Source organism: Peromyscus californicus, unplaced genomic scaffold (genome assembly GCF_007827085.1).
Source record: "Peromyscus californicus insignis strain IS unplaced genomic scaffold, ASM782708v3 Scaffold_5__1_contigs__length_169319896, whole genome shotgun sequence".
Taxonomy (NCBI): domain Eukaryota; kingdom Metazoa; phylum Chordata; class Mammalia; order Rodentia; family Cricetidae; genus Peromyscus; species Peromyscus californicus.
Window position 1 is genome coordinate 12,036,275 of NW_026294573.1, and position 232,130 is coordinate 12,268,404.

A 232,130-nucleotide genomic window follows, 5' to 3' on the forward strand; every position below is an offset into this window, starting at 1 on the left:
GAGTTCTACCCAGGACTCTCAGTGGCCCTGACAGAAACCACCAGCCTAGCCCAGCTCATCCTGTCTGCGTCTCCCAGACGAGAGGCTTCTGGCTTGACACTAAGATCAGGTGGTGTGTGCCCTGTGAAGTAGGTGCTTAGGGGCAGGAGATGAAGAACTAGAAGATACAGGAGGTAGCCTGGTCAAAAGCTTTACCTGCTGCCACCAGGCTCTGCTCCAGAGGACCTAGTGACCCTAGGCAAGTGTCCCAAGCGTCCTGTTTGTCTTCTGCTAATGTTTTGTTTGCTTTTGGGGTTAGGGTCTTGGTCTAGCCCAGGCTGACCTGAGACTCATTCTGTAGCCCAGGCTAGCCTCTAAATTGACAACCATCCTATCTCAGCTATCTCAGTGCTGGGGCTACAGACGTGTGCTACCATACCTGGCATGTTTTTGTTCCGTTTTAATGAGATGGGTTTGCTGTGAGTGTGGTGTGAGGTTGGTGCTCGGGACCTTTTACTGAATCAGACCATTTATGTGCTCTGTCTGTGTCGGGCACTTGTGGACTAATAGGCTGTCTTTGTCCTCTAAGCCTGTTATTTACAGAGCAATTGTCTTCTGGGTAGGAGGGAGATGGGTCCAGCTTCCAGATTTGCCAATAATGAAATCTCTTCTGCTCTGGGGAATTGGATTGTAAAGATCTACGTGGCCAGGTGGTCCCAGGCAGGGGCTGTGTGGCCCTGTGGGTAGAGCTCAGACCTGGAAAAAGTTCACATTGAGGTCCGAGCTCCCTTGATTAGGAATGGTCCCAAGTGGATGTATATAAACTACCTATGCCTCAGTTTTCCCAGCTGAGAAGCGCAGTCCCTACCAGACGAGATTACTGTGGGGATGAAATAGGCAGACCTACATACAGCTGGAACTTGGGTAGAAATAATTACCCTTCCCCACGGAGACAAAAAATGAAGAAATTTGGGGTGTGGAGGGACACTAGAGAGTCAAGGTGGTGGAGTATTTTCTGGCCCAAGACATCGGTACAGCACTATTATCGAATTGGCATTGAGGGTCGCCCTGAGTCTTTGGGTAGGGGTCCCCACATCTTCAGTTCTGGCCTGGGACCTCCATGAACTGCCAGGACTGAGGCTCCTCTCTGAATATCACCAGGCTCCTCTCCCCTGGGGCCTGGCTGTCTTACTCCCACCTGGAGGGGAAGGGATCTTCAATCAAGAGAAAAGCCCCTCCCATCACATCAGAACATCTCAGAGCTTCATGGAACAACCAGTCCTCACATCTGCAGGCTACCACTGGACAATTCAACCAACCACGACAGAAATACTCAGAAAAACAATTGCATTCGTAACAAACATGTAGACCATTGCCTTGTCCTCACTCCCTAAACAGTATGATATTAAGTTCTATCTGTGCAGCCAGTAGTGTTGACAGGTGTAAGTCATCTACGGGTAATTTTTTTTTTTTTTTTTTTTTTTTTTTTGGTTTTTCGAGACAGGGTTTCTCTGTGTAGCTTTGCGCCTTTTCCTGGAACTCACTTGGTAGCCCAGGCTGGCCTCGAACTCACAGAGATCTGCCTGGCTCTGCCTCCCGAGTGCTGGGATTAAAGGCGTGCGCCACCACCGCCCGGCATCTACGGGTGATTTAAAGCCTTGGGAGGATGCCAGCAGGCAACTGTGAACTGCCCTTTCTGTTAAGGCCTCATTCTCGTAGCTGAGTAACCACAGTGGGTCCCAGGCACCCACCTCCATCCCTGGAAACTGAGGGAGGATTGGTCCCTAGTTTCACTTATCTTGAGAGCCGGGAAAAAATAGCATACACTGACCCCACACCTGGTGGATTAGAAACCCTAGCCTGTCTAAGCCAGTGTGACCACCTCAAAACTTCCATAGAACTATCAGGAGGCAAGCTACACCCACAGCCCAGGGCTGGCTCCTTCTGAGGCCTCTCTCCTTGGCCAGTAGTTGGGCACCTCCTCCCTGTGTTCTTCATGGCTATTCCTTTATATTCACATGTATGATAACACCATCTGTTTATAGACACACAGGTCACATTGCACTAGACACCCCCCACCAACATCCTCATTTTCACTTAATCTCCAAGTATTGTTACAGTCTTAGGTGCTGGGGTTAAGATAGCAACACCTAGATTAGGAGGGATATGATCCAGCCCATAACAGTTCCCCACAACTCCTGTTGGATTTCAGTCACTTGACTGAGGTACCCCAGGTCAGTCTCCCATCATCTTCTGAGTTTAAACCCAAAGAAAAAGGGATTCCCACCCCTTCCTTCAACTCCTACCAAGCAACTAGTTATCTCCACACACCCATGCACCCACCTGCACACCCTCAGTCTCCCCAAGATCTGCATCTACGTTGTGGGTGACATGGGAGAGGGAGCAGACAGACAACTCTGGATTCTCTTTCATAGAAACATGGACCAAAGTTTGCTATTCAAGATACCAAAGGCAATAGTCAGATGTTCAGCAGTGGCCACCCTACATCTCCTCACTGCCCCCTCCGAGGAGCCTCCAGGATTTCCGTTTCCATAAAGAATTCAGAAGCAGAGACTAGGATCTCCATATGAAAATTGAAATGTGTATCTACAGGCCTCAGCTTCTGCTGCAATAGGAACGGGGTGGGTAACTCTAGGGCACAGCCAAGAGCTTGGCTTTCAGTTGCCCTGGGATGACCTTCCTAGGGTCACAGCAGCTTTCAATCCCAATGGGTGCCACTAGATGGCGGGACACATCCCTTACCAGTCCTGACCCATTGAATTCGGCTCAGGAGGTGCAGCACCACCTAGTACCCTCCAGAACTCCAGTCCAGCAAAATCCACCAAGGCTGGGCCCCCTGAAGTTCTTGCCTCTTTCAGAAGACCCAGTGGATGGGCTCTTGGTGGAGAAATGTCTTTTGTTTCCCGACAGAAGGCAAGATGCTCATCTTTAGTAAGGCAGGCAAAATGTAGGCTCTGGCTTCAGGGTGAATCAAGACCCCGGACCCCAGTCCCCATCCCATTCTAGCAGAAGGTCCCATGGTGGGGGTAGCAGTGGGGAGGAGTCATCAAGGCAGGCCAGTAAGATGGCTCAGCAGGTAAAGACACTTGCCCCCAAAGCGTGACTTGAGTTCGGTGTCCAGAATACATCTGGCCAAAGGAGGTGACACCCTCCTTCCCCTAAATGAACGAATGTTTTTAAAAAAGTCAGAGGACCCAAAGGAGAACAGTGGGCATGCAGCCCCAGCCTCAGGGCGTTTTCACAGAGTTGGGCAGCACTTCCCATGTCCCCTGCAGCCACGGGGTCACTAACTCAGCATATCTGGCCACTGCTTCCCCTTCTCAACAGCTGGGTCCTGAGAAGCCAGGACACACTGGCCACAGCTGCTTTTAGCTCGGGTCACCTCCAACCTCTTTCTGAGTGCCAGGGCCTCTCCATCCTCTGCCCCCCAAGCAGATGGGAAGTCCAGATCTGGCTTTGCCGCCTTCTGGGTGAATCCCACAGAGCCCCACCGTGGTTCTCCAGTGTCTGTACGACAAGACAGCTGGATGTAATGTCCAGGACTCTGACCTTGGCCTTCAAGTCACAGGTGTGCTAAGACTGGCTACCTGCACGGTTGAGCAAGGGCCCATCTCACCATCTCTCCTCCATCCAGGGCATCTGTAGTCATGTTGGGAGCTTGTCTCTGAGGTCCACAATCAGAACTTGTGTTTATAGAGCAACTTACCATGAACCAGCATTGCTGTCTGAACTTCACAGACTACCACCAACTGCATCTTACAGAGAAGGATGCCAAGGCCCAAAGGGCTAAACAGTTTATCTAAGGATCTGGACCCCATCAGCACCCCATAAAGCTAGGGCTTAACCCCCTGATGCTGGGCTTGTGGGGCCATGCACCCCTGTAACAAGCTAGCAATTGGCTCCTGCACCTACAACTCTAAACACCCGTGCTAGAGACCCAGGATCAGTGTGTAAAGGCAATTCAAGGAGGAAGAAATCATTAATCCTCTAGCAAGAAAATATTGACCCCAGGCTGGCTGGGGGTGAACCCCAGATATTTGAGAGGGAAGATTATAAACTCAAGGCCAGGTAGGTGGCTTGGTGAGCAGTGGGGGGCAGGGTGGGGTAGCTAACCCGGCAGAGAGCTAGTCTAGTTGGCATGGAGTCTTGGCTTCCACCCTCTGCAAAGCACGAAGCAGGTGTATTGTTGCACCTGTAATTTTAGCACTAGGGAGGTAGAAGCAGAAGTATCAGGAGTTCAAAGTCATCCTCAGCTACGTGAGACCCCCGCCTCTAAATAAAGAAATAGAAACACCAAAAAGAGGGCCAGGGATGAAGTTCCAGGACCCAGAGCTTGCCCGGCATAATGGAGGCCATAGGTTCAATCTCTAAAAGAAGAAGGAAAGAAAAATTTTTTAAATGTCAATTAGCAAAATAAACTTTAAATTTGAGTTACAAAAAGAAAAACCCCAAACTTTCCCTTTTCTGACCAAATAGAGAATGAGTAGCTCAGTGATGCTGCCCCACCCCACCCGAGCCCTGAGGAAACCTACAGGCGGGGCTGTCTCTGTCTCGAGCTGGGTCAACTCTCAGTCTTCTTAGTGAGCTGGTGGCTGCTGTCCCCACTATGCAGCCTTGAGCAAAGGCGGCAGTGGCAGAGGACTGGTGGGGCATGCTTAGCAGGGGCTCCTGCCCACCCAGGGGGAGGGAGAGAGGCCTTCCTGGCCAGGTGTTAAAAAGGACAGAAGCCAGGGGGTCCCTAACTGCCAAGCCTGGGGCCGCTAGCAGGGTGGGGTGACAGGGAGGTCTACCCAAACCCCAGGGCAGAGTTCGAGGTTCTGAGTGATAACTGGATTTTCTGAAAAATGACTTCACCCTGCTCGCTAGGCCAGCTGCTGACTTAGACCTGTCAGCAGCCAGCGAGCACCCGAAGTAACTCGATTTGCTAGCTCAGTGACTCAGCCTCGGGTTTCATCTCTCCCTTCTGGCTCTTGCCTTCCTCCAGAGAGCAGGTCTGCACTGGCTGGCAGGCCTCCTAGGATGGTGTTCCAGGGGCACACCCACTCTGAACACAATCCACTGAGGCCTCACCAGCCAACCAGGCACCTTCAGAGGCAGGCTTTAAGAAAAAGCTGGCCCAACAGTCTTTGGGTCTCTTCCGGGAGAGGACACCACAGGAATTATGTCTGGGAATCAAAGCTACACTTTTGATGGTGCAGGGATGGAGCGGTGGAGAGTGGGGTAGGGAGGTAGATGTTAAGTGCTTAAAGGGCTGAGCTCTGGGTTCGAGTCCCATTCATTCGAGGACATACTCAGCTATGGAGGGAGTTTGAGACCAGCCTGGAATATTTGCAACTGTGTCTCAAAAAACAAAGTAAGAGACTGGAGACATGGCTCCATGGTTCAACTGTTTGCAGCTCCCCAAAACCCAATGAACAAGCCTGTGCTGCACGCTTTTTTTGCATTCCTGTAACCTCAGTGCTGGGGAGGGGGCTCGTTGGCCAGCCAGTCTAGCCAAGCAATGACCTCCAAGACCCAATGAACAGCTCTGTCAGCTCTGTCAACTGAGCTGTACCTCTCCAGCCCAACACAGTTGATCTTCATGGTCAAAACACTTCTGAACCTCTAGCTGTCACATGTCTGCACACAAAAGCACACATACACTGCAAATATGTACACATACACACACACTAAAGAGTAAATCAATCTGGGTGTCATGTAGGGAAGGGTGGGGAATATGGTGAACTCTGAGGTAGCTTGAGAGTGTGACAACCACAAGCCTATAATTTCAGGGCAATGGGGGGGGCATTTCTGTGTTACAGGGACAAAGGAATTGGCATGTATATATCATCAGTAGGTCAGCAAGTGCACACTGTTCGTGGCTTGCTTGTTCTGAGGAGACCGTCCAGCCTAGATGGCGCCCGGAGGACATCAGGACTGATCCTGGCAGACACTGACCAGACCCAGGCTTCCAAAGAGTGTCCGAGCCCGGACGCCCAGAGACAATTATGAGGTAGACGTGCAGGAATGATAAGGAGAGTGGCATGGACGCCACGAGTCCCGGAATAAGACTGACCACCTGACCAGAGGGACAGACAGCTCCAGACTGACCAATGACCTTTGTGTCTTTCCTTTAAAAACTCAGTCTGGAAATTCAAAATAAGGCTGTGTCTTCTCAGGGTGTTAACCTCTTGCTCATTCAGATAGCCAGTTCCCCAAGTATGGTGAACCCTAAAGATTCAATTCCTAGGGCCAGTGAGAAGGGTCAGTGGGTAAAGTACTTGCCTGTTACATAATCCCTGCTACCGGGAAGGTTGAGGGAGGAATATCGTAAGTCCAAGGCCAGCCTGAGCTCTGTTTTATTTTTTACATGCTGTGAATAAATACCTGACAAAGAAAGTGGAAGAAGGGGGGAAGGAGGGGTTTCTTTTCTCTCACAGTTTGATGTACAACCTCTCATGGCAAGGGAGGCCTGGTGGCAGCTGTGTGAGACAGCTGGCCATGTTGCATCCACAGCTGGTAACTTAGCTACTTTTCTATTGCTCCAATGAGACACCATGACCAAGGAAACCTATTACAAGAAAAAATGTATTTGGAGCTTATAGTTTCAAGGGATGTGTCCATGACCATCATGGTGGGGGGCATGGTGACAGGCAGGCAGGCAGGTATGGCACTGGAGCAGTAGCTGAGAGCTCACATCTGGAGATGCAACCTTGAGGCAGAGAGAGAGAGAGATAACTAAGGGTGGTGTGGGCTTCTGAAACCTCAAAGCCTACCCCCAGTGACACACCTTCTCCTACAAGGCCACACCTCCTAAACAGTTCCTTCCCAAACAGTTCCACCAACTGGAGACCAAGCATTCAAACACATGAGCCTATGGGGGCCATTTTCATTCAAACCACCGCAGCTAGGAAGCAGAGAGAAGTCGGAATGCTGATGCTCAGCTTGCTCCCTCCCTTCTTCCTTCCTTCCTTCTTTCCTTTCTTCCTTTTCTTGAGACAGGATTTGGTGCTTCTCAGGCTAACCTTGAACTCACTATGTAGCTGAGGATGACACTGAACTTCTGATCCTCTTGCCCCCACCTACCAAGTGCTGGGATTACAGTCATGTCCTGCCACACCCAGTATATGTGGTGCTGTGGTAGAGCATTTGTGTAGCATATGCAGGGCCCTAGGTTCAACACACACACACACACACACACACACACACACACACACACACACACACACCAATTAATTAATTAATGTAAAAAATAAGCAAGCAGAAAAGAATGCAAAAAAAAAAAAAAAACCTCCTAGCTCTCTTCTACTCCCAATGATCAAAGAAGCAGATACTTCATCTAATACCAATAATTTTAAAATTTAAAATTAAAAAGGAAGAAGCGTTTGCAGGGCTGGGTGGAGCTCAGTGGTACATGCCTAGAAGTCTTGGGGCAACAGGACACTGTCAATGGACCACCTGGAGTCCCACTCAGACCCTAACACAGAGCAGCCATGTGCACCTCGTCACGCCGCTTGGTCCTGCTGTGTCTGTTTCTGATCTGTAAGGTGGGCTCAGCTGGTGACTTCCTTCCTTGCGTGGCTAAGGAGGATAAATGGGTCTGCACTCAGTGTGTGGAGGGACATAAATACACTGCAAGCTTTGTGGGTGTTGGCTGCTAAGGTGGACAGTTTATGTGTGTGTTTGTATGTGTGTACATCTGCACATGTGTGCAGGTGTGTGTGCATATATGGAGGCCAGGGTCAACCTTTGGTGTCATTCTTCAGGAGTCATCCACTGTATTTTTTTAAGGCAGTCTCTCACTAGGGCCTGAGGCTCACAGATTAGGCTAGACTGACTGGCCAGCAAGCCCCAGGCATCCTCTGTCTCCACATCCACAGCCTTGTGCTTGTAAGCATCCACCACCACAGTGCTCCATTTTTTACAGGGTTGTGTATGATAGCGCAGCAAGCAGCCTTTCAGCCTCAGAGTGGATATTAATTGCCATTTCTCTGCCTAAGGGTTGTTTATTTCTTCCATGTCTAGGCCACAGGGGATTCTCACGCCGCCCCTAGTGATTTCAAAGCACTTACCAACTGGCAGCAGAGCCGCACAGCATCTGGGCCTGACCTCCAGTGCGGCCTTTACACTGTGGGTCCCACCCACTGCAGGGCCCTCCCACCACAGGCCCCTCCCACTGCAGGCCCTGCCCACCACAGGCCCCTCCCACTGCAGGGCCCTCCCCACTGCAGGCCCTGCCCACCACAGGCCCCTCCCACTGCAGGGCCCTGCCCACCACAGGCCCCTCCCCACTGCTGGTCCCTCCCCACTACAGGTCCAGGCTTCAATGTGATTCTTTTCAGGTCCTTTTGGTTCACGAAGAGGAAAGCCTTCTGTCTAGTTTGCTTCTCTCTTGCTGTAGTAAAACACTGGCCAAACCAATTAGGAGAGGAAAGGGTTTGTTTCAGCTCACAGCTTACAGTCCACCATCAAGGGAAGCCAGGGCCGAAGCTCAAGGCAGGCAGCCTGGAGGCAGGAACTGAAGCAGAGGCCATGGAGGAACGCTGCTTACTGGCTTGCTCTCCACACCTTGCTCACCCTTCTTTCTTATAGCACACAGAACCACCTGCCCAGGGATGGCAGCCCTCAGAGTGGTCTAGGCTCTCCCACATCCATCATTAATCAAGAAAATGCGCCATAGACATGCCCACAGGCCAATCTGATGGAGGCAATACCTAAATTGAGGTTCTCTCTTTCCAGATGGCTCTAACCAGTGTCAAGTTGGCAAAAACTAACCAGAATGTCCTCAGACTAACTTAAACCTTAAGCCAGAGAAAAGTCAGGAAAAATCAAGAATCCTGCAATGCCCTAGGGGCTGGCAGGCCACAGCCAGCATGTGGGTTCTGTCTCACTCCCTCTGTGTTAGAGAGCGAGCCTAGGTGTGGTAGCAGTGGCCTAGCACTGGCAGCCAGTGCTGTAGACACCTTCCTGCTGCAGAGCCTCCGTGTCTATATGAGGCTTCCTTGTGCCCCCCAGTGCCCAAGAGTCACAGCTTCCCCAGCAAGGACCTGCTAGACCTCTCACTTCTCAGCAGGGTGTGATGCTCAGCCTTGAGACTCATCACTTTGGATCACAGACTGGGCCATCTCCTCTTCTGGTGGCTTTCTTCACCAGCGATACAGTTCTTGGATATTCCCGTCAAGTTCCTTGGCATGCTTTATTGGCAGGGCCCCTAATGGAAGCTGAGAGTAGTGGAAATGGGTTAAAACCCACACCACACATCCTCAACTTAGCAGTGCAGACCATTAATTTCAAGGACAAATATGGAGATATGGAGGGGCGTTTCTGCATACCCAGGTACACACATCTGGGCGTAAGAGATGGAGCCACTGGTTCTGTAAATCACACGTCTCAAAAGCAGCGGCCTAGCAGGCATGGTAGTACATGCCTGGGATCCCAGCATTCGGAGGCAAAAATGGGAGGCAGTCCACACATTCCAGGCCAGCCTGGTCTACATAGTGAGCTCCGGGCCAGCCAGGGTTACATGGTAAGACCTTGTCTCAGAAAGACAGAACAGGACAAGAGAAGTTGTACCAAACGTTGGGATGTCTTCCCAGGCTCTGTTCCCAGCTATCTGGCTTGTCCCCACTGGCCAGTGACACTGGGGCAGTAGGCAGAGAAGGCATTTCTGAAATTTAAAAAAAATTTTTTTCAGGAAAAAAGGCAACAACTGTTTCCTTTAAACAAAAGGTCCCACTCTCTGATTTTGCGTGGCACAGTGTGAACACAGTGTGTCTACTACCAGGAGCCGACTCAACCTTCAGAGAGGTTGGACAACTATGTCACTCTCGAAGCCCGCACGCAAGACAGGTCACTTCCTGGTGAACAGTAGGGATGGTCCAGCCTGAGGCCAAGTTGCACACATACGTGGCTTACTGCTGACCGTGGGAGGGGCAGCAGCAAAGAAGTGTGGGCTCAGCTCTTCCTGAGCTCCTAGGAAGAGTAATTGGGAATCTACACTCAGAAGGCTGAGGCAGGAGGATCGTGAGTTTGAGGGAAGTCTGAGTACACAATGATTTCCGTTTAAAAAAAGAAAAAAAGTAAATAGGAAAAACAGGAACCTGGGAGGGAAAACAGTGACAGATGGCAGAAGCCACAGCCAGCAATAGAAGGCACAGGGCTAACAGCTGACTCCTGAGCAACTTCTAAATATTATAAACATAGTAAACATTTTCAATTGTGTATTTATTTATGTGTCTATGCTCATTTACACACATGTGGAGGTCAGAAGATAACTTTTGGGAGTCTGTCTCGCCTTCTGCCATACGGGTTCCTAAGATAAATTCGGTCAATGTGTTTTACCCGCTGAACCATTCTGCTGGCCCATGAGCACATGAAACAATTATTACTGTTATGTGAGTGTGATGGGGGGGCATACTGATGCCACAGTGCTCATGGCGGTCAGAAAACAATGTTGTGGATCTGTCTTTCCATCTTCTCTTGGGTCTGGGAATTGAACAGTGCTTTTTATCCATTGGGCCATTTTGCTGGCCTATGAGCACATTTTTTCTCAAGGAGATATTTTTCTTTCCACTTACACATGATCAGAAAAGGGTCTAGTCACTGACTCTTAAAATTTGTTTATGTATGGCTCTCCTCCCCCCCCCCCCCCCCCCCCCCCCCCCCCACTGACAGGGTTTCTCTGTATCAGCTCTGGCTGTCTTGGAACTTGCTCACTTTATAGACCAGACTGGCCTCAAACTCACAGAGATCTGCCTGCCTCTGTCTCCTGAGCGCTGGGATTAAAGGTGTGTGCCACCTACTTGGCTGGTGTATGGTTCTTTAAAAAAAAAATAATAAAGGGTTTTTGTTTGTTTATTTGTTTGGCTGGTTGGTTGGTTTATTGGTTGGGGTGTGTGTGTGTGTGTGTGTGTGTGTGTGTGTGTGTGTGTGTGTGTGTGTAGACAGAATCTCACAAAGGGCTATCCTCAAATTTGTTATGTAAAAAGAGTGACCTTGAACCTCTGATCCTCCCGAGGCCTCTGCTCCCAAATGCCAGGACTTCGGGCGTGTACCACCAAGCCCAGCTAGACTTTCATTTTTAAGTATCGCTTGCCCACTCAGCCAGAGTTCAGGAAGGGCCCCGTTAGACAGGTCTACTCCGAAGAGCCCTGTGTTAAGATCGGGCAGGTCAGCGTCCCCAACAGCAGCAGCTCAGAAGACACAGGGACTCACACAGAGCTCCGTCACATTCTGCTGCATCTGATCCTCATATCGATCCTGCAAGGGGGGTATTTTTAGCATCACTATTTTTACTTTGTTTTTGTGCTTTATGTGCTGAGGATAGGACCCAGGGCTATCCATACACAGGCTATGCATTCATCATGGCCATCATCATCATCCAAAGACAGGGTACCAATTGGCCCAGGCTGGCCCGAGGATGACCTTGCAGTTTTAATTTCCCTGCCTCTGCCTCCTCAGAGCTGGGATTACAGGATGTGCCACCCCACAGGGGTTTAGGCCCTGCTGGGGAACACAGGCAGAGCAAACACTCTACCCACTGAGCTACATTTTCAGCCCGTATTTCAAGAATTACTTAATTAAGCTAATTAGTTTATTGTTTTGGAGAAAGTCTCATTAAGTTAGTCAACTAGGATTGGAGATGTAGTTTGATGGTAAAATAGTCAGCCCATATGCATGAGGCCCACGTTTCAGTCCTCACTGGTGATAAAAGAAGGTTGCCCAAGGTGGCCTCAAATGTGCAATCCTCCTGCCTCAGCATCTCAGGTTCTGAGGTCATAGGCATATGTCCCCCATATGCTGTGGGATGTTCTGTATGGCAAATGTGTTGCTAATTAGTCAATAAATAAAACACTGATTGGCCATTGGCTAGGCAGGAAGTATAGGCGGGACAAGGAGGAGAATAAAGCTGGGAAGTGAAAGACTGAGTCAGAGAGACACTGCCAGCCGCCACGATGAGAAACAGCATGTGAAGATGCCGGTAAACCACGTGCCACGTGGCAAGGTATAGATTAATGGAGATGGATTAATTTAAGCTGTAAGAACAGTTAGCAAGAAGCCTGCCACGGCCATACAGTTTGTAACCAATATAAGTCTCTGTGTTTACTTGGTCGGGTCTGAGAGGCTGTGGGACTGGCAGGTGAGAGAGATTTGTCCTGACTGTGGGCCAGACAGGAAAACTCTAGCTCCACCCATGTGTCCAGCCAGCATCACTGTTTTTACATCTAAAGAAAGAAACTGAGGCCCAGAGAGGAGAAGACACTTTCCCAAGGTCATACAGTTCACAAATGGCAGAGAAGCAAAAAAAATAAAGACAGTTCTGATGAAATCTTACCCTCTTTCTAAATCTGGGATTCAGGATATCTCCTGGTGCCTCTTGAGAGAAGAGCTTTACAATGGACAGTCAGCAGAAGGGCTGGTGAAATCAGCATTGGCCTATACAGCTGAGAGTGCTAGCTGTATTCGTTCCCAGCGGCTGCTGTAACAAATTGTCAGGAACTGATACATGGCTTAGAGCAACGAGGCTACTTAACCTTACAGTTCTGGAGGTCCAGTACCAGCTTCTCCCAGGCTGAAATCAATGTGTCAGAACAGCACGTGTGATGACCCTCCTGGGCTTTCTATCGCATAATCTACTCTTACCTTTCCCAGCTCTTACAGGATGCTAACATCCCTTGGCTAATGGCCCCTTTCAGAAGCTTTATCTGATGCCTACGTCCACTGTCACATCTCTGATGTGACTGACCCTCCTACCTTCCACTTATAAAAGCCCTTGTGACCACTTTGGATGAATCCCGATCACGTGACTCACAACTTGATCACACCTGCAGTCTCCTCTGCCATCTAAGGCATCGGATTCTGGAGACTGAATGTGAACATCTTTAGGGGGAACATTATTCTGTCAGCACTCAGAAACTCCTGACATAGCTATTCAGAGCCAGGGTCCTACAGAGACCCTTAGTTCAAATCCCGACTCCCTCGATGCTGGCAGATCCAAGCACATAACTTACTTCATTTTTAGTGGCCTCCCCTGAAAAGCCAGAACAAGGGTCTTCCTTCTAGTGTTGTGTGAAGGTCTGATGTTTGCAGCGCAGGGTTCAGTAGATAGTAACCATCATCCAACCCCGGCCCTGCTCTCCTGTGATAACAGATGTCTTAGTTTGGGTTACTATTTCTGTGATGAAACACTGTGACCAAAAGCAAGCTGGGGGTGGCATTTGGCTTGTGCTCCTACATCACTATTCATCACAGAAGGAATTCAGGACAGGAACTCAAGCAGGGCAGGAACCTGGAGGCAGGAACTGATGCAGAGGCCATGGAGGGGTGCTGCTTACTGGCTTGTTCTTCACAGCTTGTTCAGCCTGCTTTCTATAGCACTCAGGACCACCAGCCCAGGGGTATCTCCACCCACAATGGACCCTGCCTTCCCTTACTGATCACTAATTACGAAAATGCCCTACAGGTCTGCCTGCACTTATGGAGGCATTTTCGTACTTGAGGTTCCCCCCTCAAAGATGATTATAGCTTGTGTCAAGTTGACATAAACTAGACAGCACTCTTAGAGAATATTATTTAACTAGGCAAAGATGTGTTACATTTGTTTATGCTGCAGAATGTTACTTTACCTGTGTAAAGGTGTGTTACATTTGTTTATGTTGCAGAATGTTACTTTACCTGTGTAAAGATGTGTTACATTTGTTTATGCTGCATTTATTCCTGTAAAGATGTGCTGCATTTGTTTCACCTTGCCTGCCTAAGACCCTGACTGGTCTAATAAAGAGCTGAACCACCAATAGCTAGGCAGAGAAAGGATAGGCAGGGCTGGTGGGCAGAGAGAATAAATAGGAACAAGAGAAGGAGAGAAAGAGGGACATACCCAGGGCAAGAAGCCAGACAGATGCCAGACAGAGAGAAACAGTGAAAGTAAGATATATAGAAAGAAGGTTAAAAAAAAAAGTCCCAAGGCAAAAGCTAGATAAAGAGGAACAGTTTAAGTGAAAAGAGGTAACCAGAAATGAGCCTAAGTTAGGCTGAGCATTCAAAACTAATAATAAGTCTCTGTGTCCTGATCTGGGAGCTGGTTGGTGGCCCAAAAGAAAAAGCCTGGTTCACAGCACAGCAGGTAATAGAAAACCACTGTTTGGGATTCCTCTTTGGATCTTTTCCCCTAAGGCCACATGTCTCTGGCCCTGGTGAGCTGACTTGTGAGCTGACAGGTAGTGGGGTGAATTGGCTGGCAGCTCCTGTATGGGAAGATGCAGAAACAGAAGCACATGGAGACAGTGTTGAACAGGGGAGGCGGAGGAGCGAAGCACACTTCCTTTGCCACTCTCTGGGCTTTGCTCAAAGCTCAGCTTTTTTGTGAAGTTCTTGGCCTCTCCCCACTAGGAAGATGGGTTTCCGAGATAGTCAGACCCGCCCAGCTGGATGAGATGCAGAGTAGGGCGGGTCTGGGGCTGGATCCCAGCATGGAAAAGTACCAGTATTCCTTGCTTCCACCTTTGAGACTGTCTGAATGACCTGCCTCGGGTCTGTCAGAATGAAATGTAACCTCGAGGCCTGGGCATTGGGTGTAATCAATAACTATCTGAAGGTTTGTGGGGGGTTGAGGGAAAATGATTGGGGGTGGGTGGAAACCCAGGCCGAGTTCAGAGTAAGGAAGTGAGATATAGTATAGCAGCTACTCTTGCGCTCCAAGCCTCTGTTTAAAAAAAAAAAGCCTTTTGCACCTCCTAAATCACAAGGCATCCCCAAATTAATCTCTTGCTAGCTGTTACTACAAGTTAGAAGTAGCAGTGTACAGTGTGTGATTGGACTCCGGAAGTATACAGCACGGTGAATTTGCGGACTGGGAGTACCCAGGAATTACAAGTAAACTTGGCTGCAGCCAGGCTGTGCAGCTTGTCCAGAAAGCGGTCACCCCAGCAGGAGGCGCCTTTTGTCCCCAGCCAGCTTCTCTGACACCGGGCTGCCCAAAGACTTCTCAGGCCTTGAACTTCAGAGAGTTGGACGCGCACCCATGAAGGGGACCCTGGCCTGACCCATGTCGGAATTCAGAGCTGGCAGGGGACGCAGATCCTTGCCTGGAGTCGCGGGGTTCCCAGGCAAACTTCCAGGCAGGTGAGACGGCTCTCTGTTCGGAGGACCCTCCCCCGCTCCAGGCGGAGGGAGAAGTCAGCCTGTGATTCGCTGGAAAGTTTTCTGCCAAGCTGGGAACGCGCCCCTTACGGGGACACTCCCAAGCTGGGGCTCAAAGTAGAGATCCGGAGAGCGTCCGGGAGACCCGGGAGTGGGGAGCTGGCCGACGGCGTGAGCTGAGAGCCTGGGAAAATCTCGCTTCCTTCCTCCTTCCCTCCTCCTCCCATCACTGGGCTGGGCGGCCGGAGCTGCCGATGAAGAGAAGGCGGCCGCCTGGGAGCACAAGAAGGTGAGTTAAGCCCAGGTGAGGTCCCCGAGCAGGGACTCCCATCACTCATTACCCCGCGAGTGTCCCCCTAGACAGCCATCCCCCCGCCGCAGAGTGCGAGGTCCAGGACGCTGTACTGCGCTGCGCAGTGCCAGGCCCTCCAGCCTGCTCCGCCCCAGGGTCCCGGTCCCCGCCCGGTGGCGCAGGGCGCAGGGTGGGCAGGTGGGCGGCGCCTCCTGCAGGCGCCCTCGGTCCCTCCCTCCAGCTCTCCGCGCTTCAGGCCGTGCGGGCTAATCCCCACTGCAGTCCCCGGGCTGCGCGCCCTCTCCACGCAGTGCTCCCCAACTCCGGCTCCGCGGCCCATGATTGCCTGGGGTGGGGGTGTCGCCGAACCCCCAGCCCCGGGCCACCGGGCAGAGACCCAGTGCGACCCGCTGCCTCCCGGGTGAGTCTGCGCCCTCGCGTCGGGGGTTGTCCTGTGGGGCCCCAGTCGGGTGTCTATGCTCCCCGGAGCATCATGCAGAACCTGTTCCCCAGGGAACTTCGAGCCCCGCACCCTCTGCAGCCGCACCCGGCCAGTGTGGGGTACTCCGGCCTCTCGGCATCGCTCCGGCTTCGGGGGCCCCCTGTTGGCGGGGACAGGTGTCATCTGCCTGGGCCTGGGACAGAGGCACCTGGGCACTGGTGCTTTTGAGAGGAAGGAACTTGGATAGGGCATCTCGCTGGTCTCATGAGCCCCTGTCCTTGTATGTGGGGGTGGACACCATCTACTCTTATTTCTGTCTGTTACCGGATTAAGATTCGTGCTTGTAGAAGTAATCTGTAGGTAAGTTACAGGGCTCAAGGGAGATACAATACCTATGAGAGAGCAAGTTGGCTAATACTTGACTTGAGTGTTGGGGGTGCATTTGAGGAGGGAACACCAAGTTGGTTACCACGTCGGCTACTTTAAGAGAGAAGTTTTCTAAGTCACAGGGCAGGAACAGGAGATCTGTCCTGGAAGCTGCTATGGAGGACCCTGCAAGGTGGTGTTTTGCTCCTCTGTTGATGCTCATGGCCCTGAGCCGGGACCTTGGCCAATCTAGGAACTTAAGGATGGAAGAGTGAAGGAGCAGGGCCTAGGTAGGTGAGAGGGAGCAAGCTTACAGGTGAAAGGATCCTCACCTGTCCCCTCCAGGGTCTCCTCTAGCTTTTGTTTTGAAGGCTAACTTGAAGGTTGGCCTCTTAATAAAGGGTCAGCTTCCCCACTGAGACCTGCTCAAGGTGGGGGGGGGGGGGCGGGGAGGGTAGTTCCTCCCTTCCAAATAGCTCCCTCAGAACTTATCAAAGGTTCCACGAACCCAGACCGAAAGAAAGACATGAGTAGAGAGAAAGAGAGGCTTGTGGTAAACCTGTTAGTCGTTGGGTATCACCCAAGGCCGGGCCTGCCCAATCAGGAAACCAAGGGCATCAGAGGTAGATACAGCAAGGGCCCTAGAGGACGGCCAATGATACATCCCACTGTACTCCTGTCGGTTGTATGATGGAGGGTGGGCAGTCACCCCCTCTGAGATGGGAGTGCTGGTCCCCTAGACAGCGATGAGACATGGGTGGCATATACTTTGTAGTTTGTTATATTAGGAAGATTGGGGGGGGGGGAACAAAAAAAAAAAAGAACTGGTGTAGTCATGAGGACACTGGCATCCCTTGGGAGACATGAGAGGAAGGTATCAGAACTGCTGAGATAGCAGAAGCAATAACATGGAGGTCCATAGTATGGAGATGTGCTGGATGGGGTGCCATTCGTGTAGTGAGGGTGGGTTTGTAGGAGGGCTGAGGGGCAAGTTAAAGGCCTGGAGGTCCGTGACAAGTCGGACTAAGCAGGCAAGGATTATATTGGAACATCCCACAGAGGTGGGCAGAGGTAGACTGAGCATTTTCTGTGGGCTAGGAGCTGCCTAAGGTGGACAGGGTAGACACATTCCATTCTAGGTCTTAAGGCAGGGGAGTCATCTGATCACAAGGTTAAGATAATTCTTGTGGGGGGGGGGGCGGGACTCAGTGGTAGAGTGCTTGCTTGTCATGTGAGGCCCTGGGTTCCACCCCCAGCACTGAACAAGATACAGCAGCAGCATCCAGACTTTCTCAAACTTAATTTAAAAAGACAGCTGGGAGCAGGAAAACTGGCTATGACCTGGGCAGCAGGGACACAGAGGGGCACTGGGTAGGAAACCATACAGGAGGCAAGGATTAACTTCTGACCTTCACATGTGACTTGATGATCAGGGGCAGGATTCCTGGGCTCCCTGGGAGGCCCAAATGGTTGTCCTCTTTCCTATCAGAGATTCCATGAGTTCCCAGGATGTTGGCAGGGTCCTGGGCTCTCCAGCTGTTGCTTAGGTTCCAGATATCCCAGGCTCAGGGCTTTCTCCATCTTCTCTGGATACGGAAGACGTGGCTCCTGCTGACGTTCTCTGTGGGCAGCTTGCCCTTGAGGGGGAAGGCTGCAGATTTACACCATCATGTTCCTGCATTTTTGCCCTTCCCTGTTCCGAGGCTAGCAGCGAGCCCTCTCTCATCTCTTGGGCTAGAGGAGTGGAAGGCTTGGGCTCTAGACTCCTCTTGTTGCGACTGCAGATCAAAAAGAGATTCTAGGGCGGGATTCTAGGGAGTGAGAGACGCTGGGAAAGTCCCAGTGCCGTCCCAATGGGCTGGGAGGAATCTGTCTGGGTGCTGTTTCCTTTCACTTTTATGGTCAGTGCTCTGGTGTGCAGGGGAGTACGTCCTGCACTTTGCAGCCTCAAGAACACCCTCCTTGTCCAAAGTCTCATTGCCTGGAGGTTACAGGGGGATCCTGCAGTGTATCGGGTGGAGGGGAGCTTCCGACTGACCACCCACCACTTTCATGTGACCCATGTAATTCAGAAGGGCCAGAGACCTTCATAAGTGGAGGCACACGGAAGCCCAGACTCCCTTCTGGGGTTCTTCATGTGATTCTAGGGGGCGTGGCCATGTGAGGGTCAGATCGGATGACTTCTTAGCAGCTGGGTCTTTCTGGATGTTCCATTGAGTTCTGCTTCTCCCCAGCCTGGTCAGGTGGCGCAACCTAGCCTGGCCTGGCAGTGTCTTTTTTTTTTTTTTTTTTTTTTTTTTCTCCAGGCCTTGGCGCCGGGCCTCCTCTCCTGGGAATTCTTGTTTGGTTTTCCTTTCCCTGCCACAGGCCAGGCTGCCTTGACCACTTCCAGATGGCCCGAGACCGGGGCCAGAGATCTGACAGGTGGGTCTATGCTAACCTGTCCCAGCCACCGTACCTTGGGTTGACTCCTCATTCCCCTTTCTCAAGCCCCAGTCCTATCTCAGAATGGCTGGTTAGCCTTGGTGCACAGCCTGTTGCTGTTCAGCTGTTTACTCGGGTCTCCCTTGGCCTAGATTTACAGGCTCAGCTGCCCTCACATTTGCATGCTGGTCACTTTTGGACCTAGGATGTGGGAACCAGCAGGGGCCTTAGCTTCAGAAGTGCAATCTGCTATTCTTACAAATGGTGAAACTGAGGCCCAAGGAAGGGAAAGGACAAGCCTGAGATCAAAGCCAGGACCAGAGCTTGACTTTCCCAATTCTCTCTAGGATGATTCCTTTTTATTTTATTTTATTTTATTTTATTTTATTTACTATTAGTGTGTAAATGCAGGTATGTGCATGCAGAAGCATGTGTATAGAGGTCAGAGGCCAACTTTTGGGAGACAGTTGTCTTCTACCTTGGGTTCTGGGGATAGGAACTCAGATCACAGGACTTGGCAGCAAGCACCCTTACCTGCTGAGCCGTCTCATCAGCCTGTCTTGGATGTTTTTGAGGGTCCTTCTGGATGTTTGTTAGTTTGAGGGACAGGGTCTCATGCAGCCCAAGCTGGCTTTGCCCCCCACATGTAGCTGGAAATGACTTCTGATCCTCCTGCCTCACCTCCTGAGTGCAAGGCTCACAGACATCCAGCACCTCACCCAGTTTCTGTGGTGCTGGGGCTGGGAGCCAGGGCCTCATGCACGTTGGGTGAGCCACACCCTAAGACCTTGTGGGTGATTCTTATGGGGAGAGAATTGAAGCTGGGAACAAAAACAGGGTGATTCCGTCCCCAGAAGCCCCTTCTCCCTGTGCTGCACCCTTCCACAGTGCTGTGTTGAGAAGGAGTTAAGGGGAGGGGCCTGAAAGACATGGGAGGAGGTTTGACATTTTCAGGACCTGTCTGCTCATTGTCATCTGGGAGGGAGATGTTGGCGATATGTGTCTGAGACTGCCTTACCCACTGAGCCATGCAGGCGTCTCTGCAACTGCAGATTAAAGAAACTACTGCATCTCTGGACAGCAAACACACATATCCCTCATCAAGACAGGAAAGGGCAGTGTCATAGACCCAGCAACACTGGCTGTGGGCCTGATTGAGTTTGCTCTGTGGTGTGACATCTGGTTTTGCGTTCTGAGGTGTTACGCTCCGAAGGGACTAGTTTCCCCCCACAGGTTCTGGCATGCTAGACTCATGTGCTTCCACCTGATGGACTTTAGGATCAGTTCAACCAAGACGCTGCCTTTAACCCAAATCCTCTAACACAATTCAAGGTGCATGGGGCTTCGGGGTCCGTGCTTCTGTATCACTGTGAGTGTTAGAGAGAGGATTGTGTTTAAGATGTCCGAGACTCATGAGGTTCTTAGAAAGAGGAGGCTGGCATCTGGATGGGACCGGTGGGAGCCCAAGGTCACACAGAGGAAGAGTCTGATTTCACTTGTGTTCATTTTAAGCCAACTAGTGCTACCACCCCAGCCCCACAGCTTCCCCAGTCTAGGCATTGTGGGATGTCAATGATCATCTAATTGGGGCTTGTTCATTTCAGCCCTTCTTCTCGGAAGAGGTAGCAAGAGTACAGCTGGAGAGATGTTTCAGTGGCTAAAAGCACTTGTTCTACAATCATGAATTCAGGTCCCAGCTTGCAAGTAACAGGCTGGGCATCTCTCCATGGCCTGTAACCCCAGGTCTGTAGAGGATGGGGACTGGACGGTCCCTGGGGTTTACTGGCTTTCAGTCTGGCTGAAGAAACGAGATCCCAAGGTTCAGGGAGAGACTTTGCCTCAAAGCAGTGGTTCTCAACCTTCCTAATGCTGCAACCCCTTAATACAGTTCCTCATGTTGTGCTGACCCACAACCGTACAAGCATTTTCATTGCTACTTCATAACTGCAATTTGCTACTGTTATAAATTTTAATGTAAATATCTGATATGCAGGATATCTGATATGTGACCCCTGTGAAAGGTTGTTTGTGACCCACAAGTTGAGAACTGCTACCACAAAGGAGGAAAGCAGGGAGTGCTAGAGGATGCTACATGGAGCCCTCTTCTGGCCTCTGCACATGTGCTGTGGTGTACAGACACACCCATATGCACACACACACACACACACACACACACACACACACACACACGGGCACATGATACTCATACACACACACTTATTTTAAAATATTTTTTAAAAAAAGAATCAAAGGCAAAATAAAATGTGCAGAGAACTTGCTTCCTAGGCACGTGATGCAGGGAGGGTCTCCTCTTGGGGGACAGACTTCTGGGACAGAACAATGTTAGTATTGATGGAGTCCATCCCTGGATGGACAATGGGCATCTTCCAGGCTAACGTTTACAGACTGTGGGCAACCTCTTTTGTTTGTTTGCTTGGGTTTGCTTTGGTTTGATTTGGTTTTTTGAGACCCGGGACCTTGTATTTCAGGCTAGTCTTCACTAACTAGATAGCCAAAGATGACCTTGAACTCCTGATCCCCCTGCCTCCACCTCTGTGGTTCTGGGATGGCAGGTATGTGCCATGGGTTTAGGTAGTATCTTACCAGTGGGTTTGACAGTCGGTTAAGTGTTCTTGCCCTGTTTTTTTAAACATAAGAGAGAAGAAAGGCTAGAAACCCGTGTGCATAATTTTTAAAAACATTTGTTTTTGTGTCTGTCTGAGAGGGGTTCGAACCATGTGCAGTTCATGGCTATACGTGGAGGTCAAGGGATGACTTTTAGGAGCTGACTCTCTCCTTCCACCGTGTGGGTCCCAAGGATCAAACTCAGGTCATTGGACTCAGTAGCAAGAATCTTTACCTGCTGAGTCATTTCACTGGCCCATGGAGAGTATGTTTATTAATTTTTTAAAATTATTTGGGTACTTTGAAACAAGTTCTGACCATGTGGCCCTGGCTGTCCTGGGACTCTCTGTGTAGTCCATGCTGGCTTCAAACTCCCAGACAGAGATCCTCCTGCCTCTGCCTCCCTAGTCCCAGGATTAAAGGCATGGGCCACCACACCTGGTGTGTGTTTACCAATTTTTAAAATCACATTTACTATTTTGTGCGTGTGCATGTGTGGGTGTAGATGTAAGCTGGGGTACATGTGGGCCTAGGTGTGCCTGAGGAGATCAGAGGACAGCTTGCAGGAGTTGGTACTCTCCTTCTGCCTCGTGGGTCTAACAAACACAGGTCATTAGGCGTGGCTTCCCCACACGCACCTTTACCTGCTGAGCATCTCTTGGGCCTATGGGAAGTCAGTATGTGAGTGTACTCTGAGTCAAAAGGCGCATGTTTGTCTCTGCGGTAAGAGTTTGGGGGAGTCCTGCTTCGGGCCGCTGGGTTTTTAATGCTGTGATCCTAGGAACTCAGGATTCCTTGGATAGTTCCCAGAAGCAGCTCAGGGGTTTGCAAGGACAGAACTCAGGGGTGGGAGGCAGGGCCAGCAGGAAGGGGGAACTGCTTGCAAGCATTCTGCGTACACCCTGAGTGCGAACTGTCCCTTGAAAGAATTCAGAGACCTTGAAAGTAAAACACATCACAAAGTGGAAAGCTGCTTTTTACACAGCCTCCTTCTCAATTTTTTTTGTTTTGTTTTTTTGGTTTTTGAAGACAGGTTTCTCCTTATAACAGTCCTGGATGTCCTGAAATTCCCTCTGTAGACCAGGCTGGCCTCAACTCACTGAGATCCTCCTGCCTCTTAGAAGAAACAGAGGCAAGGGGTGGGTGGGCACCGGGCCTCACTCTGATGAGTGTTTCCAAGTGGAGACTGTGGCAGCATTCCAAAGGAGGCTAGGCAGTCAAGTGTGAGGTAGTGAGCTGGCCTGGACCCACATCCACAGCACAGACTGTGCTGGCTGAAGGCCACACTGTGCACACACTAGGAACACTCTTTAGGAAAGCCCATTGCTACCTGGCAGCAAGCCTGCTTATAATGCTGCTATAAAGCATCCCTTCATCAGATGGGGAGATGATGGAGAGGTGATGGAGAGGTGATGGAGAGATGATGGGGAGATGATGGGGAGATGATGGAGAGATGATGGAGAGATGATGGAGAGATGGTTAAGGGCACTGGCTGCTTTTGCAGAAGACCTGGGTTTGGTTCCCAGAACCCACATGGCAGCTCATAACAGCCTGTAACTCCAGTTCCAGGGGATCTGATGCCCTCTTCTGGCTTCCTTGGGTATCTACACACATATGGATACACACACACACACACACACACACACACACACACACACACACACACTTGCAAGCACTCATATACAAATAAATTACAAAATAATTCTTTTTAAAAAGCACACATTACTTTGTTCAGTGGCAGCACTTATCTACCACCTGGGCATAATAATCCCATTTCCTATTTCATCATTTCTTCTTCCTCCACCTCTTTTTTTTAAAGATTTATTTATTTATTTTATGTATATGAGTACTCTATCAACCTGTATGACTTTACGCCAGAAGAAGGCACCCAATCTCACTATAGATGGTTGTGAGCCACCATGTGGTTGCTGGGAACTGAACTCAGGACCTCTGGAAGAGCAGCAAGTGCTCTTAAGCACTGAGCCATCTCTGCAGCCCCCCTTCTCTTCTTTTTTAATATTCTCTTTTCTTTGTTGAGACAAAGTCTCACATAACCCAGGCTGGCCTCAAACTCATCAAGTTGCTCAATGTGACTTTGAACTCCTGATCCACCTGTTTCTACCACTTCAGGATTACAGGAGTGCTGGGATTACAGGCGTGCTGGGATTACAGGCGTGCTGGGATTACAGGCGTGCTGGGATTACAGGAGTGCTGGGATTGCCCTCCACACCCAGTTTATATGGTGCTGAGGCTCGAACTCAGAGCTTTGTGCATGCTGGACAAGCATTCCTCCAGTGAACTACGTCCCAACCCTCCTCTCTCTCTCTCTCTCTCTCTCTCTCTCTCTCTCTCTCCTCTCTCTCTCTCTGTCTCTCTCTCTCTCTCTCTTCTCTCTCTCACTCTGTGTGTGTGTGTGTGTATGTGTGTGTGTGTGTGTGTACATGTGTACGTGTGTACCTATGTAGAGATTTATGGATTGACTGACAACTCCCCAGACTGTCTTCTTGGCCTAACAGGACCAGGAACAGCCTAACTTCACCCAACATATGAACCCAAGTTCACCATGGTGAGCCAGTACCTTGAGATCATGGTCTTGTATAATAATATATAATTCTGGAAGTCTCCAGAAGGTTCTGGCATGTTCTTTGCCTGAGACTTGGGGTAGGTGGATGCTGGGACTAAACCCTGAGTCTTGCATATACTAATCCACCAAGCTGTAGGCCCAGTTCCACTTAATGGAATCCTATCTTTTGCCGGTTTCCTCCTCACACCAGGTCTGGAGAGGGGCTGAGAATGACTTACCTTCTTGTGCTGTGTCTTCCCTGCTCCCACTATCTGGCCTGATTAGGACGTGGACCTGGATTATTGATATGTAGTGGAAGGAATATGGTTTTTAAAAAACTCTCAGCCTTCCCCTAGGAAAGCAACCTGAAGAGGCTTCCGGTCCATAGCACCATGAACTGCAGGCTGGGTTGGTAATTATGGGTTGGAGCTGCCTCTGGGTAACACTTGTTTTCAGAGGATTAGGGGTGCAAATGGTTGTGTCTTGGACCTATGCGTATGTAAAAATATTTGCATAAGCAAATGGGTAAACAAATGCACTGTTATAGTCCTTAGTTACTGAGCCTGTTCAACAAAGAGGCGGCCTCTGCCCCCAGAGACAGTCTAAGATCCTGAGGGAGACTGTGGGGAATGTACTGTACAGCTGGAATATAACCAGGGGACCCAGGCCCAGGAAGGAGACTTTAACTCAAACTCAGAGTGCAGGGAAGAATTTTACTGTGTTTTAGAGATAGCATCTCATGTTGTACAGGCTAGCCTAGAACCGTGTAGCTGAGGATAACCTTGAACTCCTAAACTACTCCTAGAGTTCAGGGATTAGAGATCTGCCCAGCACATATACTTAATGCAATGCTGGGAATCGAACCCAGGACCTCATATGCGCTAGACAAGCAGGCTACCTAGTGGGCTACGTTCCTCAGCTTGAAGGAAAGGACTTTTAAAGAAGTTGAGTCTGAGCTGAACTGGGAAAGGGAACGAAGTTCAGGTGGCAGCGAGCGCTTCTGGTGGATGTGTAAAGTCCCTCATGTAGCAGAGTTAAGTTCACAGGGGCCCATAGAGCTGTGAGGGTGGGGTGGGGTGGGGGAACTACAGAATTTCCTCCTAGAAGTTATTTTAGTGGTGGCAGTTCCTCAAAAAAAAAAAAAAAAAATTAGAATAGAGCTGCCTTGCGATCCAGCAGCTCTACTTCTGGGTCTGTGCTCAGAAGAACTGGGCTCAGGAGAGACACTGGTATGCTGTACTCATTGCTGTGTTTGTGAGAGCTGGGATGTGGAAGGAGCATCCACCGGTGGATGGATAGACAGGACGTGGCCCATACACAGACTGGAATAGCCTTCAGCCTTCAAATGGAAGGACATCTGGCACATACTACCTGTGGACTTAATGTTAAGAGAAAAACGCCAAACTAGACGGGCGTGCTCAGTGGGTAGAGCTTGCCGCACAAGCTTGAGGACCTGAGTTCAGATCCCCAGACTAGTGAAGGACGTAGAGTGGATTCCTGGTCTCCAGGGACGAAGGGAGGGGGACAGCGAGCTACCGTGTGCTGGGGATGGGTGTGGTTTTTACAACATGAAGAGCTATATGGATGGATGTGCTGTTGGTGAGGGCTGGCCTACGACAGGAGTGCCCTTAGTGCTACCAAGCTGCACGCTTAAAACTTGGTAACGAGGCTGTTGAGATGGCCCAGCAGGTGATGTGCTTACCAAGAAATCCTGACAACCCAAGTTCGATCCCCAGAAACCCGTGTAAAGATGGAAGGAGAGAATCCACTCCACAGTGTTGTCCTCTGACCTCCACAGGTGCGCACCCTCTCAATATCTTTAAAAAAAAAAAAACTCGGTAGGAAAATAAAGTTTATATCATAAGGAACAAATGGATTGTCCAGCAGAATTTTATCACAAGTAAAAATTGAAGGCAGAATTATTTTGGAAACATGGCTCTGTACTCAGTGTGATTCTTGACTTTGGGGTGCGGAGCACACAGGAGAGGCAGCTCTTGCCCTCGTGGGGACTTCACCTTACTGGGGAGCAGGAAGGGGTCAGTGAATTAGAAAGCAAACAGATCAAATTAGCAAAGCAAGAGCTGCAGACAGAGCTGAACCAACATCTTCCTGTTCGCCAGCGGTCTGTAGGCGGGCCCAGGCAGCTGATGCTTTCCCAGCTCTCAGAACCGACCTCTTCAGAGACGTCCTGCGCTCCAGCCTCCCAACTACGTCCACCGCCAGGCTCTCTTGACCCCAGGCCTTGGTCCCAAGGAGCTGCTTTCCTCTCTCTCTCTCTTTCTCTCTCTCTCTCTCTCTCTCTCTCTCTCTCTCTCTCTCTCTCTCTCCCCCCCCCCCCTCCCTCTCTCCCTCCCTCCTTCTCATGCGTGTGTGCACTCATGTGTGGGCACACACAAGATGCATATCTATCATAGAGTGCATGTGAAAGTCAGGCAACAGTCAGAAGGGGTTGGTTTCTGTTATGTGTATCCTGGGGACTGAATTCAGCTCTCTCTCTCTCTCTCTCTCTCTCTCTCTCTCTCTCTCTCTCTCTCGCTCTCGCTCTCGCTCTCGCTCTCGCTCTCGCTCTCGCTCTCGCTCTCGCTCTCTCTCTGGAGAAAGGGAGCTGAGCACCAGCCTGCACTCCCCCATCTCTGCTCCCTGATTGTAGATGTGATATGATCAGCGTCTTTGCTTCTGCCTCCGTGATCTCCCCACCATGGTGGACTGTATCCTGAAACTATTGGTCAGAACCAACCCCTTCTCCCTTCCATTGCCTTTGTTAGGATAGTTTATCACAGCAAAGGTAAAAGAATCAGAGTCTTTTCATACAGCCCAGGCCAGTCTGGAACTTGCAATCCTCTTGCCTCTGCCTCCTGAGAACTGGGATTCGAGGCTTATGCCCCCATGAATGACTCTTTAGATATGTATAATGCCAACCACAATATAAGTATTGTAGGATTCCTAAACTGTGGTGTTAGGGGATAATGAATGACAGGAAAAATCATTTATATGTTCAATACAGACCCAGAAGTATGCAGTTGGCTGAATCCTAGGATGCAGTTCCCATGGATACAGAGGGCTGCTGCTCTGACCAAATATAAGTCACTATATTATTACCACTGAAGCTATGGGATTTATTTGGATGGCTCTGGCCTTCCCAGTGCCATTTTCTGCTCTGGCATCCAATCTAAAACAGTACAGTGTAGGTTGTCCCAGCTCCTAAGTGTCTTCTGGCCCTTGAGAGTTTTCAGATTTTTCCTTGAATTCACTGACCTTGAAAGCCTGGACACGTGCTGGTCAGCTTCAAGTTGAGTTTGCCTGTTGTTTTCCCCAAAATTAGACAGGGCCTTTCTAGTTCCTGCATGGGAGAGGTTGCACCCCCACACACACACACACACACAGTATCAGGATCTATAGATTACCCATATGGCGTTATCAGCCATGATGGTCCTTGATCACTGGGTAAGTGAGGGTCTGCCAAGTTAATGCAGCCCCCTGTGGGAAGGGGCTTTTTAATGTGGCGGTAAAAGGCAAAATTATACAGGGAATGGTTGATAGATTAAGGTTCTAAAATTAAAGCATTTTGACAGACCAGTTGGTAAACTGGGGCAGTGTTCTCAGCACACGCCTGGAAGGCTTTGTTTTCTAAACACTCACAGAAGCTTTCTGGGTCGGCGGCAGAGAAAAGCTGAAGTTTCCTGCCCAGGGATAGGATAAAGATGAATTGTTACTGCCCAGTGGGCACGAGGGAAAAAGTGGAACAGCATTCCACCTGACTGTATTCAAGGGCATGCCAATTCAGACCGTCTATCGTCACGTAAGAAACAGAAAGTGTTTTAAAAGTTTAAGTTAATGGGCAGGTAGGATGGCTCAGTGGGTAAAGGAACTTGCAGCCAAGCCTGTGGCCTGCGTTTGTTCCCAGAGACTCGCAGAGTTGAAAGAGAGAACCAACTCCTGCAAATTGTTTCTCTGACTGCCACACACATTGTGCCCTTTACACAACCACATATATACACATGCATGTGTGTGCACAAACAGTAAATAAATAAACACAATAAGAATCTTAAGTGACAAATAATGTCGGTGCTTGGAATGTAGCTCCGTGGGTAGAATGCTTGTCTAGCATGAACTGAGCCCTAGGTTTCATCCTCAGTGCTACATGAACCAAGAGGCTGAAGGGTTAGGAGTTCAAGGTCATCCTCAAGTACATCATGAGTTTGAGACCAGACTGGGCTACATGAGACCCTATCTCAAAATCGGGAAGGAGGGAAGGAAGAAGGAAGAACTCTAAGAGGGTACTTTCCTATGTGCATGGCGGAAATGTAAATCATTAGGTATCAGAGGTTTAAGAATTAGATCCTAAGCACCAGGGTTCTAGGTCACTGGTAGAGGGTTTGGCAAGTGTGTGCAAAGCCCCCTCCCCCCAAAAAAGAACTAAAACTATCCCAATATAAATATTAGGTCTCAAACCATGTTGTAATAAGATCCTATTATGGGAGGAAATAAAAGGTGTGTTTGTTTTCACAGGATACAAGAAAGTCTGGGGACCCTCACAGATCTTGGAATTAAGGATGATGGTGTAATTAGGCTTGCATTTCCTTTCTGCTGCTCTAGATTTTCTAATTGGCATTTAATAAACAATCGTCATCGTCATCGTTTCTATGGTGTTTAAAGAGAAAATGTTTTCTTTTTAAAAATCTCTCTATGTTGTTCTGCGTAGGTTACTACTAGGTAGGGTGGCCTTGTGTTCAGGGCTTTGTGACTATTTCTGGTGGCTCCTTTAGCATTCAAACTTCAGTCCCCCTTCAGAGGCTTTGGAAACGAGGGTGCAGATGCCGGAAGAAGCAGGGTAGTGAACAAACACCCTCCTAAAATCTCCTGCCTCTGCAGGTGACAAACTTGCATGGGTTTGGCCCATCCCTCCAGTTCGCAACATTGCTAATGAAATACTGCCCGCACGGTCCTGTCCCACATGGAAATTTAAGACCCACAGAGACGACCCAGCAGCAGCTCTCTGGAATTGTGCCTGGTCTCAAGTCTTTGTGTGCCTGCCCCCCACCAGCTGACGTGGTTCCCCAACTCCCTGCTGGACAGGAATCTGGCCGCCTCCTCGTTGTTGACCCCTCCCTTCCCATCACAGCCCTGGAAGTAACAATAGCTTGTGTATAGTTCTTAAACAATGTTTTGTTAACACTGTTTAATTATGAAAGTGTTGTGTACACATGACACAATCGTGTCAGAGGCTGTCTAGCACTAATACTAAAATCCCTTTTTATTTCGGGGCGCATACCAGAGGTACTCAAGGTTCCTGACTCCTCACACGCCCTTCTAGAAATCATCTATCCATTTAGTGACACCTTTAAATGTTGCATTTACTTGATCTCCTGATTATCAAAGCAATAAAGTATTACAGTTGTCAGGAGAGGGGCAAAACAGTTGAGTCATTTTAAGCATATGCTAACTCATATTCAGGTCATAGCGCCATTAAGGACCCGATAACCACTTGAAATTTTATGTCCAGACATCTGTATTATAGAAAGGCAGGTCAGTAGTTTTCAGCAGATATTCCAAGGGGTCTGTGCATCTAAGAAAAGAAAGGTCAGAACCAGGCAGGGAGGTCTGTGGAGCAAGCTTACACACGGAGAAGTAGGTAGCCTTTGTGCTGGGGGTGACCTGTGGACTTCACCGTTGGTTTGGACTTCTCTGATTGCCAGCCAGCGAGGCAGTTGATGCAAGAGCTTTGTCATGGGTGGGGGAAACTCCTGCGGCTGCCTTAGAGATGAAGTTCACAGGCTTCCTCAGCCATCCTCCCCCTGGCACTGACTCACGAGTGTGGAGAGGCTGCAGGCTGCCAAGAGCACATGTGTTCCCTCACCCGGGATGAGCTGGTTACCGGGAACTTGGAGAGGCTTCCTGTAAACTTGCAGGCCGGGCACTATTCAAGAAGTAGCTAGGGAAATTCCTAGGGGACAGAGGCACATCCGGGTCGTGATGAAAGCCACGGATGTTTGGGGACTGTCCTTAACAGGACTGTAGATGTATCCAACCTTCCCATCAAACAATAAACACAGAACCAATGCAAAGAAGAAAGCCAAGAGGTCAGAGCCAAGAGCCAAAACCTTACCCTTCCTCCTGCAGTGGTCCTACCTCTCCGAACCAGAGCTACCCCTGTGTTAAAGTCTTTATATAGAGTTCCTGTCCTGCCTTCTCATTGGTTGTAAACCCAACCACATGACCGCCTCCTCACAGCCTGTCTGTATAGGCCTCCAGGTTTTCCATGATTGGTATTAAGATTAAAGGCATGTGTATCCAATAATGGCTGTATCCCTGAACACACAGAGACTTACCCAGCTCTGCCTACTAAGTGCTGGAATTACAAGCGTACGCTACCACTGCCCTGCTTTCCTATGGCTTGCTAATAGCTCTGACCCCCGGCAACTTTATTTATTAACATACAAATAACATTTTAATACAAATAAAATATCACCATACAGGACTAATATCTGGAGCAGAGTGGGGAATGTCTTTCACATCCTTGTCTATGTGAAGCTATTTAATGTTCGGAGCAATCTCATGGCTGGTAGGGAAACTGAGGCAAGAGGCCGCTAGCCACCGTGCAAACAACCCCAAATCTCCAGGTCACAATTTAAATAGTTGTAATTTAAATAGGGATGGGGGGGGTTCTTGGCTCCACATGGTCGTTCAGGGACTCATGCTTCCTTATCTTCAGTATTTTCATGTCTAAGGGGTTGGCTAATCATATTGCCTGCCAGGCCATTTACATGCCATGTGGTATGCCTCTTCTCAAGGTAGTGAAGGGTGGCCAGCCTAGGCTACAAAGTAATACCATCTACTGGAGTATGGAGTTTATGAAGACTTCTGAGATAAAGAAGTGGGGTGATAAGCTGGGTGGCAGCGGCACATGCCTTTAATCCCAGCACTCGGGAGGCAGAGCCAGGCGGATCTCTGTGAGTTCGAGGCCAGCCTGGTCTACAGAGCAAGATCCAGGACAGGCACCAAAACTACACGGAGAAACCCTGTCTTGAAAAAAAAAAGTGGGGTGATTCATAGCTTGGAAGAGGTGACCAGATAGACAACACTCCACACATTTGGAAGCAAGCTTCTGGGCTCTTCAGGACACTTGCGTTTACATGGCAATGTCAGCATGAGCCAAGGGGCAGTTTTTGCTTTGTGACCTCAACAGTTCATACGATGAACCCCAGGGCAGGCCAGGGGTTTCAGCAAAAGCAACTTTCAAGTTTCTAAAAAAAGGAACCTAGGTGACTATTGTCATGATGACCCACATACCAGGGTGGCATCTGAGCAAAGCCAGCCAGAGACCAGGACAGGGCTCAGCCACCTGTGGCCTCTGACCCTGAGTTATTTTTAGATTCCACTGAAAGATAGGGAGGCCAGGGAAGTTCCTGGGTTTACTTCACTGTTGGTAATGGGGCCGGCAGCTGGCAAGTACTGTGGGGTCTGCTCAGTCGGCCAATGTCCAGACTCTGTGCTCTTCGTTGGTTTGCTCAATTGGTTTTTGCTACATTCATTCAGTGTGTGTGTGTGTGTGTGTGTGTGTGTGTGTGTGTGTGTGTGTGTGTGAATGGGCATGTACACATGCCATGGCAGCGTGTGGAGGCCAGAGGACAGCTTGCAGGAGTTGGTTCTCTCTTGGCACCATGAGGGTCCCCGGGATGGAACTCAAGTCTTCAGGTTCGGAGCCAAGTACCTTTACCTGCTGAGCCATCTCACCAGCTCTGAGTAAGAAAAAATGTAAGCCATTTTCTGTAATGGTTCTGATGGTAATTGCTAATCGACTCTGTGAGGTTTGCATTCTCTCTGTTCTCGTCTGGACTACATTTCAAGAAACATGTATTACCTTGGATTAAAGTAACAGATTAAAATTCGAACTTCTGCCCTAATGAGGATGTGACCTCCACCCAGTGTTCAGCTCCCCTAAATGGAGAGAATCATTTTAGGGGTTTGTGAGAGCTGGGCGTGGTAGCCTGCAGGCCTGTAATCCTAGCACTCAAGAAACTGAGGCAGGAAGAGAGAGAATTCGAGGCCAGCCTGAACTAAGGGCATGGAGGGAGGGGGCAATGCTGTGAGGATTAAATGAACTGACTGCTAATTGTGAATTTTAGTTAAGAATGGCTGCTCTTACCGTCGCATTTTTAAAAGGCAGACTCACATGTAGAGCAGGCTGGATTCTAATCCACTTTGAAGCTGAGGATGACCTTGACCTTCTGCTCCTCCTGTGTCAACCTCAGGGCCGAGAGTGCCATGTGCACCGCTATGCCCAGTTCTTGCAGTGCTGAGGACTGAACCCAGGGCCTCATCCAGGCCGGGCAAGCAGTCCTCTACAACTGAGTTACACCCCCAGACTTCACAACTGCTTTGTAAACCTCCTATTCCTTTTTTTCTTCCTTTCTTTCTTTTTTTTTCTTTTTTCTTTTCTTTTTTTTTTTTTTTTTTGTTGTTGTTTTCAAGACAGGGCTTCTCTGTGTAGTTTTGGTGCCTGTCTTGGAACTCACTCTGTAGCCCAGGTTGGCCTTGAACTCACAGAGATCCACCTGACTCTGCCTCCCGAGTGCTGGGATTAAAGGCGTGTGCCACCACCGCCCAGAGGGGAGCCTATTCCTAATCCAAACCAGCCACACCTAGCAGCCCATGGGGTTGGTGTTGTGGGCCCAAGAGCCATCCAGCTTTCCGCCACGGTGTTCACTCTCTCCTCTGCCCTGGTCACTGTGGAACAAAGAGGCCAGGATCCTACTTTCCTGTGTCATCAAGGCCTGCTCTGACTGACATCTGGTTTCTGTCTGCTGCACAAAGAAGCAGTTTGGTGTTCTGACATAGTGACAACTCAGAATGATGGAGTCAGACAGTCTGAGTCCACTTCTATCACATGGGAAGAGTGATACTGCCACCTGCCCGGGGTGGGGCTGAGGATGCATTCATTGTTCCTGTACTGGGGAGCCATCGGGGAAAGTCTCAGCCAGTACTCACACAGATGTCATATCACAGCTCAGAAATTCACATGACATCAAACCGGCGTTTTAAATAACTGATTCGGTGTCATTTAGTATATTCATAAACCTAGGTAGTCTCCTCTTCGTCATCCCAAGATCTTTTCCTCACCCCCACCCCCAGTGAAGCCCTGTTTCCACTGCTGAGGCGGCAGCAAAGGCCTGTGATCCTAGCTGCTCAGGATGCTGAAGCTGAGCCGATCAAGTCCAAGGGCAGCAGCCTGGGCAGTTTAGTGAGACCTCTGTCTCAAGTTTAAAAGCAAAAAGGGCCAGGTATGGTGGTGCAGGCCATCAACCCTAGCATCTAGGAAGCAGAGGCAGGTGGATCTCTGTTAGTTTGAGGCCAGCCTGGTCTACATATGGAGTTCCAAGCCAGCCAGGACTATATAGTGAGAGCTTGTCTCAAACATAAAAATGTGAAGAGGCTGAGGATGCCTCTCAGTGGTAGAGTGCTTGCCTAGCATGTGTGAGACCCCAAATTCAATAATAAGTCTCCCATCCATTGAAGAGGAAACCCCATCCTCTTGGTGTTCCAATAGTGTGGGTGGCTGCCGGCAACCACCAACCCGATGTCTGGACAAATCATTTAAACGGAGTCACATATCATATGACCTTGTGAGTGTGGCTTCTTTCTTGAAAAAAATGTTTGTATTACACTTTTATTTTGTGGGTGTTTGCTGCTCAAGTGGCATTTAGAGGACAACTTGCTGGAGTCGCTTCTCACCCCTGAGCGAACTCGGGCCCTGGGGCTTGGCAGCCTGTTGAGTCATCTCCCTGGCCAGTGTGCTTCTTCCGGTTCATTTGCATGCAAACCTTTGTCTTTCAGTAATCTCACCCAGGGATGCATGCCGGCTTTTTAAATGTCCACACCTATGTCCATTCCCAAGGGGCCTTCTGAAGCGGGCTACCCTTCCTGGAAGTTTCCTAGGCCTTAGGTGGAAAGGCCTGCTGGCCAGAGAGGAAGGTGAGGTCATTAAGAGTCACTCAGGGAAGCTGGGACCAGGGATGGGAGCAAGGTCATATTCAGATATGTGGGAGGCATAAGAGAGAGTGAGAGGGTTGTTGAGGGTGGAGTCTTTGACATTGGAGAAGCCAGGGCAGCCTTTAGGGAGTGCCGTTCAGGGAGTCTAGTGCAGCACCCTGTGCCAGCCACTACCTGTACTCAGCCAAGGTTCCCACAGTGGACTTGGGGCTGCTGGGACCCGTGACCTGTTTGTCCACTACGGGGCTTGGACACCCTGGAGATGATGAGGGCCGCTGCCTCACAGGCACCTTCCCACGTGGCCATGCAGTCCCTTTGGCCAATTCTCACCAAGAACCCGACAGGAAGGGGTTCTGGGAGCCCGAGGTCCTGTCTCCCGCAAGCCACCTACCTGAGCCCAGGGGTGGTTTGAAGGGCTTTTCTGAGGGTCCCCAGTTCTCAAAGCAGGACTGGCTGGCTGGTCCAGATGTGATCCATCCCTGTAACTTTCTGCCAAGATCCTTGCCTGGACCGTCATTCTTTTTTTTTTTTTTTTTTTTTTTTTTTTTTTTTTTTTTTTTTTTTGGTTTTTCAAGACAGGGTTTCTCTGTGTAGCTTTGCGCCTTTCCTGGAACTCACTTGGTAGCCCAGGCTGGCCTCGAACTCACAGAGATCCGCCGGCCTCTGCCTCCCGAGTGCTGGGATTAAAGGCGTGCGCCACCACCGCCCGGCTGGACCGTCATTCTTTAAGGAACTCTATAGAAACAGGTTTGACCCGTGGTTCACAGTCAGACGTCATGGGGAGGCTGAAGTATTGCTGTCAAGCTCTCTGGCTGACCCCTCCCCCTTTTCAGACAAGGTCTTTTGTAGCCAGGCTGGCCCCGAACCCACCCCTACGTAGCTGAGCAGGATCTGCCTCTAGCTTCCGAGTGCTGGAATTACAGGCATGCTCTACCACGCCAGGCTTACACAATGCTGGGGTCGCACCCTGGGCTCCGTGTGTGCTAGGCAAGCCTCTGCCGTCTGAGCTGTGTCCTGCTCCACCTACCCCACGCTTGAGGATCCTGATGCCATGGAAAACAGAGGGCCGTGAGCCAAGACGACGAATGGGGGTTATAATTCTGATTCTGATACTTGTGAGTTTTGTGGTCTTGAACAAGTGACTTGCCCTCTCTGCCCTGTACTTTTTACTTATCTGTAAAATGGGTGTGATGCCTGCCTTCCTCACTGAAGCTGTGGGGATGAAGGATGTTACACGTGTTAAGCTTCTGGTGTGTGAAATACCATGCAGTCGACAGTGGACAGCTTTGCCCAGAAGTGCCAGGGTTAATGTCAGACCAAGCAGTCTTCGCCGTGCTCTTAGGAGCCAGATTTGGCCTTGACCCCGTGTTTACACAGATTGTTTCCCCAACATCGTGAAAGCCAGACTAGCTTCTACCATCCCCCAGTTCACATTCCAGGCATTATTTCATATAAATATCGCTTGCTTGTTTCTTCTTTAGGAAAATCCCACAAACTCAGTCACTAAAAAAAAAAAAAATAGTAAGTTCCCTGTTTAGACCCTTCAACACCCAGCCCTGCTGTATCTAAAAGCAGTTTTGTTCCATATTTTAGTGGTTTGTGTTGTTTGGCCATGACCTCACTATGTAGCCCAGGCTGACCCTGAACTCGCGTCCGTCCTGCCTCTACCTCCCCAGTCCTGGGATGACAGGTGTGGCCCACCATGGCCAGCTGCAAACTGAGACTCGTGGATGATCTCCCCTCCGTGTTGGAGGTCTCTGACTTCTTATTTCTGGCACTTATTCTGTGATTTTCTGTGACGTTGCTGTATCTGTGTTGGCCGAGGGAGCTACTCTCCAAAGGAGCAAGTTGGACGGATTCCTCAGACTTGCTCCCCAGCGGATCGCAGCTGTGTCCCCGGCCAGCTGAGAGTGTAAGGACAGAACTGGCTTTGCTCTGACTATCGAGAACGCTCCCAAGATGCACACAAGCAGCTATGAGGGGAAAGGCTGCTGTTCAACTGCTTGGAGGTGGGCAGGGGAAGGTTCATCTAGTGGCCAGTGATCAGGAAGGAGGCTGGGGAGATGGCTCAGTGGGCTCAGTGCGAGCAGCACAAGGACCTGAGTTTGATTCCCCGGGACACGTGTGAAAAGCCAGGTATGGTGGCTTGACCATGTGATTCCAGTGCTGGGGAGGCAAAGTCAGGCAGGTCTCTAGAGCTCGTTGGCCAGCCAATATTGTCTACTTGGAGAGCCCTAGATTCTAGTGAGAGACCCTGCCTCAAAAAATAAGAGGTAGACAGTTCCCAAAAAATGGCACCTGAGATTGACATCTGCAAACATAGGAATACACGCACGTACAGAGAGAGGAGAGAGAGAGAGAACAAGGAGGAAGCCTGCAAGGCTTATATCTTAAGCACCTCTCCAAGGTCCGAGTGTTGAAGGCTTTGTCTGTGGCCTATAGCACTTCTAGGAGGTGGTGGAACATTTAAGAGGTGGGGCCCTGTGGGAGGAAGTTAAGTCATCGGGGACAAGCCCTTGAAGGGGATGTTGGGCCCCAAGCTCCTCCTCCTTCTCCGATGTTACTTCCTGGCTGCTGAAATGAGCTGTCTGTCTCCTCTGCCACGGGCTCCTGCCACGATGAGCTGCCTCACCCAGGCCTGAAGCACTAGGAGGAGGGGATAGATAGATGGATGGATGGATGGATGGATGGATGGATGGATGGATGGACGGACGGACGGATGGATGGACGGACGGACGGATGGATGGGTGGATGGATCAGACAGACAGACCAGACCGGATCGGACCAGACCAATCCAACAGACGGACGGACAGACGAAGAACTATGCTCACCCCCTGCCCCAGTTCTTCCATCGGGGCCCTAAGACTTTGTGACGTCACCCACATTCAGGATGGCCGCCCCAATTAGTTAACCCTCTCTGGAAACACAGACGTCCCTGAGGTCTGTGGCACTAATCTCCTAGGTGTTTCTCAAACCAATGTGACAGTTGAGAGTGCCCATTACAGCCCCTTCTTGCTGGCCAAGCAGGAGACTTGAGAGAGAAAAAGAGAAGCCAAACATAGAAGGAGGCGAGGCCTTCCTGGTTATCGGGGAGAGGGGAAGGCCAAGCGCACAGATGGGCTGCCCCGTACCCTGGATGTGTCCTGGTCCTGCACTGATCTTCCTGGGAGAGAGCTCATGCCTACCCACACTGGCACTGTTAATGTCAGGTCCAGTCCTCTGCTCAAAGTGAGCATCTGAGGGGCAGTGATGTAGGACTGAGGTGAGATGGGTCGTCCAGACTCCTGAAGTTAGAACTTTCTGTGTGGGCTGTGAGGGACCTCTCTGATGTGCCGATGGCACAGGCTGGAGGGTTGGCATGACCAGGCCTGGGAGCTGACAAAGGCTGAGCAAATCTGGTATGATGATGTGGGGAGTCAGTCGGGGCAAGGAGGACCCCAGAAAAGACTTTGTGGAGATGCATTTGGAAGACGGTGGAGTGTGCAAAGGGGCAGGGATGATGAATTCACATTCCCAGAAAGATCCTTCCAGGAAGATGAAGTCAGGCCAGATATGTGGCAACAGGGAGTGGCGGTGACTGTGGCAAAGTGGAAGCTAGACCCCTTCCTTGGGCAAAGCTGTGACTCACCCTTGGTACTGGGGCAGGTAGGCCAAGTCACGTTTGCACTCAACATCACCATGTAGAATGTGTGGCTGTGCGTTCCCATGTGTGTCTGTCCCACGGTACATGAGATAAACACCCCACACCTCCCAGGCCAAACAAGAAGCTTATGGGGGGCAGGTGCAGGCGCCATCCCAGGGCTGCCAATCTGAGATGAGGGTGTATGTATGTACCGAGGGTGGAGCAAGGAGGGGAAAGGGTGCCCAGAGTCACTCAGCATCCAAGTGCAGGTCACCAGACCATACTGCGCCCTTGCCCCAGAGGAGAGGTGGAGCAGGCAGGGCTGGAGGTGGCTGTGGGAGGGACATGGATGGTCACAAACTTTTGTCACAGACCAACAGCTGGTCCTGGGGAAACACTGCTTGCCAAAGGAGATTGCTTCACAGGAGGGAGGAGGCCCGAACTGTGCCTCAGGGGACAGGTATGGAGTGGCCCCTCTGAGTATGACCTGTGCTTCAGTTCAACACTTTGTTCTGTTTGGGATTGGAAAGGAGTTGTTTGCATTTGCTGATTAGTACCCTGGTGAGAGGTAGCCTAAAGTACACGAGCTAGGGTTGGTGCCGTAGATGCTGGGATTCAAACCCTAGCTGGACGTGATCTTGAGCAAAGCCCTTGCTGGTCCCACTTAGCTGGACCCTGTTCACACTCAGATGAAAACACTGACCCTGCCAGCCCTGAAGGTCAAAGCCCCTCCCCTCACATGTAGCCTCAGCCTCGAGTCTCAGATTTTTGCTTTGTTGAGACACCTGATCCCTCAGGCCCTGGCTTCCTCATCTGAAACCCAGGGCCTCGGATGGAAGGAACCAGCATCCTGCCCATTTCACTTGGCCTTGCCTGTAGCTAGAGTTTTCCCGGTCCTGCCTGGCCCACAGTCAGGACAAATCTCTCTCACCGGCCAGTCTCCCAGCTGCTCAGAACCAACCAAGTAAACACACAGAGACTTATATTACTTAAACTGGCCTAATGGCTCAGGCTTCTTGCTAGTTGTTCTTATATCTTAAATTAACCCATTTCTATTAATCTATAAGTTGCCACGTGGCTCGTGGCTTACCGATATCTTAACATCTTCTCATGGCGGAGGGTGGAAGCGTCTCTGTGTCAGCCTTCCACTTCCCAGAATTCTCCTCTCTCCTTATCCCGCCTATACTTCCTGCCTGGCTACTGGCCAATCAGTGTTTTATTTATTAACCAATCAGAGCAACACATTTAACATACAGAACATCCCACAGCACTTGCCTTCATCTTTGGCGTCCCCTGCTCAGCATCACGGGTGGAAGTGTCACTGTGCAGTGACACCCAGGAAGTACAGTGTCCCTAGGACATCCAAAACCTGGGGACAACTGTGTCTCCATACCCCATCCTTTACGGGACAAAATCATTTTGTCCAATCATGAAATAAAATGACTGTGTGGCGAGACCTCTGGAATGCTTGCTTTCGAGTTTTTGAGGTGGTGGTGGTGGTGGTGGTGGTGTGTGTGTGTGTGTGTGTGTGTGTGTCTGTCTGTCTGTCTGTCTCGTGTAGCCCAGATTGGCCTCAAATAGTAGTCAAAGCTGGCCTTGAACTACTGATTCTCCTGCCTCCACCTCTGACGTGCTGGGATTGCGGGCATATGTCAACCACATGTGGCACCAGTCTTAAACAGCACAAACTCCAAAGATGCACAGACGGTCACCATTCTGTCACTGCACTCACTGCGGCCACTGTGGTCAGGTTTGCTGAGATGTTGGGGTCCACCACGGGGGCAGGGAGGGCGGTGGGGGTTCCAGTATGCTCACAACCCTGAGGAGGGACTGTGTGCAAAGCTTCATGGCTGAGAAGACAATGTTTGAAAGGAGTCGGGAGCAGGCTGGCAGCTCACACGCACGTGATTAGGACGAAGCGTTAAGCACAAGGACATTGACTACCTTGGCCGGTGGCAGTAATTGCTTAGAACTTGTCCTGAGCAGGTTTTTCAGGATGAGTGTCTTCGCTGGCATTGCCGGTGGCTGATGAAATGAGATGGCTTAGTGGGTAAAGGCACTTGCCTTTGAGTCTGATGCCCTGAGTTCAACCCACCAGGAACCACATGCTGGAGGAGAGAGCTGACTCGTGAGGTCAACAGGTGTCCTCTGACCTCCACATGCACATCTTGGTAAGCATGCATGTGTGCATACACACACACACACACACACACACACACACACACACATACACACACACACACACACACACTAAATGCTTTTAAAAATTAAAAATAAAGTTCTGTACAAAAAATATAGCCCCTGAACACTGAACTCTGTTTGTGGAGGTGAACTTGGCCCAGAGGAGAGAAGGCAGAGGAGCCATCTCATGCCTAAATGGACGTCTGCTGTTGCTCAGCCAGTCACCTGAGACCTAACACTCCCTAGATAGCTCAGGGCAACTTCCCTGCAGAGCCTGTGTCTGCTGTCTACCTCATCAGAACTGTCACAGCATCCAGAGGCCCGGGTACCTGCTGCGACATACTTTATTTTCATAGGTTTGTCAGGGTGTAGAATCGCCTAGGAGCTGTGTCTGAGGGTGTTTCTGGATTGGGTTAATTTAGGTCAGAAGAGCCACCGCCCTCCCCGGGCTGGGATCCTGGACTGAATAGGAAGGAGAGAGTGAGCTGAGCCCCAGCATTCATCTCTCCCTGCTTCCTGACTGTGGATGATGTGTGATCAGCTGCCCCACATTCCTGCCACCATGCCTTCCCCATCAGGATGGACTGTGCCCTTGAACTGTGTGCCAAAATAAACCATTTCGCTCTTTAAGTTGCTTTTGTGGAATATTTATCTCAGCAACTGGAGACGTAACTAATACAGACCTCCAGTGCTGGGCCACATCCCAGGGGTCTCAGAGCTGAGCTGCCCTGGCTCTTGGGCGGAGCCATCGTGGAGTGGTGGAAAGCTAAGAACACAGGCCATTCAGATCAGCTCAGAGGAGGTGGGTGGAAGCTGAGACCTGAGAGAGGATGCACACTGCCAGAAAGAGGTGGAGGCTAAGGAGAAGCCTCAGAGAGCTGTTGCCAATGCCTCCTTTCAAGTGCAGAAGTACAGCCCTTTCCCTGGCCAAGAACACCTCCTTCACAAAGGGTGCTGGGTCTCTGCTGAAGTAACCATCAGGCCCTTGAGGTCTTTGTGGCCAGAGACCCCTCTGGCCTGGCTGGAGCCTGGCTAGGTGGGCAGGTGTAGGGGAAGGTTATTGTAGAACAGAGCCAAAAGGCAGGAATAAAAATACATCAGTCCCTTTTATTTGACCCTGGATTTCTCTGGCCCGGTCCTAACTTCCTTCTCATCCCTCGCGAACCATCTGTGTCTGTTCTCCATGCCCAGCCAACTCATGAGGCTCCTCACAGATCCACACTGGTGGGGGCCATGTTCCAAGGCTTGGTGAGCATCAGGAATCTGGCATGCACCCCAATTTCACTGCCTCTCAGAGAAAACCTCAGATAATAGCAGAGGCTCAAATTACCACTCCCTCTGCTCCCTCACCCCCATCTGCCGTCCTGTCTATTGGAACCTCCTCTCGTCCACTCCATACTGTGGCGTATGGTGATATTTTATTTGTACTGAAACGTGATTTTATTTGTATGTTAATAAATAAAGTTGCCCGGAGGTCAGAGCTATTAGCAAGCCATAGCGAAAGCTGGGCGGTGATGGTGCACACCTTTAATCCCAGCACTTGGTAGGCAGAGCTAGGTAGATCTCTGTGTGTTCAAGGATACAGCCAGCATGGAGAAACACGCCTTTAATCTCAATACCAACCATAGAAGACCTGGAGGTCTGTATAGACAGGCAGTGACAAGGCAGTCATGTGGTTGGGTTTACAACCAATGAAAAAGCAGAACAGAAAGTCTTTATAAAGATAGGCACACAGGAAGTAGGTCTCTTTCAGAGAGGTAGGACCACCATGAGAGGAAGGGTAAGGTTTTTAGCTACTGCTCTGACCTCTTGGGTTTCTTCTTTGCATTGGTTCTGTGTTTCTTATTGAATAAGATGGTTACTTCTACAGTGGTGGTAGGGGCTAGCCCTGATAATGCACCCATTCCACAGACAGGGAAACTGACGATCAGCAAGGTGAAGCAATGTATTACTTTTCATGCTGCTGTAACAAAACACCTGACAGAAATAAGGACAGAAGGGTTTACACTGGCGCCTAGCTGGGGGGAGGGGTGTGATCGATAGGGCTGCAGGTGGCAGGTCTCATTGCATCTGCAGTCAGGAAGCAGAGAGGGAAATACTGGTGCTCAGCTCGCCTTCTCCTTTTTATTAGGATCCCAGCCCAGGGATGATGCCACCCGCATTCAGGGTGGGTCTTTCCTCCTCAGTTAAATCTCTCTAGAATCTCCCTGATAGACACAGAGGTGTGTCTCCTAGGTGATTCCAAACCCAGTCAGGTTGATGATGGAGATCAACCATCATGAGGAAAAGACAGGGGACACATCTGGACTCCTGCTGCCATCAATTCTAAGCTCTGGTGTCTCTGCTGCCACTATTGGTCCCCCGGGAGCCACTGATGGGTGTAGAGGAAGAGTTGAGAACTATACACTTTAACAGTGCATTTGATGTTTAGACTGTCAGGGAAAGCCTAAACCCTGGGGAGCCCTGGCATCTGGAATGTTCCTGTCTCCATCATCTTGATGGCTTTTAGCCCCAGTGCTAACAGCTCATCATTAGTCAGAACAAACCATCCAGATCGGCTCAGCTTTCAGAGCCAAAGGAAGCAGAATGTAGTGTGACGTGACCCAGGACCATTCATCAGCAAAAGTGATTCTGCTGTGACCCAGAGGAGACCCAGACCCTCAGAGGTGTCTCATCTGAATAGAGAATGAACAGACAGCAGGCTGGAGGATCCCAGCCCATGGGGGCAGCTGCAGCTCCTGGAGAGACCGTTTAAAGACATGCTTTTCTTTGTGACCCAGTGAGCCCATCCTGGGTGTTCGTCAAGGCCTGCAGTGCTACATTCATGTCAAGCAGCTGCCGATGGAGGAAGCAGCAGATGTGCGACAGCTGTGAGCAGGTGTCCAACAGCTGTGAGCAGGTGTCCAACAGCTGTGAGCAGGTGTGAGACAGCTGTGAGCAGGTGTCCAACAGCTGTGAGCAGGTGTGCGACAGCTGTGAGCAGGTGTGCGACAGCTGTGAGCAGGTGTCGGACAGCTGTGAGCAAGTGTGCAACAGCTGTGAGCAGGTGTGCAACAGCCGTGAGCAGGTGTCCGACAGCTGTGAGCAGGTGTGCAACAGCTGTGAGCAGGTGTGCAACCGCCGTGAGCAGGTATCCGACAACTGTGAGCAGGTGTGCAACCGCTGTGAGCAGGTGTCCGACAACTGTGAGCAGGTGTGCGACAGCCGTGAGCAGGTGTGTGACAGCTGTGAGCAGGTGTGCAACAGCCGTGAGCAGGTGTCCGACAGCTGTGAGCAGGTGTGCAACAGCTGTGAGCAGGTGTGCAACCGCCGTGAGCAGGTGTCCGACAACTGTGAGCAGGTGTGCGACAGCTGTGAGCAGGTGTGCGACAGCTGTGAGCAGGTGTGCAACCGCCGTGAGCAGGAGTCCGACAACTGTGAGCAGGTGCACAGTCTGTGGGACAGGGACAGGATGGGCCACAGCTAATCTGGACCAAATGGTACTTACTGTAGTGCATGGCACTCCATGGGCGAGAGATGATGATCCTCACAGGAACATGTGCTGTCTCACCCCGTGTAGAGTGACTTCTAGTGCAGGGACAACTGTGAGGGGACACAGAGGCGCTCTTGAGGGCCAGAGAAGTGTCTGTCTCTCTCATATATATATGGCTGTCAAAACTCATCCAGGGGCGGTGCCTGTGGCTCAGCTGGTAGAAGGCTCTCCCAGTGTGCACAAAGCCCTGGGTTCCATTCCCAGCACTACACAGAACGTGTGTGTTGATGCGTGCCTGTAATCCCAGCACTCAGGAATTGGAGATACGGCCTGGGCTAAAGGAGACTCTTTTTTTTCTTTAAGAAAAAAGAAAAGAAAATTTTAAAACTCATATAACTGGGTGGCCCACATCTGTCACCCAGAGCTCTGAGGCAGAGGAGGAGGCAAGGGATAATGGCTCAGTGATTAAGAGTGAAGAGTGGTTACTGTTCTTGGAGCGTGTGGTTCCCGGCAACTACCTGTAACTTCAGCTCCAGAGGGATCCGTGCAGTGTGTGTGTGTGTGTGTGTGTGTGTGTGTGTGTGTGTGTGTGTATTTAAGGGCTGGGTATGTGGCTCAGTGATAGAGCTCTTACCTAGCATGTTCAAAACCCTGGCTCCATCCCGAGCACTGCAAAAACAAATAACCAATCAACACAAAAGACCTCAACCACACAAAACCACTCACCCACCTGCACACTGCAGCGTGCCTTTCACTTTGGATAAAGTATATCTTAAGCAAATGGGATAAGCAGAGCCCTCACCCCAGCCCTGGCACTCACAGTCAGCAGGTCTGGGGTGGGTTCTCTAGCCTCCCACAAACACCACAGACTGCCAGATGCCCAGCCTGAGTGGGTATCACCAGGCTGGTAGCCAAGTTCACACAGCTGAGTTTGAGGATGTCAGCCACTTGCTGAGTCTATTTTTAAGCCTAAGTCTAATTAGGTCAGAGGCGACCCCAGGACTGTCTCCTGGTCTTCCGAGAGTCCTGCGCTAAGCCTCAGACAAGGCACCCTCAGTCACCAGGCAGCTTCTGGCTGTGTGCCCTGCATCACAGGGCCTGTGTGCCAGGCGGGCAGAGGGTGGGACTTGCCACACAGCTGCGGATATCCTCCAGGCACAAGGTATCAGGCAGGACTAGACAGGCCCTCTCTGGGTTCTGTCTGCCAGGCTGCGGGTCAAATGATGATGACCGTAATAGCAGAGGCTGTGTCTGGAGGGGCCCGTGTTACAAGTGGAGCACTGGTTGTTTTGGTGGTTTAGTGCGAAAGCTTCAACTCAAGAGAGTGACCTAAAGGGGGCTCTTAGGGTCTCTCAGCCCTTCACCCCCACCACGTATCTCCATAATTAGCTGTGCACCTTTGTGCAAGCTACTTAACCTCTCTGAACCTTGGTTCCTCATCTGTATAAAGAAGGTCACAATACCATCACCACCCCGCCATACAGAGAGAGAGAGAGAGAGAGAGAGAGAGAGAGAGAGAGAGAGAGAGAGAGAGAGAGAGAACCTTTGCCTAGGAAGCATTTTGTAAAGGCAAGATGTTCTTCTTATAATTACTATAGCCAGCAAAATGCTTGGGACCAGAAAAGTGTGTTTGAACACTTGTCAAGTTGTCAATGAAGATACGCTTTCCATTATGGGATATACTTTCTCTCCTCTCCCTCCTCATCCCTTCTTCCCTCCTTCTTCTCCTCCTTCCTCCTGTCCAGCCTTCCTCTTTCCTTCCATTTTCTTTCTCCCCACCTCCCCCAACCCCCTTTGTAGTGAGTTCCCCAAACTGTTCTGGTCCCTCTGGGTTGGAAACAAAAGTCCAAGATGGCCCGTCACCATGCTGCCTGCATGAAACCCCTATACAAGGTTGGCTTCACTAATTAAAAACATGCCACCACTTGCTGGAGGCAGATTGGAACACACTGCAGAGCGTCTCTTCTGGAGTCAGTTCCTTGCTGAGCCTTGGCTGGGGTGACCTCTGGGATGCGGCCTCAGTCAAATGGGCACAGTATTGGCACCCACTTCATAAGCTGTTGAGAGGTGACACTGTCCAGGCCCTCTGGTCATCAGCATTCCTGGACTTCGCATTGAGTAGTTCAAGCTCTGGGTACCTTGCTGACCAGCTGTGTGGCTGGAGAGGGGTGAGGTGTAATGCCCCCCCCCACCGAGGGACACAGAACTACCCCACTGTCTGTGGACATCAGCAGCTCCCATGTTAGATTTGTCCTGAGTTTGGAGGTGAAGTCATTTCTGTCAGTAGTCTTGGGGAGCATATGGGTAAACAGATCTTGTTTAGACACATGCAGAAAACAAAGATGTCGTTGCCCTAGACACACACAAAGAGCTGGTTAATCTCTCAGAAAAATTCTTCTTTTGTGGTTAGAGAGAGAGATGTTCACTGGGTAAAGAGGCTTGCTGCCAAGCCTGAGGACCTGAGTTCAATCCCCAGTATCCACATGATAGAAGGAGCACACCAGCTCCTGAAAGGTGTCCTCTGACTTCCCTGTGTACGCTGCGACACACACACACACACACACACACACACACACACACACACACACACACAAAATAAATAAAAAAATAAAAGTAAATCTCTATTTCAGAAGCTCTTAGCATGAGCTCATTTCAGGGCTGAGCGCCCCTCAAGTGTGTAACGTGCTGTTTGGATTAGCTGTGCAATGCAGTGTGGGGCAGAAGTATAGCCACAGCAACGGCACACTTTGCCTAGCCCCCAACAACGGCACACTTTGCCTACCCGCCCCACCCCCGGTAGCACCCCTCCTCTGCTTCTCACCATCCCTGGGCCCTGACCACTCCTCTGTTACCTCATCTGCAAAATGGAGATCAATTCCTGTCTCGGCTCAGAGCTGCGAAGCCGGTGAGCGTGACCCTGCACAGATCCCTGGCTGCCGCCCAGCAGTTGCAGCAGATGTGCTGGGCTTTCACTGTGACACTGTGTGCCTAGTGCCTCCTGAGTGTCTGCCGCGTGGTCTTACACCTTCCTGCCTAGAGCTGGCCTGGTGGAGGTGGAGAGAGACGGAAGGCAGACAAAGTAAACACTGAGGAGGCTAAGGGCTGGAGTGACATGGCGTGGGCCAGTGAGACGGCTCAGCGGAGGAAGGCGCTTCCTGCCAAACTTGACATCCTAAGTTCAAACCCAGAGACCTACATGGTGGGAGAAAACTGATTTCCACAGGTTGTCCTCTGACCTCCACACATATGCATCCATACACGTACCTACTCACAAATAAATGAGTGTCAGTTAGAAAATCTTAGAGGATGACACAGCATGGAGGCTGGAGGCGGGGCTCAGGGGAAGGAAGTGCTTGCCAGGAATGCTCAAGGCCCTGAGTTTCACATTCAGCACTGAAAAGGAATTATGCAATAATAATAACAATAACAACTGCAGATGTTTAGCTTGGAAACCCGATGTAAAGGGGTGACATTTAAAGGTTTATCTGTGTGTGTGTGTGTGTGTGTGTGTGTGTGTGTGTGTGTGTGTATGTACCCGTAGAGACCAGAAGAGGGCATAGGATCTCCTGGAGGGAGTGTTACAGGTGGTTGTGAGCCGCCCAGTGTGGGTGTTGGACCTGAACCTGGGTCCTTTGAAGGAGCAGTAAGTGTGTTACTCACTGAGTCATCTATCCAACCCCAGGAGTGACATTTAAGTGACAGGTTAGAGGGAGCCACGACGATGTGCTGCAAGGGTAGAGCGGTTCCTCACAATCCCAAGGTGCACACGTCTAGTTCTGGAAAGGCAGGCTGCGTACCATAGGCTCAGGATGTCCTCAGCACCTACATTTGTCACCCACCAGCACCCCTCCATGCCATACTCCCATGTCCTCTTCAAATCACCTTATGTACTTGTCCATTCATCCATTCATTTATTTTTAGACAGTCTGGTGTAGCCCAGGCTGACCCCAAACTGGCTGTGTGACTGAGAATGACCTTGAATTCCTGGTCATCCTTACTTTCACTTCCTGCCTAGATTCCAGGCAGGCACAGCCGCACTGAGTTCATGTGGTTCTGGGGATTGAACCCAGGTCTTCATATGCTGAGCTACACCCACAGCCTGAGTTTACCTCCTTTCCTCTCTCCTGTGTGTTTCTGCCTCTAGGTGTATTGCTAGCCTCGGCAATGCTGTTTGACGGACAGGCCTGCCTCTCTGTTTCCAGTTGGCAACCTCCAGGCCTCACATCTGGGTGACTTAGAGCAAGGCCTATGGGCTGGCTGTGCAGTCGGACTGGGGCCTGACTGTATGCCTGCTTCCAGCCCCGAGTGGTGGCCCTCCCTGCTCATCGTCACAGTGACCTTAATTAACAGTCATTTGTGCAAGCAGAAAGGACATTATAGGGACAGTGGGGACAGCTGCTGGGAGAGTCCAAGCTCCAAGCAGCTGGATTATGTTGGCTTTGCTTGGTTGTCCTTATTCGGGTCACATAGTGGAATCCGCTGCAGGTCTCGAGGGATTCTGTGTCCGGGTGGTGTCCTCTCTGGCTCATCCCTACATGACCTCAGCTGTCATTGTGTCCACTGGGCATCCCTGTAGGAGTGGCAGTCTGTCCCCTCGGGATGACATGCTGGTCCCCAGTGTCTCCAGACCCCACTCTTTCTGTGAACCCGGAAGGTCTCCAAAACAGAGAATCAGTTGGGTCTCCTGGGCTCTGACTTGGCAAAGGCCACACCCTCAGGGGAACTAGAGAAATCGATTGGCCAGGCTGGCCGTGCCTACTTTTAGAACCCTGAGTAGACAGGGATAGTGGATGCTCACAGGATCAGGGGACAGCACTGAGCAGCCTGCTCCCCCAGCCTGGTGTGGCAGTTCCCTAGACTTCAGAGACCCACCCAGGGCATCATTTGTGTGACAAGCTTGGACAGCTCCACATTCTCTGGAGAGAAGAGGCATATTTAAAGTGTCCCTACAGTGCCTTATTTTCTGATAACAGATGTCAGCTCTGTTTGCCAGTCTGAGGTTCTCCTGTTTGAAGTTTCATGTGGTGCTGGGCCCTGGGCTGCTCTGAGATACTCATCGCTGGGTCCCCAGCACCTGGATTCCCGAGTTTATGGGTGTTCTGTAGGTGTCTGTTGAGTGTGTGACAGGGGGAGCCAGGAGGCAGATGGCGGCAGTTTAGCTTTATGACCCCCAGGACTCACCTCACCAGACAGCCCCACACCCGCCCAATGTACAGGGGCAGTCAGGAAACAACAGCTGGGCTTTTATCACTCAGCCTGGATGTTTCCTCTGGGTTCTGGGAGCAGTCCTGCTCCTTGCTGATTCCCACGCTCCACCTTTCAGGATTTCCATTTTCTTCTGCCAGAACATTTAGACTTCTGTTTCCTTGGATTGGGATCTAAACACCCTGAAGGGGTGAGGTGATGTTGGTGGTGTTCCCAACCCAAAAGAATAAGAACAGAGGACCAAAGACTGCATGCAGTGTCCAGAGCAGGTGGGAGCCCTGGGCCTGTGGTTAACTTCAACCCCTGGCCCTGTGCTGGTGTAGCTCAGTGAGGGCAGAGTCCTGGGTCAGCAGCCCTGTGAGCACGAGCCCCCAGTTAGGGGATCCTGAGCATGATGGTGAACCCAGTTAGCATCCAGCTTGGACCCCTGGCTCAAGGCCGCTGATCTCAGACACTGGCATTCATTTTCATTGTTGTATGTTATATATCAAGCCCTATCGCTCTCTGTCTCTGTCACTGACAAACTTCTGCTTCTGACGTTGACCAGTGCAGTTTGTTGGTCATGGGTGCTGAGGATAGAAGGTTTGGGGGAACTGTGTAGGGCATGAACGCGGAACACGTGAGAGGTGGGGCAGCGAGGTGGAGAGTGGACTCTGAACTTCGACTCTGGTTGGCAGCTGAGCTCGGCTACTTATTAACAAGGTTCTTTGAGCAGACTACGGGGGTTCTGGGCCTCAGAATCCACTTCAGTAGCATGGGGGTGATAGCCACAGTGCCTTCATTTAATTCTGAGGGTGAGGGTGATCATCCAGGCTGGTGACAGCATCAGTACATGCTAGCCGTTACGATGACTTTGAAGATGCTTGCTTTGGGAACAAAAGTCCCCACCCCCATAGAGTGTGTAACCCTTTATTTGTATTCTGAAGTACACTATAATATGCAGGATACCAGGGGCCCCCAGAACTGTAGCTTCATGATGCTTAGCTGAAGGATAATATATCAAGGTGTACCTAGGGCCATTTGGGCTGCCTAAATAACACCCCCTGACTCTCCCCCAGAAGGCTACATCCTCATCCCAGAACCACATCTCTGTTAGCCTTCAAGCTGGTGACACGGTGTGTCATCTACAGAGTTCACTCTTGAGAACCATGCAGTTGAGTTAAAAGCATCTTATAGTATTTAAAGTAAGTTTATAATTTTATGTTGGACCAAATGCAGCTTGCAGGCCATGGGCTAGACGTGCCTGTGTGGTGATGGGGCCTTTGCACATGTGACTGTGTCGTAGATCTTGAAGGGAGGAGGTACCCCTGGCTCATGTAGTTGGCTCTGGCAGTCCCAGAGTCTTTATAGAAGAGAGAGTCAAGCAGGGAGAGCCAGGGTGCCCAGAGCACGCTTGGAAGATGGAGGAAAGGGCGGAAGCCAGAGGACACTGGCAACATCAGGAGGCTGTGAAAGGCTAGATTGTGGGTTTCACTGGGAAGGTGGCCCTGCCCTGAGTGTAGGCTTCTGGAACTCAAGGAAAATAGATTAGTGTCGCTTTAAGCTACTACATTACTAGGTGTCTGTCCTGGCAGCCACAGGACACAGCAGACCTTTTCAGTGGCAGGGAGTTGGGAGAATCCTATGGTTGTCTTGTTTTCACTGTGGGCACAGTCTGTCCCTGGCATAGACCATCCCACCTGGCCTCTGGAGACCCTGCTGAGTGTCACCACAGTGCCTCCCCTCTCCTGGTCCCCAGCTAGAGGCTACTGCTATATTGTGCCTCATCCCTGTTCCCTCGGCCTTCTCAGAGGTGTGGCTTGCAGGAGAAACCCTGGACACTGCTAACATACATTTCTTCCTAGGAGATGCTGACTGTTAATTCTGGAGGGAACCTCGGGGCCTTGTACATGGTGGCTAAGAGATACAGGACTCTGTCCACTTAAATATGAAGCAGGGACAAAACAGCAGTGTTAGGGTTCTCAGAGAGCCACCGTATGTATTCCTTTCTACCCTGAGCACAGAAACCTTGTGATAGCTCAAGCTGGCTGTGATGGGAAGGTTTTCACCATAGTCATTGGCCAAGGCCACCATGGCGGCCATGGTGAGACTTGGAGGGGAAGTCAGAGGAACCACTTTCTGTATACCACCATCCATGGTAACCACAGGGGACTGGTATCAGACCCAAAACCAAGGATGCTCACTCACATCCCTCCTGTAGGGGTGCTCACTCACATCCCTCCTGTAGGATGCTCACTCACATCCCTCCTGTAGGGGTGCTCACTCACATCCCTCCTGTAGGGGTGCTCACTCACATCCCTCCTGTAGGATGCTCACTCACATCCCTCCTGTAGGGGTGCTCACTCACATCCCTCCTGTAGGGGTGCTCACTCACATCCCTCCTGTAAGGATGCTCACTCACATCCCTCCTGTAAGGATGCTCACTCACATCCCTTTTGTCTTGTTTGCTCTGAGCCTGACACATCCTCTCACACACATTCTATCCCCTTGGGATGACTCGGAATGCCTGACCCACTGTAAAGACTGTAAATAGTGCTGAGCCTCGTTCAGGGAACGATGACAAGGAGAAGCCCACTGCGCAGGTGCAGGACAAATCTACCCCCAACTCTGCAATCCTGGGGATCGAACTTGGAGCCTTGTGCACACTAGGCAAGTGCTCTACCAATGTGCTACACCCTCAGCCCTCTTTTACTATTTTTTTTTTTTTCTTTTAAGACAGGGTTTTTCTCTATAACCCTAGTCCTAGCTGTCCTGGAACTTACTTTGTAGACCAGGCTGGCCTCAGACTCAAAGATCCTCCCAAGTGCTGGGATTAAAGATGTACACCATCACCACCTGGACTCCTTTTATTTTTTATTTTGAGACAGGACTCAGTAAGTTGCCCAGGTTGGCCTTGAACACTCTGTAGCCAAGGTTGTCCTTGAACTTGCCTGCCTCAGCCTCACCCAGTAGCTCTGATTACAGGCCTGTGTCACCAGGCCCTGCTCAGAGTCTTGTCCCCACAGCCTGCAATGCTCTCCATTTATGGTTGACTGGATCCCCAGATTTGGAAGGGAGGCTCTCGAGGGCTGCTTGCATCCTTGTTTCTGGAAAGTTGTGCCTGCCCTGCGTGCGTTCAGATCTCCTGGAGGTGGAGCTACAGGTGTTTGTGAGCTGCCTGATATGGGTGCTAAGATCCAAACTGAGGTCTTCTGGTAGAGGAGTATACATCTTAACTGTTGAACCATCTCTCCAGCCCTGGGAAGCATCATTACTATCATTTTAAAGATGAGAAAGCTGAAGCTTTAAGAGGCACAGAGAGGCCAGGCGGTGGTGCTGGACGCCTTTAATCCCAGCACTTGGGAGGCAGAGGCAGGTGAATCTCTGAGTTCCAGGCCAGCCTGGTCTACAGAGTGAATTCAAGGACAGCCAGAGCTACACAGAGAAACCCTGTCTCGGAAAACCAAAAATAAAAAAAGAGGCACAGAGAACACCTGGTGGTGAGGTGAAAAAAACCAAGCTTCGTCCAGAGTCCGTGGCAGTAACTGCTTTGGTCCTCTCTTTTCCGGATGTTCACGCCCCTGAGGCCACCACCTGCAGGGCTATAAAACCACATATCTTCCCCTCTGGCATCTGTCCCCAGCCACCACCAGCCTCTGCTCCCACATTATCAAGCTCCTTGGCCTACCTCACCCCAGTTTGCTGGCCTCCCCGGCCTTTACCCAGCCCACAGACAAGTCATTGCCCAGTCCGTAAGGGGCCCTTCAGCGCTTCTGCAGGCGGCCACATGCCTCAGGCTGATTAGCCAACATTTACATTTTATCACAGTCTGAGGGGCTTAAGGTCTGCCTCGGTTAGGCCTAACCTCTGCTGGGCTGTGATTAGGGCCTTGTGGACCAAGGTTTTATGTTCATCTGACAGGGCATCTTGGGAAGAAGTCCACTTCCATGCACACCTGGTTGTTGGAACTAGACACAAGTGTGGGAAGAAGGCTGTGGTCTTTGGGGCTTTCTTCCTCTGATTCCTTGCTAAGTGAATTTCCTCTCCAGATAGACACTTGCTTCGTCAAAGCAAAGGCACTGAGCAGCAGACAGTTCCTTTGGTCATGATGCCACCCACACAACCTCCTTTATCTCATCCCCTTGACCGTATCGTAACTGGTCAGAAGAAAGCTGTATGACTTGCCTACACCCAGGAACAAAAGCAAGAACACCAGGGCTGGGGAGAGGGCTCAGAGGTTAAGAGTGCTTGCTACTCTTGCAGAGGACCTGGGTTTCATTCCCAATACCACATCATGGTTTACAGCTGCCTGTAACTCCAGTTCTAGAAGATTCAATGCCCTCTTCTGGCTCCCTCAGGCACCAGGCTCACATGTGGTATACAGATATGCCTGCAGGCAAAACACCCATACACATGAAATAACAAAATAAAAAATGAAAAGCCCACATGAATGCTAGGTGGCAGGGGTATTGGACCCACTTTAGAGTCTGTTTGGAGAAAGACCCTACGAAATGGGACAATTCCACATGGCTCTTAACGATAATCAAATAAACTCATGTGGGTAGATCTTTGACTTAACTGTACCCTCATAAATGATGAAATACCATATTATCATTTCTCGGGTGGAGGCAGACTAAGCAACTCATGACAAGGAAAAAAAAATCAAGAGTTTTAAAAAGTGATTTCCGTTTCCTTCACGTAAATAGACTCCACAAGGCAGGTGTCTAGGGTTGAAATGACAGCTCTGTGGTCATCGGGGACCCAGGTTCCTTCTATCTTTTTTCTCCGTCATTCATTACCTCTGCCACCCTTTACCACCCAGCATGGCTGCCTGAGCTCCAGCCATCACTTCCACATTACAACCAGGAGGAAAGAGGAAATGTATCTTTTTCATTGAAGAATGCTTCACGAGTGCCCCCTACACTCCCCACACCCTGCCCAGCCCACTGCTGCTTGGATCTCATTGGCCAAAACTCAGTCATATGAAGCACCCCCTTCCTAGGAGGCTGAGTAATGCTGTCTGTGTTCTGGGAAGCCCTGAGGAGCTGAGTGTCAGTTTTCTTACCATGGAGGAAGGAGAGAGGAGACACAGGAAGCAATCTCACTGACCACATGAGAATCTCAGCAGGGAGCAATGTCACCCACCATCTCTTCTCCAACCCCCTCTGACTCAGGAAAGGGGACAAAATGAGCCAGCTCCCCACTTCGAGGTGAGCTGGGCTACACAGGCCTCCTAGGGCCTGCTGGATCCTTCTGGCTGAGGAGGGGCAGGCAGCCAGCTGGGTCCCTGCCCCACTCTGACGTTGTTTTCCAGCTCTGGAGTTCTACCAGGCACCTGGGGAGATAAGGCTGCCTTGCTGTGCTATGAGATATGCAGTCCCACTGTAGAGAACACAAAACAAGTGGCCACAGGGGTCTGGAGCATGGGCCAGCAACAGGCTAGGAGAGGCTACTGGTTCTGCCTCCCCCAAGCTCTGTGTCTTGGTCTTTACTGTGTAAAATAGTCACTCTCAGCTGGAGACTTCATTCTCTGTAAAGCAGAGGGGTGGGATGGGGGAAGGGAGGGTGGGAAGTTGGAAGGCCTGTGGGAGCCCAGCGGGGCGACTGGCGCCCATGTTTTACAACAGAGTACTCTTGAGGAGATATTAGATATGCTTGAGGGCTAAGAGATATTAGATAGACAGATAGAGGGGAGAGAAACAGATAGAAACACAGGATAACCTTGGGAGGGCATGGATCATTATTCACTGGCTATTTCTGTCTCTTCTAAAGGGCTATTTATAGGAATGCCAAGGGGTGGAGCAAAAGACCTCTCCCTAGCTCATCCAAGTGCAGACCCTTCAAATCACCTAGTAACCATGCATACATATGGTCAAGCAATCCTCTAATGTATCCCTGCTGCGTAAAGCAAGGTCAGATCTCACTAGGAACCTTTGTGGGTCCCACAACTCCCACTTCTTGTTATATTAAAGGGCCCCCCAGGTCCCTCAGATAGACTGTGACTGTCTTAGGTAATTCTTGATTAATTTTACATACATACATTCAGGAAGTTATCAAGAAAAAAGTTGCCCTTTTTTGGCTACCAGCCTCTGGCAAGAGGGAGTACAGAGCTTAACTCAGCTCTGGCCCAGGTCCCTGCTAAGAGCTTGCAAACATCCACAGTGATCTCCATAGCTGCCACACCTCCCAGTAAAGGAGTAGAAGATAATAAAGAGGTAATATCCTTTTTGGAATGGGTCTAAGATGACTACAGCAGTCTTAGCTGCAACAAGCCCTTTTCAAAACTCTCTCCTAACAGATGTTCAATAAAATTTTCAAGAGACTATTTTGATTTTCAGGAGAAAACAGTCATTTCAAAACACTTCAAAATATTCCCTCAAGTCAACAAAAACCCATGCTAATTATAAAGACACTTTCAGGTGTTTAAATAGCTCATATATGCATGTGTTCCTACCACAGCAGTAGAATTTCTTTACAAACTAACTTCATTGTGGGAGACCTATCCCTTTGTGAGAGGCCTACCCCTTTCTGAATAGGAACAGAGAAAGAGTATAAACTTTTAGGAAAAAGACAGAAAAGCTCCCCTAATTATGACACCTTTGCTTAAGTTTTCCAGGGGCCACTGAGACTATAAAATTATATCTTGGGCTACCATAAAAAGTATTCAAATATATCTGAAGGTAAAAGAGTAATAAAAACAATTCTAGTATAAACATCACTATACACTTTTTACAAACTTACATTCAACAGTTACACTTTTTACATTCAATATTTACACTTTTTACATATTTACAAGTAGCATGAATATTACTATACATGTTTACACTTTTTACAGACTTATATTAAAAAGAAACTCTATAGAACTATTTTACAAACTTATCTAGAAGAATCTCTTAACAGAACTAACTTATATACAAAAGCGAACTCTATAGGACTATTTTAGCAAACATCTAGAAGATATTTCTTAGCTGAACTATTAACAAGACAGGAAGTACGCATATCATTTCTAAAATTCAGAGTTTATAGTCAGCTTTGATATCATTCTGAAAGTTTTCTTGAGAGTTTGAAGTCAGAGCCTAATTAATCGGTGGCTCTAAGCTTTATTTGGTGACTGAGGATAAAATTCCCTTTTCTTAATTTTTTAAAGCTGCTTCTTAAGATTATCATGAGCATTTCATGCCAATGTTTCTCTCTTGCATTTCAAGCACAACCCAAGTTTCTTATTTTTTTTTAATTTGCACCTAGGTTTTTTTTTTCCCACACCCAAAGCAATTTCCCAGTGTACGGATCTCTTTCCCTAGTTTTCTAAAGTATTTCAAAGTGACTTGTTGACAAATGATATTAGCATTTTAATTGCCTCCTGACAGGCAAGCTGTTCACCTGTTTCTAGTTCTCGAGGCAAGCTAACAAAGCTTGTGGAAAAAAAAAATCGCATTTTGAGCTGAAAAAAAAAAAAGCAACAGTTTTTGAGCAGTGTAGTATTAGCATCTCTGTTATAGACTTCATTTCCCAAACTGCCTTTCTCTATATGGTTACACTGTTAAGGACTACATTTCCCAAGCTGCCTTTCTCTATGTCATCATGCTGTTATGAACAAACTACAATTCCCATGCTGCCTTTCTGGTCTACCCCACTCCTGTTTCCATTTACACGGTTTGTGTTCATACTGAAAATCAAGATCAAGGGAGCTTTTTTGCCACAGGAGGTTTCTGTTCTCCCTGAGCTGGCATTGACAGATGTACTTTCTTCACCTAATATTGTCCCTGGAGCAGGTCATATCTGTCCATCCACACACACTTGGACAGGCATTTTGGTAACCCTTTGTTCCCCCATCTTACCGGGTCAGTGAAAAAACAAAGAGTACTTGAAAAAAGGGTTTTTTTTTAGAAAGAATTTTTTTCTGGGGCAATTACAGGTGATTTTCTCATTCTGATAAACTTTCCAGGTGAGTTTAATTTTGCCCTTGCAGGAAGAAAAAAATCTGAGAAGGAAAGACCTAAAAAGCTTCCAGTTTTTGAGAGAAAGATTACTAAGTTTTTCCCAAGGCTTCATGGTCAAGGAAACTAATTCTGATGATACAATGTTTTCATACAGTAACAATGTCAGAGAGTGAAGAGTTTTATTTCATCCTAATCCTTCTCAGGGAAAATTCTCTCCTTGCCACTCAGGACTTAAATTTAAGCTGTTCACAGGCCAAAAGCTTCCACAAGAATATTTTTCTGGCCCATTTCTTTCATAGTATTTTTTCATGACTCTGATTCTTCCTAGGAGTTTGCGTTCATGATCCCATAGTTGAAAAATCAAGTTCCTCTGTCATACTGCTTATCTTATCCTAAGTTTTTTCTTACACTATATTCCTACATTCTGCCTTATTTTTTTCCTTAATGTTTATAGATAAAAATTAAGAGAGAGAGAAAAGAAAGAAACCTGGATAGAGAGAGGTGTGCTGCAGCATCACTTTTCAACATTCAGCCGCCTTACTTTCACTCCTGAGAATAAAATACCATCGCCTTTATTTTTAATTCTTTATCTGGCATGCCCCCTTTCACCCACAACACCCCTTCTATCCTTTTGCCAAGTCCCCTGTCCCTGTTCCTGGCACCATCTGTGGGAGCCCAGCTCCCACATTTTACCACAGGGTACTCTTGAGGAGAGAGGGCAAAGAAATATTAGATAGAAGGATAGAGGGGAGAGAAACAGATAGAAACACAGGATAGCCTCAGGAGGGCCTGGATCATTTTCCACCGGCCCCTTCTGTCTCTTCTAAAGGGCTATTTATAGGAAGGCCAAGGGGTGGAGCAAAAGACCTCCCCCTAGCTCAGCCAAATGTAGACCCTTCCAATCACTTAGTAACCATGCACATGGTCAAGCAATTCTCTAATGCAGCTCTGCTGGGTAAAGCAAACTCGGATCTCACTAGAAAACCTTTGTGAGCCTCCACAGGGGGTGAGGGGGGAAGGAGTGGGAGTGGAGAGGGAGTATGTAGAAGACACCCTTCCATGGCTTCCAGAAGGGGCAGAAGGTGAGGTAGGAAAGGCATTGGCCTTGGAGGTTGTCAGCCAGTGGGAGAGAGGTGTGGAGTCAAGGGGAGCAAGCCCCTGCAGGGGTGGTTCTAGCTGACTGAGTGCCTTCATGTCTGCGTTGAAGTCGTCCAGGACCCCAGAATGGAACTGTGTTTGGGGACAGGGCCTTTGAAGTGGTGACTGAGCTGACATAGTCACATGAGTATCCCTCTTCCTTCAGTGCAACCAGTGTCTTTATACAAAGAGAGGCCAAGCCTGGCGTGGTGGCACATGTCTGTCATCCCAGCACTTGGGAGGTGGAGGCAGGAAGATTAGGAATTCAAGGTCATCTTCAGCTACCTAGTGAGTTTGAGGCTAGCCTGGGCTCCTTGAGACCCTGTCACAAACAAAACAAAACAGGAACAGAGGACATAGGCACACACAGAGGGACAACCAAGGAGAAGTGGCCTGAGAGAAAGCAACCCAGTCAGCACCTTGGTTTGGGGGAAGTCCCTGTGGGTACCTGGCCATGGTGACCAAGCAGGCTAGTCCCAGCCATGACTCTCCCAGCTCCCTCTGGCGCTCACCTCAGCCTGCTACCAGGTTTATGATTAAACAACCCCGCACCGGTTACTTAAACCACAGCCAGAAAGGACCAGAGCTGTGGGGACTGAGTGACTCACGCTGGAATCGACTCAAGGAGAAAGGAATTTTACCTCCTGACCTGGCAAGGGCTTCTGGGAAGGAGCTGGGTAGGTATCAGGGAGGCGTTCAATGGTTGGGGTAAAAGCTTCAAATCTGCTGTGCCATTCACTGTGTGGCCTTGAGCAGGATCTGAACTTCAAGTTTTCTTTGAAATTATTCTTAAAAAATTACCATGGAGGTCTGGAAAATTTGAACACAATTATAACTTATAACTCAAAGTATGATTATACTAGAGACGTAACGAGTTGTTGATAAAAATAAATACATAATGAATAAAATAATAATAGATGGCATGAATAAAATAGCAATATTCAGACGATAATGAATAGGTCATAAATAATGAGTACCTGTGAAGCAGCCATAAAGCGTCTGATGCTGGGTAAGCCTGATGGACCCCGAGTGAGCCTGCTCAAACGCTCTAGTGAGCAGGTAAAGTTGGAACCTGACTCACCAAGGGGCTGCCTGAGCATCAGACAGGAAAAGCCTGAGCTGGGAGAAGTAGCTGGGGTCCACTGCTCCAGAGAAAAAGGAAAGTCTGAGGCTCCAAAAGGAGAAAGTTGTGGAAGACTCTCATGGGCTCTCTGGCACAAAAATACCTTTGGAAGGTTTTCAAACTGCCTCCACCATGGAACTAAAAAAAAAAAAAAAACAAAGTCCAGATATTGGAGGACAAATATCCCCAAGTGTGTCCTCCTGTGTAGAAATAGCCAAGGACCACGGAGGGCTGGCCCTCATAAACAACCTCAGCCAGCTAGAACCCTTTCTCTCATGTGACTTAGGGTCAAACTCTCTCATGTGCTGGGATCTTTGTTTTGTTTATTCTTAAGTAGCCCAGGTTAACCTTGAACTTTACTATTTAGCTGAGAAATGACCTTAAACTCCTGGTCCTCCTGCTTCCATCTCCCCAGTCCCTAATTACATGAAAGAGTCACCATGCCTGGCTGATATGGAACTGGGTTTCGAATCCAGAGCTTCATGCATGCTAAGCAAGTCAGTTTCCTTACCACCTAGTCATGCCCCCAACCCCACCCCCCAGACTTGCGCCCAGGAGTCTGGAAGCGCAGATCTGAACTTGAGAAATCAGAGTGGCTATGGATGAGGTGCCGGAGTGCTTTTCTCCCTCAAGCCTTTGCCCCACATGGGAGTCAGGACACAAGTTCTCCTGGGTCATGGCAGAGCCTGGGTTAAAGTGTAAACCCAGGGGGCAGGCCACTTGCTCCAGGAGGTCACCGAGAAGTCGTGTATCTGGAGGATGGTGTTGTGTGGTCCCAGTGACACTGACTGCTGTGGAATGGAAGGCATTATGGTGGCAAGTATAGGGACACTGTTCATATCCACATCCTGTGGCTGCTGGAAGAAAGTTCCCCGAGGTGCCAGCTGAACACACATTCTCTTTTGGTTCTCAGAGTTCAGAAGTCCAAGTCAATGTCGACTGTTGACGTTAACCAGTGGGGCAGGCTCCTTTCTCAGGCTCAGAGTAGAACCAGTTTTTTTCCTTGTTTCTAGAAGTTTCCTGTACCCCTCCGTGTCCCTGTCCCACTTCCTCCTTTTACCTCTTCACCTCTTTTTTTTGTTGTTTGTTTTTCGAGACAGGGTTTCTCTGTGTAGCTTTGCGCCTTTACTGGAACTCACTCTGTAGACCAGGCTGGCCTCAAACTCACAGAGATCCGCCTGCCTCTGCCTCCCGAGTGCTGGGACTAAAGGCATGCGCCACCACTGCCCGGCCACCTCTGTTTTATAAAGATTTATGTAATGTTCCGAGAAATCTGCCTATCTCAGATCCTTGGCTCAATCATGACTGAAAAGTGCTTTTAGCCACATGAAGTCCCAGCCTGGGATCCCAGGGGCTGTTGGGGATGTGGCTCAGTTGGTAGTGTGCTTGTCTAGCAATGTATGAAGCTCTAGGTTCGATCTCCAGCACCATATAAACTGGGCACAGTGGTGCACACTTGAAACCCTAGCACCCCAAAGGTGAGACAGGAAGATCAGGAGTTCAAGGTCATCCCTGACTACATAGCAAGCTGGGGCCTGGTTTGGGCTATATAAGAAAGACATTGTCTTTAAACAAAAGAAAAAAATCCCATGGCTCTCTTGGAGCTCCCATGTGTCTGGGCTACCATGTGCCACCTCCCAAACTCTAAGAAACACAGTACTGAGCAGTGTAGCCACCATCTGAGATACACCCAGATCCCCTCTGCCCGTTCTGACATGGCCTCCATTATGCCTGCCTCCCCTGGGCCTCTGTGAGGTGGACAGGAACTCTAGAGTTTATTAGACTCCCTCCTGCCGTCCTCTGCTCCTCTGAGTGACGTGATCTGGGGGAAGTGAAGGATGCAGTTGTCCTCTGAAGCTGCCACGTACCCAGGACAGATGCTGTCAGCAGGGGGTCCCTGGGGTCATGAGGACGAGGACCTTCAGTTAAACAGTGTGCATTGCCTCCCTGCCAGCCCCCATCCTCCTTCTCAGATCTGGCCAGTGCCTCAGAAGGTGTCAGCCCTGCTCTTGGGAACAGCTCAGCCTCATCTCCCTCAAATATCCAGAAGATGGCTGAGCCCTTGGAGGCCAAACTCTGTTCTGTCTGTTCTCTGTTTCTCCCTCTAAGAGGAAGCCCAGGTTTTTGCCCCCAGGAGTGAGGAAGACCCAAGAGAGGCCTGTGGACAGGGTTGCAGCTCTTCAGTGGGGAGGCCCAGGACAAGAACCTCAACCTGTGTACCCTGTGCCCCTCCTCCACAGATGAGCAGAGTTGGGACAGCGCCTCCTGGAGGCTCACGATCGAGTAACGGGCTCAGCTGCATATGCGTGAGGCACCTGGCACAGCCAGGCCGGGAGCTCGGAGCCAGCCCAGCCACGGCCATCCATCCACCTTTGCCAGGGTGGCTGGCCAGTGATGGCTCATCTCCGAGAGGCCAATGGACTCAATCAGAGTCGGTTCCAAGTGTCAGCATCATTTCGAGTGGACAGTGCAGAGGCCTGGATGCTGCTCTGTGTCCACAAGCTCAGTCCCCACTGAAGAAGACAGGCCGCCAATGTAATGGTTCCCAGGGAACACAGAATGCTCCCGGGACTCATGGGATGGGTCCCTGGTGCCAGTCTTGTCTGTAGGGCCATACTTCAGTCATTTGCTAACAGAAAAGCCTGAGACAAACTCCCACGGGTTCCTTAACCTGCCTGCTGTGGACAGCACCCCAGGGGCTGCAGGGCAGACTTGATGTCTTCAATTGTCAGACACTTAAGGGAATTAGTGAGGGACCTGGCAATGTCGGCTCATAAAGTTCACCAGCACCTTGTGCCAGGAGCCTGGGAGGGATGCTGCCTCTCTTCCTGGCAAGGCTAAGTGGTGCATTCTGGGAGATGCCCACTTTTCTGTTCTATGAAATCACTCATGGAGACTGCCCCATCTCCAACCCAGACCCCATCACAGGAACTTAGACAGCTCAAGATGCTGAAGAGCTGTTTCTTCCTCTCCCTGCTCATCTCTCATCCCTTTTAGAGGTGCTACCTGGGGTGAAAATCACAAGGTGTTAGATGAAGTATACTTCACCCCCTCCCCCAGCATCTGAACCTGAGCGTCTTTCTTTATAAAACCAAACTAATAGCATTCGAATGGTTGCTATGGTTTGGATATTTCTTGAGTTTATCCTTTGAAGGGTCTTGTGTTAAAAGCTGGTTGCCCAGTGTTTCAGTCTTGAGGCCATTGGATCTGAAGAGGTGACTAGGGTCAATAAGCAAGTCACTGGGAAAGAACTCATGTAGTTCTCCTATAGCCCAGTCAGGGGTGCGGGGAGGTCAGGGTTTCACACCGTAGCCCAGACTGGCCTGGAACTTACAGTGATCCTCACACCTCAGCTTCCCAAGTGCTCGGGTGCCAGGCAAGCATCTTGCTGTCGCTCACACATGAGCTTTCCCCCTATGAGGGAGTCACTGGTCTTTCTGTGGGCTGTGAACAAATGTTGTGTGCCGGTGTAACCCCCTACACACAGAATGGGCTCAGGAATTATCTGAATCAAACTCTTCCAAGTCAAAGCAATGTTTGCCTGTTATTCTCCGTGCTTTTGTGATGACAGACTGCAGAACCTGTCTGCCTAGCCCAGGGAGTGGCCCTGGGGACTCAGCCTTGGCTCAGGACACAGACAGTGGCTTCAGACTCAGCCAGATTTGATTGTGAGTCTTACGAGCTGTGTGACCCAGGACGGAGACTCTGGGATGGCAGGGCTCATCACACCTTCAGCGGCTGGAAATACTGGATGAGTGCCCATAAGTGCCTGACTCTCACTGAGCCGGAAAGTCATGGTCGTCACTAAGACCTCCAGTCTCTTCCTCACAGGATGTTCAGGGGCTTGCTCGTGCCTGCCCAGCTGCCCTCGGCTCTCTCCCTCCCTCTCTCTGGTCTCCTCGACTCATTTTTCCCAGGTGCCTAATCACAAGCATCTTCTGTGGTGTTGAAACAGGTACCTGATACCTTTGACTCTTAGTCTTGGGGGCAGGGAGTCCAAAATTCCCTGACAGGCAGAAAGACCCGGATACCAGTGGCAGCTTGGCGCCCAAAGCAACCGTGGACTGAACTTAGCAGGTCCCACTGGAACTCTTCAGCCGGTGTCCCCAGAACGAGATCCCTTTCCCAACTGTGGCAGGCAGAGGTGATGCAGGCAGTGGCCAGGAGCCTCTCTGAGGTGCAGCAGCAGGCCACTTTGGTCTGGCAAGCCCTTCTCCCAGTAAAGCTGATGGAAGCTCCAAGGAGCCTCCTGATAGAATTTACCTCCCAGCTACTAAACCGCAGAGTGGCCAAGCAAGGCTCTGGAGACCAGCCTGGGCTCTCTGCCCTGCTGCGGCCAGAACTCTGCGTTCAGTGCCCGCTGTTGTTTTGAATTTACAGTGCTGGGAATGGGATACAGGGAGGCAGGGGCCCTACCACTGAGCCAGCCCCCAGTCTTTACTGTCTGATTTCATTTTACTGTTTGTCTTGAAGTTGGAGTCCATGGAAACTGGGTCCGGCTGAGAATAAGCAGTCCTGACCCACTCTGGCCTCAGCCAGGCCAAGGGAACACTCTGGTACTGGAGCAAAGATGTCCTCCCCCAGCTGAGGGAGGCTGATCTCTCCTGGGGAGGACCAGAGAGCTGAGCTACTGCAGCCTCAGACCCTCCAGGGAATGTGATAAGATCACCTCTCAGGCCCCAGTGGCAATCGCCTTCATTCTGGTTACAGGGATATTATTTGCATATGAGAACAAGATGTGGGTATCCTGTGACTCCTGAGTTAGACCTTAGGAATCCTTGCCAGTCAGTACCTACCTGGGCCTGGAGGTCCCCTCATTGATGGGCTCAACACTTGAACCTGCTAGGTATTCATTTCCACAGCCTACATGTATTTATTAAGGGCCTGTTGCATTCCTGGCTCGGTGTGTTGGGAGCCAGGCATTATAGCAAGGCAGACAAAAGCCGCCTTTCTCGAAATTGAGACTTGGATGCCAGGGATCAGGGAGCCAAGGAGAGTCAAAATGAGACTGTCACAGACTGAGATGGTGGCATCCATCCATGGGAGGAATGTTACCTGGAAACCGAGCAGAGGCTGGGATTCAGGCTCTCATGTCGGAGTGGCCTTTCATCTTCCTCTCGGACATGACCTTCAGTGGTTTTGCTATGGTGCTCACCCATCCCTCATGCAGTGACCCGGATGTGTTTCCGTTTTCTTCTCTGGAGTCATGGTTAGCTTGGAGAAGGGCATAGAAGGATTGGGGATCAGCGTGTCCCGTGGACTGTCATCATTCTGTAGCCCAGTGTAGTTCTATAGAGTTTTGACTGTGTGTGTGTGTGTGTGTGTGTGTGTGTGTGTGTGTGTGTGTGTGTGTGTGTGTGTGTGTGTTTTGTATGCACACACACGTGCAGTTGTGCATGCCTATGTATGTGGTGTGAAGGCCAGAGGAGGATGGCAGGTGTCCTGCTCTATCACTGTCCACCTTATTCCCTTGAGACAGTGTCTCCCACTGAACCTGGAGCTATGCTTGCCGTCAACAAACCCCAGTGATCCTGCTGTCTCCACCCTCCAGGTCCTAGACTTACAGGCACTCATGGTGGTACCTGGCTTTTTACCTGGGTCCTGGGGATTTGAACTCAGGTCTTCACGCTTGTACAGCAAACGCTTTACCTACTGAGCCGTCTCTCCAGCCCCCAGCCCCCATTGTCTTCTTTTGGTACTTCTTTTTATATGGGCCCACCTCAAGCTCCCAACTCCAAAACAGGTGTCTCGCCATGGGTACCTCACAGAATCAAAATGCCCATGGCTTCCTTAGAACGTTCCGCCTCTTGATTTCACAGGTGGATCCACAGCTGAAGGTTTTAGCATGACAGCGGTGCAGGAGTCTGCCCAGAGTCTCCCCAGAAGCCCCAGGTAGGTGAACCCTGTTCCCTGTGCTAACAGTTCATTTTAAAAACCTAGACATAGCATCATCCCTGTGCCACCAGGCTGCCTCAAACATGAACAGTGATAGGCAGGTCCAGCTCTGGGGTCTAGAGAGCAGCCCATCAGAGCCACACTCCCCTCTCTGCCCCCACCCCAGGTCGCTGCTCGTTAAGGACACGCTGAAGGCTATGTGGCCCAAATCGTCTAAGCATAAAATTAGCTTCTGTGTATACTCAGCAAGGGAAAGCAAACTGGGCTAAATATACCACAGGGCCATGAGTGGTCAACAAGCCAGATATAAGACAAACAGCAGGCCAGTGGGAACCTGAGTTTCCCAGGGGCCCGTGGGTTGGAGACCATGGGTCCTGAAGGTTGCTGCCATTGGACTTAAATCCTGCTAGGGTGTAGCCCAGACAGCTGAGTACTTGCCCAGCAGCATGTGTGAGGCCTTCCAGCCCCAGCACCACATAAACCAGAGGTGGTGCTACATGCCCGTTATCCCAGCCCTTGGGAGGAGAAGACAGAGAATCACAAATTCAAGGTCATCCTGCACTGTATAACAAATAGGAAGCCTGAGTGGGCTACATGAGACCTTGTCTCAAAACACAAAACAAGCATCCTGTATGTATGACAGGCTGGCCCCTCTGTTCCTGCTGCAGCTGTCTGTACTCTATTCACCGTGAACACACACACACACACACACACACACACACACACACACACACACACACATGCCTTCCACATCCCTGTGCTCATAAGGCACACAGCATGTGCTTATGTAACACCTGCACATGTAAACATGCGTGTGTAGTTCACACAACCCCGATCATGCATTCACGCACATGCATGTGTGCCTGTTTGTACATAGCCGTACATACACACCTATGCCCATGCACACAACAGTGAATTCTGTATGTGGCCCGGTCACACCCATGAAACTTTCTTTCTTTGAAGCTTCCAGAAGCCCCAGCCGGAGCTTGGAACCCTGCTGCCCAGCTCCACAGGTCACACACTTTCCTCCATTTCTTATCTCAGCTTCTGGAGTATCCTCACCTTCCTTCTCCAGGCCATCGGCAGCGTCTCCCATACAGTTCTCAGGTAGCCAGATGCACCACAAATATTTACTGGGTGGGAAAAAAAAGAAGGCATGGAGGACTTCAAGCTGAGAGAGGATGTTGTCCCAGATATTTTTAGAGTGATTTTTAACAAATCGGAGAGTTTCAAGTGAAGGTGAAAGTTTAACAAGAAAACATCTTGGCGGCATCACGTTGCAGACTCCCCGATCAGCTGTGCTTTCAGAAAGGTCGGAAAGAATGCAGACTGAAAACAAGGCCTCTCCATCTAAGCGCCGACTGCGCCATCCTGCTCGGCAATGTTTCCTGCCCACCCGATCCCCTGACTGAGGGGTGGGCAGACTGGGGCCTGGCCCTCTCCTCCTCATGATCTCCAAGTCTATCCTAAACTACAGCTCCGATGCCTTGCCTCTAGGCTCCCTGAGCTGCCGAGGGTTCTGGAATCCCAGCTCCCATGAGCTGGGGCTCTGAGCTGCTTCACCGGAAGAGGGGTGGGTTTCTTTGGTTGGTTGGTTGGTTGGTTTGGTTTTGTGTCCTCCTGAACACAGAAGATGAAGCTTGTGCAGACCTCTGCCTCCTTTCGGAGGTGGGGGAAGGTGGTACCGCTCATCTTCCTGGGCAATCCTACACTCTCCGTGCATTTCACTGGACACGAACACACTCAGCTGAGAACCTGTTGTGTGGAGGGCTAGAGACAATGAAGAGGCCACTGGGAGGGAAAGGCCCACCCCAGTAGCTATGGGGCATACACAAATACCTGGAGGGGGTGACCTGGTACTGCAGAGGTGTTAGGAGGGGCTGCAGACCAAGGTGGTAAAGCTTGTGGCTAAGGAGGCCATGCACATCATTCTAAGAAGACAGATTTTCTCCCCCAAGACAATAGACAGCCAGTGAGGGTACTATGCTGACCCAGCAGGATGACTGGATGGGACTCATCGTTAACTGCTGCAGTCCCCCTCACCCCAGGGTGACCGTGATGTGACTGACCATGGCCCAAAGGTGCCACCTCTCTACCCACCCACCCCCCACGCTCTCCTAGGAGAGATGAGATCAAACCACACTTCATTAAACCTCACAGCATGTTTCGGCTGCTCTGAGCACTGACCTCGCTGGCCTCCTGCAGGGACAGATCTGGTTTTCCCTTTTAGCATAGGGGTGGTGGCTGGAACATCTGGAATGTATTAGAGGTAAGGCCAGGGTGGAGCCTGGTAGCTCAGCCCAGCCTGGTACCTCCTTCACGTAGAACCTCCCCAAATCAGAGCTGATAATCTCCCATTCTCTCTCTTCTCTCAGACATCTCATCCGCCCGGTCCACCCCAGATGCCTGGCATTTGAAGACAGCCATCACTTGAGAGTCTGCTGATGATTTTTTACTGTGGCATAGGAGAGGTTCTTTGCTGCGTGGAAGGAGTGTCTGTTGCCACTACTGTTTTTTAATTTATTTTTCTCTCTTTGAGCCGAGTCTTGCCCCTCTCTGCTGCCATGATGGCCCAGTCCAAGGCCAATGGCTCACACTATGCACTGACGGCCATCGGCCTGGGGATGCTGGTCCTCGGGGTCATCATGGCCATGTGGAACCTGGTCCCTGGTTTCAGCGCTGCAGATAAGCCAACAGCTCAGGGCAACAAGACAGAGGGAGGTGGTGGCATCCTCAAGAGCAAGACTTTCTCAGTAGCCTACGTGCTGGTTGGCGCTGGAGTGATGCTGCTGCTGCTGTCCATCTGCCTGAGCATCCGGGACAAGAGGAAGCTACGGCAGAGTGAGGAGCTGGCCCGCATCCAACAGCAAGCCGGAGCTGTGCCTCCCACCCAGGAGGAAGACAGGTGAGACATGCCTGACTGCTCCCTCCAGCTAGGGTAGGGACACACTTGCGCACAGGCTCGCTGAGAAAGAACTTTATGAGTCTGTATTTCCACTCTCTTCCAGGAAGGTGCCTCATACCATTTTACAAATACCTTTGTGCTTACTAGCTGCAGGCTTCCCAAATCCTGTGGCTTAGGTGGATTACAAGGTGTCCCACAGAAACTGGCAGGGCCGACGGGGACCAGGGCTCTAGGTTACACGTTAGTCTCTCTGTCCCAGGTGCTGTGTGTGTCTGCTTTGATTTGAAAAAGTTAAGACACAATATTTCACTTGGCCCAAAATACCACCAGCATATTTAAAAGATAGATGATAGATGGTGGGGGGGATATGTGATAAAAGTTGGCACCTCTCTTAAGGTTCATTTCCATGGCTGCGATTAAAAACACTCGATGAAAGCAACTTGAGGAAAAAGGATTTATGTAGTTCACAGTTCCAGGTCACTGTCCATCATTTCAGGAGAGCCAAGATGGCAGGAGCTTGAAGCAGCTGGTCCCATCACCCCCACTGTCAAGAACAGAGAGCAATGAGTTAATGGTGCAGACCTGCGCTCAACTCCATGTCTCCTTTTCAGCCAGTCTCGGCCCCAGTCTATGAAGTGCTACCACCCATAGTCAGGTGCATCTTCCCACCTCCACTGACGTGATCAAGATAACCCTCTCACGCACGCGCGCGCATGCGCGCGTGCGCGCGCACACACACACACACACACACACACACACACACACACACACACACACCGACATTCTCAGAGGCCCGTCCCCGGATGATTCTAGATTGTGTCAAGCTGACAAGTACACGTAGTCAGCACAGCCCCTGTACTAGATGTTCCTCTCATTGCTCTGACTAAATACGCAGAGTCGGCTTAAGGAAGGGTTGATCTGGCTCTCAGTTGGAGGCTAGGGTCCATCGTGGAGGGGAAGGTGTGGCTCCAGGAGCCTGGGGTGGCTGGTTATATTATGTGGGAGCTCGGGAAGCAGAGAGAGATGAAGGCTGGTGTGGAGCTCACTTTCTCCTTTCCCCCATCTCGTCCACACCCAGCCCATGGATGGCGCTGCTCACACTGAAGTCAGGGTGGATCTTCCCTACTCAGTTTCCTCTTTGGAAACACCTTGGCCTCATCCTGCATGTCTTTGGACTTGACCTGACTGGGACCACAGGGAATAAAGAAATGACAAAATTAAAGCTGGGATTGGGTGGGTGGTGTACTCAGATGGAGGGTCACCAGAGACAGCCAGGAAACTCACCACATTAGGGGTTCACTGTAGGGGAGTAGCCTTACGCTGAAGTCATCTGGGATAGAAGCTGTAGTCAGTACTTTCTGCTCCTACTGGTGGACCTTAGACCAAGAAGAAGGCCTTGCCATGCCTACAAGTCTGGGACACTGACATACTTGACTCATGTCAACAATACACATTGACTCAGGGTTTCATCCATTCCCTACAACCCTCATAGATATCTCAGAGGTGTGTCTCCTAGGTGACTCCAAATCTCAATATGGTATTGAAGATGAACCCTTCCCACCATCACAAAAGAGCCCTTGTGAATAAACACAAAAGATGAACATATTGGTCAGAAAATAGACAAAGGTTATAAACAATGATTTCATAGGCGTTCAATCTCATTAATCTGGGGATACAAACAAAAAGACACTTTCTACTCCAAGTACCCTCTCTCACCTGTGTTAGCCGAGACAGGCAGCCTCTGGCATCACAGAACTGCAAAGATGGTGTGCTATGGACATGATGGGGCCACCAAAATGGTTCAGTGGGTAAAGGAGCCTGGGGACAAGTCTGACAACCTAGATTTGATCCCTGGAACCCACATGAAAATTGCCTCTGAACTTCATATGTGCACCATGACACAAGCACATGGGCATTCATGAACAAACAGAAGACAGACAGACAGACAGACAGAGGGATGAAAAATTAAAATAGGAGAACTGAGAAACAACCTAATTGTCCATCTATCAAGTGGCCTCAGGACATACCCGTCCCTGCAGTTCTCCCAGCCACAACTGGCCTGTGTCTAATGTGGAGCAATTCCACAACACTGAGAATGAAACATTATAGTGCATGTAGCCTTCGGGGAGGCCTCGGCACATCAGACACTGTGGGCGGGGCTAGAGGGTCAGTGCAGACAGTCAGGTGGCCACAGTATTTATTCACCATGATTGCCTCTGGGTGGAAGGATTGCGCTTTTTGGTTTTGTTTTAGGGAATGCAGGTAGAATTTGCAATGTTTCTCTTTTCTTCCCTTGGATTGTCTATGCAGCAAGGAGGGAGACTGCTCTATGTCAGAAGTAGTGGCCTCATTTTCTCTTCCTTTCTTTCTTTCCTTCCTTCCTTCCTTCCTTCCTTCCTTCCTTCCTTCCTTCCTCTTGGCTTTTTGAGCACTATGTAGCCCTGACTAGCCTGGAACTTGCTGTGTAGACCAGGAAGGCCTTAAACTCACAGAGATCCACCTGCCTCTTCCTCCCCAGTACTGGCATTAAACCATACCCTGGCCTCATTTTCTGGCCATGAAAATATACATGCAGGCTAGGGGTACACCACAGTGGTAGAACACTTGCCTAGCATGGGTGAAGTGCAGGGTCCCATCCCCCTACTACAGAAAAAAAGAAGAAAGAAACATACACACTCACGCGCACACACACACACACACACACACACACAATATTTGTTATGTTAGTGTTAGTCCAAAAAGCAGAGCCAGCTACCACTGCTGAGTGACAGGAACACATTCTGAGAACTCTGGGATCAGGGTCAGTTTTGTACAAACTAAGACAGCTATGGTGTCACTAGGTGATACAGCCTGTGAGACCAGCACCCCGTCTGCTGTCCCCTGTTGAGCCAAATGTGATAGCGTAAGTGGTGCATGACTGTAACTGTAATTAAGAGGAGAAGCTGGGGCCAGGCACTTGAGAGGCAGAGCCAGGTGAATCTCTGTGAGTTCGAGGCCAGCCTGGTCTACAGAGCGAGATCCAGGACAGGCACCAAAACTACACAGAGAAACCCTGTCTTGAAAAACCAAGAGAGAGAGAGAGAGAAAGAGAGAGAGGGGAGAAGCTGGGGATGTGACTCAGTTGGTAGAGTACTTGCCTAACATTCATGATGCCCTGGGTTCACCCCCCAGGACCACATAAACTAGTTGTGCACACCTGTAATCCCAGCACTTTGGAGACAGAGGCAAGAAGTTCAGAAGTTCAAGGTCATCCTCTGCTCTGTGGGGAGTTCAAAGCTAACCTATCCCACTTGAGACCTTGTCCCCAAAAGAGAGGGAGAGAGATCTATTATAAGGAATTAGATCATGGATTTATAGAGATCAGGAAGTCCCCTCATCTCCTGTCTGCAAACTGGAAGCCAGAGAGGTTTCTCAGAGGTCCCATTCAGCCTTAACCCAAGAACCTGAGATCCAGGGGAGTCCTTGGGGACCATCCTTGGTCCAGGGCATGAAAGAGTGTGAGCTATCCCAGTTCCACAATGAGTCAGGAAAAGGGTAGAATTCCTCCATCCACCTTTGTTCTACCAGGACCTGTCATGGAAGGGATGAGGCCTGAGACCTTGGGGAGGACATCTTCTAGGATTCAGATGTCTCTTCTGGGAAGGTCTTCTGCCATTCCATGGTCGTCACACAGACTTAACCTTCACACAGGCTTAGTCTAGAAAACATGGAAAATATGGAAACGAGGAGAATCAGTTACCCATAATTCCCTACCCCTGCCACTTGCTCAGGTGAGTTCTGTGAATGTGGGGCCATAAAAAAAAGTAAAGAATAATGTGGGAGAGATGTTCCTTCTCTATTTGGGGACACCATCTCAGTTAACATCCACAGTGCTTCAAGCACTGCACCTTTGGCCAAAGGACCCAGCTGGGCATTGGGATAAATATTCCATCCAGTATGTTACAAAGCATGAAAGACTTAAAGCCAAGTTCACACCCAAACAACACCACGCAGTAGTTCAGTAAGGCCCTCGTCTCCTGCCGTCTAATTCCCTGAATCGGGGACCAGGTCCCTTGATCTCTGTGTGGGCTCCTTTGTCAAATACCCCACGAGAGCAACTTCAGGAAGGAAGGGTTTGTCTGGGCTCAGACTTGAGGGTGCAGTCTATCCTAGCAGGGAAGAGTCGTAGGAGCGTGAGGCAGCACATCACATGACTTCCACGGTCAGGAAGCAGGGAGAGAGGGGTACTGGTGCTCAGTTCAATTTCTCCCTGTTATTCAGCCCAGGACCCCAGCCCGTGGGATGGTGCCGCCCACAGTCAGGGTAGATCTTTCCACTCAGCTAACCCAGTCTAGAAACCCCTCGGGGGCAGGCCCAAGGGTTTCTCTCTTAGGTGCTTCTGGATCCTGCCCAGTTGACAGTCGCATTAACCATCACAACCTTGATGTATTCGTTCCCCCATCTGTAAAATGGGCATAATAAAAGTCCATACTTTTAGTGCAGTTAGAAATGGGAACTTGGTTCCTCTATGCCACAATACTTACTGATTACTTCTAGAACCCACACGTGGTTTGCAGAGTTGGTATGTGCAGACCTGTGCTCACAGGCAACCCCGAGTCCACCTTTGGTGGCCTTTCAGTGACGTGAGTGTGCGCTGACACTCTGTGTTTGTCATCCTGTAGCCAGGAGGAGGAAGAGGAGGAGGCTTCTTCACGGTACTACGTACCCAGCTACGAGGAAGTGATGAACACAGGCTACTCGGAAACCAGGGGGCAGGAGCAGAACCCAAGACTAAGCATCTCTCTCCCCTCCTATGAGTCGCTCACGGGGCTCGACGAGACGACCCCCACGGGCACTAGGGCCGAGGCAGAGACCAGCCCAGGGCATGCTCCCGACAGGCAGAACTCCAAGCTGGCCAAACGCCTGAAGCCACTCAAAGTTCGAAGGATTAAATCTGAAAAGCTTCACCTCAAAGACTTCAGGATCAACCTCCCAGACAAGAACATTCCTCCGCCCTCTATCGAACCTTTGACTCCTCCGCCGCAGTATGATGAGGTCCAGGCCAAGGCCCCCGATGCCCGGCCTCCCGACTGACTGACTGACCCCTCTGACTTCACTCCCTCCTGTCTCACCCTCCACACCAACAGACTGCGTCGAAGCCACTTCAGCCCCAGACGAGGGGTCAGGGAACACTTAGCCACTGTGATGGGGATTCTGGGTAGAGGGCTTTACTAAGGATGGTTCACAGGGCCTCACGTAGCAGGTGCATCAGAGGGATGCTGGGGCTTGTGATGAGCTGGACCACCACAAGGTGTGTGGCCTTGGCATCCCCTCCATCTTCCTTCCCAGCTCGGGATCGCTGGTGACACAGTCCTCTTCTGAGCTGGGACAGGATCCCTGTGACTGATGTAAACCCAGGTTGTCTCCTTCCGCTTCCACCACAGTTGCTGTGTTTCAAAAAGAAACCAAGTGTTGTGCTAGCTTTCTTCACCAGAGATTCAAACAGGCGGAGAACATGGCTCAGCTTTGGCCAAAAGGACACAGAACTGTCTTATGAATAAAATGATGACCGTGTGGGGGTGAGTTGTCTGGGAGGCCCTAGGGGCCCCTGGTGCTGTCGGTTCTTTGAGGGTCTACGGCCTGATGACCTTCAGCACCGTGACACACGAGGTGGTTGTCTGATTCGGTACACTGGTCTCTCGCGGGTAACGAAAGGCAAGAGAGGAAAAGTCACTGTTCCGTGTCTTCTCAAATGCCATGCGGCTGGGCATTTTATAATAAAGTGTTTTATATGTAGCACACCTGACCATTGGGTCATTTTAGCAGGAATAAATAACACCAATAATAAGAGCCAGTCAACATGGACACTCAATTCACAGGGAGCTGTGTTCTAGGGACCAGAGGTGTTATCCCATGTCACCTGTACCCAAGTCTGGTGCAGATTAACTCACAAGCCTAGGTTCATGCAGGCACCCCATATTGCGTGCAGGCACCCCGTATTGCATGCAGGCACCCCGTATTGCACCACTAACAAGTAGTTCTGAGCTCAGACCATCTGGTTTCAGAATCTGAGACTGGCAACTTCGAGTAGCCTGCCACCCCGACCCCAGGTAACCCAGGAAGGAGCTCAGCCTGTCACCGACCCCCAGAACTGACTGGAGGTAGATGTGTCCTCTAGGAGGACACAGTGTCTACTGTGCAGGCCACACCACTGTGAACCACCCCAGGGACCACACACTTTTAAGGAGGGGAACAGAAACTTTGGAGTCCTGATCCTGGCCCTGGAGGAAAGCCCGGAAAAGAGACCTGAGTTCAAAGGACTCCTTCTGTTATCAGTGGCTTGGAGCGGCCTCCTGGGAGCCACGGGGGACCTTGGAATCTGAGGAAGAAAAGCGGTTGGGCTCTGAATGTTTCACAAGCTCCAGGAAGCTAGAAGGAAAATCACAGGCTTAGTCCAAGTGAGATGGGATGACATTAAAAGGTACACGTCGGTGTGAAAGTCTGAGCTGGAGATGTGGGTCAGTGGGTAGGGGGCTTGCCTCGCATGCGGGAAGCCTTGGGTTCGATCCCCAGCAGCACATAAACCAGGTTGGTGATGCACACTAGTAATCCTGGCACTCAGGAGCTGGAGATAGGAGGATCAAGAATTCAAGGTCATCCTCTGTGAGCCAAGGCTAGCCTGAGCTACATGAGACCCTGTCTCAAAACACAGTGTATGTGAGAAAGACAGAGAGAAAGAGAGAGACAGAGAGAGAGAGACTAAAAAGATAAAAGCAAAAGAAAAGTCTCATCCTTTTTCATTTCTTCTTGTCACTTTTTTCTTTGGGTGCAAAGGATCTAATACACACACACACACACACACACACACACACACACACACACACACACACCACCATCCCACACCCAGCACGTGCTGGACAAGGCTGTGCCTCTGAACCCTGTCCCCAGCCACCTTCCTGCGACATTTTTTGTTCTTAAGGCAAATTGAAGAAAGCAGAGATCAGGGAGAAAACTCAAGAAGTTGCCCAGGTATTCTCGGGCCTCAGTGGACCCAGGGCTGTGGAACGGCAGGGAGGGACCCTCATTCATGGGATGCTTTAAAACCCATCCAGTAGCCGGGCGGTGGTGGTGCACGCTTTTAATCTCAGCACTCGGGAGGCAGAGCCAGGCAGATCTCTGTGAGTTCGAGGCCAGCCTGATCTACAGAGCGAGATCCAGGACAGGCTCCAAAACTACACAGAGAAACCCTGTCTCGAAAACCAAACAAACAAAAAAACCCATCCAGCAGCCAGGCAGTGGTGGTGCACACCTTTGACCCCAGCACTTGGGAGGCAGAGGCAGGCGGATCTCTGTGAGTTAGAGGCTAGCCTGGTCTACAGAGTGAGTTCCAGGACAGCCAGGACTACACAGAGAAACCTGGTCTTGAAAAAACAAAACAAAACAAAAAAACCGTCCAGCTGTGTCTCCGACCCATGATAGTAACGTCAGCAGTCTTGTGAGTGCCAAGTGACCTCCATACTTTCAGGTTACAGCTGAAGGAACTTGAGAAACCCAACCAGAAGCTGGGCTGGGTGAGGCCCCTTCACCCTGGGACTTTGGTCCCCGACTGTGCGAGTGGAGAACAGGAGCCGAGCATCAGCACGCAAGCCATGGTTGCTCTAGTGACAGCAGGTGCAATGTGACTGGTCGACTGCTGTGACTTCCCCACCATGAAGTACTGTAACCTCAACTTCCAAGCACCTTATGATGCTTATTTTTTTAAAAAAAAAAGATATTTATTTGTGCATATGCATGAATGTGTGTGTGTGTGTGTGTGTGTGTGTGTGTGTGTGTGTGTGTGTGTGTGTGTGTGTGTGCTCGAGCATGCCACAGTGAACATGTGGGAGTGAGAAGAAAACTTGCAGATGTGAGTTCTCTCCTTCCACACCATGTTGAGGGGTTTAAACTCAGATTGGCAGGCAGGCAGGAGGACACAGCATCTTTTATGGCGCTCTCGGCTCCCCCAGGGACAAAGAGGGTCCTCAGCTCACCAGAGGTGGCTTCCTTCTGCAGTCAGCTTCATTACAGGCAACCTCCCCTTCGTCTCTCACCTTGGCCTTCAAGACAGTCCCCTGGAGACCCTTCCTCTCTGAGATCCCATCAGCCATCATCCAGTCCCTCTCATGTTGGGATGAGGAAGTCCGTTCCTGTAAGTTATCCTTTGGTTCCCCACATATCCACCATGGCATGTGTGTGCCTACGCACAAACGAAATAATAAACAAAAAGAATTCTTTTAAAAAGAAACTGTTATCCTTAGAGATCAGCCTGAGTGTGTCACTTAAGAGTTTTCTTTTTTTTTAAGTAGCTTTTACAAAGCCAATTTTCCTATTCCTCCCCCATTCTAGACTTAAGGTGTAATTCCCTGTGGCATCATAGGAGCATACTTCTGGTCCCTTGCTTCCTCTCTGCCTCCGTCCCCAGCTTGCCTTTAACAGAACTTTCTACAGTTGTCCTAACCTGGAATTTATTAACATTCTATAAAAGATATGGGAAAGATAACAGCAAGTGTGCCTACAAAGTCAAACACACTCTGGGAACTTGTAGATTATTTATCAGCATGCTTGGAGTCAATGCGTGTAACAAAATAAAACAACCAGAATAAAAATTTGGAAACAGAAATCATGGTGTGGCTTTTCCAGGTTGTAAATCTTCTCAGGAAGAAGAAAGAAAGAAAACATCAGATAAGTCAGTATGGCATCCAGAGATAAGCCTCAGCACTGTGGAGAATTCGGAAACTGTGTGGGACTTCAGAACCAGACAAATGTTCGCTCTTGTCCTTGTGCTATCATATCTGAACATACCCCCAATGACTGTGCCCAGCCGAATAAAGTCACCAACATCCGTGAGAAAAATACTACGCTGAAGAGACTGCAAACTTTTACTTCTTGAATAAAATCTGATAAGCTGTGTGGCTAGTGTTTGCATGGAAACGAGGATCTGATGCAAGCTAGGGCATAAAGCCACCTGTGACATCCAATTTTCTGCCTCTTTCAAAATTAAGTGAGAGAGAGCAAGAGCTGCATTTTCTTATTTCTGAAAATTTCTTGTTTGTTTTAAAAATCAGATCCCAAGTACTAGTCTCCAAGCTATTTTGTTGGTGGCTTTTTTTAGGTACAAGCACACTATGAAAGCCTTTGCCAAGAGTCAATTTATTTCCGCATCAGAACCCACACAAAGGCAGCGGAGAAATGGTTACTGAAATGCACATCTTACGGGAGACGCTGTGGGAGGAAGACAATCCTTTTAACGCTGAGGGAGACAAGATGGCTCAGCAGGTAAAGGTGGGCTTAGTGCAAGCCCGGTGATTTGAGTTCTGTCCTCCACATTGTCCTCTGACCGCCACACATGTGCTATAGCAAGCATGCACACATGCATGTGTGCACATTGAACCAATGAATGAATGAACTAAGAAAAAGTCCTAACAGTAACATGGGAGCAGTGCGATGGCTCAGCTTGCAAAGGTGACCTGAGTTCAATCCCGGGGTCTTAGTTTGGGTCACTACTGCTGTGATGAAACACCATGACTCAGAAGCAAGCTGAAGAGGAAAGGGGTTGTTTGGCTCTCACTTCCCTCTCCATAGTCCACAAAGGAAGGAAGTCAGGACAGGAACTCTAACAGGACAGGAACCTGGAGGCAGGAGAGGAGCTAATGCAGAGGCCATGCAGAAGTACTGGTTACTGGCTTGTTCCTCATGGCTTGTTCATCCTGCTTTCTTATAGAACCCAGGACCACCAGCCCAGAGTTGGGACCACCCACCATGGGCTGGGCCCTCCCACATTGATCAACTAATTAAGAAAATGCCCTCCAGGCCCAATCTTATGGAGACATTTTCTCCATTGGAGTTTCCTCCTAATAGATGAATCTAGCCTATGTCAAGTTGACATAAAATTAGCCCGCACACCTGGCATCCACAGAGGTTGTCCCCTGAGCTGCAAATGCAAGCTGTGGCTTGTCCCTCACCCATGCACATCATGCACACACACGATAATAAGTGAGTTTTTAAAGATAACGCTGTCAATTAAAAGCATCCATTTCATCAATCAAAATGCCAAAAAACAACCCACAACTGCAACCACAAATTCAAAGACTCGATTTTTATATTTATTTTCCAAGTTAAAAAAAAAACATTCTAGGACTTAAAATGTTTCCATTTGCTGAAAGCAGTAAAAATTGTCCATTAATCTTTTCCTTAAGCCAATAATAGAAAGGTCTTGGGAGGCCAAGGCAGAGCCAGAAATAGGACAAAAGTAGAGGCTGTGGAGGAACGTCAATGGCTGCATTCCATAAATATGCTGGAGACAGGCTGTCCCATGGGTCTACTTTATGAAGACTGGAATACTCTGAGACAGGGTCTCATATAGCCCAGGCTGGTCTTGAACTTGCTAAGTAGCTGAGGGTGACCTTGAATTTCTGATCCACCTGCCTCCACTTCATGAGTGCTGGGGTTAGAGACATAATCATGCCACCTTACTCAGTTATGCCATGCCAGGGATCAAACCTAGGTTTTGGTGCATGCCAGGTAAGCACCCTTCCCACAGAGTCACACCCACCACCACCACCACCATCCCGGCAGCAGATGAGTACATTTTATACACCCTTTCATTGAGTGAACATTGAGCTAAATGAATACAATTTTATCTGCACTAAGTGTTTCACGCTGGCCTTATCTCATTTGGGGTTGGATGAACTGATATAGGGTGTTCACTGAAGGATGGCCAGCAGCACCCTCAGCCTCTACTCGTGAGATGCCAAGAGCATCTTCCAAGTAGGCTGTTACTATTTGGATCTGAGATTGTCCCCAGAGATTTATGAAGCAGCCTGTGGTACCACTGGAAGATGGTGGATCCTTGAAAAAGTTGGAGCCTAGCTGAAGGACAACAGGTCACTGGGGTGTCATGGTTTGGATCTAAAATACCTCCCACAGGCTCCTGTTTTAACTGTTGGGTCCTTGACTTGTGTCACTGTTTGAGGTCTGTGAAGTCAGAAGATGGGACCCAGCTGGCAGAAGTAGGTCACAGCCATAGGTCTTTTGAGGTTATGTCCACCATGAGGGTTAATACTGATTGCCAAATAGACAGAATCTAGAACCATCTAGGAGACAAACCTTAGGGCAAATCTGTAAGCAAGTCAGAGTAGGCTAATTAAAGTGAGAAGATCCACCCTGAATGCGGGCAGCAGCATCCCGTCGGCTGGGATGCCAGAGTGCATAAAAAAGGTAAGGACCAGCATCCATCTCTCTCTGCTTCCTGGCTGTGGATATGTGAGCAGCTGCCCTACACTCATGCACCACGCCTTCCCTGTTATGATGGACTGACTGCACCCTCAAAACATGAGGCACAATAAATCCTTCCTTCCTTCCTTAAGCTATCTCTATCAGGTATTTTGGCCACAGCAAGGAGAAAAATAATAAATACAGGGGTGTGCCCTCAACAGGGATTGAGAGCCTGGCCCTCTCTCCTCTCTCTCTCTCTCTCTCTCTCTCTCTCTCTCTCTCTCTCTCTCTCTCTCTCTCTCTCTCTGCGCTTCCTGGCCACCTGAGATGAGCTGTCTCTTCTATCACATGTTCCTACATGATGACCCATGTTATCACAGGCTCCAAAGCAATGGGGTCAAGCCGTCATGGACCAACACCTCTGAAAGGACCAGCCTCAATCAGCTTTCCTCCATTGAAGTTGATTGTCTTGGGCATTTTATCACAGCAATGGAAAGATGACTAACATGTGCCAGTCCAAAATGTTTCCAGAATCTGTCCAATATCACCGGAGAAGAAAATATCCCTGGGTTGAAAAACCACATGGAAAAATTAGGGAGGGAAAAATGACTCTAACTGAGCAGTAATTTCCGTGTTCATACAATGCAATTTTGAAAACAACATTAGGTCACAAGACAGAAAATCAAAGGAGTGAGTCAAGTGTAAAGAGGATCCTGAAAGCAGGGCCCTGAGTAGGAAGGGCTCCAGAGTTCATCTTGCCCAACTTCCTTGTGTAGGAAAGTAGAACAGAGATAAAGATCTTTTCTGGAGGCCACACCACACTGTGCAAATATCAGCAGTTACAGGTAATACTCAGTGGGTTCCACCTGGGAAAACAAAGAACACAGGAAACACAACCAACCGTAGAACTGTGAGAGGGGCACCTTGTGAGCATCAGATCTACCCATGGCTTCCATGGGTGAAGCACATCTGCATAATTGCTGCTGTTTCATTCCTGTGGCAGTGATAAAATACTATGAAAACAAAGCAACTTGCCAGGCCATGGTGGCACACACCTTTAATCTCAGCACTTGGGAGACAGAGGCAGGTGGATCTCTGTGAGTTGAAGGCCAGCTTGCTCTACAGAGTGAGATCCAGGACAGGTTCCAAAGCTACACAGAGAAACCCTGTCTCAAAAAACAAAAAATAAAACAAAACAAAAAAAAAGCAACTTAGGGGAGAAAGGGTTTATTTTAGCTCACAGTTCCAGGTTGGCATCCATAATCTCGGGGAAGTCAAGGCAGGAACTTGAAACACATCACACCCACAGTCAAGAACAGAGAGAGGCTAATGCATGCGTGCTAGCTGGCTTGCTGTGCTCAGCTCAGTTTCTCCACTGCCATACAGCTCAGGGCCCCTGCCTAGGGAATGGTGCCACCCACAGTGGGCTGGGTCTTCCCACATCAGTTTACTTAAGACACCCCACTATGAGCTTTCCTGCAGGCCAACCTAGTGTACATAATCCCTCATTAAGACTGCTCCCAAGTAATTCTAGGTTGTGCTACAAATTGTATTTTATGATAAATAGTGGAAGAAAAACTCCTTACAGAAAAGTTCTAGTTAAAAATCAACAAAGGAAGAATAGCCCTTAAAGGAAACTGATGGGTGAATGAATAAACAAAGTGTATCATGGAGTGTTACCCACCTTAAAACAAGAGGAAATTCTGATACATTCAACGCCATGATAAAACTTGGGGACTTTGTGCCAAGTGAACTCAGTCAGACCCAGAGGGCTGGGAGACGGCTCGATGGGTAAAAAGAGCGCTTGATCTGCGAGTATGAGGACCTGAGTTCAAACCCTCGTCACTCATGTAAAAAGCCAGGCACGCTTCACATGCCTGTAACCGCAACACTGGGGTAGTAGAGACAAGCCATCACCAGAGCTCACTGGCCAGACAACCTAACCAAAACAGAGAGTTTCCTGTTCAGTGAGAGGCACTGTCTCAAGCAATAGAAGAGGACACCCGATGCCCTGTTCTGGCCTCTTGCACACTTCTGTGCACGCAGCATACACATACGTCCCCTGACACATCCCATACAAAGAAATAAATAAAATTTAAAGACAGTCACAGAGACACATGTTTCCATGAGGATTAAACAGGAGCCAAGCTCATGGAAACAGAAAGTGGATGTCTGTGTGGAGCCTGGGAGGAAGAGAAAGAAACCCGTGTTCAAGGGGTGTGCTTTCAGTTTCACAAGACGGCAGTCTTCTGGGGATTGGCTGCACAGAGGACAAAAACACTTCACCCTTGTAAAATGCGTGCTTTAACTGGTAAAGCAGAGGCTAGAGAGATGGCTCAGAGGTTAAGAACACTTGCTATTCTTCCAAAGGACCCAAGTTCAGTTCTCAGCACCCATGTTGGGTCGTTCACAACCACCTGTAACTTCAGCTCCAACAAATCCAACACCCTCCTGACTCCATGGGCACCTGCACTAACCTGTGCATACCTACACACACACACACACACACACACACACACACACACACACACACACACACACACACACGTGTGTACCCACATACACAGGTAATTAAAAAAATAGCAAAAATAAATTCTTAAGATGGATAAAGCAGAAAATGTTATATTGTGTGTATTTTGCCACAATTTAAAATGAAAACTAGGTTCTTGAAAGACGAAAAACAGAGTTGTTGAGGACTTTACTCCAGACAGATCAGTCTGTTCAGACTGATCCCATTTATCAACTTTGGCCTCATTAAAAATAGAATAACCAGTTGTCAAGGCGGCTCAGCAGGTAAAGGTGCGTGCTGCCAAGCCTGACATCCTGAGTGTGATCCCGGGAACCGATGTGGTGGTGGGGGAGAGCCAGCTCCTACAGGTTGTCCTCTGACCTCCTCATGTGCTTCTGCACACTGTTCTCTGCCCACCTTACCCTACCCCAACACCCAATAAATAAAAGCGGAAGAGAACTTTTTAGTTGACTAACTAGGGTTGAGGGTGTAGTTCAGTACACAGAGGGCATGTCTAGCACACACAGAACTTTTTAGTTGACTAACTAGGGTTGAGGGTGTAGTTCAGTACACAGAGGGCATGTCTAGCATACACGAAGCCTGGATTCAGTCCCAGCATCTCATAAACTAGGCCAAGTAGTGGATGTCTGTAATTCTCCACACTCAGGAGTTAGACACAGGAGGACCAGAAGTTCAAGGTTATCCTTGGCTACCTGGTGAGTTTGAAGCTAACCTGAGCTACGTGAGACTGTAGAGGGTGAAGGAAGCCCTGAGTGAGTGTGTAAGGAGCAGATGAAACACCGAGTAGATGTGTGTTCTTGACACGGTCACGGCCATGTTAAGGACCCAATGCCTCAGACCCACGGGAATGTCAAAGCCTTCCCCAGGTGAGGCCCAGGGGATAGCAAAGCCTTCCTCGGGTCCTAGTATAGATGTCACAAATGACTGACCTTCAGCGGAACCCAGAGCGAGCAGAAACTGTCGGCCACAGCTTCCTCCTCGGGGTGGTTTAGAGCCCTAGACTGGTCCCATGCAAAGCCCTCCTATTGGGGCCAGCTAAACCAGCCCCTTTTCATCTGTGTGAGTAAACTGCTCCCTCCGTTCAGGTGTGCGCAGTAAACTCTGAGTTCCTGTTGCTGTTGGCGGTGTACCTCCATCAGAGTGCACGGCCCACCCGATCCCAGCTTTTCCGTACGTATGTCCATGTCTGTGTGTCTGTCCTTCATTTATCCCCTCGTCACAACCGTCAGCCTATCCCTACTACTTGACACCTATCTCAGGTAATAATAATAATAACACCATAATAATAATAATAATAATAATAATAATAATGGCAACTTCAGGATGCAAGTCAGCATAACCCAGCAGCTCCTTCATATACCAACAACTCGATGCTGGGAGAGACATCAAGAAAACGATCCCATTCACAAGAGCAACAACAGATAAAACACCTAGAAGGCAATGTCACCAAGGAAGTGAATGATTCCTATGGCGAAAATTACAAAATGCTTTTGGCACAAGCCGAGAGACAAACAATGGACAGACACCCCGTGTTTGTGGATGGGAAATGTCAATACTTTAAAATGTCCAGACTACCGACAGCTGTCTACAGACAGTACAACTTTTACAGAAACCTCAATGGCACTCTTCACAGAAATAGAAATAAAACAACACACATAAATAAACAAATAAGATACATAAATATATTTTGGGCTGGGTTTGGTTTGGTTTTCAAGACAGGGTTTCTCTGTGCAACAGAGCCCTTGCTGTCCTTGAATTTGCTTTGTAGACCAGGCTAGCCTCAAACTCATAGAGATCTGCCTGCCTCTGCCTCCCAAGTGCTGGGATTAAAGGTATACACCACCACACCCAGCAATGATTTGTTGTTGTTGTTTTGTTGATAAATATATTTTTTAAACAACAAAGCTAGATGCACTATAATACCCGTATGTAGGACATGGATACTAGACCCCTGTCTCTCACCGACTACAACTGCACAAACCAGGTATCTCTGTGCTCAGGATGGGTTGTCGAAGCACACAGCCTGGCTGGGAAGAACTGCTAACAGTAAGAGGGCTGAGTGTAAGCAGGCTTCTGATCTAACAACTGTGTGAGAGAGGAGGAAGCACTGAAGCTCCCAGGAGCAGCCGAGTCCAGGGTGGAGCCATCTACGGCTGTACTGTTCCTTTTCTGTTGTGACAGACAGAATGCCCCGACAGAAGGCAGCTTAGGAGAGAAAGGGTACCACACAGCCCTTCGTGGTGTCATAGCAGGAGGATCATGAGGCTAGCCTGGGAGTAGGAAGTGAGACCAGGCTAGACAACCTCAAAGCCCACCCCCTTTTCCAGCAAGGCTCCACCTCCCAAGGGTTCCATAACCTCCCCAAATGGCACCACCAGCAGGGTCCAAGTGTTCAGATACAGGAGTCTGTGGGGGACATTCCTCATTCAAATCACAACAAAGACCAAGACCCAGGTTCTCTAGCAAGTCAAAGGGAGAGGCAGGTGGACAGCCTGCCCCCGTCAGGATGCACACAAAGGAACATCGGGAGCTTGAGGCCAGCCTCTTTCTCAAAAAGGTGGGGTGAGAGTGCTGCTGTAGCACAAAGAGGTTTTAGAGCCACCGCAGCCAAGTGTGGCTTTGAGATTGTGGCACTAAAAAACCAGCGGTTAGAGGACATCCAAGAGAATCGGGAAACAGCAGAAGCCAGAAGTCGGGTCCTCACCAGTCGTCATTAGTTTGGTTAGATGTGACAATTCACAGGGGAACAGAGTGGAAAATAGAGATTCTCTCGGTGAGGAAGTGTCTGTGAATGAAGCGGCCCAACTGGCTTTAAATGACCCTAGAAAAATAAAACAAAATAAAAAGAGGAAGAGAGACTAAGCAAGCTGGGAAAATGTGGAAGATGGATAATGGGCATACAGGGCTAAACTCTTTTCTTTACTTTCATTAAACTTCAAAAGCTTTGCAATAAAAACCAACATCTTCGTAGGTAAACAGTCCCAAACACAGATATGTACAAACACATACTACATACACACACTACATACACAGTACATATGCCCACTCACACACATATGTGCATACTCCCTCACACACTACATACACACACCACACATACATTCACACATTTATATACATTACACATATGCCACACACTCATACTACATATACTACGTACATATACACACTCAAACACATATATATATACACACCACACTCACTATACATACTCTTACACACATACATACTACACACATGCACATTTACACATACATACAACACTACACACTCATACATACATTATAAACAGCACACACATATGCACACAGCACAAAATTAATAAATTAAAATAAGTGACCATATTAAACCAACGTTCTTCAAAGAGCTCTACCCACTGGGAAAGAAGAGGACTTTAAATCAGTTTTTCATATTCTGGAAACAGCACCCAAGGGCCCTGCAAGGAGAATACCAATAATGGTCACATAACGGTGATGGTGAGAGCTGGGACTGAAGGACAGAGGAGAGCCTTGCCTGGTATATCCTGAGTTCAAGCCCCACTATCACAATAAAATAAGTATGGGGGGCAGGGGGAACAAAGTCAGACATTTGACCCCAGGGGCTTGTGGGTCCCTAGGCATTTGGACTCAGGGGCATGAGAGTCCCCAAGGCGAACCATAGGATAGTTGTGCTCTGGACATGTCCACTATGGGGGAGAAACGGATCATTCTGCATAATCAAGTTAATTGAGAGGTAAAACCTCCAGAAGTCAGAGAAGAAACCCCAATGTGTGCACTGTAGTAGATGTGTGCAGAAGGGCAGCCTCTCCATGGCAGGAGCAGACTATTGCTCTGTATGCAGGGAAAAAGTCCAGTAGATGATCTGGGTTTCCAAGAGGGAGAAATCGATACATCCAGGGCTGGGGAGATGGCTCAGTGGGTAAGAGCACTTGCTGTCCAAGCATGAGGACCTGAGCTTGAATCCCCAGTGCCCATGAAAAAAAAAAAAGTCCAGTGTGGCTGAGTGCAACTGTAACTCCAGTGATTAGGGAGTAGGACAGAGGCAGGGGAGCAGCTGGGACTCACTGGCCTCCAGTCTAGCCTTCAGGGAACTCCAGATTCAAGGAGAGACCTCATATCAAAGGAATAAGGCAGAAAGGGATTGAAGAGGACACTTGAATATTCTCTGGCCTGTGCATCCCACCCCACCACACAAATATAAATTTAAAAATCTATAAATCCAGATTTTCAAAGTAAATGAAAATGGTTTGGGCTGGAGAGATGGCTCAGTGGTTAAGAGCACTAGCTGCTCTTCCAGAGGCCCTGAGTTCAATTCCCAGCATCCACCAGGTGCCTCACAACCATCTCTAGTGGGATCTGATGCCCTCTTCTGGCATAAAGGTGTACATGAAGATAGCACTTAGGCATAAAATAAATAAATCTTTAAAAAAGAAAGGAAGGGAGGGAGAGAGAGAGAGGGAGAGAGAGAGAGGGAGAGGGAGAGGGAGAGGGAGAGGGAGAGGGAGAGGGAGAGGGAGAGGGAGAGGGAGAGAAAGGAAGAAAAAAGAAAGGAAGGAAGAAAATGGTTTGCCCACATTGGCCTCGAGGTAAACACCACAGTGTTACAGTTCTTTCTCAGAGGCTACCTCCTTCACCACGCCCAGATTTTTACACAGGTGCTGGGGATTGGAACCCTGGTCCTTATGCTCTTTCCAGTCTCAGCCCAGACTCTCAGTCTCTTTGTGGCAGACAAGATTCCATCTCAGTTGTACGGATGGCATGTGACCCACCAGAGAAACTGAGAAGCGGTTGGCAGGGAAACCTCACTATTCCCTTTAGGATTCAAAGCTGAGAGGATGCAATGGCTGGAGCTCTGGCTGCCCTGTTGTGACTACTCTTCAGAAATTCTGTCTGGGGTCAGAACCATTGCTGAGAGCTAATGAGCAGTAGGACCTTGTCTTTAGTTAGGGTTTCTATTGCTGTGATGAAACATCATAAACAAAAAGCAAGTAGGGAGGAAAGGCTTTATTTGGCTTCACTTCCACATCCACAGTCCATCACTGAAGGAAGTCAGGACAGGAACTCAAACAGGGCAGGAACCTGGAGGCAGGAGTTGATGCAGAGGCCATGGAGGGGTGCTGCTTACTGGCTTGTTCACCCTGCTTTCTTGTAGAACCCAGGATTACCAGCCCAGGAGTGGCCCCACCCACAATGGGCTGGGCCCACCATCAATCACTAATTAAGAAAATGCTCTACAGCCAGCTCTTACGGAGGCATTTTCTCAATCGAGGTTCCCTCCCTTCAGACGACTCTAGTTTTGGTGTCAAGCTGACATAAGACCAGCCAGCACAGACCTGATGACTTCCGTTCGTGGTGACCAATGAGTCTGCTCCCATGCTGGCTCAGTTCCTGCTGGCGTTGGGCTCCATCAAAGCTGCAGAACGTTTTTGGATCAATATGAAAACCAGCAAATGAGAGCTGACTAACCAGGGCTCATCTTCACAGTCTCAACCTGACTAACCTCCCCTGCCACAATCAGCCTGTGTCTCACCCTTTGTCCCCTCTTCCTCCACCTCCCCATTCTCTCCTTTTCCACATCCTGAAATCCTGTCCGTTCTTTAAGACTCAGGTCAAATGCTCCTCTTCTGACCCCCTCAGACCTAACCCAGGCAGATGCCTGTCCCTGACTGTGTTTCTCAGATTTCCCTCACTCTTAGAAAACACCCGAGATCATCAACCCACAAACAAGGAAAGGCTTGTTTGGGCCCATGGTTTACACCTGTCAATCCACGGTGGCTTGGCCCCATGTTTCTGACTTGTTAGGCGGCAGAGCATCAGGTCTGGGTGTGGCAAAGCTAGTTTGCACAGCTTACGGTGCCTGGGACAGAAAAGGAGGGGGAGGGGAGGGAGATAGAGGGAGAGTTTCCCTCCCCCCACCAAGAGCTCTATGACCCACCTCCTCACACTTCCTAAAGTTCCCGACACATCTCAATAGTGCCGTGAACTGGAGATCAAGCCTTCAACACATGAGTGCTGGGAGTCATGTAAGAACAAGGCCACAGCCCCCCTTCTCTCCCTCAGTTCCTTCCGAGCTCCACAGAGCAAACCGTGCTTCTGCTGGATCCTAGTCACCTGGGAACATTCCTGTCTCTCAGCTCTTGACTGGTCTATATTCAGACCTGGGTTAGAGGGGAGATCTGTGAGGCTTAAGTTTCTGAACAACAATCCATTCCCAGAAGAGATGAGAAGACGAGGTAACAGATGAGGGTGGACGAGGGCTTGGAAAGAAAAGAGCAATTGTTCCCAGAGAGAGAGTCTATGCAGAGTGTGGGGAGGAGGCCGGATGTCTTCAGTCCAAATGAAATGATTCAGAGGAAACCTGAGGAGAAAAAAATGACCAGAGAGGCAAATGTCAACCTTCTCGGGAAGGGAAGGAAAAGTTAGAGCCAGGAATCATCCAAAACAGCCACCTTATGCCCCACACCTGCACCTCTGAGATGACCAAAGCATGCTGGGAACATCCTGTGAAATGCCACAAATCCTCCGGAGTTGAGGAGTGGCAGATGAGATCACCTCAAGCCAGTGACTAGAGGAAACTTTCTCACATGGTAGGGCTCTGCCCCTGACAGAGACACCTACCCACCAAGGCCTTCTAGAAGTTTCTGTACAACTAACAGAGACAAGAGCGCCTTCATGAGACGTGCCTCAGAGAGCCACTGTGGGTCCACGTGGACAGGGAGTCAGGTGTCATTTATGAGTCAGCCGTGAGTGAGTTATCTGTTCTCACTTCTTAATCTCCCTGGGTATACAGTCCCCACGTCTCCTTCCCTGGGACCCACAGCTTCTGAGAGTGACAAGCAGCTAAGGCGACCATCACCACTTGCTAAGGCAGAGGAGAAGCGGGGAAAAGCTCCAGCCTCGGGCTGATGAGATGGCTCGGTTGGTAGAGGTGCCTCGTGTCAAGCCTGATGACCCGAGTTCAATCCCAGGGTCCCATGTAATGGGAGGAGAGAACTGACTCCCCTGGATTGCCCTCTGACCTCCACCCCCGTGCTCTGTGGCACACATGCCACTGTCCCCCGCCCACACATATTAAAATAAATAAATAAATAAAATGCTTAAAAATAGCATAACTGTTATTACAAGCAACAAAAAGCTCTGGGCTCTCCAGAACTGCACACCCCCCCCAGCTTGGGGTACCATTCTCCTCCCCATCTCAGTGGCTCCCACCCTCTCCAGGGTCCATGGCTCAGTCCATTCATACCTAACCTCACTCACTTAAGTGAAAAAAGGGTAGTGAGTGTAGTACACACCAGATGTTGCTCTGAGTACCCGGGATACTGTGCGAACAGAAAGACCTTTGCGTGGTTTATCATCTAGTTCCACACAACCTGCGTGTCAGCACAGTGGCCCGGGAATTTGGTGATCCTGATCTGGGGTCAGGTTTAGGATCTACTGCCCACTGGAGCCCAAATGTGATGATTAATGTTGATTATTGACTTGACAGGCTCCAGAACCATCTAGGAGATCGGCTTCACCGCAGGTCTGCGAGGGGACTTCTAGACGGGGTTACAGAACTGGTAGCTTCCTTTGAGCCAACCATGGAGCCTCCCACCTCTCCTGGCTGGAGCCAAAGCCAGCATTCACCTCCTTCTGGAATGCAAGAGCAGAAGGAGAAACATCTGGAGGTCTCCCCGGGCAGCCAGGGGAAGGTGGCGGGAGAGGAATGAGATTCTATGGGAGCTGAAGGTGCAAGAGAGAAGTTGGACTCCCAGAATACAGGGGGTGGGATGGGGGGCAGACCTGCGATGGCCCCTTTTGGCTTGTGACCCTTCTCCTTATACTTTGTCTCTGCCTGGGTCTTTGGGGCAGACGGGAGCTCCGTCTGCCCAGAAGGCAGGGAAGTAGCTAGCGAGCAGGTTGTGACAGTCGTCAGTTGTGGTGCCTAAGAGTAGAAACTGCTCCAGTTACACTCATCTACAGATGTTCCCCGCTTTACAGACAGGTTATGACCCAATATGCTTGTCATAAGTTGAAAATGTCCGACTCAGGAGACAGCTCGGGAAAGTGATGAGCAGCATAGGGTCATGATCTCTAATCTCAGTTCGTAAGCATGGTGGCGTGTGCTTGTAATGTCAATACTGGGAAGTGTAGACAGAGAGGTCCCTGGGCCTCACTGGCTGCTTCACTGGTGAACTCCAGGACAGTGAGTGACCCTGCGTCTTAGTTAGAGTGTCTATTTCTGTGAAGAGACACCATGCATGGAAACTCTTGTAAAGAAAAGCATTTAATTGAGATGGCTAGCTTACAGTTCAGAGGTGCAGTCCATTATCATCATGGTGGGATATGGCAGAGTACAGACAGACATGGTGCTGGAGAAGTAGCTGAGAGTCCTACATCTTGCAGGCAACAGGAAGTAGTCTGAGTGCTGGGTGGTATCTTGAGCATGTGAGACCCCAAAGCCCACCTCCACAGTGACACACTTCCTCCAATAGGACCACACCTACACCAACAAGGCCACACCTCCTAATAATGCCACTCCCTGTGTATGAGCTTATGGGGGCCAATTACATTCAAACTGCCACACCCTGTCTCCAAAATAAATAGTGCAGACCTTCCTTGAAAAATGACAAAATTGTCTTCTGGCTTCTGCATGTACACAGACAGATAGGCATGTCTGCACAGACATCCACAGGATGCATACACATGAACATATGCAGAGAGAGAGAGAGAGACGATTGTAAGCCGACATGTCTTTGGATCCACTTAACCTGCTGAGCACTGGGCAGGCAGTACAGCCCGTTGCACAGAACAGTCCACATTCCATATAATGTCTCTAGTCCAGGAAAGATCAGACTGCAAAACGTGACTCCTACTCAACACTTAACTCTGTCAGGCCATCAAAAACCATAAGTCAGGCCACAGATCCTGCTCAACTATCTAGTGGGTGTGGCCACAGGCCCCTTCTGTGTCTCCAAGCTTCATGTCTCTGTCAAAAGGACAGTGATTGAATTATGAGACTCGCTGACATTTCCAGTACCTCACTGTAGCAGTCACTCCCCTGAGTGTTTCTGTGTGTCCCCTGCTCTTGCTCCCAAGCCACCCAGAACTCAATCAAAGTGTGATTATAGGCACCAAAATCTTGGATATTTTTTTTCAAAGCAGTATGCTCAATACCCCGAAGTTCTGGCTAGTCTTAATTCAACTTGACACACAAACTAGAGTCATGGGAGAGGAAAGAACCCCAGTTGCTAAAATGCCTCCATAAGATCTGGCTGTAAGGCATTTTCTTAATTAGTGATTGATGGGGGAGGACCCAGCCCATTGTGGGTGGCACCATCTCTGGGCTGGTGGTCCTGGGTTCTATAAGAGAGCAGGATGAGCAAGCTATGGGAAGCAAGCTAGTAAGCAGCACCCCTCCATGGCCTCTGCATCAGCTCCTGCCTTCAGGTCCTGCCCTGTGTGAGTTCCTGTCCTGACTTCCTTCAGTAATGAGCAGCAATATAGAAGTGTAAGCCAAATAAACCTTTTCCTCCCTAACTTGCTTTTTAGTCATGGTGCTTTGTTTCAGCAATAGAAACCCTAATTAAGGCGTCCACCATTGTTAAGGGGAAGGCCCTCATTCCACCCAGGAAGCACTACGCAATCAAAATGGTTTTTGTTGTTTCCCAAGTGAACGTGGACTGTATGGAATCAGGTTGGAGAATTTCATGCCCATCAAGGAGGAAGATTGATCAGGCTTAGGCATCTTCTATTCCAAGGACTCTGAAAGTTGGTTCAGCTGGAAGCTCAGAATTCCCTCCTCGGGGATGCTCTGGCAGCCACACAGGATGTGGAGAGTTCACCCTGGGCAGTTCCCTCTCACAGTGCTCTTGGTTTCCCTGAGTCCGGTAGTACGACCAGGTCTTTACTGGTGGTGTTTGCTTACATATGCACATAGAAGCCAGTCTCCCCAAGACATCCCTGGTCCTGTGCTCACTGGGCAGGCCAGTCAGGCTAATGTGTATAGGGCCCCAGGCAATTCATGGAGAGACAGACTAAGGATGGCTAAGTGCCCCTTGTCACAGAGAAGCAGGGATGTGGATGGGAGGACTGTGAGGTCTGAAACAGCCTGTCCCTAGCACAAAGAAAGAATGCTGGTTCTGTCTGGTTAGCTCACTTCACACAAAACACCATCCTCACCCGAGAGGGCTTGTGTCTGGATGAGACTGGGTGCTGACCCCCAAGATTCCCCAGCCTCCCAACCCACCTGTCACCACACACCCCTCCACAGAGGGAATAAAAACAAACCCTCTGAGCTCAATCACTCTTTTACAAAAGCTTGTGGGGCCTCTGAGCTCAGTTTCTCCATCTGTGAAATGAGGCGTTCTCGGGTTGCCTGGAATACATAGTCATACCTGACCCCCACCCTGCACCCACGCGCGCGCGTGCGCGTTCACACACACACACACACACACAGAGTAGGTGCTCAGAGCGCGGCCACGCCCCCACAACGGCCACGCCCCTCACCTGCTGACCCAGCCCGCCGCGTTGCCATGGCGACGCACGTACACAGGCCGGGCAGGCGCGCGGGGTGCGGGGCCAGGAGGGAGACTCCGCAGAGCGCGGCAGGCCGCCTCGCCCTGGAGCTGTCAAGCCGCTCCCAACCCGCAGGGCTCTTGGAGGAGGACGGAGCTCTAGTTTCCTCCTCCTGACAGGTAAGTGCGATTCCAGGGATGACTGGCAGAGAGCAGTGGTGATGGGAGGAGGCGTGTCCTCGCCCCAAGCTCTCCAATCCAGGCTCTAATTTCAGGGCAGCTGCCCAGACACCAACCGTTCCTCCCTAAGTGCAGTCACACCCTGTCCCCAGAGGCATCTTGATGGGACCTTCGGCCCCTAGGATGTCCACCTGGTGCAGCTGGATTAGGAGGAGAACTCTCTGACTTAGGCGGTCATCCATCAGCAGTCAGAGATCCCCTTGCCTGACCTCACATGCCCAGCTGTAACTCGGAGCAAAGTATACAGCTGGCTCCCAGGCTGAGTAGCCTTCACAGAATGTTCACTCCATAGCCCATTTCTAACCAGTCTCCGACCCATGTGTGATGGAAGCTGATCGGCTCTTGGCGGGGTATCAAGAGAGACCAAACCACAGTTTAGCACGTTCAAATGGCTACAGTATTATCAGGCAGGTGAGGGACTGCACAGGGCCGGACTAAGGTGTAGAAACGATGTCTTCAGAGGAAGCGGAAGAAATAGTCTGAGCTTCCAAAATTCCATCTAGGATTAACACTGAAGTGGGGAAGGAAAGGTAGAGGCTGACCTTCCTTGGAGGCATCGTTTTGTGCTCTCATTCAGTAAGTATTTACTGAACACCTCCATCTGCGTGGCATGGCAGCTCTGGGCACTGGAGATGGAGTCGTGACCAAAACCGTCAGGATGGCAGAGGGCCCCAGGATTTCACTCTACAAGCAAGCTAACAGTGAGGGACACTAACAAGTGAGGGAATGCAGGGAGAAGACACGAGACTCCTAGACCAGAGACCCCCGCCCCTTGCCTTGGCTGTCCTGCATCCACTCCGGGTTCCATCATGCAGGTGGGTGTGGTGGTGCATGTCTGGGAACACAGCTCCCAAGAAGGGGAAGGCAGAAGAATCAGAAGTTCAAGGTCATCCTTGAATGCCTAGCCTTGATTAGGCTCAGTACAGGGTGGCGATGGAGAAGAGACCTGATGTGATGTCCTCACCATCACAGCTACAGGGGTTTTTTGTTTCTATCCCCAGTGACATAACTCTGTTTTCCAGAAGGTTCTCATTTGAAAAGAAAATGAGGACTGTTGCTCTTAGAGCTAGGGTTGAGATGTGTCCTGGGCACCTGGATGGAGGGCAATTAGAATTCAAACAGAAAGATGCATTATCATCAATGTTTTAGGAATGTTCAATGTTTGTTTTTAAACTGTGCAGAACTTACTTTGGAGTGCATTGTGAGATAGAAATACAAATGGATGGGTAGAAATATGAATGGATGGGTAGAAAATGAATGGATGGGTAGAAATATTAATGAATGGGTAGAAATACAAATAGATGGATAGAAATATGAATGGATGGGTAGAAGTATGAATGAATGGTTAGAAATATGAATGGATGAGTATGTGGGAAAGAAGGCACAGCAAGCTGAGCATGGTGGTACACACCTGTACTCCTAGCTCCTGGGAGGTAGAGATGGGAAAATGAGTTCAAAGTCATTCTCAGCTATACAGTGAGTTTCAGACCAGCCTGGGCTACCTGGAGAACCTGTCTCCAAACCCCAAACCTAATCATGATAATAACGTTAATAGCAAACTATTGATTACAGAATCTGGGTGGCGAACTCACAGGAATTTCTACTCCTTTCTTTTTTCTTCTTTTAATGTGTGTGGGGTTTTGCCTGCAAGTGTGTGTGTGTGCACTGTGTCCACTCAGTGCCCACGAAGGTCTGAAGAGGGCATCAGATCCCCTGGAACTGGGATTATGAATGGCCACAAGCCACCACGAGGATGCTGGGATAATCATACCCAAGTCCTTTACAACCCTGAGAAGCCAGTGCTTTGGCCATCTTTCTGGCTCCATTTGATTTTCTTTCTATGTACTCTAGCCCACCCTCAAACTCACAATCCTCCTGTCTCTGCTTCCACAGTGCTGGGTTACAGGCATGCACTCCCACACCCAGCTCACTGTCTGCTTTAAAGAACTCTGTATAGTTGACATTTCCATAACAAAATGTTGGGGGAAATCTGTGCAGACTCCTGATCACATAGAATCTTGTATCTTTCTACTGCATCTTTAGAAATCAGTCCTTGGCTCAGCACTTGCCGAGCCAGCGTGAGGACCTGAGTTTGATTCCCATCACCCACCCACAGAGGGAGGGAACCGACTCCTGCAAGCTGTCCTATGATCTCCATATGCTTACTGAGGTATATGGACACCTGTGGGAGAACAGACACACACACACACACACACACACACACACACACACACACACACACACACACGAGAGAGAGAGAGAGAGAGAGAGAGAGAGAGAGAGAGAGAGAGAGAGAGGAGAGAGGAGAGAGAGAGGGAGGGAGGGTGTTTTAAAATTAAAAACGGAATCACTCTCTTTCCTAATTTAATATATGGAGAAATTCAGTGATTTACAAAGGCAGTATCAATTAATGCCTGCTTTTTCAGGGGCCCACCTGGTGCTTTAAACTCAGTGGGAGTGTGTGGGTCTCCGAACTGGAGTTTGAGAAGCCCAAATGAGCGTCAATGATAGCAGCGTATGCTGTGTGCCAGGCAGCCTAGGGGAGAGTAACTCACCCACAGTATCTGCACTAATAAGTGCTGGGTCATAGCTAATCAACATGAGCTGTGGGTGTCATGGATGACTAGGTGGGCAGCCATCATCCACGGCATTCAGGTTGTGCTTGGGTCATTTAGAGCTGTGTTTTTCCATCAGGAGGCTGGGGAGATGGCTCAGTGGTTAAGAGTTCTTACTGAACTGTCTTGCAGAGAACCCAGGTCCAGTTCCCAGCACGCACATGGCAGATCACAACCGCTTGTTTTTGTTTTTTTAATATTTGTTTATTTATATTATGTATATGAGTGCTCTATCTGCATATACGCCTGCACACCAGAAAAGGGCACCAGATCTCATTACAGATGGTTGTGAGCCACCCCGTGGTTGCTGGGAATTGAACTCAGGACCTCTAGAAGAGTAGCCAGTGCTCTTAACCACTGAGCCATCTCTCCAGCACCTCCCCCCCTTCACAACCACTTGTAACTCCAATCTCAAGGAATCTGGTACCCTCTTCTGACCTCTGTGTGTTTCTGAATACACTTGGTGAACATTCATACACTCGAGCACACACACACACATTCACATAAGGTAAAGAAATATATTTTTGAAAAATTTGAGTTTGATTATCAGATTTCGATTCTTCTCTGTTAGTGATCACTATTAGGCGAGATGACCTTCCAAAGGCATGGCCTTGTCAGCCAGCACCTGGCCACTCCGTCTCTACAGACCTTTCCCTCAGGACACGATGACTCTAGGGAGACCCTATCCATCCCAGTCTGACTAACGTGTTTCCCTAACCAAAGCCTTTCTGATTCCTTCTGCAGGGAAATCAGAGAGAATGAAAGCCTATTTGAAGAGTGCAGATGGCTTTTTTGTCCTAAATAAAAGCACCACGATCGGCAAGCATACGGATTCGGACCTTGTCTTACAGGTAAGAACACGGCCCACCCCTGCCCCATGCTACCCCAGCACTTCTTAGTGTGGGGTGGATGCAAGGCTCTCAGAGCCCAACGGCTACATCCAGCAAGCAGCCACCTAGGTCCTTGAGCCACCAAAAATCCACTATCACGCACAGGAATCTTCCGGGTGGGGGAGGGGAGCTGAGTGTCACCTGGAGGTGATGGGCCTTCTGCCTGTTGCTGAACACATCCTCACAGGTCCCACGTTGTTCCCTGTCCAAAAGCAGCCTTCTGGGTGCGTATAAGGTGTGCACAGGGCAGGTGCATTGAACTACCCTCCCCTGCCCTGTGCCAGGGGAGGCCTCTCTCTTTCCAAAGCCCCCGAACCGAGGCCTTTCCCTTTCCTTAGCCTGCCTCTGAGGGGACCCTGGAGCTCAGGAAGCTCTGAGGTGAAGCCTTGGGCTTAGCCGCAGCCTCCTTTGATTTACTTCATTCTCTGATGGGCTGTGGTTTGGTCCAAAGCCTCAGTTCACTGACAGCCAAGGAAGTGGAAGAAATGAATAATCAAAACAGAGGTTCCGAGTCTCTTTAAATATTCAAATTAATATTAAATATTAAATGTGTGTGGAAGGGCAGAGAGCTAGGGATGGATCCTCCTACAGTGGAAGAGCAGGGGCACTGCCCCCAACTCTGTACCACACCTCTTTAATATTCTTTCTTGTGAAGAGTCACAGAAGGTTCCAAAGATAGTGGAGGGAACTTGAGTGTGCACCTCACTCTGTTTCCCCAGTGATACACTTGTGTGACACAACAGGCCAGGACATGGGTCATGGTCCTGGACATATGTGTGTGGGAGGGTGGCCTGTGGAGAGCAGGTGGCCATGGTTTTATCACGGGTGCAGATTCGTGTGCAGAAGCCGAGATGTAAAACATCTACCCCATCATAGATCCAGACCCCACTTCATAGTTACAGCGGCCCCTCCCACCATCCCTGAGCCCTGAAACGAGTCTCCTCTTCTCCATGTTGATAAGTCTGTTGTTTGGAGAAAGTTACATCAGTAACATCATACGGGGTATGGCCTTTTGAGCTACGGGTTTGTTTTGGATGTATTTAGATTGCTGTCTTGTTTCTTTTTTACTGCTGGGTAGTATTCCGTGGTATGGACATGTGGCTGTTCGTTTAACCATTTGTGTACAGGACATTGTGATTATCTCTAGTTTGGGGCCATTTACAGATAACGGCCCATTTCAGTTTGCTACCCACCGCTGTGATAAACACCATGACCAGAAGCAATGCGAGGAAAGAGTTTATTTGGTTTACAAGTTCTGATCATAACTCACCACTGAGGGACGCCAACTCGGGAACTCAGGACAGGGACTGGAGCCGAGGTCGCAGAGGTGTGGACACCGCTTACTAGCTTAAATACCCCAGACCACGTGCCTAGGTAATGTTGCTGGCCCCTCCCACATTAACCATTAATTGAGAGAATACCTCACAGGCTTGTCCAAAGGCCAGTCTGATGGAGGCATTTTCTTAATTGAGGCTTCACTTCCGAGATGATTACAGATTGTGCCAAATTTACAAAGTATCTACCCAGCACAGTGCTGTGCACAATTTGTGAGTGGGCATGAATACCTGAGAATGTGATGGCAGGGTCATGGAGCAACGTCTGTTTAGTACCTAGAGACACCACCACACTTGTCCAAAGTGGCTGTGCGGTTTCCACCTCCGCCAGCATTGTAGGGGGAGATGGTTCTGCACCCCCTCCAGCAGTGAGTGCTGTTCATGGCTGTTTTATTTTAGGTGTTGAGTATGAGTGACGAGAGCCCCATAAATCTCCATATTTGCCTCATTTCTGATTCTAGAGAGAGGACAGTCAGCATCCCGCCATTACAGAGCAGGTTAGCTGTAGTGTAGCGTTTCTGGAAAGTTCGCCTAGTCTTAGGACAAATTCGACCAATTTAAAAATAGCTCAGCAGCTGGGCAGCGGTGGCGCACGCCTTTAATCACAGCACTCGGGAGGCAGAGCCAGGCGGATTTTTGTGAGTTCAAGGCCAGCCTGGTCTACAGAGCGAGATCCGGGACAGGCACCAAAGCTACACAGAGAAACCCTGTCTCAAAAAACCACACACACACACAAAAAATAGCTCGGCACATTCCCCGTGGTACTTACTCTTCCGGATGCCAGGACAAAATACCTGATGGAAACAACAGAGAACCTTGTTTGAGTGCACAGTATCCAAGAGAGTTCACTCCATGGTTACTGGGGCCCTTATGAGCAGTCAGAACATCAGTGGTGGCAGAGGAACTTCAGATCTCCTGACAGACAGGAAACAGAGTGGGAATACATGAAACACCAGGGCAGCTGCAACCCAAGGACACATCCCAGTGTGCAGTGATGTGCTTCCTCCAGATAGATCTCACCTCCTACTTCCCAATCATTCTTATTACAAAGCCAGGCATTGAATCAGAGTCCTCAGCATCTCCATGGAAACTACCATCCCAGATACTCCAGAGACATGCTTCACTAATGCCCAGGGCTAGCTTTCTCTATCTAGTCAAGTTGATCACCATAAACCTGTGGTGATTTGAATAGGTACAGCCCCCACAGGCTCATGTGATTGAATGCTTGGCCACAGAGAGTGGCACTATTAGGAGGTGTGGCCTTGTAGGAGGAGGTGTGACAATGTGAGGGCAGGCTTTGAGGTCTTATATGCTCAAGCCATGCCCAGTGTAGCACACAGTTCACTTCCTGTTGCCTGCAATCAAGATGTAGAACTCTCGGCTTCTTGCCAGCACCATGTCTGTCTGCATGCTGCCATGCTTCCCGCCCTGATGATAATGGACTGAACCTCTGAACTGTAGCCAGCCCCAATTAAATGTTTTCCTTTATAAGAGTTGCCATGGTCATGGTGTCTCTTCACAGCAATAGAAACCCTAACTAAGACACCACCACACCCCCTTTCACATGGTCTCCTATATGACAAGGTCTCCAGGAAAGGGCACAGAGAACCTGTTCAGTGCCCACACTGGGAAAATTAAGAGAAAGAGTCAGTATTTCTTCTTAGCACATTAAGAGAGAGAGACTTTAAGCCAGGCATGGTGGCCCAAGTCTCTAGTCTGAGGCAGAGGCCGTCGGATTTCTGAGTTCAAGACAAGCCTGGTCTACAGAGGGAATTCCAAGACACCCAGGGCCACATAAAGAAACCCTGTCTTGAAAAAACAGAATGAGAGAGAGACAGAGACAGAGACATAGAGAGAGACTTTAGGTCATTTTATTTCCTGTTAGCCAAGGTAAAAACAGGAATCTATTTAATTTTTTCTATTTTGTTTATTATTTATGTGTGTGTATGTGTGTGTGAGTGAGTGAGTGAGAGAGAGAGAGAGAGAGAGAGAGAGAGAGAGAGAGAGAACCATGGGAAGTGGCATGTGGAAGTGGCATGTGGCAGTCAGAGGACAACACTGTAGAGTGGGTTCTCTCCTTCCACCTTTACAAGGGTGGCAGGAATTGGACTCATTTGCCCAGGCTAGCATGGCAAACACTTTTTTTTTAAACTATCTTTTTATTTATTCTTTGTGTCTTTCACATCATGCATCCCAGTCCCACCCATCTCCTGTCTCCTTACATCCACCCTCTGCCCCTGCAACACCCCCCCTAATAAAACAAAATAAAATTTAAGATAAAAAAGAAAAGGAAAGGAAGAAAGGGAAAATCTCGTCATGGAAGCTGCAGCGTGACAGCGAGTCACGCAGGAAGCCCCTTTATCCATACATCTTCGTGTACAGGCATTCATCGCAAAGAATCATTAGCTTGGTTTGAGGCCCCTGGTCTCTGCTACACCATCGACGCTGGGCCTCACTGGGACTCTCCCTGGACATCCCCTTGCTGCCCCGTGTCATAGAGGTCCTGCAGCCCTGGGTCTGCACGACCTCCCTTTTGCCCACCTGTGCTCCAGTAGATCACAGATAGGGTGGACATTGGGGTGGGCCAATACTTAACTCTGGTTCCTGGCCTGGGTAGTCGCTGGGTTGGTCAGCCCGCCTGCTCTCCTCTGTCTTCACCACCAGGACAAGCTCTCCAGCATTGCCCTGGCGAGCAAGGGGCAGGGTCAGTTCTCCAGCTTTCACAGCCTTGGGGCCGGTTCTCCCACACCTACACCTCCAGGGCCAGCTCTACTGTGTTCCCCAGTCCAGGTGCAGGGCCACTCTCCCGAGTGCTGCAGCTAACGAGGGCAGGGACAGCGACAGCTCTCCTGCACTTATGACCTCAGGGCCAGCTCTCCTAATGGCAAGCACTTTTCCCTGCTGGGCCATTTCACCAGCCCCAGTGACCTCTCTTTTTGGACCCTACTATAAGACTAAATAATCATTCTGGTTTGAAAAGGCACAGGCAGGCAGAGTTGGACCTGAACCTCTTTAAGTCATTTCCTGACTGTGTGGCTTTAAGCTTATGTTCCCATCTGTGAACTATGTACCTCTCTGGATTCTGGTGTTGCCTGAATGAGAAAAGGCATCCGAATGCCTGGCACACAATGTTAAGTAAATAACACCGTGATCATTATTATGGGCTCATAAAATGAGGCTAAGAGAAATTCTCAGGAGCGCTGGGGGAGAGGAGGGCACCTATGGAGCCTGAAAGCTGTTTGGAAAAGGGAACTAATGAGAATCATTATTATACGGGCAGAAATTGAGTGGCATTTGATATAAAAATAATTGGCCACCTACTGTCCTTGGCCTCCTTCAAATGGAAGTCAGCAGGGTGGAGGGGTGGTTCCGTAGTTAAGAGAGCAGGCTGCCAATAGAGAACCCAATCCATGTGAGGCTCACAACCGCCTGGAACTCCAGCTCCGGGATCCAACACACAACAAGCACACACACACACACACACACACACACACACACACACACACACACACACGTAAAAATAAAAATTTCAGAAGCTGGATAAAGTTGAGCTGGTGAGGCTCAGTGGGAAAAGGGGCTTGCCGCCAAGTCCAGCCACCTATGTCTGATGCTGGGACCCACACGGTGGAAGGAAAAAGCCAGTTCCTGCAAGGTGTCCTCCCGGCATGTGCACCATGGCATGGGCACACCCCCAAATTAATAAATAAATGTAGTCTTTAAAAAAATCTTACAGCCGGGCGGTGGTGGCGCACGCCTTTAATCCCAGCACTCGGGAGGCAGAGCCAGGCGGATCTCTGTGAGTTCGAGGCCAGCCTGGTCTCCAAAGCGAGTTCCAGGAAAGGCGCAAAGCTACACAGAGAAACCCTGTCTCGAAAAACCAAAAAAAAAAAAAAAAAAAAAAAAAAATCTTACAATAAATAGTTTTGTTTGCTTAGGTCAATTCTAAAGGATGGGGAACCTACTCCCTAAGATTCTTTTCATTAGTAAACCCAACCTCATATTGGGGGTAGATGCCACTGTATTGTGACATTAAAGTTTCCGATGACGAAAGGGAGCTCAGTACTTAAAATCATGGAAAGTAGCCAAGCATGGTGGCATAGGCCTTTATACCGAGCACTGGGGAAGCAGAGGCAGTTAGGCGTCTATGGGTTCAAGGCCAGCCAGGTCTGCATAGCAAGTACCAGCCCAGTGAAGGACTCCATAGTGAGACTCTGTCTCAAAAACAAAAACAAAACTAAACAAAGAAAGTAAAGTATAAGAGGGAAAAGCCAAATATAATCGTACGACTTAGGTACAACCAAGGCTGATCTCTAGGGTTTTCCTTCCAGAGTTTTCTCTGCCCCCTGTGCAGATTTTGGCTCCTTGTGGCAGCAGGAAGCCCACCTTGGGCAGCCTGGCCTCCACTGTTATCAGCACACACTCATTTCACAAATATTTACCTGGCTTGGCAGCACCTAGGGCGGAGTCACGTGGTCCTGCAACCTGGAAGCAGATGCAGCCATGAGCGCCCACAGACGTGCTAATAGTCACATGTCAGCGTCAGGGCTCTAAAGGGAAGGCCGGGGAAGGTCAAGGAGGGCACAACTACCCACAGGGAGCCAGGGAATTCCACATGCAAAGGCCCTGAAGCCAGAGGATGTGTGGTGAGCCCACAGTACTGAGAGAAAGGCAGTGGGTCCCTCGGGGAGACTGGGAAGGGCTGAGAGGCAGCTGGGACTCCTCATGTGGCGACTAGGGTTCTGGTCCAGACCGAGAGAGCAAGGGGAGAGAGGCACTGAAGGACTCCCAGCAAGAGAGGGACCAACTTTCAAATGGCCGCTCTGTCTGCAGTGTGACTCAGACTCCACTCCCTGACTTAAGGCAGCTCAGCTCGGTGCTGAACCCTCCTGGAGTGGAGTAGTGTGATTTGTACAGTTTAATATTGGAGGTGGCTACTGATGGCCTCTCTCTCTCTCTCTCTCTCTTTCTCTCTCTCTCTCTCTCTCTCTCTCTCTCTCTCTCTCTCTCTCTCCTCTGTGTGTGTGTGTGTGTGTGTGTGTGTGTGTGTGTGTGTGTGTGTGTGTGTGTGTGTGTGTGTGTGGCTGTGTGGCTGCCTGCAGAGGCCAGATGAAGGTGTGGGAGCCTTCAGAGCTGAGTTACAGCAGGCTGTGAGCTCCCTGATGAGGAATTTCACATCTCTGGAATGTGAATTTCAGAGCTCTTTGAAAGAAGCAGCCAACACCCTTAACCACTGGGCCATCTCCTCAGCCCCAACTTTAATTTTGAGACAGCTTGTCACTGAATCTGGAGCTTTAAGACTAGGTTCCTGTCTTCACCTCCCACATACCCCCACAGCTAGAGGGTTACAGATGCCCCCGCCATGCCTGGCATTTACAGTGGGAATCAAAAGCCAGGTTCTCATGCTTGCATGTAAGCAGGGTACCAGCTGAGCCATCTCCCCAGCCCCTCTTTTTTAGTTTACGAGATGCGTCTCACTATGTTGCCCAGGCTGGTCTTAAACTCCTGGACTCAAGCGATCCTCCTGCCTCCGTCACACACAAAACTTGCACCTGGTGAACAGGACTGTTATTCAAGCTCTGCCGAGAAAGGGCTTCAGGTCTTTTTGAATGAAGAAATGTCCCCGTCCAGTGGCCGACGAACTTCCCACATGCGTACGAGCTTGCTTGTTAAATGCAGGCTCCCATCTTTCAGATCCCTCCGCTCACCGCATCCCGGCTAGTCTCTTCTATTCCAGCAGCAGGCCTCTCCTCCACCTCCCTTATTCCTGTGACTGATCTCGCGGTCACCTTGGCAGGCTTTGTTTAGAATCCCTTAGGAAGCAAACCTTTGGAAGGTGAGTCCACGAGGCCCCTTCCATGGAGGAGTAACTGAGGGGGATCCCTGGTGCTCCCTGGCTGGCCAGCCAAGCCAGACTGGCAAGTTCCAGGCCAGCGAGAGGCCCTGTGCCGTAATAAGGTAAACAGCACCTAAGGGAAGAGATTGGCACACGCGTGCACATGAATGCACACAGTTGAACACACACACACACACACACACACACACACACACACACACACACACACACACACAATGCCACCCTAGGGAATAAAAACTACTATTATTGTTATTACCATCTTTCATACCAAAGTGTGTAAATGGGTGTTAGAAAGGCCAAAACCACAGTCAGTCAGGAGTGGTTTCAGATGTGAGACTAACTCTAAGCTTTCCCGTGTAGCTCGGGGAACACCTAAAATTCCTGTGGGCTCACAGAGACAGTCACAGCCACCTAAAGCGGTGGAATCCTCAATGAGAGCAAACAGTTAAACAGGGAAGCTGAGAGGCTCTTGTGACCCTCCTTTGAGGCAACACGTTGGGCTGGCGCCCTCTGCTGGGGAACTAGGGTAACAACATGTTTTCCCTAGGAGTGCCTTGAGGCTGTACTACTAGGGTAACCACTGAGTCCTACCTAGGGTACAACGGACAGGTTCTCAGAGTAAACAAAACCTGTCAGAGTGGGGCTAGAAAGGCCATCTGGTAGCTAGTGTGAGGATCTGGATTCGGTGACCAACGCTCTGGCTTGGCAAGTGTGGTACGTTGAAAGAAAATGGCCCCCAAAGGGAGCGGCACTAATAGGAGGCATGGCCTTGTTGGAGTAGGTGTGGTCTTGTTGAAGGAAGTGTGTCACTGTGGAGGCAGGCTTTGAGGGCTCCTGTATGCTCAAGCCACATCCACTGTCTCAGACCACTTCCTGTTGCCTGTCAGCCAAGATGTAGGATACTCACCCACTTCTCCAGCACCCTGTCTGCCTGCACACCGCCTGTCCCATCATGATGATAATGAACTAAACCTCTAGAAACGTAAGCCACCCCAATTAAATGTTTTTCCTTCATAAGAGTTGCCACAGTCATGGTGTCTCTTCACAGCAGTAGAAACCCTAAGACAGCAGCAAGCCAAGGCCCAGAGAGCCTTGGTACGGTGAACGAGCAAGGCTAAGCATCTGGTACGGAACATAGCTGGAAGATGGAGCCTCCCCACAAAAGGTTTGCAGCTTGGCATTTGAGAGAGACTCTTGAGCAGGCAGAATGAATGGGAAACTGGTTGATTGGTTTTGGGTGGTTAAGTAGGTGAGTCGGCTCTGCCCCAGTAGGGTACAGGATGCAGGCAAGCTCTGTGTCTCCTTCAGTCACCAGTTCTGAGCATGTGCAATGGGGGACCTGTGTGGTGGCTGTGTCATGAGACCACATTGCTGGGAAGTGGTGGGGACCGCCACTGGCAGCTAAGTTAGAATAGAACATTTCACTTGTTATGTTAACTTTCTGTTTCCAACAATATATTTATTATCTCACAGCTCTCGGGTCAGAAATCTGGGTGGATTCGGTCTCTGTTCTGGGTTACTCAAAGCCAAAATCAAAATGTCGACAGACCCGGGGTCCTCCCTGACGTCTGGAGACGGCATGCCTCCCAGCCCATTCAGGCTTTTGGAAGAATTCAGTTCCTTGCAGTTACTGAGATGAGACCCTCTTTTCCTTGCTGGCTGTCAGTTGGAGGACATACTCAGGTTCTGGAAGCTTCCCACATTCCATGGTTTCTGGCCCCTTTCATTTTTAAAACCAGCAACAGAGGCTGGTTGCCTGTGCTTCCTCTTCAGACCACTCTCTAGATCCAGCTACTGAAAGGCTGGTCTGATTTCAGTGTGTGTGTGTGTGTGTGTGTGTGTGTGTGTGTGTGTGTGAATTTGTCCACGTGTGTGCACACGTACATGTGTGTGTGGAGATCAGATGACAACTTCAGGCATTATTGTTCAGGTACACACACACACACACACACACACACACACACACACACACACATACACACACCTTTTTTTTTTGGTTTTTCGAGACAGGGTTTCTCTGTGTAGCTTTGCGCCTCTCCTGGAACTCACTTGGTAGCCCAGGCTGGCCTCGAACTCACAGAGATCCGCCTGGCTCTGCCTCCCAAGTGCTGGGATTAAAGGCGTGCGCCACCACCGCCCGGCTACACACACCTTTTTTAAAAAATAATGTTTCTCAGTGGCCCGAAGCTCACCAAGAAGGCTAAGCTGGCTGGCCAGTGAGCCTCAGGGATCCACAGCTAGGATTTCAAGCATGAGCAACCATGCCTGTCTTTTTACATGGGGATAATTCAGGCCCTCATGCTTACCAGGCAAGCAAGCACATCACCTAAGAGCTATCTCCTCTGTTCTTGAAAGTACCCCACCCCCCAACTCCTGTGACTCAGTCCCACTTGGGTAAGCCAGGACTGTCCACAGATTAATAGTGTATCATATGTATCACACAGAACAGAGGGTAGTGACAGATCCGTGAATCCCCTCTACTCTGAAAATGTCAGTGTGGCTGGAACCCTGTTCTGACTGACCCTGGTTGTCAACTTCACATACCCAGAAAGAGGGAACCTCTGCTGAAGAATGGCCCCCATCAGATCGGCCTGTGGACATGTCTGGGGGGCATTTTCTTGAGTGCTGGTTGATGTGGGAGGCCTCAGCCCTCTCTGGGTGGTATCAACCCTGGGCAGATAGGTCTGGATCATTTAACAAAGATATTCAAACATGAGCCCGGGAGCAAGCCAGTGAGCAGCACTCCTCCATGGCTTCTGATTCAGTTCCTGCCTCCAGGTTCCTGCCCTGACTTCTGTCAGTGATGAACTGGAACTGTGAGCCAAATAAACCTTTCTTCCCCCGAGTTGTTTTTGGTCAGTGTTCATCTCAGCAACATAGAAGCAAACTAGGAAAGGACCTGAGCTTAGATTCTCAGCTCCCACATGAAAAGCTGGGTCGTCTGGAAGCCCAGGACTCGGGATGTGTAGATGGGAGGAGCCATGAGGTGGCTGGCCAGTCAGTCTGTCCAATGCAATGGCACAGTGAGAGACACTGTCTGGAAAGTTAAAGCAAGGCGTGGTGAGGATACCTGCTGTGTGACACTGTTCCTGGGGAGACTTGAACAAGTGTCTACGCACCTCAGACAGGGAACTAATGACAAACCAAAATACAGACACCACCCAAGTCCAACTTGGTGAACCAGTGAGTTTTATTGGGGTCACTTACAGGAATATGGGTGATGGGTCACTTACAGGAATATGGATGAGGGGTCACTTACAGAAATATGAGTGAGGGGTTATGTAGCTAGAGTTTTCCTGCCTGGCCCACAGTCAGGACAAATCTCTCTCACCTGCCAGTCCCACAGCCGCTCAGACCCAACCAAGTAAACACAGAGACTTATATTGGTTACAAACTGTATGGCCGTGGCAGGCTTCTTGCTAACTGTTCTTACAGCTTAAATTAATCCATTTCTATAAATCTATACCTTGCCACGTGGCTCGTGGCTTACTGGCATCTTCACATGCTGTTTGTCATCGTGGCGCTGGCAGTGTCTCTCTCTCAGCCTTCCACTTCCCAGCTTTATTCTCCTCCTTGTCCTGCCTATACTTCCTGCCTGGCCACTGGCCAATCAGTGATTTATTTATTGACCAATCAGCAACACACTTGACATACAGACCATCCCACAGCAGGGTTACTTACAGAAGCAGAAATGATCAAAGACAGCACCAAGGCCCACCCCAGCATGGCTGACAGCTCACAAAAGCTGGGAACCTGGAGGACACTGCACAGCCTGCAGGCAGTTTAACAGGTTGAAATGTCCTTTCTGGATACCCTTTCTGGGTATCTCTGCTTCTTCCAGGAAGCCCAACTTGTCTGTCTGTCTGTTTGTCTGTCTGTTCGTCTCTCAGCAAGCCTTACTGCTTACATAAGCTTGGGGAAGGAGGGACCTAGTGCATCTGCTCAGTTCCCGGAACTTCCTGAATGATGCCTTTGAGTTGTTGACTTCCCTAGCTTAAAGAGCTTCCCAGCAGGATGGAATGTTTCACCTCTCCTTAGAACAGTGGTTCTCAACCTGTGGGTCACAGCCTCTTTGGGGAGGGTGTGTTAAATGACCCTTTCACATAAAGCCATCAGAAAACACAGATATTTGCATTCCAATTCATAACAGTAGCAAATACAGTTATGAAGTAACAACAAGAACAGTTTTATGGTTGGGGGTCCCCACAACATGAGGAACTGTATTAGAGGGTCATAGCATTTAGGAAGGTTGAGAACCACTCCCTTAGATGAACATTCTGTTGTTTCAACATCTGGTGTCTTAAGTACCTTCCCTCCAGGAAGTTTTACCTTGGTGTAAGCTACAGCACACCACCACCCAGTGTTGATCTCAGCCTCCACACGCATGTGCACAACTGTACATACATGCACACATACGTACACGCGCACGCGCACACACACAGATGAGGACTGATGAGGACCCAGCAAGGAGGCTCCATGTCATCCCCTTCTGGCAGCCCATGAGCAGCAAGTATCAAGGATGTTGCGATTTTCATTTCCCTGGCCCTGACTGTTTTTCTCTATCTCAGTCCTCAGACATCGACAACCACCATGCGCTCATCGAATTCAACGAGGCCGAGGGCAGCTTTGTCCTTCAGGACTTTAACTCCCGCAACGGCACCTTTGTCAACGAATGCCACATCCAGAACGTGGCGGTGAAGCTGATCCCTGGGGACATTCTGCGGTTTGGCTCTATGGGGCTGACCTACGAGCTGGTCATTGAGAGCCCGCCCCAGGTGAGCCCAGCCTCTGCGTGGTCGGGGGGGGGGGGGGGGGGGGGGAGGCGCTGGGCTGGTGCGAGCGTGCAGTCCTGGTCTCAGGTACGGCCACGGGGAGCACTCTGCAACCCCACGCCAACCACAGGTAGCATAGCAACGAGACTCCACCCAGTCCCAGTTCTGGTGCCTCCTGGGGGCTGGGGGGGGTGTCAGCGCCCCCTGATGGGCACTTCCTTGAATTACATGAGCTGTTCAGGAGCCTCTAGGTGGTTTTGAGAACACCGAGATGGGCGCCTCCCTTCCAGGCTGCTCAGCTCCGCTGCTTCTCTCTGATCCAACAGGGATCATCCCTCCGTAGGACCGGGTCTTTTCCGCGGTGCCTGACACTGAGAGGGTCTATCTATAAACTATAAATCCATGTCTAAGAAGGTGATGGACACGTGCCAGGTGTTGTTTTGGCCCAGATCAGAAATGGGTCTGAGGTCACATCCTAAATAATAATCTTGATTCAAGTGAATGAGAACTCAAAACTCACGCAGCCACAGTCCTCAGGGAGCTGTCAGTTATCAGGCTTGGCCGCAAGCACCCAATGAGCCATCTACCCAGTCCGGCACTGTTGTCTAAAAACCACGCTTCGCCATGGTGAATTTGATCTACAATGAACCACATGTGCTTTGAGGGTGGGGTTGGTGGTTTTGATGTGTGAGTACTCCTGTAAAAATTATGGCTACAGCCACAACAGGCAGTGAACGTCACCACCCCGACCTCCTCATGGTGTGGAGGTCATTTGCCTGATATCAGCTGCTCCAGCCAGGTGTGGGTTACTCAATATGAACTTCACCTAGCTGTTGTGTGGACTCTCAACAGAATCAAGTAAATTCTGAGTCAGCCCTCACTCAGTCCGCTTTCTAATGCTTCCTCCCCACGTCCCTGTGTGAAGCCTGTGACTTCCTTTGATTGTCTCTTTTGATTTTTTTCTGAAATTGTGGTAAAATACATTTGACATGGAATTTACCATCTTACACACATTCATGGGGGTTAGTCTGCTTGCTTTACTTCCACTCTCTCTGTTTTGTGTCCAATCATAGAACCAGCTTGCGGAACTGAAACTCCATGCCCCTCAAATACACCCCCTCCCCCATGCGCACACCCCCAGTCACTCAGACCACCATTATGCCTGTGACTCTGTAAAAAGCAACTGCCTGGTGTGTGTTAGTTACTTGTCTTGTTGTCATAAGATATCTGGCGCAAGCAGGATTTATTTTGGCTCACAGGTCAAGGCTACACAGTCCATGGCGGTGACAGGAGTGTAGGCAGCTGCACATGGCACCCACAGTCAGGAAGCAGAGAGAGGTGAATGCTGGTGCTCAGCTCGATTTCTACTGTTTATGCATCCATGGGTGGTGCCGCCACATTCAGTGTGTGTCTTCCCACCTCCCTTAAGTACTCTAGATAACACGTCACAGACTAGAGGTGTGTCTCCTTGTGTAAGCAGAGATTTTCTTTGAGACCTCTGGCCAGCTCCCAAATAACCACACAGAGACTTAACATTAATTATAAATGCTCGGCTGACACCTTGGGCTTGTTACTAACTAGCTCTCACAACTTAAATTAACCCATAGTTCTTATCTATGCCCTGCCACATGGCAGTATCACAAGTCATGCCTAACCTTTTCCTGCCTGGCTGTTGGCCAGTCAGCTCTTTACGATGAGAGTAATACATATTCACAGTGTACAGAAGGATTGTTCCACAGCATCCTAGGTTCTCTTTCACAGGATGAATGACAGGCCAGGTGGCTCGGCTACTTTCTGTGAATTCACTTTCTGTTTGCCTGATGACCCAGGCCTGTGGGCTGCAAAAATAAACAAACAGAAAGGACCGAGGGATATGGTGAGAGCATCTCATGACTCTCATCTGACATTTGAGGGACCTTCTATTTGTTGTGTCTTACATTGGATGCCCAGGCTGGCCTTGAACTCATTATGTAGCCAAGGATGTCTTTAAACTTCTGATCCTCCTTCCTCTACTTCTCAAGTGCTGGGGTTACAGGTGTGCACCACCACATGTGGTTTATGTGGTGCTAGGGATGCAACCCAGGGCTTAATTCATGCTAGAGAAGCACCCCACTACCTGAGCCACATCCCCAGCCCTTAGTTAACCTTCTGGGCTTCTGTTTCTAATTTCTGCCAAGCAGATCCATGTGAGTCATGGGCTCTTTTTTCTCCTCTTGGGTTTCTATAGATACATAAGGATCCCCTGCCCCCCATGCTGGTATAGATAAGGCCTACAAGGACTCAGTTTTCCCAGCTTTCTGTCCCCCCGACCCCCATGTGTGTGTGTGTGTGTGTGTGTGTGTGTGTGTGTGTGTGTGTGTGTGTACACCATGGTAGAGGTCAGAGGACAACCTCAGGTGTTGTTTCTTGCCTTCCACTTGCTTGAGACAGGATCTCTTATACATCACTGTGTATACCAGACTAGCTGGCCCATGGACTTTGGAGAAATCCTCTGTTACCACACCCTGTCTAACCTTTGAAGTGCTGGGATTACAGATGTACACTACCACATCAGGCTTCACATGGGTTCTGGGGATATGAACTGGGGTCTTCAAACTTGCATGCAGCAAGCATGTTACCCACCAAGCCATCTCCCTAGCCCCTAGGTTTCCTCTCAGTCATGGCCAGATCTCCTGGGCTCTATCTAGGAGGACTTGGCCAGAACCCGGTGCACTCTGGTGATGTGAAAGCTCAAGCCACACGCCTCACCACATCCCTACCACATCCCCCGAACCTGCAGCAGCCTGTGTTGCCAGGGCTGACACGGCACGGGATGGAAAGGGACGCCTCTATGATGGAAGCAAACACCCTTGAGACACAGGCTTCCTCTTCTGCCGCGGCTTCTGCCCAGAGCGCTGCTACAGTCCCCGGCAACCCTGGTCGTTCTCTTCCTCCCTTGGTTGATAATGACAGTGGTGCCGGTAGCCAGTGTTAAGGAGTGGTAAACACCAGGAAAGGGACCCGGCACTTCATGGACAGTCTCTCATTCAATTTTTGCGATGCAGGTAGTCACCCCTAATAGCTGAGGCTCACAGTCACACACTCACCACTTGTCAAGACAAAAAGGACAAAAAGCTGCACCCAGTATTGCTTAGTGTTAAATCCTGTCCCCTTAACCAGAGGGGACAGGTCAGCAAACTCCTGTCCCAAGCGTGAGAAATGTGTCCCCTCCCCACTCCACGATAAGAGCACTGACTCAGACTACTACAAGCAAAGAAGTATATTTTACAACTTTGCAAGTCCCAACATTAGGCCAGCATGGCCAACACCTGACCAAGCGCAGAGAACAGTTGGTATAACCCCAGAGTAATTCCTCTCCCTCCTTCCTCACTGGCTGAGGGACCAGGTGGGTGCATCCCCACACGGCACCTGGGCCTTGGCTTGTCCTTTGCTGCCTACATTTGTCTATTTCGTTTCTTAAAACGATTTTTATTTTATTTTTATTTGCATGTGTGTTCAGGCTCATGCATGCATGAGTGTGTGTGTGCCTGTGGGGGTGGGGGGCAAACCACCCTTTCACAGGGGTTACCTAAAACCATTGGAAAGCACAGACATTTACATTATGATTCATAACAGTAGCAAAATTACAGTGATAAAGTAGCAGCGAAAATAGTTTTATCTGGGGTCAGCACAACATAAGGAACTGTATCAAAGGGCTGAAGCATTAGGAAGGTTGCGAACCACTGTTTTATTGGGGCAAGGTCTTGCCTGTTCATGTGGGTTCTGACTTTGTTTACTTTCCTGGTCCATGGACAAAGTAAAAAATACTTACTACCTGCCTTGCTATGAGTTTACCAACCTCCACCGGCCATGCTCTGCCAGGCTTCCTCCTGCTTCACTCGGTTTTTCAAAGAAGAATTTAAAAACAGGCAGAGAGAGAAGGAGGGATTCGTGCATGCTGAGTCCCTGCTGTTTGCCAAGGGCTGTGCTAGTTAATAATTTACTCCGCTAACTGAGAAGTGAGAAAAAGAAAAACAGACTTTGAACACTCTTTCCACTGTTTCTTTAAAACAGCAACTGCGGATATACATATGCAAATGTGCACATTTGCATACATCACAATCTAGCCCCATTGAGGTAACAGGTAAATACCCTGGATCGTTAATATCCAGTGCGTGAACACTGGCTTGTTATAAAAGGCACTCACTCATTCCTTTGTCTGGAAAGTTTTCTGGAGAACTTTGGAATGTTTCCATGGTATAACTTCTAAAGCAGGAAAGTGGGTTTGTGCTCTGTAGCTGTCAGTAATAGCTCAGCGTTTCTCAACATGTGGGTCGTGACCCCAAAAGACCATCGGAAAACACAGATGTTTACATTACAATTCATAACAGTGGGAAAATTCAAAAAAAGTTATGAAGTAGCAACGAAAGTAATTGTATGGTTGGGGGTGGGGGGAGGTCCCCACAACACGAGGAACTGTGTTAAAGGGCTGGAACTTCCTTAGGAAGGTTGAGAACCACGGCTGTACCTGGCAGTGGGGTCTGTGGCTGTAGCTGGCAGTGGGGTTGGCGGCTGTAGCTGGAGGTGGTGTTTGCAGTTGTAGTTGGAAATGAGTTGAGTTTGCAGCTGTAGCTGGCAGTGGGGTTGGCGACTGTAGCTGAAGGGCTTTTTATTTCCCATTTCTCTAATTTCTCACTACCTGTCTTAGTCTAAATCTATTCTCTTTTGAGCCACTGTTTTACTTTGAAGTTTCCTGCCTGAGTGCAGCATGGAAGGTTCTATTTGAGCTGTCAGAACTTGTAGCGCGCCTTTGACTGTAGGCACATAGCAGCACTTGTATAAAGTGTCAGTGAGATTATCGTCCAGGAAATTTTATTGTTATTGGGGGTCAGGAACCCAGATCAAATGGAGCAAAACCCAACAAAACCTTGTGACTGTAAAGCATCTGCTTCGGGCCTGGCTGGATCCAGGTGCTCAAATGATGCTTGGGAATCGGTCTCCTCCAGTTTCAACAGCTCACTCTCTCAGGCAGATTCTGCACTGGGCTCACCTGGAGCGAGGTCTCCACCAGCAGCTACAGCACCAGGTTTTTTTCATTGATTTGTCTTAGGTTATGTGCCTATCTGCAACTTCTCACTGATGCCAGAGGCATGGATGCTCTGACTGGCCAAGTCCTCTCATAGGCATTTTCTCGGCACGGAGGGGTGAGCTCTGCAGGGATTACATGGACTCAGAACTGAGAGGGAAGGGCTGGAAAGACAGTGCTGCCTGGCAAGCAGGAGTTTAGTCTTTGATTTCTCTACATTTTTCATGTGGGCAAGCATGTTTGCACTGTGTAAGCCTATATATGTGTGGGGGGGTGCACCCGTGTGCATGTGGAAGCCCTAGGTTGATGTCAGAAAGCATCCTCAGTGGTGCTTTCTCCTTATTCATTGAAGCAAGGTCTCTCAATCAAACCCAGAGCTCACCGATAGGGCAACTCTCAGTAGCCAGCTACTCTACCTTCCAAAGCTGGAGCTACAGTGGACCACCATGCCCACCCAGCATTTACATGGGTTCTGGGAATTCAGACTCAGGTCCTCACATTTGTGTGGTGAGTGCTTTGACTACTGAGCCATCTCCCTGGTCTGAAGAAGTGAGTTTGGTCCTCAGCATTTACATATAAAAGCCTGGATAGCCGAACCCATGAGCACTAGGTTCAGGGAGAGACTCCGCTTCAAAACATGAGGAGGAGGGTAATTGTAAAGGACACCTGATGTTGAACTCTGGCCTCCATGTGTGTACACTCACAAACACACATACAGGCATGCACACACATGTGAGCACCGTACACACGTGAAAAACTGAAGAACTAAAAGAGCAAGTGTGTGCATAGGTACACCACACAAATGCACAGAATTGGGAGGAGGAAAGATCTCTCTCCCAGAAGATGGGCTGAAGGACGCACCATGGGGAGACACGGATGCTCCGATAAGAAGGGTTCCTACTGGCTGAGCAGAGTGTCCCTATCAGGATCCAGAGATGAAAAGGACAACAATCCACTTTCTCCACTGGAAAAGCCTCCTCCAAGGAGGATGCTGAAGGAAGCAGGTGCCTGGCCGGAGGCTCCCATCCAGGCGCCATCTATCCCAGGGAGGTGGCGTTTGCAGAAGGCCATGGCATCTGCAATGGGATGGAGTGACAGGACTGGAGGGCTGGTGGAAACGATCAGGACCAATGTCGTCCTCAGCCCACCCTGTGCTTTCCTCTGAGATTGACAGCTTCTGGGGGGACCTGCTGATGCATACGGAATCCTGGGGCCAGGGCCTTTTGTATCAAAGGAAAGTTCCAGAGACCAGAAAGGGAGGGCCTGGGACAGTTGGCAGCCTCGGGCAAGGTGTGGTACTGCCTACGGACCACACAGATGGCATCAGGCTGGGGCTGAGGGACCAGAGAGAGGGTGCAGAGTCCTGGGGATCATCCCCTCGCTTCTTGTCTTTCTGTGGCCACATGCTTAACCCAGCTGCCCCTACACGACTGCTTTAATCTACCTCTCTCAGATGGCAGTGGTGCCCATGTTCACTGAGTCTGGCAAGGTGAACTGAGGTAAAGACTACAGGTAGGGATGATCATTTACAAAAATATAGGGTTTTTTCCTATCTGATTTTTTCCCCCTCATTTAGTGGACTGACCTGGAAGGGAATTCATATTTGGAAGGGAAGGGAAAGGCTTCAACCTGAAGATTTACAAAGATGAGAAAACACGATGAGCCAGATGGAGAAGATGGCCAAAAGAAAGGCTTTGGGGATAAGCAGAGCCAAAGGTGTCTACTTTTTTAAACTTAAAAGTTTAAAGATAAAATTTGTCACCTCTGGGTTATGCAAAGTATAATCTTGGTGTCTCAGATTGCAAATCCCACCATAATGTTTCCTTGAGGGGTGGAGTTTAGAATTATTACCCCATTTGAAATTATGGACCCACCCCAGGAGGCTGTTTGCTCAGGTACTAAACAGCACCCCCTGCTGGCATAGTGTGGATCTGCACTTTTGGAGTCCAGCCTACCTGGCAGCCAGACTTGTTGCTGGGGAGCACATGCTGGCAGGAGGGTAGGGGTGGGGGTGGGACTTGTACTCCACCCTCTGCCTCCCTGCATGTCCCTCCAGCTCTTGGAGTTGTGTAGTTGTGAGAACAAAATCAAAGGAGTGGCGCTTGCCAGTGACCCAAGGACTCCCCCGTTTGGGTGAGCTATGGCCGCCATTGCAGGGAGAATTGGTGCTTTATTTTTTATTGTGTTTGGTCTTGTAGCTTAAAGATCTGAAAAATACAGCCTGGGGCTATCTCAGTTGATAAAGTATTTGCTTTGCAAACGTGAAGAACCGAATCCCAGCCCTGTGTGGTGGTGCATGCCTTCAATCCCAGCACTCAAGAGGCCGAGGCGTAGCCTGTGAGTCTGAAACCAGCCTGGTCTATGTAGGGAGTTCTAGGCCAGGCAAGGCTACACAGAGAGTAGAGTGATCCCGTCAAAACAAAACGAAGAACTGAATTTGATCCCCAGAATCCTCAGGGTGGCAGGTTTGCAATCCCGGCTCTGAGGCAGTGGAGACCATCATTCCCTGGGGCTCACAAGCCAGATAGCCTGGCCTCCTCTGCAAGATCCAGGCCAATGAGACACTGTCTCAAAAAAAAAGAACTAAGTGGATGGGTCCTGAGGAACAACACCCAAAGTTGTCTTCTGGCCTACACACACACACACACACACACACGCACACACACACACACACACACACGCACGCGCACGCACACACACACACACGCACACACGCACACACGCCCCCCCCCCCCCACATGCACACACTAGCCTTATTTCGACATAGTTTTGGATTTACAGAGAGATTGTAATGTTATCGGAGTTCTAATAGCATTGTTTCCAGTTACGTCATCGCCAATAACTGTCCGAACTGCACTCAGGGCCCGCATCCCAGCCAGGACCTATGCTACATTCAGCCACCACACCCCCTTGCTATGTGACATTTTCTCGTCTCTGCTTGGTGGTCCTGAGCAGTCCTGGCCAGGCATCCTGGAGACTGTCCCCTAGTCCAAAAGCACCAGGGTCAAAGCTTTTTTTTTTTTTTTTTTTTTTTGTCTTTCGAGACAGGGTTTCTCTGTGTAGCTTTGCGCCTTTCCTGGGACTCACTTGGTAGTCCAGGCTGGCCTCGAACTCACAGAGATCCGCCTGCCTCTGCCTCCCGAGTGCTGGGATTAAAGGTGTGCGCCACCATCGCCCGGCGGGTCAAAGCTTTTAAGGCCCTGATCCACCAAGGAGAAATGTCCTCCTTGCCCGATTCTCTCAAGGGCACCCGTTGTCTGCTGACTCCCATGGGTGTCTCCTTCTCACTGATGAGGACAGTGCCTGCCAGCTTTCTCTGTGGTGGAGTCAGTTTCTCCTCTTGAGAAGCAAGTAGCAAGTCACTGGTCATAGCTCAGCCTCCATGGGGACCTGTGTACCTACGGAGGAGCATCCCACAGGGAATTCCTATTCAGAGGTTTCCACCTACCTGAGTTCTCTGCAAGGAAGCCTCCTCCTCTCCCCCAGCTGTTTATTTTACTCAATTGTATATAGCAGGACAGGCTTGTGTCTATTTATTTTATACTTTGCTTTACAACTGTCATTTATTTTGATTGAGAGGGTGTGTGGCTTCAGAACATGTGTGGGTGTGTGTGGAAGCCAGAGGACAATCTTTGGTGTTAATCCTTAGAATACCAACTCCCTTATTTTGAGACAGTGTGTCTCACTAGCCTAGAGCTCACTGGGCGGGCTAGACTGGCTGGGCAGGGAGTCCCAGGGACCCTTCTTTCTCGATGCTAGGACTGCAGGTGTGAGCCAGCACGTCTGGCTTTTTACGTGGATGTTAGGGTTGAACTCATGCTCTTGTGTTTACACACAGCAAACGTTTTACCAACTGAGCCATCTCCCCAGCCCCTGCCTTGTCTTTCTGGCACTCAAACTGGTCTAGCCTTGGCCAATGGGTGTTTCTCTCAGGTGGGGTGCTTGTCCCAGCAACACACCTACACTTTTTTCTCGGCTCCTTTTGTTTCATCTCTCAGGGTGTCTCTGTTTTCTGCTATTGCAAGATGCCGGGGGCTCAGTGTGTCGTCTCCCTGCCCCTGCTCCAGAATCAGCCAGAACCCTCTTGCTTGCACCACTCTGTTTGGCCAAGTGTGAGTCCAGCTGGGCCAGCAGACACCATCAGTGAGTGCCAGGCAGGATGCCAGGCGCCGGGCTCAGCCAGCAATCCGTCAGTCAGTGCTTAATCAGTAGCTCTGGGGGAAAGTGAGGCCTGCATGGGTAGCTCGGAAGTTACTGATAGACTGAACAGCGTGTCCCTGACAAGCAGTAGTTACACAGATGCTTGCTATTGTGACTCCTGGATGGCACCAAGTCTCAACAAATGTCGCCATTGGTTTTTGGCTGAACACTCAGATCCCTACCCCAGCTCACGGTGACAACTGACACGTGAGTGAGTCTGTAACCTAACGCTTGGTGGGATCCATGCTTATGTGTATAAGTAATGCAAAAGTGAAGTAAGATGTGACAAGGGAGGGGACCTCACATGTCCACCAACAACCCCAACTCCTAATAGACGTCTCTGCTGAATCGGATACTAGCTTCCACACACTGGAAGAGCATGTCGTGGCTGCAGAAATGACACGTATCCTCTGCATTGTTAATGTTTTATCTGTCACTGTCTTAGGGTGGGGCAGAGTGTGAGTGGGTGTGGTATATGCGTGTGTGTACAGGTGCACTCACTCGTGTGTGTACAGTGCACTCACTCATGTGTGGAGGCCAGATACTGACATTGGGCATCTTCCTCCATCACTGTTGACCTTAGACAGGGTCATTCCCTGCACCTGGAGCTCACTGTTTAACTAGACTGACTGCCCAGTGAGCTGTGGGGATCTGTACGGCCAAAACAGCAAGGTTCAGTATGAAACCCTGTCTCAAAAAAAATAATTAAGATGGAGACACAATTGAGGAAGATAACCTCTGACCTCCATACACACACACACACACATTTTTAAAAAAGAACAAAGATTGTCATCCATCCCAAAGTGTGGTCAGGGTCTAGTGTAAGCTAAGTCTTTCAGATCTGTGGTGTTTGGGCATCTCTCCTTTCACGCTGCCACTTCCCCTCATTGTCCTCTCTATCTCCCTGAAATTTAGGGGGTGCATAATCCTAAGGCCACTCAGCCTCACATCCCTTCTGAGGTGCCATCCAGGTCTCATCTAGATTAAAAGCTGACTAAGAGGAGACAAGTCCTCAGCAGTGTGCATGCTGGCTGCTTAGAATGGGAGGGGGAGGTCCTTTCTGGGGTCTTACAACATGGAACACAGAGCACCCCATCTGACTCCACCACAGACATCTGCTACAATGCTTTAACTCTTGAGGACAATGTGCTAAGAGAAATAAGCCAATCGTAACATGACTTAGCTCCGGGCTGGAGAGATGGCCCAGCAGTGAAGAGTATGTGCTGCTCCCTCAGAGGATCCTTGTTAAGTCCCCAGGACCCACATCGGTGCCTACAACTGTCACTACTACTCTGGGACATCCAATGCCTCTGACTGCCATGGGCACCTGAACTCACATACACAGACATATACACATCATTTTTTAAATCTTTTTTTAAAAAGCATTTCCATCAGCCCGTGTTTGAGTAGGGAAGGGACTCAGTATCTGTGAGGTACCCAGAGCAGTCAGGTCCAAAGAGAAAGAAAAAAGAAAGAGACTGGAAAGGGAATTGATGCGTAAGAAGAGGACTTCGGGTTTGTAAGACACAGCAACCTGAATACTGTAAGACTACTCATAGGATGCTTTTAAAAATGCTTAGATGGGGTAAATTTTGTGCATGCTTTGAGAGAGGATTTCTGTTCACACAGCCCTCAAATTCATGCTCTTCCTGCCTCCCAATTCTGAGGTTACAAGCATGCTCCACCACACCCCCGTCATGTCCTGGGGGGGTTGTTTGTTTACAGTTCTTAAGAGCCCCACTTCCCCTCTCCTCCCTCAGGGTTACTACGCTCTCAAGCCTGAAAAGTCAGCTATAGCAGAAGACCCTGGGGCCCAGCCTACTCTACTCAGCTCTGCTTGGATCACATGCTCCTTGAACCAATCCTTATAGTCAAATCAGGAAATGTGACTGTCTGTTTACTTAGTCCCTCCCACAAAATAGGGGGAGAATGCCCAGAACCACCTGGACCCAGAGATACAGAGTGGGTCCTGCCTGTGGTCTGGGAGGTGATGTTCCTCATCACTCAGTACTCTCGAAGTTGGTTCGCCTGAGATGCATTCAGGCCACATGTTCAGTAAGCATCTATTAATCCAGTTAGAACAGTCTAGAAAAAAACCAAGGCTAAAGGGCTCAGCCAGGAACAAAACTCAGTCACGTGTCCTTTCTGAAACCAGACTCAAAGTAGGTCAGTGCGGTAGCATTCCTAAGTGACTCAGTTTCCCTGGATACTTTTCTCCTCACTGGCTCTAAGAGTATTCTAGGATGCCCAGGGCCCTTGACCTGCTTCACACTGAGTCAGACCCCTAGCAGGGGACAGACAGCCTTCCTTTGATGGAGACATGGCAGAAGAGATCTCATCAAGCTCCAGTTTAGAAGTGGCTGTCTGCTCCTCATGGGGCTAGTGCTCAAAAAAAGAAATGACAGCCTTGGAAACACTGGGGCCACAAAGCTCTCAGCAGAGCTTGGCGCTTGGAAAGTGTGCTGGGTATTCATTCCCAGGGAGAGGAGAGAGACAGAGGTAGGGCATGGGCACGCGCACGCACGTGTGTGCGCGCACACACAGAGAGAGAGAGAGAGAGAGAGAGAGAGAGAGAGAGAGAGAGAGGTGGGGGAAGGAAAGAGAGGGAGGAGAGAGAGAAAAGCAAGAGAGAGAAAATAGACAGAGAGAAAGACAGAGAACACAGAGAGGGAAGGAAGTAAATGATAGGCAGAGAGACAGGATGAGAGAGAGAGAGAGTGAGAGAGAGAGAGAGAGAGAGAGAGAGAGAGAGAGAGAGAGAGAGAGGCCGTGAGATCCAGAGCCCTAACTAATGTTCCCTGAGCCTGGGTGACTCATCCAAGGGCTGCTGTGGGAATAGGTGAGCCCAGAGCAGCAGACCACAGCCCTGTTGCCGTCATCATCGAATGACAAGGCACGGGGGAGAAGCCTCATTACAAGTTCTGCGTCAGCCCACACTACATGGACTCTCCTGAGAGGACAGATCCTGACGTCTCTCCTGGGGGAAGGCTCTTGCCAGCATCTGCACTGAAGCAGCCATAGACACCTTCATCGGGTCCCAGATTTGAGGTGTCTATAAAGCACCTGCCGGAACCAGGTGCTCAGGAGGTTGAGGATGAAGGTGGATGAGGCAGCGTCCCACACCAACCCCTGAGTTCTCAGCCTTGGGACCTATAGGGGACCACAATGTGGATGGAAGAATTGTCTGGGTCGGGGGGTACCTAGAGTTGACCTGACTCTCAGTTACCTGCTCACCCTTCCTTTCATGCCCCTGTTTACACCCGGCATGACATACCTAGTGTCCATTGTAGGTGCTACAGATACAGGGGTGAGTGAGAAGGGGAGAGGTCCTAGTCCCTGAAGGCTGACATCCCATCAGTTCGGTGCTGTATCAATGGCTTGGGAGAGGAGAGGGCACTGAGATGGATCGTTGCGGGTATGGTGTGTATTAGAATAGTTTACTAACACCGTGGACAGTCAGAGACACAGTCAGAGTCAGGATGACATGGACTCGAAGGAGAGTTCAGGCCCCAGAACCAGAGTCTGACAGCATGGTGGGGGCTCTGAAGAGAGGAAGCAAGCCCACATTCCTGAAGATGGGAAGGTTTCACAGCTCACGCCTGCAGCCAGGCTCTCTGGTTCCCAGGCGGGAGGCAGGGAAGAGGTGGAAGCAGGGTGTATGTACCCCTTCGATGTAAACTCACTTTCGGGTGAGAGACCTTGGCCCCTGGGAGTCTGTTAGGTGTCTGTCAGTGTCCGTGAGAAGATGGAGACCTGCGTGTGTTGAGGCCTGAGCAGCAGCTGGATTCTCACATCATATTTTTACAGCACCATCTTGCCCGGCCTCAGCGTCATTGACATCAATGCATTAAATGAGTCAATACATGGGGATTTCTTGGCAGAGTATGATGGCCACCTAGGCTTCCATGGCTAGGTCACTGTCCTGAACTTGAGGAGCATGCAAGGTTTCCTGGAGGGAGTGACTCGCCAGCTGGGTCATAGGACAAGCCATGCTGTGCCTGAATGCCACTTCCTCCGAGTCTCCTGTCTGCCCTACAGGTCTCCTGCCCATGGATGAGGGGCCCAGCACCTTGGCCAAGGCCGCAGCCACCTCTGCCCACACAGCAGCCACACCAGTCATCCTCGCCACCCCACATGCCCTTCCACCAGGGCATCCCACCAACAACGGTGCATAGAAGTTGGTCACAGGGTTGCCCCAGGCCCACCATGGCCCCACCTGGCCCTCACCAGCGGCCCATGAGTGCCAGCGGGAAGATGTTTTCCTTTATGATGGACCCTAAATCCCCTGTCATCAAGCAAGGTATGTACCGGGCTCTAGGGGATGGCTTCTGGCAAGGATAAAGCCATGAATACAGACTGGCCTTGTTTTTCACTTTTCTCTGACGCTAAAACCAGACTATAACTGATTGTAAAAAGCATAATGGTAGGCAGGCAAAAGGGCTGGGTAGGTAAAGGGGCCTGCCACCAAGTCTGACGACCTGAATTTGATTCCCAGAACCCACAAGGTAGAAGGAGAGAGCTAACTCCTGCAAGGTGTCCTCTGACCTCCTCACACATGCTATGGGGCACAAGCACGTGTACATGCAGATGCACACACGTGTGCACACAGAGTTAAAAATAAATGAGATGGGGCAGGGGCTGGCGAGATGGCTCAGAGGTCCTGAGTTCAATTCCCAGCATCCACGGGGTGGCTCACAACCATCTATAATGAGATCTGGTGCCCTCTTCTGGCCTGCAGGCAGAACACTGTATACATAATAGATAAATAAATCTTTAAAATAAATAAATACAATATAAAAAAACACAATTACTCAAATAAAGAGGGAAGGCTGGGGATGGAATCAGCAGAGTGTTTGCACAGTATGCATGAAGGCCTTGAAGTCTTGCATTGTACAAAACTGGACATGGTAGCTTATAGAGGGTCAGGAGATTAAGGCCATCCTAGGTTACATGGTGCATCAAGGCTAGCCTGGGCTACATGAGAACCTTCTTAAATAAATAAACCTGAGCACAGTGGTGCACACCTTTAATCACAGCTCAGGATGCAAAAACAGACAGATCTCTGTGAGTTCGAGGCCAGCCTGGTCTACATAAGAAAACAGTTAGGAACCAGCTGTGCTCTTGTAACAGCTGGATCCTCCTTCAAGGTCCTGTTTGCCTCCCAGACTGCCCCAGAGCCCCAGTCCACACTGCCGTTCCCTGTGCAGTTCACTGATATCAGTTTAGGGGGGTCTACCTGATTCCCTTTGTTGTCGATGAGCAGGAGTGTTGGTAACAGAAACCCCGATTGCCCTGGTAAGTTGAAAATGTGTTACTACGGTGCAGGCGAGAAGAAAGTGAAGTTTATTAAAGAAAGTGCTTTCCCCAGAGGGTAGCTACCTCCGCTGTAGGCTAATGTAGCATTTTCTATAATGTTATCTCTCATCTCCATGACTGCCCCCGCACAGCTCTGTAGTGTCGGAAACACGCAGCCTTGGGGTAAGGTAGGGCACCACCCCATTCTTATCCCAACCCCTTCTCAAAAGTTTCAGGGCACTTGGGGATAGGACATGCTGTCCATTCCTGTCCTCTTGGCCACAGTAGCCCTAGCAACAGAGCAGATCGGTCCCCAGGCTTCCTCCAGGGTGGCTTGGTCAAGGTTTCATTCCTTGCCTTCCCTGCCTCAACTCCACAGCCCATTTTCTTGGTGCTCTCCACTTCTGCTCCTGACTTTGATCATGACCTTTCGCCTAGTCGCCCTGCTCCATCACTAAAATTATAATTGCCACTGTGAATTGTTGGGGTAGGGAGTAAGCACATGGACTCTAGGATGGACATCACCCTCACCATCACCATCATCAAATGAGTCACCCAGGTTCTGGAAGCTGCCTGCCATCCCCCAGCATTTGGACTCAAACATACGGAGTGGGTCCTACTTGGAAGGCATAGGCAAGATGATCACAGGCTCAGTGTCTGCTTGAGCTACAGTGTGGGTTCAAGGCCACTCTGGGTAACTTAGCAGGACCTGCCTCCAAATGAAAAAGAGGAGGCCTGGGTGTACAGTTCAGTGGATGAAGGTCTGCCTCCTGTGTGAGGCCCTGGGCTCTATCCTGAGTGCTATCAACAGAAAGAATTTCACAGAGAGTTTTCACCTAATTCTATCTGTAACACTCTGTTTAGGTCTGCATTTTATTTTATATGTCTGGGTGTTTTTCCTGCATGTAAGTCTGTGCACCACATGCATGCAGTGCCCATGGAGGCCAGAAGAGGGTGTCAGAGCCCCTGGAACTGAAGTTACAGATCATTGTGAACTGCCACAGGAATTCAGATCCTCTGGAAGAGCAGCCAGTGCTCTTAACTGCTGAGCCATCTCTCCAGCCCTTTATTATTTATTTTAAAACTATTTGTCCCGTCCTTCATTAACTGAACCAACTTATTATCTTATGCATTTCAAAGCACATTGCACATGTCTACAGTATTCCCCCTAAGTGTTTTTAGCACGTACACCATAAACTAGTTCAATAGATTTTGTCTTTTAATATAGAGGTCACACATACAATGTGTATCAGTCATTAACTGTGAAGTAACAAATTGTCCCCAAACCCAACAGCCCAACACACACACAGTGAATGAAGAACTTGTGTGTGATGGCCTCTGTAGGTCAGGGATTGGGGGTTGTTCAACCCCGTGGCTGTGGCTCAGCGTATCTCATGAGGTAGAAGTTGTGGCTTCATTGGAGCTGGCGAGTCTGCCTCCGACGTGACACTGCCACATGGTTGTGGGCAAGACTCCTTCCCACACTTGTTAATTACTTCTTATCTGCTGCTGTTCTCAAGTGACCGAAGAAATTCGGGAAGAGAGGGTTATTTGGCTTCTGTTCCCAGAGGAACGGAGATCATCTCAGCAGGAAGGTACAACAGTCAGTGTGCTCCCTTGACACAGTTCTCAGTGGCTGTTGAGGGGCTGGGACTTGGACCCAGGACCTTATGCAGCTGGTCAGGTGCTCTGCCACTGAAGCTGAGCCCAGTCCAGTTTTACTGTCTTACATTTGAGACAAGGTCTCACTGAATTACCTAGACTGGCTTTGAACTTGCTGTGGAGCCCAGGCTAACTTTAAATTTGTGATCTCTCTTTCTCTCTCTATATATACATATATAGATAGATAGAGAGGTAGATAGATAGATAGATAGATATAGATAAATAGATAGATAGATGTGATATCTCTCGATAGATAGATAGATAGATAGACAGACAGACAGGCAGGCAGATAGATGGTATTTTAAGTTTTTACTGAAAATAGATTTTTTCCATAGAGTATATTCTGATTATGGTTTCCCCTCCCCCAATTCCTCCCAGATCCTTCTCATTTCTCCATCCACCAAAATCCACACCCTTTCTTTATCTTTCTCTCTCTCATTAGAATATAAACAGGCATCTAAAATAATAAAATTAGATCAAATAAAAACAAACCAGAATTGGACAAAACAAACGGGAGGGGGCAGGGCCAAATGACAGTCATAAAAAACAGATACAGATGCTGACAGACACACATTTGCACACACAGAAAAGCCATAATAACAAAGTTGGAAACTATAAAATATAACCAAAAGACCTACAAGGTTAAAAAGAAAAAGAAAAGAAAAGAACCAGACAAAGCATTGTGAGACAAAAATCCTCCCAAACCACCACTGAGTTGGTTTTGTGTTGGTCATCCATTGTTGTGGAATACTATTTTAACTAGGCAAAGACGTGTTACACTTGTTTCTGCTGCCTTTGTTAATGATGTAGATATGTGTTACATTTGTTTATGCTGCATTTGTTTAATTATGTAAAGATTTGTTTAATTATGTAAAGATTTGTTTCACCTTGCCTGCCTAAGGCACCTGACTGGTCTAATAAAAAGCTGAACGGCCAATAGCTAGGCAGGAGAAAGGGTAGGCAGGGCTGGCAGGCAGAGAGAATAAATAGGAGGCGAAATCTAGGCTAGGAAAGAAGATGAATGAAGAGAACGAGAGAGAAAGAGAAGGAGACACCTGGGATTAGCCAGACAGGCAGTCACCAGACAGACAGACAGACAGGGAAGAAGCAGGAAAAGTAGAACATACAGAAAGGAAAGGTAAAAAGCCCTGAGGCAAAATGTAGATGAAGAGAAACAGGTTAAGTTTTAAGAGCTAGCAAGAAACAAGCATAAGGCCAAGCACTCATAATCAATATTAAGACTCCCTGTCATGATTTGGGAGCCGGTTGGTGGCCCAAAAGAAAAAGCCTGGTACAATCTACTGCTGGGCACAGGCCTGCCCCCCTAGGTGTGGTTTGTATACCCAGTGAGACTCCATTGGAAAAACCTCATTTTTCCTTTCCACTGTCTCAGACTCTTCCTGGGTAGCTGGGATTACAGGCTCACCTGAGACCCAGTGTATACTGACTATATTACAGAGCCCCAGAAGGCAATAGCAAATAGTTTAGACTCACCGGCCACATGGCCTATGTTGACAGTATCCTTCTCTGCCCTTGTAGAGCAAAAAGCAGCAGCTGTAGATGAACCAAAAGTGAATGATTCCAGTAACATTTTATTTTTAAAAGTTTGTTGGTTTGTTTGTTTTTGAGAAAGGGTCTCACTATGTAGCCTGGGCTGTCCTGGAACTCACTCACAGGCTGGCCTTGAACTCACAGAGATCTTCTGCCTGTCTCTGACTCCCAAGTGCTGGGGTTAAAGGTGTGTATCACTACTGCCCAGCTCAAAACTTTCTAAAGACTTATTGATTTGATTTGATGTACATGGATGTTTTGCTAGTGTGTATGCCTGTGTATCACATGAGTGCTATGCCTGAGGAGGCCAGAAGAGGGTTAGAAGGTACCAGACGGCCTGGAACTGGAGTTAGAAATGGTTCTGAGCTGCCATGTGGGGGCTGGGAATCGAACCTTAGTCCTCAGCAAAAGCAGATAGTGTCCTTAACTGCTGAGCCATCTCTCCAACCCCAAACATTCATTTTTAAAAAGCATTAGGGAGCTGAAGAGATGGCTCAGGGGGTGCTCAGCACTGGCCACTCTTTCAGAGGACTGGAGTTCAGTTCCCAGCACCTACATCAGGCAGCTCGTAACATATATAACTCCAGCTCCAGAGGATACAATATCTCTGGCCTTCTCAGATGCCTGCACTCAAGGGTATATACCCACATGCAGACATACATGCCTTAAACATATAGTTTAAAATAATAAATATATTTATTATTTTTATATAATATATAATATTCAAAGCATTGGGCAAGGTGACTCGTGTCTGTAAGTCCAACACTTGGGATGCTGAGGCAGGAGGATTGCCACGTGTTCAAGGCCAGCCTGGGCTACACAGTGCATTTCAAGGCCCAGTTTGGCCCCAGAGCCAGTCCTACTCTACGTCTTGTTTATTTAATCTCATAATAGCTCTCCGTGATAGAGACTGTTAAAGTCACTGAATTATGTATGTGGACACAAAGGCAGAGAGAGGTTTAATGACCCACTCACAGTCACCGGGTCTTAATGCAGCGGAGAAGGATGCCTCAGTGATTGACAGGCCACATAGTGATGGAGAAGAGAGGTGAGGTGGCTCCTTTCCTGGCCAGTCCTTCCTCCCACAGCGATGTCATTGCCTCTCAGAATACACTCTGCTCTGTGCTTTTAAAGTCAGAGAAGGGCCAGAGAGATGGCTCAGAGGTTAAGAGCACTGACTGCTCTCCCTAAAGGTCCTGAGTTCAATCCCCAGCAACCACATGGTGGCTCACAACCATCTGTAATGAGATCTGGCGCCCTCTTCTGGCCTGCAGGAATGCATGGAGACAGAACACTGTGTACATAATAAATAAATAAATCTTTAAATAATAATAAAGTCAGAGAAGTGGCTGGGAAAATGGCTGAGTTCAGGTCTCCAGAACCCATGAAAAGCAGGGTAGTGCACATCTGTAATCCCAGCAATGGGGAGGCAGAGACAGGAAGATTGCTGGAACTCGCTGGGAGCCAGAATACCCCAAACAGTGAGCTCCATGTGCAGGGAGACCCTGTCTCAAAAAATAAGATGGAGGGAGGTAGAAACATGACCAATGTTGACCTCTGACCTCCACATGCACCTGTACACATGTGCACACTCACCCTCCCACAGACATGTCCACAGGAACACACAGGCATACACACAAACACAAAGTTTAAAAAATAATAAAGATTGGGCATGGTGGTACATGCCTTTAATCTCAGCCCTCTGGAGGCAGAGGCAGGAGGATCTCTGTGAGTTTGAGGCCAGCCTGGTCTACAGAGCGAGTTCCAGGACAGCCAGAGATACATAGTGAGACCCTGTTTGACTAATAATTTAACAACAACAACAAAGCCAGAGAAAATGTAAACCACAGAGCAAGGTGTGTGGGTTACGCATGTAACCCCAGCATTCAGAAGGCTGAGGCCGGAAGACTGCAGAGAAGTTGGAGCCACCCTGCGCTACTTGGTGAGTTTGGGGCAGCTTGGGCTATACAACACCAAAGAGTTATATAACAAAGGGTGAAAAGTGATGTGACCCTCAAGGGGAAACCATGACCACAGCTCAGGGTGTGGGGCCCCTCCAAGCTTGGGAAGCCACTGTGCCTTGTTCTCTGTGGATGTCACACAGTGTGGGCCAGCGCCATGGAAATGTCAGAGCAGTGTGTGGTCGAGGGATTCTCCGGGACGATGCCTCCCACCGAGATCTTCATGGACCAGGACCTAGGCCAGCAAGACAAGGTGAGAGGGTATTGGGGGTGGGGGAGACACAGTGCTCTAACAGTCAGAGACCACAGATAACTTGTCACCTCTTCCTCTCTGTGTCCTGTGTCCAAGGAACCACTTCTTATTTAATAGACAATTGTGTCCACAGTTTATTGAGCACCTGCTGTGAGCCAGGCTGAGCCCCTAACATCATCAGCTCCTTTCATCTTCAATGGCTTCAGGACAGATTTTTGTCACCTCCACTTTATTGGTGAGGAAACTTCAAGTCAGAGAGGTTAAGTAACGTGCCCAAGTTTGCACAGCGCACGGAGTAGAACTGAATTCTCATCCAGGTCTGGCCCTTCTCTCACACACCCAGTCAACCCCAAGTGATTGCTCAGTGGTGAGGAAAACACACCCCTGCTGAGAACTGAGGTTGGTAACAGCTGAGCCAAGGGGATGCCTTAGAGAAGAGGAGAGGAGATGTCAGAGGCTGAACCTAAAAGGGAATCAGCATAGAAACCGATCACTCCCCACCCAGCCACAGCTTGAAAGCAAAAACAGAAGCCTGGGAAGGTGTGGCTCAACTGATAGAGGGCTCACCTACCAGGCACAAGGTCCTGGCTTTGGTCCCCAAAATGGCATAAGCCAGGCAGGTAATGCACATCTATAATCCCAGCACTCAGAGGTGGCACCAAGAGGGTGAGAGGCTCGAGGTCATCCTGAGCTACATAATAAGCTCAAGGTCCAGCCTGGACTACATGAGACCCTGCCTCCAAACAAAGCAGCAACAATAAAACACAGCCCAACAATGCCTCACTTTCCTTAAAGACCAGGGCCTGAGCCCCAGGAGTTCTTGCATGTGGGGAAACAGGATTCCTTTGACACTCGGATCACAGCCTTAGAGTATTGTAGCTAGGGCCAGGAGGCAGTTCTGAGGTTGGTGTCCTGAGACCAGACTGGGAGGTGCTGTGGTAAGATGAGAAGCCACCTTGCAGACACTGTCACTAGTCTGTCACCTTGCAGCAAGCCACCCCCAAATCTAGTGGCTAAAAGCAGCCATCCGCCCTTCCCGGGTCTCCCGTGACTTGCGCGATGGTCCTCTGCCAGTTCCTTGCAGCTTACACACAACTGCAATCGGTGCAGAGTGTCGCGGGGCTGGTGGTCTCAGGTGGTAGCAGCCATAGGTCTGGGTCCTCCACCACATGGGGGAAGTGACGACCTCTCTGCATGCAGCCTGTCCCCAGCACCGCAGCCCGCAGGTCCCCAGGGTGCCAGGGCAGACACCGCGGTACCTTGACAGCTTACTCAGAGCTCCCTCCCTCTGTCCCACTTCCACTGCCTTCCGTCTGTCCACTCAGCCTGCTCGGAGCTCACTCGCTGTATCACTTCTGGTGCTTTCCATCTGTCCACTGGGGTCACGAGCTAGCTGAGACTCGGTGGACGGTAGAAATGTCACTCAGTGACAAAAGCCACAAAGTATCTGTCACCGTGTTTAATCCACCACCAGGTTGCTAAACTGGGAATAAAATAAAAACAGAATGATTTTTGCTACTTTGAGCATTTATGTCCTGATTTCCCAAGGCACCTACCTTCAAGAACAAGTGAGAGTCGACAAGTGGGTGGGAAGTGTGCACCAGCCAGTCTTCCTGGACCGTTGAAAGGCTAGCAAGCTTCAGGCATGGCTGGATCTAGGCTCTTCAGTGATGGCACTGGGATACTCGCTGGTGCCTGTTCTACTCTGTTCTTGCAGTTTGTCATTCTCCAGCAGGCTGGCTTCCTGTTCTCGACAGGATAGTCATGGGCAAGCCCAAGACTCTAGACTTAAAAGTCCATGATCCAAAGTGAAGCAGCCCCCCCCACACACACACACATCTTAAAATCCACACACAAGGAGCTCTGAGAAAACGTGGGTCACAGGGACATTAGGAGGAGGGACAAGGAGTGAGGTACTTGATTGACATTCAATACTACCAAGACCACGTGGGAGGATTGGGTGACACTCCTTAAGAAGGGCATAGGGGACCTCACCAGAAAGATAGACGCCATTGCTGGACACCATACCCAAAGGTTTGCTTATATCTAGGGTCCAGTGCAGAACCTGGCACACAGAAGGTGCCCAGTAAATGTTTGTGCCATGAATAATGGCCAAGCATAGTCCATGCTGAGTGTAGAGACCCTGGGTGGCTCGCTTTGGATGAAGCAGGGGTTCCCCAGGAACACAGAGTCTGTTAGAAGCTGCAACATAAGCGTTCACAAGAACCCAGAGAAAAACACATGGAAGTAGCTGGCCACACCAGCAGACTCCGTCATGCTGGCCACACCAGCAGACTCCGTCATGCCTGTGACGCCATCCACTCCCCCGCCCCAGGCATGTAGCTAGGATTCTGTTTTTCTGGTCTTTCTGACATTCTGAGGGGTTCAGGGTACCATCTCTCGCTTTGGGGAAACCGAGAAAATTCTTTGGCCACTGTTTTCCTAGGGAGGCGGTGCATGGCTCCACCTGTGGGAAACTCTGCCAACAGTCCCCACATCCCAGAGTTTTCACAAGCCACCAGAGCTCAGCATTCTGCTTCCAGACTCAGTGGTTTCCTGAATACACTTTCATGGAGACTTCCAGAGGAAGCAGAGGATTCTAGAAGAGAGGAAAGAAAAAAATGACCCCTCCATAATACATAAAAAAGTATTAAGTTAATGCCTTTGTTACAGTCAGAATGTGTTGGGATTGAATGCCATTCTAATTACCTTTGCTGGACCTCTGACATCCTGGATGCGGGCCTCGTAAGGGAATGCACAGAATGATTATAAAGAAACTTCCTGCCCACTGACATTCCCGGGGAAATTGTGGTTTACCGTGTGAAAGTATTTTTTCTGGGTAAAGGAAGTTTCTGTGCCTCAGAGGCTCCATTATAGGCACCGAGGCACAAGTTTGTGGTTCTAACCCAACTCTAATCTCTCTGGGGCCTTCCAAGAGATGCAGTCTGTAAATGTCTCCTTGCCCTTCTGCCTACCCACCCAGCCACCCCCCACATTCCCCAGAGTGACACCCTGTTTCCTCCGTATTGTAGAAACAGGCCAAGCTTATCACCCACCCCCACCCTGGTAAGCCTCCCTCTTGTCCCCTCACAGGATGAGATCATTATGCTGCTGGGGAGAGAGGTCAATCGGCTCTCTGATTTTGAAATGGAGTCCAAGTACAAAGATGCAGTAATAATGAACCTGCAGGGCGAGGTGGCCGAGCTGAGTCAAAGGCTATCAGAGACCGCCGCCGCCGCCGCCACCGCCAGGCAGAGCGACAGGTGCGTCCACAAGTTCCAGGGCCTGGACGAAGACGATGATCTCAGGCAGAAGGAGATCGAGAGTATGAAAAGCCAGGTAGGACCGGGGAACAAGTCCGTCAGAGCCTAGAGTCCCCACCGTCAGAGTACAGATGGGGGGAGCTGGAAGAGGGGCATCTAGGGGCCCTGCTTCCCAGTACGGCGTGTGTTGGGCCCTGGAGAACATTCTTTAGATGTGTCACAGTCCTCTGACACACCCCACAGAGAGGCTGTGGTGGCTCCAGAGATGCTCAGGAGCTGCCCGGAGCCACCACAGCTCCCTGCTGATGCCAGAGCACTGCGGACTCGGATCTGCTCTGCCTCGTTGAACCCACACCCTCAGCCCAGCTCCGCATTTCTACCCCACAGCCTGGTTTTCTTGCCTTACTGACTGCCCATCACACCCATCCTGCCCCACTCCCAAAGAGCTGCAGCCAGTTAGCCCGTAAGTGAGAATCCCCAGCTCATGCAACTCCAACACCCCCTCAAACCCTGAAGGTGGCCCCTGGCTCCATAACGGGCTGTGCCGTCAAATGAAAACTCTCCACTTAGAAGGTCCGCAGTAACCAGGCATCTTCCATTCTCTGGAACCTAGATCCAAATTCTTGTTTTATTTTATTTTATTTTTTTTGGTTTTTCGAGACAGGGTTTCTCTGTGTAGCTTTGCGCCTTTCCTGGGACTCACTTGGTAGCCCAGGCTGGCCTCGAACTCACAGAGATCCGCCTGGCTCTGCCTCCCGAGTGCTGGGATTAAAGGCGTGCGCCACCACCGCCCGGCTTTTTATTTTTTATTTTATTTTATTTTTTTGGAAAATTCTTGTTTTATAATAACAGCAATTGGGCTGAGGAGATGGCTCAGCTGTTCAAGTGCTTGCTGAGCAAGCGTAAGGACCTGAGTTCGATCCCCAAGCCCGTGTAAAAAAGCAAGGCATGCAGTGTGGGTGGGAACTCTTACAAGGCCCCACCCTTTGATGAAGAGCTACAGGCAGTCAATGGAGTGGGTCAGCCAGAAACACGTGTGCCTGTGAGCAACACGAAATGGACTTAGGATGTGTGTGTGTGTGTGTGTGTGTGTGTCTATATAACAATAATGTATAGTACATATAATATATATGCATAGATGTAACAATAATAATTAAAGATGAAGAAGCCATGAATTGAGAGGGAGTGGGATGCGGGAGGAGTGGGAGGAGGAGGGAGTGGGATGCGGGAGGAGTGGGAGGAGGAGAGAAGAGGTGGAAATGATGTAAATACAGTACTCATGTATGAAATTCTTTAAAACATTCTAGTTAAAAATATTTAAAAGAAGCAAGGCATGGCGGCCGCACTTGTAACGCCAGCACAGGTGAGGTAAAGGCAGGCCTTGGGGCTCTCCGGTCAGCCAGTCCATCCAAGAGGCAAGCCCCAGGTCCCAGTAAGAAGCCCTCTCAAAAAATGTGGTCAATGGCTCCCCAAAAATAAGGCCCGAGGCTAACCGCTGACCTCCACATGCACATGTCTACCCACACACGTGAACATGCCAGCATACATATGCCTACATACACACCTGCATGCATACAATACATTTAAAAGAAATAATGTGTGGCCACATTGGTTTTGTACATAAACTGTTAACGATTGACACAAGAGGCCCCCGTTCACGGTGGCAGTGCTACCCCTGGGCTGGTGGCCTGGCTGAGCCAGGCATGGTGGTGCACACCTTTAATCCCAGCACTCGGGAGGCAGAGGCAGGTGGATCTCTGTGAGTTTGAGGCCAGCCTGGTCTACAGAGTGAGTTCTAAGACAGCCAGGGATATGCAGAGAAACCCTGTCTAAAAAAAAAAAAAAAAAAAAAAAAAAAAAAAAAAAAAAAAAAAAAAGGAAATAAAGAAAAGAAAAGAAAAAGAAAGAAAGCAGGCTGAGTGAACTATGAAGAGCAAACCAGTAAACATCCTTCTTCCGTGGCCTCTGCATCAATTCACGGACGGCTCCAGGCTCCTGCTGGATTCCTGCCCTGACTTCATGGCGGACTGTAAACTGTCGAATAAAATAAACCCTTTCCTCTCAAAGTTGCCTTTGGACATAGTGTTTACCACAGCAACAGAACTCAGCTAGGAGCAGTGCTCACCTATCTTTGTCTGTGGCAGCAGGTCACAACTGGAGTATTGTTTCAAGTGACTAGTGATTTTTCCCTTGGGAACGATCTAGAAACAACCACACTCATTTGTCACACTTCTATCGTCCGTTGTAACTGAAAGGGGGATTTTATTTTGGTTTTTACGCGTGCGTGTGTGTACCACAGCACGCATGCGGAGGCCAAATGGTAACTTGCAGGAGTTTGATCCCAGGGGTAAAATGCAGGTCATCGGTCTTGGTGGCAAAAAAAAAAGTGTTTTATAACGAGACCTGTGATGTTAGATAATGATTGTCCACTGGCCCAGATCTAGAGTCATCTAGGAGACCAGCCTTTGGGCATACCTGTGAGGGACTAGACGAGAAAACCCACCCTCACTGAGGGCGGCACCATCCCCCAGGCTGGAGTCCGGGCCTGAATAAAAAGGAGAAAGCGAGCTGGGCACCAGCATCCATCTCTCCCTGCTTCCTGACTGCAGATGCCGTGTGGCCAGCCGCCTCCTGCTCCTGTCACCAGGGCGGTCTGTACCCTCAAAGTGTGAGCCCACACAAACCCTCCCTTCCTGAAGCTGATTTTGTCACAGCCTGCCTGAACCCAAAGATGCGCTGGATTTAAATCCGAATCCGGTTCCACGGGCTCCTGTTTTAGCTCCTGAACTATTTTATTGCCAGCAGAGCCCTCGGGCAGAAGCCAAAGGCGCACAGCAGGTTAATTAATGGCTCTGATTACTTTATGTGTTATGGGGGTGGGTCCCCTGAAAGCATGTGCCTGACGACTCGCTCTCAAAGCTCTTCCATCCGCCACCATGCCACTAGAACACGCCCGCTTCCCCGCGCCTGTGCTAATTGGCAGGCTGGTTATTACCTCTAGGCAATCATCCTTCCCAGCACTGTTAACTTTCTTATGATCCAATACCCGTTTTATTATGCAGCCTAACCAGGCAGTAAACATCCTGGGGTTTGCGCCAATGAGAGACCGTCTGGATATTTATTTGGGTAATGAAGGCTATGAAGACGTCTGAAAACTGTTTGCAATTTGAGACCCTGAAGCTGTGGGGCTTGATTGAAATATCTTCTGTCAAATGGCCTTAAACTCTTAGGGGCATCCCTTCCCATCCCTCATCCCCATCCCTCATCCCCAAGCTCATCTTCAGAGAATGTCTTTGGTGTCCTGCATAAGAAAGATTTAGGCTAAGACTTAGGCGTGTTTGGTTTGGGTTTTGAACGTGTGTAGTGTATGCCTGCACATGTGAACAGGTGCACACACCTGTCCCTCTCAGTCTCCTTCCCCTGAGGCAGGATCTCTCAGCCTGGAGCTAGACTGGAAGCCAGCAAGCCCAGGGACCTCTCTGTCCCCCACAGGGCTGGGCTTACAGGCTTCTGTGCCGACAGTGCTGTTCGTTTGTTTTGTGGGTGCTGGGATCTGAACTCGGATCCTCCTGCTTGCGCAGCAAGCTCTCTTACCCACTAAGCCATCTCTGAGCCCCGTAGAAACGTTTACTTTTAATTGCACGTGTCTTTTACAGTAAGCAGGAAGAGGTGAGCTTTCTTCATCCATGGTTTCCAAGGCACACATCCCGGTGTGTAGCTCCAAGGATGGTGAGGAGAACAGCCTGTGCCCCCTACACACACACACACACACACACACACACACACACACACACACACACACACATACACTGGCATTTACCCTCCCTGGGTCTTTTCCATTATTTAAAATTTTTATTAGAAGATTTAAGAACTAGTGAAAGTGAAGGAGATTTAAATGTGCATAATAAAAATTAACGAAAAGGTAAAAGGGGCCAAGATCCAAACAAAACCAAAACTCCCTGGAAGTAGTTAAATGTGTAAAAATATGGGGAAACTACCACAGCACTTCCAGTGGCATTCTTTGCTACTAACAAGCACATCTGAGCAGCAATTCCTAACAGCCTAATGAGGAACTTAAGTCCTCCAATGATTGCTCTAATCTAACCAATCATGACTTTGGGGGGTTTAAATAAAGTGTACTTAACATTCACTGAGATCTAATTAATCGTTTCCTGCCTAAGGGAACCTTTCCCCTCTCATGGCCTCTTACCCTCCCCCACTCCCACATAGACAGTGCATACAAAAAAATTAGAAGCAGGCTGGAGAGATGGCTCAGCGGTTAATAACTCTGGCTGTTCTCTCAGAGGACCAAGGTTCAGTTCCCAGCACCCACGTGGCGGCTCACAACAGCCTGTAACTCCAGTCCCAGAGGGATCCAATGCCCTCTTCTGGCCTCCTAGGGCATCATGGACACATGTGGTGTATAGACAAAGATGCCAGCATACACTCATATACATACGTAAATACAAAAAAAAAATTAGAAGTTAAGGTCCCCACATTTGAGAGATAACAAATGGTGTTTGTCTTTCTGAGATCAGGCTAGGATACCTCACTTAATATAATGTTTTCCAGGTCCGTCCATTCTCCTGCAATTTTGTTTTTCTTTATGGCTAAATAAAATCCCCTGGTTGATTTTTTTTTAAACAAATTCTTTTTTTGTTGTTGTTTTTTTGTTTTTTTGTTTTTTTTAAGATTTATTTATTTATTACGTATACAGCATGTATGACTGCAGGCCAGAAGAGGGCACCAGATCTCATTACAGATGGTTGTGAGCCACCATGTGGTTGCTGGGAATTGAACTCAGGACCTCCGGAAGAGCAGTCAGTGCTCTTAACCTCTGAGCCATCTCTCCAGCCATATACTAAAATTGGAACGATACAGAGAAGATTAGCATGGCCCCTGGTTGATTTTACCAAGGATTTCCAATCAGGCGCAGAGGGAAGCCCAACACGGTCCTGTGGGCGCCATCTAGTGGTGAGATGCAGGTGCAGCATGCGCTGCTCCCCCCACCACCACCACCACCCCACCACTCCACCCACGCACCCCACCCCACCCCATCCGACACACCCCCAGTCTGGGTGGAACAGGACCTGCCCTTTGTCATTTTCATGCCAGGCCTGTGACTGGGCGTGACGGTCAGCAGTCATCCGGTAGTTAAGTTTGTCTAGACAGGATTCACAAGCACACACAAAAATATAGTCTGTCTTCCTTCCCTCAAAACAACCAGAAGCTAAAGCCAAAACAGCATAGGATGTAATCATATAATCATAGCTAATATCTATATGTTCATGGGGCATTGTCTGAGCACTTTTAAGGCTATTAACTTATAAAAATCTCTCCACAGCCCTGAAAAGTCGGGACTAGCATGATCATGCTCACAGAGCTAAAAGCTGAGACAGGACCAGGCATGGCATGGTGGCGTATGCCTTTAGTCCCAGTACTTGGGAGAAGCAGAGGCAGGCAGATCTCTGTGAGTTTGAGGCCAGCCTGGACTACATAGTGAGATCCAGGCCAGCCAGAGTTACGCAGAGAAACCCTGTCTCAAACAAACAAACAAAAAACTAAGACAGGACCCAGGGCCTTTTCTATGGCAGCATGGCCTGGAGATGGCAGGGACCAGATGTTGGCAGTCACCCCCCCCCCCCAAGTATAGGCTACATAGTATAGACTCCATCTCTCTCTCTCTCTCTCTCTCTCTCTCTCTCTCTCTCTCTCTCTCTCTCTCTCTCTGTGTGTGTGTGTGTGTGTGTGTGTGTGTGTGTGTGTGTGTGTGTGAATATGGTTGTGTACAAGTGTTTGTGTATGCATGCAGGTGTGTACATATAGAGGCCAAAGGTTAAGCCAGGTATCTGCCCCTGTCCCAATTAGATTTATCGAGACAGGGTTTCTCTGTGTAGCCCTGGTTGTCCTGGAACTCTGTAGACCAGGCTGGCCTCAAATTCAGAGATCCACCTGCCTCCACCTCCTGAGTGCTGGGATTAAAGGTGTGCACCACTACACCCATCTCAGGTATCTTTCACAATAGCTCTCCACTTCTGTTTCTTGGCAGGATCTCTTAATTAGCCTGAAAGTCATGGTCCAGCTAAACTGGCTAGCCAAAAAGCTTCAGGGACCACCTGTTCCCCCCCCCGCCCCCCCAGTGCTGGGGTACCGGGCACACACCACTGTACCAGGCTCTGTGACGTGGGTTCTGGAGATCTGTCCTCATGCTTACATAGCAGGAGCTTTACCAACTGAACCATCAGCCCCATCGCATCTGACACCAGTTCCTGTGGCCTGTGACAAATGGGGAGCCCGGCATCTGTAGGCTGGGCTTGAGTGAAGCCCCACAACAGGCCAGCTGTGAAGCCCGAAGCAGGCAACCTCAGCTCTCCTTTTTTTGATTTCAAGTGGGAACCCTATGGGGACATACTTCAGGGTGCTATGAGGCTCCATGGAAGGAGCCCGATCTGAGAATGTGTCTGGAGCGCCGGCAAGTGTGACCAGCTTGCTTTCTTTTTCTTTCTTTTTCTTTCTTTTTCTTTTTCTTTTTTTTTTTTTTGTTTGGTTTTTTTGCTTTTTCGAGACAGGGTTTCTCTGTGTTGTTTTGGTGCCTGTCCTGGATCTCGCTCTGTAGACCAGGCTGGCCTCCAACTCACAGAGATCCTCCTGCCTCTGCCTCCCGAGTGCTGGGATTAAAGGTGTGCGCCACCAACACCCAGCTGTGACCAGCTTTTTTACATTGACAAAATTCATGTGTAAGAACTACACTATTTTTAAAACTCTCAAAATAATAATAATGTCATGGGCTAGTGAAGGTGCTTGCTCCCAAGCCTCACCTACCTGAACTCAATCCCTGGGACCCACAGGAAAAAAAAAAAGAGAGCACCAACTCCTTTGAGCTCTACGTGTGCACTACGGTATGCCCATGACCACGCCCCCCAATAAAATTGTTTTAAAAACTCATAGTGTTTTCAATAAGTTTCTGGGTTTGTGTTGGATCACATCCATGGCTAATCTGGGGTGCACACAGTCTGTGGACTGCAGGTTGGACACATCTTCTACAGGAATCTGTGAAATATGTCCATTGTCATCGGAGGAAATTAAGGCTACGACCTGTGCCCTCTCTTGAACTCTGCTTGACATCCAGCCAGTGATGGCTGATGGGAAACCCCAGGGCTGGTCTATTTATGGCTGAGAGTTCCAATGACACAAGAATGCACATTAAGAGGACAGGTATCCCAGGGCAGCGGGGCAGTGGCACTTTTGTCAGCACTGAAACAAGATCATGTGACAGATCAGAATCTCTGCACAGGTTTGGGAAATGCCCATGTGTCTTGAACCTGGGCCAGGGCCCTCTGACTACGTGTTGACTCTTCCCACAGATCAGCGCCCTTCAAAAAGGCTATAGCCAGGTGCTAAGTCAGACCCTGGCCGAGCGCAACTCGGAAATCACATTATTAAAGAATGAAGGCGAGAGCTTAAAGAGAGACCATGCCATCACCTCAGGTGAGTTCTTCTGGAGTCAGGCTTAGTAGATGCTCCCCCACCACTGACTCTTGTGGCCCTGGCAGACATCACCAATCAACCCCCACACTCTTCTTCCTGAGCTTAGACAGAGCCTCAGAGTTCTTAGCAACCTTCAGGCCATACTGTCGGTGACTGGGGGTCTTTCCCAGAAGTGTGCTTGCCAACTAGCTTTAGCACAAGGTCTACCTCAAAATCAGCCATAGTCAACATCTGAGTGAATGTCATCTTTTAGCTAGCACCCATCTCTTCAGGGATAACAAAGATACTGAGTGGTCTGTAGTCCTGAGAACCTTTTCCTTGAATGGGCTCTTAGCCCAAGTGAAAACTGTTTGCTAACTGATCAACGAAGGTAATTCAATGCTGAAGAATGTGGAAAGGGGACAGTCAACTCATGGGCCACCTTGACAGCCACAGAAGTTAATTAGCATGGATCCATCCATCCATCCACCCCTGTATTACATTTACTAACAACTGCTGTGTCTAGTTCTGGACTCTGGGAGGAGAGCCCTCCCTAAGCAAGTCATCAATTCCTACGCTCCAGGCTTGGACATAGCTGAGGGTGACAGTGACGGGCATAGATAGGTAAGCAAGCCTGTCTGAGGGATAGAATGGTGCTGTAAAGAAAAGAAAATGGGCAACATGGTGGTGAAGGGCTTCGGGAGTAAGGAAAGGGATGCCGCGTGTGTCTGCAGGAGGAGCCCTGTGGGAACAGTGCACTGCTAGCTGCAAACACATGTGCAAAGGTCCTGGGGTAGGAACCAGCTCTAGCTCTGTTGAAGGAGCAACAGGTGAGTGTGTCTCAAGGAAAGAGAAATTGTGAGAGAGATGGGGTCAGAGGAGAAGGCAGAGCCAGATCCCACGGGGGGTTGGGGTCTTTGAAGCAGAGAACACATGTCTAGAGACTAGAAGAGAACAGAGGTATCAGGAGAAAAAAAGGAAGAGTGTCAAGAATTCCGGAACAAAGGCGGGGGGTTGGGGGGACTCAGTCAGTAAGGTGCTTGCCAGGCAAACAAAAGGACCCAAGTTCAGTCCCCAGAACTCATGTAAAAAGTCAGGCACAAGCCGGGCAGTGGTGGCGCACGCCTTTAATCCCAGCACTCGGGAGGCAGAGCCAGGCGGATCTCTGTGAGTTCGAGGCCAGCCTGGGCTACCAAGTGAGTTCCAGGAGAGGCGCAAAGCTACACAGAGAAACCCTGTCTCGAAAAACCAAAAAAAAAAAAAAAACTCATGTAAAAAGTCAGGCACAGGGGCTGGAGAGATGGCTCAGCGGTTAAGAACACTGGCTGCTCTTCCAGAGGTCCTGAGTTCAATTCCCAGCACCCACATGGTGGCTCCAACCATCTATAATGAGATCTGGTGCCCTCTTCTGGCATGCAGGCATACAAGCAGGCAAAACACTGTATACATCGTAAATAAATCTTTAAAAAATATATTGAGAGAGAGAGACCCCCCTGCTGGGGCTGGAGAGATGGCTCAGTGGTTGGGAGTGCTGGCTGTTCTTCCAGAGGACCCGGGTTCAAGTCCCAGCACCCACATGTTAGCTCACAACTGTCTATAACTCCTGTTCCAGGGGATCTGACACCCTCACACAGATATACATGCAGGCAGAACACCAATGTACATAAAATACAAATAAATAAATTTTTTTTTTAAAGTCAGGCATGGTGGTGCACACTGTTAATCCCAGCACTGATGAGGTGGAGACATGAGGATCCCTGGGATTCATTGGCCAGGCAGTCTAGATAATTGATGAGCTCTGGGCTCAGTGAGAGACCCTATCTCAAAAAACAACAACAACAACAACAAAACCAAAACAAAACCCACAGTGGAGAGAGAGTGAGGAAAGGCAGATATCAATGCTGAGCCTGGTATCTAGCAGGAGGAGCATCTCTGTCCTCCCCTGGGGAGTGATTCTGTGTGGAAAAAACGGTCACACACGTGGTCTGAGCCCCATTCCAGCTCTTGGGGTCCTCAGCGGCTGACAGTCATCCTCACTGTGTCTTTGGTCTCTGTCCTTGCTTTGTTTAAAACAGGGATGGTGACATCTCTACAGAAAGACGTGAACGCACGGAACGAGCAAGTTCAGCAGCTAAAGGAGGAGGTGAGCCAACTGAAAAGCCAGAACAGAGAAAAGGAGCACCAGCTGGAAGCCCTGGGCTCCAGGGTGAGTACCAGGCTCACCATCTCCTCAGTGCTCAGTAAGAAGGACCTACATAGTCATGTGGCATGCCCCTCTTCACTTCTCTTGGGCCTTGACTCTGGGTGTCACAGCCTCCTCCCATATTGTGGGTTGCAGGGACATAAGGAGGAGTTGCCCAGAGACTAAATTCTAAAGCGTCCTCCTCGAAAGACCAACATCAAGAGCCAAGTTCCCTGTGGCTTTTCTTTTCTTGCTAAGATTTATTTTCTTTTTAATTATGTGTGTCTGTGCATAGGTGTGTGCATGTGAGTGCAGCACCTGTGGGGGCCAGAAGAGGGCACAAGATCTCCTGGACCTGGAGTTAGAGTGTTTATGAGCTGCTGTGTGGGTGCTGGGAGTTGAACCTGGGTCCTCTGGAAGAACAGCCAGTGCTCTTAACCACTGAGCCATCTCTCCAGTCCCCTCCCTGCAGCTTTTCAAAGAACAGTGAGCCTCAGGCTCAGAATTAACATGATTCTGATTCTAACTCATACACATGTCCATTATGTTCATATGGTGTATAAGCCTGTAATCCTAGCACTTGGAAGATCAAGAGTTCAAGGCCAGCCTGGGCTACATGAGACTATTTCCAAAAGATATTAGGAGGGTGAAGTAAAGCACCTTTTATGTAAGCATGAGGACCTAAGTTGGGGTGACAGTCACATGATACCCTCAGGAAGCAGAAAACACACAGTAAGTGAGGCTGGGATGTCAAATCTCAAAGCCCACCCCCATTGACACATTTCCACCAGAAAAGCTCCACCTCCTGGAGGTTCTACAACCTTTCAAAACAGCGCCACCTGCTGGGGACCAAGTGTTCAAACACATGAGCCAATGGAGGATGTTTCATGTTCAAACCACCACACTGAGAACACAGTGAGGAAGGTCCTCAAGCCTTCAGGTTCACTGACAGCATCCAGCCACTGGCTTTAGAGTGCATTCTGTTCTAGTTTCATTTCTGTTGCTGAGATAAAATATCTTGATTCCCCCCTTCACCCCGAAAAAAGAAAAAAAAAGCAACTCAAGAAAGAAAGGGTTGATTGGATTTATTTGTTTTACAATTCTAGGCTATAGTTCATCACTGAGGGGAAGTCAAGGCAGGGACTTGAAGCATCCTGTCCACAGTCAAGGGCGGAGAGAGAATAATCCCACAGATCCCTGCTTGCTTTATCGTCAACTTGCTTACCCCTCTCTCACGCTGTTCAGGACCTCTTGCCTAAGGAATGGTGCCACCCACGATGGGCTGGGTCTTCCTACATCGATTAAGAATCACAACAATCCACCATAGACATGCACATAGGCCACCTAATGTAGACAATTCCTCACACTATTCCCAAGTGACTCTAGGTTGTGTGGAGTTGATAGTTAAAAAGAATCTGTTCACAGATTCTTAAGTGGAATCACAGGGTGGGACAAAGGGCACCTCTTTATGGTCCTGCTGCCTGCTGCCCAGTCCCCCTCCAAAAAGAGTGTTGCATTTCACTCTATGGCCAGATGGTCAGAACCTAAGGAGGAACAAGATGCAGCCCTTAGAGCCACCCAGGTTCCCAGTGGCGTCCCACACATGTTCCTTTACCCAGCTCTTCAAAGACGGGTTTTCCTCATGATTCGGATTGCTGGCTTCTGAAGAGGAATTTAGATCTCAGATCTCGAGAGAGGCAGGAACCCAGGGCCGCTGACGCATCTGTGTGCCTGTCAGACACCAGCTGTCTCCCCGGCTAAGCGTGGGTGTGTGATTGGAGTGGAACAGCACAAGTGCTCAGGGCCTGCTGGGTCCCCGGGAAGGCCCTCCCCCAGACACCTCCACGCCACCAGCCTTGGCCTCTTTCTTTGCTGTTCTTTCTCTTCTCAGTGTTCAGAGCTGAAAGATGAGCTAAGGAAGGAAGAGGCTCAGAAGGAGAGCAGGGAAGCTCAGGAGAAAGAGTTGAAATTCTGCAGAAGCGTGAGTCGAATGTCCTCGTCCATAAGCACACCTCTGAGAGTCTGTCCTTGACGTTCTCGGTGGGACTCGCAGCCCTCCCCAAAGCATAACGCTCTGGCTCTGTGCTGTTTGGAGGGAGCCACAGAGCTCTCTCCAGGGTTCTCGGGCCAGGTGGCTCTGTCTTTCTCATGGGTTTCCTCTGGGACCGAGCAGGGACAAGGATGGGTACAGGAGGCCACTCCTGCTGCTGTAACAGAAGTTCATTCAAGTCCCCTGCCCCGGACCTATGTTTACCTAACTCTAAGTTCCACCATCTTAAATGGGGTCACAGCCACAGGCCGTACTGTGAACACGAGGGTCTTGTGTGTTTCTAACGACAGAGATTTTATAACACTGAGCAAAAATGAAACAAAGAGAAAGGCCATCATTTGCCTTAGAGAGAAGGCAGCCAGACAAATAACTGCAGAGGGCTGGAAGGGGCTCAACAACAGAGAATGTTCTTGTCGAGGACCTGAGTTCACTTTCCAGGGCCCATATTGGGTGACTCACACCCCTGGAATTCCAGTTCCAGGGTACAGGATGCCCTCTCCTGGCTTTAAAGGTTATACACACACACACACACACACACACACACACACACACACACACACACACACTTAAAAATAAACCTTTAAAAAACTGCAATGAAGGTATGATCGTTGCTTATACACCCAGTCCTTCTTGCATCTCGCTGGCCAAAGAGCTTCCATTCTGCAGGAGGCACAGCTCCCTGAGCAGAAGGAGATGTGCTCTTCCACGTGCTGAGGACAACTCTTCTCTTTGCCTCAAATATAATAATAATAATAATAATAATAATAATAATAATAATACAATCTGCACTGCCCTATCCTTCAAATAAACCTTATCTCAGTCAATCTAAAAATATACTTACAAAGTAGTGATTCTAGTGAGTTAATGTCTCTCTTGCGTACTTAATTCAGGATTTGTGCTGGTATTTATTTACTTTATTTATTGCCTTTTTCCCATTTTCCACATTCGCGTGGCATGCATGTGTGTGGACGCGTGTAGGAGGAGGTACACACGTGTGTATGCCTGTGGAGACCAGAGGCTGATGTGAGGAATCATCCTCCATCACCCTTCCACCTTAGTCACTGAGGCAAGACCTCTCAATCAAACCCAGAGCTCCCCATATAGCTCTCATCCCTAGCGAGCTTGCTCTGGACTTGATTGAGAGGCCCTGTCTCTGCCTTCTGATGCTGGATTACAGGCCGGCTACCACACCCATCAGGCTATTATTTGCATTCTGGGGATCCGAACTTCAGACCTTATGCTTGCACAGCAAACACTCAACCACTGAGCCATTCTCCCAAACCCTTCTGCTGAGTTTTTTTCCTCCAAAGAAATTCTTTTTCTTCATTGAGCACTTTGAATACATTAACTGGGGAGGAAAATGGGGAAAGATCTGCTTTGCCTGCAGGTGTAGAGCAGAGAAGGAGCTTAGCTGGGATGGGGCTAGGATCCTACCTCAATGAGCCCCAGGAATAAGGGAGTCCCGAGGAAGGGGAGCTTTCCATTCAGGAGGTAACTCGTGCCACGCCTAGTGAAACTTAACTTCTCTATGGTTGAACTTTATTTTCAGCAAATGCAAGACATGGAGAAAGAAGTGAAGAAGCTCAGAGAGGAACTGAAGAAGAACTGTCCCAATCAGAGCACCATCTCCAAGACGCTGCGAGAAAAGAGCAAGGTGCGTGGTTCAGGGAAGCTTGCGTCCATGACCACAGGAGGTGGGGCGCTCCGGGTGCAGCGTCCTGCTCCACCTGCACAGCGCCTCCGTGTGGCCGATGTCCGCATCTGCCACTGCTCACGGGTGGGAGGAAGTAACCCTGAGCAGGATGCGCAGAATAAAATGGTTCCCGGTTTATCTCAGTGAGACTCGCCCCCATCTGCAGATCCTAGTAGGTCTCATGTTGCTTCCTTGTCCTGGGAAATGTGGCATCCATTTCAGTGGGTGGCAGCCACACAGGACTATCTATATTTTAAATAAACTAAAAGCCAATAAAGTAAAATAAAATTCAGGGCTGGGAGATGGCTCAGCTGGGAAAGCGGCTGCTGTGCAGGCGTGGGGATCTGAGTTTAGATCCCTGGAACCCGTGTAAAAGCAATGTGTGGTGGCACAGATCTGTAATTCCAGCACTGGGGTGGATGGAAATAAGCAGATCCCAGGGACCCGCTAACCAATCTAGAAGAATCGATGAGCTCCAGGTTCAGCCAGAGACTGTCAAAAAAAAAAAAAAAAAAAAAAGTGAATGATAAAGACACTCAGAATCCCATGGCTTCGGGAGGGGCTCATGAGGTCCCACCCCTTGCTAAGGAGCTGTTGGTAATTGAGGGCTGCTGGGGGAAGTCAGTTTTCTCAAGGATGCAAGCCCTGAGATGCTGTCCATGCCCCAGGAGCTGGCCCCACAACCATGCATATATTGGCAGCACTAAATGGACTCAGTGGGTTTTTCAAAAGAGCATGTAAAGTTGGGAGGGAAAAGAACAGAGCCTGGAAAGATGGCTCAGTGATTAAGAGCACTGACTGATCCTGCAGGGGACCTGGCTTAGGTTCCCAGCACCCATATGGTGCTCACAGCCATCTGTAACTCGAGTTCCAAGGGATCTGACATCCTCTTCTGACTTCTGCAGGCACTAGGCATGCACAGGAAAGCACTCATATACATAAAACAAGAAAAAAAAAATAAAGTGGGGGGGGGGGATAGGTAAGGAACTGGAGAGAAGAGAGTAGGAGCATGGATCCGATCAAAACATATTATATCCATGTATGAAATTCAAACAATATAAAGAAAATGCGATTGGAAAGAAAAAAAGACACCTCTGTCCTACACACACACACACACACACACACACACACACACACACACACACACACACACGTACATACGTGCATGTGAGTTCAGGTGACCCTGGAAGCCAGGAGAGGTGTCAAGTCCCCTGGGCTGGAGTTACAGGTGGTCGTAAGCTGCCTGACATGGCTGCTGAGACCTGAACTCAAGTCATCAGGCCCTTTATTATTTTTAAAATGACAGTGACCAGAACAAACTCTCTGTAAAATTTGCCCAGAAAAGAATGCATCTAGATAAAAAACGATTCCAAGACAATGAAAATGGAAACATTTGGAAACGTGCCGAGCCACTGGCTCAATGAACTTCACTGTGCAAATGATCTTTTCAGTGAAAATGGGCTGACTTGGACTTATCTCTCCATCAAAATCATTGTAGTCATGGTAACAGAGCCAAGCTGCTTTCTGGGCCATACATTTTCCTCTAAATGAGGCTTTGGCTGCACCCCACACGTTCTAGGATGTTTTACATTGCAACTCAGAACCCAGTCTTTTCCAATGCCCACTGTTAATTTCTTCCCTGGCATGTGGGGGTATTTGGGGTTATTTTCTAATATGTAATATATGAGGATGTCTTGGCTGCCTTTTGGTTATTGGTTTCTAGATTACATTGTGTACAGAGGTGTGCCCTGGTGATTTTAGCCCTCAGTATTGACTGAGGTTCTCTTGGTGGTCTGCATATGCTCTATGCTTGCTTCGCATGTGCCTACAAGAAGAACATGCATTCTGCAGAGAACACAGTGTTCTATGTGTATCTTTTAGGTCAGGGTTGACCATTGTGATGGTTAGCTTTTAACTGTCAATTTATCAGCTCCTAGGTTCACCAGAGAAGAGAGCCTTTGTTGAGGAATTATCTAAATCTGGCTAGTCTGTAGGGGTTACTTTGGTTGTTAATTGGTATGAGAAGAACCAGCCCACTATGGGTGAGATCATTCCCTGGGTTGGTCCCTGAGCTGTATAAAAAGATGCTGAGAGATTCAGTGCTGGAGAGATGGCTTGGAGGTAAAGAGTGCTTGTTGCTCTTTCAGAGGACCTGGGTTCAATTCCCAGCACCTATATCAGGTGGTTCATAACCACCTGTGACTCCAGCTCCAGGAATATCCAACACCTCTGTCCCCCAAGGCACCTGCACTCGTGTACACATACCCCCACCCCCTGCAACACACACACACACACACACACACACACACACACACACACACACACACATTTTTTAAAGAGAAACCTAGCTGAGTACCAAGTATCAGTGGACAGCATGCATGCATTCATTTTTTTTTCTGTTTTTGACTGTGGATATGATGTGGCTAGCAGCTTGTGTTCTTGCCTCGACTTCCCTCCATGATGGACTATAATTTGGACACTTAAGCCAAATAAATCTTCCTTGCCTCATGTTGCTTCAGTCAGGGTATTATTTTAATTTTTAAAATAATTATTTTAAGTGTATGGGTGTTTTGCCTGCCTATATGTCTGTGCACCGTGTTTGTGCAGTACCCAGGGAGTCCAGAAGAGGGACTTGGACCCCCTGGAACTGCAGTTACAGATGCTTGTGAGCTGTAGGTGCTGTGAGTTGAACCTCAGTCCCCTGGAAAAGCAGCCAGTGCTCTTAACCACTGAGCCATCTCTCCAGTCCCCCGACAAGATACTGCCTTTTGACCCATTGATAAATAATGCAATTGTTGGTGTATTGTGCCTTAAACTTACATTTTTGCTCATTATCAATTGTACCACCTGTTTGTACTATACTTCTTTCACTTTTCTTTCAAACAAACCAACCAACCAAGGTCTCACTGTGTAGTCCTAGTTTTCCCAGAACCCACTGTGTAGATCAGGCTGGCCTGGAACTCACAGATAGACACCACCACCGCCACCACCACTGCCTCTGTCTCTCAAGTGCTGGCGTTGAAGGTATGCACCGTCATACTCACCTCCTCGTTGATAATTTTCACTGGTTTATTTTCCCCCCATATTCACTTGGCATTTTCTCACTTGGCTCTCCGTCCAGTAAGAATAGCCCAAAAGCTATTGTGTCTCCCCACAGTCCAGTACTGACTGAGTTTTCACTCTTTAGATGTCTTTTCACAGTTATTCGAAACATGTGCTTTCAGCTTATCAAAACCCAGTGTCTGCAGGTGATTTCGCCCCAGTCCTGGATGACACAATGGCTACCAACATCCACTCCTTGGTATCACTTGTGACACACAGACTTACACGCTGTAATCATCACTGCCTACACCTCCCTTCATACACTGACATCCCAAGTGCTTTTGCACATTCTGTGTTCCCACCCACAGGAGCTGCGCCTTCCCTACATCCTGGGTATCCACCCAGGGCCTTCTTCTTCTGCCTAAAATACATCCTTAAGGATTTAGGCTCTACTGATGACAGAGTTTCTCAGGGGTGTGTGTGTGTGTGTGTGTGCGCGTGTGTGCTGTGTATGTGCTATTTATGCTTTGTGGAGTGTGGGGGAATGTGTGCGCATATTTTACCTTCTTTCTGGGAACATATTTTGATTGCACTGACTTCTCCGTTGACAGTGATTTCCTGTCTAGAGATCTATTGTCTCCCGACTGTACGTCTAACTGTTACGTAATTGCTCTCACTGTGTGATGGTTGTTATGTACTGGGTCTTCCCTTGCCATTTTGGAGATTCCCTAATGACTCCTAGCTCCTGGGGTGAGCTCATTTTTCCTTACTCGGTTCGCATTCCTGTGGGTTTCTTGCATCTTAGACTTGACGCCTTTATTATTTTGTTTCTTCATTAAGCTTGGAGCTTGGGCTGTGTACTGAAGCCGGAGAGGAGCTACTGGAGGGCTCTGACCCAGGCATTGACCACACTGGCTTCGTGACTAGTTATGACGGTGGAGATGGAGCTGCATCTGGCATTGCAACGGGCATTCTGTCTTTTCACTTAGCCCACTCAGATCTGGGAGCCGTGGTGTCCATGTGACAATGAGGGAGTGAGGGCTGAGGACGCGTCCCAGAGCAGAACAGCTCATGTGAAATCATGTGCTCAGAAAGGGGCAAAAAACGAAGCCAGAAGCCTCATTGAGGTGACTCATCACTATGGCACAGCCCCTAGCCCTGTGTGACTACTGAAACTGAAATCAAATTTGTTTTAAAATTCAGTCCCTCCACATTCATATTTAAAAATAAAATGTTATTTTTAAATTCAATTGAAAACCCACATCCTCCACTGAGCAAGGATGCATCCAACGTCCTTAATCACATGTCATGTATAGCCAGACATGGCCAATGGACAGTGCACCAGGCAGCCCAGGTCATCCAGGCCTCATGGAAGGAAACTGCCTCAGACACCATGAATCACATCTGGTGATTCTCAGCAGTATCCTAAAGAATGCACTAAAAGGAACTAAATTGGAAGCAAGGAGACCATGAATTTCAGGCCAAAGGTCCCCAGTGCCCAGCCTGAGGCTGTGTACAGGATAGGGACCTGATAAGCCTCTGAGGACTAAATGCACCCCTAAATACCTTCTCTGTACCAGTGATGGAGGAACAGGGCAGGCAGGACACTTGAGGGTCAGGGTGAAGCTGGGCTGTGGCTGAGGCTGGCTCTGGGGCTTTGGGCTGGGGAGCAGGGAGGAGGCCACTAGGGTGAGCAGTACAGAGCAGGTCCAAGGCCAGGCATGGAAGTCCAGACTTCTTAGACCTAGGAAGACCTTCGGGGAGTGAGATGAAGACCACAGCTATGACCAGGCTTCTCAAGCAGCCTTGGTCTGAGAGGCTCTTCACTGCCCCACGGGGCTCTGAAGAAAGTTCTGAAGGGTTTGAGGTGTATGGTATTTGTACACCCCTCTCCAGACCCCAATAAGAGGTTTGTGAGGCTGCTTCATCATGAAACCCCTTCCCTTAGAGGAGCACTCCCCTCCCCCACCTCCAATCTACGCTAGAGCTGAGGTCCTCATGAAGGGAAAGGGTCAAGTCAGGAAGAGGAAGGAGCTGCCATGAATGAGGGCAAGAAAGGATAACGAGGAGTAAGTGTGTTCTGAATGAATTGTATACATGTTTGTCCGTGCCATCAGGAAGCCCATTCCATCTAATTAACATCTCATTTGAAAAAAGTAGCTGTGTGAATAGAGATGCAGCCGTGTCCCACAAAGGCCAGCAGAGGGCAGCATTGAGCACTCTCAGGCTTACTGAGAGGGAATAAGTATCAGGCTCCTGTCCCCCCATCCCTTTTAAATGCCTTCTGCAAGTTCCAGCTCTTTCAAAGTGTTGCTTTGGCTGACAATGTGGTCCCCACTGGTGATGTGGTCAGGATAGTATTCCTAATAACAGTATTTACCAAGCCCCCTGTGGACAGGTCACTTGGGGTGTCAGAATAATGGGTGGGTGGTTTATCTTCCAGCTTTATAAGTGACAGCAAACCCTAACAGACATGTAGAGCCCTTAGGAAATACCATGGCTACTCCAAAACACTCTTAACCCCACAGTAAACTCTTCGAGGCAGCCCTGGTAATGCTTCCCCACCCCTCATGGAACACTGACTCACAGACCAGCAAAATAACTCTCTGAAGTCACATGACTTATTAGGGGCTGTGCTTGGATTCAAGCCTGGGGTAGGACTAGCATGGCTGAGCCTGGGGAGTAAAGTCTGGTCCCCAGGGGACAGTGCCTTGCAAGCCTGCTTCCACAGGAAACTCACTGTCACATGGGCTGACCCTCCCCCCCACAGCAGCCATCGGATATCCTAGAGGGGTCTCCCCAGACTGCCTCATGACCACGTTAGCAGCAGACAGCACATGCTTTCATCATCCTTTCAGGTTGAAGAGAAGCTTCAGGAAGATTCCAGAAGGAAATTGCTTCAGCTGCAAGAAATGGGGAACAGAGAGAGTCTCATTAAAATCAATTTGGAAAGGGCAGTAGGCCAGGTAGGAGCCTTCCACAGCCCTCCTTGATGGGCCATGTGCCCCCGGGGGGTCTCCTATACCCAGGCAGCCAATTTTGGTGTCAGGGTGTGGTGGGGTGGAGTGGGGTATGATGCCTAAGGCAGGAAGATGGTGCCATTCTGTCCATCTTCTCCTGCTGGGCAGCTCTCACTCAATAGTGTGCTACAACCCAAGACCCTGGCAGACAACCAACCCTGCCCCGGATCCCCTTGTCCCGTATTCACCACTCCCACCCCAAACCCTCTTCTGCTCTGGAGTGTTTCTAGAACTTTCTCCTTATATTTTCAGTTGCTGACATTTACTCCGATCTTTTCCCCTCCAGCGGCCCACAGCAGATTCACAGCAGCCTTAAGGAAATGCCTTTCTTTTTTAATAAATAAGCCCTGAGTGTCCAAAGTCCACACTAGACAGAGAAGATCCCAGGCAGGGTAGTGAGAGAGTCCTTGCCTGGCTGGGCACGGAGGGCCATCTTCCATCGCTCTGGTCCAAGATGGTCAATGGGGCCTTCCACTACACAGGGCCCGAAAGATAGAAAATGTCCCAAGACTTTACCCAGGGCTTGGGGAGAGCCAACGAAAAGCCGAGAGCAGAGGCCTAAGCCACCCAGGACAGCCACCCAGAATTCTCTGTGGAAAACTCTCCTGAAACCCCGCCTGGCTCAAGACACTTTGTGTTCCGAGGTGTTTGTGCTTCTGTGTCTGGGAGGAGGGACTACCGTAGCACATAGCAGGTTTTCAGAAGGGCTAGGAGCGACCCCCAAAAGGCTAAGAAGCGTAATTCTCTATTGCCCAGCACCAAGTCTACAACCATTTCTACTTACTACCATCCAAACTGTAACCAGGTTGGGTAACCAGGTGTGGCGCCCACACTCAGGACATGTGGAGGCATACTCCATTAAATGGCGCTCACCATTGGACAGCTGTTAAAGCCCTTCATCAAATAACCCATCACACCTGTGACTTCCCCAGCAGGTCCTCAGGCCCTTGTCCCACCACACGGACTTGCCAGTCTGTGTCCCTGAGCTGCCCCTTCATCTCCCCCGAAAATACACCTGATCCGAGGGCATTGCTGCGCTCCTTACCCAAAGCCCTTCATTTCGGCTCCGAGCTGGGTCACCTAAAGGAACCTGAGACTGCTCCATGCATGGATTCCAGAGGGCGGGGACCAGCCTTCCTCCTCCCTCCTGGCCTCCTCACTGCCCCCTTACCTCAAGGCCCTGCCCAGAGTCGCTAGCACCCAGCACACCGTCCAAGCACCTGTCACCATATCCCTCTCACCGTAGGCAGTCATTCCCATGGACAGTCCCTCAGTGGCACCAGGGGGCCCTGGCATGCAGGGCCTCCCCACATCACCAACTTCTTGGGCAGCTTGACCCCTCCTCCGGCCAGTAAAGTTCAGAGCTCTTGGCTTGAAGGTCCTTGCTACTGTCGCCATGTCTGGTTTCCTGGAGTCCGGAAGTCTATGAACTCCTTGACTCTGGCTTCATCCGGTGGCCTTCCATGTCCCCTTGGGGATGTATGTTAGTCTTTAATGCCCACATCTGTCCAGTGGACCACAGATACAGGTCATGGGCTGCCGTGGGAGTAAATTCTCAACCAGGCTTCCTCATAGGAGGCACTGGGTACCAGCTACAGGCCTGACCTGTATGTTTCCATATCTGAGTGCCCAGCAAACACCCACTGAGTGCCCATTCCATGCCTGCACTGTAATGACTCGAGGGACATAGAGATGAATTACAGTGGGCAGAGGCTTTGGGACAGTTGATGTCCAAGGCCCCTGGGGACAGAGTTACTTTCTCCTCTCCCATTGCCAATGCTGGTTACAAACTATTTGGGCTGGCAGCCTCCATATTTATTCCACAGCCTAGCGATGATGAGAAAGCACTCCTGGGCCCAGGCTTCCCATTGGATAATTGAACAGCAAGGGGCTCTTTGGAGGGCCTGAGACATGTTCGGGGACCGTGTGCCTGGGCCGGGCTGGGCACTAAGATGTACTTTGAAGCAGGCTGCTCTGTTCTGTCTGTGGCTTTGCACCCCAGTACTTCATAACTCTGAATTCAGGCATGTGGCCTGGACCCAGAGGTAGAGACGCCATCTGAGCCTTGCTTCTGTCTCAACAACCCCCGCTGACCTGTCACCCCCTCTGTGCCACAGCTAGAGCACTTCAGAAGCCAGGTCATCAAAGCCGCGTTTGGAAGAGCAAAGCCATTCCGTGACAAGCCCATCACCGACCAGCAGGTTAGTGTGGCTCTCCGACCACGTGACTCCTTCGCTTCTGTCTCCGGGGATCTGGATGCCAGACCCTGAGAGCATATGCTTCTGTTTTTGTTAGTGACACATATTTTTCACACTGTTGCTACACCATAAAGATTTGTTTTGATTTTAGGGGATTTCCTGGCTTTTGAAGTGAAAGCTGGCTGAACTCCCTTGAAATGTTACTAGTGGAAATCAAGTCCAGCCGGTCACGTCTGGTCACCAGACGCACTGATGCTCTGTGAGCTGAGGGGTGACTCGGCTTCGGTCCACATACCTTCGTTGATCCCTCCCAAAGGGGAGATAGCCACAGCAGTGTGGACAGGCCTCTGCGATGCTGCCTCTTATCTTTCAGCCCTTTGTGGCCAAGAGCAGATAAGAAGCCGCAGGTGGAGGCTGGAGAGGTGGCTGGTTAAGTGCTTGCCTTGCAAGTGTGAGGACCTGAGTTCGGTTCCTGAAACACAGTAAAACACAGCGGTCTGGGTAGTGTGATGCTTGTAACCCCAATGCTAGGGACGCATAGCGAGCAGATCCCAGGGGCCAGGGCTTCTCTCGCCAGCCAGTCTTAGCCTGCTTGGCAAATTCTAGGCTGGTAAGATACCCTGTCTCAACAAAACAAGGTGGGTGGCACATGAGGAATGTGTCCTCTGGCCACACGCACACGCACACGCACACACGCACACGCATACAAACACATACACAATGCATACCCTCACAGGTGCACCTACACATATGTGCACTGTATGTACACACACACACACACACACACATGCATACAAACACATACACAATGCATACCCTCACAGGTGCACCTACACATATGTGCACTGTATGTACACACACACACAAACACTCACACACAGAAAGAACACAGGCGGGCAGGTACAGGAGAACCTGACCTGTGAAGGCACACAGAACACCCAGCTTAGTGTCAAGAGTCATTGCTGCCAGTGTGGAAGATCTGGAACAAATTCAGAGTGGCAGTACAGACCTACAGTTCCTGGACAATGTGTCCTGGTGACAGAGCACCTGTTCCTTCAGAGCCAGCCTCTCAGGGCCTTCACTCTGGCCCACTGAGGCAGGACTTGTGCGGCCACTGCCTCACAGAGCATGCTGCCCTGAGACGTCTTCCTCCCTGTCCTCTGACCAGCTGATAGAGAGGATCATCCAGGTCACCGAGGACAGCCTCAGCTTCCAGCAGAGGAAGTGGACCCTGCAGAAGGATACCCATCTGGGCAGCTCCAAACGGGAGGAGACCGCACTGAACGTGGAGAAGCTGAGGGCGCTGCTCAACAACTGCCAGGTACTGTCAGGTAGCCTCTAGCCTCACAGGCAGCCTCACAGGCAGCCCACTAGCCCTTCCCCTCTCTGCTACTTGTCAAGAAATTGTCCTGATTTCTGGGGCAGGTTGGGCAGAAACATCTTTTTTAAATCCACCTTTGACTCAAAAATGCCTCCCAGGGAAAGTTGATACGGACAGAAAGAGATGGCTGAGTATTTTCAGGTGCTGTCAGCCCTCTCTGCCCAACGTCTCACATCTGAGGATCAAAAACATGAAGACAAAGAGTGTCACTCACATTGAACACGTACAGGTTTATTTTCTCTATCAAACTCAAAATATAGCTCAGTCAGTCATGTGCTTGCTTGCACAAGCATGAGGACCTGAGTTCGAATCCTTGGCACCCACATTAAAAAGCTGGGCGGCACATGCCTGTAGCCCTAGTGCTTGGGGAAGCAGGTGCAGGAAGATTCTGGGGGCACATGTGACACCCAGTCTAGCCAAATAGACTAGCTCTAGGTTCAGTGAGAGGCCCTGCCAAAAATAAGCAGGGCAGGGGATGGGTAGCTAAGACCTGGCATGCATGAAGCCCTGAATTGGATCCACATCACCACATAAAACTGGACATACTGAGGCAGGCCTATAATCCCAGTCCTTGAGGGGTGGAGGCTCCAGGATCAAGGTCATTCTCAGCTATACAGCAAGGTTGAAGCCAGCCTGGGTTTCATGAGACCTTATCTCAAACACACCAAAAACTTCCTGAAGCAAAGTGTAGAGTTGTTTGAGGAAGACCCCGACGTTGACCTCTGGTCTGCATACACATGCCCCAAAAGTCAGTCATGTGCCAGAGAAGTTTTGAGTTTGTTCTGGGTGGGCCGTTTGCTTTTGTAGTGCAAGGAATGGAAGCTTTGGCCCTGTGCACGGTGGGCAAGTACTGTACCACCGGACTTCCTCTCCACGCCGGCATTTTTCTCGTCACTTTTCTCCTAGCCCGTACATTGTGCTGGGTATTGTAAGTTGCCGAGACCCCATTTAAAGTGTACAGAAGGATGTGTGAAGGCGGTATACGATTGCCACGCCCCTTATTAACGGATGTGAACTTCCTCCAACTTTGGCATCGGTGTCTTGGAACGAATTGATTCCCCACAGATAGGAAGAGATGACTGCACCAACGCTGGGAAGTCCCCTGCTCTGGAATTTAAAAGCAGAAAGAGCAGCCACAGCTGGGGAGAGGGCTCAGCTGGCAAAGGGGCTGCTGCGTGAGCGTCAGGACCTGAGTTTGATCCCACATAAAGAAGTCGAGCATGGCAGTGTGTGCCCGTAACCCCAGCACGAGTGGAGACAGATGTATCTGTGGGGCTCACTGGCCAGCCAGCTGCCCTACCCAATGAGAGCCCCTAGCTCAAAAAACAAAAGGAGCCGGGCGGTGGTGGTGCACACCTGTATTCCCAGCACTTGGGAGGCAGAGGCAGGCGGATCTCTGTGAGTTAGAGGCCAGCCTGGTCTACAGAGCGAGATCCAGGACAGGCACCAAAACTACACAGAGAAACCCTGTCTCAAAAAACCAAAAAAATAAAAAAAATTAAAAAAAAAATAACCCAAACAAACAAACAAACAAAAAACCAAAGTGAATAGCTCCTGAGAAACCACACCTAAGACTCAGACCTCCACACCCACATGTGTACACGCATGCGTGTACACACACACAAATACGAGAGAGAGAGAGAGAGAGAGAGAGAGAGAGAGAGAGAGAGAGAGAGAGAGAGAGAGAGATATGTTTCTGCTCAAAATCTTCATTTTTGGCCTGGCAGTGAAGGCTATTTTCAGCTCATTGCCTTCCCCTCTAGAAGAGGCAGGACGAAGGTCCAGGGTGCACCCTGGTGCCCCCACCCTGAGCATGTCAGAGCACGCAGCTGCTTCTGCTTTCTCTTGCAATCAGAAGCTACTATTTGGGGAGTTTTGTGCAAATGTTGGCTTGTCAGCACTCTTTCAAACAAGTCAGGAAACCGCACTTTCTGTCCAGCTTGTGCGTTGATCTTGACAGGAATTCTGATGACTCCAAGTAGCCAGATTTGGTTCTCACGTCAGACAGATTGACGCGGCAGTTTGGCATTACACAGCCTAAAAAGGAGATCCTTGTGCCTATCAAAAGTCCTAACGGGGGGGGGGGGGCCTGGGGAGATGGCTCAGCGGGCAAGAGTGCTTGTGCGAGTGTGAAGACCTGAGTTCAAATCCTCAGCACCCATGTAAAATAGCAAGTGCCTATAACCCAGCACCGGGGGGCAAAGACAGGCCATCCCAAGAGTTCGCTGACTAGTCAGCCTCACTGACAGAGTGAGCTGATGGTTCACTGAGAGACACTGTCTCGGGGACACACACACACACACACATTCACACACACTCACCAAGGCCAAATTAAAGTGGGGGAAATAAAAGCTGCCAAAAGAAACAATGAAACTGGGACACGCCAGGGCAGTGATGGACGGCCATGCCTGCGTCCTCGCCGAGTCCAAGATCTCGTCCCTCGCAGGTCAGTCACATCAGGGCCATTTATAGACGCTGGGTCTGTCTGCCCATGACCTGTCTGTTCCCAGGCCTGCATGAGGGATTCCTGCAGCAGCAGTGACCTGAAGAAGGAAGTGGGACTCCTTCAGCACCTGCAGCTCAGCCCACCCCTGTCAGGGCTTCAGAGGGCTGTACTGGACATCCTGCGCGTCTCCCTGTCCTGGCTGGAGGAAACAGAGCAGCTGCTTAGGGACCTCAGCATCCAGCTGTCTGGTTCTGACAAAGGTACCTGGGCCTTTTTCTCACATACGGTTGCATGTGTCTGAAATATCACCATGAATCCTCCCGAAATAGAACATGTTGGTGAGGAGGGATTTGTGAATCATATGGGCTGGCAAGATGGCTCAGCAGGTAAAGCCACGTGAGCTGAGTGAATTCAGTCCCCAGGACTCATGGTGGAAGGGAAGAGCCAACTTCCCAAAAGTTATCCTCTGATTGCTACATATAAACATTCACACATAACCAACATGAAGTATCACTTAATTTTTTAAGTAGAGGGGCTGGAGAACTGTCTCAGCAGCTAAGAGCCCCGGCTGCACTTGCAAAGGACCAAGCTTTGATTCCCAGCATCTATATGGTAGCTCAGAGCCATCTGTAACTCCAGTTCCAGGGCATCTGGTCCCTTCTCCTGACCTCCAAAGGCACCACACATGCACACAAGTTTACATTCAGGCAAAACACTCATACACATAAAACTAAATAAACAAACAACATTTAAAGAAAAAACATTTTAAGTATAACCTGGTATGGGGGCCGCACCTTTAATTCCAGCACTTTGGAGGCAGAGACAAGCAGATCTCTGTGAGTGTGAGGTCAGTCTGGTCTACAAGTGAGTTATCATTAAATGTGACAGTGCCACACTAGAGTCAGGGTAAGGGTGGAGGGGAGAAAAGATTCTAGTGTCTTTAGGAAGTGGTAGAATTGAACATAGTTAACAAGTGTCAAAAGACATCTATATGATTGTTAAGTCTCTGGTATGCTGGATGCAGCCTCGGTTTGAGGGAAAGAATGGGTTCAAGGTGATGTGGGGCTCGGGAGGCAGCTCCACCTGGATGCTTGTCCAGAAATAGAGACCAGCAATTCATCCCATACACAGAAGAGTTCTGCCACATTGGGAGAGGTTCATAAATGGCTGTGGAAGAGAGATGGGGAGGGAGAAAGGAGTGAGTGAGAGAGAGAGAGAGAGAAGAAAAGGCAGATGGGAGGTGGCAGGGAGGAAAGATGGGTGTGGTAGATAGGAAGGATGGTAGATGGGTAGATGGATGGATAAGCGGATTGTGGGTAGATGAATAGATGGTTGAAACATGAAAGGATGGATGATATATGGATGGTAGTAGGTATAGGGATGGATAAATGGCAGGTAGGTGGATGGATGGTAGATAAATAGGTGAATGGATGGATGGATGATGGATAGATGATGGATGAGTGGGTCAGTGAATGATGGACAAATGGATGGATGGATGGATGAATAAAGCCATAGATGTGGATGGTATGTAAAAGACAATACAGAGTGAGTGGAGAGAGCTCCTGAGGACATGCTCACAGTAGCACCAACATTTTGGAAATTGTGACCATTCCTTGAAAAATTGCTTCAAAAAAAGGCTGCATAAATATGGCGTTCATACAGCCATGATGAGACTAGAGAGATGTTTGCATTCTGATACCGCTGTCTCCCAGACAGGGTGTCTCCAGTGTAATCCATAAGGCAGGAGAAAGTTCTTTAAAAAAAAAAAAAAAGCAAAAGTAAGAATAAGCTTGATTTATCTAAGTGTGTCCACAGAAATGAGAGATGAGGGCTGGGTCAGGGGGTGAGGGAACTGATGTGTTCCCACCCACCGGCGGCTCGCCAGCCAGAGTTGCCAGGGGAGGATGGTCCAGGCTTCCAGCTGGTGGTCCAGGCTGGAACCAATAAGAAGCAGATCCCGATCGCTCCCTCAGTAACAGTTGCACCAAGCCGTGTGTACACTGTCCCCTCCTCACTCCCAAGACCATTTCTGTCATCGCTGTCTGTGTCTGTAAATGGAGCCATCTGTTACTGTAAAGAAATATGGATGTGAAGTTAAGCTGTCGAGGCAGCCGTTCCAGAAAGGCTGGGAAAGACGGGCCTTGGGCAGCACTTCTCAGACCCGCCATTGTTCCCCCCTGGATTCAGCCCTGAGCTCTGAGCAATGCCATGCTGGCCTCTGCAGAACCCTCCTCTGTTCACACACACTGTGTGTGCAGGGGTATAGGATGGGAGAGTCCCCGATGCGGGCTCCTCTGTGCTCCTTATCCCCGGCTTGCTTTTTTATTTATTTTTTATTTATTTTGGAGAGATGGTCTGTGGATTGCTGGTGAGATGGGGTACGGGCTGTGCTTCGTGATTACAGTGACTAGGTTCTGCAAAGTTGAGAGGAACAGACCAAGAGGGGTAAGAGGAGCAGTGGGGAAGAGGAAGTGGATGGAGAAGTGGCTTTTCTCTCGCCATGAGAGGTGTTAGATTGAGATTCCAAAGGACTGAAAGGAACAGGCAAGCTGGAGAGCCCCTACTCTCTCTACCCTGCCTCTGTTTCCAGTACAGAGCCATCTGCACAAGGAGGAGTGGGGTGGGGGGGAAGAGGGAGGGTGGTGCTGGTGATGATGGTGGTGAGAGTCGTGGTGAAGGTGATGATGGTGGTGAAGGTGATGGTGGTGATGAAGGTGATGAAGGTGATGGTGATGATGGTGGTGAAGGTGATGGTGATGATGGTGATGGTGGTGATGAAGGTGATGATGTTGGTGGTGAAGATGATGATGGTGATGATGAAGGTGATGTTGGGAGTGAAGGTGATGGTGGTGATGAAGGTGGTGGTGGTGATGAAGGTGATGGTGATGATGAAGGTGATGGTGATGATGAAGGTGGTGGTGGTGATGAAGGTGGTGGTATGTTGCAGGATATTTGATCACACTGTGAACCCCAAGGTTGCGTTACTTACTGGAAAAACCTGTTTCTAATTCACACCTTTAACCCAAGAGCTTTCTGCTGGAATGTTGTAAACAGGATTAAATGAAGTCAACTGTAGGTCAAGAGGTGGAGCGAGCAACCAGTTGACAGGAAAAAACCATAGAGTAAGAGGGAGTCGGGAGGACGGACAGAGAGACGCACAGGGAGTGGAAGGGGGGACATAAAGTTTAAGGAGAGTTGTTGGGGGAAGAAGGAGTGTTCTGGGACGCTGACTGAGAAGGAAGGTCAGCGGGGCGCTTTCTCTGCCTCTCTAAGCTAGCGGGCTTTCACCCCACCATCTGGCTCCTGAGTGTTGATAAAATCAAGTGATTAAAACTTAGTTAATAACAACAGTCGTGGTTGTATTGGTGACTTTCCTGTTGCTGTGGTAAAGCAGCATGACCAAGGCAACTTGTAAAGAAAGGGTTTTGTTATGGTGTCAGAGGGCTAGAGTCTGATGGCGGAGCATCTGTGGTGGGAACAGCTCCTGTGGTGTGAGAGCTCGCACCTCAGACCACGAGCAGGAGGCACAGAGAGCACACTGGGGTGCTTAAAGACTTGTGAAACCTCAAAGCCGGCCATGACACACCTCCAACAAGGCCATGGCTTCCACTTCCTCCCAAACACTTCCACTAACTACAGGAACCAAGTCTTCAAACACACGAGCCTATGGGGGCCATTCTTACTCAAGCCGCCACAGAGGTGATGCTGATGATGTGGTCAAGGTAATGGTGTGAGTGACAGTGGTGGTGAAGATGGGATGCTGGGGATGCTAATGATGGTCGTGAAGGTGATTGTGGTGGTCTGAGAGAGAATGACCGCCATAGGCTCACAGATTTGGTCACCAGGGAGTGGCACTATTTGAAAGGATTAGGAGGTGTGGCCTTGTTGGAGGAGGTGTGTCACCGGGGGTGGGCTTTGAGGGTTCAAAAGCCCATGCCAAGCCCAGAGTCTCTCTCTTTGCCTGAGGATCAGGACGTAGCTCTCAGCTACTGCTCCAGCACCTGCCTGCCTGCACCATGCTCCCCGCCATGATGATAATGGACTAAACCCTCTATAAGAGTTACCGTGTCATGGTGTCTCTTCACAGCAGTAGAACAGCAACTAAGACAGTGATGGTGGTGGTGATGGTGATGGTGATGATGGTGGTGATGGTGGTGGTGGTGGTGATGATGGTGATGGTGGTGATGATGGTGATGGTGGTGGTGATGGTGGTGATGATGGTGATGGTGGTGATGCTGGTGATGGTGGTGGTGATGGTGATGATGGTGATGATGGTGATGGTGGTGATGATGGTGATGGTGGTGGTGATGCTGGTGATGGTGGTGGTGATGCTGGTGATGGTGGTGGTGATGGTGGTGGTGATGGTGGTGGTGATGCTGGTGATGCTGGTGATGCTGGTGATGGTGGTGCTGGTGATGGTGGTGATGGTGGTGATGGTGGTGGTGATGCTGGTGATGGTGGTGATGGTGATAGTGGCAGTGAGGATGGTGAGGACAGTAGTCATCTTCAAGCACTCACATTTGCTACAACCATCCCAACATGTCCTTGTGTACCCCTGCTCACCCTCACAACAGCTCTGTGAGGCGGAGCTTATGTTTGCCGTTTGGAAGACTTGCAAGCCGTCACTCAGAAGCAGTTCCTGTGATTAATCTACCGGCGTATAGTGATGAAGGTACTTGCCATCGATGAGACGAGTGAGGACCCACATCTGCTCACTGCCATCCACTAACGTGCAAGAGCCTGTGTAGTCACAGTCCCTGGGGAGAAAGGGGAATTGTGGGTCATCTGACACCTCCTGGGTACTTAGCACTGTGCTAAGTGGTTTACTGCTGGGTACTTAGCACTGTGCTAAGTGGCTTACTGCTGGGTACTCAGCCAGTGATATGTGTTTCACCCCTGGGCATTAAATGCTTGCTAGGTGTTTCATAAGCCACATGCTTTGCACCCTCCTGCCAGTTCCGTGAGGCAGGTATCAATGCTGTCTTTATTTTCACTAATGTTAAAAACAGGCATATGGTAGTCAGAACTCGCACTGAGGTCAGTGTGTTTTCTATCATGGCCCCCCACTTCCTCTGAAGGCCCAGCAGGGCACCAGGTCCTGCCTCCATCCTACAGCACAAGTCCTGCCATGACCCCAGGCAGAGACGGGTCTCCACTGTCATTTCCCGGGTGAACCTCATCCCACCCATATTTGAGTCATGCCCTAGTGTCTCAGCCAGATTTCCATTACTGTAGCAGACAGCTGAGTCTGGACAGTTTATAAAGAAAAGACACCTGTGCAGCTCTTTGGCCTTGAGTCCTTCCCTGCTCCAAGTCCCTGTGACCTCAGAGCCCTGCTCCGAATCACCATGCTTCCTGCTTCCCTTTACAACAGCGTTCCAAGAGAGAAAACAGAGCAAGTATATAAGTCCTGAGATAAATCCCAGGGCATTTGGGAGTGTGGGAGAGCCTAGAAGTCTTGCTGCTCGGCTTCCAGGGAGCGCTGCTTCCCATCTGATTGGCAAAGGGAATGCTGGGAACACGGGAAACATTGAAGGGGAAGCCTTGAAAGTCAGCTGCCCCCACTTGTCTTCAGGCTCCCTCGATAAGGGAAAGAAAGGACTGTTTAGAGCTATCTCTGCCAACCCGCTTGTCTGTGTTCATTTCTGCAACTGGGGGGAGAGGAGGGGACCCACGCTTCTAGAAGAGCTGAGCTATGCCATACCTTTAAGTGGGAAAAGAGAAGAGAAAAAACCTCTCCTCTGCCTCTGCCATCCTCATCACTGCCATTGTGGGCTGTCAGTTGACTGCGATGCTCTCCTGCCTCGGTATTCTTACAAGACATTCAGAAGCAAGGGATCCCTGGCCGAGAAACCAAAGCAAACTCATCCCACTGTCCCAAGGGTATGGACTGAAAACTAGTAACAAGGTCAGGCACGACTCCAGGAGAAGACCCTGGAGGAGACCCTGTGAAGGATTCACAGCAGCAAGGCTGTTCATGCTGAATGCCCAGGCCGATCTGGTCTACCAGACACAACTCCAAGTTTTTATGAATGGAGATTTAGGCTCAGCTGGGGCTGGGATCTGCTGTTCATCTGTTTTACATGAGTGAGCTGGTTAGTTCAGTAATAAGTATGTAGACTCTTAAAGAAAAAAGGAGAGAGAGAGAGACAGAGAGAGAGAGAGACAGAGAGAGAGAGAGACAGAGAGAGAGAGGATACACCAGCATTCAGGAGGAAGAGCAGCAGGTGTGAGACCCTGTCTAAAGAAGAAATTAAGAATCAAGTTGCAAAACAATATGCAAACTATGTTCCTTTTTTTTTTTTTTTTTTTTAATGTCAGCAGCTGACCAAAAGAAAAATCTGGGGGTAGAACACACAAAACTATGGAATGTCATGGCAATGAGCCAGATCACAGACGACCTTTGCTTTCGTTCAGTCGTTCAATGACTTTGTGATTGTTTTTGTTCTTGAGACAGCATCTCCTGTGACTCAGGCTGGCCTCCATCTTGATATGCAGCTGAGGATGACCTTGAACCTCTGATCCTCTCGTCTCCGCCTCCTGAATGCTGGGATTACAGGTGTGCACACACATCCAGTTCACACTGGTGCTGAGAATCATACCCAGGGCCTCCTACATGCTGGGCGAGCACGCTACCAACTGAGTCGCACCCCCCACCTCAGCAGCTATTGGGTGCCAGCCGCTGTGTGGACCACTGAAGACAGAGCCGTGAGCTCTTCCCACGACCAACTTCTGTAATCTTTGGATTTTTGTGATGAGCACTTAAAACTTTTGTAACTGAAAATATAATGAAATCTTGCTCTTGTCCCCAAAGGTAAAATCCCAACATTTCACCATCGGATCTTGAGACACAATCTGGCACTCCCTCTCCCCATGGTCCTCTGTAGATCCCACCCGTGATTTGGCCCTTCTCTGTCTCCTGGGTCACAGGGGGTAGCTGAGTGACAGCCTAGACTGGAGCTGGCCACAGGTAGTGTCCAGTTCCTCTCTGACTAACTCCCTGTGGGGGCCTTCCAGTAGTTCATTCCAGGTGTCTCAGAGCTGGCCATTGTCCCTCATCCTTTCTCTCAGCCTGCTTCTTGCAACCTAGCTCAGAACATCACCCTTGACCACCTGGGCTCGCCTTTGGCTACAAGCAAGTCCCCTGCCTCTAACTATGATCAGGAGCCTCTAACATCTCAGAGATATCTGGCCATGTCTAGAGGCCTCTTTCTTCTGATGATGGGCTGACCAAGAGAGATACTTCTGGCATCTGGCAGAGGCCAGGGAAGCTTCTAAACACCCTATATGGCAATGGTTCTCAACCTGTGAGTCTCGACCCCTGTGTGCGTGGGGTCACATATAAGATATCCTGCAGATCGGATCTTTACCTTACAATTCATAACAGTAGCAAAATTACAGTTATGAGGTAGCAACAAAATAATTGTATAGTTGGGGGTCACCACAACATGAGGAACTGTATTAAAGAGTCGCAGTGTTAGGAAGATTGAGAACCGCTGCTCTAGGGCATAAAACAGCCTTCATGTAAGGAAGGAGCTGGCCTACCATGGCAGCAACACTGTGGTAAAGCCGCCCTGTCAGCCTGCGCCTCTCTAACCCTCCCAGCTTTTATTCTGCAAACCTGCTCTTCCCGGAGCAGCTCACTGCTCAGTCAGGAGCTGAGCGGCTCGTGACTCAGACCCTGCAGTCACACTGACTAAGTCCTGGACCTTCCGGTGGCCAAGCTCAAAGCTCATCCATCAGTTGGGGTGATGACAGGCTGCGGCTGTGGTGAGGCCTTCATTGATTCCCAGAGCTCCAGGCACACGGGGGATGTGCTCCATTCATTTCCAAGATATTTACATCAGGCCTGCCAGAAGTGATCTTCAGGTCTTCAGCCTCCCATTGAGCTCCACCTGACATTCCTCCCCTCCACCCTTCAGCTGCCCAGGGAAGTCCCACCCCTCCCTGGTCCCCCCGGGTCTTGACCCTCTCATCTTTTGCTGTGTGCTGCCCGAACAGGTCACCACTACCCTTTGAACATGTTTGGACTCTCCCACTACACTAGAGGCCAACAGTCTAAACAGTTGTTACCTTGCCTCTGTCTCCTTGTTAAGAGTCTGTGTGATGATGCTGAGTCTACACAGATAACCCTGAATAATTTCGACCTCAGCATCCTTAACCTTAGCACACTGGCGAAGTCCCTTTCTCTGTGTACTCACAGGCCCCAGGAACAAGGACCCAACCTTGGGGGCATCATCCCTCAGCCAGCCTCAGCTTCTGTTCTGGAATACCCTCCCTCCCACCCCGCCCACACTAGAGGCTCCTCAGGCAAATGGCCCCTCTGCTGAGACCCTCACACTCTCCTGTCTTCCCCTTCTCTTGCATGCTACCCATGGTCCCTGTGTGTTTCTAATCTCAGCTTGGACCTGTCACTTCAGACCACACTGAGAGGGTGTAGCTTCACAAAATCCCCCACTCTCAATTTGTATACAGGAAATGTCTTTCAAATAGGTGCTTTATTGATAGGTTTTTAGTTTCTACCAAAACAAAGCCATCCACACTTGGGATCTGTGACGGGCCCATCTAACAACCATTTAAAAAAAAATGCTGGATGACAGCTTGTCCTGTCTTGATGAGAGGGCCATGGTACCTGTGTCCTCCTGTCTGCAGATCCCATAAGTCATGCATAGTTGGGTGTGGTGATGCATGTCTGTACTGTCAGCAGTTAGAACGCTGAGGCAGAAAGGTCACAAGTTGAAGGCCAGCCTGGGCTACATAGCAAGACCACCTCTCTCTCTCTCTCTCTCTCTCTCTCTCTCTCTCTCTCTCTCTCTCTCTCTCTGTCTCTCTGTCTCTCTCTCTGTCTCTCTCTCTGTCTCTCTCTCTCTCTCTCTCTCTCTCTCTGTGTGTGTGTGTGTGTGTGTGTGTGTGTGTGTGTGTGTGTGTGTGTGTGTATTTTGAGATAGAGTTTCCTTATGTAGCCCTGGCTGTCCTGGAACTCGCTCTGTAGACCAGACTAGCCTCCAAGTGCTGGGATTAAAGGTGTGTACCACCACCAAGGGGCAAGACCCTATCTCAAAAAACAAAGGAAGACATACTGTAGAAGTAACTGTCTTATTAAATAAGAAACACAGAGCCAATGTAAAGATAAAAGCCCAAGAGGTCAGAGCTAAGAGCCTTACCCTTCCTGCTTCAGCGATCCTCTTCAGCCAAGAGAGACCTACTTCGTGTGTGTTTGTCTTTATATAGACTTTCTGTTCTGCCTTCTCATTGGTTGTAAACCCAACCATATGACCGCCTCGTCACTGCCTGTCTGTACAGACCTCCAGGTCTTCTATGGTTGGTATTGAGATTAAAGGCGTGTGTCTCCAATGCTGGCTGTATCCTTGACCACATAGAGATCTACCTAGCTCTGCCTACCAAGTGCTGGGATTAAAGGCATGCGCCACCAACGCCCAGCTCCTCTATGGCTTACTATTAGCTCTGACCTCTTGGGCTTTTATCTTTACATTGACTCTGTGTTTCTTATTCAATAAGACGGTTGGTTACTTCTACAACATACAGAGGAAGGGAGGGAGGGAGGGATGAAGAAAGTGACAGGAGATAAATTGATGCTCACCTCTCTTCCTGCCCCCCTGTTAAGGGTTCTCTCTATATCTAATATATCTTCTGGAACATTACAAGAAAATCATGAGCAAGACCAAGGAACTTCAGGTGATTCTTTAAGTTCTTTTCTCCCCCTCTCCCACTGTGAATTTGAATTTGTTTTCATGCTGTGACAGGATTTTCCATTTGCACAAAGGGATTGAGCCCAGTGTCTGAGATGGCCCACAAAGGAATAGACAAACACAGAGCACCTTCCCCTGTCTGGCTTCCTGGGATAACCACAGTGCATGATTTCCTCTGAAAAAAAAATCTCCAAAAGAGGGACAGTGAGGTGGCTCAGCAGATCAGGGTGCTTGCCGCCAAGCCTGATGACCAGAGTTCAATCCCTGGGACCTGACTCCATGAGGTTGTCCTCTCATCTCCACATGAATGCCAGGCACATGCATGCCTACTCATACATGCTACGTGCCCCCCTCCAACACACACACACACACACACACACACACACACACACACACACACACACACACAAAGATGGTGAACCAGATATGGCCTATGAAAGGCAGTTTATCCACCCTATTCTACAGATGTGGACATCAGTGTTCCAAGAGGTTGGTGATAATCTGGCTACCACACAGCTATTTGGATAAAGAATCAAAAGCAGGAGCCTTCCAATGAGTCTGGCTCCTGTCTACTGAGCATCTACTACACACCACGCACTGTACTAAAAGCCCCCCATCGTCTCATGAGTCAGAGGCAGGCACAGTGACACCTCCTGTTCGGAGTGGGGACACACGTAGGATTAACTAGAGCGGGGATTTCTATCTAAAACCAGAGTGTGACATCTTAACATTCTTGCTGTCCTCACCAGTCACCTCTCTAGACCAAGTGTGGTTCAGCCATGTTCTTAAGGAACTTCTATGTTGGACTTTGCTCCCTGGAAGATAAACAGTTTGGAAGGAAGTAGGAAAAGGACTCCAGTCTCTCCCCTGTGGGATTCGTTTGGCTTTTCTCTCCATGCAGGTCCAGATGAGCACTTCGCAGGAAACTCAGCAGTCTCTGCAGCAGGAGCACCTGGCCGAGAAGGAGAAGCTGAACAAGGAGAAGCTGGAACAAGAGGAGAAGCTGAAAGCCAGAATCCAGCAGCTGATGGAAGAGAAGGAGGTAAGGTGGCCTGTGGCAGTTCCTTTGAGCCTGGGTCACTGGAGACTTTGGGTTGAAGTGCTTCCTGATTGGTGTACTGGTTCTAAGTGAGTTACATGGGGTGAATGATTGGGTCCTAAACCCAGAGCAATGAAATGGAAAGATGGCTCAGTGGTTAAGAACATTGGCTACTCTTGCAGGGGACTGGAATTTGCTTCCCAACACCCACATGGCAGCTCATAACCATCTGTAACTCCAGTTCCAGGGGGTCTAATGCCCTCTTCTGGCCTCTGTGGGTACTACACACAGATAGTACACATACGTGCAGGCAGAACACCCATACAAGTAAAAATAAATAAATCTTTGAAAAGAAAAAAAAGTCACAGAAAGATCAACTGGAAAAGGCAGGTATGCTGACATTTTGGGAAATGCTACACTATTTATTTTGTATTACAGTTGACTATACCAATAGGAGTCGTTACTGCAGATCCTGGTTTGTGCATGACAAAGTATAAGCAAAACCGATTTCAGGTCACACCAACCTTTTTTCTCTAGATATGTAGCTAGGAAAACAAACTGGCCCAAACTGTGACTCACCCTTCTAGAACCCAGGCCAATGAGAAAGCCCTGCAGCAATGTCTACACGCTAAGGTGCAGTGGACCATCTGAGGGTCTGTTTGAGATGCAGAGTCCAGGTCACAGTTCTGACAACCCCCTAGAGGGTCATGACACCCCAAATCTGCATTCTAGACACAGCATTGGGTACCTGAGGCTTTCTCAAAGATGTCCCAAGGAAAGCAACTCTAATCAGATGTTTTATTAAACATGGTCTATGTCACAGACCTGAACTCACAGCTGTGATCACCACAAAGTCTGTGCAAGACTGGGCCTGTAGACGTCCTGTTGGGGAGGGACAAGGAGCCCACTGTAGCCCAAATCTTAAAAGGTCTTATTAATTAAAACAAACCCGGAGCCAGGTATTGGGGTGAATGCTGAAAGATCAGAGAAGCAGAACAAGCCACAGCCAACCTCATCTTGCCAATTCCTCAGCTGATTTTGTTTCCTCAGACTGAAAGCCTCTGAATCCTCATCCGAATGGATCTCAGCTGAACTGCTACTAAAAGCTAAAAGCTTAAAAAAAGGCTCTAGTTCCTAGTTCTCATCCCTTATATACCTTTCTGCTTCCTGCCATCACTTCATGGGATTAAAGGCATGTGTCACCATGCCTGGCTGTTTCCAGTGTGGCTTTGAACTCACAGAGATCTGCCTGTCTCTGCCTCCAGAATGCTAGGATTAAAGGTGTGTGCTATCACTGCCTACGTTGTGAGACCCCCAAGCAAGACCACCACAGAGCCGATATCTGATGCAAAACACAAAGGGGTTTATTGATAACAAGCAAGCCCGGACTTGGTCCGTGTCCAACACTCGACACAGTGGGTGGAGGAGGACGGCCCTGAGCTCTCAGGGTGAGGGCTTTGTAAAGGGAAAAACCGCAAGCAGGGTGGTACAAGCCTTGGCGTCATATGATTGGGTGAGGGTTTGTAACCTTTGAATATACTGGTTGGGGGTTACAGTTATCATTTTGGGGCAGTCTTGAACAAGTCCCAGGCTCTGTCCTTGAGCTGCCATGGAGGCTGGCTGGCCTCGCATGTTCACACTGACCCATGCATGTAGCTCTAAGTTGGTGAGGGGTCCCAGATAGTAAACAACTGGCTAAACCTTGAGCAGTCAGAGAACATGCAGAAAGGGAGCAACTACAAGGATTAAGTCATGCCCCCGCCCCCAGAAACTGCTTGCTCAAGTTTCAGGAAACTGAAATTGAGGTCTGATCTCTGAGAGAAGACTGACAGCCTGTTACAGCGTCTGCTTGGTCCTTTTAAACCTATAGGTTTTTTTTGTTTGTTTGTTTGTTTTTTGTTTTTTTGGGTTTTTTTGGTTTTTCGAGACAGGGTTTCTCTGTGTAGCTTTGGAGCCTGTCCTGGAGCTCACTCTGTAGACCAGGTTGGCCTCGAACTCACAGAGATCCACCTGGCTCTGCCTCCCGAGTGCTGGGATTAAAGGCGTGTGCTACCACCACCCAGCTAAACCTATGTTTAGTATAGTGGCTTTTCTGTTCTTTGACCCCCGGTTGAGTTTATTGGGGTGCACAATATATCAACCACAGCACACAAGGCCTTGCCCCTCTCTGGGGATCCATAGGCAATTAATGATTGATGGGAGAGACAGAGAGAGAGAGACAGAAACAGAGAGACAGAGACAGAGAGAGAGGAAAAAGAGATAGTTTCTTCAGTGGTGTAGCCAGTGGGCCAGTGGACAGAGAGAGAGAGAGGAGTTTCTTCTGTGGCAAGGTGCCCCGCCCCGCCCCCCATGCTCCTGTAAGCAAGACCCAATGGCACAAATTGAGTCACAAGGAGAGAGAAGTGGCGGGGGGGGGGGGGGAGATGGGGGAGGAAGAGAGAGAGAAAGAGCGGGAGGGAACGAAGTACAATGGGGAGTACTTGAGAAGAGGAAAGGGATCCGAGAGAACAGGGGGGGAAAGAGAGGGGAGTGGGGGTGAATATGACCAAAACACATTATACACGTGTGTTTAAATGTTATAATGAAACCCATTATTATTCATAATTAATATGTGCTAGTAAACAAGCATTTGAGAAAAAATAGTCTGGGCCCGCACCAAGACCTATTGTGTCAGACTCTGTGGAGAAGGTAGAGAATGTGTTTCTGAAGCCAGTTCTCATCATTCTCCCGGGTCACACTTGAGGACCTGCCGTACGTTCTGATTCCTTCTTCGCTCTCCTCCTTGGTCAGTGGCTCGTGACCCCATGGCTCGGCCACATTTGGTCATTTAGGTTCTGAGGACAAATGTGGGAATGTAGCTCAGGCTCTGGGGTTGGTAACATTCCAAAGCACAGCCACAGTTGGTAGCCACAGTCAGAGTGGGTGTGGAGGGCCGTGCACATGGTACCCTTCTTCCTACCTGCTGCCCCCATCTGCCAGACCCCATCTTTTCCCAGTCACATGGGAAAGGTCTCCTCAGTGGAGGACAAGGCTTTCCACAGCATTGCCACCTCTGTTGGCTCCAGTTCAGTGACTCCCGACTTGGACAGTCCATCTCTGTCACATATACCCGCTCCCCACCCCTCTCTCCAACCTCCAGTTCACATCCAGCTCCATTGGGATATCTGTCTTCTCCCTCTTTGCCTTTCTTCTGCCTTTTCTTTTTATTAGTTATTCGGTGTGTGTGTGTGTGTGTGTGTGTGTGTGTGTGTGTGTGTGTGTGTGTGTGTGTATGTGTCTGTCTGTGTGTCTGTGTGTCTGTGTCTGTGTGTGTGTGTGTATGTGTCTGTGTGTCTGTGTGTCTGTGTGTCTGTGTGTCTGTAAGGCTGAGGACAGTGGCATTCAGTTCCCTCCCTCCACAGTGTGAGTCCTGGGACTTGAACTCAGGTCATCAGGTTTTGCGGTAGACATCTTTACCATCTCATTAGCCCCCTTTCTGCCTTTTGTGGAGTGAGGGTATAAAATGGGAGAACCAACAGCCGAAACTTGTGTATGACCCTTATAAAGGCAGGATTAATGATGGCTGCTGTGTTTATCAGCCTTCTTGCTGTGATAGAATGCCTGAGGTTTTTAAATTAAAAAAAGAGTCCTAAAGAAGGAAGGATCCTCAAAGAAAGGATTTTGTGTAAACAACAATGGGTTTCATTATGACATTTTTGTGCCTATATAACATTCTACTTTGACCCTGTTCACCCCATTACCCTTGCATGTCCCCTCTCAGTCCCCCTCTCCCTCAAATAGTCCCCTTGACTTGCATGTCGCACTCTACAATCTACATTCCATAGATGTGGGAAAACCATGAAATAGGATTGAACATGGTGACTCACGCCTTTAATCCCAGCACTTGAGAGGCAGAAGCAGGCAAATCTTTGGGGCTAGAGGCTAACCTAGTCTACATAATAAGATCCAGGCCAGCCAGGAATACATAAGAGGCCCTATCTCAAAAAAAAAAAAAAAAAAATCTCAGCCGGGCAGTGGTGGCGCACGCCTTTAATCCCAGCACTCAGGAGGCAGAGCCAGGCAGATCTCTGTAAATTCAAGGCCACTCTGGGCTACAGAGTGAGTTCCAGGAGCAAAGCTATACAGAGAAATCCTGTCTCAAAAAAAAAAAATCTCACCATGCTTAAAGTAAAGGTATAAGTTAGTGTTGGACCTACCTCATCAGTCCCACATATGAGAGAAAACATGATGTTGGTCTTTCTGGGTCTGGTTTCTTTCACTTAACATGGTGATTTCCAATGCCATCCATTTCTCTGCAAACACTATAATTCCATTCTCCCGTATGGCTACTTTATGCATCACGACACATTTTCTTTCCATGCCTGTTTGCCTGCTGAGGGGTGGCCAACCTGTTCCGTGTCTTGGCTGTTACGAACGGTCCGGCGACAGATGTGGATGTGCAGGCGTCGCTGGCTTCGATTCAGAAGTTGGATCATAGGGTAGTTGTGTTTAGCTTTTTCAGAGGAAGGAAGGGTTTGCATGTTTACTGGACCCTGTGCACTCAGCAGAACATTATGGGGTCAGGAGCATGTGGCAGAGAGGACTCCGCACTTCACGGTGGACAGGAAGTAGAGAAAGGAGAAAGGATGAGGAACTAGTATAGATGCCCTGCTGACCAACTTTCTGCTGCTAGACCCCACATCCTAAAGTTTCCAGAACCTTCTAAGACGGCAGCACAGGTAGGGACCAAACCCGTTCAGCAGGAACCTGTGTTTCAGATTCAAACCACAGAAGCAAAAATCACGGTGGTAGATTTTTGGAGAACAACTGGATGAAGGAAAATAAATCAAAAAACAAACCTTTTGTTCCACAGAGAGAAGTAAATCCAGAAAGGACCTAAAGTCTTCAAAATCCTCCTAAATGCTCCTTCTTGCTCCTGCCTCCTGACTGACATCCCCACTTAGCGCCAGCCCTTCCCAGCCCTGAGGCAGACTGTTTGAATTAGGGTTTGGCTGTTTCCCTTTGGGGACGTGAGGCCTTAGCCAGCATGACACCCACCCCCAAAGTCACCAGCCTGCTCCCTCTCAGCCCTTGTTGTAAAATTGTTCCTGGAAGATGGCGTTTGAAGTGCTGCTTCAAACCCCTTAAACTTAGAAACCTCAGACAGAGTACCAGCCAGACAGAGTGACATCCCCACCCAGACGGACTGCCACTGTCATGTCCATCCTGGCTCCCAACCAGCTTGACCCCAGAGATTCATCTGAAAGAAACTTTGTGGGTCTTAGTCCTGGTGTGTGTGTGTGTGTGTGTGTGTGTGTGTGTGTGTGTGTGTGTGTGTAGACATGCTCATGACATGGCCCATGCTGGAAGGTCATAAAACAACTTTCAGAAATCAGTTCTCTCCTTCCATGTGGCTCTCAAATACTAAACTCAGGTTGTCAGGCTTGGCAAGCAAGCCTCTTTACCCACTGAACCATCCCACCAGCCCCTCCTTGTTCTTTGAGACAGGGTCTCTCTCTGGCCTAGAACTTGCCAGATAAGCTAGACTATCTATGTGGCCAGTAAGCCCCAGGAATCTGCCTGTCTCCTTCTCCGCAGGACTGGGATTACAAGGGCACACCACCACGCCTGGCTTTTTTTTTTCTCTTCTGTGTGTCTCTGTATGTGGTATATATGCCTCTGGCTATGCATATTCATATGCATGTGGGGGTGTAAAAATGTGTGCGACTGCAAGTGCCTATGTGAGTCCAAATGCGTGCATGAGTGTGCACTTAAGTGTGGAGGCCCAAGAGTCCTCCGTGATCACACTCCACCTTATCGACTGAGTCGGGGTCTCTCAGTGGAGCCCAGAGCTCAGAGAACAGCTAACTCCAGCTTGCTCCAGGGCTCCCTCTTCTCTGCTTGCAGAGCTCTGTAATTACAGGCAGCCCGCCACACCCACCCAGCACTAATGTGGGTGCTGGGACCTGAGCTCTGGTTCTCTCACTTGCGAATTTCACCTGCTGTGGGGGTCTCTCCAGCCCCACAGCTGTTTCTAAGTGAATATTGGGCATCAGCTCAGCTCCTTATGCTTTCGAAACAAGTGCTTTGCTGACAGACCGAGCCGTCTCCCGTCGCTGTCCTGGCTTTTAAGTGACCCTTCCTCCTCTACTCTGTCTCTAAAAATACACGAGTTTCAGCTCATCCCAGAGCCTCCCTCCCATGAATCCTGGATGCTCCGGGAACTTTTAAGTGGCCAAAGAAATGCCAGGCTCAGTCGTCAATCCAGCACTGTCCTTCAAGGCCTGCTGTTGTCAGGGTCCCTCTGAAGTTCTCACGCAGACCTGCTTCTTTGGAGACCACTGAGTCACCGGCTCCTCTGCCCGGACCCGGGTGAGGCACGCTAAGGACGGAAGAGCAGACCAGGCAGAGCCCAGGGAGAGGTCACTTCCTGCCATGGCAACAGGTAGACTCAACAACAGGGGTTGGCTTGCAGGCTTTGGAGGAGAGCGTCACTCGGGAGAAACACGCAGCACAGGAGGCCCTGGAGAAGGCACAAAGTCGAGTCTGTGATCTGGAGAGCCACTTGGCCTGTCAAAAGGAGGTACACCCAGCTGGTGGAGGCCCGCTAAAGGGACTGTGGGGAGATGGGAGAGGGGTGGGGCATGGGGGCGCTGTCCTGTGCTGTTTGTCCTGGCCTGGGCTTTACAACTGGGAGAAGGATAGAGGACTTGGAAGGGAGCCATGGAGATGTAGCCTTGCCGACCAGTTGAGGAAAAAAAAAATGTGAATGTGATGAGCCAGGTATGGTGGCTCCCGCCCATCACCCTGACACTAGGAGGCTGAGAGGATCACTGTGAGTTTGAGGCCAACGAAGGCTATTGTACAAAGGCTCTGTCTCGTGGGTGACAGCATAAAGTACAGGCTGAGACAGGCTGGGGCAGCGTTCACACATGTCTGCCCCGAAACATGGAATGGAGAATGACAGGATCTTGAGAGAACAATTCAACAGCATCCTAAACTCACCCATCTTCAGAACCAGTACCCAGAAGTTTTCTTCAGCCCTGTACAGAAGGATGCCCAGGGCTTGCAGGAAGTCTTTCTTAGGCTGGGGTGAGTCAAGCTCTTTCTGGCCAAAAGGTGGCCACCATCAACCCATCTCAGGCTTCCTCTTCCCATAACAGTCCAGATGTTGAAGAACCAGGCACCAGCTCCTATATCCTTCCCAGCCACCACCCCACTCCACCCTGGTCCCCTGTCGTGCACAGCAGGATGGGAGTAGCCTGGCTTGCATCACCTTCCCATGCCCACTCTATGCTCCAGAAGTCACCGACCTGTAGTTCATTGGATGACAGGGTCTGCAGATCTGTTGTTATACCTAGAATGTTTTACTTTGGACTCCGAAAACGTATTTGAAAATCCAGATCTCCATTCTCTCTTGAAAAGTCAAAAAAACTCTGGCCTTGGGGAGGAAAAGGGGGTCTGGAATAGATCCCGGCAGCCGCGGTTGGGTGGTCCTCTGAGCTTCCACCCTCTCCTAAGCTTTGAAGTTTGGAGTTCACCACCTGTCCTCTTCCTAAAGTCCAGTAGCCAGAACCAAACACCATCCTCCAGGCACAGAAGTCTGGGAAAGGGCGTTCCCCTCCCTCGTGAAAGATGCTGTTTCTGTGAATGTGCCCAGACTCTAGCTCACAGGAAAGCTCCGTTACATCGTCAGTTTGCATTTAGCCTGTGGTCAGTCTCAGACCCCTGGTCCGTTGACACATGTGCCTTCGATAATTCCTCAGTCCTGAAGGGCACAGGCTCTGTAGCCACACAAGATGCGAGTTTGAGTCTATCAATACCTCCCTTCTTGGAAGGGAGCCATGAAGGCTAGAGATAAAGCACAGCCAAGCGTTTGACCCAGAAGTGTCACTGATCTGTGGCAGCTGTCATTGTTATCACTACAGCCAGGTCTCCCGGCGCTTGGGCATGCCACCCTCCCCCACCCTCCCCCCACACCCTCCCCCACTACCCTTGCTTCCTGAAAACCCACCCTCTTCAAGTAGAGTGCTTGCCTGCCCTCCACGAGAGAGAAAGTATTCCCCTACATACAAGTCCACCCAGACAATCAGATGTGACCCAGGGAGATGTTTACATGTGGTTTCTCACACAGCGGTTCCTCAGCACTCTGTAAACAGTGTCACCAAGGTTTGCCTTGAGTCCTGTCTCCAGGCAGGGTGAGGAGGTGCTGGTGGGTGCGTGGGTCTCCATGGAGTCACTTAAGTCAGATGGCATCCAGGAGTCAACGAGGGCTGGCCAGGCCCTTGAATTTAGAGATTCCAAGGTGACGGACGGGGTGTGTCAGAAAAATGTAAGCCTCTGGGCCAGGTGTGGTGACACACACCTGCAATCTCTACTCACACAGCAGAGACAGATGGATCTCTGTGAGTTTGAGGCCAGCCTAGTCTACATGCAGAATTGTAGACCAACCAGGACTACAGCATAAGACCCTACCTTAAAAAAAAAAAATTAAGCATCACGCAGAGGGGAGCTGGGGTTGGTTGCACCAGTCCTTGGGGGTGGGGGTCAGGCCACCTCTGATAAGGCCTGGTGGTAGTTTCTTCCCAAAAAGAATTGAGTCACCTCCAGTGGGGTCTTTTGTTCATTTGTTTGTTTCTTGGGTTTTTGGTTTTGATTTTTGGTTGTTGTTTTGTTTTGTTTTGACAAAGGATCTGTTAGCCTAGGCTGGCCTCCAACTCACTGTACAGCCAAGGATGACCTCTGAACTCCTGATCCTTCCTCCAACTCCAGGTGCTGGGATCAGAGGCACGAACCACATAAAACTGTCTCCGTGTAGCTCCTGGCCATCTCCTGAGATTAAATGCCTTCCAAAGGCTAATCCCCTCCTCTTATGGACTCTAGTAGAAATCACGTTGCAAGTTCCAAACACCTGATGCCCAGCTGGGCCCTAGAGGGAGGCTCTGTGAAAGCCGAGGCCACACTTTTCTCGGGATCTCAGATACTGTGCCAGGACCACAAGTCTCGATCCTCAGGGGGTGAAATCTGCAGTGAGTCCATTAGCAGAGTAACCGCAGCAAGAAATGGACCAGATGAAATTCTGTGGCTAGGGACCGCAGCATACTAACCCAGAGCTCTTCCCTGGTCCCAGCGCGCCCCTGCAAGGCTCATGAACCTTCCGGGAGGAGGTGACTGGCTCATTCATCCCCTCACCTCCATTCTTCAGAAATTTGCTTCCCTAGTTGGAGAGTCCACCATCCACGGGACTCTTCTCCCTCAGAACTTGGGCCCCCCGCCTGCTGGTCTCCTCCCAGAGCCTCTGGACATAGCCTGTGTGTTGGCTCTGTTCAGGACCCTGACCTCCCTGTTGACAGACCGTGTGGCCCTGAGCCCTCATCTCTTCTGGCCCCTGGTTTCCTTGTCTATAAAATGGGTTCCTAGCAGCAGCTTCTGGTAGGGTTGCTATGGCGGTGAGGTCATCCTGAGGGTGACATCCATCTTAGTTATTAGTCTTTTTTTTTTTTTTTTTTTTTTTGGATTTTTCGAGACAGGGTTTCTCTGTGTAGCTTTGCGCCTTTCCTGGAACTCACTTGGTAGTCCAGGCTGGCCTCGAACTCATAGAGATCCTCCTGTCTCTGCCTCCCGAGTGCTGGGATTAAAGGCGTGCGCCACCACCGCCCGGCAGTTATTAGTCTTAGCTTGGATGCTGGGTATTGTTGGCCGTGCCTTTCAGGTCTTGGAGAACAGTGTGGCTCACGAGAAAAGGAAAATGCGGGAAGTACTGGAGGCAGAAAGGAGGAAAGTACAAGACCTGGAGAATCAGCTGACCCAGCAGAAGGAGGTAGGAGCAGCCAGGGCCCTCCGGGAGGACAGCCAGCCAGGTGTGCCTGACAGCCCAGCAGTCCCATGGTCACCCTGCTGCAGCACCTGTGCAGGAAGTGGCCAACACCTGCCACTCATTAGCCAGCCAGGGAGGATCCCTGGAGCTCAGACCCAGGGCCTCTGAAAAATGGAAATCGAAATGATCTCTTTGTGGGACAAAAGTCACTGTACGTAAAGTACATACCGTTCTTCTCTGAAGCTGCCAGGGGTTGTGGCTGCTGGAGTTGGAAACATGTTCCCAGCACTGTCACTTTGTCCCACCTCCCGAAAGCCAGGGACTTTCCAGGGTAAACCTGTCCTGGTGCCAACACCTGCCAGGTTAGACAGTGTCAGCACCCAGGGGTGGGATTGACACCAGCCTGGGAGCCAGAGAGGAAGAGCCCCTCCTTCCTTCATGCTCCTGTGACTGAGATGCGGCTTCCTGCTCCCCAGCCTCATCACTTCCTCTCACCTCACATCCCGGCAGGCACCTTGTTCCCTGAGTTCTTGTCCCAGACCCCAAGTCACTGGTTCTGATGGTGACTCACCTTGGCTTCCCCTTCCAGTGAGTCTGCACTCTGTCTTAGTCACTGTTCTGTGACTGTGAAGAGGCACCATGACCAAGGCAACGCTTGTAAAAAGAAAACATTTAATTGAGGGCTTGCTTGCAGTGTCAATGGGTTAATCCGTTATCATCATGGGGCGGGGGGGGGGGGGGGGGGGGGGGGGGGGGGGGGGGGGGCATAGCGGGAGCATGGTGGCACTCACCACGGTGCTGGAGCAGTAGCTGAGAGTTACAGCCTGATCCAAAGGCAGAGAGCAAGAGACTGGGCCTGGAATGCCCACAGCCAGTGACACACTTCCTCCAACAAGGCCACACCTACATGAGCCTATGAGTGGGGGGGTGGGGGGTGGGAGGTGGGGGTGGGGGTGGAGGTGTGGGGGGGTAAGTGGGGGGGTACTCTTACTCAAACACCACCCTCTTGCTTCTGCTCCCCCTCAAACCCCTCTTTGACTTCCAGATCTCAGAGAGCATCACCCACGAGAGACTCAAAATTCGAGACACTCTAGAGAAGGAAAAAAGGAGAATACAGGACCTGGAGAATCGCCTGACCAAGCAAAAAGAGGTACGAGTCTCAAGAGTCGAGAGACCCATTGCTCCCATGGAGCTGCCAGGCCCTGCAGCCAGGCAGTCAGGGTTCAAATCCCTCTTCTGCTGGGGGACTTTAGGAAAGTTACTTGCCGTCTCTGGACCGTGATGCTCCCACATATGAGATACAGTCAACCTCACTCTGTGGTGAGACACAACTGTTGATCATAGCACACAGACAGACCCACGCAGTGTGCGACTGTTACAAGTTCCTGGCTCAGAAGTGGGGGGGGGCAGGATCTGAACCCAGAACTCCCAAACCTTTCCTCTTCACCCACTTCTTCCACTGTACTTCAGCTTTGTGTAGAGTAAGGCAGGGGTGACAGAGAGGGGACATCCAGGCATCTCCATGTCCCTTCCTGACAGGCTTGTCACAGCAGTCATGACCTTCCAAATCTGTTAAGATCCACAATTCTGACATGGTGGGCAAAGAGGAAGTGACTTCATAATCTCACAAACTGCAGATATTCACTCGTCCTGGGTTCCCATCATGTAAAGGACATGCGTGCGTGCACGCGCACACGCACGCGCACACACACACACACACACACACCTTGGCCAATATATTAGTCAAAGTAAGTGAGCAATACTAAACCTGGCAATTGTGAGTTAGATTTAAATAGGTAAATATGCGTTGAAAGGATCTTCAGTGCCTACTGATCTAAGAAGGTGTCTATGTATCCATTCTGTGTGGTTTTCTTTAAACAGAGGCACCCACACATTGTCATGCTTGCGTTTTGAGTGCCCTGGATATAGGGTGGATCTGGAATCTGTATTTTGTTTGTTTTTGTTTTTGAGACAGGGTTTCTCTGTGTAGCCCTGGCTATCCTGGAGCTCCCTCTGTAGACCAGGCTGACCTCAGACTCACAGAGATCCACCTGCCTCTGCCTCCCGAGTGCTGGGATTAAAGGCATGCGCCACCACCACCTGGCTGGAATCTATGTTTTTAAGAAGCTACCAGAATGACTCTGGAGCATTTGGAACACCACCACCTAAGGAGAAACAATGTCAACAAAACTCTCGGGATAGCACAGCTGCTCTGGACCCCACTTAGATGGGAGGCCTTAACTGATGGATGAGTGTCCAGAGGAGGCAGAATCCAGCAAAGTAAGGCAAGCAAGGCCCAAGAACTCAGGGCTGCCACACTCCCATGTGGGGGCCTGGAGCTCAGACTGAGAACTGACCATGGGAGCGGTCTCTTCACTTTATTTCCCAAATAATGCACCCTGGAATGCTGGAGAATGAGTCAGTAAGTGTGGGTGAAGAAGAGAATTTAAATTGTTTGGAGAAGATAGGCTAGTAATGAGACTAATGTAATATATATATATAATGAAATACATATACATGTATACACATATACATACATATACATACCACACACACATGTGTATATCAGGGCTGGAGAGATGGCTCAGCAGTTAAGAGAACTGGCTGCTCTTACAAAGACCCTGGGTTTGATTCCTGTCACTCACACGGCAGCTCAAACCATCTGTAACTCCAGTTCCAGGGGATCTAACGCCCTCTTCTGGCCTCCACCGGCACCAGGCACACAAGTAGTGTACAGACATAAAATACCCACACATAAAATAAAAGTAAATCTCTTTTAAGTATGTCATGAATCAATATATAAACTACAATTTTATTCCAGCAGTTACAGGGCAAGGAAAACCTGCTGGTTGTGCGGTCACCACACAAAGGTCACAGAAGCGCAGCAGGGCTGTGAGTGCAAGCCTGCAATCCCAGCTACTCAGGAGGCTGAGGCAGTTCAAGTCCAGTCTGGGTTTCAGTGAGCTCAGGGCTGGCTTGGAAACTTGGAAAGACCCCGTCTCAAAATCAAAAGTAAAAAAAAAGCTTAGAGTTCAAAGATACAGTGCTTGCCTAGCATGTGCAAGACCCTGGGTTCGAGCCCACAGCAAAATGTCAAACAAGGAGACAAAGTCCTTCCAGGTGCCAGCCCCACCAGGGCTCCAGCAAGGGCTGTCCTAAAAAGAAATCTGCAAGACAAGAAACATCTGTAGGGGCAGCCCTCACGATTGGGACGCCGAGGCAGTTGCTGGGAGACCTCAGTTGGCGGGTGACAGCAAACACATCTGGAGGAGCAGTAACGCCCCACCCCAAAGGGAGCCACCATGCACCAGGACAGAGCACACCCTCGAGTGTGGCTCTGGCGGGTGTTCTGGAGGCCAACTCCCCCACCCCAAACCCAGGAAACAAAAACGAAAACGGACAGGTTAAAGTTTCCACCGGGCAGAGGGAACAGTGTGCAGATGCAATGCTCAGATTGGGCAGGAAAGACTTGCAAGACACAGGTCTGGTTAATCTCTAAACCATCTGAGGAATTCAGATGTCAATGGAAAGACAGCCAGCGGCCCAACCGAAACACACAGGTACCTGACAAACCGGCTTGTTTTGTTTTATGGTACTGGGGAGTGGAGCCCAGGACCTCACACAAGCTGGCCAGGTGCTCTTCCCCTGAGCCACATCCAGCTTTTTTATTTTATTTTGTTTTTGAAATGGGGTCTCACTAACTTGCCCAAATTGACCTCAAACTCACTGTGTAAAATCCAGGTTGGCTTCAATTCTACCATCCTCCTGCCTCCCAGCCTTACAAGGAGCTGAAATTGTAGGCTGACACCACCACACCTGGCCTGAATAGACATTTTTCTTTTGTCATTTTATTTTTTATGTGTGTCTGGGTGTTTTACCTGCATGTGTGTCTGGTGCCAGCAGAGGCCAGAAGAGGCCATTACTGGAGTTACAGATGGTTGCGAGCTACCACATGAGTGCTGGGAATCGAATCAAGCCCGGGCCCTCTGGGAAAGCAGCCAGTGCTCTTGACCACTGCACTACCTCTCTACCCCCCTGAGTAGACGCTGTTTTCAAAAGGAAGATGAAAAAAACAAAACTAGCAGATACATGGGAGGGAAGACCCCAAGGCTGTCAGAATAGCCAGTTTCAGAAAGATAACCAGGGCATTTAGCTCAGCTGGTAGAGTGTTTGCGTAGAATGCCTGAAGCCGTGAGTCCGTCCCAATAGCTCATAAACCTGACTTGATGGCACACACCTATTATCCTAGCACTTGGGAATTAGAGGTAAGAGAATCAGGACTTCAAGGTCATTCTTAGCCACTGAGGGAATTCAAGACCAGCCTGAGCTACATGGGACCCTACCTCAAAGGAAAAAAAAAAAAAAAAAAAAAAAAAGAAAGGAAGAAAAACAAAAACAAAAACAAAAACAACCCTACTCAGACCTAGAGCTTATTTGCACACAATTTTCTTTGTATTCACAATAGAGCAATCAAAAAGTTGATGTCAAGCTGGCCAAGGTGGCACACACCTTTAATGCCAGCACTCAGGAGGCAGAGGCAGGTAGATCTCTGAGTTCCAGGCCAGCCGGGTCTACAGAGTGAGTTCCAGGACAGCCAGGGATATACAGAGAAACCCTATCTCAAAAAAAAAAAAAAAAGTTGATGTCACAGGCAAACAGATAAAAGAGAGAAAATATAAAAGAAAAATATCTCCAGCTCTGTGGGTGTGGAGCAAAGATGGCCAACACCGAGTCTTCTCTAGACCTATGAGCATGAAGTAAAGATGGCCAACATGGGTCTTTACCGTGTCTATGAATAATGGAGCAAAGATGGCTGAGAGCCGTTCACCTCACACTGGCCAGCTTCATGGTGCAGTACAGAAACAAGTGGGTTTTCAGGGACACCTGGAGCAATCTATGAGCATCAGGTGACAAGTGGCTCTGTATCTCCGTCCTCTTAGGCAAGGTCAGTTGTCCCGGACACAAAGATCAGGAAGTGATTCCCAGTGGAGTACAGGGACAGCCTGGGAACAGTAGTGCCTGCATTTTTCTTTTTCCAAAGAGTGCCTGTTTTCTTTTCTGATCACAAATGAGCTCCGTTCCCTCTAGAGTATTTGACAAATACAGGAAATCGCTCAGAAGAGCCTCAACATTGACGCTGCTTCTGCAGAGCAGAGCTATCACCGCGGACATTCGGATGTGATGCTCTCTGGGATACCTTTGTGCCGTTACTATAGACGTGGGTGATGCTAACTCATTACCAGGACAGTGGCATGGGGCCTACTGCTCTGGGAACTGTTTTGATACATTAGGTATTTCTCGAACATCTCCATGTCACTGAAGACAGACCTTGGGTTGTTGGTCCCTCCCTCTGTTAGGTTTGGGTTCTTTCCCACTTTTCCTGGGTATAGGAAATGATTGGTGGCATGTGCCAATGATTCCAGCACTCAGGAGGCCAAGACAAAGACTCATGAGTTTAAAAACCAGCCTGGGCTGTTGCAACTTTGTCATTAAAAAAACCATTATAATAATAACAACAATGAATAAATACATAAGTAAAAGATGCTTGGCTGAACAATTGCATGTTCCGCTCTCCATCCTTAGGAGAAAGTGCTGTCTGTGAGGGTAGCTGCTGGTCCTCAGGATGTAAGCATCCTCGCTCACAGTCCCCACTGCCACTTAACCCTCCCCCCCCCACCCAGAAATGATAAGCTGATCCACACTAGCAACAGCAGTTTGTGAGAGTGCCCAGGACTGTGTCTCAAGACTATATTCATGGGGCTGTGGTGGTAGCTCATCCGGTAAAGTGCTTGCCAAGCGAGCATGATGACCGGAGTTCAGTCCCCAGAAACCATCAAAAAGCCAGGCATGGGAGAGCTCTGGGAGTCAAAAACAAAGATTCTTGATGTTCGCTGCCCAGTTAGTCTAGCCTGATTGATAAGCTCCAGGCCAATGAGAGTCCCTGTCTCAAAAGACACCTGAGGTTGTCCTGGGGCCTCCATGCTCACCACACACACACACACACACACACACACACACACACACACACACACCTGTACATACATGTGCACCCATGCATACTCACAGCCACATTAAAAAAAAAAATAATGTTTGAGATCTCAGGATAGGGCCTGGCAGGAGCCCATACTCCAGTCCTTGGAGGAGGGTCTCCAAGGGGACAGTAGGATTATGATAAAGATGGCTGCAGGGGTTTCCAGGGGATGCATAAGCTATGCCAAGGACTTGGCAACTGGAATCTTTCTGGCCAGGGACCTGGAGTGCAGGGGGGAACAGAGTGTCTCCAGGGCAGGTCATGTGGTGAAGGGTGAAGGCACTTAGCACATTTATCCTGGAAAACAGATTTAGAGAGAGACATGCCAACCCTCCTCAAATATTTAAAGGGCTCTCTCATAAAAGAGAAATAAAACTGAGTCAAAGGCTCCGGGTGACAGAATGGGGCTCAGAAATCAAGGAGACAGATCTCTGCTGATGATTTAAAAAAAAAAAAAAAAAAAGAGTTCTGCAGTAATTGGAACCTTCCAGAAAATCCTTGGGCTTTGGACTTAAGAAGCACCAGCAGACTGGAGTCTGTGTCCTTGCTGAAGGCTCAGGGAGGAAGGGGGGGAGGAGTAAATATTTAATTCCAGACGTTGTTAATTTGGTGTTTGCTGGTTTTCTAGGAGATAGAATTAAAGGGGCAAAAGGAGGACATCTTAAATACTAAATTAAACGACGCCCTGGCCGTGCTAGGCGAGGCGCAGCAGATGAAGACAGCCGAGAACCTCAAGGCCCAGAACCTTGCCCTCAAGTTAAATGAAACGTTAGCCGAGCTGGAAACAACCAAGACAAAGATGGTGGGTTGACCTGAAAACGGTGAGCTTCCCCCACGGAATCGCAGCATGTGCTAGGTAGTATTCTATCAACCTGACACACGTGCCATCTGGGAAACGGGAACCGCAGTTGAGAAAATGCCCCCACCAATGACCTGCGGGAAAGCCTGGGGTGCGTTTTCTTGGTTGATGATTGATGGCTGATGTGCGAGGACCCTGCTCAATTGTAGCAGTGCCACCTCTGGTCCTGGGCTCTATAGGAAAGCAGACTGAGCAAGCCATGGGGAGCAAGTCAGTAAGCAGCACCCCTCCATGGCCTCTGCATCAGCTCCTGCCTCCAGGTTCCTGCCCTGCTTGAGTTCCTGCCCTGACTTCCCTCAGCAGTGGAGGGTGACCTCAGAGTGGTGAGCTGAAATGAGCCCTCTCCTCCACACATCACTTTTGTCTGTGGTGTGTCAGCACAGCTATAGAAATCCTAACTATGACACAGTGGCAGGAGAATGCAGGGGTGTGGGGGGGGGGCGGGGCTGGGGAAGGTTGAGACCTGGCCTGCCCAGGCTCCGGCTGCTGACATTCCGGGCCAGGCACCTTTTTTCTCAGGGACTGTCCTGTGCTTTGTGGACAGTAAACAGCATTCTCCCCACCCCCAGCTGAGAAAGACCCTGCCAAATGTCCCTTAGAGCCAAAAATCACCCCTGTTGAGAAAGATCATCTTGATGGACCTGGTGATACAGGGTTGTAATCCCAGCTACCCTGGAGGCTGAGGAAAGAGAAACACACATTCAAGGTCTGCTGGGCTACAAAGTGAGGTGAAAGACCAGCAGGGCAACCTGATTAGGACTCTGTCTCTAAATAAAATAAATGTAGGGATCTGGAGAGATTGCGAAACATCCACGCTTATGGAGAGCCGGGAGGCCGCTGTCCAGCATATCCACTAGAAGGGAGAGCAGGGAGGAAGACAGGGCTGGAGGGACTGGGGTGGAGACATCAAAAGGGCTCAGAAAGCAGAGGGTGGTCACAGGTGGTGTCTGTTTTTCTGTCCAAGAGGCTTGTTGGTAATTTTAGTTGATAAGAATTGCGTGCATGCTTGTAATCTCAGCAGTGGGGAGACAGAGACTGTCAGATCCTGGGGCTCAGTGACCAGCCAGCCTACATGGTAAGTTCCTGGTCAGGAAGAGACCCTGTCTCAGTACAAGGGGTGGATGGCCGCTAAGGTTGTCCTCTGACCTCCACACACAGGACACACACGCATACAAAGAAATACACATCAGTTTGCTTTTTTTTTTTTTTTTCTCATCCAACATCTGCGTCTAGATGCTGTGGGCAAGGCTTCTGCTATGTGGGGCTGAGGGACTCTCAGGGGAGAGAAAACAAGAAACCAAGACCATTTCAGGTGCTGATAAAGGTCTTGGGAAAAAGAAAACAAATAAAATAGAAATTGCCTGGGACTCATCCATGAACACATGTCCAGGAAGATTCCATGAAGGAGGTAATGTTAGCTAGAGCTGAGACCTGGAAGACAGACAGGTCAGCCATACAGGGAGGAAAGAGAGAAGGATGCCAGCAGGAACGTGTGTGCAGAGGCTCTTGGGTAGGATGCCGTCTAGCACCGGTGCGTGCAAAGGTGGCTGCCGTCTAATTCCACTCCTGAGGCTACGTCTCCCTCAATGCTCCCCCAGATCATGATGGAGGATCGGCTGAGGCTGCAGCAGCAGTCGATGAAGGCCCTGCAGGATGAACGGGAATCCCAGAAGCACGGCTTCGAGGAGGAAATCATGGAGTACAAAGAACAGATCAAACAGCATTCGCAGACCATCGTGAACCTAGAGGAGAGGCTCTACCAAGTAACTCAGCACCACAGGAAAATAGATGGGGAGATCGCAACGCTGAAAGACAACGAACCAGGTAGGGCTGGGGCTGTGGGAGAAACCTGGTGTCCAGATGCGCCTGCGTGGCCGCAGGCCGGGCCCCATCTCAAAGCTCCCTCACTCTCTGTCGGCCCCTTTTGCTCCTCAGTGCACATGATGCTAGAAGCCCTCCGAGGCCTAAGGGAACCAAAGTAACAGCAATGAGTTAGGACATCCTTTATGCTAACCCAGTGAGCCGGGGAGGAACACGGGCAGCCAGAACTATTAGTGGAGTTGTCTTTTCCACATGGAAACATCAATCTGGGGCCCTCTCTGTGCCTCTGGCCACTGGGACCTTACTAACAGCTCTCCTGGGCAGCCAGGACTGGCCTCCTACAAAATAAACCCAAAGAGGCAAAAAACAGCACTCAGAGTTATGCCGCTCACTCACCCTAAATGACCTGGGTCACTTATGACAGACACTAAGCTCTGGGTGGAAAGTTCTGGAAGCCGAGGCCTCAGGCCCTAGGTCTCAGCGTCAGCACTGTTGGTGTTTGGCGCTGGATAAGCTTTGCTTGGGGGCAGGGTGCCTGCTTTAACTACATCCCTGACCTCCGCAACTGGCCTCACTCCTCCCCTCACCACACAGCAAGTGTCTCCAGACATCACCAAAGTTCTCCCAGATGAGAGCTAGCCTCCGGTGGGAGACACGGAGGTGAGCTCAGGCTTGCCTCGTGCACCATTCCTGTTCTGTTCTTATTTGAGCATCTATGATGCCCCAACTTCCTATCATGGAGATCCATGATAGACAAGCCAACCGCTATCCCTGTGAGTAACTGAGTTAGGGCCCTGACAATGACTTGGGGTAAGTGGGGGGGGGGGGTTGCTGGAGAGCTTCTCTCCAGGTCCCACCAAGCCCTGCAGTCCTACAACCCACGTATAAAATAATCACTCAGACACTTATATTACTTATAAACTGTATGGCCATGGCAGGCTTCTTGTTATCTACTTTTTCTATCTTGAATTAACCCATTTCTATTAATCTATAAGTTGCCACGTGGCTCATGGCTTACCGGTACCTTACATCTTGCTTCTCATGGCGGTGGCTGGCAGGTCTCTCCCCCTCAGCCTTCCACTTCCCAGCATTCTCCTCTCTCCTTGTCCCGCCTATACTTCCTGCCTGGCCACTGGCCAATCAGTGTTTTATTTATATAGAGCGATATCCACGGGGGGGGGGGGGGGGGGGGGGGGGGGGGGGGGGGGCGGGGATCTGTCTCCTAAGCCAGAATCCAGGTAACAATGAGGATACTCAGTGGGTCCTGAGGGTGACAGCGTCTTTGTCATTTCCGCCCTTAGATAAGTGTCCGCCATAAAGCAGGCATTAAACAAGCGTTTGTTGAGTGAGTAAACAATTGAGTAAGAGTTGAAAAGCAGAGGACAGTGGACCAAGGAGTGAGCGGGGAAGATGGGAAGCCAGAAACCATGAATTCTTTAAAGATTTTTGTCTAGAAAGAGAAAAGGGCAGGTGGTGTGACCCACCAATAAGGCTGCAGCTCTTGAAGCTTGGCCAGGCCATTGCCGTCAGATCCCTCATCCTCATATTGCTTCCTTGTCTGTAAATGTCGCTGGTGACTCCTGCCTCACTCAGTAGCCAGGAAGACCTCATTGTTGTATTAGCCCATTTTCCATTGTTGCTGGCCCAGTTCTATGAGTGGGCAAGTAAGGAAAGAAGTTTAGTCAGAGGTTAGGTTCAAGGTGGAAGCTCTGCTTCTGGTGATGGCCTTGCCAGCAGAGTCCTGAGAAAGCCCCGGGGGTCACATGTCAAGAGACAAGGGGTGTGCAAAGTTGGGGGTGTGGCTCAGTTGGTTCAGTCTTGGCCTCTCATGAACCTTGAAACTCTAGGTTCAATCTGTCAGCACATAAATGGGATCCAGTGATATATGCCTATAATCTCAGCACTGGGGAGGTGGAGGCAGGGGGATCAGAAGTTCAGAGTTATCCTCAGCTACATAGTGAACTTGGGGCCAGTCTGGGCTACATGAGACTCTGTTTTTAAAAATAGGGGAAGATAGAAAAGAACGAGAGACAAGGAGTGTGAATGTGTCTGGTCTCTGTCCCACTTTCCCCCGGGGCTCCAACATGATGGTCTCATCTAATCTATTCACTCTAACGCCGCAGTGAGATCAAGCCACCACCTTCTTAAACCTCACAGTGGGGATTAAATGTTAACACGTCATCTCAGAGAACACAAGCCACATCCAGACTTTACACACAGACACAGGCTTACCTGTTAACGCTACACATTTAGGGAGTCTGAGGGCAGAGAAAGCTGCAGGAGTTGTGAGAGACACAGGTGTGTTCACGGGACAGAGAAAGGGAAAGTCCACTATGTATGAGCTGTGATGATGTTGACATATTCCTCTGATGCAGTTCAAAAGGAGGAAGTGCCCCAAGAGCCCGCAGAAATACCCCCGCTGGACAGCAGTACCAAAGAAGTAGCGTGTGACCACCTGATGTGAGTACCAAGGAGGGTCCCAAGGCACTGGAGGAGCAGGGACATGGCCAGATTTGTGTTCTCAAGGTTGCTTAGATTTCCCAGTTCCTGTTGCAAGTGAGGATGATGTGGTGGGGAGATCCAAGCAACTGTCTGCTCAGATCACAAGTCCACCCTTGGTGGTCTTGTAGTCCTGGGGGAGTCGGGCTGCCTCCCTGAGTGGCGACATTTGTAGGAGGTACATGCCTGCAGCTTGGTGACTGTGTGCAGGCGCTGTGATTTACTTTCCACCCTGAACCACCACCCCGACCCCCAGAAGAATCTCTTTCTTATGATCCATGCTGACAGTGGAGACCACTTACAGGGGAGAGTTCTGGAAAGGTTGTGAGATGGTAAGGGCACTCACTGCCAAGACTGACAACCCCATTTTGATCCCCAGAACCCACACGGTGGAAAGAGAGAACAGTCTCTTGAGCTGTCCTCTGATTCCCATAAGCACAGCGTGACACATACGCACATACAAAATGAATAAAATATAAGGAGGAAAAAAAGGATTGCACTAAGTGACCCTAACTAACGAATTCTCCTCTATAACCTTAACAGTCAAGGAGTCTTTGGAGCCTCAAGGAACTAACAATTTTTGAAAAAACAAAGCCTATCCATGTCCAGGCGTGAAGGCACACACCTGTGGTCCCAGTGCTCAGGAGTGTACACAGGAGGCCAGCCTGGGCTATGGAATGACTCAAAAACACAAAACAGGGCCTTGGAATGTAGCTCAGTGATAAAGTACTTGCCTTACATGTGGGAGGCCCTGGGGTGGGTTTAGTACCACCAAAAATGAAACAAGCGATGAGGACAACAGTTCAGAAGGCTACTGCAGAGCAGCATGTGAACAAGGAGGTGTTAAATCTTCAATCCAAGAAAAACAGAGGCACCCATGGGTGGTGATATATTGTGTACCCTAATAAAATTTGCCTGAAGATCAGAGAGACAAAGGAACAAGCCACACCCACCACCTCTTACCTCTAGGACTCCTCAGTCTGAAAAGCCTTCCTCAGTCAAAAAGCATTAGTTCCAGTCTCCTCACACCTTATATATCTTTCTCTGTCCACCATATTACTTCCTTTCTAGTGCTGGGATTAATGGCATGTGTGCTTCCCAAATACTGGGATTAAAGGCGTGTGCCACCACTGCCTGGCTGTGTTTCTCTCCTCGACTGGGCCAATCTCATGTCGTCCAGGGTGGCTTTGAACTCACAGAGGTCCAGACAGATCTCTGCCTCCCAAGTGCTAGGATTAAAGGTGTGTGCCACCACTGCCTGGCCTCTATGTTTAATATAGTGGCTTGTTCTGTTCTCTGATCTTCTGGCAAACTTTATTAGGGTACACAGTATATCACCACACCCATATTATGTGCGTGTATATGTGTGTGTGTATATACATATATAAATATATATATTGGAGCTGAGGATCGAACCCAGGGCCTTGTGCTTGCTAGGCAAGCACTCTACCACTGAGCTAAATCCCCAACCCTAAACAAATTTTTTAATGGGTGCCTCTGTCTCACATATATGTGTGTATATGTGTGTGTGTGTGTGTGTGTGTGTGTGTGTGTGTGTGTGTGTGTGTGTGTGTGTAAAGCCTGGGCCACCAAAACCTCTGCGCTCACTAGAGACTGACAAGTGACAGACTTCAATACTGCCTTCTACTCAGTACATTCTTCCCCTAATACAACTGCACACAGAAGTGTGTGTCCCATCCAGGTCCCTCAAAAACACAACCCAACTTCCATTAGCTTTCACCTCCTTCTTAGGCCTATAAGCTGTGGTCCCTAAAGAGTGCCTGTCCTGTGGAACACCCCTCCAATGAGAACAGCAGTTCTCATGGAGTCTAATGTGCCGTCTGTCCTTACCATTCCTGCATCTCCTTCGTTCTGGTCCGGTGCCCAGGATCTCAGCATGCCAGGGAACAAACAAAGCTTTCGTTGTCTCCTCCTCTCCTTCCCCATCCTCCTGGAAGTCCTGAACCCCGACCCTCCGTGGTCTGCCACCCTCTTTCCACAAAACCACTGGCCTGTCTATGCTGACAGGTCCCATGCAGGACCAGATGACACCCTCACTAGAGACACAGTGGACCTCAGCCCAGCCCAACCAGACCCTTTGTTCTTTCTCAGAATGTGCTAAGTACACCAAAATGATGTTCTTTTCGAGTATTTAAAGGCTGCCTGTCCCCCAGCTGGGCTGGGGTCCCAAGGTCCATCCCTGGACATTTGGAACCTTTTCTCTGGGCTCCTTCTCAGCCCACCCCCCCTTCAGGAGTCACCAGGGAAGTTGTGTACATCTGACTCGGCCTGTTGTTTTGTTTGTTGGTTTTCACTACAGAGATGACTTACTAGCTGCTCAGAAGGAAATCCTGTCTCAGCAGGAGGTCATCATGAGGCTGAGGACAGACCTCAATGAAGCCCATGGCAGGATGTCAGACCTGAGAGGTTGGTAGGAGTTCCTGGGTCACTTGACTCCCTGACCCTCTCAGGAAGGAAGTGACAGCAGGGTCAGCAGCCTTGGTCTCAAAGCCTCTTGTGGACCTGCTTTCCTGTGTGCCTGCGGCCCCTGTCACCCCGGATCACACTCACCTGGTGGACCTTGAGGGTCAACATCGTCTTCCACTGCAGCTTATTCTCACCCTTAGGAGGGCAGTAGTGAGGTTCTCCCAGGGCTGGGCCCTTTGCAGGAGCCTGGGTGCTGTGTGAAGGGGCTTCACAAGCCTCCTCTTCATCATGCAAAAAGACCACACACCTCCTTCCTCATCAGCCACCCAGGGTAGGGAAGAGAAAGCCGGATGTCACACACACCCTCCTGCACAGACACACAGCCTAGCTCAGCCCCTCCTCTCGTGTGTTTCTCTGTCCTTCCTCTTGCTTCAAACGACTCCTTCTCTTTTCCATCCCCAGCCTGTGGCAGGACAAAAATCCAGGCAGATAGGACTTGAGAGGTAACAAAACTAGATTCCAGAAGTGGAAGATGGAAAAAGGAGAGCAGGTGGGAGGGAGGGAGGGAGGGAGGGAGGGAGGGAGGGAGGGAGACTGTTTCACACAGCCTCTGACATCCCCAAACCCTCAGGCCTGTTCGCTCCCTGAAGCTGTCCCAGTGGTTTTCAATAGGAAGGAAAGTAATAATAGAGAATACAGTGAATCAGAACCCAGTTCCAGAACCCGATCACCATTAGGTCCTTGACAAGACTCTACCTTTCTGAGCCGCGGTGTCCGAATCTGTGAAGTGGGGGTGCCAATGGTAATTCCCCTGTAATGTGCAATTCAAGACTTAAGGCAATGCAAAGGTCTTAGTGTGGGTTCTCCCAACAGCGGACCCTAAAACTGGAACTCCACCACAGCCTGTCTATTCAAGCCATAACCCCAGTAAACGCCGACAGTGAGCTAGAGCTTGAGCCAGAGGGAAAGAAAATGAAGTGTGGTAGGCTGTCAATCACGAGGGCACTGAGGTACCCAGAACTAGTTCTGCCAGAGAGAGCTAGGGGCAGGGGCAGCTGTCTGTGCCAGCTGTGGATGGGACACTGTTGTACCCAGTGTAGCCCAGAAGACTCCAGGGGCCTGAGAACACCCCTGGGCAAAAAAATACAGAGGCAGCTGGGTATGTGGTTCAGTTGGAGTGCTTGCCTAGCCTACATTGAGGCCCTGGGTTCAAGTCCCAGCACTAAATGAAAGTGAGCTGGTGCCACACGCCTGTGATCCCGCCACTGAGGAGGTGGAGATGGGAAGGGTTAGAAGGTTGAAGGTCATTGTTGGCTATAAAGAGTTGGAGACCAGCCTAGAATCCACGAGACCCTGTCTGAAAACGAAAAAGTAAACAAAAAGACTCAGAAGCAAGTAGCTGAACGTGAGCCGGAGTGCCCTAAAAGACCAGGGGGACATGGGTAGGGCCCTGACAGCGGCTGCTGGTGTAACACTGTAGTGAGGCAGAAGCAGGGGGCTTACTGTGCCACCCACTGTCACATGCTGAGGCTCTGGCAGAGCTCCTGGGGGCACCTGAAAGCCCTGAGAACCCTGGGACAGACCTGCCCTCACGGATCTCATAGGGCTGTCACATAGGCCATGACAGAGGTCTGAGGTGGAAAACCAACTTCCTGTCACTCCCAGGGGAGCTGAATGAGAAGCAGAAGATGGAGCTGGAGCGACATGTGGCCCTGGTGCAACAACAGAACCAAGAGCTGAGCATGCTCAAATCGAAGGTGGCGCAGACCAGCGGCCTGGTGGAGAAGAAAGACAGGGAACTGAAGGTCCTCAGGGAGACGCTCAGGTGTGGGAAGGGGTCCGTGTGGCGTGACCATCCCAAGGCCTCTGGCACAGAGAAAGGGCTCAGTAAATGCTGGTTGAATTGGGTGGGTGAATGAGTGATAGTGTTTCATTGCTTCAGAGACTCATTAATGAAAACAGGGCTGTGCTTTGTTCTGGAATGGGCATTCTCCCAGGTGACTGGGCTCAGCTTAAATGCAGGAAGTCTGAAAGAATCCAGTCACCTGTGAAAATAGTTTTACTTCCAGGTTACGGAGGGATGCAAAGGTCCGTGACCCCGGAACTGCCTGACACCCATGACGTCCCTCTCTGCCCCAGGACTTCCCAAGAGAAACATAGACCCCACCTGAGCGTGGAGCAGAAGCCTAGGATTCTGAACCAGAAGTGTGACATCTCTTTGCAGATAGAACCAGTTCACCCAGATACATTCTCCAGCTTCCAAGAGGTCAGTGTCTGTGACTGGGGCTCCGGGCAGGTCCAGGCTTTGGGTGGCAACCAAAAACCTAAGGGTTAAAGGCTTCTAAAAGTATTGCTCATTCCCATGAAATGACAAAGTAAGACAGAGTCCTGCCCCATGATCACAGTCTCCATGGTTACACTGTCAACAGTGGAGACAGTGCCAGCTGTTCTCTCCTCTGAGACCACCAGGTCTTTCTACAATCATGAATTGTAGTAGTGGTTGGGTAGTGGTTGGCTGTCCACCTTGGATCAAGTTGTCCTGGGTTCGAATCCCAGCCCCTCCTCATAGAAAGTCTGTGGGCCTAAGGAGGTCACTATACACCAGTTCCCTCCTCTGAGAATGACAGTCCCCCTTCAAAGAGTGGTTGGGAAATACATTTTATTTATGCATACCCACAAACGCATCTGGTAGGAAATTTCCTGCTATTTCTTTTATTTGTTAATCTCTCTCTCTCTCTCTCTCTCTCTCTCTCTCTCTCTCTCTCTCTCTCTCTCTCTCATGTGTGTGTGTGTGTGTGTGTGTGTGTGTGTGTGATATGCATGTGTGGAGTCCAAAGGAGGACATCAGCTATTGACTCTCTGCCTCTACTGTCTTACCACACTTGAGACAGGGTCCCTTGCTGAACCTAGAGTGTACCATTTTATTTTTCCTACAGAGCTGGTGAGCAAGCCACAAAGATCCTCCTATTTTATGCCCACCCACCCCTGATCCCCACCAGTTTGGGGTTACAGGTGCATGCAGCCATGCTTAGCTTTTTAAAATGGGTGCTGGAGATCCTGAACTCAGTTCCCTAATGCTTGTACAAGTGCTCTTAACCACTGAGTCCATCTCCCCAGCTCACAAACACTATCTGATGACATCTTGTCAACTAAGTCTCTAAAAGTCCACTTTGTTTGTGTAAATGGCTGCTTAGAATTCCATTTTGTGTCCGTTTTATCCAGTCAGTCCCCAGAGGATGGCGATTTCAGCTGTGTCTCCTTAACCTGGTGCTGTATTTAGTCTAAGTTGCCCATATGTAGAGCTCCTGTTTGGCTGTGAAGTTGCTGGGGCCAAGGGGCTTCCTAAACTGTGTGGCACGGAACCAAATGACCTTCCCAGAGAACCGTGCGGTTAATGTGACCCCCGCCCCCCCCCCCCCCCACACACACACACACAGACCATGGCAGTCGCTGGATAAGGTCTCCCTGTGTGACTGACCGGAAGTCCCAGATGCTCACCCAGTAGGAAACATGCCTGAGTGAGAACAGCCTCTACCAGGTGGTCCTCAAGGCTGATTCACACTCTGCCCCCATGCCCAGTGCCGAAGCATTTGCCGTCATTGTGGGGCACGCTGGTTCCTTGAGGCCTCCGATTCCTAGAGTCCAGTCCAGGACAACCTTTTCTTTTCACTTTGGGAAGCCAGATAATGAATCATCTGCAAAAGACACGAGGCCAAATGTGTCAACCAAGACACTAGCCCTGCCAGACAGCAGCCGGCCAGGGCTTCGGACAGCCAGGATGAAAGGGCTTGAGGTCCAGCCAGCTGCCCCTGGCACTGAGTGCTGTCCAGAGCACTTTAATAGAAGGGGCTCCCGTTGCTCAGGGCAACCAGGAGGAGGAGGAGGAGGAGGAGGAGGAGGAGGAGGAGGAGGAGGAGTGCAATAGCCCAGGTGGCTGGAGGCTCAGCTGGGCAGCAGGAAATGTCAATCACTCCTGTTGGAATCCTGAGCCATCAAAGCAGGACCTGACCCACAGCGACTATTGAGCACCTGCTGTGTGCTTTGTGCTCAAGACAGGGAAAGGTTCACGGGTGCCCTACACACACCAGCACACACACACACACACACACACACACACACACACACACACAAACACACACACACACCCTGCATGTGTTCCATGGAGAGACCTGTTGAATGGTGACTTTTAGTTTTTGTCTCAAAGTTGAGGCTGATGGGGGAGGGAGGACACAAGATAAAAGACAAAAAGCATCCCTTCTTGGAACAGTGGTCCTCACCCAAGCTACTTCCTGTTTCCGACGCCAGCGTGGGTCAGAGGGCTCAAGAGTTGTATGAGAAAGAATCCGTGTCCTCTCTCAGTAAGAGAGTTCCCAGAGGAGGGTGAGGAGGGGTCACATGGTGCTTCCTCTCCCATGAAGGACCAGGGGAGTCTGGCCTGGCTGCTGAACCTGTCCTCCTGCCCAGCGCAGCATCTGTCTGCCTCTCTCCAGGAGGGAGCATTCAGCTGGCTCCTTCCAGGACAGACAGATGCCCTCCAGCAGATGAATGAGACCTATACAGAAGCAAGCCCTGAGGTGGTCCAGCTTCAGGGCAGTACACCGGACTAGTTAGGTCCCCTCACCCACCCGGCAGCCCTGGCACTATCAGAAGATGGGGAAGGCTCCTCACTCCTTGCAGACTTTGCACATCTTGAGCACCGTGCTCAGGCCTGGGAAGACCATAATCTCCACAGGAGGCACACTTTGCTCTCATGGAGCCTGTGTGTGGGAAAGGAGGAAACAGAAAGTCCATATAGAATAAAATGTCCTAGGGATAAGGCGGGGCCAAGTGATTTGAGGAGCTATTATGGCAGGACTTGAGACTGTCCCAGATAGCTTTCTATCGCTGTGATTAAAAAAAAAAAAAACACTCTGACCAAAAACAACTTAGAGAGGAAAGAGTTCATTTCATCTTACAGCTTAGAGTTCATCGTGGAGGAAGTCAGGGCAGGAACTCGAGACAGGAACCTGGAGGCTGGAAGTGAGCACAGGCCGTGGAGGGGTGCTGCCTCCTGGCTTGCTCACCCTGCTTTCTTATACACCCCAGAACCACCTACCTGCCCAGCGGTAGTACTGTCCGCAGTGGCTGGACCCTCCCACATCAATCATTAATCAAGAAAATGCCCCCACAGACTTGCTCACAGACCGATCTGATAGAGGCATTTTCTTAATTGAGGTTCCCTCTTCCCAAATGACTATGGTTTGTGTCCAGTGACCAAAACAAACAAACAAACCTGACCAGAACAATAGATAAGAGCATCCTGGGAAAGAGGTTCCCTCAGACTTGTGGTAAGAGGCTTCCACAAGGAGAAGTTTGAAGCAGCGCCAGCAGGATGCAACAGTGTGACAGAAATGTCAGGGGAGGGGAGCATTCCCATGAGGGCCTCGGACAGCATTGCTGAGCCCCTTGAAGGGGGCTGTGGGCCTTGAAGACCCCCTAGGGAGCCAGTGTGACTAGCACCAAGCCTGGGACCCACCAGCAACCAGAGTCAGCCGAGGAAGAACAGATGATTCTCTTTTCCTGGCCTCTGCTCCGTCTGTGGGTGGATTTCTCACTCGCTGATGCTAGGGTGTCTAATGCTGAACTGCTCATCATCCGTCTGGTGCACCAAGTTCAGATCCACGGCAGAGCTTAGCTTGGGTCTTCGATGGAGGTGCCTGGAATAGTGTCCAGCGGAGGGGAAGAGGGGGTGGGGAGGCAATGAATATGAATGAGAATATGGATTGCTAGTGATGGTTTGGTAGGCAGAGGCATATATACCTAGGAACAGAGACGGGGCTGGGCATGTGGCTCAGTTGGTAGAGTGCTTAGAGAGCACACAAAGCCTTGAGCCCAGACCGTAATACCACAGAAACTAAGCATGGTGGTACATGCCTGAAATCCCAGCATTCAGGAGGTGGAGACAAGAGGACCAGGAGTTCAAGGTCATCTTTGGCTACATAGAAAGTTTGAGGGCAACCTGGGTTACATGAGATCCTGTCTCAAAGAAAAATTTCAAAAGGAAAAAGATTTAAAAAAAAAAAAAAAGAAAGAAAAAGAAATAGAGACCGAGCTGCCTAGCTATATAAAATGTTAATAATTTTAGTTCACTTCATCTTATGTATATGTTGTCTTCGTTATCTATATCTGTAATCTAAAAGGAACCAAAAGTTGCTATTTTAAAAACAGTTATAAAGGAGAGACGTTAGTCTCTTCCCATTCTTGCCAGTTTGGCTGAGGTCCCCTAGCAACTCTCTGACAACTGAAAGTCTCTCGCGGCACCCCATCCCAGGTCCCCACTTAATTATCTGCTTAACATTCGTCACTGCTCACTGTGTCTCTCCCTGTTTACCCTTCCCACTGTCTGTCTCCTCATACTGAGGCACAAAATCCAGGACAGCAAGAGTCGCTCACTGATAGAGCCTTGGAGCCTAGAGCAAGCTTAGCAGTCCAAGGTGTGGCATGAATGAATGAATGATTGAATGAATGATGAGAGAACCGAGACAGGATCTCATGTCACCCAGCCTGGCCTCAGACTCACTATGTAGCCAGGAAGGACCTTGAACTTCTGATCGATCCTTCCATGTCTACCTCCCAAGTGCTGGGATCGCAGGCATGTGTCCCCTCACTCAGTTTCTACAGTGCCGGGGATGGAGCTCAGGCCTTTGTGTATGCTGGGCAAGCACTCTGCGTTACTGGGGTGCATCTCCTCATTTTTCTATAGGAAAAAAACCCTAAATTCTTCTGAATTCATCCTTAAAAGGAGCATGACCTTCAAAGACCTTCCTTGTCTGTGCCCTGGGTAAACCTCTCTCTAGTCTCTAACGGTCCCATGGGGTTAGGAGTTATCATACTGTATGAAGCAGGTATGGGACATCCTGTTGTCACAGAAAGTTCTGCTGGACCTGCCACTCTAGAGATCCTGGAGTCGCAGAGAGAGATCTCTCCAGACCAATCAAGTGCCAGGCTGTCCAGTCCCCCTCAAGCAGACAGGAGAAAACCATCCTTCTTACCCGTGTAAAAAGAAGTCTCATCTAATATGCCCTTCTGGGGCTGGGCATACAGCTGAGCAACAAAGCGAGAACTGGGTTCCAACCTCAGCACCACAGAAGGATAACAAGGGAAAGGAAACAGTAAAAACCCCCCTCCCCCGGAGCAGAACTGGAGAGGCTGCAGAGACGGCTTAGCAGTTAAGTTCACCTGTGGCTCTTGCACAGGCCTTGAATTCTATTCCCAGCACCTACATCAGGCAGCTCACAACCACCCATAACTCCACCTCCATGGGACCTGATGCCCTCTTCTGGCCTTCAGGCACACACACACACACACACACACACACACACACACACACACACACACACAATTTTTGAAGTAATAAAAATAATTCTTGCTGGGCATGCTGGCACATGCCTTTAATCAGGAGGCAGAGGCAGGAGGATCTCTGTGAGTTCGAAGCCAGCCTGGTCTACAGAGTGAGATCCAGGACAGACACCAAAAACTACACAGAGAAACCCTATCTGGAAAATAATAATAATAATAATAATAATAATAATAATAAATAATTCTTTTTTAAAAGTTACTATTCAGAACAAGATCAGATTTTTTTTAACACATGGAGACCCAAAGCTGGACGTGGTGGCACACACATCTTTAATCCCAGCACTCAAGAATCTGATGGATCTCTGGGTTCAAGGCCAGCCTGATCTACATAGTAAGTTCCAGGACAGCCAGGGCTACACAGAGAGACCCTGTCTCAAAAAGAAAGAAAGAAAAGAAGAGAAATGGAGATGCAAGCATGAAAGAACATTAGAAAAAACATAACAGGATGCAGAGAAGGGAATGCTTTATTTATAGGACACTAAGTAGGAAGGAGAGTTGGAAATCCTCCTACATGGGACTTGATATTTGCGATGAAAAGTTTAAACCCCTTCTCTACTGAAGCTCTTAGGATATTTTCCAGAAGTGCTGAATGACAGGGTTTCTGCTGAGCAGGAATTGTTCATGTCCCTGGGAATCTGAGGGACATATCTGGACCCTTATGGAGCTCCTGTCTGTACCGCCCTGTCTCCAGGAGCAGTCCTTCAGTGACCTGGGGGCCAAGTGCAAAGGGTCTCGACACGAGGAAGTCATTCAGCGGCAGAAAAAGGCCTTGTCGGAACTCCGGATACGAATCAAAGAGCTGGAGAAGGGCCACTCTCCCAGTAAGTCCTCTGCTCCTTAGTCCCAGCATGGGGGCCCCAGAGCCTGGTGGACACCCTGGGGACTGGCTGCTTGGCCAGGATGTCCCCGTCATCTCATAATCGGAAGGACATTGTAACACTAACAATGATGGGCCAGCCCCCACCCCCCACCTCCGAGTCAACCGCAGGCCCTGATGTTAAATAAATAGGACATGAAAAACTCACTACTGTCCTCCTTCTTATTTCGCTGTGACCTGGTGGGAACTTTGTCATGGTCTAATGTGACCTGAAGATGAGCCCTGGCGGTGCCTCTTAGAGTACCCCATTCAGAAAGGCTGGAATTGGCTCAGAACGGGCAGCTGGTGGCTGAGCAAGGCACTGGGCACCAAGTGTCCCAGTACAAGTCTCATCTCCATCTCTGTGCCTGAAAGGCCTTAAGTGAAGTTCACCTCTGCAGTGACAGCTTTGTGGCCAAAGCCTTACACTGACTGTGTGGATTTCAGCAAATCATTTAATTTCTCTAGGCCTGGGTTTCCTCTTCTGCCAGGGAGGTCGTGAGGAGTAAAATGGTCCTGTGGTAAGTGTCCCGTAAGTCGTAGCTACAGTGATGATGTGAAATGATGTCTTCCTGAGTCTAAATTATTTCTTTTGTAGATCATAAGGACCACGTGAATGAATCGTTCCTAGAACTAAAGACCCTCAGAATGGAAAAAAATGTACAGAAAATATTATTAGACGCAAAGCCTGACCTGACGCCTCTCTCAAGAATAGAGATCCGATCGGTAACCAAAAATCATTTACCTCTGGCAGTGACTGACATGAGAGGGTGGGCGTTAGGGCTGATGTGAGCTGAGCTGCAAGTCAGTGTGTTGGAGGTTCAGGGCCAGGGCCTCCCCAATGAGCAGGTGTCTGTCTCCATGCACTCGCCAGTGAGTCACTGGATATTGGCACAGACAGTGGCCTCCATCTGCACAGTACAATATGTCATTGCTTTGACTCTAGGCCAAATCGGTCACTGAAGCACCAAGGGCTTGTCCCCTTCCTAGGAGATGTTCCATCCTGCAGAAAATGTCCAACAGGCTGATGGATGAGGCTATGCCATGAGTTTGCCAAAGGCTGCTGTTCCCTCTAAACTGAAAGACATGAACTCGTACAAGCGGAAGGAAGTGGAGATGAGAAGGCCAGAGGGTCCTGTGACAGAGCCCAGCCTGAATGCTGTGTGTCCTCCAGCGAGGCTGCCAGGTGTGGCAACACACACCTGTAATCCCAGGACTCGGGAGTATAGGCATGAAGAGCAGAGGTGCAGGTCATGCTTGAGTACATGCTAAATTTTAGGCCAACCGGGGCTACTTATGACCCTCTCAACAACAACAAAGATCAAGATAACTCTGTGAATGCTTCCCTCCAGTGCCTGACTCAGAATTTATACTAAATAATCTGTAGCTGTTAATCCTAAATAATACAATCCAAGGAAGAAGTAGGACCTTAGATGCCAAGATTCTCAGGAGTGAGTAATTGTGACTTTGGAAGAGACCTTATAACCCAAAGGATGTTAGACTGAGTAGTTAATGGACACATGACAATGGACAGCTCAGGTCGGTGCCAGTCACAGGACCCACTGGCAGACACAACTGGGAATGAAGCACAGGAAGGTTCTAGAATGAACAACAGCGTTACCTTATGTGAGCCAGTATCCTGTCTAATTCTCTTTCTGAGCATTTACTAGCATTGGAGCTGAAGGTCTTTGAAGGGAGCTGGTTTTCTTAATAAAAATCACACACCCAGTCTCCAGGGTTGGGTGTGGCGGGACAGTCTCCAGATGGGAGGTCAGCTAGATCTCATGGCCTGACTCTGCTTCCCAGACAGGCCTTCCCCTTGCTCATGACCCACCACTGCCTCGACACAGGAGGGAGCCTCCCAACTCAGTTTTTTAAAAGCCTTGATCCTCCAAGGTTGGAAGCATTTGAATTATGAGAGTAGGGAGGAAGAAAAGCCCCCACGGATTGGGTGCTTGCTGTGTGCTGGGCTTGAGCTGAGCCCTTCACCTGCTCGGTGAATCCTTGCAGCAGCTGGCCTGTAGCGTGTCCACGGTCCCTAGTTGACAGTTTATGAATTAGGGTTTCAGAAGCCAAGTGCCTCATCCAAGGTCACAGAGATACAGAAGGATGGAGCCTATACTCTGTCCCTGGCTGTCTTCTTCTGGCACCCTGCCAGTCTACAGAGAAGGATGAAAAGGGGAGTCCTGGGGAGGGGTGCAAAAGACTCTGCTTAATTTACTGTCATCTTCAAAGACTCTCCCCTTGTCAGGACTGGGGAGACAGCTCAATGGGTTTGCTTTTCAAACATGAGGATCTGAGTTCAAATCCCCAGTGCCCATGGAAAAAGCCAGGTATGGCACATACCCACCTCTAACTCCAGCATTATGGGAGATGGAGACAGGAGGCTCACTGGGGCTTGCTGGCTGCCAGCCTAGCTCCAGGTTCAGTAAGGGTCTCTCACTGGTAAAGAGTGACAGAACAGGACAACCAATTTCCTCTGGCCTACACACACACACACACACACACACACGGGTTACACATACCTGTACATACATACATCATTCATATACACACACACCACACCATATGCATGTGCACAACATACACACACACACACACACACACACACACACACACACACACACACACACACACATACACAAACGTCTTTTCTTACCTCAATATATAACTGTGTCAGGCCACACTTAGCACTGTAAAACCTTCCTGGTTTATGGTCAGGGTTTTTTGGTGCTATTTTGGTCTTCAGGGGTCACTTGGCAGCACCTGCAGATGCTGAGGGTCACCAGGATGCCCATGATGTACCTGCTGGGTACTGAAGTCCACTTGGATCCTGATGAGGTCTTTTACAGTTACTCATGGCGCTCCACATCTCTGCCTGGCCTGGTTGCTGTCCCAGGCTTCCAGTCAGAGCTTCCAGAGGTCAGCTAACTGATGCAGGGCATAGCAAGTGCACAGCTGGATGGCCCAGCCTACATCATCTCAGGAAATGGTCCAAGGGAGCCTCACCCACCCAGAGAACATTTGAGCCACATCTTCTGAAGGACTCATTTCTGCTGTGTGAAAATGAATTTCCTCCCCCCCAAAAAAAAAAGGAGAACACATCGTTCTTGTGTAGCCTTCATTCATTCATTCATTCATTCATTCATTCCTCAGACACATCTTCTGCCCCTGTGTGACCAGTGAGTGCCACACTAGGCACGGGAGTGGAGTATACACAGACAGCAGCATGGTCCCCATCTCTATGGAGCTTGTCACTTTGGCCAAGGATTCTCAACACTGACACAATATTTGGGGTCAAAGGCTGGGATACCTTAACTGATAAAGTAATTGTCACACAAGCATGACTTGAGTCTGATCCCCAGAACACACATTAAAAAGAGGGAAACATGCTGGCGCACACCTTTAATTCCAGCACTTGTAAGGCAAAGGCAGGTGGATCTCTGTGATTTCTAGCCCACATAGTAAGTCCACATAGTAAGTCCAGACCAGCCAGAGGTACACAGTGAAACCCTGTCTCCAAAAAAAAAAAGAGAGCTGAGCACCATAGTATGCACTTACAATCCCAGTGCTGGAAAAATAAAGACAGAAGGGTTTCTGGGGATTAACAAGCCTCAGGGCCTGGTGAGAGACACTGGATCAAAGAACAAGATGGGAAACAGACAGCTCCTGAGAAATGGCGCCCCAGGTTGGCCACTGGCCTCCCTCTCCACACACACAGCATATTTGGGGTCAGATGACTCCCGTCTAGTTTGACTGGGGACTGTCTCGTTCAGTGGCAGCCTCATCATCCTCCTGTTGGATGCCGGTAGCATGTCCTCTTCAGATAAGCCTCGATATCACTAACAACCTGGGAAAGTGGGGTGCAAACTTAACCCAGCTGAGAAACACTATTCTAGAGTAGGGGCAAACTTGGCTCAGCTGAGACCCTGTTCTAGAGGGAAGACATCAGAGGAGGAACCAGCAGGCATATAACAAAGCCGATGACCAAGAATTCAGACTAGATGGTCAGGAAGAGAGATAAGAAGCCTGTGGAGGCCCTCTTCCAAAGTCACACAGGGTCCTAGCTTCCCCGTGCCTGACACCGACACCAGAACGCCAAGAGAGTATTCGTTTCTCTTTTATTTCAGCCCCAGAATGGCCTTTTAAACTCGGGCTCCAACTTGGCCATCGAGAAGTCGATGAGAACAGATGCTACAGAAGCCTTAGAACTCAGTGAGAAGCTGGTGTGTGCATGCGCCGTCCCCTCCCTTCCCCTTCCTTTCTGCCCAGCATTGGTCCCCACATGTCATCACCGTTAACCACAGGGTCTTTTACTAAGTCTCAATCTCTGAGCCGTATTGAGTTGTTCGAATAACTCGGCAAGACCCGCTGCTACCCAGCATGGGTCAGAAAACAGCACATAGCCCAGTTCCTTGAAAGCTCCATCATTAGAATGAGTGTTAATTTCTTTTGTCGTTTTCCACCCGTTCCGGAAAAGACTTATTGTTCATGGCTGTGGGGGAAATGAAACCTAACTGCAGTCGCTTCCAACATGCTCGTTTGATTCCTATGGCTGCAAAGAATGAGCTGGAATCAGACGTCAGCCTCCTGATGGCCTCCACGTAGCCTCGGGCGCTGCTCTTACCAGCAACCCATCTCCTTGCAGTACATGGACATGAGCAGGACACTTGGCAGCCTGATGAATATCAAGGACATGTTGGGCCATGTGAACTTGAAGCACCTCTCACCCAAAGAGCGGGAGGCGGTCAACCACCTCCGACAGAAGGACCTGGACCTGGTGTTTGATAGGATCACTCAGCTCAAGAACCAGCTTCAGAGGAAAGAAGAACTCCTGAGAGGGTGCCAGTGGGAACTGGAGCAGCTCAGGTACCGCACGGGTTCCCTGCCTAAGCACGGACAGCAATAGGCTGCTGGGTCGGGACAAGACAGAGGCCGGGACTCAGATTAAGTACAAACACCATTTGGGGGACATGACCTCCTGGAGCCTAGCATGCATGAAGCCCTGGGTTCCATCCCCAGCAGTACATAAAACTTGCCATGGTTGTTCGCATCTATAACCCCAGCACTCGGGAGGTAGAGGCAGGAGGATCAGGAGTTCAAGGCCATCCTCTACTACACAGCAAGTTCAAAGCTAACCTGGGCAACATACGACCCTGTCTCAAAATAACAAAAGGCTGGAGGTGATTCTGTAGGTAAAAGTATGTGTCCCACAGCTGTAAGAAGCTGAGTTTGAATCCCCAGGCTACGCATAAAAGCAGTAGTAGGAATGTCTATAATTCTAGTATTGCTATGGGAAGATGGGAGGCAGAATTAGGATTCACTGTTCTGGTATACAAAACAGAAAAGCAACAAAGAGATCCTGCCTTAAACAAGGTTAAAGGCAAGGACCCACACCTGAGCTTGTCCTCCGGCCCCCACACATGCATGCCCACATTCTCACAAACAAATGGGTATTCACACACACACATGTGAACCTTGACTTAGCACTTGTGTGACTTTGAAGGTCCATCATTTCCCAAAGACTTGCAGGTCCCCACCCACACCCTAGGCCCTTGGAAAGGCCAGCAGCACATGCTGAGCCATCCAATGCTGTCCCCGTCCAATGTGTCCTGCACATTCTAGTCCCCAAGTCTTTGTCATAGTCTCATAAGTCAACCCCATATGGAAGGATCTAGAGAGGTCAGGGCCTTCAATGGGGACGGTGAGGGGGAAAGGGACTCTGTCTCTCCATGCACCCAGGCATAGCAAAGTGTCCATTCAGATGTACCAGACGCAGGTGGCAAAGCTGGAGGATGATGTCTACAAAGAAGCCGAGGAAAAGGCGCTACTGAAGGAGGCCCTAGAGCGCACAGAGCAGCAGCTGTACCAGGAAAAGAGACTCAACAGGGCCCTCAAGCAGCATAAGGTGAGCCACTCGGCCCCTTAGAAAGACAGGACAACTGGGAATGGCAGCGCACGCCTTTGATCCCAGAGCTTGGGAGGCAGAGACAGGTGAATCTCTGTGAGTTCAAGGCCAGCCTGGTCTACAGAGTGAGTTCCAGGACAATCAGGGCTACACAGGAAACTCTGTCTCAAAAAAAAAAAAAAAAAGAATGATATAATAATCCCAGGAAGACCCCACAATGCAGATGGTAGCAGAATAGCTTTTATGGTCGACAGACCTGGTTGGGATCTGTACTCTACACTCTACCACCTGCTTTGAGATCTTAAGCAGGCTCTTAACCTCACTGACCCCCAGTGTCCATCTGTATTGTTTTTTATTACATCTGTTTATTTCATTGCCCACACGTGCGTGAGTGTGCGTGTGCTACAATATGCATGTGGATGTCTGAGGACAGTTTTCAGGAATCAGTTCTCTCCTTCTGCCATGTGGGTCCTGGGGATCAAACTCAGGTTGTCAGCCTTGGCAGTAGACGCCTTCACCCATTGAGCCATCTCGGCAGCCCCCTCAACTCTTGGGGAGACAGAACAGACCTCAGTCTCGGAGCAGGCTGACAAGAAAATTAATCACTGCCACCATCTATCTCTTCATGACTTTCCATAGGCCCAGGGCTCGGTCTGTGCTGTGCAGACATGGCCATTTAGTAATGCCATTAAGGGGCCTTCCTGGTGAAGGACATGGTCCTGAATTTCCTTTACAGATCAGGAAATGGAGCTTCGGGGGGTTGAGAGACCAGGGCTGGGGATGGGATGAAGCTCAGCTGGTTGAGAACTTGCCTAGCACTCACAAAGCCCAGGTTCAGATCCCCGACACTGCATAAACTAGGTGTTATGGTGCCTGCCTGTGAGCCCAGTACTCAGGAGGTAGAGACAGGAGGGTTAAGAGTGCAGAGCCAAGTTTGGGGCCCACCTGAGCCACGTGAGATGAGCTCCTGTCCAAAAAAGAAGAAAAAAAGTGAAAATAGAGGGTTGGGAGGCTTGTCTAGGTTCGCACAATGGCTGGCAACCAGGGCTGCACCATGGCCCCAAGCATCTCCCCTGATTCCTGTGCTGTGTGCTGGGCTGGCCCCCAGGATCTCCGTGGTAACTGTTACCTTTCTCAACTTTGGAGATGCATGTTTATGTGTGCATGCATGGATGTATATGCACATATATGTGCATGAGTGTTTGTATGTATATGATTGTGTGCAGAAGTGTTCAAATATGCACGACAATGGACATGCTTGCATATGTGTTTAAATGTGTGACTGTAACAGTGTTTGTGTCTGAGTTGGCATAGGCATACGCATGACTCTTCTGTGTCCATCAACATCAATGTGACTTTCTGTGTGTGTGTGTGTGTGTGTGTGTGTGAGAGAGAGAGAGAGAGAGAGAGAGAGAGAGAGAGAGAGAGAGAGAGAGAGAGAGAGAGAGAGAGAGCGCGGAGAGCACTCTGATGAGGCCAGGTCATGAGAAAAGGATGTCCCTCCCCATCCAGGAAGCTCTACTGGGGCAGGGGTCATTGTAGAAGCCAAGTCCCACCCCAGCAGTGAAAGCAGCCCCGAACACTGCTGTTCACACTCACCCTCTGAATTAAATATCACAAGCCTCCGCATGTGTGTGCCATGGGCTACCTCAGGCAGAAAACCGGGGCCTTCTGCACTGAGCTGTGTCAGGGCAGCTGAAGCAGTGATAGGAGTTTGGACTTGCCAGGGTGCCCACTTCTTCCCAAGGTGCCCCCTGGAATTTGGCAGCCCAGATCCTCGAGAACAGACTCAAAACCATAGAACAGGAGCTCAGAGGGCCCCCAGCAGCCCATTGTGGTGTGCTGGCTGAAAATCTAAGAACCTGAGGATTTGCATAATCAGTGTCACATGCATTATTCATGATCTGCCTCATTCATACACAATGCAGCCGCCCAGGCCCGTTGGCACCAGACATCCTGCATGGACGACCTGAAATGGCCCAGTTGAACCTGCATCAGGGGTCCCAGCAGAGCTAGGGCTGGGGCCTTGCAAATTCTCAGGTTTTACAGTATGGAGGAATAGCTGGAGCTGCAGCATGGCCACATTGTGCTGATAAATGTCACGCTCCACTCAGGCTCACGTGTGCCTGCTGGCTGGGCGCGCCTACTCCATCCTGCACCTGCTGCGTCCCACAGCTTGCAGGGGGCTCATCCTGGGTCAGCAGGCTCAGAGGGGACCTGAGCCTGACAAAGGGTCACAATGCTTGGCAGCCCAGCAACAGACACAGAGCTCCCATCAAGCCCCCTGCCTCACAGTCCCGTAACCTCTTCACCCCGCTGATTGCCAGGGTGGTGGGGGTGTCATTCTAGGGCTCTGGTTCTCATATAAGGCCTGTGATGCTACATGTTAGAAACTCCTGTTTGCTAGGGGAAAAGAAATTCTAAATCATCTGTCCATCCTAGGAGGGTATTTTCATTGAAAGGAAGGAAAGAAGGAAGAAGGAAGGAAGGAAGGAAGGAAGGAAGGAAGGAAGGAAGGAAGGAAGGAAGGAAGGAAGGAAAAAAGGAATAGTTGGTGGGGTGTAGAGGCACACACCCTTTTCATCCCAGCGCTCAGGAGGCAGGGCAGGTTGATCCCTAAGAATCTGAGGCCAGGCTGGTGAAACCCTGTTTTTTTTTTTTGGTTTTTTTTTTTTTTTGGTTTTTCGAGACAGGGTTTCTCTGTGTAGCTTTGCGCCTTTCCTGGAACTCGCTTTGGAGACCAGGCTGGCCTCAAACTCACAGAGATCCGCCTGGCTCTGCCTCCCGAGTGCTGGGATTAAAGGCGTGCGCCACCACTGCCCGGCGAAACCCTGTTTTTAAGGGAAAGAGTCTTAAAGGAAAATCAGTTGTTCTTTAAATTTTGTGTTTAATTTTTTTCTCAAGGAGGCTTAACATTTTTTGAAGTCTCCCGTATAATATCATAAAGATAGACTGTTTGGGGCCCTGGGGAGGGAAATTTCTCGTCTGGAGCTTCAGAACCATGTTCCTCCACAAGAGACAGACAGACAGACACACACACACACACACACACACACACACACACACACACACACACACACACACACTACATATCCATGCACATGCATACACCAATGTATTTTAATGTTTGAGCACCTCCTCACAATACAGAACTTTGCAGAATCAAAAGCCATGCCCCCAAACTAACACTCTTTTTTTCTTTTCTTGACTTTTCATTGATGTATAGGCCTTGCACACGGCACTGGGTTATGTGAGGACACTCTCATGCATATATATACTATACATTATGCACACACACTCACTCTTTCCTATACTCCCTTTTCTCAACCCTACGACATTTCTGCTCCTACTCTCCTGTCTTATGTACATACACAATTTTATAATCTGTGTCTACGGAAAACCTAGGAAGTGCACGTGAGGGACTATTTGTCTTTCTGAGAGGGACTTAACTGTACACTAACACCTTTGACTGTGTGGTGAGACACTAAGAAAACCGTGGTGCTAGACACACACAGAGCCTGGGACCTCAGAGCTCTCTCTGTGGGACAACAGGACCATGACAACACCCCTGGATGCTCAGTTCTGTCCAGTTTCCACATTCCCAGATAAGGCACCTGTCAGAATTAAGAGGTCAACTTTGGAATCAAACGATGGGCTCTGTGCCCACTTCTGAGACCTAGTGACAAGCAGGTGACCATCCCATGTCTCCCGCTTCTCAATAATGGTGGTGGCACACAGGACCCACTTTGCAGGATAGTGGGGAGGGGTACATGGCAGAAGGCCAGCAGCACCCCAGAAAACTCAGTACTAGAGGGAGAGACAGGCAACTCCATACGGTCGGGGCTGGTCCTGCCCCCTCCACAGCTGAGAGCCCAGCAAACCCTGAGGCTTTTCCTGCTCCTGCAAAGCTGGCAGCTCCTTTGTGAAGCATTCTTTTCTAGCTGGTGAATGCAGCTGGGGCCCGGGCCAAGAAAGAGCAGATACTTTCCGTGAATGGCTCAGATGGGAATTTTCAATAGAAAGCTTTTAAACACTCGGGAGCTGCCCTCTGAGAAGCCTGTGAGCCCTTTCCCGGCCTTCATCGGCCTGGAAGTGTGAGAACAGCTGCTGTCAGTGGCTGCTTGCACTCCTTTCCAGGCTCCAGCCTGTCAAATCCCAGCCCCGGGGCCTTGGTGGCTGCTTTCAGGAGTGGTCTCAGCTAGCTGGAGCCCCAAGCCCCTCCCATGTAACTACCTTAGATTCCTTGTCTCAGGGTGAGAATATAATCAGGCCATGGCCCCCAGGGTTCGGTTCAACAAGAGTGTGGGTACAAAGCCTGAGCGAGTAGGATGTCCAATGATGCTTTTGGTCACCATCGTCACCCTCATCTGTTTAACTCACTGCTTCCTAAGATTGGCTTGGGCCCAAATATTGTCTACATCCTCTTTGCCTCTGTCCCACTGTGGCCAAGGAGTAAAAAACAATAGACGTTGGGCAGGTGAGGTTGGCTTGTCAGATAAAGGCACCTGCTGCCCAGTCTAACTATGTAAGTTCAATTCCCAGGACCCATAAAGTGGAAAGAGAGAACAGACTCTCTGGAGTTCATTCTCTAACCTCCACGTGAGCTCATGGCTCCCACAGACACTAGATAAATAAACAAATGTAATGGAAAAAATTGAAGAAGTCAGTAGATACATTGGATCGGGATGGATTGAGAGCCACAGGGATGGAAGGCCGAAAAATGAAGCGTAGGTAGTGGTGCAGAGTGTGGATGCAAAGTGCTGAAGGGAAAGGGTCCCGCCCTCCCACATGCCTCTTCTGAGAGTGTTGGGCAGTGAACCGTAGCATCTCCCAGAAGCCCTCCTAGGTATCCTCCAGACTAACAGGACGGACTAAACGTTCTCTCCCTCCCCTGGTATTTTCACTCAGGACCGAGTGGAAGATCAAGAGCAAAGAAACACATCCTGCAGCTGTCCCTTCAAAGACAGTGAGAAGCAGGTATGGCGAGGGGAGAGCAGGCAGTCACATGCAAAGCAGCCCGTTCTCCTCACAAGGATGAGAACCCTGCAGCCATGAACAGCAGCCCGCACTGCCCAGGGACACAGGCACCCCTCCCCAGCCTCCCTCCCAGCCTCACCCTGCCCACTGCCTACTGGCACTTTGGCAAAGGACCTAGGAGACAGGCAAGTGTCTACCCCAGGGTCCCGAAGTGTAGGAAATCCCAGTGCACTTTTGGCTGATGACACAAAACATCTCGGACACTAAATGGCTTAGAGATTTGGAGACAAAGTCGTGAGAAAAGAGGAAAGGGAGAGAGTGGGGTATCCCGGGACCTCTGTCCTGAGGATGAAGGGTAAGTGGGTACGAAGTGGGACCTGGAATGGAGATGAAAGTCCCTGACTATAGCAGCCATGACACTGGCATCAGCTCTCACCTTACTCCAGGCTTCCTGGCGGCCAGGAAACGGAGATCCATCCAACTTGGTCTCCAGTTCACGCTGATCCCCAAATACAGTACATGAGCTGTTCCCAGTGTCCTCAGAACAAGGATCATGCAGCGTATTCCCCTAGGGGAGCCTCATGTGACATGATGTGCCACATCCCTAAGAGCAGCACACAGTGTCCACTGAGTTACACCTGAGAGCATCTCTTGATGTCCTCACACCCCATGAGTCCAACTCCTGTGCACTGCCCTTCAGGGCTCAGCTATCTGCCAGTTGGCCTTCATTCACAAATGGATTTGGGATCTGTGAGCCAGGGTTCCTCAGAATCCTTGGGTCTTGTGGAAGGGATGACTCTTGGCACCCCCAACCCCACATTAACCAGAGTGGCTTTACTGCATATATTTTATATGCCAGCATGCTCGTGGGACTTGGACTGGGTAAAGGGTTCTGCTGTAGAAAGAGGAGAAAACGGGGAAAGAAGAAGGTACCCAGACAAGGCCTGGGCCTGCAGGTCAGTGGTAGAGTCCTTGCCTAGCATGTAAAAAGCCCTGGGTTCCATCCCAAAAACAAGGAAGGGAGGGAGGGAGGGAGGGAGGGAGAGAGAGAGAAGAAAGAGAAAGAAAAAAGAAAGAAAGGAAGGAAAAGAAAGAAAGAGAGAGAGAAAGAAAGAAAGAAAGAAAGAAAGAAAGAAAGAAAGAAAGAAAGAAAGAAAGAAAGAAAGAAAAGGAAGGTTTTAAATTGCCACTTTATAATAGCGCAGACTCTGGATGGTGGTCATTGTCCAAGCATAGGCCCTCTAAGCCAGGTTTGTGACATGCGTGTCGGCACGTGCGTTTTTTCAAGCACACGCATGTGTGTATGTGGCATGAGAACATGTGCAATTGCTCTTGGAGGCCAGAAGGCATGGCATGTGTCTTGGAGTTGGAGTTACAGGCAGTTGGTCCTAAACCTCCAATGTGGACCCTGGGAACCATGCTCAAGCCCCTGAAGGGCAGCCAGCACTAACAGTCGTCTCTCCAGCACCAACGTGATAAATATTGAACAGCTGCACGCTCAAGGCCTTCTAAGTACAAAATGCCCAGAGGGCAACTGTCAGCTACATTCAGGCCTCAAAGAGTTCTGGGGACAGCTGTTTCCAGAGGATGGCAGAGACTGACAAGCATTCACTCTCCCTGTCCCGAGAGACAGCCCCACTCCCTCCCCCCACCCCCCACCCCCGTGGGTGTTGGGGAGAGCCTGTGGGGCTGCCAGAGTAGGAGGGGAAGGTAAAACAGGACACCCTGTTATAGCTCAACTTCCTGTTTGTTCTTCCTTCAGTGTTGGGGACAGAACCTGGGGCCCCTTGCTTGCTGGGAACAAGCTCTACTACAGAGCTACACCCTCTGCCTTTCGAATTCAGGGAAACAACAACTAGTAATTTAGTCTAAATATGTCCCAAACACTGGATGGAGAGATATTTTCATAGAGATGTGATTTCATTACGAAGTTTGAATGGACTTGGGCACTGTTTTCTCTGGCAGTCTACCACTGAGTATTGACACCAGCTTGCTGCCAGGGTGGGATGCTCAGGAGCAGCATCACAAATAGCTGGCTCATGGGATGTGTTTGGCTTTGAGGTTTTGGTGGTGGTGTTTTGGGGCTTTGGGGTTTTTTTGTTGTTGTTTGTTATACTTTTTAAGTAATATCTTGATAGGCTGAATTTCCAGCTTCTCTGAGAAATTTGTGAGACAAGAACACAAGACCCACAGTCCATCCGCCACCACCTTCCCAACTCCTTAGGAAGGACCAGGCTCCCGGTTCATAGCTTACTCAATCCCTCTTCCTTTTCTTCCATCCAGAGCTCTGAAGGCATCAGTCTTTGTGACCCCCGGGTGTTCAGAGCTCTCTGGGAACTCCCTCTCCCTAATAGCACCTCAGGTTTACTTGCTGACATCTGAACAGGAGGCCCCAGCTCGCTCCCTCCCACTGGTACCCCTGAACCTCTAAAGGGTCTCTCTTCTGGGAATTACCCCTAAGAAGGGTCTGGATGACACCAAGGCCAACACTTCTGAATCAGAACAGCCTGCCAAACTTGGGTGACAGTGGCTTCCCAACAGGCGATCCCCGACAAGCAGGGCAGCCACTGTGGGCTTCTTACACCTGCACTGTGTGGACCCCTGAGCCCTCTGTCCCCCTGTACTGCAAGGCCCTACCACCAACAGAAGCAGCTTTGCCCCCTGAGAAGGGTCTGTGTTCTCTGGGAGAGCCCTCAGCCAACTGGTCTCCTCCTACCTAGAATCTAAGCAGAGATCCTTAAATGGCTATGCAGGACCCCCTATTGGAAGCCTATGTGTCACTTCCTGCCCCCCCCAAAATGGGCCCAACCTTCCAAATGAGCAGCATTTTAAAATAGAGAAGAACCCATTCCTCTTTGAGGCAAAAGGCAGTATGAGTCTAAACTAAATATTGTCACTGTCCTTTCTGTATTAAAGAGACGCATATTTGTAGAGATGGTCAAGAACAAGATGCAGAAGTCAAGTCTCCAGGTGAGTCAGAAAGAGAGGAAGCAGTTAGCAGTTACCTCACTTCTGCATTTGCTACTGGCATAACATCTCATTCACCTCTGGGGCAGGAGTTAACCTAGCCCACAGAGGGGGGAATCTGAGGCTCAGAGACTGAGGTGTCCCCAGACACACAGTTAATGAGGAGAGCTCCGTGGAGCCCAGCGCAGGTGGGAGATATTGAGTGTACCACGGTTTGGATAAGCATTTCTCTTAAATTCCGAGAGAACACCACCTAAAATATTCTTTTTTAAGATCTGGAAAACAAGACTGACATTTTAAATATACTGAACGATCGCAGTTGTGATCCAGCCCTTCCTGGAATTGCCCCAATCCGCACTCTGCCTTGCCGAAAGCAGAGGCGAGCCTGTGGAAGCCTGGAGGTAGACTCGCTTCCTCTGTACATGAACAGGGAGATAAGTTTGTCAGCATTTTAGGGGTACAGCTGAAGGAGGCATAGCACCCCCCAGTATAGCCTGGCCTCCCCAGAGCTCACATACACACACACACACACACACACACACACACACACACACACACACACACACACATACACACACACACACACACACACACACACACACACACACACACACACTCACAATGTCACCCTTGAGAGCTTCAGGGACCTCAACTCAGGCTAAACTGGGATTCGGAGCATCAGTGACGAAAAGCATTTCAGGGCAGGCCAGTTTATAAAGCAGAATTGGAGATTTTAGATTTTATTCCAGATAGTTTCTTATAGGCACAAGGGTTATGTCAGACATACCCAAGTGTGGGTGTGGGCTCCTCAGGGGAGAGTCAAGGCTCTCCCCATGTTTTATGATAGTCATATATTGGATTTGGGGTGGTGTTTGAATTGATGATCTTATCAGTGGATGTTCCCTGAGAGGCAAAAGACAGGATTACAGTTGATAAGGCTGAAGTCTAGCCTCCAGGGTGCAGGAAGGTAGGCTGTCTTGCTGTCGCAGGCAATGTCTGGGGAAAGCATGAGAGCCAGCTAGGGTCAGACACACTCAGACTTTTAGCTGCTTTAACGTTAAATGTCTATGCACGAGAGGACTGTGGACTCCGGGTCAGCAGCCTTTATAGAACGGTTAATTATGCTAGCTTCTTGCATCTCTGCTGGTGAGCGGCTTCAGACCCTCGGGTGAGATGCTCCTGTCCCTCTCATGTCCCCATAATTTCTGTCTCTTCTTGTGCCCCGGGTCCCTGAAAGGCTACATTAGTCTAAAACAACAAAATTAACATTGGAAAAAGCATAACGTCTGTGTAGGGAACTTTTTTTTAGCCAGGCTCTCACCATGTAACTTTGGCTGGCCTAGAGCTCACTATGTATACCTGGCTAGCCTTGAATTTGCAGAGATCTGGCCTGCCCCTGTCTCCTAGTATAGAGGCATGCATATGCTACCATGCTTGGTCATAAAGGCCTTTTGTTTTTTTTTTTTTTGTTTGTTTTTGTTTTTGTTTTTGAAGACAGAGTTTAACTGTCCTGGAACTCGCTCTATAGGCCAGGCTAGCCTCAAAGTCACTGAGATCTGTCTGCCTCGGCCTCCCGAGTGCTGGGATTAAAGCTGTATGCCACCATTGCCTGGCCAAAAGGAACATTATTAAAGATCAAAAAAAGAATCTCTGCTTCAATATCTTTATGCCAACACTAGACAAGGTAGATGTTGGGAGGACAGAGAGCGTCCTAGGGTCCCTTTGACCTGAGACCTTTGCCTGCTGTGAAGAGCAGACTTGCCTTTCATCCACAAACACGGGAGAGACGCCGTTAGTTTTTGTCTGAGAACTGCCTGAGGACGTAAGCAGACAAAGACATCTAGGGGGCCCAGATGTCACAGGAACATTGTGCTTCTCTGATATGGAGATCCAGGAATGTCGGGTGTCCTCTGGGCTGCAGAGTTTGGGACAAAGTGTACTTCTGCTCAGAGTGCAGCAATCTCATTTCCCGGCCATGAAGGCATCGCTTCAAGCTTTGGGGTCTAGGACTCAATGGCGCAGAAAGCTTTGCTCCAGGCTTCTTGCAAATTTTTGCTGGGTCCCCTCCCTAACACGCCTGGAGTTCTGAGGGAGACAGAGTCAGCATGGTCTCTGGGAAAAAGACGGGGCCTGCAAAGTCTCTTCCAGGCTTGCCCACTCATAGGTCCCCCCTAATAGTTTCAGAAGTGTCTCCACTTGTCAAGGCTCCATGACCTTTGTCTTCTGCCCTCCAAAATGTCACAGGCTGATTCTCGTTCCCTTGCAGCCAACAGTCTTTTGTCATTGTTTGTGGGTTGTATGCCAAAGTGGGCATGTTTCTGGTTTCCTATGGTCTAAAAGACCTCTTAGCCACTTGCTGATTGCTTAGGCTGGGCTACCATACTGCTTTGCATGGGGTCGGAAGCATGAGCCACCAGGTTCTACCGTGTGACAGACATGAACTGAGAACCTGGGACGTGGCAAGTGAGGACAAGTGTGGAGGTTAATTGTGCATCCCCAAAGGGGCAATGCCACCTCCAAGGGGGCAAACATGAGTTCTTTATGTATAATCACATACACCAAACACACACACATGCATGCATACATGTGCCTGCACAGGCTGGGCATCCCTGATCTAAAGATCTAAAATACAAACTTCCTTAGCACTGACATGTATGTATACATGTGTGCACATGCATAATACATATATATATATATATATACATGAATATCATACATTTTCATATACTTAAGGGAGGTTAGGGAAAGACATCCACAATGTCAGCAAGAGGTGATAATGAATGAAGGGTTCACAAGGGAACTAAACCAGAACACTCATAAAAATCCTTGCCTTCCTGGCTTAGCCTTGGAACTATTTTTTTGTTAAGCAAATGCAAGTGCTAATAATTACTTTGGTCAAAGTGCTGGGAAGGCAAAGGTTGGTAGGCAGAGCTCTAAAGCCTCTTTCAAGGGGTCCCACCCAGTCTGAGGCCACAGAGGTCTGTGGGGAGATGGCTAAGGCACCCGTGGCTGCTTGGGAACGGCTTGGGCCTTGCGGTTGGCCAGGAAAAGCCAGCCCCGAGTATAATTTCCACCTAGCAGCACTGTTGCAGACTGGGTTCTGTCCCTTAGGATGTGGTCTGTGATCCCAAAGATGTCAAACTGAACACTGGGTCCTGGCTGTCTGGAGGCTGGCTCAGGCTGGGCTCTGCCAGGGCTCCACCCCTTCCTGTTTGCATCAGCGGGTCCAAAGTCAGCAGCTGCCTCCTCTACCCAGGTCCATGGACACATCTGCCTTCTGCAGGGCCTTTTCTTGTCAGGCAAATAGACACCAGACAGTCCCTTCTCCCCCTACTCTTGGCAGACATGGGGGTGGCACCACCTGGACCTGGGAGTCTATTTTTGATAAGCGTCTTTCTGGCTCTGGTGCCACAACAGGTTGGGGCAGTGACATTTGGGAACCATCTGCAGATGGCAGTTTTATTGAAAAATCCGGTGAAAGAAGTATGAAGGGAAGACCTCGCAGAGGGAAGAGGATCTCGGTTGCTATCTGGTTTCTTCCTCCCTGGTGTGAGGTCAATAGTGGCTGAGTGGCCTACTGCACCTCCCTGGTGTCAGGTCAATGGTGGCTGAGTGGCCTACTGTACAGGCTTTCCTCCCCTGAACGGATTCTGAATGCAGGCTCTCAGAACATGTTCAAGGGCCAGGTATGGTAGGTAGCATATGTCTGTAATCTCGGCACTTGGGAGGTACAAGCAGGAGGATCAGGAATTGAATGCTAGCCTGGCCTATCTCACCATTTCAAGGTCAGCCTGGACTACATAAGATATTGTCTTAAAAAAAAGAAAACAAAAAACAAGGGGCTGGAGAGTCGGCTCAGCAGTCAAGAGCACTTGTTGCTCTTGCAGAACACGTGGGTTCGATTCCCAGCACCCACACGGTGGCTCACAATCATCTGTAACTCCAGTTCCAGGGCATTCAACACCCTCTTCTGACCATAGCAGGCATCAGGCATGCATGTGGTCACATACATCCTTGCAAGCAAACCACTCGTACACATAAAATAATAAAATCATTTAAAACAAACATTTAAGGCTCCCATCTGCCACTGGTCTGGGCCTCCCAAGGCTAATTTCAAAGCTGTCCCATGCACAAAGAGATCAAGATATAGCATTCCTGTTAAGACATTTCCAGAGACTGGAGAGACACCTCACATGTTACAGCACTTGATACCAAGCCTCATGACCTGAGTTTAGACCCCAGTACTCACAAGGTAGCGATAACAGACTCCTGCAAATTGTACTCTGACTGTATGCATGGCATGCACAGACATGCACACGCATGTACACACATGCATACACATCCAATTAAATAAATTATTTATTAAATTAATTTAAAATTAAATTAAATTAATTTAATAAATAAAATTAAAAAACAATAAACCTTTCCAGAATGACTCGACGAGTCTCTGAGGAAGACAGGCCCCATAGCCTGATATTCATCTGACAGAGGTTGTGGGGGTGTCGTAGAGTGACAGCTGAAACTCACCATATCAACCAGCTCCCCTTAGCCTTGGATGTATGTGTATACTAATTTCTGGAGTCACACATGTGTAGGAGACAGCGGGAAGCATGCATCCTGTTAGACAGGAGCTGAAAAGGCCAAGGTATCTACAGAACACAGAGGACCATGTGCGAGAGGGCTTCTGGAACTGTGGTCATCTACCCACAAAGGGGAGATGTGTAGGTAGAAGCAGCGATGGGTGTCCTGTAAAAACCAGAGAGGACTGGATGCTGTTCACACACACACACACACACACACACACACACACACACTGTCCACTTCACTGCCCCATTCCTCTGCAGATCTCTTCCTAGTCACGTGACAGGAAGCAAGTGAATGACGCCTCAGGGTCCATAAACACCAGTCCTTGGAGATCATCATTCAAAAAGCCTAGCTGTGGCCTGGGAGCAGCACCAGGCCTGTGGCTACCATGGTGTCCTCTGCAGAGGGAGTGAGGGAGCAGAAAGGAGCGAGGGCCTCCTGAAGAGTCAGCCATGTTCTCTTGCCAAGCCGTCAGAGCCACAGGACACCTTCAGACCTGTGACAGCTCAGCGGGAGAAACGCCACCCCGAGGAGTAGGAAATGCCACCCTGAGGAGCAGCTCCTATCACACAGCTCCCATTATCAGACATACCATGTAAACTGAGGCAGGAGGAAAGCAGTCCGCGTGCAGCAAGGATGCATCCAAGCACGAGGCTTATCTTTGGGGAGCATGGCCCTGACCGATCGTTGCACCCCCTGTTCCTAGCTGCATGTGTATGTATTCTACTTTATTTCACGAACAAAAGCTGCACAGGATCTGGCATTGCTGACCCATCGGCAGAGAGCTTGTACTGCTCTGGCGGAGGAGTGGAGTTTGGCTCCCAGCACCCACGTCAGGCATCTCACAAACGCGTGTAACTCCAGCTCCAGGAGCGATCTGCTGCCTCTGGACTCCTCAGGCACCTGAACAAGCATGCATGTCCTCAGACACATACAGACACGTACACATAATTTAAAAATAAAGTAAATCTGCCGGGCGGTGGTGTCCACACCTTTAATCCCAGCATTCAGAAGGCAGAGGCAGGTGGATCTCTGTGAGTTCGAGGCCAGCCTGGTCTACAGAGTGAGTTCCAGGACAGCCAAGGCTACACAGAAAAACCCTGTCTCAAAAAAAAATTTTTTTTAAAAGGTAAATCTTTAAAAAAAAAAAATGCATAGGTAATTTGGGTCCCTGACTGTACTGACAAATTTTGTGTATCTGTTCTTCTTTGTTCATTGAAGGTTGGAGCCAAGAAAGCCACCCTGAAGACAGGCCAAGAAAGAGAGACAAAGAAGGAGGCATGCAGGTCTAGCCAGAGTCTTTCGTTTGCTAAGCTGGGTGGAAAGAAATAGAAAGCACCCTGTCCCAGGGCCTCAGATGGTCCTGAGTGAGTCACTTTGACTCTCCAGTAACTGAGGGATTTTTATAGCACTTTAAAGATGATTTGATATTTTCACAGAATGTATTTTGGATTATGTGGAGAGAGGATTTTTTTTAAATATCTATAAATGTATATACATGCAGGTATATAAAGAATATGTCTATAACCCAAACTCCTAGTTTTGTGGACACAGTTGTGTGGTTCACTTTTGGGTTACAGTGTACCCAAGCATCGGCTCCTCTAAGGAGCTCCAGGAGACCCAACTGGAGCCACAGGGCAAAGGGGAAACTGAATTTATATCTGAGTTTATTATAATAAATTTAGAATGCCAATCAATTCCATCGCTTCTGTAATCCTGACTGACATTTCTACAGCACTTTGCAGTTCTCAATCACTTCTCGAAGAATCCTTTCCCCAAGCCCTTCATTCCTCCATTTCACAGAGCTGGATGTCAAGCCCCAGAGAGGTTGACTGGCCTGCCTACAGTCTCTCAGCCGGTACACTCAGGAGCTGGGCTCAGAGGCTGGCTGTCTAATTCTGTCACATTGTCCATTCTGCTGGACCGAGTGACCCTTGTCTTCCCAGTCTCTGGCTACAGGACAGACCAAGAACTCAGTCACCAAAGAACACGTACTCGGTTTCCATGGTGTTCACAGAGACTCTCTTTCTTCTCTGGTGCCCTGCCTTCTGTTTACCTCCTCACTGACATTCTTTCTTGGCCTTGCAGCCAACCACACCTAGGTGGAGAAGGAGCCAAAGGACACAAAATTGATTGTTGTTGTTGTTGTTTATTTTTAAAAGCCACAATAAAAATATTTTCATATTCTGTTCTAGTTTCATTTCTGTTGCTATGATAAAAATACCCAGACCAAAAAAGCAACGTAGGGGATAAAGGGTTTATTTCAAGTCATTTTGCCAGTGTCAAGGCAGGAACTTCAAACAGCCAGTCATGTCACACCCACAGTCAAGGGCAGAGAGAAATGCGCGTATGCATGCTCACTCGCTGTGCTCAGCTCAATTTCTCTACTCTGCTGCAGTTCAAGTACCCCTGCCTAGGGAATGGTGCCACCTATGGTGGGCTGGGTCTTCCCACATCAATGAATTTCATTAAGGCGATGCCCCATAGCTATGCCCACAGACCAAATGGAGTAGGCCATCCCTCCTTGAGACTCTCTTCTCGGGTGATTCGGGGTTGTGTCAAACAGACAAGTAAAGCTGACCATCATGTATTCTAAAACCAAATGTATTCTTTATACTTGTTAAAACTTGGGGAGTAGAGGATAAACTCTTTATGTAGTATTCCATGACAGGTATATCCAAAATCAGAGAGGTGAACTGTACTTGACCTTAAAAATGCTTCTGAAGGGCTAGAGAGACTGCCCAGTGGTTAAGAGCACTGGCTGCTTTTTAGAGGACCCGGGTTTAGTTCCCAGCACTGGCAAGGCAGCTCACAACCATCTGTAACTCCAGCTCCAAGAGATCTGACACCCTCTTCTGGTCTCCACAGGAAACCGCATACACATGGTGCACATAAGCACACACATAACAACAAAAAATTTAAATATTAAAGAAAGGCTTTTTTTTAAAGCTCCTGAAAAATCTCAAAAATATTTTTCATGAAGAACCTGAACTGAGCCATACCTGTGATCCCAGAACTCCAGAGTTAGGGGGAGTGGGGGGCAGGAGTTCAAGGTCAACCTCAAGTACATAGCAAGTTTGGGGACAGTCAAACTTGAGACTCTGTCTCAAAAGGGGGATGCTGACGAGATGGTTCAGTGCTCAATCATGAGGACCTGAGTTTAAATCCCCAGTACCTATTAAAAAGCCAGGTGTGTCTGGACACTCACCTGAAACTGCAGTGATGTAAGCACAGAGACAGGAGAATTGCTGGGGCTTGTGGGCCACCAGCTTAGATCCGGGGTCAATGAGATACCCCGACTTAGTGGAATAAGGTGAAAAGTGATAGAGTGAGACACCAACAGCCTTCTGGGCTTCTGCATGAGTGCATATATGAGTGCTCCTATCCACACACATATGCACACATCAAACACACACACACACACACACACACACACACACACACACACACACACCAGAACTGAATAATTTTATTGGCCCTTGTCCTCAAACTCCCAAATAGCAAGTTTTCATCCAAAAACCAATACAGATCACTAAGTTCAGCCACAGTCAGAGAAGCTGGAGCATGCTTGCGAACCAAAGTATACAGACAGACACATACTGTTTGTCTGTTGTACATGTGCATAGGATTCACATGTGTTGAAAGTATGCCTGTAGAAATCTGTTGGATTTTGGATTATTCAAGGGTCATATTAGTCAGGATGGTGGCACATGTGTGTGATCCCAGTGCTCAGAAGGTGGGGGCAGGAGGATTGCAAGAATAAAGTCAAGCCTAGGTTACATAGTAAGTTCAAGGCTAGCCTGAGCTATGTAAGAAGACCTTGTTTCAAAAAAAAAAGAAAAAGACAGTAAGAAAGAAAGAGAGAAAGAGAGAGAGAAAGCAGGAAAGAAAGAAAGAAGGAAAGAAAGAAAGAAAGAAAGAAAGAAAGAAAGAAAGAAAGAAAGAAAGAAAGAGGAAGGGAGAGAGGGAGGGAAGAGACACAGTAATATTTTTTTCACCTTTACAACTGACCTCACTTCCTGACACCTGCCTTCCCTGGAGCAGCAACCCACATCAGATTTGCTGCATCATCAACCATAGCAGACCGGTTATAAGCGACCTGACTCCCTCCCAGTTCAAGCCGAGCCCATCAGCACCTCCATCCTTGGCATTTGGAAGTGGACACTGAGATGCCACTCAGGTCATCAGTGAGTTGGGGATGAATGGTGATGCAGTCCCAGGGCTGGGTCAGCCGAGTTCCCACTTAGATTCAGAGAAAGACAGAAAGAGCGGGTCCTCCGGAAGGGAAGTCAGAGCGTGTGTATACAGAGGCCCAGAAGCCCCGAGAGCTAGCATGGGGACTATGCAGATAGAAGTCACTGGGAGCAGACCCTGTCACTGCTTTGTCACTGTGCGGTCATCGCCATCCTCTGCAACACAGGCTGAAAGTTCCACGTCTTGGTCTTTCCTCCTCCCTTGCAGCTAGAATTACTGTGCAGAGCCGGATGTCGACACAGACGTCAGAGTCCTGGGAGGGCTTTGCTTCTGAAACAGAAGGGGAAAGCTGCCTTTCAGTGACAACAGAATAGAAAGGAAGAGGATCCTGAGGGGCCTGAGGCATCCGTGAGCCCTAAGTCATGACAGGGCCTGGTGGCATCCATGAGCTCTAAGTCGTGATGGGGCTGCCTATCTATGAACTTTGCTTGTCCCCACACATTGAAGCCAATGTAGTCAGGTGTGTGTCTGCTCTGGAAAAAAACACCCAAAACTTGGCAACATAAAACGACAAATACCATGTCTCATGATTATACAGGTCAAGGTAGGCCAGAGCTCTTCCGTCTACCCCAGATGATTACAGGTGGCCTTGTTTACATGTCTGGTTCCTGACAGATCAGTGGGTTGGGGTAGCGGTTCTCAATCATGAGCAATGCCACTAATCAGACAGTGGGTGGAGGCTGAGGTTGCCAAATACCCCATACCTCACAGAACCATCCCAGTGCAGAAAAGCACGTCATCCTCGATGAATAGTGAGATTGTGAAACTCAGTCTAGGGAGGCCTTGACTGGGCTTGTTGCATATGGTGTGCGCTCTCCCACATTCCCAGGGATCCGACAAGGCTCACTCCTGTGGTGGCAGCCAAGGGTTCCCAAGAGCAGCTGTTGAGGGCAAGTCCCAGTACATGCATCGTCCCTACCTGCCTCGTGTTTGTTAGTCTTCCAGTAGACAAAGAGTCAGTACAGGAGGGGCTCGAAATCTTCACAATCCTCCCACGCCATGTTTCTGTTATCTGAAGCTGAGTACATGCCCAGCTGACCGCAGGAGAATGCTACCTTGCTTTCTGGTCAGTCTCAGTCCTAAATCTCAGTCCCTTCTAAAAGACAGCTGGCCCTAGTGCCCGCCTTTGCCTTCCGCTGGGGCAGGATACCTGGGTTCTGTTGGGTCAACGGTTCAGTCGGTAGAGTGTTCTCTGTGCGAGCATGAAAACCTGAGGTCCATCCCCAGAACACGCGTAAAAAAGAGGACTGTGTACTTCCAATCCCAGTACTGTGGGGGTGGGTGAAGACAGGCAGATCCCTCTTGCTCCCTAGCCAGCCAGGACAGCCTAATCATTGGCTTCCAGGACCCAGTGCCCAGTCTCAAGGCACAAGAGAGACGGAGACACCTGAGGTCTCACACCTGAGGTTGAAAACTGACCTCCACACACATGTGCACAAACCAGTATGTATAGACACACACACCAGTACACACACACCAGTACACACACACACACACACACACACACACACACACACACACACACCGGATTCCTTGGTTGCACACAAGAGAAACTCAGGAAGGTAGTTATTAAAGGAGTTGAGATGAGCTAGAGAATACAATAGAAAGTTAGCCACACAGAAGCGGAGGCTGGGACAGCCCGGAAGTGGCTTTTCTCCCCCCCGTACACATACTGGTGGCTCTGAGGCACACCAGCAATGTGACCTTGGATACAGGAGTGGGTGGGCTATGCCCGGCTAGGACAAGTCACCCTCAGTTCCTCCTGCCTCTCTTCCCCGGCTCCCCCAAGAAGCTATGGCACACACCCCCTTCTGCCATGCTGACGGCAGCCCGTGTGGAAGCCCGGAATCGTGACTCTGCAGCTAAGGTGCCTTCTCTCACAGCTTGGCAGCATCACCAGTGCCTGCTGCCGCAGAAGCCAGAGTCAGGGGATGTCTGGGTGGGAAAAAAAAATAGCTTCCGGATCTTCATCCCAAAGCTTGCTCCTAGTAAAGACTGTGGTATCTGATTGGGGGGAGGGGGATTGAGAGGGGAAAGCAATACGGTCAGGACTCAAGGAAACCAAAAACCTGCAAATGCTGATTGTGGCCCTCTTTCTCCTGCAAGGGGCCTCCTGAGCAGGAGGGGAGGGTGGACTGTTTCAGCTTATCAGCTGGCCTGGTTTCCATCAAGATCTGCTGCTTACATCCGTCCTCTCAGTGTCTGGTTATTTTGGGACAACTCATGACCTTATGTGGCTGGCTTTTTTTTTTTTAAACGTTTTCCTTTGCCCATCTGTTCCCAGGAATCCATAGCCATGCCTCCATTCTGTGATGGACACATTAGCAGGTTGCTTGTTTTGAGTTTCATCTCGCTTTTAGCATAAACAGCTTCCCTCCCTGAGACCCCAAGATTTGGAAGCAGAAACCGTATATTCTGTCTAACTGGGGTCTTATCGTCAGACAAGCACGTTTCCTTTGACTAGTAAGTCACCTTTTCAGGAAAACAATTAGCCTTCAGTCAGGCAACAGATCCTGCTATGGGCCAGGGACGCTAGCCTTCCTCGCTTTGACCTTTGCTCACTTCACATTACGAATCTACTGCTTTTAAATTTTATGTGTGTGAGTGTTTGCCTGCTTAAATGTATGTGCACCACGTGCATGCAATACCTGTGGAGGCCAGAAGAGGGTGTCAGATTCCCTAGCACTGGAGTTACAGATGGTTGTGAGCAACCACGTGGGTGCTGAGAATTGAACTTGGGTCCTCTGGAAGAGTAGCCAATGTTCACAACTGCCAAGCCATCCATCCTTCTCTCCAGCTCCTGATCTATGGTTTCTTAAATATAATTTTTCATTTATCACTTAGGTGTAAATGTGTGCTTGTCTGTGCAGGAGCCCATGCAGACCAGAAGCCAGCATCAGATTCCCTGGAACTGGAGTTGTGAGTCACTGACTGTGGGTGCTGGGAGCTGAACTCTGGTCCTCTGTGTGAGTAGCAAGTGTTCTTAACCCCTGAGCCATCTCTCCAGCCCTCTGAACACCACTTTAACTGAAGGAAGTTGGGGTCATTGGTTTGGGGAGTGTGTTCCAGTAAAGAATTCACTGCGGTGGTCACTTGTTCTTTTGGCTTTGTCGTGGTCTGCTACTGGGCATTCTTTCAAGTCGGAATCTGACAACTAACAACAGTAACTAGTTTTTATCGTGTCCTTGTGATAGGACACACCGTACTAGGTACACTCTAGGCATGACCCCACTTCTCCCTCTGTGCACAGCTCCTGTTTTGCCTGTGAAATGAGGAGTCCATGGTAGATAAGTAACTTGCCCAAGGTGGCGCAGTAAGTGTCGGAGGCTGGACTTCTTCAGCATGCCATTTTACTTAAGGAAGTCCAGGCCCCCACTGTTTGCTCACTGATTGGTGAGGATAAAGTTAGCCAGTGAACAAAAGCCCTTGTCTGTAAAAAATCACTATTATGCATCATCAGCCATAGTATCTCTGTGAACATTATTTAACTCTCTCTCTCTGGAGCAAGTAAGTAAATGGATGATCATGCCTGTGTTTCAATAAAACTTTATCTATAAAAATGGTCAGAATTACCCATCCTTGTGTTAAACTGTCTTCAAGACCAGATGAACAACACGTGCATGGCTGCTCCCTGCCATGTGGCTACCAGGTAGCTACATGATTACTGTCTTCACCATGAGATGGGTAAAGACCAGAGGTCAGTTATGTGTTATGTATCCTCCTCAGTCACTCCCTCCACCTTACTTTTTGACAGGATCTCACTTAACCTTGAGCCACCAGTTTAGCTGGACTGGCTGGCCAGTGAATTCAGGCATCCTCCTGTCTCCACCTCCACAGCACTAGGATTACAGGCATGAGCTTCCCTGCTTGGCCTTTTATATGTGAGTTCTAAGAGTATTGAATTCGGGTCCTCCTACCCCCGTGGCAAGCCCTTTACCACCTGAACCATCTCTCCAGCCCCCGTGGAGAGCGGTTTGAGAGTCACATGTAGCACTAAACACGTCACAGTCTTCATGCCTAGTCCTCACTAGAACTCCAGGACAGCCAGGTGACACATGGTTGTAATCCCAGGATTGGGGAGGCTGAGACAAGAAGCTCATCCAAAGGTCAAGGCCAACCTAAGCTCTATAATGAGTTCAAGACCCGCCTGGGCTGCATAGAGAAACCCTGGAACTCCCGGAGGACCCCCATAGACAATATTCCTCCAAGCTCATCCAGTGTGACCTGCAAGCACAGGCCCTGACCTTCCTTCCACACTGCTCTTGCCCTTAGTGAGTTGTCTGCACAGAAGGGCTGCCTGATGTCCTGGAAGAGCTGCTTCCCCACTGAGCCTGCAGGGATGCTGCCCTCAGACTCAAACCCCCCACCCCCCACACCCACCCCCCGCCACACCCACCCCCGCGCTTCCTGGTATCTGCGGAGCCACCTGCTTCCTCCATTAATCTCTTTGGGGTATGGCTTGTCCCAGGCACCAGATCAGGCCTTTCATCTAGCTTCACCTATTTCTGCTTTGGTCCACTATGTGTTAATTCTACAGTGTCCTCAATTCCCAGGTGCCCCTGCAGTGACCACATGCGGTGTTTACCAGAACCTTCTATCTATTATTATTTCTCCTGTCTGCTGAACAGAGAGCGACTTAAATAACCTGTGGGTGACAGTGATGCCCAAAGGCCAGCAGGTCACCCTGCTCCAACCCCTATCTGATGACACTGTCACTTCCTCAGAGACAACAAGGGACAGACACCTGAGAGGCTTATGTTCTGCATTCCTCTTAGCTTTTGTGTCAAGTCATGTGGGTTCAGAGGTGTCACTTTAGCAGCTTCTCTTTCTTGGCCGTGACCTTCAGACCTAAAAGTGGGCCACCGGATGCTCTGAAGGGGAGACTGAGAAAACACCCAATGTGTCCCCAGCCTTCTTAGAACATCCCAGCCCGTCATGTTTTCACTCCACAACTATTTCCCCTGCATTCACTTCAGGGTAGGCTAGGTACTACGCTGGAGCTGAGGGGAGAGACACAAAGGTAACCCCGAAAGCTGGTTGGGGGCAGGGCATCAACCATCCCGATGGGTAAGTGCTGGGCCCAGAGGAAAGTGTAGCGGGGAGAGCTGTAACCTTTCTCCTTTGCTCGGTGGGATCCAGTGGATCTCACACTTCAACACTTCAGCTCCTACCCTACATCCGTCTCCTGTTAGCCTAGAACCGGAGAGGATCCCGGCCACGCCCAGTGGCCAGCACGCCTCACAAATATGTCTTGATTAGTTGCAAGCGGCAGCGCACCGCTTTCCCGGAGTATCTGGTGCCAGAATAAAAATCACAATCTTAGGCCTGTCTTAGTACCATCTCTGGAAGGAGTCCAGAAGGGCGCTGGAGTGCCGGAAGAGCTGGACTTTAAGAGACCTCTTCCCTAGAAACACGCGCATCGTCTTAAGGAATTTAAAATAGCTAGTGTTGTGTGCACAAACATCTGTTCACCCATACAGGAGCGATGACAACCTGAGGTAGCCATTCCACTAAAAGTCCGTGCTACTTGAGGATCCAGCGATTTTATTGACGTTAGGGAAGTACGGGTGGGGCGGTATTGACTAAAGGCCTGCTTGGCTGGAAAGGCCACCCTACACAGGTGAGAATTCGGGAAAGCTGCAACCCTGGAGGGCACCTGGAGGCAGCTGTGCGGGCCAGAGTCCCCTCCCCCAACAACTGTTTGCTTTCTGTTGCTGGGGCTTATTTGGCTTGCTCATCCTGGCCACACCATCATGAAGGGAAGTCAAGGCAGAGACTCGAGGCAGGAACTAAGGCCGTGGGCTGGACCCTCCCACATCAATAATTGGTGTGTGTGTGTGTGTGTGTGGTTTTTGTTTGTTTGCTCGGTTTGGTTTTGGTTTTTTGAGACAGGATTTCTCTGTGTAGCCCTGGCTGTCCTGGAACTCACTCTGTAGATCAGGCTGGCCTCAAACTCAGAGATCCTCCTGCCTCTGTCTCCTGAGTTCCCGGGCCAGATCCAGGTTATCCCAAATTCTATATTCCACTATAGAAGCAATATCATGAAGTCTTTAGAGATTTACAGAACAGAGAAACTCATAAATCAAGGTAAGCTTAGAACACATTGGTGGGTGTGTCATCAGAGAGGCCGGTTCTGAGAGATGGGGGAAGCTTTTCTGTAGGCTCAAGATGCTATCTGATGACAGCTTAGCTTTCAGATTGGCGGAAGCTGGTGGTCTGTGAAGTTACTAGATTCCAAAAGGTTTTTATCTATTAGTCACAGGATGTTAGTGTGGGGGTCAGGGAAGGCGTAAGGAATGGCATTCCGGAGGGCTGGAATTAGCCCAAGATAAAGTAACTAGCCTTTGGACCTGCAACATTCCAACTTCTCTGCAGAACTGTAGTTTTAATCAGTCAGTCTCTGCGGACACAGCTTCTTTCCAGATTGGTTCATAGAGCAATTCCTCAGTTGATGCTCCCTCCTCCCAGATATGTCCAGATTTGTGTAAGTTGACAAAACACCAACCCAGCACAACCACCAACACCCATGTATACATACAGACATGCATATACACATGCATACATACACACATGCAAATATACATGCTTACATACATACACATGGGCTTGCTTGCAGGTAGGCATACATGCAAGTACAAACGCGTGTGTGTACATTGCATGTGTGCACGTATACACACATGTATGCATATATACATACACATACATGCATACATACATGCATGCAATTTAAAACAACCACAACCTATTTGGGCCTATGCAACTAATTCTTCTTAGCAACGATGAGGATCTAACACAGGGATCCATGCATGCTAAGCAAGCATTCTATCACTGAGTTACATCCCCCAGCCCATTTGCAAGTAATCTGAAATGCTATCAAGGTTCTCAAGTCAATTCATAATCTCCAAGATAACTCCAAAAGAAAGCCCTATACATGAGTTATAAACAGTTCAAATGGTCCCACCATCGTCTCCCTTTTCTCCACACAAGGGGGCCTTAGGTCCCCAGCTGACACCAGCTACTACCCCCACTGTACCCACTGAGTGGCCTCCAGATGCTGCAAGAGACTGAAGAGAGACTGTGACCCCTCGCCCGGCCATCACCACTTTGCCTCGAGTAGTATTGATGGATCCCTTGACTTCCACGCATCTTTCTCGGTCTATCTGGGGCTTCCCAGGGACTGTGGATGTTTATAGTGATTAATTAGTATGCTAGCATTCCCGAGTGCTAGGCAAATGCTGCATACGGCATGCTCTGACCCACTGTTATCTCTGAAGCCCTCACTAATCCCTTTCTTGAGTCCCCAGAATCCCAGGGCTGAAGGGACCACCCAGTTCTGTCAGACTCTGGAATGTGCCCCAATGGTCTTGCCCTCTCTGGTCAACCCAGAGCTCCTCCCAACCCTTTCTTGTTTCTCCCTTCTGTCTTCTCTGGGTATGCAGGCATGCCTGAGTGCAAGTGTTTGGTGTGTGTGTGTGTGTGTGTGTGTGTGTGTGCACTCACATGGGTGACATCGAGTGTCCCACTCTGTCATGATGCTTTATTCCCTGGAGAAATGGTCTCTCACTGATCTTTGAGCTCGGCTGGAAGCAAACCCCAGTGATTCTCCTGCCACAACAGGGCTAATGCTGGGACTACAGTGTTCACAGCCACACTCACTTCTTTTATTTATTTATTTTTTTTAGACAGGGTTTCTCTGTGTAACAGTCCTAGCTGTCCTGGAACTTGCTTTGTAGACCAGGCTGGCTTCAAACTCACAGAGATCTACCTGCTTCTGCCTCCCAAGTGCTGGGGTTAAAGGTGTGCCACTGCCTGGCTAGCTTTTTTTTTTTAAAGTGTGGATGCTTGGGATTCGAACTCAGGTCCTCATGACTGCATAGCAACTGTTTTTACCCACGGAGCCATCTCCCAGCCCATCCCTTCTCTTTTTCAAACTGCTGTTGTTTTTCCGAATATGACTTCATCCCTCCCCAGAAGACAGTTATACAAGTAAATGTGGGAGGCAGAAAAGACATGTCAATGATGACTAAGTCTCCCCGGCTCCCACTTGCAAGAGCGTCAGAATTGGCTCTCACTCGCCCCAACCTCTGTAGAAATCCTTTGCTGAGGGGGTGATTTTTCCTGAAGATCATTCTTTCTTCGTGACCAAATGCTGGAATGTGCCACCAGAATAGATCTTTCCTGCTGCCAGAATCCATGCTCACCTCACAGAACTCATGGTCATTGTTAAAGGGACTTCCCCTAATAAAGAGCCAACTGGCATTTCCTGGAAGTTCTGTCTCCAGTCAGAGCCCATCAACTGCCTTTGCTTTTCTCTCCCTTGCTATTGCTTTAGTTTCTAAAAGGAAAAAAAAAAATCTCCCTGAAATCCAATGACCCCAAGAAGAAAGAAAAAATTAAATGAAATGCAGCCTCCTACTTGCACCTCTGGTCTTGGCAGCCAGCCCTCTAGGGAAGACCGCAGCCTGCCTCTGGGACAGCAGGGCAATGTGCACCTGCCTCCCATGTCCCAGAGCCTCAGAGTTCTGTAAACCCTGAGAAATATGAGGAAGTTCACCTAGGATTGGGAGACAGGCCAGGCGGTGAAGTACTCGCTCGCCATGTAAGTGTAAGGACCTGAGTTCAATCCCCAACACTCTTGTAAAGAATATGCTCTGCAATTTCCAGGCCAGCGAGAAACTCTGTCTCAAAACACAAGGTGAAGGGTGCCTGAGAGAGAACAGCCAAAGTTGGCCTCTGTCCTTCAAATGCAGACAGACACACGCGCACGTGCACAGAGATAGGAAACCCAAGAGTTGTTTATAGAGCTTTCCAAGCTGGGTAATCTCAGTACTCAGAGGGCTGAAACTGGAGGATTTCTGGGAGCTACAGGCCAGCCTGAACTATCTAGTGAGTTCTGAACCAGCCTGGGTTACAGAGTGAGACCCAGGTCTCAAAAGCAAACATCTGTTGAGATGGTTCAGCAGGCAAAGGTGCTTAACTGAGTGTCATCCCAAAGGTGCTTAACTGAGTGTCATCCCAAAGGTGCTTAATTGAGTGCCATCCCAAAGGTGCTTAACTGAGTGTCATCCCAAAGGTGCTTAACTGAGTGTCATCCCAAAGGTGCTTAACTGAGTGCCACCACCATGAAAGGGGAGAAAAACCCCTTAAGAATTGTCCTCTGGTCCTACATACACACACACACACACACACACACACACACACACACACACACACACACACACGCATGCACGCAGCCCAAAGAATAATAATTAGTAAGAGTGTCCAGCCTCCTTCCCAAGGATTTTACCTATGCAAGCTAAGTGGGATGTTAACTAGAGTTTAACGTACACAGATATCCTTCAAAGAATTCAAACTCAAACCCCAGATTTCTCTCACAGGCATTGTTTTTCGAGACAGCAGACCCTTCATGTAACTGTCCACACTGAAGACACTTCTGTGTCCCACAGAACTCTTAGATGTCACAATGTCCTGCGAGGATAGCAGACACCTGTGATCACAGCACCGCAGACGCTGAGGCAGGAGAATCTCCAGTCTGAGGTCTGCCTAGACCACATAGCAAGTTCAAGTCCTCCGACTGCAAAGTGAGACCCTTTCTCAAAAACAACACAAAACAAAAAAAAAAAATGGGGCTGGGGACGTGGATCAAAGGGTAAAGCCGTGGCCCAGCGTGCTTGATGTCCTGAGTTCAGTCTCTAGCATCATATAAACAGGGTCCAAGGGCACACATCTTAAACTCGCAGCATTTAGAAAGCTGAAAGATCGGAAGCACATCATCCTCAGTTACAGTGAGGTCGAGGCTAGCCTGGGCTGCATGAACTCCACCTAAAATAAAGTCATAAGTTTAGGTAAACTGAGGCTCTCTAGAGCTCTGAAGGGCACCTACCCACTTTGCAAGGGCAATCTGGACAAACCTAGGTTATGTGCAGACGTAATTTAAATATTCAAATCTTTGCTCCCTCCTTCCCCACCCTTTGTTTCTATTAAGTAAGTAAAATACATTCCTTCCCTTTGTTTCTTTCTCAAGTAACTGGACCAGAACACCCAACGCTAACAACATATAACTCTTGGTCTTTAAGAAAACAAAATCGGGCTGGAGAGATGGCTCAGTGGTTAAGAGCACTGGCTGCTCTTCCAGAGGACCTGGGTTCAATTCCTAGCACCTACATGGCAGTTCACAACTGTCTGTAATGCCAAGATCTGACACCCTCACACCAATGCACATCAAATAAAAATAAATTTAAAAAAAAAGAAAACAAAATCACTTAAGCTTAGCACCATTATTAGTCTTAACAACTTCACAAACAGTGAATCAAAGCTTCGAATTTTCTAAATTACAGATCCTTTGGTGTCCATTTTATTCTTTCAAATACCTTTTAATCCAACAATGTTTTTGAACATGTCAACAAATATTGATCAATGTCTTCCTCTGCAAGTCATCCTGTGGCAGGCCTGCATCACCCACCCTCGTGGGTGCCCTCTGTCTCCACGGCACTGCTTTTTAGCCTGCCCTCCCCAGGTTTTCTCCGAGCCTCGCCTACGAGAGGGGGCAGTATCTGGGTCTCCAGCATTGTCCTCACATCGGAGAGAATACACACCCCATCTGTGCCATAGAATAACGCCTCCCCCAGGTGCTCACGGAAAGCAACCTTTTGGACCCCCGATGCCAAAGGGCCCACATGTCAGTCTAGGTGGGGCCTGGGAATCAGCATTATGGCTAGTGCCCTGCAGTTGGCAGTGGAGCTCCGTAGCTTTGCAGTTTTAAGGTTTACTTATTCATTCATTCGTTCGTTGGTTGGTTGTTTGGTTGTTTATTGAGACAGGGTCTCGCTATGCAGCCCTGGCTGTCCTGAAACTCCTCATGGAGACCAGGCTGACTCTGAACTCACAGCCTCTGCCTCCTGAGTGTTAGAACTGAAGGCTGCACCACCACGCCCTGCTCAAAGATTCTTTATTTTTAATTATGTGTATGTGGGGGAGGGGGTACGTGCACACGAGTGAAGGTGCATAAGGAGGCCAGATGAGGGTCTTGGATCCC

General features: G+C 49.5%; 2 protein-coding genes, 1 long non-coding RNA gene, 1 other non-coding gene and 1 pseudogene across 11 annotated transcripts; 3 read left to right on the plus strand and 2 right to left on the minus strand.

Annotated features, from left to right (window-relative positions):
- The first annotated feature begins 14,958 nt into the window (after positions 1 to 14,958).
- On the plus strand, positions 14,959 to 73,056 carry Tmem51 (transmembrane protein 51). 6 transcript variants are annotated; one of them, XM_052717296.1, is made up of 5 exons: positions 15,618 to 15,830; positions 18,524 to 18,641; positions 64,298 to 64,370; positions 66,749 to 67,278; positions 71,940 to 73,056. In XM_052717296.1, exons 4-5 carry the CDS (start codon positions 66,938 to 66,940, stop codon positions 72,349 to 72,351), a joined length of 753 nt encoding a protein of 250 aa, XP_052573256.1. In that variant the 5' UTR covers positions 15,618 to 15,830; positions 18,524 to 18,641; positions 64,298 to 64,370; positions 66,749 to 66,937; the 3' UTR covers positions 72,352 to 73,056. The 6 variants fall into 6 exon arrangements, with proteins under 6 accessions (XP_052573257.1, XP_052573259.1, XP_052573260.1 ...); XM_052717297.1 differs by lacking the exons at positions 15,618 to 15,830; positions 18,524 to 18,641 and adding an exon at positions 14,959 to 15,406; XM_052717300.1 differs by lacking the exon at positions 18,524 to 18,641 and having other exon boundaries at positions 15,609 to 15,830; positions 71,944 to 72,126.
- An 18,492-nt stretch (positions 73,057 to 91,548) lies between these two features.
- Fhad1 (forkhead associated phosphopeptide binding domain 1) lies at positions 91,549 to 218,980 on the plus strand. 3 transcript variants are annotated; one of them, XM_052716047.1, is made up of 32 exons: positions 91,549 to 91,715; positions 95,135 to 95,241; positions 107,037 to 107,243; positions 120,544 to 120,805; positions 127,118 to 127,227; positions 130,321 to 130,566; positions 137,855 to 137,978; positions 140,033 to 140,163; positions 142,031 to 142,120; positions 143,739 to 143,843; positions 149,783 to 149,890; positions 152,062 to 152,145; positions 153,311 to 153,463; positions 156,034 to 156,229; positions 165,595 to 165,665; positions 166,581 to 166,721; positions 173,173 to 173,280; positions 176,410 to 176,517; positions 177,560 to 177,664; positions 183,174 to 183,347; positions 185,003 to 185,228; positions 187,601 to 187,685; positions 190,045 to 190,151; positions 191,817 to 191,976; positions 192,291 to 192,417; positions 198,241 to 198,370; positions 199,004 to 199,131; positions 202,536 to 202,631; positions 203,054 to 203,274; positions 204,148 to 204,313; positions 209,222 to 209,290; positions 218,063 to 218,980. In XM_052716047.1, exons 2-32 carry the CDS (start codon positions 95,149 to 95,151, stop codon positions 218,171 to 218,173), a joined length of 4,242 nt encoding a protein of 1,413 aa, XP_052572007.1. In that variant the 5' UTR covers positions 91,549 to 91,715; positions 95,135 to 95,148; the 3' UTR covers positions 218,174 to 218,980. The 3 variants fall into 3 exon arrangements, with proteins under 3 accessions (XP_052572007.1, XP_052572009.1, XP_052572008.1); XM_052716049.1 differs by lacking the exon at positions 218,063 to 218,980 and adding an exon at positions 212,207 to 212,768; XM_052716048.1 differs by lacking the exon at positions 209,222 to 209,290 and having other exon boundaries at positions 218,063 to 218,979.
- Positions 135,331 to 135,392, plus strand: LOC128098038 (uncharacterized; annotated as a pseudogene).
- On the minus strand, positions 189,120 to 189,194 carry Trnaa-agc (transfer RNA alanine (anticodon AGC)). Its single transcript has one exon. It is a non-coding gene; the product is annotated as a tRNA-Ala (tRNA).
- On the minus strand, positions 193,582 to 206,843 carry LOC128096462 (uncharacterized). Its single transcript, XR_008213650.1, has 3 exons — positions 205,913 to 206,843; positions 195,667 to 195,847; positions 193,582 to 193,846 (listed from the first exon to the last, which is right to left on the minus strand). It is a non-coding gene; the product is annotated as an uncharacterized LOC128096462 (long non-coding RNA).
- Positions 218,981 to 232,130: the final 13,150 nt, after the last annotated feature.

Bases quoted from the DNA above. Each gene is read 5' to 3' on its own strand.
- Tmem51 (XM_052717297.1), top strand. From the start codon at position 66,938: ATGATGGCCCAGTCCAAGGCCAATGGCTCACACTATGCACTGACGGCC. The intron at 67,279-71,939 runs GTGAGACATGCC...GTCATCCTGTAG, and splicing joins CCCACCCAGGAGGAAGACAG to CCAGGAGGAGGAAGAGGAGG.
- Fhad1 (XM_052716049.1), top strand. From the start codon at position 95,149: ATGAAAGCCTATTTGAAGAGTGCAGATGGCTTTTTTGTCCTAAATAAA. The intron at 152,146-153,310 runs GTTAGTGTGGCT...TCCTCTGACCAG, and splicing joins AGCCCATCACCGACCAGCAG to CTGATAGAGAGGATCATCCA. The intron at 192,418-198,240 runs GTCAGTGTCTGT...CCCTGTCTCCAG, and splicing joins CATTCTCCAGCTTCCAAGAG to GAGCAGTCCTTCAGTGACCT.